The sequence below is a fragment of the Tenrec ecaudatus genome, chromosome 2 (assembly GCF_050624435.1).
Source record: "Tenrec ecaudatus isolate mTenEca1 chromosome 2, mTenEca1.hap1, whole genome shotgun sequence".
Taxonomy (NCBI): domain Eukaryota; kingdom Metazoa; phylum Chordata; class Mammalia; order Afrosoricida; family Tenrecidae; genus Tenrec; species Tenrec ecaudatus.
Window position 1 is genome coordinate 111205476 of NC_134531.1, and position 288358 is coordinate 111493833.

The window sequence follows — 288358 nt, forward strand, 5'->3', positions numbered from 1 at the left end:
AAAATAATAATTTATAAATTATCAAGAGCTCATGAGGAAAGGGGGAGTGGGGAGGGAGGGGAAACAAAGAGGACCTGATGCAAAGGGCTTAAGTGGAGAGCAAATGCTTTGAAAATGATGAGGGCAAAGAATGTACAGGTATGCTTTACACAATTGATGTATGTATATGTATGGATTGTGATAAGAGTTGTATTAGTCCCTAATGTTTAAAAATATATATATATATAATAGAAAAAAAAAACAACCTTAACTGTCCGACTAGCCTAGTGCGTAGTCGAAATGATTGGATCCTTTATCCTTTGTAGATTTATACAACCACAATAATTTTTTTAAAGTGCTTAGAACTTAGAACTTCACTTTTTGTACTCTTCTAACTTTCTATATTAAATTGATGATTTTAGGCAACTGAGGAGCTCAGACAGATTTAAATTGGCAGTTGATGGGGAAAGCGATAGGTTTCTAGTTGTTAACAAATATAGGTTTGTACACCTACTCACCATCAGAAGCATGGGGTAGACCTTAGTCCTCCCAGAAACCTCACCCTAGGCTGCCTTCAGGGTATCTCCACTTGTCCTCCCAAGGTTAACACAATTTTAACTACAGAAAAATATTTAGAGGGTTAGGAAAAGGAGAGTATGGCCATTCCTTGGGTGGGCATTGCTCTGGTACCCTGGTTGAAGGACCTTTCTGGCCACTTGTATAGTTCACTGTCTTTGGCTACTCAAGTCATAAATATGTGCCAGAAAGAGAGAACTGCAGACTTGCTTCTTGGCTAATCAATACTGCCCATTATCCATGTGGATTTCAATTCTTCATATCCTGGAGTTGTGATTTCAAATGTTCTCTACCTAACACATTCTTTCTTCAAACCCATCATTGACTTTTCTGGGGAAAATAGGCACTATTAGTGGAATGTTCTTCTAACATGTTATCATGTAATCATATAGCAATGCTGAAAAATTGCTATTTCAAAATGGCAATTTGGAAAAAGGAGACTTAGAAGTATTATGTAACTGGTCCAAAGTCACAAAACCAGTGTGCCCTGGAGAAGGAATTATATGTGAACTTCTTGAATGGACCTTACCTTTAAGTAGCTTCTAGAAGTAGAGAAATCACACGTTCCTGGATTTTCAGTGTTTCTATAAAAAGCCTTAGCCTTCTGAGCCCCATAATTGTCTAACTACCAATAATGTTCTTTTCTCTTTCATTTCATCTAGAAATGTCTTCTAATATGGATTAGATGTATAGTCATTTATTTTTCTAATGATAAGAGCTAATTGCTTTGGTCAAAAAGAATAAGACTGCCTTTACCTTTTCTAAATCAAAAGGTGACATCCTAGAATAGGCAACTCGGTTAGTTATGGAATTGTTGGGGAGAATGGCGTGGAACCCTTTTAGTTACTGATATATTAAGAAGGAATAAGGACCAGAAATTTGGAGACATCTGGAGTAAAGAGGAAACTTTTTCAGGTGGGGAAGGGGTCAATTGTCTCATTCCCCTTTATATGAAGAGAAAGATAATTTTCCCTTGTCCATTTCCTATGGGGTACCCAACCAATCCTGTAGAAACAATCTTGATGGGCTTTCACTGCACTGTTCTAGACATAAGAACTCAGCAAGCCAGGAGCGGGGGAATAATGTAATTTTACAGTGTGAGGTAATTAATAAGAAGTCTGTTTCTGATCCAGAACACCTCCTGTGCTCATTCAGGATAATATTAATAAAGACAAATATTAAAAACCCAACACTAAACAATTCACAAGAGGGATAAGAATACAAAGTATTTCAAAACAAAGTGATAAGCATGGTAGCAAATACCTGGTACTATGTTAAGAGCTAGTGTATGAGCTATGTTGTATGAAATGAGCAGGCGCTTGCTGGTGCAAAGGACGACGGAAAAGCACGCTAAACATAAAGAAATACCAGTTGGATCTGAGGTATGCCTCAGGACAGGTTTCAAAAAGTGACCTTTTCTTTAATACACTTTATTTCCATCTGTCACAAAATTATCATATTATACTAATTTTGTTAGCATAACATACTTTACCTCCATCTGCCATGAATTAGTTCTAGTAACTAAAAATTGGACAGTATCGACATTATGAAAGCCCTCCTTAGAGTTGCTCAAGGTGTGATCTGGAAAAAGCACACGAGTGTGTTTAATCATTTTTCGTAGGGAATGGAAAGAGAGCATCAGGACTGGCAATATTAGGATGAGTGCAAAAGGAACCATATTCATATCCAGAAAATCCACTGTTTTGTTAACCTTGGTGCGTAGAGGTTAGTCCACTCAAGTTAATGTCTAGAGTGGGGGTTTCTGGTTACTAAAGCACTCTGGTACCTTTGAGGCAAGAGTTAATCAGCAGTCCTTCCCAAACTCCGGATGGCCAGAGTTGTTTCTGCCACACCAGTGAGCCCTGTCGCGTTCCTTTACAAGATGTCTCTGCAGCAATCACATCGCCCTTTCTCAGACCTCAGCATGTCTGCTGTTGTTTAGTTCATTTGGACTCATAGTAATACCACGTGAGCCAGGACTTTCCCCTTGTACATCTTTCCCCCTTGTTATCTTTACAGAAGCAGATTGCTAGTCCTTCACCCACCCTCACCCCCAGGGGACCACTGGGTGAGTTCCAAGTGCCAACATTTGTTGGCAGAATAGTGCCTGTTTGTGCCAGTAGAGTGTCTTTCTTCTATATCCCATTTGTTTGTATTCATATTTTGTTAGATTCTTTCCTGTACATCATATGGGCTTTAAATCATCCTAGAATATATCCCACATCCTGATATGTGGGTCATACCAGGACTATTTTAAATTTGTCTCCTCACACTCATGATCAGTATCTCCCTCTCTCTTGTCCCCGTACCTAATGAAGGCATCTGAAATATTTTCTACTTCCTGCTCATTATATTCAATACAGCAAACCAGTGTGATATTTTGTGGAATACAAGGGGGTTTATTGGAAGAAGTTCATGAAACTGGAATTAAAAGACAATGCAATTACAAAGTTTTATTGGCATATAATTCATATATCATACAATCATATTAAGAGTTGTACACTAATCAGCACAATTTCAGTACCTTTTCTTCCTGTACTTGTTAGTTCCCCGATTCCCTGAAACCTTTCCTGTCATGCCCCTAGATAATTATTAATCTAGTTACTATCTCTTTAGATTTTCCTATTCAGAATTTCATAAATGGAAAATCATACTAATTATAAAGAAGAATCAAACAACCAAACAAACAAAACCCCAACAAAACAGGGAAAAAAATCTGAATTGAAAAGCATAACTATTTAAAATTGAAACAACTTTAAAATGAGTCAAAAGAGAGATCAAATTATAAGGTGTTACATTTTAATCTAACGATATCGGCCATAATGAACTTTACAATGCTTTCTTTCCAACAGTAAGGCTATTGACATCCCTGGGCTATGGTCAGATGGGATTCACCCCAGGCTTAATCTATGGGGGGGGGGGGCCCTGCAAATGGATTTTGGGTTTCCAGTGTCATCCATAGGCTTCTGTAAACCGAGTGCTCCAAATATAAACTCTGTCATTCCTTCCTTTGGATAAGGATTTTATTATTTGAAATCCTTAGATCACACAGGCTGGTGTGCTTCTTCCATAGACATAGTTGACCTCAATTAGTTGGCTGCGTGCTTGAAAACAAGCTTTTAAGACCCCAGATACTATTCTTTCTGATTTTTTGGTATCATCTGGTTTCTTCACCATACATTGCTATAGCAAATTATCCTCAGTGATCTCTTCATGAGGGCAAGTATTAAGGCATGTCATAAGAACTAACTGCTCTGAGATTGAGGCTAGAATTAAGAGCCCCAATCCTTTCATATATATTCATATCTATATGTGTCTCTGGTTCAGATAATGGAACTTTTGAAGCCTCTTTTTATAAAGTTGATCAAAATGCCTGCTAACTATAGTAAGGAGAACTGGTGTAGCCTGAGTCAAGACTGTGTAGGTACATTGTTCACTTTGCCAGGTAAAAGCTAATGCCTACTGATGGTTTTTGTAAACTGATATTCAGAAAACCTTGCAATAGAGAAACTAGCATTAAATAGGCCAATAACTATATAACAAAACACATGGGCTGTGTTGATTTGCTCCAGTAAATACATTATACCTGGGACAGCAGGTGCAATAGAATCCACAAGTTTACAAGGGTCTCCACACTCTAAGATCCATATGACTTCTTCACAGGTCAAATTAGTGAGTTAAATTGTGAAAGATGCCTTCTTCTTTCAAGTCTCTTATGGTGGCAATTCCTGCAATTCCCCACAGGGATATAGTATTAATCCTGACTTATTAACTTGCCATTTGACTTCTATTCCTGAATCTTTGCATGGTCAATGAAATCAAACTGTTACTAAATGGTGGAATCTCCACAGTAACCCCCTGCATCTGGCCTAAAGTAGGGAGAATCTGCAGAGATGTTTAAAGAGGGAGGTGTTCACCTCACTAGTGTTAGTTCTCAATGCTTCAGTCAAGGGGCTCTCTTCTGGGAATTCAAGAAACATAATTGGGCAATTAATGATGTGAAATGTCGAGCTTGTCAAGTTTTATATAGGACCATCCTATTGCAAGTTTTAGGGGCCTGTTGTTCACAATCAATGCTCTTTTACATGAGAAGTTTGGTGTGCCTGTGAATTCAACTGTTGTTGTAATTCAGTTACCTGAACATTTAAAAAAAATTGTGGTTTTCAATGATATTATCTAGTGGTTATAAGAAACAATTAGAGTTGTTATGGAAGTTCTCTTTCATTGATTTGATCTAAGAGTTAATGGACTGGTGTCTGTTATTTTTTAATTTGTAAGCACTCAAAAGAATCCATATTACACCATAGTCCTCACAGTCCTCTTTACTGCCATAATTGCTTGATTAATTGGGATGGTCTACATACCGTGGATTATTAGCATCCCAGAATGGACTCTATGGGAATGAGTTAGACTGTGAGATTTCCCTTTAGTAAATAGCTCAGTACTACATTAAGCCAAGACCTAACCATACCAATCTTCAAATCTTCCCTTTCTGGGTTTATCTCCTGAGACAACTACTGAGACAGGGAAAGCTTAATAGAACAAGAAAAAAAGATGAACTAGAACATGGGGATTAGAATAATGGGGGACTTGCTATTAATTAAGACTAAAATACCAAGAGAGTAAGAAAATAGCAGTTGTAAGGATCAATAACGCTAAAACTGAGGCAGAGTACCCAAGGTAGAGCCCTATCAGTGGAGAACCGGACATCGTTGGAAAGGCTTACTGGAAGGCAGAAAGGTAACTGTGGTGCCATACTAATACGACTTGTTGAAAATCTGTGCTGGAATTTACAGGGTGTTCAAGGAAGTTGTTCATGGGGAGAAGTCTTACTAAAAGCCCTCTACTTACAAAACTGCTAGACGGTTGCTTGGGTGGAGGAAGTGGCTGGGTGCCCAGGCCTACAGAAGCCAGGTACTGGAGTAAACCAAGTATGCTGCCAAGAGCTTACCTGTGGGCATGTCTACCCAGGAAGCAAATCTCCAGGACATTTCTCCTGCAATGTCTCTTCGGTGCCCTCTACTGTCATAGCTTCAATGCCAGCTGGCAAAGGGCAATCCAAAGGCCCAGATGCATTTTCACAATGTAGTCAAAAAGGATTAATTTGGAGCTGAGGAGCAATTCAGTAACAGGCGAAGCATCCCTTCCAGTTTTCCTTATAGACTTCTTAGTCATAAGACTACATCAATCTGCCTGAAGGGGCCTCTGGAAGACACTTTTCCCCTAGTTTTCATCAAGCTATCATTAAAAAACAACGGAGGAGATGATAAGCCTGAATAGCATTTGCACCCTATTCTCACCAAGTTGCCTTGCAAGGCAAGCCAGGCATAGGTCCGCAAGAGCCGGAACCCTAAGCAGAGAAGGGTAATTTTGGAGAGAGCACGAACACTGCGGGAGAGAGGCGGGGGGCGCCTGTGTACCTCTGCCGCCCTCAACCTCTGCTCAGCGGCCTCCTAGGTCACAAAAGCAGTCTGAGGGCTTCCTCCCGCCCGGGCCAGGAGAAGCAGGCGCGGAGCGGGCCCAGCGGGCGGCGCGCTGTGATTGGACTCCGGGGGCCCCGCCCCTTCATCCCGGCGCGTCGGGAGGGGGCGGGGCCAGCCGCCTGCACAGCTCTGGGGCTGCGGGCGCCTATTGACCCAGCGGCCGCCGCGCCGCCGCCGTCTTCAGCTCGTGGCGGGCGGTGCCGGAGCGCCGAGTGGCGCTGGAGAACCCGGCAGTTCCTTTTCAGCTGGTGCCGCCATCGCCGTGTTTGCGGGGCGGGAAGCAGGGAGGGGGGTTTGCGGCTGCAGCTGAAGCGGGCTTCTCTCCGGGGACGGTCTTTTCCTCCCGGCTCTCCTTTTCCTCCTCCTCCTCCTCCTCCTCCTCACGCCGCCGCCCGCCCCCTGCGCCCACCTCACGCAGCCCGGGTCCGGGAGGGGCAGGGAAGGGGCGCCGGGGGGCGGGGGAGGCCGGCGGGTGGGTGCGCTCGCCCCGAGGAAACTCCTGCCCGAACAGTGTGGCCCCGCGCCCAGGGTGAACCCCAGCCCGGCGGCGGCGGCGGCGGCGGCAGGAAGGGGCTCGGTCCAGGGCGGCGGGGGCGGTGTCGCGGGGGCGGGCCCAGCCGTCCCAGCGCTAAGTTGTGGGGCCCGGCTTCTCGCGACCGGGTTCCTTCCCCATCCGCTCCTCGAGACCTAGCGCCGCGTCGCTAGCCGCCGAGGCCGCCCAGCCCGCGCCTTCCCTGGACGAGGACGCGCCTGCCCTGGTCGAGAAAACTTTTCCTGCCGTCTCGGGCGGGCGGGCGGCAGCGGCAGGAAATCCGGGTGGCGACCTCTCCTCAGCTTGCCCCGAGCGCCCCGCCGGCTCTCGGTCAAGTTCGCAGGGCGCTCTCGCAGCTGCCGACGGGTCCTCGGGAGGGTCGGCCGCCCCCACGCAGGGGGGCGGGCCGGGGCTGAGGCCGAGGGCGCGTGGGGGCGCCGAAGACGAGGTGCGGGGCCCGGCCAGGACCAGCACTCGAGAGCGCCGGAGGGCCAGTGGCCCGGGAGGAGGGAGCCTCCGGCGGTCGTTTCCAGGAGTCCTGTCGGTTCCGGGCCCGCTCGCGGACTGTCCGGACCCCGAGGTTGCCCAGGAGAATGAAGTTAAGTCGCCAGTTCACCGTGTTCGGCAGCGCGATCTTCTGCGTGGTGATTTTCTCGCTCTACCTGATGCTGGACCGGGGTCATTTAGACTACCCCAAGAGCCCGCGCCGCGAGGGCTCCTTTCCCCAGGTAAGCCCTGCCTTGGCCAGGAGCGCGGCCGACGGAGCCCAGGCGCCGCGGCGCGACCGCCCCTTCTCGCCGCGCCTCGGCTCGGCTCGCGGGGGTTTCGCGGCCAAAGTGGAGGGAGGATTCTCTCTCTCGCAGCCCTGGCGCCGGCCGCCGCCGGGGAGCCTCCTCTTCCTGGGCGCGCCGAGTTAACTAAGTGCAGGCTTGGTGGCGCGGAGGGCTTGCGCCCTGGGGAAGTGGCCGCGTCCCCGCGTCAGCACTCGGGCCTGCCGGCGGGTCTCGGGCACCTGCTGGCCGGGGGTCGCGCGCGGCGAGAGGCGCCTCTAGCCAGCGCCGGGACCGCCCGGGTTGCAGCCCCAGGCTCACGCCGCGGGAAGCTGCCTCCTGGAGCCCAGACTCGCAGCGCGCACCTGGGGGAGGGGAAATACCCCAGACGTCCGCCTTGGACGTCTCCCCTGCTCCCGCGGTCTTTGGAGAAATAAAAGTTGCAATCCGGCGGCGGACCGGAGAGGTGTGAATCTGCACGGTTGGCTTCAGTGTCGTCATTCTTGAGCTGCTGCCTCGGCTTGTAGTTAGCAGACGTGGTGAGCAGGGAAGCGCGTGTTATACTCGGGCCGGAAGCTGTGGGGCGCTCAGTCCTGCGCCCGGTGGCCACATTGACTTAGGAATTGAGAAAAGGATCCGTCTTAAATCTTACTTAAAGTGGCTAAAAATAAGCAAGGTGGACACAGTCGGTTCTGTTTGGACTGCACCGCGTGTGCGAGTTCAGTTCCAGGTTCCTTGCAAATAACAAGTAGGGATTTTGTGTATATCTTCTGTAATGAATGAAGCTGTAGAACTGAATGCCTGACAGAGTGATCAAGTAAAACTGCTTACTTGATTCAGAGACAGAGAAACGGAGGACACGAACAACTTGAAGGTTTCCCCCACCCCCTACCTTTGGTGACAATTTAAATGCTCTAGGACTATCCTTACGATTTCTTTTTGTACGTTATGGCAGGTGGCTGGAATTTAATTGAAATTCAACTACAAACTTTACACGGATTATTGGGTAATCAGAGAGTGTTTATTTCTTCTGTGGCTGCTGTCCCAGATCAATACAGAGCAAAGTTTTGCTGTAACAATGAAAATCTTGTAATAAACAGATGTATTCAAATTTTAGATATGTCTGCTTCACTCAGGTAGCATTAGGGTGGAAAAAAGATTGTGAGACAGGCGCTGGTTAGTGTTGTAAGTATAGCGTATGTGCAGTTGGAGAGGACAGTTCATAGAAGCGTAAATAAACCCTCTGAAGCCAGTACAAAAGTAGAGGTCTGAGCTGTGATGTGTGCACTGTTTTGTGTGCGTGGGGAAAGGATTTGGAAGGTGGAGTTGTGTGTCCAGTGGTCTTTCTCACATTTCTGATCCAGAAATTTCAGCCAGAAGAAGGTTCAATCCACAAGCAGATGTGTAATTTCGGGGGTTAAAGTTGTGATTTTTTTTTTTCTCTCTCCCAGTAACCTCAATTGTCAGAATTTTCACCTTTACAGGAAAATCATAAAGGCTGATGTGTTTTATGCAAAGTGTTACATTGAATAATGTCCCTTGGCTTTGGCGTGATGATCACTTGGAAGTGATTTACGGAAACATCTGGGCCTAGGTTCTTTGGCAACCTCGACATTTTAGTCTGTTTCAAGGGAAAGCAGTGACTCATCCAGTTACTGGGAAATCTTAGGTACAGTTAATTCCAATATTTTAATATTTATCTCCTGTTCCTCATCAAGAGGCTGAAGTTCTGCTCAGGTGTAGCACATATGATGGAAAATGACAGCAGCTGGCTGGAGGAAAAGGCCCTGTGTGTGTCCTGTTTGGTGTGCGAGGGGAAAGGATTTGGAAGGTAGAGTTGTGTATAAAGTTGGCTTACATTTCTGCTCCAGAAATTTCAGTGTTGGAAGAAGGTTCCCTTTGCTAGGGTAGTTTACAGGCCACTGAATCCCCAAGCAGATGAACAGGCCAAGCATTCTTGTTAGCTTAACTCTTCCGTGCCTGGCATTATTCTAGGTGCCTTATATGAACATTTCACGCCCATTACCACCAACTCTCAAAACTTTCCGCTCTTGAGTTAACTCTGACTTCGAGACCCTATAGGCAGCAGGGTAGAAACACATTTGTGGTTTTCCGTGACTGACTCTTTCCCTTCCAAAGTGCCTGGTCACACCGAGTCCTAGTAGGAGGATATGCATGCAGAGAGTTTAAGTTGCTGAAGGTCACTCAGCTTAAGTAGTAGAACCTTTGGAATTTAACCTCAACTACTGTATTGCCTGGTAAGAGCCTTTTGCTTACTGTTTAGCTCCAGTCAGTGGAAAGATATGATGTAGACCACAGAGCTGATGGCTCTTTGATTCCTTAGCTTAGGACTTTTTTTTTTTATTTAAGATCTTTGCTTATCAAGCTCTAGGGCTTGTGAACCTTTTTTTCTGTAGCATTTGTTGCTTGAAATTTACACTTCCTCATAATGTCTTGTAGCTTCAGAACTTAATAGGATACAGAAAACTATTCAACGGTGTATGTAGCACAGCATCCAGCTTTGGGGCTACTTAATTCATCCCCCCCCCCCACGGCCCTCAAATCAGTGCAAACCTTAATTTGATGAGAATACCAAATCATGGCTAACGTGTAGCTTTCAAGCAGATTATAGTACTTTGGTGAGTTGGGTCACTGGATTCCCAAGAGTTTTAATAGTGATAGGCTAGTCACTACAAGTCATTTTTAGTGGGTAGTAGGATAATTATGTAATCTAGAAAAGAATTGAGTTCTGGATTGTGTCTTTTAGTTCATTTGCTGTCAATATCCAGCCTTTGGTAAGGCATAGTTTGATTTTGTAAGCGTAGTATATTTTAAAAAACTATCATATTAAGAACAATCTATTTGCTGTTTTGTTTGCTTGTTTTTTGGACTGTGTTCTTTCTCCCTCCTCCCAGAATTCTGATTTCCGTGGCTTGTCCAAGAGTGGCCTCAGCTCAGGCTGCTCAGGTTTCTCCTGACTTGGAACAGCTGCTTGCTGCTATGCTGGCCTTCACAGGGCTAGAGGGCTTTCCCCCTATGCTTCTGGGAGGAATTCCTTTGTGAGGTTGGCAGGCCACAGGTGCCCAAGTATCTTTACACTGGTGTGTGGGTTTCAATGCTATTAAATCTCAACTAGAAAAATTAGTAAGAATTCCATCCTGAAGGAAAGGCTGGCCCTGAAGATACTTGTTATGAACTTGCTAGATTTTCAGCAGATGGAAAAAGGAAACACTGATAAGATTTCACTGAAGTTCTTCATCACTTTACAAACAGATTTCACAGGTTACTTAATATCCACAGTTTTATCTCGTTTGGATCTTGAGAATCAGTGAATCAGGTTTTATATAACAAGTGGTCAATCTCTAGGGTTGTATATGACCATATATGTATACATACTATGTGTACATAAGTATAGTTGTCATTGAGCTGATTCTGACTCATGGTGACCTCACGTGTCAGTGTAGAATTATGCGCCATACAGTTCTCAGTGGCTGATATTTTAGATGGAGGTTGCCAGTCCTTTTTCCTGACGTTTTTGTGAGTGCACGCAGACCTCCAATCTTTTGTCCACCAGCACTCCAACCCAAACCAATAAACGAACCATTGCCTGTCTCCCCCACCCACTCCTGATAGGTTTCTTGCTCTTAATAAGTGAATCCTTTGCCCTGGATATTTTACTAAGACACATTCTTATGTACCCAGCAAGGACACACACTGGTGACCGTCATGGTTTGGTTTTTTTGGTTTGGGTGGGATGTTGGTGGACTCTAGAAAAGTTCTAGGGCATGTACATATCTGTATGTGTATTGTATTTTTATAATAAAAGTTAGAAAATAAAAGCCTTCCAAGTCCCCACCTTCCTTTGGTTTTCAATAAAAACGCTTATTTAAAGGCATTCTCACTTTCTCTTTAATAAGTGTTATCTAGTCACAAAAATAAAAGTGTTATCGTGGCACAAGTATGAACTTTGCTGTCACGGGATCAGAGTCCAACCTCCTCAGAGACTTTCCTAACATGCTCCTCAAGTAAACCAAAGGCTGGAGGTCTGCGTGTACTCAGAAACACTGCAGGAAAAAGGCCTGGCTATCTCCATCTAAAATAGCACCCACTGAAAACTGTATGGAGCATAATTCTACACTGACGTGAGATCACCATGAGTGTGAATTAGTTCAGTGACAACTGTCACATATAATTAAAATTTACTGCCTATTTTGGCCATCAGTGGTGTACCTCAGGTACGTCACATGGAGATGGGAGGAGAGAGTAGCACTGTCTGATGATTATGTGTCAGCATGAATGCCGTAACCCTCAGTGTGGCAGCTATGGAAGCGTGCAGTTTGGCAGCCATATAGCCATGTCCTTCTCCATTTTGCGATCTGATGTGGTCACCCTCCATTTTAACATAATGCCGATTTTGTATGATGTCCTGGTCTTTGAATGCTAGCCATGTTGATAGATGAAAATAGGGTGTACTGGTTGCATGTGTTGTGACCAGGTCAGCACTGTTATCAGGGCCTGAGCAAATAGCTTCCCTCAGGAGCTATTGCAATCTATTTATCCAAAGGGATTTTTCTCTGTTAATTATTAATTTGAATTAAGGGATGTGTGGACTGTGGGCAAAACAGTGACTAAAATTGCTACTTTTATTTGTTGTTTTTACTTTGAGTCAGCTATTGCTTTTTTGATTGCTGTTAAAACTTCAGCCTTTTTGAAATACTGAAATTTATGTTGGTGTTTTCTTAGAAGCAGTAGTTTAGTAGCTGTTTATCATTTGCTTTATTCTTAGCCTTTTGGGTTCAACAGCCTTAGTTTTCTCTTGGCATCGCTCCACTTGCGTAGAGGAATTTTAAAGAAAATGTTGGATAGTAAAGGCCACGTTGCAATTTTGGCCCTTTCTGTTTTATTGCTCATGTGCCTCATAACATCTGTTTTTACAGGGCTTTTAGAAATGTGGAGGAGGCTCACCAGAAGAGGGAATTTCACTTCATGTCATAGTTGTCCTTAGCAGGTTGGTCAGGAGAGGAAGTAGAAACAGCTAAAACAAGTTTCTGTTTTAGCTATAGATTTCAAGTCAAGTTGCTAATTTTAAGGCTGAAACTAGTTTGAAGGTCCATTGTACCAAAATAGAGTTCATGCTTAACTTCTGAGTGAGTATTGCTAAATTTGCCTTGTGATTGGAAGGTGGTAATGCCCTTTGATTGGAGTCCAGCCAGCCTCATGAGGATCCCTGGTGGTGTAGTGAATTATGACTTGGGCTGCTAACTGCATTGAACCCAGCAGGTATTCCACAGAAGAGAGATGAGGCTTTCTGCTGCCATCAAGGTTTATAACCTTGGAAACAGGAAAAGGAGGAGTTTTAGTCTGCCCTGTAGTGTTGCTATGAGTTGGAAACAACTTGAATGGCAGTGAGTTTGGAGTTTTTTCTTTTCTGTTTTTTTCTTTTTTAAATTTTAATAAATCATTTTATTGGGGGCTCTTACCGCTCTTATAGCAACCACTTGTATCAAGCACACTTATACATATGTACCCATTCATTGTAGTTTCCGAAACATTTTCTTTATATGGGAGCCCTTGGTATCAGCTCCTCTTTTTCCCCCCTCCCTCCCCCACTTTCCCACTTTCATGAACCCTTAATAATTTATAAATTATTTTAAATTTCATATTTTATATCATCTCCTCTCTCCTTTCACCCATGTTTCTGTTGTTCCTCCCTTAGGGTGGGGATGGGGGGGTTGTATGTCAATCATCTGTTTCCCCTCCCACCCCCCGCCTTACCCCTCCCTTCTTGGTATCACTACTCTCATTATTGGTCTTGAGGGGTTTGTGTGTCCTGGATTCTGTGTGTTGAGAGCTCTTATGTGTACCAGTGTCCATGCTCTGATCTACCGAACAGATTTGTAAGGTATAACTGGGGTCATGATAGTGGCGTGGCATGGGGAGAAAGCATTAAAGAACTAGAGGAATGTTTAGTGTTTTGTCAGTGCTATACTGCACCCTGTCTGGCTCGTCCATTCCTTGTGACCCTTGTGTGAGGGATGTCCAGTTGTGTACAGATGGGTGTGGGGTCTCCATTCCAACCCCCTTTCTTCACATCAAAATGGTTGTTTATTTTGGGTCTTCTGCTGTCTGATACCTGATTCCGTGGACACCTTGTGATCACACGGGTAGGCGGGCTTCTTCCATGTAGGCTTTGTTGCTTCCCTGCTAGACGACAGCTTGTTTAACTTTAAGCCTTTAAGACCCCAGATGCTATATCTTCTAATAGCCGGGTACCATCAGCTTCACCGCATTAGCTTATGCACACACTTTGTCTTCAGTGATTGTGTTGGGAAGGTGGGCATCACAGAATGCCAGGTTATTAGAACAAAGTGTTCTTGCCTTGAAAGAAGGTGTGAGAAAAAAAAAAAAAGAAAGAGGGCGTGAGTAGAGTCCCAATGTCCTTCTGCTACCTTAATAAGAGATGCATAACATCCTGCTATAGCTTCTCTGTGAGATAGTGTATCGCTAATAGGTGTCTGTGAGTATTTATGTCATATTTATAAGCTAAACTTACTGTTTTCCAAAGGAATGGTCAATTTGAAGGTCTTTAGTTTAAAACTGTGCGTACTCTTGGCCTTTAACTATCTCTGCTCAGGGTTTCTGGGCCAGATAATTCTTTGTGTAGGATGTTTAGCAATATCCCTGACCTCTACTCACTAGATACCAGTAATAACAACCCAAACTATCTCCAGACATGTTCACATATCCCATTGGGGATATCTTCCCCCTTAAAAACCACTTTGGCTAGAATGTAGCTGAAGGTATACTCTATGCTCATTATACTTAGTGAACACTTTGCTTTTTTAGAAAGAGTGATTTTTAAAAACATTTTCCTCTTTTTTTCATTTTTAAAGTACATTTTCAGGTTATTCATTCACTTTTTAAATTGAGATGCTCAGATTGTTCTAAAGAACATTATGTATTAAAGGTTTTAAGCTGCTACATGCTATAATAGAAGTATTTATTTTTTCATGTGACTATATGGCTGTTTTATTTATCAATATGGCACATTTCCCCCCAAATTTACTCTTGGGTGGATTTATTTAATTTTTAAAATACTTTTATTGGGGGCTCTTACATCTCATCACAATCCATACATTCCTCTTGTGTGTCAAGCACATGTACACATATGCCACTATCATCATTTTCAAAGCATTCTCTTCCTATTTGAGCCTGTGATATCCGCTCCCCATTTCTTCCCCCTCCCTTCCCCGCCCACCTTTCCTCACAAGTTTTAAGTTGATAAGTTATAGATTATTTTTTCCATATCGTACATCGTCCTCCGTCATCTCTCTCCCACTTTTCTGTTACTCGCCCCCCTGGGAGTGGGTTCTAGATTGATCCTTGTAACGGGTTCCCCCTCCCTCTCCCCCCTTTCCTAATTCTCCTGGTATCTCTACTCTCCTCGTTGGCCCTGAGGGGTTTATCTACCGTGGATTTTCTGTGTTCCGGGCTCTTATCTGTAGCAGTGAGCATGTTCTGGTGTAATCTGATTTGTAATGTAGAATTGAGATCATGATAGTGGGGTGAAGGAAGCACCAAAGAACCAGAGGGAAATTGTGGTTTCATCAGTGCTATTCTGCACCCTGACTGGCTCATCTCTTCCCTGTCACCCCTCTGTGAGGGGATGCCCAATTGTCTACAGATGGGCTTTGGGTCTTTACTCCAGACCCCCCCCCCCCACCACCCCCCATTCATTCACCTTGGGTATGGTTTTAATCTGGGTCTTAGATGCCTGATACCTGATCCCATCGACACCTCATGTGGTCTTTGTTGCTCCTGAGCTAAATGGCCGCTTGCTTATCTTCAAGCCTTTAAGACCCCAGATGTTATATCTTTTGATAGCTGGGTACCATCAGCTTTCTTCACCACATTTGCTTATGTACCCATTTTGTCTTCAGCGATCATGTCGGGAAGGTGAGCATCACAGGATGCCGGATTGTTAGAACAAAGTGTTGTTATATTAAGGGAGTACTTGAGTGGAGGCCCAGTGTCCACCTTTAACCTTAATTCTTAACATATAGATTTGAGTACATAGTTCTATTCCCCTCTCATTTTATATATATATAATTATGTACATGCCTGTATTTAGGGCTCTATACATGGTCTTTGCCTCCTGGTTCTTTCCTCTATTCCCTTTTTATTCCCCTCTTGTCCCACCATCATGTTTGGCCTTCTTTCAGGTTTAGTAATTCCTGGTTGCTACATTACCCTTGAGTAAGCCCCACTAGGTATCCTATGACCTTCCTTCCATTGATTTCACTTGTTCCCTTGACCCTGGGTTGGTCCTCCCTCCCCATCCTTTCTCCCGCCTCCCCTTCTCCTGTATACCCCCCACCAGAACCATCGGTCCCGTTCTCTTCATCTCTGAATTATTTATCCCACCTATCTAATCTAGGTAGACATGTAGATACATTAATAAGTACAAACCCCAGGCAAAACCAAATAAAACAACAAAGGATGTCAAAACCAACAAAACAGTAACAACAGCAAGAAACACAAAATAACAATAACAAAAAAAGGTCACTGACAAAAATGGAAAAGCTTATAAAAAGTTAAAAGTCTGTTTGTTGACTTTTATGAGTGTTTTCCAGTCTAGTCTGATGGGGTGCCACACTCTATCTCCCAAGTCTATTTTTGGTATTCCTGGGGGGGGGGGTGGTTTCATCAGTTGCTCCCCTGCTGCTCTGCTGCATGCCCTCAGTGCCTCTCCCCAGCGTGATGTGGCCAGACTGTACTATTTCTGCACTGTGTCTCCAGAGCATCATGGTTCATTGCGGGATGAGGTGGCCCATGGTCTGGCCAGCCCTATGGTCCTCTCTGTGTGTTGTCTGCTCCAAGCAGGAACATCGTCCTTGGGGCTTGGTTGGCCAGAATGTCCTCTACCCCTGTCCATCCCTTCTTGTTTCTCCTATGTGCTCTAATCCGACGTGTCCCCTCTCCCCAAGCTGTAGCCCCAGAGCTGTCCTCTGAAGTGCATTCTTTCAAGGGGAGAGGGAAGGAGGGGAGATCCACATAGTTGGGAATGGGACCCACACCACAGAACTCACTATTGGTTCCCTGGTACATGCTGGTATGTTGTATTTGCGTCAGGTTGAAGCTTGGTCTTTCTCCTGGGGAGATATAAACAATACCCTCCCTTGGGTGGATTAGTGCCCTGTTCCCCCGCTACCCATGCTTTTTCTTTTTTATTTCCCTTCTTTTTTAGTTGGCTACCATATGTTTCCCTGGATTAGGTCTGGCCCCAGCCACACTACCTGGACCTCACCCCAGGAATGTATGTATAAGGTAGCTTTTTTTCTTTGTCCCTTTTCATTTTTAAGCTTATCTCAGTGGACTCATGTTCTTATCCTTTTGTGCTTGGCTTACTTAGCATAATATTCTCCAGTTTTTCCCATGCAGTGATGTGCTTCATGCATTCATCACTGCTTTTTAGGGATGTGTAGTACTCCGTTGTATGTACCACAGTTTTTTAATCCATTTGTTGATGAAAATTTGGGTTGTTTCCAACTCCTTGCAATTGTGAATTGTGCTGTGTTGAAAATTGGAGCACAGATGTTTGCCCAAGGTTTGTTTCTTGCCTCTTCTGAGTATATCCCCAGTAGGGGGATTGCTGCGTCGTATAGTAGCTCAGTCTCCATCTGTTTTAGATATTGCCAAATTGATTTCCATAATGGCTGTACCTAGAGGTCCACCAGCAGTGGACAAGCATTCCTATCTCTCCACAGCTCCTCCAACACTTTGTTACTCTCTGACTATTTGAATTAGCCTATCTTTGAGGGTGTTAGGTGGTATCTCATACTTGTTTTAATTTGCATTTCTCTTATGGCTAATGATCGGGAACATTTTCTCATATGTTTATTGGCCATTTGGATTTCTGCCCCTGTGAAACTTCTGTTCAGGTCGTTTGCCCACCTCCTGAGTGGGCAGTTTTTTCTTACTATAAGCTCTCAAAGTATTGTAGATTTTAGTAGTAAGGCCTTTGTCTGATGTGTCATTGATAAAGATGTGTTCCTAGTCTGTAGGCTCTCTTCTTACTCTCTTGGTGAATTCTCTCAGGGTACATAGGTGATTCATCTTCAGTATATCCCACTTGTCAATTTGTGACTCCTCTGTATTTGTATCCAAGAAGTGATTTAAAGCCTTACTTCACTTACATTTTTTATTTGTTAAATTGTAATTTTTTAGAGACATGAGATTATATTTTTATGCAAGTTAAGGAAAAATTGAAGGTTATGATGAACTTTAAGAGAAATATGTATGTGTGTATATTTATTTATATAGCATTTACGAATTTGACATGCTTGTTATTCTGAGAAAAGCTGTGGTCAGACTATCTTTTACTTTTTGTATACTGAACGAGAGGTTGGCAGTAGTTCAGATTTATTCTACATTTTTTAGATATAAGTTAGCATAAAAGTCATACTAAAAATAATGGGAAATGTTTGAAAAATTTTCAAGCTATTTACTTTCTGTGCTTTGTTTTGTTTCTTTTAGTTCTGATGATTCAGGGGCAGGGTCCAGAATATTTAAAAAAAAGTGGATGAAGACTTTTCTCCTATTCATTTCATCTTCTAAATGGAATTTTTAAAGAAAGTTAGCTGGAGATTCAATATAAAAAGTTCTTGGCAAAAATCCTCTCATTATACCTTTTGTTTTCCTCCAAGACCGTCATGTCTTAAACCAAATTGGATAACTATAACCCACTGGGCCAAATCCAGCCTCTCCAGTATTTGCTAGAGCCATGAGCTAAGAATGGTTTTAAAATTTTACACAGTTAGGTAGTATCGTATGATATAGCCACCTTAATATCCCCCATTTTAGTCTGAGTTTTTTGTGTTGTGCTGGTTTGTGTGTTGCTGTGATTCTGGGAATTATGCTGTGTGCACTACCACTATTTCAAATATGAGAAGTGTTCCTAATGGAAAACTGGCTTCCGCAGAGCTTCTAAACTAAGGCAGACTAGGAAGAAGGAAGAGGTGTACTGCTTATGAAGAATTATCCACTGAAAACTATATGAGTAGTAGTCTGTCATTGTCTGATAGAGTGCCAGACAATAGCTAATACCCTGAGTTGGAAAACACTCAGTATTTAACAGGGGAGAGCTACCTTCTCAACATAATCATCTTTCATGAGGTGGGTGTAGCAAAGTTTTCAGGACCTTCCATGCTAACTCATAGCAATCCTACCAGACAGGGTAGAACTAACTGCCCCTGTGGGTTTCCAAGACTAACTTTTTACCAGAGTAGAGTGTGCTGTCTTTGTCCCGCTGATTGGCTGGTGGCATTGACCAAAAACAAGGCTCTGGGAATTGATGGATGCCTATTAAAATGTTTCAACAAATTGATGAAGCACTGGAAGGATTCACATGTCTGTGCCAAGATAGCTACCTGGCCAAATGGACTGGAAGAGATCTATGTTTGTGCCCATTCCAAAGAGGTGACTCAACCACATGTAGAAATGATTGAAAATATCATTAACAACATACAGCAATAACTTTTTGCTGATGACAGTTAAAAAACAGTTGTAACAGTACACAGAGCACTGCCAGATATTACGGCCAGATTAAGTGTAAAAGAGCAAAGAGCTTTCACTTTGAAGGCTAAGATGCAACTGACCCAGGTCATTGCATTTTAACCACTTCATATGCATGTGTAAATTAGATAATGAATAAAGAAGACTTGGAGAAGATTTGATGCCTTTGAATTATGGTATAGACAAGGACTATTGAATATCATGAATTACCCAAAGAATGAACAAATGTGTTGGCAGAAATATAGCCAGAACACTCCTCTTAAGCAAGGATGGAAAAGTTTGTCACACATACTGTCAGGAGAGATCAGTCCTTGAAAAGAACATCGCATGAGATAGGTAAGGGTTATTGTGCCAACCTGGCCAATAAACACGTGTGATTACTTGAAGGGCAGAGAGAGAAATGGCTTGGTGAGCTTTGCCTTTTGAGTTCTTCGGTCTCTTGCCCTCTGATGGTTGGACCATGGTGCTGATGCCTTAGCCAGTTCTGTGCTTCAGCTGGCAAGGTTCACTTCCTGCAAGACATCCCTGAGGAGAAGCAGCATGGACCTACCCCGATGCAGCCCTGCGTGCTGGAGCAGCCGTGTGGAGACCCTTGCCAGTGCTGAGATGCTTACATGCTCACTGATTTGGCTTTCCCCTTGCAGTTGGCGCCATTGCGTGTGTTTTGTGAGATTGAAGAGGACTTTGTAGATTGGTGTCGGATATATGGCCTAATATTGGACTTACAGGCTTGGACAGCACTGGGTTGCGATGCTTTCTTAATGTACACTTACCCTTTAGATAAAACTCCCTCTTATGCATATGAGTTTCTGTGGATTTGTTTCCCTAGTTTACCCAGGCTATCAGATCGTGCTTGGTAAAATAAAGAGTCTGTGAAAATGAGGAGGATGCTCAATGAAATGGACAGTGGACTCAAACATAGGAATTTTTGAAGCTAGAACAGGACTGGGAATTGTTTCTTTGATCTGTTGTGCTTAGATTCTCTATGAGTTGGAAGGGACTGGGTGACACCCTAAAACAGTAACAACAAATGTACAAAAGTGCTTGATACCATGTATATATGAATTAAGATAAGAGTTATACAAGTCCCCAATAAAATGATTTCAAAAAGAAAAAAAAGTTACAGTATTGGAAACCCACAGGGGCAGATCTATGCTTTCCTGTAGGTTCACTCACTAGGAGTTGGCATGGAGTTTAGTTGTTGAGTTGAGTCTTTTATAGACAAAATTTTACCAACCCTGCTTTAAAGTATATGAAAGAGTATGCTTAGATAAATTGAAGCAGGGTAGGGTGGTTTACAACTAGTGCTAGCTCCGTGTTTCATAGATTTCCTAAGTGTTTTTAGGGAGCTACTATGCTGGAGTGCGGACATGTGTGACATGTTTCATTTTTTGCCTTCCAACACCCAAAGGCCACTCTGAAAATGAGAGTTCTTAAACATGAACATTCAGAATTGATCCACAGCCTCAAGATTGAAAACCCTAAGTTCCTGATTTTGGGATCTCGTTACAATTCCTAGACAGGAAGGCGGCCCAGGTGACATCGTGGTTATGCTTTGGGGTGCTAACTGCAAGGTCAGTAGTTTAAAACCACCAACCACTTCATGGGTGAAAGATGAGGCTTTGCATTCTCTTAAGGAATTACAGTCTTGGAAACTCACAGGGGCACTTAATTGGAATTGACCTGATGGCATTACGTTCTTTGGAGTTTGTAATTCGTAGAGGGTCTGAATTCTTTGCCTAATCTAACTCGTGCTGTGGAAAGGTGAGTCTGGGTCTACTTACGTTCTTCAGAATTGGTAAATGTAGAATGAAATTCAGCAGGTTTCTCTGGTAGGTACTCTTAGGACTGGTTAGTTTGGCTACAGTGAACCAGCAGGTTGTGGGTAGGAGTCTTGGACTACTGCTCTGCTTATCAGCAGTTAAATAATACCTGAGCAGGTCCCTGGGTGATACAAACAATTTTATTCCTCTGCTAACATAAAAAGTTGGTGATTGGAACCCACCCGGCAGTACTGTGTAAACAAAGCCTTGGCGCTCTGCTTCTCTGAAGATTACAACCATGGAAACCGTATGGAGCAGTCCTGCTCTGTAATCCATGGATTACAATGGGTCAGAATGGACTTGAAGGCAACTGACAACGACTGTCATCGTTCATCCTTCTTCTTAAAGATTATTTGTCACTTTTATCTAAGTCACAGGTTTCCCATCCCATTTATGTCCTCAGAGACTGGTAGTATGAATTCACAGTTACACTTGGTCTGAACAAAATAAGCCTAATGGCTTTCATTGAGAAAAATAGTGTTTGAGTATTTAAGTTATTTTTTTCATCTTCTAGTTTGAATGTGTACAGGTGTCCGTTTTATACATGTCAGTGGAAGATGGACTATGACTTCCTTTGCAGGCAGGCGCCTTTGGAAATTGAGAGAAATTAAATCATTTTTTAAGGGCAGGCCACATCTCAAGTTTTATTTGATTCTGTAAGAGAGGGGTAACCCTCCAAAAACTGGAATTATTTTTTCAAAGCTATGTATTTAAATTTTTTTTTTTAACAAAACATCACCTTCAAAGTACTATTACACTTAATACATTTGTCAAATCTGTGATAACATTCTTGGAAACATTTTTCAAACTCAACTGTTTGGATGGCTGACAGGATGGCTGACAGCATCTCTTTTTTTTTTTTCACCTCTTCTACATAGTCAAATCGCTGTCCTTTCATGTTCCTCTGCTTTCAAGGAAACAAACAAACAAACAAAAAAAAAACTCCCTGGAAGCGAGATCAGGGTGAATAAGGTGTGTAGTTGGGCAAGAAAGGCATGCTGTGTTTTGCCCAAAAAACTGGCCCACTGAGATGGCTTACGCACTGAGATGGCTATGTGAGCAAATGCATTGTCATGGTGGCAAAACCAGTCCCCTAACTCTCATAAATCAGGCCATTTTGGTTGCACACTGTTAGGCTATCTTTTCAGCACCTCTAAATAGAAAGCTTGGTTAACAGCCTGACCTGGTGGAACAAACTCCAAATGCACAGTACTGAGTTGACCTTTTCATCTGTTTGGGAAGTTGATAGACGTCCAGAACGAGCTTTGTCATTAATTGGCATTTCACTCATTTTGAAATTCATACACTTGAGTTTTTCCCACAGAGCTCCCTTGTAAGCTGTGTTCAACATCACAACAGCTTCTGCAGCATTTTTCCTGAGAGGGGAAACAAAATTTCACAGCCCCATGCTATCCTTTTAAATCAGCCATCACAAAAAACAAGGTTCCAGCGAAAGCACTTTCTTTTTTTTTTTAACATTTTATTAGTGGCTCATACAACACAATCCATACATACACATACATCAATTGTATAAAGCACCTCCGTACATTCTTTGCCCTAATCATTTTCTTTTTTTTTTTTTTAACAATTTATTGGGGCTCATACAATTCTTATCACAGTTCATACATATACATACATCAATTGTATAAAGCACATCTGTAGTCTTTGCCCTAATCATTTTTTTCTCTTTTCTTTTTTTACATTTTATTGGGGACTCATACAACTCTTATCACCATCCATATATATACATACATCAATTGTACAAAGCACATCCATACATTCCCTGCCCCAATCATTCTTAAAGCATTTGCTCTCCACTTAAGCCCCTTGCATCAGGTCCTCTTTTTTCCCCTCCCTCCCAGTGAAAGCACTTTCATGAAAATATTAACTATGACCAGAGGGAACCATCCCAGGAGAGACCCCTGGATGCTCTAACTGAGCTAGTTGCTTGATGCGACGGGGAAAAAGGCGTACTCTGAAAGCTCCGCTCTTCCCAGTGTAATTCTGTTTTGTTTTGGTTTTTGGTACCCCGTCATGTGCTCACCACTGAAACACTTTGACTTGCATCAGAAATCACAAGACCTGACGAATTTGTCATTAATAGGAATGTTGGTATTCGTAGAAACACATTCTTAAGGTGTCGAATGGTATACATTCAAAATTGAATCTCTCTCCCTTCTTCCCCTCCTCACTCCCTCCTCCAATCCCAATTCTGATCGATTTTATATTTCAAATAATTTAGTTCTTTAAAATCCTCCCTCCCCCGCAGTTTGTGCTATTATTTTTTCACTGTATACAGGATGAAGAATTTAATTCAATGCTGTGCCCTTTCCATTTTTTCTTGCTATTTTACGTTAGTTCTTCTATTTGATATACTCATGGCTTCCGATCTTAGAGTTGCATTTACTTTTGTGATCCATTAACTTCAGGCATTACATCGTGACTCTTTAGTGTATAAGATGAAATTAGCCCTTCTCCACCTCCTTCACTGTCTTTTCCCTCTCTTCATTTTCAACTCCCCTCAGCCATCATTTACTTTACACTGATAAGCCTTATATTATCTACCTTTCATTGTATGACTGCATATCTTTTATGTTTTGACTGATTTGATTATATAAGTTGAAAGCCAACATTATGGTAATGTATTCCTCACTGTGTAAGCAGGCTGTTTGGCCTCGTACAGGAGGAAGGATAATCTTGTATCATTAAACCTGTGCCACTGGAAGGAAATACTCCCAGCATCAGAGCAAGTGGGTTCTCTTATCTTACATTCCAGCTGCTAAGAATTACGCTGTATTTCATTCTCCTTCATATCCAGACCTTGAGTTCCTTGCATAGCCTTTTGTTTTTCCTTGTCTGTCTATTCTATTCTATTCTCTCTTACTGACAGGGAAAATGAAAGTTAGTGAATTATATCTATTGAATCTAATGACTTGAAAAAGTTTTACAACTCAAGCCATTCAGTACTTTGGATCTTTGTGCTGTTTCAGGCTTGAAAGTATAACGTCTTTGTGGTGCTGAGCTTCCCCCTCTCCCCAATCCTTTACTCTTTCTCAAATTGCCATTTGGTTTGTTTCCTTTGTGATGGGCGTTCCTTCCCTTTCAGGTGTGGGGGCCACATTTTTCAAGAGAAGATGGAAGCCTGGGAATGTGTGGTTCATTCTCAGAATTTTTTCTAGATAAGAATGTCCTGAATTTGAATTTTCAGAATCCACTGCAGTAGCCATTCTTTTGCCAGTTACCAGTACTCCAAAAGAGAGTCATACATTTGAAAAAGTCAGATGTGAACTTTTATAGTGGGAAGGGGTTCCTTCATGTCATATCCTGTAGTTCTTTGATTTTTCATGTAGGACCCTGTGACACACAGGCTGTACCTCAGCAGTCAGCCCCGGGTCCTGTAAGCATTCCTGGTGCAACTGAGTAGAGAACGTAGACCCCTACCTCTTAATTCAATGCCCTTCCACTGTACTATACCCAGCATCTATTTGGGAGCTTAGTAAATGTTAGGATATGCATACAAGATGTATTATTTGCTTTGAAACTTCCAAAGGGCAAAGACAACTGCTATTTGTGAAATAATGAGAGATTAGTTAAGCCACTTGCTATTGTGTGGCGATCCTTTGCATGTCAGTATAGAACTGTGCTCTGTACAGTTTCAGTGGCTGATTCTTTTGGAAATAGATCGATAGGCCTTTCGTTCAAGACACCTGGGTGCACTTGAAACCCTAACCTTTCAGTTAGCAGCTGAGTGCATAAACCATTTGCACCTTCCCAAGGACTTCATAGAGTAGTGAGTTGCTATTTAATTATTCATGGAAAGCATTAATAAGTTGACAAAGGCTAGACCAGTGCCTAGGACATAGTAATCTATTGCCATCGAGTTAAAGCATAGCAAGGCAATATAGTTTCAGAGACTATACTATTTTATAGAAGTAGATAGCTCCATCTTTCTCCCATGAAGTGGCTGATGAATTTAAACCACTGACTGTGGTTAGCAGTCCAACACTTAACCTGACCATGCCATTCAGACTCGCAACCCCCAGTAAATTTTAATACTAATGAACAGGGTTCTATCATGCTCATATCATAGTGCCTGGGTGGCTAAACCACTTGGCTGCTAACTGAACAGTTGGTAGTTCAAATCCATCAGTTGCTACTCAAGAGAAAGATGTGATAGTTTGCTTGCGTACAGATTTATAGCCTTGGAAATCCTGGAGGCAGTTGACTCAACAGTAGGTTCAGTTTGGTTATGTACCAAGACCTGTTCTAAGTGTTGGGGACTCAGGAACATCAGAAGAATCACCATTCTTGATATAAGGATAAAGAGGATTCAGACTTAGAACCAAGGATAACGAGGTTTCAGAAATAGAACCAAGTTCTTATAATGTCCTAGCTGAAGTTGAATAAAACCAAAACAAACCCAGTGCTATCGAGTCGTTTCTGACTCAGTTTGTTGGACAGAGTAGAACTGCGTCTTAGGGTTTTTGAGACTAAATCTTTCCTGGAGCACAAAAGCCTCATTTTCACCCACAGAGCAGCTTGTGGTTTTGAACTGCAAATCTTGCAGTTTGCAGCTGTGTTAAAACTCTTGTGCCACAGCTCCATGTTGACTGAAGAAAATCAAAAGGCTAGGTTTTTCTGATGGAGTAGGATTTTGCAGGGATTAAAAACACGGATTCCCAAGGTTTGGAGTAGGGGAAGGATCCTGGTGTCGGAAGAGTTGAGGAAAATGGTGTGATTTAGAATCTTTGGTGCTCATGGTTGGGAAAACCTGGGGGGTGGGGTGGTGGTTTGGGATCTGATTTTGAATAGCCCTGGGAGCCAGTTGGAGGAGCTAGTTAATAGCGAAGTTATTGAGTATATCAGGAGGGTGCTTGAGGAGAGCAGTACTAGAAAATTAATTTCATAGAAAATTTTAGGCCTGGAAGGGATCTAAGAGAATATTCAGTCTAGATTATTCTGGTAGCAGTGTGTAGGAAGACTTAGAGGCAAGAAGGCAGCTGATAATCTGTTTGAGGTAATTCAGACATACGGCTGTAAATTCATGCCCCAGTATTGAATTGGCTGGAATAGAGAGGGAAAATGTGGCAGCTTCGAGGCTCTCTGAACACATTTGAAAAAGAATAGTGACTGGTGGGGCGAGTAAAATAAACTCTCCCCTACCGTGTTTTCTTTCTGGGTGCTTGACGTCTGGTTGTACCGCTTGTAGAAATGGTTAGTTTGAAGGATCCCTGGCTTGAAAAGGAAAGTTCACTTTGCTTCCTAATGAGCTGGCCCTTAGTGGAAATAGCTAAGTGGGCTGGAGTTGCTGGAGTGAGGGGTCAAGGAAGGGGAGATGCTGATCTGGTAGTCATCAGCATAGAATGAATGAGCTCATTGGGGGACTATGCTTAGCTAGAAGAGAGCAGAGCCAAGTACATTTCTTATAGCCAAAAGCTGTGCTTCTTATATTAAGAGTATTGTGTAGCAGATGTTAATAAAATGAAGCAGCTTGTATTCAAATCATTGGAAACCAGCTCATGGATCAGCATACCTAAGAAAAGATAAAGATTATATCATCATAAGGAAGGGTTTCAAAGAAGTATTTCTGTAGGAGACTAAAAAGCCCTCTGGCCTTTGACCCAAGTTATGGGGCTTGATGATTTTTTTATTGATTGTCAGGGAGTGGGGCCAGGGGTGGGGAGAAGCGAGCGGGAGAGAGATGCTCACTAAGGATCAAAAGGCGAAACTCCCAGTGAGGGTGCCTCGCTAAATCTGGAAGACAGATTTCTAAGGAGCACCCTCTAAGCAGCCTCCTGTTTGTTGTAAAGAAACCTGTTGTCATTGTGTGGATTTCAACTCATGGCCACACCAAGTTGTGTATTGGAGCAGAACTTAGTTATTAGCTTTTTCAGTGGCCATTATTGAAAAATAATAACCAGTCCCTCAGTGGTGCCCCAGTAGTGCACTGGTAAGCACTCAGCTGCTAACAAAAAGCAGGTGGTGTGAACCTACCAGTTACTCCATGGGAGAAAGAGGGGACAGTTGGCTTCTGAAAAGATGACGGCCCCTGAAACCTTATGAGGCAGTTCGCCTTTCGCCTGTACTTGTTGTTTATTGTTAGTGTCATTGAGTAGGTTACGACTCTGCAGCAGAATGAAACACTGCTGGGTCCTGCACCATCCACACAGTTCTTATGTTAGAGGCCACCGATGCAGCCCTTCAGATAATGCTCCTTTCAGCTACTGAGCACGAGGGACGAAAAGACGCGCCAGGGGCCAGGTCAGGGCTGTGGCATGTAGGGGGTAAGGTGCTTCCCAGTGGGATTCTCAGACAGCCCTGGGTTTTTAACTGGCCCCACAGTTTTCCGCAGAAACCAGTTTTGATTGGTGAAGTCACCTACGAGACTAAAACAAGCACATAATTGAGAGAACTTACCTGACTGCAGACACGTATTTAAGAGCATTCTGTTTGGAATAAATGTGTATTAGTAGCACTACTTTGCTCTTATTGTTATACTATGTTGTTCATTACCCTTATAGACCAATCACTCCAAATATATTTTCACAAGGAGAGACTAGAAAGGGATTGGAATCTGCGGTGCTTATAAAAGACATTTTGGGAAGTCAGTAAGAAATAGAAGGCTTATTCAGTAGATGGTTAATATAACTAAGATTGTGTGGAGACTGATTACCTACTTAATACGGTGCTGCTTTCAGAAACGCTTCAAAACTATGTCTGTGTGACGTGACTTCAGACATGTCACTTGTGTATACTTTAATATTTTATTGGTTTTTTGCATTAAGCTTTTATTTCTTACAATTACCTGGGTAATCACTAACATGTTGATATAACTTTTACCATTTCATTAATCCATTGAAATTAATTTTGCTATAAATGTGTAATTTAGATACTTCAAAAAAACTACTGAGTCAAATTTGATAACCTGGTGTCTCAGTGTTGGTGTAGAACTCTATTTCATGGGTTTTCATGGCTTGTTTATTTATTTTTCTTGAAAGTAGATTGCCAGGCCCTTCATCTGTAGGTTGACTTGAACCTCTCAATTCAGTAGTCCGGTGCACGAACCATTTGTACTATCCAGGGACTCGAGTTTAGATTTTCAATGGGGTCTCACTCAACACACTGTTGTCGAGTTGTAGTGACCCCGTAGGATAGGGTAGAACTGTCCTGTGTGTTTCTGAGACTGTAGCTCTTTATGGGATTAGAAAGCCACATCTTTCTTCCCATCCTATAGCATTGCTATGAATCCAAATTGACTAGATGGCAATAGGTTTGGGCTTCTTCCAGTTGTATTTGAAAACATCTCTTGTAGGATTTCACTTTATTCAAAAGCAGGGTTCCTAAAACGTTGTCTTAGTGGAATATGGTTTCTCTGCAGCTCAGTTGGGCTTGTCTGGGTGGGGGCCATGTGGTTCTAATCTAAATATGCAGCTGGGAACTGGCAGGGAAGCTGAGGGTGGAGATGAGCTGTCTCCTGGAGTTTGGTCAAGCCCTGGTAGCTATAGTCCTGACCACATTTTTAAAAGTTAGGCAGTGACAGGAGGCAGGTTCTTAGGGCGCCAGGCAGAGGAAAACTGAGGCGTGTTGTTATTCCAAGTCTGGGCTGGGACAACTCAGTAGTGATTCTGGCAGCTGCTGGTAGTCCAGGGACAGCTAGGAGTCCCTTTGGTGACTGGCTGGGCAAAGCACAGTGTGCTTGGAATTCCCCTTCCAGTCCTTTGGCACTCTTGTCAAACTACATCTGAAAAGCCTGTTTCCCTCACAACTAGGCAGGTGTGAGATTTATGAATGGTGATTTCTGGGGCAAAGAGTACGCTGTCCATGTGTTTTGGCAGAGCACTGTGTAATTAAGTATTTATGTGCACATGGTGAGGGCATTTATTTCTCAGAATGGACACATGGCTGCACAAAGGCAGTACCTTGAAAGAGATTCAGGCATGCTAAGCTCTGGATCTGGGAAAGACCACTAGAAGGTCATTTGTAACTGTGGTTTGTGGCTTTTTAAATGGAGAAGTAGAGCGCTGTCGTGACATTGGCCACAGTCCTAGTCCACACTTTCTTTGCCCCAGCATTACCCATCTTAAGGGATGGGGGCAGGCAATTGTCATTTTCCACAGACCAAAAAGCCTTCCTGAGATCTGACTGAGTAGGGTTTTCCGTATCTGTTGAGTATCTACTCAGAACATCCGCAAATAGCTGGGACCCCTTCTCCTGTTAGAAAGAAAGGCCGTTGCTCTATTTGACCAAAGCATACTTCCGACATTTAGCTTAAATGCAGCACTTCTTAACTGGGGGCGTGTAAGGGTGATCCTTTCTGATTACAGAAGGTAAGATAGATAATCCCATTGGTTTGTACTGGCCACTCAGCCTTATACTGCCTTTCAGATACTGAACGTTCCAGCCCCGAGCTTTTACCTCTGCGTCTGCTCCTCCTCTAGCACCCTCTGTTGTACTGAAATACCACCCTGTATTCTCCCAGTTGCTAAAAAAAAACCACCCCAAACCACCAAGGCCATTTTTCTTTACCTGTCTCTCACCCCCACTCTATGAATTCTTTTGCATGTCTCCATCTCTACTGCTCCGGCCCAGGCTACCACTAATGACTTTGTCTAGGCACATTGCAGTGCTCCCCTCCCCCTTTTAATAATAAAAATATATACAACAAAATCTTTGCCAATTCTACAATGTTTACATGAACAGTATAGTTAAATGGACTACATTCATCGTGTTGTGTGACACTACCAATATCTTCTTCTAAGCTATTCCATCACCATGGACAGAAGCTCGATGCTGTGTTGCCTGGGTTTTCACCAACTTAGGCTCAAAGCTCCCTAGCTCTTCTGAAGTGGGTTTGGACAGACAGGTACTGCAAGAGTGAGGAGAGTTTCTGAGTTTGAGATAAATGGAGGTGGAGAGGGATTTTACAAAGTTTGTGAAGAAAATTACTCTGTCTTTTAATTCCATTTTCCCACAAACTTTTTGAAGCCCCTTTATATAGTTTTTGTTGTTGTTTGAAGCCCTTTTGTATAGTGTTTTTTGAAGCCCCTTTATATAGTTTTTGTTGTTGTTTGAAGCCCTTTTGTATAGTGTTAACTCTTTTTCAGGAGTATTAGTTTCCTGGTGCTGCTGTTAGAAATCACCACAGGCTTTGTAGCTTAAAACATGACAGGTTTATTATCTTTTAGTACTGAAGTGGGGAGGTTAGAAATCTTACTTGCCTAACATCAAAGTAGCCATGGTGCCCTGGTCTGGAGTTCTTAGGAGAGGCTCTACTTCATGATTTTCAAGCTCCTAGTAGTTGACTGAATTCCTTGGCTCTTGGTCCCCTCGGGCAGTGTATCTCCCTGACCTCTTCTTTGGTTCTGACTTTCCGTCCTCCTCTAGTCTGTTACAAGAACCTTTGTGTAATTAGATTGGGACCACCTGGATAACCCACGGTAATTGAGGGTAGGTAGTTTATTGTGCCAACCTGGCCTATAAGCACATGTGAGGTTAATTGAAGGGCAGAGGGATAGATGGCTTGGTGACCCTTGCCTTTCTAGTTCTTGGGTCTCTTGCTTTCTGATGGTCGGACCAGGGTACAGCTGCCTTAGGCAGTTCCCTGCGTCAGCTTGCAAGGCTCACTTCCTGTAAGACATCCCTGAGGAGAAGTCACATGGACCTACCCCGAAGCAGTTCTGGGTGCTGGACCAGACAGATGTGTGGAGACCCCTGCCAGCGCGGAGATGCTTACACATTCACTGATTCAGCTTTCCTCTTGCAGTCGGCATCATTGCGTCTGTTTTGTGAGATGGTGGAGGACTTTGTGGATTGGTGTTAGATATAGGGGTTACTGGGTTAATGTTGGACTTGTGGGCTTGGGCAGCACTGGGTTGAGATGTTTTCTTGATGGACACTTAACCTTTATATAAAACTCTCTCCTACGTGAGTTTCCTGGGATTTGTTTCTCTAAAGTACCTAGATTAATACAGTAATAAATCCTATTTAAAGATTGTTAATTGCATTAGCAGGATTCCTTTTGCCATGTAAGGCCATGTGAGGGTAAGTAAACAAGTGTTGTTTGGGTGTCTGTATACATGCATGAGCTTATTCTAAGAATGTGTTTAACTCTGTGTCTGCAAACAAACTGAGTTGTTGCAGACAAATACTTTCTATAATCCTGTGTGAAAACCACACGGAGGGCACATCTGACCTTTGACTGCACAAGGCAAAAGGAGAATCCCATCCCACACCAGCCCAACATTGATCCCCCCACAAGGCAGGAACCAGACCGGCCTCCATCTTCCAGCTTCCTTACCCTATTCTGAAACTAACCGCTCCTCGCACAGCCCACTGCTTTTCTGTAGGGTTTACATAATTTGTTGCAATGGCCACACAGACAACACTCACCATAGGGAAGTTAACAGGCCAGGATAAAAAACAATTATCACATGAGTCGACAGCAACACTTTGCCTTAGTCCTTAGCTACCATATATACTTGCGTATAAGTCAAGTTTTCAGCACATTTTTAATTCAGTTTTGTGGTAAAATTAGGTGAGTCAGCTGATATTGAGTCGGCTTATACTTAAATATATACGGTAAGTGTCTCTCTAGTCCTCAGCCTCTCAGCCTTGGGATCTCTAGGCCTCTGCTCCCATTCTCGGGTCAGGAAGCCCACTTATGAGTCAGTGTTTCTTCTTTGCTTTGTTTCAGGCTCTCTTTACCTCAGCCTCTCTGCAAGGCATGGCCTCTGCTGCCTCTGCCGCATCAGGCATAGATTTCAAATATGCTCTCTAGTGGCTCTTCCTTGATTGTCCTGGGCCTTCTCCTCCTGCTTCTGAGATCGCTCTCTTAAACACAGAGGAATGACAACCCAAATTGAGTAATCTCCTCTATTAGTGTTTTATGTACCTTAGTTACATAGTTGTACCTGTATCCAGAGATTCAGAGATACAGAGAACTGGATGGAAGACTCAGGTTTAGAAATTTCACTTCATCACAACTTAGGCTCCTTAGGGTGCCTTCAGAGAAAAAGGTCTGAACAAAACATTGGCCGTTGAGGGGATCTGCTGGCCAGTTAAATTCAAGATAGAGTGGTCAGCTTAAAAGGTTATAGTGATTATTTTTGTGGATTCAGAAAGGTTAATAACCATGATAGATTTTCTTGAAGGCCACAGATGATCACAGAACTTTCAAGAATATTGAGAACTGCCTGGGTGGGCAAAAGGCCAGGAAAGCTGCTCTGAGGAATTCTTTTTCCCATCAAACCACTGTAAGTGCTCATTCTCTGAGGGTGGCAAGGGCGTCCTTCGGCCTTTTCACTGGGACGCCTTGCCCCGTCCACACTTGATCTTGCCTCTTCAGGCTTCCTTTTGACTTCTTAAGTGTGAGTCCCTTGAGGATGCCAAGACTGCTGCTGGAGTCTTGTTGAACAATGCAGAACTTTCTAGAAAAAGGAGATGGAGACACTGCCCCTTTGGAATCATATCAACTTAGATGGATGATGTGCCAAGGAATAATAGTTTGAAATTTTGACACTTTTGCTTAGTAAAATTTTCTATGATTTTGTGGCAGTATTTTTTGACTTATCCCGTATTTACAAGTTAGGGGAGTTGGGGAACTTTGAGAATCCATTATTCTGCTATCACTAAAACTGCCCCAAACCAACTTCCCCAAACAAAAATACTCACTGCCAGTGAGTTCTGACTCATAGAGATCCTGTATAGGATTTCTTAGACCGAAATCTTTCCTGGGACCTCTGTTTCCTCTCATGAAGCAGTTGGTGGCTTGGAGCATTTGGTGGGTTTGAAACACCAAAGACGTTGCAGTTAGTAGCCAAACTCCTAACCTGCATTGCCACCAGGCCTCCTTGCATATTTGAACTAATTTAATCCTCATTACAACTTTCTGACCTTAATATTATTAATGATCTTGCATTTTACACATGAGGAAGCTTGAGACAGAGAAGTTGTGTGACTTTCTAAAGGTTTCTCAACCAGTAAACTGGAGTCCGAATGCAGGATTGCCTTTGCGTTAAGAGTCTGCTCCTAGTCACAGTGTGTATCCCCTCTGCAGAGGCATGCTGTGCATTTCCAAATGACTTTAGAAAGCCATACCTTTATTATGGTGGCAGCAGCATCAGGACTGTATCCTGAATCCTTAATATGTGGCAGGCCCTATTCTAAGTTCACTGACAATTCCAAGTGATGGTATTAGCATCTTTGTTTTTTGTTGTTGTTGTTGTTCATAAGAGAACAGGCCCATACAGTTAGGTAAGCCCCTCCCCTCCCCCCCGCAAGGTCACATAGTAAGAACTGGAGCTAAGATTGGAACTCAAAATAAGGGTGGAGCTCAGATGCTTAACCATAAGCTATTGTGCTTTTTCTTTTATCTGTTAAAGGAACCACTGCTGTCCAGGAGCTTTTTGTTGATAACGACTCTAGAACCAAGTAAAAGGGCTCCACAGGGTTTTCCAAAGCTGTAAATCTTTAGAGACAGACAGCCTGATCTTCCCAAGGAGCTGGTGGATTTGAACTCCCAACCTTATGGTTTAGCAGCCCAATGTTGAACCATGTATCACCAGGGCTCATTGGTAAGACATTACAAATAAAATTGATCACTACTTGCTGTTATTAAAAATGCAGCCAGATATACTATATTAGAGCAAGAGCTAAAGGAATACCTTAAAAGGATAATTAGAATAATTACGATTGATTAATCCTTTTGTGACCTCGGGCCATTTTGCACCTCAGGTTTATTGGGGAGCTCCTGCCCCACTTTCAGTGCCTGCTGCCATCTGGTGGGGTCTTGTGTAACTGTGTGAATCTGAAAAACTCAGCAGAGCCCCTTCAGGACATATGTGTTGCAATTCATTGTATAAAAATACATTATCTCAAAAAACATTATTTAAAATGCTTTCCATTACTGATAATACATAGATTCAGCAAAAAAGTCAAAAGTGTAAAGTCATTCCGTATTGGGAGGGTTAAACATTATCAGAGGGCTCTGGTGGAATGAGGGTTTGTGTCACCTGTTGGAATAGACTCCGTGGCAAAGAGTTTAAGTTTGGTTCTGTAAGTACAGGGGGTGTGCCCCCCCAAAAAAAACCCCTGGAATTTTTTTTCAAAGCTATGTATTTAATTTTTTTTAACAAAACAACCTTATCACCTCCAAAGTACTTTCCATTACACTTAATACATTTGTCACATCTGAGATTCCATTCTTGGAAACATTGTTCAAATTCATCTGTTTGAATGTCTGACAGCACTTCCCTCGTTTTTTCCATCTCTTCTATGTCATCAAATCGCTGTCCTTTCATGTCCTTCTGCATTCTCAGAAACAAAGAGGTAGCACAGAGCAAAATCAGGCGAGTCAGGTGTGTAGGGCAAGACAGGCATGCTGTATTTTGTCCAAACCTGGTGTGCCGAGATTTCTGCATGAGCAAGTGCAAAACCTCTCCCCAGACTGTCACAAAGCAGGGCTTTTTTTTCTTCTTTGGTTGCACACTCTTTAGCATTCTTTTCTGAACCTTAAATAGAAAGCTGGATTAACAGTCTGACCTGGTGGAATGAACTCCAAATGCAGGACAAGTCAGTAGTTTCATGTTTGGGAAGTTGACAGACATCCAGAATCAACATTTTACCTCTTTTGAAATGACAAAACCACTCGTACTCTTGAGTTTTCCCCATAACCCTGTCCCTGTAAGCTGTGTTTAACATCATAACAGCTTCTGTGGCATTTTTCCAGAGCAGGAAGCAAAATCTCACAGCTGCACACTGTTCTCTTAAATTGGCCATCACAAAAAATAAGGTTTTGTTTTGTTTTCTTTTTAAAAATATATATTTTATTAGGGGCTCATACAACTCTTATCACAATCCATACATATACATACATCAACTGTATAAAGCATATCTGTACATTCTTTTCCCTAATCATTTTCTTTTTTTTTCTCCTCTTTTCTTTTTTTACATTTTATTAGGGGCTCATACAACTCCTATCACAGTCCATACATATACATACATCAATTGTATAAAGCACATCTGTACATTCTTTGCCCTAATCATTTTCTTTTTTTTCCTCTTCTTTTCTTTTTTACATTTTATTAGGGGCTCATACAACTCTTATCACTATCCATACATATACATACATTAATTGTATAAAGCACATCCGCACATTCCCTGCCCCAATCATTCTCAAAGCATTTGCTCTCCACTTAAGCCCTTTGCATCAGGTCCTCTTTTTTTTCCCCTCCCTCCCCGCTCCCCCCTCCCTCATGAGCCCTTGATAATTTATAGATTGTTATTTTGTCATATCTTGCCCTATCCGGAGTCTCCCTTACCCCCCTTCTCTGCCGTCCATCTCCCAAAAATAAGGTTTGAGCAAAACTGCTTTCATGAAAAAAAATTCACTGTGACCAGAGAACCTAACCAGGCAACACCACTGGTTGCGCTAACTCAGAGTTGCTTGATGCTCCCCTAGTGGGAAAAATGCATACTACAAAAGCTCCACCTATAAGAGCTGCTTTTTTTGGGTAATCCCTCATATTAATGGTGACTTGCCTATTTCAGGGACAATGACCCTGCAGTTGGCTGACATCAGAATCATAGGTTGACCTTAAATATTGCAGATTCTCGAAGATCTTCCCCAGAAATCTTGAGTGGACCCCTGCTGTAATTTCTAAGCATGTTGACCTGTTAACCACAAGGTCAGCAGTTTGATCCCACCTATTTGTCTCAGGAGAAAGATGAGGGTGTGCACTCTGTAAAGATTTTTTAAGTCTTTCAAACCCAGAAAGTCAATTAAACTCTACTATATAGCGTCAGCTTGTTGGCAGTGAGTTTTGTTTGTTTTGGTTGCACATGATCCTGGTGGTCTGAACATTGCCTGTTCACCTAGCCATACCTGCTACCAAATGGATACGGTGGATGAAAAAATTAAGATCTGAAAAAATCTTGATGAGATGGAATGATAGACTGAATCAAACAAAATTGGATTGGAAGGAGAGGTGTAAGTAAGTGCAAGGTAGTTTGATCTGTAGTTTCAGACACATACATGCATAGTGGAATAAAGTTTGGATTATTTTTTTTTAAATTAGGTAGACTATATTGTTTAATGGAACCATCTGAAATAGATTTTTGGCCATTTTCATATAGTTTGAGCTAATGGAATATGTTCTACTATTGCGAATGAGTTAGTGATAAAGGAGGAGTCTGGTGGAACAGTGTTGAGAGCATTTAACCCACTGGTTCTCAACCTTCCTAGTGCCACGACCCTTTAATACAGTTCAAGTTGTGGTGACCCCCCAACCATAAAATTAATTTTGAATGCTACTTTATAACTGTAATTTTACTGCTGTTATAAATTGGGCGACTCCTGTGAAAAGGTCCTTCAACCCTCAAGTCCCAGCCCACAGGTTGAGAACTGCTGATTTAACAAAAGAAACACAAGTCTTTGAGCAGCTGAGAGAGAGAGGAATTCTGCACCCTGGGTTGGCCTTTGAGCCAGGTGGTGGTGGGTTGGCCATTGAGAGGATGCCTTTATTCAGCTGTAACAGGAATGAAGGAGGTGATGTGTAGATTCTATCGTGCATGATTGATCACAGTAACTCAAATCTCCAGCAGCTAGTGTCATACCTGGGGCAAATAATTATGTAATGTGTTTGCACCTAGACACATTGAGTGGTTTTATTCTTAAGGCTCTTTGTTTACAGACCCTCTTCTTCCCTGGTAGACTACATTTGTGCAGTTGAAAGTCTTTGGTATTAGCAGTTTTTTTCCTTTTCTGCAGTTCAACTTTTTTCTATCACCAAATGCAGCATAAATCACTTATTGCGACCTCTGTCCCCACCCCTCAGCAGTGTACCACTGTGGCCTCTCTCTAGCACTGATTAGCAAATCAGAGTACAGTGTCTTTCTCACAAGTGATTTCCTTGCCCTACAGAAAATTGTCTTTTTCAATATTGCTATCAGTATTCTTTTACTGGGCCGCATAAAATCATTTTCTATGATTTTAGTTTCTTTAATGCAGACTAAAGTACATCCCTTTCAGGTCACTCCACTCTTCTCTGTCACGTTCAGAATTTGTTTATGAGGTGTTTACATATCAAGAATTGAACTGTGTGGAGGGAAGGAACTTTTATTCCAATGTGATATATGACATGTTTTGAAAAATATTTATCACTAGATCACATGATGACATATCCCTGGGTCACAGTTTTCTCCATGCACATTTAGTACAGAATTCCAGGTCCAAAGGAAAACCAAATATGAACTCATTCCTATTGAGTGGTTTCTAGCTCACAGTGACCCTTTCAACCAGCCTAGAATTGCCCCGTGGGTTTCTGAGAGTATGGTTTAATCTGCATGAGAATAGAAAGCCTCTTTCTTCCTGCTGGTTTTGAATTGCCATTATACAACCCAACTCCAAAAATCAAGCTCCTCACACACTTGGGGCTATGCTGACTCAGAGGAACCCTACAGAGCAGAGCAGAGTAGATAGAAAGGCCTTCATTTAGAAAGCCACATCTTTCTCCCTCCCAGTGACTGATGGTTTTTAACTACTGACCTTGCAGTTAGCAGTCCAAGGTGTGACCACTACACCACTAGGTTCTGATCATTAATTATACCTTTGAAGTTATAAGAGTGAAAGCTGTCTATAGTACCCCTGGAATCCTTTTTCATGAAACACTTCCTGTAATGTCTGCTTTAACTACTACTATCACAAATAGGTTATGGGACCAGGGCTGTAATAAAAATAATTTTTTATGTTCATCCCCCTAGGAGGGGATTTCAGTATAAGACATGAAAAAAATAATTTATAAATGATCAAGGGTTCATGAGGGAGGGAGAGTGGAGGAGGGGGTGGGATGAGCTCCTACCAAGGCTTAAGGTAAAAGAAAATGTTTTGAAAATGATGATGGCAACATGTATAAATGTGCTTGACACAATGGCTGTATGTATGGATTGTGATAAGAGCTGTTAGAGCCCCCAATAAAATGATTACAAAGGAAAAAGAAAAACTTTTTGAAGATTTTCCATCTCATTGCATGCTTGTTGGGCTGTTGGTACATGTCTTGGTTCCTTGGCTTCTAAAACTTTCTTGAAAATGCAAGATGATCTAGAGAAATGTGGGCCTCCATGTATTAATTTATATGTGGTCCGTTAAAATGCCACCATTATAAATTCTAGTAGGATGATGACATTAGTCCAAGCTTAGGTCTTATTTCCGAGTTAATACAATTTTACTACTGGGCAGAGTTAACTCCTTGTAATTTTGCTTGGACTCAGAAGAACTTGATTTATGGTTACCTGCTATATTAGAAATTGGTAGCATATCTGAAGTCGACTTTGAAACTTTAGAAATATCCAGCAGAATCCATCAGAAGTGATTCTTTGAAAAAGGCACAGTTAATTGGTAGTGTGATAATGAGTGAGGAAAAGTTTCTTTCTTTGATAACCTGTTTGGTTTTATGAAAATATATACAGATGAGACTTCTGGGTGCCTGGCTAAAATATTTTAGCGTCTTTGAGTCACGTATAGATTAACCAAGGGGCGTCTTTTGGTCATTCAACTGAGAACCATTCCTTGCCAACACCCAGGTGTGCTGAGAAAGGAGTGGATGTATGATACTCTTCAGCAGCTCTATTGACCTGGAATCTTCATGGTTCAACTGGCTTTTCTTTGTGAACCCTGAGCTAATATTGGTGCTGATGCTTCAAGTTTCTTGTTTTTACTTGTAAACTGATGCTTATTCTCTCTTGCTTTTAGGTTGGGGCAGTGGGGCTCATCTTGCAGGATTTCTCTGTGTAGGCTTTCGTTTCCTGCCTCTGCATCTGCTGCTGAACAGGTTTCAGAGTTCCACCTGGTGCTGACGGTTGCCTTAAAGGGCTACAGCTTTGACACATAAGGGGTTATTTCTGTTACATGCTTCTAACTGCAGAGTGGATATATGATACTCTTTAGCAGCTTTGTTGACCTGGAATCTTCATGGTTCAACTGGCTTTTCTTTTTTATCCATCAGGTCTGTGAAAGGGACATGGCCATATTGGTCGCTGCCTCTCCCAACTCCAGAGCTTTGGGTCTCCATACCAGTGTTGGCTTTTCCGTCTGTCTCTCAGAAGATAATTTGCTTCTAATTTTTGACTACCCTCTTTGGTTTTATTTTAACATTTTTCTCTAGTTTCTTCAGATCACTGTACTTGCACTGCTTGGAAGACTGGCCTTGACGTGATAGAAATCAGACTGCGTGCATTTCCCCTTTTGTAAAACTGATCCATAATCTTTGCTTCTCTACTGCTGCTCATCCTTTCCCCAACTTATCCCCCAACCCTATAACTTTTTCTACTCTCCTCCCACCTCACAAACCAGTTGCCTTTGGATTGTTCTGGCTTGCATGGAATGGGCTCTCCCTGTTTGCCAAACCAGAACTGTGCTGCGTAGGATTTGCAGTAACTGATTTTTCAGAAATAGATCCCCAGGTTCTTTTTCCCTGAGGCCCCTCTGGGTGGACTTCAACTTCAAAACATTTAGTTAGCAGCTGAGTGTGTTAACTGTCCTAGGACTTTCTCCATCGCAAAATCAACACGCTAACTTTAAGGAAGACTATAAATATCCCTAACCATCTTTACCATCTTGGTGCTTGGCCCTCCTTATGTCTTTTGAAAAGGATGTATCGTATCTACTATGTTAAAGCTGCTTTATCTCCTAGAAATACTTTTTCCATATATTTTTGTTTTACTTCTAAATTTTTGAAAATGATTCCATGATATGGTTGTAACCCTTGAGCAGCCTCCTGTTTTTCTTCTAGGTATTGTCTCCTCATTTTGAGCCTTTCTTCTGTTTGTACTTACTGGTGATAGACTGGTGACTAGGGTAGTTTGTTCAGTTTTCACACATGTGCGCGTGCAGATATGACTATTTTTTAAATCTTGCATTTAGTCTTTAAACGTCACTGGGGTAGTCTGTGTTCATATAGGCAAAGAGCCATATCTTAATCATATTTGTCTTCGCAGCATGTAGCATTATGTCTGGCACACTGGATGTTCACAGGAGAATTATGATTGAGTTCCAGAAATCTAAGGTTCATTTAACAATTATATGAGTATTTGGAACCCAGGATATAGGGCTAATCAGATTATTGTCCTTATTCTCTTGGTGCTTAGAATCCATAAGCCGAGGCAGTGTTCTATGTAACAAGGTTTATATGATCGAGACAGCAAGTCTGTTAATATGACAATCAATTAAAAAGTAGCAACAGCAACTAAAAGCACAGTATAGTAAAAGCGATATAAGTGATTTATAGGATGGTTGCTTGGGGAGGTATTCATGCCAGTCTTCTTAATGTGTATGGCTAATTTAGAGTTGACTAAGTGATTTTTGTATAGATGGTATTTCTAATTTAGTATTGTCTATGCTATGGATTGAAATGAAATGCGATTTTTCAAGTACCATATATACTTGAGTATAAGCCAACAAGAATATCAGCTGAGGCACCCAATTTTACCACAAAAACTGCATAAAAATGTGCTGAAAAACCTGGCTTATACATGAGTATATAGGGAACTAGGATCAGTTATGCTTAAATGGACTATTTCATACCTGAGTATAATCTGCTATCACTGTATTTAATGATTCCAGAGGCTGGCATTGGGTGAGTTTTATAATAAGGAATAAACTCCAAATTTTTGGTGTATTTGTTGCACATTTTTAAATATGATTAAACAAAGATTGTAGCCAAGGAAAAGATTTTCGCTGTGAATTGGTGTTTCAACCCTGCCAGCTGTTCATGCTTTCTGCGATCCCACTTATAAAAGTGGAGAGTGAAGGGTGAGTGGCTGCCTTCTTGGGCAGGCACATAATTAAAAAAAAAAATGTGTTTGCCTCAGCAGTGCTATATTAGAGTTTCATATAGCTGCCTTTTTCTTCTTTATTGTAGGGCCAGCTCTCAATGTTGCAAGAAAAAATAGACCATTTGGAGCGTTTGCTAGCTGAAAATAATGAGATCATTTCAAATATTAGAGACTCAGTCATCAATTTGAGTGAGTCTGTGGAGGATGGTCCGAAAAGTTCACAAGGCAATTTCAGTCACGGCCCTGGCTCGCATCTCCTGTCACCACAGCAGTCCTCCCTCGCAATCGACCCCAAAGACTGTCCGTTTGCTTCACAGAGTGGAAGCCAGAATTCTGATGTACAGGTGATGTATGCATTTATTAATACACAATCACTGGGCTTAAAAACATTTCCCCTTCCCAAAGAATTGATTCACTATCTATTTGAACTCCTAAGTCACTTAAACATTTTGGGTTCTAATTACTCTTTCTTTGTATAGTGATTTGATTAGTCATGTGATCATTAATCAGGAGAATGAGGAAGCTCTCTTTGCTCCCATTAAGATTTACAGTTTCAGGACCCCATATAGAGAGTCGCTGTGAGTTGAAATCCACTCCAGGGCTGTGGTTGTTGGTCGGTCAGTGGTGAGTAGTCATTAACAGATAAAAGTCTATGGATCTTATTTTTGTCCTTATTTTACAGTTCTGTGAAGGGAGTTTTTTTTTTTTTTTTAATACATTTCAAGTTTTATTTCTGTATTGTTGAAAACCTTTGGTGGTTTAAATTTAGTCAAAGATTGTTTTCACTTCTTTGGCAAGTAAGAGAAAACCCTGCTGTTTAACTGTGACACCAGTATAGCCCTCAAACAGTGTAGGGTTTTGTTTTCTTCTGGAATAGTGTTTGGTGTGAGGGAGAAGGAAATTTAGAGTTGTGCCCTCCAACATGGAAGCCACCGTCTGCCTGTGATCACTGGAAAAGTGCTTCGTTTGAATTGAGATGTGCTGTAGGTGTGGAAGGTAAGGTAAGGTACAGAAGACATAAACCAAAATACCCAACTCATTGTCATCACTCAGTGCTGACCCACAGTGACCCCCTGTGGGCTGCTGAGACTAGCTGTTAACCATAATAGAAAGAAAGCCTAGTCTTTCCCAAGGAACTACTTGCAGTTTTGAACTGCCAACCATTGCCATCACAGCCTAGTGTGTAACCATTTGACCACCAGAAGACATAGTAAACCCAAAAGGCTCTTGAAATGTTCTTTTTTAACAGTGATTATCTTGAGATAGTATTTTGATTATATTTGGTACACTAGCATGTATATTTAATTTCACCTATTTTCAGCTTCACTAAAACATTTAAAATGACATGCTTGGCTTGCGTTATATTTCTATTGGGTATGGTAGGAAAAACAGAGCTAAGGTCATTGCCAATGAGTTGATTCTGACCCAGGTGGTGTGACCCGCTGTGTTACAGAATAGACCTGCTCGAAGGCAGAGGAGTTAAACCGCAGATGCAGAACGGACCTTGCCTTTTTTGTACTCAAGCTGTGTCGCTCACATAGCTCTGTTCTGCCAGTTAGCAGAGGGCTGTGTTTAACCTTAGACCTGAAACTGGAACTTGATGGGAGGACCCTCAGGGGTGAATATTTTAAAGTCAAATAAAATGAGTTGGTTTTGGCCTTGCTATAGAGCAGGGCTTTTCTGTAACTCCTCAGGGCATAGGACAAGGTACAAGCTAGAGACCATGGCTGACAGGCCAAGCCAAGAGCTGGGAACAGCAGAGCTGACCATGTTTTGCTCCTGCAACCACAGCAGCTAATGTGTGACCAGACTCGTAGGATTGGAATGCTGTCCACTGCAAGGAGACCTGTTTCTGTTTGGCTTGGTTTTGTTTAGAATTTAATTAAGTAACTTTTAAGCACCTCATTCTTGCTCTCTCTGCCCATGAGTCGGTTCTGACTCACAGTCACCTTCTAGGACAGAGAAGAACTGCCTCTGAGTTTCTGAGACTGTAAATCTTTACGGGAGTGGCAAGTCTCATGGTTCGCCCATGGAGCTGTGGATGGTTTCGAACTGCTGGCATCGTAGTTACCAGCCCAGGCTACGAGAACCATAGGACAGTTTTGTTGGTTTTTTTTTCTATTTCAAAAAGGAGTTGTAGAGCATATGGAAGGTATGTCAGTGGAGTAGGAAAGAGCTATGAGGGCTGTGGGGCTGAAGAAAGAACTGGAAGGAATAATAAATGGAGACTGCTAACGTATCCTCTGGTCCAGCTGGTTCCCCAGAGATTTATTGGCTCACCCTTGGGAGGGTTTTATTTGTGAAAGTCCGAAGTTTCCTTCTTTCTTTTTTTAAAATCATTTTATTGGGGGCTCATAAAGCTTTTATCACAATCCATCCATCCATCCATGTGTCAAACACATTTATACATTTGTTGCTATCAACATGTTCAAAACATTTTCTTTCTACTTGAGCCATTGGTATTGATTCCTCATTGTTTTCCCTTCCGTCCTCCCAAAGTCCTAAGTTTCATAGCCAGAGATACATGTGATTGCTTTAAAATATTCTGTATTCTCTTGTATACTTGACTTACTCTCTCTGAAATATAATATATAAGTCTCATATATTGAGATTATTTTTCTACATTCTAATTAATTTTAACGTAATTTAACTTTAAAAAAGACTGAGTGGCTGTTTTCTTTTTCACATGTAGTATTACAGAGCATATGAAGACCAAGCCTAAGTTAGAGATATATTTTGATAGCATTTTTTCTTTGGTGTCCAAGTGGATTATTAGTTACAAGGAAATCTTCATCAGAAGCTTAAACAGTATTTAAATACTTAAATGTTAAATCAAAATATTTTTTAAAAATTGCTCCATTTTTAAGTGGGTACACTTAGTTACCCTTGTTAGAGCTTTATTTTTAGAGTTAAAAAGGTAAGCAGACATATGCTGAAAGGATACATTTTCAATCAGATATGGATTTTAAAAATATACTTAAGGACTTCCAAAATTTCATTGAAAAAAATGAATGAAAAAATGAAATTTTTTTCATAGCTGTTTGAATCCTCCTAGTATGAGGCTAATTATAAAGTGAAGACATCACAAATAAAATTAAAAATCACTTACATTACTGTATTTTAAGATTCAGAAACATTTTCTGAATAATCTGATTTCAGCAGAAATTTTGTTTGCTGCTCAGTTCCTGTAACACTGTATTGGAAATAAGAGAAGAAGGAATTGCATGAAAGTATTTTTTATTAGAGGCAGGTGAGTGAGGGGAGGACTTATCAGGGACTTCAGGACGGTCATGTAGCACAAGTAGAATTTTTACGTTTTTAAATGATGATTAAATCTCCAGTTAACTTCTACAAAGATAATTTTCTCTTTAAAAATATGTGCAGAATATAGCAGTGAGTAGTTTGTAGCAACCGTTTAATAACATTAAGTTTAAATTAATGTTTATGGAAACTTATTCAAGATCATTACTACTTTTTTTCTTTTATATTTTTAGATGTTGGATGTTTACAGTCTGATTCCTTTTGACAATCCAGATGGTGGCGTTTGGAAGCAAGGATTTGACATTACCTATAAAACTGATGAATGGGACACTGAGCCCCTTCAAGTCTTTGTGGTACCTCATTCCCATAATGACCCAGGTAAAAATTGCTTTTCACAAAATGAGAGGTTAGCGATTCGTTTAGAGAACCTGGTGGCACTGTGGATTAGGCATTGGGCTGCTAGCTACAAAGTGGGTGGTTCAGAGCCACTAGCTGCTCTACAGAAGAAGGGGCACTCTCTGTTCCTGTAAAGATTGGCAGTCTCGGAAAGTCCAGAGAGGGTCCCTGTGAATAGTAGTCAGTTTGATGGCAGAGGGTTTGGGTAATGTCCCTTTAAACACAGCATGCTTAAATGAGAATCCGAGAGAGGCCACATCCAAATTTTTGAACCATTGCTTGACATTTCACACTAGCGTATTCCTTATATGTATTGTTGGATTTTGGTGTTTCCATTCATCAGTTTGTGTCATTAAAGGGCAGTTCTTGTGTGGTAAGAAATAACCACAGGTAGTAGGGCAGGAGGAAGGTCAAGGGAGATGGAGGAAAGAGCTAGGAGTCAAAGGGCATTCATGGAGGTCTAGACAAAGACATGTACATGCAAATATATATAGGAGGATGGGGAAATAGATCTATGTGTCTATATTTATAGGTCAAGTATTAAGGTGGCGGAAGGACCTTGGGCCTCTACTCAAACACTCCCTCAATGCATGAATACCTTCTTTTATTAAATTGTAACTCTATGATGCTCACTCTCCCGACACAACGGCTGGAGTCAAAGTGGGTGAACAAGTAAATGTGGTGAAGAAAGCTGATGGTGCCCGGCTATCAAAAGAGATAGTGACTGGGGTCTTAAAGGCTTGAAGATAAACAAGCGGCCATCTAGCTCAGAAGCAACAAAGTCCACATGGAAGAACACACCAGCCTGTGTGATCGAGTGGTCCCAAAGGGATCAGTTACCAGGCATCAAAGAACAAAAAATCATATCATTGACTGCACACCTCCATGATAGGATCGCTGAAGACAAATGGGTGCATAAGCAAATGTGGTGAAGAAAGCTGATGGTGCCCGGCTATCAAAAGAGATAGCGTCTGGGGTCTTAAAGGCTTGAAGGTGAACAAGCGGCCATCTAGCTCAGAAGCAAATATGCCCACATGGAAGAAGCACACCGGCCAGTGCGATCACGAGGTGCCCAAGGGACCAGGTATAAGGCATCATGCAAAAAAAACAACGATATAAGTGTGTGTATATATGTGTATATGTATATGTATATATATACCATATTAAATGAAGGGGGAAGTGCAGAGTGGAGACCCAAGACCCAAGTGTCGGCCAATGGAGATCCCCTCATAGAGGGGTTTAGGAGAGGAGATGGGTTAATTAGGGTGCGAGGTAGTACCGATGAAGAACACAGCTTTCCCCCAGATCCTGGATGCTTCCTCCCCCCAACTACCATGATCCGAATTCTACCTTGCAGGACTGGATAGGGCAGAGGCTGTACACTGGTACATATGAGGGCTGGAGGTACAGGGAATCCAGGGTGGAGGATACCTTCAGGACCAAGGGTGTGAGGGGCGATGCTGGGAGAGTGGAGGGTGAGTGGGTTGGAAGGGGGGAACTGATTACAAGGATCCACATGTGACCTCTTCCCTGGGAGAGGGACAGCAGAGAAGGGGGGAAGGGAGACTCTGGATAGGGCAAGATATGACAAAATAACGAGGTATAAATTACCAAGGGCACATGAGGGAGTGGGGAAAGGGGAGGGAGGGGAAAAAAAAAAAGAGGACCTGATGCAAGGGGCTTAAGTGGAGAGCAAATGCTTTGAGAATGATTGGGGCAGGGAATGTATGGATGTGCTTTATACAATTGATGTATGTATATGTATGGATTGTGGTAAGAGTTCTATGAGTCCCTAATAAAATGTAAAAGAAGAAAAGAGAAAAAAATGATTAGGGCAAAGATTGTACAGATGTGCTTTATACAATTGATGTATGTATATGTATGAACTGTGAAAAGAATTGTATGAGCCCCAATAAATTGTTAAAAAAAATAAAATAAATAAAATAAAATCTTCAAAACCCCCCAAAAAAAGAAATAACCACAGGAAAGTGATTTGGGGGTGGGGGGTAAACAAGTAGTATACATTGGCTGTACTAAGTTCAGGAAGAGTATTGAGTACTTGTATGCTCTATATTTTGGAAGACAGAGGGCTCATGGGTAAGAGTGAATCTTTAAGATGGAGATGCAGAGTAAATGTCAGTGGGGCATGGGTTTGAGTCCCAGCTCCGTTACTGTTAGTTAATGACTGATTACTTAATTCCTCCAGAGTCAGGCATTGTTCACCTGGAGATTTACAATGATATTAACTACTTCAGCGGGTGATGACGATTTAAAGGTATCATACATGGCAGAAGAGTAGTTGCTTTTGTTATTATCATTGTAGTTAATATGTGATAACTTTCGGGGACATTTTCTTTCCCCGAGGGTAAGAAGAAACGGTTAAAATATTGAAAAACATATTTTGATGTACATACAAGCACATAGTAAATGCTTTCTGAATTGTAGCTTTTGGGAAAGATTTTTTTTTTGCTTCTCCAGAGACTTGTTTTGAAGAGTTTCTTTTGCTTTCATTTGTTAGCTTAATTTCATCAATATTTTGAGAGGCACAAATATTCACCTAATAATTAGTCTTTATTTTTCATTTTAAACATTCATTTATCTTCTAATTATATCCTTTTTGGCGATTTCTAAGACAGTATAACTTGCACATTGTACTTGGATGAATGCTGACAACTGCATGCGTGCGTGCATGCGTGTGTATGTGTCATGGATTGAATTATGTAATCCCCAAATATGCTTTGCTGGGCCATGATTCTCAGTTTGTTGATATTTATGCAATGATTTTCTCTGCCTGATATGTAATCACGCCTCATGATGTAATGACGTGGTCGGTCAGTCAGTTCTAAGGGGACTAGGGTGAGATCGAACACTTACTCAGATCACAGACCTAATTCAATGTGAAAAGAGTTTCCTGGGATAGAAGGGGAGAGCAGGCAGCAGAGGAGGAAGAACTTGTGGCAGTCTCTCTTTGTGACTGTCGCAGAGGGAGAAGAGCTGGGAGTGGAGCGCATCCTTTGAGGACTCTGCATTGAGAACCTTCTCGACCCAGAGGAAGATTGATGTCCAAACACAGACATACGTTTAAGGGATGCTGGATCCTCAGATGCTGAAAGGAGACGAGGGCTGGCAGAGAGAGGCCAGCCTTCTTCTAGAGCTGGTGCCCTGCAGTTGGACTTGTAGCCTTCTACCCTGTTAGAGCCGATAGTTGTATTTCTGTTAATGCAGCACCAGATAACGAAGTATGAATGCTGCTGTTGAGGGTGATATGCAGCCTGGGAGATAGAACATGGATACTGGCATGTTTGAATTTCCAAGAAATATATGAAATCAATTATGTGTTATATTAATTTGTGGTGAGCAATTGCCACACACATGAAGATATTCTCCTGATTCTCCTTTGTCATTGGTCTTAATGTCTCTTATCCTTTCCTACAAATATTTTTAGTCTTTTCTTATTATATTCTGCATTTTATTTCTCTTTAGTTTCAACCTGTTCCTTCAAATCTGAATTCAGGATAGCCAGGCATCTGGGAGATAGTTCAGAGGTCTGGAGCCAGAAAGAATCAGGCAGGCAGGCAGGTACCTCAGCTCTGCTGTGCACTTCCATGTTACTGATAAATAATGTTTATCAGTCAAATGTAGATCAACCTCGTGGAGTAAGTAGCATGTTTAGCAAAGGCCAGTTGAAATGTAAATACAGAAGATTCAGAAAAGCATTTCTAGTCAAAATTCCTTTTATTTGTTTGTGTACTAGATTGAATTGTCTGTTGCTGGAGCGTCAAGTGTGGAATCGTGGTGACCCTGGGTGTACAGAGTAGAACTGCTTCTCATAGGGCAAATTTGTGACCTTTGGGAAGCAAATTGCCAGGCCTACTTTCTAAGGCACCACGCACTTGGGTACATACTGTCAACCTCTTGGCTCATAGTTCAGTACTTAATTGTTCAAGCCAGTTGGATGAAATTGTATCAGTGCATTTAGGGGGAGGGGTGCTAAAAACATCTATCTATCTTTAATTGCTAGCCTCACAGTCAATGAGATGAAGTGCTCATACTTCATTTGTGTGTCCTGAGACTGCCTATGGGACTGCAGATTTTTTTTAACTCTCATTCTGAAATATTTACTTATTGAATGAAAAAGCAGCAAACCCACTTGGACTATTAGAAATAGTCTCTTTAGCTTTCTGCCCATCATGGTGCCTTACATGTGTTCTTGTTATTTAATTGGATATGTGATATCCTATTGTGTAATCTTCATAGTAAGTTTATAAATATACTTTACGATTTATTTTCTTGAGTCAGCGTTGTATGAAGCCCACCTCCTTTCCCTTTTTGATGTTTAAACACCACCAAAATCCCCATGGAAATCAGGCTTATTATTAGCCTTTCCCCTTTTGTTTCCATTTGTAATTAATGAAATCTGTGGTTTACCCAGCAGATGCTTTCTAAACATGTTATCTATTGCTCACTATAACCTTTGGAAGTTAATTGCTCCTGTTTACTACAAAGACATTCTTAATGCGTCAAGGTTTCACCGGTGAATATAACCAGAATATTTCTTGGCTGGATTACATGAATCTCCCAGTAGAAAAAAATGTGTGAGAACATGTGTCTCCTGGCCCAACCCCATCCTTCCTTACTGCCTAGCTCCTTGCCTAACACTTGGCATATAGTAATTGCAAAATAGACTTTAAAACTTTCATGAAGAAATGGAATTAAAAGATGAGATACTTCCACAAACTTTTTGAAAGTCCCTTATATATGGGGCTAGTGAAGAATATTGAAAATATGGTGGACTGCCAAAAGAGCAAATAAATCTGTTTCGGAAGAAGTAGTCAGAATGCTCGTCAGAAGCCAGGATGGTGAGTGAGACTTGGTTTCATGTACCTTGGGAATAATATCAGAAAACACCAGTCCTTGGGAAGGACTTCATGCTTGCTAAAACAAAAGGGCATTGAAACGGAGGAACGAAAGAAAGGCCTTCAAGGCGATGCACTGGCACAGTGGCAACAGCATTGGGCTCAGACATGACAACTGTAAGAATGGGCAGTGTTTGTTTCTATTGTACATAGAGTTGGTATGAGTTGGAAATAATTTGATGTCAACAACAGCAACGTGTATGTGAGGCCTTTCATGTCTCGACCCCTCCCCAGCTTTCTCTCTGCACATAACAATATTCAACACGTTCACCTACGAAGAGGGTACAAAAAAAATAAAAAGAAAAAATCTCTGCTGGGCAGACCTTTTGTGATACACATTTTCCCAGTAGGTGAGCATCAAGCAACTTGCTGAGTTAGTGCACCCAGTGGCGTTGCCTAGGAAGGTTCTCTCTGGTCACAGTGAATTATTTTGGGAAAGCTGTTTCCCTGTGAAATTTTGTTTCCTGCTTGGGAAAAATTTCACACAAACTGTTGTGATGTTGAACACAGTTTATAAGGACAGCACTGTGGGTAAAACCCACGTGTCTAAATGTTTTTCTCATTTCAGAAAAGGTAAAAATGTTAATTGATGACAAACCTCATTCTGTACATCTGTCAACTTCCCAAATGGACAAAAATGTTGACTCATGATGCATTTAGAGTTCTTTCCACAAGGTCAGACTGTTAATCAAGCTTTCTATTTAGAGGTTCTGAAAAGATTTTGTAACAGTTTGTGACAGAAAACGTCCTGATTTGTGGCAGACGTCACTGATTTTGCTACCATGACAGTGCACCTGCTCACCCAGCCATCTCAGTGTGCCACTTTTCGGAGAAAAAAACAGCATGCCCCTTTTGCCCCATGCACCTTAGTCACCTGATCTCGCTCTGTGCAACCTCATTGTGTTTCTGCCAATGAAGAGGGACATGAAAGGACAGCAATTTGATGACTTAGAAGAGGTGAAGAAAAAAGCGAGGGAAGTGCTGTCAGCCATCCAACAAGACGAGTTTGAAAAATATTTCTAAGAATGGAATTGCAGATTTGACTAATGTATTAAGTATAATGGAGAGTACTTTGAAAGTGATAGGTTGTTTTGTAAAAATATTTAAATACATAGCTTTGAAAAAATAATTTTTTTTATGAGTACCCCCTCGAATGTATGGCACTTCTGTTCACTGAGGGCTGGCACTTCTCTCTTCCTAGCCAACGTGTCTCTTTAGTACCCAGAGTGGTAACTGTCACCTACTAACAACACCAAACCACATTTTAAAAATTTTATTTTATTTTTTATTAAATCATTTTATTGGGGGTTTGTACAACTCTTCTCACAATCCATCCATACATCCATTATGTCAAACTCATTTGTACATTTGTTGCCATCATCATTCTCAAAACATTTGCCTTCTACTTGAGCCCTTGATATCAGCTCCTCACCAAACCACTCTTTGTCAAATTGAAATGACTCATGGCATAATCCCCCAGCCCCACCAGATGCTTTGTCAGAGTGGAACTCTGCTCCATGGGGAACTAGGACACTGGCCTTCTGTTGAAGTGATTCTTGGTGGACTCAAACTGCCAGCCTTTCTGTCGCAGCTGATTGATCCATAACCATTTGTGTAGGCCGAGATCTCCTAACTGACACAGAATTGTAGCCCAGACATTTGATTAAATCAGCAGCAAATGAGCACATGAATTTAATGACTCTTAAAGACTCAACTGAAATATTTGACTGTTTTGATGGCCTACACTTCAACTTCCCTTCTACTTTTTTTCTATTCCTTTAGGCAATGCCTCATTTTAGATGCACTTTGTAATGTTACCATGAACAACAGCTGTTACTAGCTGTTCATGGGCAGTTGCCTGTGCTTTTTACATTTTTTTTCACTTTAGGGTTCTTACTGTAGTTAGAATGTTGTTTTGTGGGAAGACATCCCTAATAACTGTTCCTGACTTCAATAAATGAATGGTCTGCTGGTATCCTAGCAACAACAGTTGAATCTCTTTGTCTTTGTAAAAGATGTTAATGACCCTTACCCTGAAGCCCTTCTCCACTTGAGGAAAGAATAACTGTCAGAAAATAGGTCTTTTAAGAAAAGAAAACAATTTTTGCCACCTGGCAAAATGATAGAGAAAAGAACCTGCAGACTTTCTTAATTTTTTTACTATCACTCCTTAATAAAAGTCGACTTTAGATGAAGTAAATTGTTGTATGAAAAACAGACTCATTCAGACCATGAAAAAACACTCTTGCAAAAGATTTTGAAAAAGAGAAAAAGTATGTGCACGTACATTCCAAGTCAAGATGTGACTCAGTAATGGGAAATCTTTGTATAATACTTCTAAATGAATGTGTAATTAGGCAATTTACTTTCTAAATGAGATTTATAGAGACTTGTTTGCCTTTTCTGCAACAACAATTTAAAGTAAGCTTTAGCTCAGTTCTGAATTTTTGTCGGTTGAGGATAGAAATATTTAAAATAGGATTTAAAAAGTTTCCTGTATTTATGCCCTTAACATAGAGAATTTTTCTTGATTTGTACATATGTGGATATTCTTTTTGTACCATTTTGGTAATATTCCATCAAGAAAAGATGGATTTCAAATTACATTTGCATCTTACTAAAATTCTGAATTATGTTTTCTTCTAATTTAAAGACATATAGCAATTGCCACATGATATTTACACATGTGATTCACATGAGTTAAAGCACAATTGGAAAAAAATTATTAAGTAAGGCTGATAACTTTATACTGTTATGTTTTGGAAAGTTTTGAATCACAGACCATGAAATTAAATGTTAGTTGATTGATACATGTTCATGTTGTATTTAATAAGCTGAGTAAAACACAATTACAGTACCTTTGTATCTACAATCTTAATTCTTTGCTTCCCACTAGTTAAACTGCTGAAATACTTAGTTAATTTTTCTTCGAAGAAATCACAGTGTGTAGAGAGAAGATAAGGTATGCTAAATGCAATGTTGGACAGCATATTGTTAGTTAAATAATTTGTAAAATGAATATTAGAAAATAATCCCCCATGTGGTATGACTATAAAATAGTAGGAAGAGCTAGGCCCTTGAGTCAAGCTGGAAAATAATTTTCTTTTAGGCATTGCATTTTACAGAATTTTTATTGACCCGAATGATGAGATTTTCAGGGTTTTTTTAAAAAGAAAGTCTTTTTTAAGAAAGTAATTTTACATTTAGCTTTATATCATAATTTGTTTAGAAATGAAATACTTTGTTTATGGATCCTTACTCTGAAAAAGGTTGTGAAAGCACAAAGTGAGGAAATCATAGTGTGGTGTTATTTTAAAACTTCCATGCAAATATTTTAAGTATGGTTGACAGAAAGCAATTCTGGCCAGAAAGTGTTGGACCACGTCCGTACAGGTGAGCATTACCTTGGTGACTGAGTCAGATTGGAGTGGGATGGTAGGTCAGGAGAGGCTTGTATGTGGACATTCCTCGAATGTGGAATGCTTTCTTCCATTTAGTTGCAACAATAGTTAATGTGGGTTCTTTGGTTTGGACTGCTGTGATGGGAAGTTTGAGTTGCTAGAGCCATAGTAGTACAAGGAAGAACTGAAAGCTAGCATTCATTGCCTGCTCTGTTATTACGTGCAGTTGGGGACAGAGGGACCAAGGATTCCATTAGTGCTGCGGAGTCAATTCTGAGTCATAGTGAACACACGCGCGTAGAACTGCCCCATGGGTCACCAGGTCTGTCCTTGTGGGAAAAACTTGCTGGATTTGGGCCTTCTACCTCTTAGGTACGAGCTGAGAATTTAACCATTGTATCATTAGCTCCAGGAGGCCAAGGTATTTTACACTAATTTGTTCAAGATCAGTCAGTTTTAAGTTGGCAGAGACTGACAACTTGAAGCTCAGGTTCACCTCATTCCCAAACCCACGTCCTTTACATAAACTGCGCTGTTTCATAAGAAACGTTTCGTTTCTTCTCGCTTTGTGGGTTCTAGCACGTTCGTGGGTTGTAAGATTTAGCAAATAAAAATACATCATGCTCAGTTAAGTTTGCGTTTCTATCCAATACATTATTTTTAGCATATGTATATCCCAAATATTGTATGCTATATACATGCTGATAATAAAAAATTATTCCTCCAAGTTAAATTCAAATTTAACTCGGCTCTCTGAATTTTCTCTGATAAGCTTCGTGGTTATGGAAGTGGTAACATGGCTCTTTAGAATATTCTTTTCAAGAGAACGCTGGATGGGGGTCTCATGTCTGTTTCCATGATTACAGCTAAGGAAACTATGGAGTCGTTCTACTCGATAGCATGTGAGTCAGAATGGACTTGAAGGCACTAGGTGACAACGACTCCTCATGCTACCTTTATGGTATCCTCATTTCACAAATAAGAGAACAGAGGCTCCAGAGAGGTCGTGGTACTCATCAGTGGAAGAGCTGGACTTGAACCTAGGATACCTGGTTCTGGAGCCAGGACTCAACCATTATTTAATATGTCCATTGTGGGTACCACTTTCTGAAACGAGGGGCAGAACATCTGAGAGGCATGTCTTTTAAGTGTATTCAAGCCAAATGTTGCCTATTTTAGTATTATTAATCATAAAAATGACCTTATTAAGCATTTTATAAAAATAGACAACTTAAACTGCACTATTTTCTGTCTGTCCTTTTCCCCGGTTCTGATATTTTTCTTTTGTTCTTTGCTTATTGAAATGGATGTGCTGTCCTTAAGTACTACATTAGTACATGAGATGGTGAGTGGTTTTCTTCATTGATACATTTTTCCTAATTATAAAGTGATTTAGGAGCAACATTTCCCAGTTTTTAAATATAATTTCTTCTAGAAACTAGTAAGTTTGTCCAGTGTTTGCATGACCATAAGGTTGAATAGATACCTTACATACCCTGAGATTACTTCACAGCTGTAGAAATTATTTTGGAATTTGATCTCACAAGTGCAGGTATCAGGTATCAAGGTATGTAGGTCTTTCAAAGGACACTGGGAAAGCAATATAATAAGGGGTCACAGTTGCCTATTACACTGGTACAGCTTCAGGGTGGACAAAACTCCAGCTGTCCTCACAGTAATGCAAATGGCTGCTTGTGCTGTGGGATGAAATTTCCAGTGACAGCACCTTACACGATTCAAAAAGTGCTGTATCTCAAGCAACTTAACGGGAGTGAAGATGATATGCTTAGAAAGCTGTCATAGGACACTGCATCACCTGAAAAAAGGTTATAGGATTTGGAAAGCTGAGTTCAAAAGCATTAAAAAAGAGAGAGAAAAAAATCAGATTTGTCTTTATTGCTGTTGTTAGGTACTGTCAGGTCAGTTCAGACTTATAATAAGCCTTTGTATAAATATATTTGTATAAATATAATAGAGTAAAACATAGCCCCATCTTGTGCCATCCTCACGGTCCTTTCTATAATGGAGCCAGCCCACTGTTACAGCCACATATCAGTCCATCTCCTTGAGGGGTCTCCTTTTTCGCTGACCTTCTACCAAGCATGATGTCTAGGGCCTGGTCCCTCATGGTAACATTTCTGAAGTACATGACACAGTCTCTCCATCCTTCATTCTGAGAAGCACTCCAGCTGTGTTTCTTCCAAAACAGACTGTTGTTCTGGCAGTCCTTGATACTTGCAGTATTCTTGGCCGACACCATAATTCAAATGTATCATTTCTTTGCCAGTCTTTCTTATTTATTATTCAGCTTTTGCATGCACATGAGGTGATTAAAATACCATGGCTCAGGTAGGGTCAGGTGTACCTTAATCTTCAGAGTGACACCTTTGATCTTAAATACTTTAAAAGAGATCCTTGAGAACAGATCTGGAAAACCACAGCCTTGACTTTGACTTTTCCTGAAAGCTTGCATCACTTTCTAAACTGTTCTTTATGCCTCCCTAGTCTCTTATTCCCCGTTTCTATGTGCATTATGGGCCTTAGCCAATTTTTTAAAGCAAAATTCTTTTAGTGATCTCATTTCCTGTTTTTCCGTGGGTACTCTTTTTAGTCTATCCTTCACTGTTCGTACATCTACTTCTGAAAGCAAAGGTGAGAAAACCTAATAACGTCTTTCCTCAAATATTTTCAGCAAGAAATAACAAGACTACATTAGAAAGCTTTCAGGAATCTGCCTCCACACTTCTCCCTCCATCCCCCCTGTGTGTGTTGCCGTCCAGTCATACCCAGGACCTGTCTGCTCCCTGAGATGGACACTAACTTTCATGTCTTTTTTTAAACATTTTATTAGGGGCTCATACAACTCTTACCACAATCCATACCTATACATACATCAATTGTATAAAACACATCCGCACATTCCCTACCCCAATCATTCTCATAGCATTTGCTCTCCACTTAAGCCCTTTGCATCAGGTCCTCTTTTTTTTCCCCTCCCTCCTCACTCCCCCCTCCCTCATGTGCCCTTGGTAATTTATACATTGTTATTTTGTCATATCTTGCCCTATTCGGAGTCTCCCTCCGCCCCCCCCCTTCTCTGCCGTCCATCTCCCAGGGAGGAGGTCACATGTGGATCCTTGTAATCAGTTCCCCCTTTCCAACCCACTCACCCTCCACTAACTTTCATGTCTTGCTGGACTTTGTCCACGTGCTTTTACTTCTGTTTGGAATGACCAGCTTTCCCTCTACCCAGATGATGACATCTAAGAAGTGCTCTTGTGCCTTCCTGTTAGGCATTTACCTTTCCTCTAGCCATACAGCATTTTGTTTCTTTTTTCAATACTGAATCTGCTTTCACTTAGCTGTGGCTTCTTGTTTTTCCTTATTATATACCTAGTACATGTTTGGAGGAATCAACCAGAATGTTATTTAAAATTCTTTGACTGTATGGGGCGGGGCTTACCATGTAATACAAACATTAGAAGTCAAATGAGCGTCCTATTTGAGTTACAGAGATACCATCATAATTTGTATTTAACACCTTCAATTGATGCTATGTCTGCCCTTGAACTAGACATACTTTAAATGCTTCATGACTTCGAAGCTACGATGATCAATCTAACATTTAAAAAGACTAAAATGAATTAATAGGTTTTTAGCCCATTTTTCCCTTGGTCAATTATATGTGCTGGGTTTTTGCAGAAGGGCATCCTTCAGGCCTTTCTTCCATGCACCTCTGTATGCATTCTAATATCCAAATCAATTCAGTAGAAGCTAGTTAGGAGCCATTTGCCCCACCCAGGTGGTCCAGTGAATAATTGTTATGTGCTTAATTGCTCCTGTCCATTGAAAATATACAACAAATAAATGATACAATAGTGGCATTAGATTTTCACGTAGGCCTGCCACTTTTTAGAGCTTCTAATTATGCACTCTTGTTATAAAAATGGCATCACGTGAATAACTAAACGTGCAATTCTGGGTGGGGGGCTTGAGCCCCTCCAGAGGTCCGTCAGAAGAGAAGCCTGGACACCTACTTCTAAGAAATCAGCCCTTAGAAATCCTGCAGAGCACAGTTCTGCTCTGACACACACAGGGTCGTCTTGAGTCCAGATTGGCTCGAGAACAACTTGAGCTGGTGGTAGAGTGAGAAAGAACAAATTAGAATGTGTTCTTAATATTTTTCAGGCCTTGGTTCAATTTCGAAGTGTATTCAGTGGAAAGAAAAAGGCTGTAAATTGACCACTTAAGTAAATCAGTTTGCAACTCAATGTCCTAAAATTATTGAATCTAGAGGTAGGAATATATTTTTATGACATGAAAATTCATCCCATGCAACTTCTCATAAAATACTGTGTCTGATTGGTCTCATGCTAATATACAATTGTAGTTTTACTGTAATTTATAAGAAGCAAGATCCAATTCAGTGTAAAAAAGAAATACTTGATTACTCTATTGTATAAGAGCAATAAAAGCTAATTTACTGTTATATTACTCAATATTGAAAACTGCAAGAGGCTATCTTTTAGTTCATTCTTCATTAATTGTGCTATATTGTAGTGATATTAGTAGCTATTATAGATGAGTTTTATGGAAGGCTTTTAACTTGACATCTCTGAGCTTGTATTTTGTCTCGTGTAAATATCTTTGACACATCTGCCTGATTGTTGAGGGGCAAATGAAGTGTTGAAGGCAAAATGGATTACTGTGATCAGTCACTGATTTCTGAATGAAAACTCCTGTGATGAACCAGTTTTGAGACCATTAGTTTCAGAACCAGTTTTGAAACCATTAGTTCGTAACAAATTAATAACTGATAAAATAAGTAACTTTTCTTGAAAAACAAAAACAAGAAAAGTTTTACTTACCAGTTTTTGTAAAGGCTACTCCTTCTAAGCTTGGCTTGTTTTTGCTAGATTGTTGGAGGTTTTATAATTACTTCTAGAGGCATTCCACTGATCATAACTCTTTAATAGCTAAATAATTAAAAAATTAGTTTCGACCTTTGTTAAAATTTAAATGAAAGGCTGTATGATGTTTTAAAGATGGTTGCTTTTAATAAACAACAACATGGAAAACTACACTCACTTGATCGGGTGGTATAGTGGGCTGCGAATGGGCCGCTACTTATAAATTGGAGGGTTTCAATCCAGCAGCTGCTCTTTGGGAGAATGAGAGACTGTTGGTTCCTGTAAAGATTTAAACTCTTGGAAAGTCCAAAGGGATGCTTCTGCTCTATTCTATAGGATTGCTATGAGGTGATAATTCTCATTAAGCAATACAAAACCAATTCACTGCTATGAAGCCGAGTTCTCTGACTTACAGCAACCTGATAGGAGAGGCTAAAACTGTCCTAGTAGGTTTTTGGGAGTAGAAAGCCACATCTTTCTCCCTCAGAAGGGCTGATGAATTTGGTAGATTAGAACCGCTCTCCTTGTGGTTAGCAGCCCAATAAGTAACCCACTGTGCCACCAGGGCTCCTTGATAATTCCAATAGTGTCATTTAAATACTTTTCATAGTCCTTGTTACACTTGTAAAAGAAGCCTGGTACAGACAGATGTACATGTAATTTAGGAATAGGTGGGTTCAGCTTCATCTAGCAGTGTGATATCTATCATGTTACATTAAGCATTATGATAGCTATTGATAAAATCCATTCATCCCACATGCTGTAATCGTAATTTACTGAGTATGAATAGCACTCATTTTCTCTAAGGCGTAGACTGGATCTATCTGGATAGTAAATTATAATTTGTGATAACCAGTATGTCTAAGATTCACTGCCTAAATAAGGAGCCCTGGTGATGTAGCAGTTTTTTGTTGGGCTGTGATTGCTGAAGTCAACAGTTCGAAACCATCAGCCGCTCCATAGGAGAGTCACTATGAGCTGGAATTGACTCAATGAGTTATGATTTTCTTTCTTTTTTTTTTTTTTGCGGTGGGGTCTAAGGAAGATTGCATTTTAGTATAATGTTTATGTGGTGTAGTATACAGGTAGTCTTGGGTTTATATAAATTCAAGTTAGGATGACTGCGGGAGCAGAGGAGCTGCACTTTTTTCTGTGAATACACCCTTTGTTAGTAATAAGTACCATATATAGTGTTGCAGTTTGTAATTTACTGGTATTATTCTCAGGTCAAACCCCCAAACAAGAAATGATTAGCTTTATAAAGATACTTAAGACAAAAGGCAGTAATAAAGTTTTTTTGTTATCACTTGGCTATTTTATTATCCATTTTAATACAGTGTTCTCAGCACACTAAATGGATAAACATCTCGAAGACCTTAAAAGATCATTTCATTGGGGGCTCGTACAGCTCTTATAACAATCCATACATCAGTTGTATCAAGCATATTTGTACATATGTTGTCATCATTATTTTCTAAACATTTACTTTCTTTCGAGCCCTTGGTATCAGCTCCTCTTTTTTCCCTCTTTTCTCCCTCCCACCCTTGTGACCCTTTGATGAATTATAAATTACTACTATTTTCATACGTTACACCAACTGCTGTCTTTGTTCCCCAAGGGTTCCTGTTGTTCCTCCTCCTAGTATGGGGTGTGGTTATGTGTCTATCATTGTGATCAGTTCCCGTTTGGTCCCTCCTCTTCCCACTCTCCCCCTATCCTCCTGGTATCGCTACAATGATTTCTGCTCCTGAGCTTATCAATGACCTGGATTCCCTGAGTCCTGACCTCTTATCTCTACCAGTGTTCCTGCTCCAGTCTAGCCTGAAGTGAAAGGTGGGACTAGGTTCATGACAGTGGGGGTGGAGGAAGCATAAGGAACCAGAGGAAAATTGTGTATTTCCTTGTAGCTATACTGTGCCCTATTTGACTCATCCCTTCCTTGTGACCCTTCTGTGAGGGATGTCCCATTGTGTACCAATGGGTTTTGAGTCTCTGAGCAGAGACTCAAAAGACTTTTGATGGAATCAAGTGCACTTTAGACTTGTACTCTCTTGTGCTCATAATGATATTGATGGATTATTTGAACCCAAAGCTATCAAAAGCTTATGTGTAAGATTTAATTTAAGCTGTTGAATGAATACAATAATGAATGAATTTATGATATAGGTTTAGTTATTTTTAATTTTAAAAAATTTTTAATCATTTTATTGGGATCTTTTACAGATACCATGTCATTTTGTAGTTCATTCATATCAAGTAGGATTGTAGTTGCTACCACAATCAATTTCAACCATTTTCCTTTTTTCTTGAACTCCTTGATATCAGCTCCCCTTGGTCCCCTTCCTCTCCCACCATATCCCCTAGGAATCCTTACTTTTTTAAAAATAATAGGTGTGTGTGTGTGTGTGTGTGTGTGTGTACACACACATGCGCACTCCGTATCTTACACAGTCCAGCATATCCATTTACACACAGTTCTGTTAATCCCATTGAGTGGGATTACAATCATCAATGCTATCAGCTCCCCCTGGCCCGCCTTCCTATACTCTCAGGAACCATTACTCCTCTTACTGTTTCTGAAGGGTTATGTATAGGATGCTCACCCTTCAGATATAGATTCTGAAGAATAAAAGGGTGTATGTTTTATTAGGTAAGTGGACTGGAATATGTAGTCCAGAAAAAAAAGGGGGACAGGACCTTTTATATGCTCTTCTCTGTACTTAACAGAGAGAGATGCATATGCTCTAGGTCAGGATCCCTGTTAGACTAAAATTAAAGTCAGAACTGACTTAAAAGGAAGTCATCTGCAAAGATCTGCCCTTTCTCAGAGACTACCCTTATTTAAATGTTTCAAATGAATTGTCACCTTCAGTGCTTCTCTCTCCCCTTATAAAGACTGCTGCTGATAGTTAATCTTTATTCAGTGCTCTTCTATTTATTACAGCTCACATTCAGTCTGAGCACTTGACATTTGTAAGCTTTGGAATGGTCAGCAGGAACTTGGAGCATCCTGGGTTTACGGTGGATTGCCTTTTGTTTGCTTGCCCCTGGGAATGCAGATATGGAGCCTGGCTCTATTCCTTAAGGCAAGACTCAAGGTTAGGGGTCTTTGTGAAGTAAGCCTATTGCTCCTTCTTACTTTTTAAAAAATAATTTTATTGGGGGCTTGTACAACTCTTATCACAATCCATACATCAATTTAATCAGACATGTTGGTACACATGTTGCCCTCATTCTCTTCTAGACATTTACTTTCTATTGAGCTCTCAGTACCAGCTTTTATTCCTCCCCCCTCTCCTCCCCACCCTCGGAACCCCTGACAGATTGTACATTGTTATTATCTTCATCTCTCACACCGACCGCTGTCTCCCTTCCCCAACTGCTCTTGAGGGATCTTCCCACATGGCTAGTTATACAATAATTTTTTATGAACAGTTTATTGTAGTTATATATAGGACAGTCTTTTTTTCTTTAAAGGTTAAAAAGTTATCCAAGGGAAGCATTCTTTGACTGTGGAGCCCTAGTAGGATAGTGGCTAAGCACGCAGTTGTCTGTGCATCAAACATACCAGTCCTTCTGTGGAAGAAAAGATCTGACATTTTGTTTCCAGAATGATCTCAGCCTTGGAAATCCCATGGGACAGCTTTCTGTTCGATAGGTCATGGAGAGTCGGAATCCACTTGGGGGAAAATAGCAACCAACTTTTACCCAAACCAGTTTAAAAATGCTCCAATGCCAAGAAAGCCCCAAGAGGGGACATTGTGGTAGTTACATAATCTGATATCACTTTGAGGGTTCAGAGTGTAGGGGTGGAGTCTAGCCTGACAATCAGGATATAAGCCAATGACACCTCTGTGTGCGGGCATGGCCTTCTCCTGGGGACTTTGGGAACTCCTGTATTTCATTCTTGGAGGCGGGAGACACAGTGTCTACTCTGACTCCTGAGAGACTCTATACTGACAAGACACATGGGGCTATGCTGATGGCGGTGAGAGCCCTGGACCTGGAGGGGCCATGTGGAGACCCACACCATTGTTGAGATGCTTCCACCATCACTGGATCCACAAGACTATCCTCCTACTGCCCTGTATTCTTCCTGCATTCGGCTTTATTGCATGTGTTTTGTGAGTCTGAAGAGGAATTTATAGTTGGTATCCGATATGAGGTAGTTAATTTATTGTGCCAACCTGGCCTATAAACACATGTGGAGTTAATTGAAGGGAAGAGAGATAAATGGCTCGGTGAGCCTCGCCTATTGAGTTCTTGGGTTTCTTGCTTTCTGATGGTCGGTGCAGCTGCCTTAGCCAGCCAGGTCCCTGCTTTAGTTGGCAAGGCTCATTTCCTTCAAGACATCCCCGAGGAGAAGCCACATGGACTTACTCTGATGCAGCCCTGGGTGCTGGAGCACCCTTGTGGAGACCCCTGCCAACGCGGAGATGTTTACATATTCACTGACTCAGCTTTCCTCCTGCAGTCGGCTTCATTGAGTCTGTTTTGTGAGATGGAGGAGGACTTTGTGGATTGGTGTTGGACATACGGGTTAATGGGTTAATGTTGTACTTGTGGGTTTGGGCAGCACTGGGTTGGGATGTTTTCTTGATGTGTACTTAACCTTTACATAAAACTCTCTCTCATACATGAGTTTCTGTAGAGTTGTTTCTCTAAAGTACCCAGACTATCAGAGGACATATGGGCTAATATTAGACTTAAGGACTGGGCTGGGATGTTTTCTCAATATTCAATTGCTCTTATATATAAAGCTTTCTTATTCCCATATGCGTCTCCCTGGATTTATTTCTCTAGTGTTCCCAGATTAACACAGATATTTTGTATTGTATTTTCACTTGACCTCAGAGGTCATGAACCTGCCACGTTGTAACTCAGCTGCCATCAAGTTGAACAGATAGCTTCATATTTCTCCAGTGGAGCAGTTGGTTGGGTTTGAAGCACCAACCTTTGTGGTTGATATTCCAAGACTGACCCAACATTTTGCTGCTCAATAAATTATTTGTGGAATGAATGAATGGATATTTTAGTTGAAGCAAAAAGGATGAATTCATTTAAAGTGGTGACATCACCCTTTTTCATGTGCTCATTTTTGCTTTGCTAATAGTTTTTCTCTGCACACCTTTTAGTACATTTATTCACTTTTTGTCAACGAGTATAATATGCATTGACTGTTAATTCAAGTATAACATGCATTGACTGTTAATTTAAAAGTGGGACAGATAAAAAACTCCATGTAGTTCTATTGTTTGACTAAGTAGACACTCCATCCATCCATGACTCCTTAGATGAAAACCAGAGATTCTCCAGGGAATCCATTTGTCTACCACCAGTAGGTGGGAATCGTAATTGTAGCATTTTTGCCTTGACCTCTCTTTGTCTTGCTTTATCTACTGTGTGACACTGTGTTTGGCATTGAGTCTAGCAAAACATTTTTTCCTGGTCAAATTACCAATATCTTCTAATGAAATTTTCAGTTGAATTTTGTAGAAAAAGTCAGAGAACCAAACTATCAATACATGTACTTTTACTTCTGAAAACCAACTTTACATAGATACATGTAGAGTTTTGTTTGACAAGTTTCATGTGCACTTCTAAACACAGGGATCATAAACAACTTTTGGAACTATTGCCTATTGGCAGAACTCTACTTTTCAATACCCCTGACAGCGCTGTAATTGCCTATTACTCTGATGCTAGCTTTTAGATACAGTTTATTCTTTTTCTTTTAACTGATTTAATGGGATGGAGCTTGTAGATGTGCATCAGAAGATAGAATATTGATGCTATATTATGAGAACAAGTTTGTCAACTAGTTCAGATTTTTAAGATTAAAAACTGGAGGTAATATTACAATTTATAGAATTGCATACTCTAGTTATTGTACCCATTGCTGGTGAGTTAATTCTAACTCATAGTGGCCTTCTGGGACAGTGTAGAACTGCAGCTTGCACCACAGGCTTCCAAGGTTGTAAATGTTGACAGAAGAGGCCCCATCATGGTGCTCTTCCTTGGAGTGAGTGCATACTGCTGACCTAACTGCCCTTCCAGGGCCCCTGTCATGATCCCAGGCATACAGAAATCCTTTTTGGCTATCTTACACATTTTTTAACATTTCTTTTATTATGTACATATATTTTACATTTCTTATTTGAATTTGTAGTTTTCAGAATATTTTTATCATTTTATTCTTTAAAAATGCCTTTTGAGTCTCTTGTCAACTCAGATTGGGTTTCATTAATTGAAAACATTTGTTAGATTTTTAAAATATGTCTTTATGTGACTGAAAAAAAATCTAAGAGAATCCAAAAATAATGCAATGAAATTTGACTGTATTGAAATCAAATCAGACCTTTGTGGTGTATTTGTGTCTTGATTTAGGTTGGTTGAAGACTTTCGATGACTACTTTAGAGACAAGACTCAGTATATTTTAAATAATATGGTCATAAAGCTGAAAGAAGACTCCAGGAGGAAATTTATATGGTCTGAGATATCTTACTTTTCAAAGTGGTGGGATATAATAGATATTCAGAAGAAAGATGCTGTTAAAAGGTTTGTTTTAAAACTTTTTTCTTTTTGACATTTTGTAATAGATTAATTATTCTGTTCAACAAGTGTTGGATTTTTCAGTAATTGAAAATTCTTAACATTATATCTGAAACTTAACATATTTCTTATCACATTTCTTCTTCCTTGATTTTGATGCACAAGAAGTAATTAGAAATGTTTCCAGCAAAATCTTGGCAACTTTGTCATAGAAGTATAAAACCACTAGACGCAAGGGGCTCAATAGTTAAAAAATTTTTTCCTGAATTATGTTTCTAAAATGATCCCTGCAAGTTGTTTCAGTATATTGTACCTTCCCATATAGCCACATACAGATATCTCTATCTGATAGCCAACATTATAATTTTCTAAATGGCCTATGTGATGGTTAAAAAAAAAATGCAGGGAAGGGGGGGGAGGGAGACTCCGGATAGGGAAAAATATGACAAAATAACAATCTATAAATTATCAAGGGCTCAAGAGGGAGGGGGTAGCGGGGAGGGAGGGGGAAAAAAGAGGACCTGATGCAAATGCTTTGAAAATGATTAGGGCAAAGAATGTATGGATGTGCTTTATATAATTGATGTATGTATATGTATGGATTGTGATAAGAGATGTATGAGCCCCTAATAAAATGTAAAAAAACAACAACAAATAAAATTCATAATTGGGGGAAAAAAAGATTTTAATTTGCATTTTTAATTATAATATGTATTTTTATCATACATGACAGTTTCTGAGTATGTGAATTTCCTTGATTATATGGTTTAATTGACTTACAGAATTATATCAACCTTATTGCTTTCAATTTTCATTTTATTTTTAATTCACAATGCTAGATATATGGGATTTTTCAAATTTTATAGTTTAATCTAATTTTTTATTACCTTTTTATATTTAGCAAAGTCATTACTGATTATAGATAAACCACATAGTTTATTTTCTCCTAGTTTCATTTTTTTAGTCATTCATTTAAAAAAAATCTAAATTAATTTGTTTATATGGTGTGATAGAGGTGTTGTGTTCACTAGTTTCTTTATTTCTAGGAGTTGAGAGTTACCTTAACATAAGTTACTTACTTGTATATATTTTTTTAAATCATTTTATTGGGGGCTAGTACAATTCTTATCTCAATCCATATTTGCCTTCTACTTGAGCCCTTAATATCGGCTGCTCATTTTCCCCCTCCCTCCCTTCTCCCCCCCCTTATGAACCCTTCATCATTTATAAATTATTATTTTGTCATATGTTACACTGACATCTCCCCCAGTCCTCTGCTGTCTATCCCCCAGGGAGGAGACTATAGATAGATTCTTGTAATCGGTTCTCCCTTTCTACCCCACATTCCCTTCACCCTCCAGGCATCACAACTCTCACCACAGGTACTGAAGGAGTCATCTGTCCTGGATTCCTTGTGTTTCTATTGCTATCTGTACCAGTGTACATCCTCTGGACTAGCCATATTTGTAAGGTAGAATTGGGATCATGATAGTTGGGGGTGGGCTGGGAGGAAGCATTTAAGAACTAGAGGAAAGCTATGTGTTTCATCATTGCTACCCTGCACCCTGCCTGATTCTTCTTCTTCCCACAACCCTACAGTCAGGGGGTGTCTAGTAGCCTACCGATGGGCTTTGTGTCTCCACGCTGCACTCACCCACATTTACAATGATATGATTTTTTTTGTTTTTTGATGCTTGATACCTGATCCCTTCAACAGCCCATGGCCACATAGGCTGGTGTGCTTCTTCCATGTGGGCTTTGTTGCGTCTGAACTAGATGGCCAATTGTTTATCTTCAAGCCTTTAAGCCCCCAGACGCTATATCTTTTGATAGCCGGGCACCATTAGCTTTCTTCACTACATTTTCTTATGCACATGTTTGTCTTCAGTGATCGTATCAGGGAGGTAGGCACCCACTGATAAGATTTTTAGTTCTTTGATGTCTGATAACTGGTTACTTCTACACCTCGTGGTCAGACAGGCTGATGTGCTTCTTCCATGTAGGCTTTTATGCTGCTCAGCTAGGTTGCCGCTTGTTTATCTTCGAGCTTTAAGACCCCAGACATTGTATCTTTTGATAGCTGGGCACCATCAGCTTTCTTCACCACATTTGCTTATGCACACATTTGTCTTCAGCGATCGTGTCAGGAAGGTGTGCATCCTGGAATGCCAGTTTAATAGAATGATGTGTTCTTGCATTGAGTAAGTGCTTGAATGGAGGCCCAATGTTCATCTGCTGCATTAATACTAAACCTATAAATATATGCACTTAGCTCTGTTTCTCCACACTCTTATATAAATATATTTACATATGTATATTCCAGTCTTTAGACCTCTATAAATACCCTTTGTCACCAACTTCTTTCCTCTATTTCCTTTTACTTTCCTCTTGTCCCACTATTATGCTCAGCCTTCATTTGGGTTTCAGTAATATCTCTCTATTACATTGCCCTTGCTGAATCCCTACCAGGCCTCTTACACCTTGTATTTCTTTAAGTACACATATTGTAACTACTGCATATACTTGAGTATAAGCAGACTCGAATATCAGCCAAGGCATCTAATTTTACCACAAAAACGACATTAGAAATGTGCTGAAACACTTGGCTTATCTACGTGTATATACGGTGCTTTATAAATGCTAGCTAATGGTCTTTGCAGTGACCCTTTGGAGTAGGTAAAATGTTTGTGTTCGGTTACAGATGAGGACACTGGCTTGTCCAGAGTCATTGGGCCTGTTTTGTTATTTCCAGTTCAGGGTATGTTGCCCCAGACTGTGTCCTTACACAGTGTGTTGTGTGACAGTCAGGGATCGCCTGTTTCAGCCAGAGGCAGAGAGACTAGATTGATTCGTGAAAGTTTATTCTGCAAGCGTGAGACAGAAGGAAGTACTGGGGAAACTGCTTTAAAAAAATCCAGTGAAAATCAAGCAATGTGACAAAACCTAACTGATGTTACAAGAAAGCAGGTTTTACTAATTATCAAAGGAAAAAATTGATAACCCAAACAATGTAACAAAAAGCACATTTTACAATGATTATACCAAATGATCTGTATCTATATTTTATCAAGGGTTATCAGACTGCCTTGAAGCTTCATTGCTGACCTAAATGGGGGATACTTTCTGTAGAGCTCAAAAAAGAAAGAAAGAAAACTTTTTTTAGCCCGGCACAAATATTCTCCATTTAGATACGCAGTGAAGCATGATGCTAAACAGAGGATACTTTGTGCCTGGCTACTTACCTTAATTTCCTTGCTTACCGCTATTCTGTGTGAAAATACTGACTAAGCTTAAAAGGATTTTTTATTTCAAGCAAGGCTGCTGTTAGATTTTGGATTCCCAACAAGCTAAATATTAAATTATACGTCATAGTATTCTTATTCTCTATCAGTGTTGGTACTCTAAGGATTACATAGTCTATCCTTTTGTACTAATTTGACATGTGGTCTTTATTTTACATACACATGAGGTTTGTGGTCCTATTTCATTTGGCATTTCTTACTGTTTCACATCATTTTGTTTTTTGACTGTACCATTGCATTTTAATTATTGGACATTTGTGAGATAGTTCATTAATAGTGCAAATCTTACCCTTGTCTTTCTTTATTGAAATATTATTTTAATGAATGACATTTATTTTACAAAATATTTTTAGTATTGATTAAACTCTCCCCTTTTTTTTGTTTTGTTTTCCCACAACTTTTTTTAAAAAATCTTTTTATTGGGGTTCATAAGGCTCTTATCACAATCTGTACATACATCAATTGAGCAAAGCACCCTTATACATTCGTTGCACTCGTCCCTCTCATAATTCACCTTCCACTTGGGTTCCTAGAATCAGCTCGGTTTCCCTTTTTTTTTCCCCCATCCCCCTCCCTCTCCGATCCCACCCCTGGTCCCTTGATAGTTTATAAATAATTATTATATCTTATCTTACACTCCCCGGCGTCTCCCCTCACCCGCCTCCCCCTTGCCCATCTCCCAGAGAGGAGGTTACACATAGATCTCCGAGATCGGTTCTCCCTTTCTACATGCCCTTCCCTCCTGGTGTCTCCACTCCCACCACTGGTGTTGAAGGGTTCGTCTGTCCTAGATTCCCTGTGCCTCCAGATCCCCACTGCACCGCTGTACATCCTCTGGTATAACCAGGTCCGCAAGGCAAGGAAGAATTGGGGTAATGATGATTGGGAGGGGAGGAAGCGTTCAGGAACTAGAGGAAGGTTTTGAGTTTCATTGTTGCTACACTGAACCCTGAGTGGCCCATCTCCTCCTCACTACCCCTCTGGAAGGGGTGTCCAGCTGTCTACAGGTGGCCATTGGGTCCCCATCATGCACTCCCCCTCTTTCACGGTGATGTGATTCTCACCACCACCCCACCTTTGTTGTTGGAGACCTGGTCTCCTCTGTCCTTCATGGTCACCTATGTTGGTGTGCTGCTTCCGTGTGGGCTCGGTTGCTTCTGGGCTAGATGGCCGCTTGTTTGCTTTCAAGCCTTTAAGGCCTTTAAGACCCCAGACGCTGTATCTTTTTTTGATATTCGGGCACCATCAGCTTTCTTCACCACATTTGCTTACACACACGGCTGTCTTCAGTGATCATGTCGGGAAGATGGGTATCCTGCAATGGCTGCTTAGCAGGGCGAGGTGCTATTGTATTGGGGGATTATGCATGAGGAGGCCCAATGTCCATCTGCTACCCTACTACTGAACCTATAAATATAAGCATATAAATCTATTGCCCCCATAATCATAAATATATTTACATATGTACATGTCTGTATTTAGGCTTCTCTGTATGCACTTTGCCTCCTACTCCTTTCCTCTTATTTCCTTTTGCTTTCCTCCCGACCCATTACCATGTTTAGCCTTCATTCTGGATTCAGTAGTTCCTCTCAGTTACCTTGCTCTTGGTCACTCCCTTCCAGTCCTCCCCTCCCCTCCCTCCTCTGGTTTTGAACCACTCACTGTTCCCTTGTCCCTGTGTTGGGCGACACCTCCTCCCTTCCCGTACCTCCTACGCTCTCATGTCCCTCCAGGACCGTTGGTCCTGTTGTTTTCTTCTCTCATTATTTGTCCAGCCTATCTTGTCTAGGTGGACCTGCTGACATAGTAATATGTACATACAAATGGATATGACTTTGACTGCGCCCAAGTGGCCCATAAGAACATGGCTTTGACAGAAGCAACATCGACACGCTGATAAGCAGAAAAGCCACTAACATACAAAATTTACAAGGTAAAAAACAAAACAAATTTAAAAAAGACTAAACAAAAAGATAGCAAATATTAAAAGAAAAATTGCTAGTATTTCAAGGTCCTTTCGTTGGCCTTTAGGAGTGTTTTCTAGGTGTAGCTTGTGAGGCGCCACGTCCTGGCCTGGAAGACCATCCTTTATACTCCCTCGGGCTCCCTTTGCTCTGCTTCCTCCGCTGCTCCATTGCACGCCCCCAGTGTTTGCCTCAGTGTGGCGGGGTCAGCTCAGTCGCCCATCCCCCATTGTGTCTCAGGTGCTGTCCCGTGTAGGGCCCCTTACTTTATCCAAAAAATTTCTGTGGATTTTGATGTGAACTGACATAAATAATGAAAGGTAGTTGATTTTCCTTCATTATCGTAACAGTTTGTTTTGTTGATCACTATCATTTTGTTGGCGCCCCCTCATTGTGAGCTTCACAAGGTAAAATTGTCCCTTTGAGTTTCCAAGACTGTAACTCTCTAAGGGAGCAGAAAGCCTTACATCATGCTTAAATGCTTACTGGCCTGGCTGGGCCCTTGAGTGGGGTAGGCCCTAGATACTGGGGTGAACGACCATCAGTAACTGCCACATCTGAAGGGGCCAGCCATTCTTCTGACATCAGCTCTTTCGTAGTGATCCATCCAGGTTTGTCAAGGTATCCCTTAAGTTTCTCAAGACGAGCTGAAGTTCTAAAATGCTATGTACATTACCCTAACTTAATTTTAATGTTAGTATTTCAACATATGCAGTCAAACATACTGGCATTTCTGAATCCTACTAGCTCTCTACTAGTTTGTAGCCTCCCTGAAATAACTGTCCTGTGAAACCACTTAGTGTAAGTCACTTTCATGAAGTTAAAATGTTCAAATATTTTGATCTCCTTGGGTAGAAATACTTCATATTTTCTAAAAGAATTTACAGTTTTATGAAGACTTTACTCAGATAATGGAGTATTTAAAATTTCTTATATACATGGTTATTTTGCTTTTCTTGTTGCTTCCTTTGGGCATCTGATTTTTTTTCTTTATTTTGATTAAAATTTTTACCATTTTTGTTGGCTTTTGACTCCCCTCCTAAAGAACCAATTTAAATTTTACTGGTTTTTAGTTTTGATTGTTTTGCTCTTATCTTTACTAACCCCTATGTGCTTTCATTAATGCTAAATGCCTAGTCCATTTGTTTTAATTAAGGCTTTGAACCAGTTCATCTGGCTCAGCCCCCTGCTGAGGATTTGCATTTCCACCTGTGAAAAAGAATGACTTGGGGGTGGAGTGACTTCTGACCTCCTCTAACTTCACTGAGGAAAAGAATCACCACTATCAGTTTGATTTCTGTGAGGCTGAGTTCAGAACTGCTTCCACCCTTCTTACCACTTCTGACACAACTGTTGCTCTCACAGCACTGCTTTTCAGCTGGGTTTAATCTGTTGGTTGCATTGGCCACACAGAGCTCACAGAAAATACTCAGGACTTATTCAGACAGGGCAGCCTTTTCTTAGTCACACCCATTGCTCCCCCAATTAAGTGCCTGGAGGCACCACACTCTACAAGCCAGCCTCCCGCCCAAAGGCACTCAGTTTACTTGCTCTATGGGCTGGGAGTCCACTGTTTTTTCTGACTCTCTGGCTTCCATTCTGCTGCTGCTGCTGTGCTCCTCCTTTGGTTTCAAAGCTGTCTTCTTGACCAAGGAGTTTAATGTAGAGGGATATCAGGGTCCGTATAAAGGATGCACTCCACTCCTGGTGCTTCTCCATCTATGGTGGTGAACTCTGCCCTGTCCTATTCCTGAGACTGCTCATTTTATGCCCGGCAGGATAGCAGTCACAATGAAACATGTTAACAATCATTCACAGCTGTATCATCATCCACTCAGTGACTTTCCCCAAACCACCAACTCACAGCAGGACAGGGTGGACCCATCAGGAAAAAGTCTTTTAGTGGGAGTTACAGAGATGATGACTAGAGAGCCATCTCAATAACATGTAGATTCTGATTTAGTATGTCTGAATGAAAAATGCAAATTCTCAGCACTAGGTCGGCCCAGAATGAACTTGCTATAAGCCCTGATTTAAAAAGGGAGCACATTTCTGTCAGTGTGTTTGTCTTTCGGTACTGTTCTAGCTTTAACATTTTAAGTGTAATGTTCTCATTATTGCATTTCTTCCCTAAATATTCTATAATTGCATTTATTGTTTTCTCTTTAACTTGAGTTTAAGAGAAAAATCTTCAACATCCCCATGTTTTTATAGTCAGAGACTTGGCAATACAACTGTATTTAGAATTTTTTGAGGTTCTCTTTCTGGCTTAATATGTGATTAGTATCAGGGACCCTCTACTGGCACTTGAATAGAAGATGTTTGTAGTTTAGACAGTTTGATGAGTATCTGCTAATTCAGCATTCTACCATGGCTATTTGTATTTGTGACCAGCTAGTTCTGCCTCCCGTAGGAATCATTATTCTACATGCTGCCCCTATAGGTTCATGAATACTGAATTTCATATGCTGAAAAACATATACACAAATTCAAGAGGGCTCCCCCTGATGAAAAAAAGATACATACATAGAACATAATAAATATTAAAAAAAATAAATACTTAAACCCAGAATATGTTGAAAACCAGATCAGACCCAGCACAAATCAGTTTATAGGTGTGTTTGAGCTAGAGTCTGGTTTACATCCTGGAGTTCTGGAGTTTGGATCTCTGGTACAACTTTGGGAGCCAGTGGTGCTCCTTGAGGATCCAGGATTCAGTGCACTTGACCTGGGTCCCCAGGGTGTGTCCATAAACTTGAGGCAATGTGGCTTATTCGGTGCATATGACCAGGGATATTCACACACGCCCCACCCTCACCTCAGCAGCTCCTTAAAAGTATTTTTAGTAATTTTTCCCTTCCCAATTTTCCGGTCCTCTCCGTTTTTCTACTAACAGATATGCCACTTGTGCTCTTCCTGACTTGTCTGCTCCCTTTACCCTCTCTTGATTTGACTGTGCCATCAGTATCCCTCATCCTTCTGATAGGGAAGGCTACCTGTCTGGGGTATCTCGTCATAACTTTGCATGGTAGCCACTAAGTGTTCAACATCCCCTTCTCACTTGACAGTTTGATCCCAGCTGACATGAGGAGCCCTAGGCCAAAGTGAGGTCTGTGGTTTTAAGCCCCCAGCACACTATGCCACCGAAAGATGTGACAGTCAACCTTTATAAAGATTTACAGCATCAGAATCCTATGGAGCACTCCCACTCCATCTTTAAACGATGCCGTCAGTCAGAATCAACATGATACATACTGTCATTTTACCTAGAAAAAGATTCCGTGTGAATTTAGAAGAGAACACCAGAAGAGGCATAACATGTGAGCTGTTCTGAAGTGCAGGAGGGGGTATATCTGAAATCAGACTGCGAATGGGGTGCCATATGTGGATAGGTATGGCTCATAACACAAATCGTATTTGTGTTGTGTTTACCTCAGTTTAGTTTAGTGCTATTGTCTGCATTAGCCTATTCTTTTATAGGGACGAAATTGAATATAGTAAATGAGAAATTGTTCTCTGATACAGCAGTCTCTAACAAATTCTCATAGTCAAAACAGGTCTTATATCAGAAATGGCTATACTTACTTTTTCTTACTGTTTTCCTGTTTGCATCTTCTTACTCTTAGGTGTTTTCATTTTTGTTTTTTAAAATGATTATATAAGGGTTCATGCCTCGTTAAGATTATAGTTCTTTATTATAGTTTATTATACGTCTGTATCAGTTCATGCATCTAGAAGGTTCTTATTAAATACCTCCTATGGGGCAGGGGTGTCTGTGTATTCCTCAGATTGACATTTCTTTTTCTTTGGATATTGTGTCTTCAATCATTGGCGAATTGCCATCTTTTATCCTTGTAATAGCTAATACTAATCTCATGGCCATTCTGTTACTGTTGTTCATTGGTTTGGAATTATCCGAGGCTCTACTGCCTCTTTTGATTAAACACACACAGAACAAAAACAAAAAAAACTTAATCTACATATAACCTCCTCCCTGGGGGACAGGCAACAGAAAAGTGAGTGAAAGGAGACGTTGGACAGTATAAAATATGACAAAATAATTTATAAATTATTAAGGGTTCATGAGGGAAAGGGGAGTGGGGAGGGAGGGTAAAAATGAGTTGATCCAGGGGCATAGATGGAGAGCAAATGTTTTGAGAATGATGAGGGCAACAAATGTACAAATAAATGTACTTTGCACAATTGATGTATGGATTGTATGAGCCCCCAATAAAATGATTTAAAAAAATCTAAAAAACTTGTCATCAAGTCAGTGCCAGCTTATAGCAACCTCGTGCTTTAAGGACAGTCTGGGGTGATTATTAAAAAGGCCTGGTCCTGGAGCCAGGCTGCATAGATTTAAGTCTTGCTGCCTCTGTTTACTTTGTGATTTGGGGCAGGTTTCTTAACCTCTCTGGACCTTAGGTTCTTCACATTTGTACAGTGGAGATAATATAAGGACTTATTATTTTTTTAAAATCATTTTATTGGGGGCTCTTACAGCTCAGCACAATTCATACATCCAGCCATCGTGTCAAACACATTTGTACACTTGTTGCCATTACCATTTTCAAAACATTTTCTTCTACTTGAGCCCTTGATATCAGCTGATTTCCCCCTCACCCCTTTCCTCCCTCGTGAATCCTTTATAATTAAAATAATTTTTTCATGTTTTACACCAACCACTGTCTCCCTTCACCCACTTTTCTGTTGCTTACCCACCCCAGGGAGGGGGTTATATGTAGATCATTATGATCGGTTCCCCCTTGTTCCCCCAACCTTCCCCTTCTCCTCCTAGTATTAATACTCTCATTGGTCCTGAGGAGTTTATCTGTCCTGGATTCCCAGTGTTGCAAGTTCTTATCTGTACCAATGTAGAGCTGGATTTGTAAGGTAGAATTGGGTTCATTATAGTGGGGAGGGGGTAAAAGAAGCATTAAGAACTAGAGGAAAGTTGTATGTTTCATCTGTGCTATACTGCACCCTGACTGACTCATCTCTTCCTTTTGACCTTTCTGTAAGGGGACATCCAATTGACTATAGATGGGCTTTAGATCATCACTCTGCGTCCCCCCCTTCATTCACAGTGATACTGATTTTTTTTGTTCTGGGTCTTTGATGCCTAATACCTGATCTCATTAACACCTCATGATCACACAGGCTGGTGTGCTTCTTCCTTGTGGGCTTTGTTGCTTCTTAGCAAGATGGCTGCTTTTTTATCTTCAACCCTTTAAGAAAGACCCCAGATGCTATATCTTTTTATAGCTACATCATCAGCTTTCTTCACCACATTCGCTTATGCACCTGTTTTGTCTTCAGCAGTTGTGTCAGGGAAGGTGAGCATCATGTAATGCTGGGTTATTGGAACAAAATGTTATTGCGTTGAGGGAGTATTTGAGTGGAAGCCAAATGTCCGTCTGCTGCTTTAATACTCAACAAATAAATATATGCACATGGATCCAGTTCCCTAATGGTTATATATAAATATATTTACATATGTACATGCCTGGACTATTACTGTTTTTATGAAGATTTAGATATTACAAGTAAAGTGCATACCACCATGTCTGACATTTTAAGGCCTCAATAAATTTTAGCTGTTCTTAATATTTTAACTTTTATTTACCACTTTGATATTTCTCATAGATACTACTTTATGTAGTTTTTAGTTCAGAAATCTTCTTGAGTCCTCATCTTTTAATAGGTATGTTTAACCATAAAATTTATGTGTATGTTCTTTAAATAAAAAAATCCCCCTTATATAATGCTTTCTAAAAGATAACCTATTTTTTCTTCAGCCTGTGTGCTTTTAGGATTCTCCCCCTCTTTTGTTTTATCTGTGAAATGTTAAAATTATCCTGTTACATAGCTAGAGATTCATAAATTATCCATTAATTGATTATTTTAGTTGCTTCAGTTATCTGATTATTGGTTAACTAGTCTCTATTGGCATAGTGGGTTACTCATTGGGTTGCTAATTGCAAGGTCAGCAGTTTGAGCTCACCCGCGACTCTGAGAGAGAAAGATGAGGCTGTACCTACCTAAAAAGATCCACAGATGGAAACCCCAGGGAGCAGTTCTCCTCTATCGTATAGGGTCGTTGTAAGTCAGAATCGACTCCTTGGCAGCAGCGAGGTAACCTCTTTTTTTGCCTTTACACTTTAATTATTTACAGTTTTATGTTAATTTTAGTCAGTGGTTCTTAACTTTCCTAATGCTGTGACCCTTTAATACAGTCCCTCATGTTGTGGGAATCCCCAATCATGAAATTATTTTCGTTCCTACTTCATAACTATAATTTTGCTACCCCCGTGAAAGGGTCATTCGACCCCCTAAGGGGTTGCAGCCCACAGGTTGAGAACTGCTGATTTTAGTGCAGTTTGGGAGTGTCTTCACAATTTTTTCCCTCCTTTTCATTCTCTGATGATTTCTTTGTAGTATTATTTATTCTTTTATGATATCGTAGACTCATTAGTTCTACATTCTTTCCATGAGCCCATAAGTTCAAATATTTTCCCCTTTTTACTCATTTTTGATCAAGAAGACTCTACCCTGGCATGTGTCCCAAAACAGAAAGCAGGCAACATACCTTGAATCTCTTCCTTTTCTAGTGGAAAACCTTTCACTTTCTTGGAAGTGGATGGTAGCTCCACTTGACAGGCTGTAGCAGTGGACACACACACAGTGCTGCACTTGTGAGGCCTAGGCAATGTTTGTTCTTTACGCCTGAGGTTGCCATGAGTTGGTGCTTACATGACAACAACTAACAGCTACAACAAGAGCAAAACGAAATATGCCATGTAGCTCTGTCTGAACGAGGGCAAAGCCCAGTCATTGTCTCATAAGAAAATCGAGCTTGTTGCTTGTTTATTTGGTAAGATGGCCATGGTTTGCTGCTTTTTCGGTGTGGCTGTGTTTGGAAACTGGCCTAGTGTATAGTGACCAGGGCTCCTTTAAAGGGCCCCCATCATGTCTGTAGAGTGAAGCATGGGACTCTCATTATTGCCCGCCCCAAGATTCAGCCTTGTGTTGGTGCCTTCAAATTGGGAGTTATTGGCTAGGTTCCCTCCGAATTATTTGGTACACCATGCTGATAGTTCATTCTCGTAAATTGTAAGCCAGTGCTTGTTGAGTTCTTAAGTTTCACCTGCAAGGTATCTGTCAGAATTATCACCAGTTTTGTCTGGTGGTCCCTGTCTCCGTGTTTTACATGGATGCATGTATTTAATTTTTTTCCTTCCTATTTTGTTCACCACCTTCTTTATGAAGAATCATGAAATTCCTGGTATTTCTCTCTTTTTGATACACAAAATCGGTAATTTCAAACAATTCAACATAATATTACAGATGTGGATAGAAGATGGGAAGATGTGGAGACATGGACTGCACACAACAACCTAGTGATCAACCATCACCTTTTTGAAATCCTTTAGGGAGATGTTCTCTCAACTTGGAGATGTTTTTGAATAGGCCTGTTCCTTCCTGTTCTATTTTATTTGAAGAAAAAATTGTTTTGGAGCTCTATTAAGGTATAAATGAGTTTTGTTTCTGGAAGGTTTATTAGCATTCTTTCCCTTTAAGCTTTAACTATTCGCTCCCATTCATTTGTTTGGGGAGCTGTAGTAATAGCCCCACTCGCCCCCACACACCCTAAAATAGCCGTTTTTGGGTTTTTTGGTGTGTGATAAAGATGATAGTTTTTTTAGCTATGGCTTCATTTTTTTAAATTCTGAGCTTGTAATAAGTGCCCTGATTGATAGAATTTTTGAATAGTTGTGTAATGCTTATGCAATGGCTTGTTTTTCTGTTTTGAAGAAGAGAGTCTAAGGATGAAATGCCTGTGCCCAAATTTGCAAGCTAGCTGTCGCAGAGCAGAACCTGTTAATTCCAGCAGAGTACCATGTAAGCTTTCATTGTCTCTGAAGAATACCAATTGATTGTGGGAACTTAACAGAAACATAACTCAAATGATCCCCATCATCTATTCCAGCAATGACTTGGTTGATTCTTCCCCCCTGTGGCAGCAGTGCTCATTCAGTTCTGTAAGCTTTTAAAATGAGAATCTAGTTAACTAAAGGAGATCCATGAAAACAGCATCTAGCCTTTTATTTTTTATTTTTGTGAGTCGAAGTAATTTAATCAATTATAGTCATGATACCTAGTTCTAAACATATATCCAGTGGATTAAATGAAACTGCTTTCCCTTAAATAATCAGCACAGTTTCTCTCTGCACTTGTTTTCTTTGGAAAATAACGTGGGTGCTAACATTCATTTTACTTTTAGACTTCGTATTTGAATTTTTTGGCTAAATGCAGTTAAATACTGCATGATGTTTATAATACATCAAAATGTGCGTCCTTATTCAGAGTCAAGCAGCTGGAACATTAGCCTTAGCATGTCCTTTGACAAGCACCCGGCGTATCCATATTCATCATTCCTGCCTGCGCCGAGACACTGCAGCAGTTACTATGTTACATCTGTGTCTGCTCTGGAGGCTGGTGCTCAGCGGAGCCGTTGGAACTTAGAACAGTTTGTGTACTCGCCAAGGTCTTGACCAGCTTCTCTCTGCTGACATTTTAGATAGGAAATGTGGCCTTCAGCATGTTTTGGGGGGAAGTGAGCACAGGAGAAATTCAAGAGGTGATGAAAAACCGAATCCTTAGCAATGCAGAAATCGAACCAGGGTGTTAGTTGCTTCCCATCATTCCGACTCATGGTGGCCCTATGTATCAGAAGGAAAAGTTGCCAACTCCTATGCCATCTTCGCGGTGCTGAAGCCCATTAGTTTCCTAGAGCTGCTAGAACAAGATGCATAAACGGTGCCTTAAAACAAGACAAGTGTATTCTCTCCCAAGTCTGGAGGCTAGTAACAAAAAGGAAATGCAAAATCAAGGTTGTTAGCAGAGCCATGCTCTCTCCAGTGGCTAGACGGGAGGAACCCCTCCTTCCTTCTTCCAGCTTCTGGTGATCCCGGCTGTTTCTGGGTTTGTGGTAACATCACTTTAATCTCTGCCTTCGTCACTCCTCTATGTCTCTGCCTTCACACTTCTGTGTTTCGTCCTGCAAGGATAGTAGTCATGAATAAGCGCCTACCCTGATGATCTCATCACCACTAATTAGATCTGCAATGGCACTCTTTTCAATATGGTCCCATTGACAGGTGCTCATGGTTATGAAATAAGCCCTGCTGGTGCATGGATTAAATGCTAGGCTGTAGCCAAATGATTGACGGTTCAAACCCACCATCTGCTCTGTGGGAGAAAGATGTAGCAGTCTGCTTTTTTATTGGTTTACACTTTTGGGAACCCGACGGTATAACTTTACTCTGTCTTTCCTAAGTTCTTCTGAGCTGGAATTGACTTGACAACAACAGGTTTTAGGGTTTTAACACTGAACATATATGATGGCAAGTCAAAAAGTATTGCTACACATTATAGGAATATTTTGATACGTTGTTGTTGTTAGGTGCCATTGATGGTTCTGACCTGTAGCGACCTAGCCACTACAGAATGAAACATTGCCTGCTCCTGTGCCATTCTCATAGTCGCTCCTCCTCTGTGCCCACTGCTGCAGTCGCTGTGTTCGTCCATGTGCTTGAGGGCTTTCCTCTTTTTTTCCCTGCTTCTCCATTTTGCCAAACATGATGTCCTTCTCCAGGGACAGGCTCTCCTGACAATATGTCCAAAGTATGTAACATGAAGTTTTGCCATTCTTGCCTCTAAGGAGCACTCTGGTATACTTCTTCCAAGACAGATCTGTTTGTCCTTTTAGCACTCCATGGTACTTCCCATATTCTTCTCCAGCACCACAATTCAAACGCATCACTTCTTCAGTCTTGCTTATTGTCCAACACCCACATGCCTATGAAGCAAGGGAAAATGCCATGGCTTGGGTCAGGTGCACTTTCGTCCTTAAATCACATCCTTGTGTTTCAGTCCTCTAAAGAGGTCTTGTGCAGCAGATTTACATAATGCAACACATCTTTTGATCTCTTGACTGCTGCTTCCATGAGCATTGATTGTGAATCCAAGCAGGACAAAATCCTTGACAACTTCAACTTTTTCTCCTTTTATCCTGATGATAACTATTGGTCTGGTTGTGAGGATATGGGTTTTTTTGACATTGAAGTTGTAATCCATTTTGAAGGCTGCAGTCCTTGCTCTGTATCAGCAAGCATTTCTGTTTCATCTACATATATATTGCAGGTTGGTGATAATCCTCCTTCCAATCCTGATGCCACGTTCTTCATATAATCCATCTTCTCCGATAATTTGTTCAGCATACAGACTGAATAAGTTTAATGAGAGGATACCACCGTATCACATACCTTTCCTAATTTTAAATCATACACTATTCCCATGTTCCATTTGCACAATTGCCTCTTGATCTATGTGCAAGCTCCTCATGCGAACAATGAAGTGTCCGGATTCCTCATTCTTCTCAAGGTTATCCATAGTTTGTTATGATCCACACAGTGAATGCCTTGACAGAGTCAATAAAACACAAGTACATATCTTTCTAGTATTCTCTACTTCTCACCAAGATCCATCTGACATCTGCAGTGAGCATTCCACATCTTATGAATTCTTCCTAAACTTGTAGGTCCTGCTGCAACAGTTGTTGGTGACCTTCAACACAATTTTTTTTGCACGTCAGATCAATGATATTGTACTATAGTGTGAGCATTCTTTTGGATCATCTTTCTTTGCAATGGGTACAAGTATGAATCTCTCCCAGTCAGCTGTCTTCCAAATGTCTTGGCATAGATACCAAATATTTTGGCATAGTGATTCCAGTGCTTCATTGAAACAATTCAGTAGGTAGGTGTTCCCCAATTTAATATGAAATTCAATATTTTGATATCACAGTACCCAAATGTGAAGTGATTATTTCTCATATGCTCCACCTAGGTCAGTACACTTCTGATGGTGGTATTTCCGTCTCTCCAACCCTTCTCTGAATAATTCTTTGAGTTAGAATTATGTCAAAATAGGGATTTTGGTATCCTAGAGGAACTCAGTTTGTGATTAAATTTTTCTTTTGAGATTTTAGAACACAGGAAGTCTGAAGGAGTAGGATCAGAGCTGAACAGTTGATGGAGTAAGGAGTCCCCAACTGTAATTCTCATAAGACAGCCCTTGTTACCCTCTAAAAATTAAGCAGGTAAATTGTTGTGATTGGAAAAAAAAATACCTTAGCACGGATTTCCTTGCTTTTTCTCACCAATGCAGGTTTTAGTTTTGTTAACGTTTCTTAATAAGCCCCAGTGGTTGTCTTGTATCCTTTGAGAAAAGTCTGTCAAGAAAAATTACCCCTTTGGAAGCCACAGTGTTGTCTTGTATCCTTTGATAAAAGTCTATCAATAAAGATTACCCTTTGGGAATCCCCCCAAATACTTGAGCTAACTTTTCTGACTTGAATTGCGCTCATCCGGCAGATCTCCTTGGAAGCCTCTGTTTTGATTGGACGTTGTTTTGAAGATACCTTGACAAGACTAAGACAAATGTAGTGAAAGAGCTTGTCTGCAGCCATCCATTGGTAACAGCCTTGTTTAAGCACCTTTTGTGCTTGATAAACCCCGGCTTTATAAACTGGAAGTCAAGATTTCCTAAGCCATTGCCTTCATGGCATTATGGTTTCTGAGGAATAATCTAGAGTCTGATCCCATCGGTTTTCCTTTTTGTTTTGTTTTTCTGAGCTATTCTCATGATTCTGTTTTCTTTGCACTTGGAAAGTTTGGATTATAAGAGGTGTTAGTGGCTTCCTTTTACGGTCTGCCCTTTATAAGGATTTTTAACTTCTTTAAGGACTCTTAATTATTTGATGCTTTTTCTTGCAGAAAATATTTTTAAATTTTCCTATTTTTCCTTTTAATTTTAGTTCCTGTTTTGGGATTCCTATTATTCACAGACTATTTTGATTGTGCCCCACATACCTCTTAGGCTCTCTGCATTCTTTTTTTCCCCTCAGTTTCTCAAAATGTTATCAGGTTATTTGTTATCATTGCTGGATATAGTATCTTTCTATGTGGTTTTATTGTGATTCCATTGAGTTACCTGTTTCTGAAATTTATTATAAACCTTTTGGATTTCCATTTGTTCTGTAGGATTTCTCATCATCTATTCATTTTGTTAACTTTTCATTTACTTTTTCCCTGAATTAATTTGAAATTTTGTCTGTGCTTTCCTTGATTTGGACTTTGACCTTCTAGGTTTTCTCTGTATTTTCCTTGTTACCTTTCTTGATCTTTTTGAGGAATTTTAAATCTAAGTCTTTTTAATTCCTTATCCAAGAGTTCATTACTGATTTTTTTCTCAGGTGTTTTTAGCCCTTTAGTTTGGTCACTGGCTTGAACCATCTTGCCCTAATCTTCCTGTGATTTGATGTTGTCTATTGAACCCGATGGTATGTGGTGTATAGTGGTTATATCGCAGTTACAATCTTGAAACCCACAGGGGCTTGCTATGAGTCAGCATTGACTCAATGAGAGTGAGGTTGTCTCTGAGGCAGTAAGGTATTCCTGTATTTACTTACTGATTGCATATTTGTTTGCTTTATTCCATTTTCCTATGTTGTTTTATTTGTATTATTAGGGAGGGCATACTTCTCTGGTCAATAGTTAGTCACTGGCATGGGTGCCAGCTCAATCCTAGACAGATACAACTGACTGTCAGGTTGCTGTCCTGGCCAGTGTAAAGGGAGTGGATGTCCAGAGTCCAATGTCTCCACAATCCCACCCCTTCATATGGGTCTCCAACTCCAAATGCCAGAAACCATTGTTGGTGAGCAGTTCTATCTCCTTTTTCTGACTCCTACCCAGCTCTGTGGTGGCCAGTCCTCAGAGCTCTGACCTACGTGCCTGCACTTTTCTTCCTTACATCTGATTCACTCCCTTTTCACTTTACTGCACTCTGGATTTGTTCAACCAGTGTCTCTGTCTTATGGGGATTCTGTGAAATTACCTTCCTGCACCTCTCAGTCGGAAACACTGCTTGTTTTGTCTTAAGGTGGTCATGCTGTGCTGTGCTATGCTGCCTGCCAGGGACACCCTTCTCATTATCTGCTGTTTTTACCTAGCTGTTTCTTTCAGTCAGTGTTGGCTGGACTTCTTTTTCCTTTCATTTGATGCTCAGGGGTCTAGGATTATCCTCTGTACCTATTTCATTGGGTTTCTCGGGTGTTTGGTATAGAGGGATTGCCGTCAGTCTGACTAAGCTGCCATCCTCCATCAGAGCCCTGAAGTGCATTTTAGATTGCCCTAGAAAAATACACCCTTAATAGTCTTATCCTGCCTGATTTTTTATACATTGTATGCAGGTCAGATTTTATGGCAATTTTCCAAATGCTGCTGCAGCATTCACAGGGCAATGAGAAGTTAGTGTCTTGTGATGCTTGATATATGTTGCAAATTTGGAATGAGTTTTAAGAGTGAAAAGATACTTAGTGTTTCATCAACAGAATAAAAGCAATGCACTGTCTTAAGTTAACTGTAATAGTATAGGCTACAATGTACATTTGAATTTAGAAAGTATGCCTTTTCCCTTTGAGGTTCGATGATAATATTCTCACCTCTTATGTGGGAGACCTGGGTTTGAGTACTGGCCAGTGCACCTTATCAGCAGCCCCACTTAATCGGCCAGTGGAGGCTAGTGTGTTCCCATGATGCTGAACCGACTTCAGTGGAGCTTCCACGCTAAGCTGGGCTAGGAAGAAGAGCCTTGTGATCTACTCCAAAAATCAACTAGGGAGCACTCTGCGGCGCATAATGATGTGATCCACAACTGATCATGGGGGAGCGGGGCTAGGGCTAGGACTGGGCAGCAGCTTGCTCTGTTGTGCAGAGTCACCATGAATCAGGAATGGCTACAGTCTGCCCCAGCACCTCTAATCCAGATCATTTTGCATGTACCTCTCAGTTACTTCAACCACAGGGCTCTCTTTACATCACGAGTACTGGTAAAATGCAAAGGGACGTCCTAGTCGTTCCATTCGTTGGGTAACACCCATCCTCAGGGAGGACTTGTTTGCCGTATTGACAGACCATTTCAGTTTTCTTAAGACTTTTATCATTGGCTTCTGTGGTCCCCAGCTCTTTCCCCCTGTTTCTATTTCTGCTTTGCTGAGCAGTCCTTTTTCATCCCCTCTTCCTTCCTTCCTTCCTGAATGTCCTGGTTTTCCAGTGTGCAGGCACAACCTTTGGCCCCTCTCTCTCATTTTACATGTTGGTTTCTTGTTTTAATCGCCAGGCAGTATGGACTGCTATACATACTCGTGTATAAGCTGAGTTTTTCAGCACCAAAAAATGTGCTGAAAAACTGGGGTTCAGCTTATACATGGGTCAGTGGTACCCCAGCGAGGTTGTAACATCTCGCGGGTGATTGCTGTTCCTCCACTGTTCATTCAAAGCCCCACTGACACTGCAGAACTTTGAATGTTTGTTTACTCACATGGACGGCTCCAATTCGCAGAAGCACCCATAGTGATTTACTTACGCTGGCAGCTGAACTAGTAAGGATGTGTCTGTGGCTGCGCTCCGTCTCTCTCCTCTGGTCTCTGTGTTAATTCACACAGGAAACATATAATTAAACAACAACATTATAATCAAGGGTTTCCTTCCCTCCATAAGGAAAGGAGGGTGTCTGACAGGGTTGCTGAAGCAAGTTGTAGTCAAGCTGAAGCATGAAGGGAACGAGCATTACCCAATTAATAAGTGGTAGCAGATATTCTAGGTTATGAGAAGAGAATTGTGATTTATAGGTCAGAGTTAAGCAAAACATGACTTGTTCATATACCTGTGAAAGAAGTTTTTTATGACTACAACATTTGGTGCTGGGGTGTGGGGGATGTATGTTCATAGTCCAGGTAACTAACGTGTGATCTTCAGGGAGATACAAATTAAAACTACTACAGAAAACTAGAATGGCTAAAATAAAAATGTCTGAGAACAAGAGAAATGAAAACATCTGTTACCAAGAGAATGGATTAAAAGTTTAAGGTATTTTTCTATAGAGGGATACCGTATTGTGATGCAAGAAACACACACCTTCTGTGTTTATTTCTGAACTGATTCCTGTCTCTCTCTATTCCCCTATTTTTATAAATTGCAGTATGCTTACATTTTTTATAATGAAATGTTACAAAAATTAATTGGCAGATCAATGCGTAAGGAAGAGAGAAAGAAAAAAATTGGGAAAAAAATAAAAAAGAAAGAAAACTAGCATTAAAAAAAACAGGAAAGATAGAACAAACCAAAATGAATTTCAGAGAAGACCTCGAGATGTGCTCTAGAACATAGAGTATCTGAAGCAAATGGAAGAAATGGCTAGAAGATTTCAAAGGGCAGTCTGAGAAGACAAAGTTCAAGCCTTCTGGAACTATTCTAGAAATAGTGGACAAAATAGTGAACTACACGGGACACATTAAAAGATTGATGGATTACACAGTCACTGTACCCAAAAGAATCGGTCAGTATTCAACCTTTTTAAGAAGGAACATATAATCTAGAATTGATGGTATTGAAAGAAGTAGTCTAAGGTACATTGAAGGCATTAATGAAACACATAGCTGCAGGAATTGATGAAGTACTAATTGAGATGTTTCAACAGATGGCTGCAGTGCTAGAATCGCACTTCCATCTCTGCCAGCACATTTGGAAGACCTAGCCACCAGATTGGAAGAGATCCATCCGTATTTATGGCTGCATCACGGAACAGGACAATGCTCCAACAGTATCATTGATGATGTCAGGTGGATCTTGCCTGGAAGTATAGAATACAAGAGAAACATCTAACCTGGGTTTCCCTGACTGTGCGCTCAACTGTGTGGACAATAACAGTATGGATAACGTTGCGCAGAATGGGAATTCCAGAACTGTGCTCTTGCAGAACCTGTGCATACATGAAGAGAACAAGGGGATACTGTATGACTGAAATTCAGGGAAGGCATGTGTCAGGGCTGTGTTCGTTCACCATACTTTTTAAATCTGTATATCGAGCAAATTATCCTATAAACTAACTATAGGAAGGAAAACATGGCATCAGGATTGGAGGAAGAATCATTAACAGCCTGTGTAGTTGGATGATGAAACCTTGCTTCCGAAAGCAAAGAAGCCTTGCAGCACTTACTGATGAAGGGCAAAGACTACATCCTTCATTGTGGATTATAGGTCAATGTACAGACAATCAAAATCTTCACAACTGTAGCAGTAGACAACATCATGATAAAAGGAGAAAAGGTTGAAATTGTCAAGAATTTCATTTTACTTGAAAGCAGCAGTAGTCAAGAAATGAATCATCACATGGCTTTGGGGAAACCTGCCGCCCAAGACTTCTTTAACCTCCTTGGTGGTCTAATTATGTCAGTAATTTTGTACCCAAAAGTGGTACATTATTTTGCATAAATTTGTTTTATATTGTAGGCCTGTAATTCTTAAGAAATTACTCATTTTAATCTCTCCAGTAGACATTCCAGGTATGATAAACTTTAATACACAAAATCATAAATTATAATATAATAAATATAAAAATATTTTTTCAATCATGTAATCAAATACACAACACTGCAATTTTTCCAAAAGGGTGCAACATCAAGGGTGCATTCAATAAAGATCCTGGATGTGAAAAATTTTGAAACATGGGACTGCACAAAATCCGACGTCACAATCAGGACCATGGACCCTAGTTTCCGTTCGCATTCTCTTTCCATTGCCATCTCGCTTTGAGCAACAAACCACACATATCCTTGTAGGTGCTGACTTTTTTTCGCTTTATGGGATGTAGTCCATGAAGTGATAACCAGTCAGGCGTTCTGGGTTGACAACGTCAACATCGCGACGTTCAGGTCTATTCACAGCCATTGATGGTGTTTGGTGGTTCACAAAGATCCATTCAGCAACTTTCCAAATGAAATCAGAATGAACCAAAGGCTTGTCACTCTTTGCTCTGCAAAATGTAGGCATTCCATAAGCATTTCTCGAGAAGATACCTGAGGATCTCCTTGTAGTATTTCTTTTGCTGTTTCCGCATTTCTGGGTAGAGTGTAAGTGCTTGGTCGGCTCTGTCGACACCTCCCATGGTTTGATTGTAGTCTGTCACTCCTTGTGGCTTCATGACTTCTTTCCCACCTTCCGTGCGTACCATAGCAGTTGAGGTACTACGAACTGTGCTCATTAGGCACACATCTTTCTTGTCATGCCATTGCAGTGCCATCATCTTGCCGTTCTGCCAGGCAACCATTTCTCCAGTTTTTAGCTGCTTCTTGCCAAACATTGTTGGCATGTCATGCCGATTAGCCCTGACAGTTCCACAGGCATCGGTTTTGGTTTTTATAAGAAACTCATAAAGTTCAGGGGATGTATAAAAGTTGTCAGTTGTAACGCAATAGTCCTGATTTAGCAATGGCTCAGTGAGTGTTAGAACACAAGATGTTGCCATTCCATAGTCACTGTACTTTGGATTGAATTTTGTGCCTTTTCGAGTGTATATGACCGAATTCCAAATGTAGTCAGTTGATGATTCACAGAGCACATAGGATTTTATGCTGAATCGTGCTCTCTTTGATGCAATGTGCTGTATCCAGCTGAGCCGTCCTTTACAGGCCATTAGACTTTCATCTCTGCTGATGTCTCTTTCTGGCAGATAGGTCTGCTGGAAATTCTTTACAATCATTTGAGATACTTCCCAAATTTTCTTTAGTTTTGGTGCAGGATGAGTAGTTTCATCATATTCTTCATTGTGAAGTGAAAAAAATTTCATAATCAGGAAAAATCTGTATTCTGACATGACGGTGCTAAAAAATGGAGTTGCAAGTAATTTATTGGTGGTCCAATACCATTTCCGCAGGGGTTTCCCCACCACTCCCTGAAGTAGTATTAGGCCCAGAAATTCCCAAATGTCATCTTTGGTCACTGGTACCCACTTTCTGCTTCTTGAAAACTTATGAAGCAAAGTAGCAGATTGTTGCTCTTTGTACCGGTTTGTCTCCGAAACAATTTTTTTCAGTGACTTAATCGGTCAGAAATAATTGTAGGTACGCCAAAGGGTTGTGGTCAACGTCTACTTTCATACCAGGTACTCCAGTGAACAGGAATCTTGGGGGAGCTGCCTGATCCATACCGCAGACAATAGAGCACCAAGTTCACACATCGCAGAACTCAGGTGCGGAATCGTCACTGCCGTCACTTAATCTGATCAGTGCCAGTGTCGCATGATGAATTTCTCCATGAACCACTATCAATTCTGCGAGTAATTCTAAGTCACTGTTGCTATCATTTATCTGGTCTAAAACTCCTTTTGTGCTAAAGTGACACTTTTTGGATGCCATGGACAAAAAATTTCCCAAATGACAGTAAAAGGGCAGGCAGGGCACTGGAGACTGATCTAGGGACAAATCTGAGGTGATTTGCTTTGAAACAATATAATCCTCACAGGATATACTGTATCATTCTGTGCATGTCTTTTAGACTTGCAGCTTTGAATTTCCCACCCAGTTCCGACCCTGTGTGGCATTGTGTGGCAAGGCTGCACTCAGAGAAGGGAACAGAACGAGGAAGTCAGATCACTCTGTGGTCACAGTGGAGGACACCGCTGGACCGGGGAGCAGTTAAGGGACTTTGCTGCAGTGTAATCCCGAGCGTGGCTCGGGGGTTACTTAGCATTTACCCCGAGCCACACTGGGGATTACCTCCAGGGAGGTTAAAGTATTGAAGAGCAAAGCTAGCACCTAGAAAACTAAGGCATACCTCATTGAGGTTGTGGTATTTTCACTTGTCTCATCTGCACAGGGAAGCTTGCTGATGAGTAAAAAAGAATTGATCCATTTTTGTTACAGTGTTGATGAAGAATACTGAATAATACCAGAAGAACAACAAGTCTGTGTTGGAAAGAGTAAAGCCAAGATACTTCATAGAAGTGAGGATGCTGAAACTGTGTCTTAGGTACTTGGACATGCTATCAGTAGGGACCAGTCCCTGGAGTGGGGTCTCATGCTTTGTCAGGCAGCGAGTCAGGAGAAAGCAGAGGAGGACCCTGAAGAGAGTAGTTTGGCACAGGGCTGCAATTATGGACATGGCAGTGATTGGCCTGTGGCCCAGGACTGGGCAGGATCTTGTTATAAAAAGGGGCATTATGAGTAGCCGTCAATTCTCTGAAACCTCACAACAGGAACAAAATCAAAATGCTAAAACCATCAAAGTAAACACAGTGTGTCTATATTACTTATATCTTAATTTTTAAAAATTCTAGAAAGTAAATATACAGCCATAAACATGAGGATGTATTTCTACTTATTGACATGGAAACAAGTTAGTACTTTTAACATTAAGTAAACTAAGTTGGTTAAAAACATTTCTAATATAACCCTTTGTGTATTACCAGAGTTATTAACCATAAGTTCTTTTATTTAGTTATAAGTGTTTTCTAATTCATTTTGATTGAGCATTTCTGACTTGGAAAAATAGTTGAGGAAACGAAGTATAATTTACTATGCAGTGAAATTTGTGAATTATATATTCTCAGCTTATTAAAATTTTGTAGAGACTATTGACTAAATTATTGATTGAACATTGAATAAGCTAAAGAGAAGTAAATTGATACATTCAAATTATGGTGCTGACAAAGAATATTAAAAGTATCATGGGTTGCCTGAAGAACCAACAAATTTGTCTTAGGAGAAATACAGCCAGAATGCTCCTTAAAAGCAAGGGTGGTAAGACAAGCTTAATAATCTCTTGTGCAGGGACCAGGTATAAGGCATCATGCAAAAAAAAAACCAACGATGTAAGTGTGTGTATGTATGTGTATATATGTGTATATGTATATATATATCATTTTAAATGAAGGGGGAAGTGTAGAGTGGAGACCCAAGGCCCAAGTGTCGGCCAATGGAGATCCCCTCATAGAGGGGTTTAGGAGAGGAGATGGGTTAATTAGGGTGCGAGGTAGTGCCGATGAAGAACACAGCTTTCCCCCAGATCCTGGATGCTTCCTACCCCCAACTACCATGATCCGAATTCTACCTTGCAGGACTGGATAGGACAGAGGCTGTACACTGGTACATATGAGGGCTGGAGGTACAGGGAATCCAGGGTGGATGATACCTTCAGGACCAAGGGTGTGAGGGACGATGCTGGGAGAGTGGAGGGTGAGTGGGTTGGAAAGGGGGAACTGATTACAAGGATCCACATGTGACCTCTTCCCTGGGAGAGGGACAGCAGAGAAGGGGGGAAGGGAGACTCCGGATAGGGCAAGATATGACAAAATAACGAGGTATAAATTACCAAGGGCACATGAGGGAGGAGGGAAAGGGGAGGGAGGGGAAAAAAAAGAGGACCTGATGCAAGGGGCTTAAGTGGAGAGCAAATGCCTTGAGAATGATTGGGGCAGGGAATGTATGGATGTGCTTTATACAATTGATGTATGTATATGTATGGATGGTGATAAGAGTTGTATGAGTCCCTAATAAAATGTAAAAAAAAGAAAAGAGGAGAAAAAAATGATTAGGGCAAAGACTGTACAGATGTGCTTTATACAATTGATGTATGTATATGTATGAACTGTGATAAGAATTGTATGAGCCCCTAATAAATTGTTAAAAAAAATAATCTCTTGTGCTTTGGACATGCTATCAGGAGATACATTCCCTGGCAGAAGACCTCTTGCTTAATGACTATCAGTGAAACGGATTGACACAGTGGGCTGAAAGTAATTGTTAGGACAGTGCTGGCCAGGGCCGTTCTTGGTTATATGCAAGCTCACCATGAATTGGAGCAGACTTATTGCATCTAATGAAAATAGATTAAACCATGTAATATGAAAATTATTGTTAAAATGTTATGGCTATCTTATAATAACAAGCCCCAATTACCCAGAGACCAGGAGAGTAAGATTGGGTCAGTCTCCACCACCAACAACACTGATTCCAATAGAAAGTACTGGATAGAGGGGGGGGGTGGATTGTACAATAAGATTTTATAAACATGAAAGTCCATACTGGTCTGATAAGGATTTGTGGAACCCCTTCAACTGTGGTCCTGTAACTCAGCTGCCATTTAGTCAGTCCTGACTTACAGTGACTATCAAGGGAGCAGAAAGCCTCATCTTTTTACTGCAGAGCAGTTGGTTGTTTTGTACTGCAACTTGGGTGAGAACCTAATGCGTAACCCACTATACAACCGGGGCTTCTGTGGCCCTTAACTCACTGCCACCGAGTCATTTCTGACTCATGGTGACCCTAAAGGGCAGAGCAGAACCCCTATGGTTTTCCAGGTCTGTAACTCTTCACAGGAGTAGAAAGCCGCCTCACCTTTTTCCCTTGAAGCTGGCTTGTGGTTTCAACTGTTGACCTAAGTTTAGCAGCCTGATGCTTAACCAGGACACCACCAAGACTTCTTTAGACACTCTTGGAAGTATCAACACTACCTGGAAGGAACAACTTTGAGCCAAACAGTAGGCCTATGAAGTGAATGCACTCCTTAGCACAATCAATCATAGGAGACCGAAATGCCCCCAAACAAAATTTAAGAGGCAGGATAGAAGGATGAATGTAACTAGGAAACAAAGGAGCAAGAGGGAGAATGCTGTTAATTTTAAAAGGTGCGACCATTGTCAGAAAGCAAAATTTTAAGCTTAGGGAAAAGATTGTAAAATTTAATTTGCTTTTTATTATAAACCCAAGTATGTAGAGGTTGCAGCATGAAAGTATAGAGATTGCCTATGAACTCTGTCTCCTTGTCATCTGGTTCTTCTCCAGGCAACCACAATGGCTCTCGTTTGTTCCATCAGAGCTGTTCTGTAGATAGAGAGGCACAATCAAACCTAGTGCCTTTCAGTCTGTTCTGACTCTCAGCACATGCCCTCTGTTGCATGTGCATAGACAACATGTGCTACATGTGCTGCACCATGCTTTTTACCTTTCAGGAAAGAAGGACTTTTTTTTAAAGGCTCCATGAAAGTATTTAATAGATGGGCCTTAAATTATTTTACTGATTCCAATTTTAAGTTTTGTTCAGGCCATATGTTAATGACTAAAGAATATCTTTCATATATACACATTTAATTTTTCCACAATGCTTTTATGTCTTTTTTGACTTATTTTGAATGATTATGGGTGTATGCATTTTGAAATTTGATAGTTACTGGCAGAAATATGTGAGAATATTTCCACACATTCTTGACATGACAGTATGTTATCCAATTTTTGATACTTTCTAATCCGATAGGTGAAAAGTGACATCTCATTTAGGTTTTAATTTGCATTTCCTTATGGATTAAGTTACATTTCTTTTGATACTTTTAGGAGCCAATTCTTTGTGAAATGTCTGCTTTTATCTTTTGTCCGTCTTTCTTATGGGTTATTAGTACCTTAAACAATTTTTTTTAACCGTTTTAGGTTTACCAGGGACATTGTTTGATAAATTGAGACTGAAACATTCCTGATTCCTGCCCTTAAAGACCTAACAGTCTCTAGAAAAAGAAAGACAGTAAACATGCAAATATATAACTTAATTTATGATAAATGGTATGGAAGAGAAGCATTTTATTTTATGAACAAGACCATAATTTAATGGGATTTGGGTGGGATGTGAACAGTGAGACAATTTGAGAAGGAAAAGATGTCAGGAAGTGAGAGCGCCCAAGGGCGAGCTGAAAGAAGCCACGTGTGGCTGGGATGAGTGAGTCCGAAGTGGAGAGGACTAATTTGCCATCTATCTCACATAAACTCAATCTTTTAAGAAAAAACTTAATAAGATTTAAAAAGTATATAATGAATTTCATCTATTATGTTGAAGAATTTTAAACAAATTTAATTTTTACTTTTAATAGATAGTCCTCATAAAAATATGAATCAGATAATCTGATAGATGAATATCTTTAGGCTATAAATTGATTCACTGAGAACCTCCCATCTTTTTGAATTTTCCGTTTACCTGGTTTTTTTTAAATTTAAGAATGAATCCCTATGCATGATCTTGTATTATTTCATATTTCCCCAGATGTGTGATTACAAATTCAACTAGTTTCCTCCTGTGAAATTAATTTGTGATTCTTTGAAGCTCACTAAATGATGCATTGTTTGCTACTAAGTTGTCTGTAACTATTTCCCCATTAGGGAAAAAAACTCTTTGAGTGTGTCCGTCTGTGTGTGACTGAATTCCAAATGTGTCATGGTTGTTGTACATGGGGGAAACAGTGACACTCGGAGAGAAAATGATCTGCAGCTCTTTGTGCTTTACAGTAAATTCAGTTTCATTTGGGTTAGTTATTTTCTTAAGCTGTTTATTCCCAATTCTCCAAAATGTTAAAATTGTAGATATATGGGGGTAAACTAATAATGCCTTTTAGCAGTGGTAAAATTATTGCACAATTAAAAAAAATGAAATAGCTTTGGTAATTTTGAAAGTTAGTTCCTGGTTTTTGAATTTTTGGAAAAGTGATATTCTTTTAAGACCCTCATTTCTTCTGTGTCTTTTCTCTTTATCAGTGGGTGGCTTACATGCCTTGATAAACTTTTTTCTCTCTAGATGTTATGTTTATTAGAAAAATGATAATGCATACATGTGAAAAATTGGCCAGAACCCACTGTTTCTCTTAGAAGAAATTAAGTAATGGTCACATCTTTTTGTATCTTATATTCTCATGCCCAGATGGTGGGTGAACACTAAATAATTAGAAATATTTGGAAATACATTCAGATTCAGTTTTCCTCCGGATTTAGGTATTTCCCATTTTACTTGATCATTTTTTAAAAGTCCCGAATGCACTCTTACACAATTATAATTTGCTTTAATTTTATTTTTGTCTTAGCATTTACAATATCTTTGCATTTACAACACTCTTTTAAGCATGGTAGTTTTTTTAAAACATAACTTTCATCCAGTAAACATTTTTAAAATACAGAGATGAATATGTAAACTTGTATACTTCTGCAACTTTAGGGTATTTTGCCTCCTCCCCTTTTTTTGGAGGGGGTGGCTAAAGAGGTCATGTGACATTTTTTTCTCACAGAGTGACATCAGACCAGTGATTCCGCGTCTTCTAGTGTTTACCATTCTCGTCTGAGGTTGAATGAGTGATAGACTAGGCAAAGGCAGTGGTTCCAGTGAAATAGGGGGACTTACTCACCTGATGTGGACGTGTCCCAGTGCATCGAGAGGACTGTCACACTTGGTCAAGGGCGGGGCCAGGGAAAAAGAGAAAGACCCTTAAGGAGATGAATTGACACAGGGGCTGCAACAATGGGCTCGAGCAAAACCCACAGTGTTTCCGTCTGTTTTGCACAGGGTTGCTATAAGTCAGAACTGACTCACGAACACATAACAACATTCATGTGATTATTCTATTAGGTCGTTAGCACTAATCATTGTCACTGATTGTTGCTTTATGTGATCTATATTTTTTTCCATCAAGTATTTGGCCTGCCATGCTAATGCATATTGGGACCTACTCGTGTATATTCTTTTAATTATAAAATATATAGCAAGGCATTGGCCAAATTTAACAATTGTAACATATAATTCACTAATATGACTGTGCTCATGCTGTGCAACCATTACTACTGTTCCAAATGATTCTGCCACCGTTAATACAAAGTCAGTAATTTTGAAAGTTAGTTCCTTTCACTCACTATTTTGTCTTTCTTAGCCATTAATAAGCCTTCATCGCTACACAGTTGCTTCCTTTTTGTTTGAGGTTAAATTACAGCCCCTAACCTGACCTCTCAAGTGCTATGGACTGCTTGTAGGCATAAGAGGCAGGTCTGGTTCATAGGCTTCAAAACCCACTGCCAGAGTCTTTTCCGACTCAAAAGAGTTTCTACAGGACAGAGTAGGACTGCTGCTTAGGGCTTTCAAGATTGGAAATCATCATGGGTACAGAGAGCCTAGCCTCATATTTCTCTCCCAGCAGCTGATAGGTTTGATCTGGGAACTTTGTTACCAGCCCATTGCATAACACACCAGGGGTCCTGTATGTGCTCTGGGGTGCTGCTAAACCAGGCAAGTGCCCGAAACGAAGAGAAAGAAACAAGGACCTATTGGCCTAGCTCACTTCATTGTTGCTGTGAGTTGAACTGGTGTCCACGCAGACGTTCATGATACCTTGGATGGCAGAATGAAATACTGCCTGGAGTTAATCCATCTCCAAGTGGCTACGCTTAGGCTAGGTTTCCGTCGGGTTTTCCGTTTCCAATTTTTAGAACAGCTTCCCATGCCTTTTTTCTTCCAAGTCTCTCTTAGCCTGGAAGCTCTGCTGAACCCTGTTGAGGCTTGTCCTATCGGGCAAGTTCCCACAGACAAATGGTGGTGATTGTGTATGTGGTGCTTTGGCTGGGAATCTAGCCCAGGAGGCCTGAATTCTGCCTCTAAACCACTCTGGATTATTTGTGTTAAGTGCATCGTTTTAGAAATCTCCATTTTCTTTGTTAAGTTCTTGATTTGGGCCTGTGAGAATCTGAGGTTCCATTGCACTTACGGTTTCTTTAGCCACTGTAAATAGTGCTCACATACACAATACAAAATTATATTAATTGTAATCCTCATAAAAAACTAATTTCCTTTTTATTTTAAATAAAGATTATGCTTTTGTTTTTGCCCTTTGTTTATAAATCGTGTCCTTTATCAGCTTGGTTACTGGTTATATATGATCATGCATATGTTTGAATAAATTAGGTGTTGTTATTACTATGGTTTCAATGTTACGCTTTGTAGGACAGTATTTATCTTTCCTTTGTGCCTCTGGTCTGCTTCAGCTAAATTTGGCTTGGTACTTAGCTGTTAGCTGTAGGCATCAGTGATGTATATTCTCATTAAAGTAGGTTCTTTACGAAAATTTGCACTATTGTTCATACCTTCTCGTTGGAAACTGACTCAATTTTCTGGCACTTTTGAAATTTGCTTAAATTCTTGACTGCATATTTTCTTAGACACTTTAAAATTATTGAGTGTTTTTTTCTTTTTAAAATTTTCCTTCATAGGGAAAAGTGTGTTCTTTGGACAGTTCAATTTTACTAGAGCTAGATCTAGTAACCTTTCACAATATTATGGCAAGGGAGTTACCCGATGGATAGATAACGATAATGTTCCAGGCTTTTTCACAGAATAATGAGAACTAAACTATATAGCCCACAATTTGACCGAAGCGGGAGCGAAGTGCTTTCTAATGTAGTCTCTATTCCCGGAGGCTTGTGGTATTTGCCAGCTTTACCTTTATTATGATTATTATTTATTTTTGGTAGTTTGTCAGCATAATTAACTTATCAATGTCACAAGGTCTAAAATAAATATCGATTTTTCAATATAGGTATATTGAAACAAACAGCAGGCTTAAAATGACAGCCTTCCAATAAATACTTGTCAGGAATATACTTAGGGTAAAGCATACCAGTAGATTCTGGAAGAGGCAGACATAAATCAGATATTGCTCCCCACATTCAGAACCTCTGAGACTGTGGGAGATGATTCTTCTGTGAAGAGAAACCTCCAGCCGGACTTGGATGGTGCCTGGGGTCACCGTAACTAAGGGTGCTTTGCTATGCGGGGACTCGATGTTGAAATTCACTTGTTGATTTGAAATTAAATGTGTGTGTTTAAAACAACCGGTACAAATAGTGGTGATATTTAAAGGCTGTGTTCCTAAATGTTTATGCTATTTTCAGTTTTTCTATGAATTTGAAAAATATATGTAATATAAACTCTTAACTGTTTCTCACTAGTTTACTGGAAAACGGTCAGTTTGAAATCGTGACAGGTGGCTGGGTCATGTCTGATGAAGCTGGTTCACATTATTTTGCCATCATTGACCAACTAATTGAAGGACATCAGTGGCTGGAAAAAAACCTAGGTATGTCTCTTGATATCTTCTTTCCCCATTGTTTGGGCTACCTTGGACAGTTCATTTTAGGATGTTAACTGAAATTCTGTTTCATTCTTTCAAGGAACATATTTCTAATCTAATCCTCATTGTTGAATGATTTATCATTCATTAATGTATAATTTTTTTTAATGTATAAATTCGGTTGTATACATACGCTTTGATTACTTTTAGGGCCACCTACCTTGATTCATATTTTACTTTATAATTTAAGGTAATTTTTAAAATGAAACTTATTGGTATATATTTAAAATATATTATAATTCAATAGTTCAGTCATATAGGATAATTTTTTAAGTTTTAAATATTTCCCAGGGCGATCTTAATTAAGAGCTAGAACTCTTAATAATAAAAGACAAAAAGCTAATTTACTAGCGTAAGAAAAACAAAATCCAACACAAATATATGTACAAACAAAATAAAACTGAAAGGAGGAAAAAGTAAGCAGTTACTAGGAACTGAAGGGGATGAATAATATGGAAATTGGGCAGGAGCTTTGGTAGCATAATAGGTTAAGTGTTGGACTGAAACCACAACATCAGCAATTTGAAATCACTAGCCACACTAGGAGAGAGGGAGGACTTGGAAACCCACAGTGGCAGTTTTACTTTGTTCTATAGGGTTATTATGAGTCAGAATTGACTCAATGGCAGTGAGTGTTTTTGGTTTTGTTTTTTCAGAGAGCTGGGTACACTCATTTTCCCAGTTTCACAAGTTCAGACAACCAAACTTCCTGCTATCTAGTTGATTCTGACTCATAGCAACCTTATAGGGTAGAGTAGAACTGGCCCTATGGGTTTCCAAGGCTTCAACTCTTCACAGGAGTAGAATGCCCCATCTTGTACCTGAGAGCAGCTGGTGGTTATGAACTGCTAACCCTGTAATTCGAAGCCAAATGTGTGATCTGCTATACCATCTGGACTCCTTACATAGCAACTAGGAGGAGGAATTTCCCCTAATACCTGATTGGCCTAACGTAAGTGCTTATCTTTGAGCCAGTTATTGTGTCCAGAGTTAAGAGAGCTGAAATATCCGTGTCCTGGTCGTTTTGGGGGAAGTGGTTGTGGGGAAGAGGGATTAAGGAGGACCAGGTAAGCCTCACCTGAACTGTGTGAATGGATTCTCCATGGGGAAGAAAGGGTTCTTTTGAGAGACTAACAGGAATCAAGTCTGGGCTGAAAAGAACATATATCCATTTTAGCTACATAATAGAAAAATTGGACCTCATTGAAATGTTTGTAATGTCAAATATTTGCATTCTGCAAAGCAGGTAACTATTTAATAAATATATATCTCAGTATGATTTTGGAGCTTCTTCATAGTAAGTGTACATATTTTTTATTGAGGGTATTTCTAAATATTATGTATTTTTTAGTTCCCACACCCTCACTATATTTTTTTCCTTATTTAGAAATAATTTTAAATGTAAAAGTTATAAGAATAATATAAAGAACCCTTTAAAGTTTTTAAAATTTATTTATTTTAAATCATTTTATTGGGGGCTTGTACAACTGTTATCACAGTACATACATATATCCACGGTATCAAGCACATTTGTGCATTTGTTGCCATCATCATTTTTAAAACATTTTCTTACTACTTGAGCCCTTGGTATCAGCTCCTCATTTTTCCCCCTCCCACCCTCCCTTTCTCCCTCATGAACCCTTGATAATTTATAAATTATTATAAAGTCAGCTCCCTAATTCATCACATATGAAAACACACACACACACACACACACACACACACGGAGGAAAATTCCTTCCCTAGTTGCTAACCAAAGGCACCCTGATATCTCTATTTCCCTGCTCCACACTGCTTCAAAAACACTTGTGATTTGGATTTGTTTTTAAGACTAATGTTGGTGAGTGTTTTCCATGTGCTAATTTGAGCATTTGTAAAACTTTGAAGAAATGTTTCTTTGACTCTTTTGCCACATCTTCATTCATTTTCTTTTTATTGTTGATACATGAACATTCTTTATACATTTTGCAAAGAAGTCCTTTGCCATATAATCATTTGCAAATATTTTCTCCCATTTTGAAGTGTCTCCCTTTTGTTGGTATCCTTTATGCATGAAAAAACTTAAGTTTGATGTTCAATTTATCTATATTTTGTTTGATTTTTCCTGCTTTTTATGTTACTGCCATGGAATCATTGTCTATCATAGAACCATGAAAATTAACTTTTTTTTCCTACACATTTTATAGTTTCAGCACAGACATTTAGACCTATGGTCTGTTTTTAGTTAATTTTTGTATGGTATATACACCATATTTTTCTATATTGTTCATATCCTCTATAGCAGTAGCATATCATAAAGGTGATAGTGGGCTTTCTTGGGCTGGACTTCTATGGAACTTTTTAGCTGTTCTAGAAACAAACAGCTCACTGACTCACAGCTACCCTCCATAGGGGTTTTAAGACTATAAATCTTGAAGGGGACAGCTTCTTCTTTCTCCCATGGAGCCATTTGGTGAGTTTGAACCTCTGACTTTGTCGCTAGCAGTCCCAACTTTTAACCAATAGGGCTCCTCCATAATAAGTATTATATAATCTATTAAGGTTGATATTGTTTATAATGTACAGAAAATGTGTTTTCTTAGTCTTTTTCAATTAGCTTTAGAGGTTGAATATTTCTGAATTTCAGACATCTACTTTATGTGGTTTTTTTATTAGTTCTATAGATGTGACAATAATTAGCTTAATTAAGATGTCATTAAGTTCTTGGATTAAATCTCTTTGTTTCATTTTTATTGAATTCAATCTGGCTGCTGGTCATACTGCTTATGATTTTTATGTCTTATTTTCCTAAGTGCGATTAGTTTACTTTTTAATATGCTATGTTTTCTTAAACAAATGCACAGTTTTATTTATTTTAAGTTTAAATCCGTGAGGGGTACTGCATCAAATGAATTCTTTGTTCAATAGCCTTAGCAGGCAGGTTGCTCTGGAATTTGGCCCAAACCATGCCACTGTTTCCATGGGCACGAGCTACCTTTCCCCAGATGACTTGTTCACAGAAGCACATCTCTTGCCTAAATAAAATTCCGTTTCATCTCAGGCGTAAACACCTTCAATTTTAAGAAGAGCCATGTGCTCCTTCTGGTTCCATAGAGCCTGTTTATAGCCAGCAAAAATGGCCTAGGGCCACAGGTTTCCAGACATACTCGCCGTTTAGAAGTCCTGTTCCCAGCAGGCCCCCAAATTTTCAGCAACTCTAATATGCTATGCTTATGTGATCTTTTACTGGTTTATTATACTTAAAGAAAACCAATTGGGTAGCATTTTATTCTTTTGTATTTTATAACAACTTGACATTTGAAAGAATTTATTGCTAACACTGTCTACAGGGCCTTTTAGAGGCAATTTTTAAATAATGTTAGCATTTTTCTAAAATGATTAATATAGTCTAGTTTTTATTACAATATTTATTTAAAAATCTACTTGAGAAACCCAACCTTCATTGAAGGTGTGCATCAAGGTTTTATCCTTTCACTATACCTATACCATCTGCATGCTGGGGCAAATGATCTGAGATGCTCAACTCTATGAAGAAGAGGAGGAAGGCTCATTAATAGCTTATGATATGCAGGTAACTAAACTGCTGAACGCAGAGAGAATTTGAGACACTGATGAAGATCAAGGAGTGTAGCCTTGAGTATAGATTACAACTTGTGGTGGTTACATAATCTGTTGTCAATTTGAGGCAAAAGTGAAGGGGTAGATTTTAACCTGTCAATCAGGTTGCAGCTTGATGACCTCATTTGGAGGCCCTAAATTGAAAAATAGCTTGCTGGGGGTGGGACACAGGATCACTCCCTGGGAGACATTTGCTGCTGACAAGACACATGGAGCGACCCTAGTGCCCTCAGTTGGAGGAGCCACGTGGAGACCCCTGCCAGTGCTGAGATGCTTACACCACCACTGGAAAGTCCACAAGACCTTCCACGCACTGGCCTGTGATCGTCTTGCATTCAGCGCTATTGCATGTGTTTCATGAGTCTGAAGAGGAATTTACAGATATAGGCTAATATCGGATTTAAGGACTTGATCTCGACTGAGCTGTGTTTCCTCATGTTCAATTGCTCGTGTATATAAAGCTCTTCCTTACACACATCTGAGTGTCTATGGATTTGTTTCTCTAGTCAACCGGACTAACACACAACCCAATGTAAAGAAATAAAAAAATCCTTACAACTGGACCAATAGACAATGTCATGATAGCAGAGAAAAGCTTGAAGTTGTCAAGGATTTTATTTTACTTGTACCCACAATCAGTGCCCAAAGAAGCAGCAAAGAAATCAATGACCAGGTGTCACCAAGCACCTCTTTAAAGCATTACAGAGAAAGATGTCACTTTGAAGACTGAGATACACTTGACTGTAGCCCATATGAAAATTAGGCAGGGAATGAGGAGACAGAAAAACCGGTGCATTTGAACTACAATGGGAGCGACAAATATTGAAGGTACCATGGACTGTGAAACAATAAAGCAAAGCTGTCTCAGAGGAAGTATGGGCGGAATCCTTCTTAGAAATGAGGATGCGAAGATTCATCTCATGTTTTTTGGATTATTTCCTGAAAAAAAGACATCATGCTTGGCAAAATAGAGGGGCAGAAAGACAAAAAAAAAAAAAAAAGAAAATTCTTAGAAAGCTCAAACGTAAGAACTCTTGTGATGATGGCACAGGGCCGGGCAGTGTTTAGTTCTTTTGTACATAGGCTTGCCATGAGTTGGAATAGGCTTGACAGCGGCTGGAAGTACTTGAAAAAGGATAAGGCTTTGTCCTCTAACCTAAAGCATAGAACCTTTGATATGTTGTGACTTCTTTTTATTTCATTTGCCAATTTAAAAATTAACACTTATTTTCTTTACCAACAGGAGTGAAACCTGGATCTGGTTGGGCTATTGACCCTTTTGGACATTCACCGACAATGGCTTATCTTCTAAAACGTGCTGGGTTTTCTCACATGCTTATCCAGAGAATTCATTATGCTATTAAAAAACATTTTTCGTTGCATAAGACCCTAGAGTTTTTTTGGAGACAGAATTGGGGTATGTAGAGTTTCATTAAAGTTAACTTTAAAATTGTCTATATCATTTGACATGTTTCTATGGGCTTATGACATTGTAGATTTTATTCAGAGTATTAGTCCTGAAAACCCGGTTTCATAAATATGTTGTTGTTAGGTGTGACTGAGTAAATTTGACTCATAGGAGTCCCATGTGGTAAAGTAGAATTTCCCCTTATGTTTTCTAGCCTGTAATTTTCATAGAAGCAGATCAGATTTCCAGATCTTTCCCCTATGGAGCCACTGCATAGGTTTGAACCACCCACCCACCCACCTTTAAGTCGGTAGTAGAATGAATACTTAACCATTGTTCCACCAGATACACCCAGTGATCACACTTTTCTACAGAACATTCCAGGTTTTTTTTAATATCTAAAGGAAGTAAGGAAAAATAAAGCATTCATATTTCATATCTAATGCTTTCATGTGCTTCTGTTTTTTAAAGCATATGTTTTACCGCAAAATTGAAAATGCAGTTAGTTGAACATGACTTACTAGTCATTGCTTCATATTCTGTCAGCATTTCTTCCTTCTGTCTCTTCTCTGCATCTTGTTAGAATTGCTTTTGAAAACCTTATGTTCTCCTAGAGAGCCTTCATGTTACCTGTATTGCATGATTCCTCACTGTGATCTTTAGATACCCAAGCCTGTACCTGGCATAAGTCTATGCCCCTGCAGCATTTCCATGGGTAGACAGAGAAGATTAAACTGCCATTGTTAACTCCCTGTATTTGAGAACACTGTTATTTTATTTATTAATTCCTTTTTGTGGGGCGTGCATTGTGTTCTATATCTTAATCTTCATGGTCATTCCTTTATGAAAATAAAGAAATAGAGTTTCAGGTAAGTGAAGCTGTTTGCCCAAAACAGCACAGCTTAAGTACTGACTGAGCAGTGATTTGAACCCAGTCTTTGTAATTCCACAGTCCTGGCACCTGAAGAATGGCATTGCTGCCCTCGGAGTTCTCAGTGAAGGTTCCATCTAAATAGGGGATCTGGGGCTACACTTTGGAAAAACTGCTGTACATCGTACTGGCTCTTTCCTTTGCGATCTAAAACCTCTTAAGTGTTCCCTAGAAATCATTTGTTATTCCGCACAGTAACTTTCTGATATGTGCTGCTGTGTTGATTAAAAACATTTTTTCCAATAAGAAATTAGATTAGCAACCTCAGTTTTTGTTCAGAAAACCTGTAGGAGAAACAAGAACCTGTGTGGTGGTTGCATCTTTGTTGGAGAAGCTTGTTATTTTTTAAAGGAAACAAGATGGTAAATTTGAAGAAGTCTGCTTTAACCAATTCCTACATTCAAATTGCCTGTAAATATCAATTCGTGTGTAAAAAATTATTGAGCCCCATTATGCACTTGAATACTCTGCTAGGAAGAAATAATAGAAAGCACCCTTGTCTGTACAGAAATTGTAGTCTAATATGAGAAAAATCACGCAAACAAGTGCTGCAAATGAAATGAAATGTATAAATGAGTTCCTAAATAAAAGTAGTGGAGTGTTGAGTAATCTCTGATCTGGAGAAAGGAGGTGGACGTTGTTTTGGCTTTGGGACTTGTGACTCTCTGTGTAAATCCCAAAGCATTAGTGACCAGTATTCATGGGTCACAGCGTGAATGTGACTCAGTGGGTGAAACAACTGACGGCTACAGAAATATATAGGTCCTAAGAGTTTCACAGTTTAGAAAGTAATAGGTTGTTATATCTACTAACTGGAGTATAAGAGAAAATGTTCTAATTTATCTGATCGGAACATGTTGCTATAAAGAGATGTAGGATTAAGTTGGACTTCCTTGTGTGTCTTAATGAAGCAGTTCTGATATAAAGTTTGCATTTTTCTTATGTAAAGCTTGCATTTCTTCCTTTGTCTATTATATAAGCAATATGTCCTTCATTGCTGAAAAATGAAAATCCATATATAAAACAAAGCAAAGGAAGCGGGAAGAATACTTAAGTCCAAGATTGTACTCATAAGATGACCACTGTTAATTAGTTGTTGTTAGTTTGCCAGTTCACTTGGTGGTTAGCTTCTGACCTCCAGGGCAGTGATGTCAACACATGCTGGCGTCTAGATTTTAATGAAAAACATTCTGCATCAAGACCGGCGATTGTTTTCTATATTTCCATCTTCCTTCCTTTGCTTTTGTTGTCCTCTTTTCTTGGTAAAAAGCCCCATTGACTCCTTGTTGGAGAATGCCGGGAGAGGCTTCTTTAACACTCCTGTGTTGCATCTCCTAGGATCATCTTAAGTGTTTTAATAAGCCCAATTGTTCTTGCCCACACCACTCCTTCTCATCTGGATGTTGTTAGGTGCTCTGCAGTCAATAATGACTTGGGGTGAATTTACCGGGCAGAGCAGAACAGCCCCTTTGGATTTTTTATGCTGTACTCTTTACAAATGTAGGTCACCAAGTCTCTTGCACGTGGATTGACTAGGCAGGTTCACACGTCAACCTTTGGGTTAGTGGCTGAGTGCTAAGTCCTGAGGCTGTTGATTCCGGCTGTAGCTTGTGTTGTACCAGTAGAAAGCTCTGAGCTCTGAACAATTTTTTGGAAACCACATTTTAAATATGCACGTTTGTCTGCTGACTCTCTATTTCAGATGTGGGATCTATCACAGATATTTTTTGCCACATGATGCCCTTCTACAGCTATGACATCCCTCACACTTGTGGACCTGATCCTAAAATATGCTGCCAGTTTGACTTTAAGCGGCTTCCTGGAGGCAGAGTTGGTTGTCCCTGGGGAATCCCCCCAGAAACAATCTATCTTGGAAATGTCCAAAGCAGGTATGAAAATGTGCATTTCCTAAGACAGCGTCTTGAATGAAGGGGGAGCGGCTGAACACTGGTTGCTGAAGGGTTGAGTAAAGGGGCTGCAGGAGTTGACATTATACTTGTTCAAGATTTTCATTCAAACCATATCTAAAGCAACTCTGAAATACCAGAGCCTTGACTATACCTCTTATGTGTTATAATGTAATGCAAAGTGAACAATAGTATATCAATACACAATGGATCACCTATAATACACTGTTATTACCATCTCCTTTGCCCTCACTATAAAAGCCTTCTGCTGCGTTTGATTGACTTCATATACTTTTGTTGATAATAAAACTTCTGGTCCCTATTGTACAAATTGGTAAGGAAAGCAACTCAACTGCAAAAATACATTTATTGAAATGGAACACATAAAGAGTGTAATTATATATTCCCTTAATAACACTTTCAATAATAGTGAATGCCGCCCAGCTCTGATGAATACACATTTTTGCATCTTTCTGATTTTTTTTGATTTATAGAAGACCTTAATTAGCAATATTTAAGGAAATTTAAATAAAATGGAAGGAATGAAACTTTTTTTAGGAAAATTGTGCTAATTATAGAAGCATCTCATTAAACCATGTTACCTAGAGCTTCTCATTTTCATGCTTTTCAAGTCTAATTTCTTCACTTTAAAATTCGTGGTGTACATTGTCTTAAAATCAAACATTGTATTGTACTATCGATCCACTCAATTCTGCTTTTAAATTAATAAAGCCTTTTAAATACAGTAAGATCTTTCCACTGTCAAATCTACTTATTGAAAAATTGAAAAGAAAAAAACATGCGAGGATGTAGGTGAGGGGACCACTTTGCCTTGAGGGAGTCTGGCCATAGCGGGACTTCTCCAGTGTGAGCCTCTCACTGCCCTAGTCTCTAGAGCATTTCAGCTTGGGAACCTGCTGGATGCCTGGGGCCTTTCTCTTGTCTAGGTGTATTTGAAAAGCTCTGTGCAAGGTTAGGTAGCAACCTAGTGTTTATTTCTTCACTTTAGAGCAGTGAGAGCCTTTGAGGAATTTGAGATTGCCTGCTTTCTAGATTTGCTAGTTAAACCAAACCAAACCCACTGTCAATTTTGATTCATAGCCATCCTATTTAGGGTTCTGAGACTGATGCTTTATGGAAGCAGAAAGTCATGTCTTCCGCCGAGTGACTGATGGCTCTAAATTGCCAACCATGTGGTTAGCTGTCCAGTGTTTACCAGATGTCACCCCTAGAGCTAGACTCGAGAGAAAAAAATGTAAACATTCTGTGAGCTACTGTATAAAGGAAGGGAATCTCCTTGATTGTCTGACTGAGAAAACAGTCGTTCGTCAGTCAGGCATTTACTGAGGAAGTCAGGTGGAGAACATTCTCAGGATGATTCAAGTGCTCAGATGGAAGTCCCAGTGCATGTTAGAGGTTATTATGCTAACATACATCTTTTGGCTGGTGGGTGGAGAGATCCACTTTGTATAGCCCTTTTGCCATTTTTCATGACTTTTTAAAGACACGGCCTCAGGAGTGCACCTCACATTCAGTTCCAGTGCTTGTGAACATGGTTTCCAGGCACTTGAATGCTTAAGGACGAATGAATCTTTGTAGCAGACTTTTTTTTAACTTCCTAAAAGTCTTGAATTTTAATTTTAATGGTTAATTCATAACCAGACATCACCTCCTTTGTTTTCTTCTGTGACCTGCTTATGATTGCAGAGAATAAGTACTTGCCTTCTACTTTGACGGCATTTTCCATTTTTAAATAACACTAAAGAAAAGGAGATTTTCCTGTCAGATATATGTACTGATGGCATAATTTGATATGTCCAGTTCAGCAGGTTCCTCTGTTTTGCAACAAAGAAATAATCATTATCAAGTTTGTTTTTTTTGACCTAGAGCCTTGTATTTTAAGTTGACTCTTCCCATTAAATTGATGGTTCAGGAAAACTTTTATGAGGTGACATTTCTTAACTGGTAGAAAATGTGAAGAGAAAATTGCTGCTACATATCTTTAAATGTGATGTCAACTTATGCCAAATGGTAAGCTTGTTCCCAGTGTGGGCATTTTCTGGACAGGAGCCAGAGCGAGAGAGTGTAGATGCCAAATGTAAATAAAAGATATAAACATATGTTTGTGGGTTTGTTCCTCTGTACTTTACATGGACATGCATGAGCTAGGATAGTATGTATATGTAGTAGCAAACTATGGGATGCATTTAAGTGCTCAAGATGGAGGTTCAGTCATAATGCACCACTTCTGTTATTTCAATTTCTGATATTTTTCCCCTGTTTCTTTTGGCTTAGTTTGTATTTCGATGTGGTTGATTTCATATGTATGTTTTCTGTTGTAAGTTATAATTCAGAATTGTTTTTTATTATGTGTGGAGTATAAGGAAATTGCTTCCTGTAAAAAAATAAAATACTGTAATGAATGCTAATCTCAGGAAAGAAAACAACATATGTTATGTCAGCACATTGTACCTATATTTTAGTTACCAAATACTAGGTTATTGCCGGTAAGTTAATATTTGCCAAGGAGAGTTTCAGACATCAATTTCAAAAGATCCAATAGCTTCTTACACTAGCTACTCGTTTTCCCATAATTTCTATGTCTTTTTTCTAGCATTGATGTTTTTTGAAGTACCTTCTGAAGTGTTTGTATCCTAGAATTAAGTTTACTTCTAGAAAATACTTGAAGCTAAAATTGGAATGTTTGGTCAAAAGCCTGTTTGACATCTATCACTCATGTCTTAAGCTTTGACATCATTAACAGTGAAAGCCATTCTGGGTTCATATGCTTGTTTAATTTCATTTTCACAAGTCCTTTCTTTTAGTCAGTTTGTATTCCCTGACTTCCTCAAACAGTGCCCCAGTTCAGCATTTTCCAAAAGTTATTCTGCCAAATACTGGAATATGAAATCTAAAAGCTGTTCCATCACATCAGCACATTGTGTTTGGCTGGCCTTTTGCATCATGGGTTAGAGCCTTGGGAAGTAGAAACCAAAATAGATGCTGACTCAGCCCTCCAGCATTATCTGCTGATCAGGATTGAGAAAGTTGCTGTGACAAAAATAACTCAGATTATTGGTGGCAGGCATTGAGTAAACAGGTATATATATTAGGAAAGAGTATGTATGGTTCTACAAAATGTTATGTTAAGCCATTTTTGATCAATTAAGGCAAAACAAATATTCAAGTTTATATATGTGTTAGTCTAGGTAGACTAAAGAAACAAATTCATAAGCACTCATATTTTATAAGAGAATTTTATATAAAGGGTATTTGTACATTAAGCTTCCAAACCCAGTCCAGTCCAAACCCTAAGTCCAACATTATCCCATATGCCCAACACCAATCTACAAAGTCCTCAATCTCACAAAACACATGCAGTGACGCCAAATGCAGGAGGAAAGCCGAATCAGTGAGCGTGTAATCATCTCACTGCTGGCAAGGGTCTCCACATGACTGCTCCAGCATCCAGGACTACATCAGGGCAGGCCCATGTGGCATCTCCTCAGGATTGTCTCGCAGGAAGTGAGCCTTGTCAGCTGAGGCAGAGAAGTAGCTAAGACAGCCATAACTGGTCTGACCATCAGAGAGCGGGAGCCCAGACAGGCGAGGCTCGCTGAGCCATAATCTCTCTGCCCTTCAATTAATCCCACATGTGTTCACCGGCCAGGTTGGCACAATAAACTTTATCACATAAAGAGAGTTTCTTTTTGTCTTCTTGAGTTAAATTTTAAAGGCATGGGTTCTACACTCTGGATGGGATCTACACTCTGGCATGGATTCTACACTCTGGCTGGGCTTTAGAAGAGAGAGTGGTAATCATATTTCCTTAAGAATAATCTATTGGAATTTATTGGCAGACAATGCTAAAAGACAAGTTATTCCCTTTGAAAGGAATTTATATTTTAACTAGATACTGAAAATTGGTATAATTAAAAAATGAAATGCCTGCATTTAGAAATGACTAAATGATGTTAGTCAAAAATATAACTGGAATCCTCAATAATTTCTTTCTAATCTGCTATGCTCCATTTCCCTTTTCTAAGTGGTGTTCATGTTTTCCCTTTTTCTTTTGTAGGGCTCACATGCTCCTAGATCAGTACCGAAAGAAGTCAAAGCTTTTCCGCACTAATGTAGTCCTGGCCCCACTGGGAGATGATTTCCGCTACTCTGACCGCACAGAGTGGGATCAGCAGTTCAAGAATTATCAACTACTTTTTGACTACATGAATTCTCAGCCTCAGCTTAATGTTAAGGTAATAAAGAAATCTGTACTATGACACTGTACTGGAAGGCAAGCCTTCATTAAGTGAAGTAAGTTATCAAAATATCTTTGATCTCGCTGTCCAGAACTCCATTACTTCCTAGAATGCATTCTTGTTATGTCACAGAATTCTTCATTCAGAAGAACATGTTGTCCAACAGTCCTTTCAAAAGTCCCTTTCTTACCCTTCCTGGAGGAGTTATGAGGTATCACTCTTCGGTTATATAGAAGATACACCTACAGAGTTTGGAATTTGAGCTTTTTTAGTGGTGGCCTGTATTCCAGCAGTGGAAGTTTATTGTTTCCTCCTGGCAGTTGCATCGTTGCATCCTTGTGATTTAGTAGTGTCACTGGCAGATGTAGATGAACCTGTCATGAATCTTACAAACAATTTTCCTGTGTCCAAGGATGATACTAGCATTTTTCATAGGCGAGGAAGACTTCAAAAAGTCATCATTCGACTGTGGTTAGGACTAGCACAAATAACACCATACCTGCCTACCCTCACCCCCCCCAATGTCCCCGACTCACTTACCACAATGATCAACTCAGGCCGCTCTTACTTGATTCAGTAGCGAGAAAATTACCTGCTTACAAAGTCTTACAAGTAAAAGTGGTTTGATGTGATATTACGTAGGCAGCACGAGCCCTGAATGGTGGGAGTGGCATCGCCAAACCTACTCCTGGGAACTGTACTCAGCATCAAGCCACCCTAGCTTTGGAATGTCTCTTTTGTACCCTGTTTGTCAGTATTACTTTAAGGTTTGTGTTTTTTGGTATGGTTGGGTGGGCTATTTTGGGGGTCTAGGAAAGCTGAAGAATTTTGCTTATATGAATCAATGGTAGTTGAGTCTTCACTTTATGCCCTTTCACCATATGGAGGGTTTCCTAAGAATGCACTGCTTTTGGAGAGCAGGGAAGATCTGTGTTGCATTTTTATTTTTGATGCACCTTAGAAGTCCAGTATGAAAAAAGTAGCTATCCATTATGTTTTTCATCCACATATACATGGGGAAACCTGTGAGAGGTGGAACTCAGTGGGCCTTCCCTGTGTTTTAGGTCTCTCTTACTTTGCTCTCTACGAGAGGAAAATATCTGAATTTTCTTTCTCTGACAGATTTCTGCCTTACATAGGTTCTACCTTTTGCAGGTTTCACTGGATTGACCTGTAGAACAGTAGAAGACCTTTGAACATACTGTAGAAAGAATGTGATATTATAATGTAGAAAATCAGAAAGCTGTATCAAATAAATCAATAAACATTAAGTACCAAGTTTTCCCAAGATATTGAAACTTGAATTTCTACTACATTATGAACTCTAGGTATAGGAGGATGGTTAAAACATCTGTGTGTTTTTGTGAGTACCTGACCTGTAATCTACTGGTCGCCTTAGTGCCTTTCACTGGCTAAACGCAGAAGAAGAAAGGAACAACTGACCTATTGCCTGGAGTCAACTCCGACTCACAGTGACCCTGTAGGGCAAAGTGCACCCTGCCGTATACGGCTCCTGTGAGTGTCTGAGGCTATAACTCTTTGCTGGGGCAGAAAGCCTCATCGTTCCCCTGTGGGTTGGCTGGCATAACCCACTATGCCATTAATGTTTAAGGCTGCTTTAATAAAATACCATAAAGCAGGTGGATGACAAGAGCAGAAATCTAGTGAGTCACAGTTGTAGAGACTACGAGTATGACATCAGGGTGCTGGCTGTGGTGGTTCTTCCCTAGAGTTTGATGAGAATCTGTACTCAGTCTCCCTTCTAGCTTCTGGTTAATCAGAGGTTTATGATCTACAGCTGCAGCAACGCAAGCTCTCCTCCCCTCCCCTCCCCTCTCCTCTCCTCCCCTCTCCCCTTACATTCCCTCCCTCCCTCCCCTCTCTCTCCTGTCTTCTCTTTTACAGGAACCCCAGTCATAAGGGTGTAGAGCAACTCAGGGATAGATGAGGTCCAAGATGACCTCATGCCAACATAACTGGTAGTGTTTTCAAAATGAACAGGATCATCTTTACAGGTACAGGAATTAGGACTTTGATATATCTTTAGGAATAGTTCAGTCCATAACACTGGAAAATGGTTTTGGTATTTATAGGACAGCTCTTCTACCCATGTCTGAGGAACAAGAGCCTGATTTTAAGATTTTCCATATTTTTGTCTGAACAATTTTTAAATATTTTAAATTGAGGTATAACAGCATACCCAAGAGAGTATACTAATCGCAAATATATTTAGTTTTGGCTTAAAATCCCCCCCCCCCAAATTGTAAATGTCAGTATCATCGCTACCCCAGATCAAGAAGAAGTGTGCTCAGGTACCTTCCTAGCCCTTAGCAACCCCTGCAAAGCATAACCCTTCTACTTGGGGCACCATGATTACTATTGCCTGTTTTTAATATCCTAGGAAGAAAGTTATTCAGCAAGTGCCTTTGTGTGTCTGGCTTTTGGTACCAGATTATGTTTGCAAGATTCATCCATATTGCTGCTGTCGTTCATTTATTTTCAATGCTATTGAGTATCTATAGCATCCATTTTACAAATATTATCACTTGCTTTCTATTCTAATGTTATTGGATATTTGGGTTGATCCTGCCTATTGTAAATAAAAGTACTTTGAACATTTTAGCATGTTCTCGATATACATGTACGTGAGTTTAGAATAAAATGGATGGATTTTTTTGAATATAGTGTTCGTAAATGTTCTTCATTTGTAACAAATACTGCCAACCAGTATTCTGAAGTAGATTTCACTGGTTGTTGCATTGTCTGAAGACTTTTGGTTGCTCCACACCCTTACTGTCGGGGTACTGATCCCCAAAAAACAGACAGATAGCAGGACACAAAGACTCCTTGTCCCTATGTTAGGACCAAGAAAATATTTTTTTCCCAATAGGTGTATATAACCATGGGGCTTACAAATCTTTCAAAAGCATACATGTAATATAGCGAACTAGTAACGTAGTGAATGAGTAGTCGCATAAACATAATGAATAGGCAATGAAGTGAGTAAGTGTCTAGACCTAGGATGATTGTAATCAGAAAGAGACGTCAGAGGAGGGTTTGCTACCCTTTAGGCGGGACAGGCAATAGAACCTGATTGTTATCTACATACAACCAAGCGCAGTGAATAGCCAGATTCAAGAATGATACATCTTTTATGGTAGCTCCTTTATGACAGTCCCTTTTTGGGGGTGGGGGCTGGGGGCTGGAGGGACTGTGTTCAGTCATGAGAATGTATATTCAGATTTATTTATATGTCATAATGGTGAGGGCCTTCCCCCACTGGAGGTGGCTTTCCAGATCTGTAATTATGAACACAGAGGATTTAGCTGCATTACATTCTCATCCAGTCCCTCAGTTTACCACACCTTACTCAGACTTTGTATTATTAATTTTTTGGTTAATGATGTTTCCTTTCTATCCATTCTGACAGGTGTAATGTTTTCATTTTGTTTATGCACAATTCAGTGATAGTGATTATGTTAATTATAGCCACCATCTGTGTCCAAATTATTCTACCTCCATGCCTCACTGGACAGTGACAACCACCAAGCTCTACCCCTGCGTTTTTTCCTCCCTTTCACTTCTGGTAACCCCTCATAAACTTTGGTCTTCTCTTGTCTGTTATCGATATTTCATGTAAGTGGGATATTGTACAATACTTGTGTATGTGTATAGAGTGTGTACGTGTGCGAAAGATCAGGGTGCTACTGCAAAATGTGGTGACGAAGGCAGATGGTGCCCGGCTATCAATTGGAGTAGTGTCTTGTGTCTTAGAGGCAGCCATCAAGTGAGGCGTCCACTAAATCCACATCAAAGAAGCACACCAAACACGGTGATCCAAAGATAATTATAACAGAACCAAATACAATGAAGGGAAAAGTGTCAGAGCATAAATTGTGAACACCCAATTAATAGAAAGCTATGGAGGACAGTAGACACCCAAAATCCATCTGTACAATATCTAGTCAGATTAAGCTCTGGGAGATCCTGTCTGGCCACAAATAAGGGTCTCAAACAGCTTCACACACAGATGCCTGCAAACCTGATTATGATGGATTAAACCCCCCTGGTATAATGCGATACTTGGTCAGTGGACCTCTCTCTTGACCCAACCTGAAATTGCTCTAGGCTTAAAATATTTCTTCATTGTTCCACAATAGAAATTTCTTCTCTGGCTTTTAAAATATTGTTGATGGTCTTTTCTTTCTTATCCTTTATGTTTGTTATATATGTATTTATATTTTCTTTCTGTTTCATTTTGTTAAATTGTTTCTGTTAGGTTTCCCAGTTTAAGAAGCACAGAAGGAAAGGATGCGTAGAGAAATAGCTGATGCGCTGGTTTATTGGGGCAGGGAGCGTGAGGGGATTGAGTAACGAATGAATGCTAGAAGGGGGAGGGAAGGCGTTAAAACTGACCGTGATGCATAGACAACTCTTTTTAAAACCAACTTAACTATGTGAATTTTATATCCAGAATATTACCTTAGAAACCCACCAAAGTCGACTAATGGTTACCATGAGTGAAGGAGGAAGAGTTTTTGTTTAGGGGACATTGAGTTTATGTTAATAGTGGTGGAATATTTGGAAAAGAAGGTCAATAATGTTTGCACAACATGGAGAGTATAACCAGTGGCACTGAATTATACATGTAGAAACTGTTGAATTGGAGAAAGCTTTGTTGTATATATTTTTACCACAATTAAAAACAGTAATAATTATACTAATAACTAGTACAAGGAAAAAAGTGTTCTAAAATCAATTGTGGTAATGATTGTACAACTCTTGATATGATTGAACTATTGAATTGTATGATATGTGGATGTAGTGCCAATAAAACTTAAAAAGTGTGTGTGTGTGTTTGTGTACTTGACCTTCTGTAACTGGCTTACTTAAGGCTAATGTTGTATGACCATTTTGTAGCTTATATCCTGACTTCATTTTCTCCTTATGCTTGTGTTATTTATAATAGCCAAAGGTGAAAACAACGGAAATGCCCATCAGTAGGTGAATGGGCAAACAAAATGTGGATTCAGATTCTATACTCCATATCACTGTGCTAGAGAGTTACTCTTTTTACTGACCTTAATTATTTTTCTGCTACATTGAATCAAAATAGCTTTTAATATCTTTGTGCATATATGTCTGTGTGCACAAGGCAGGAAGTAGAACTAAAGTCAACTTCACAATGAAAAGAAACCCAATTTAAAGTATGTTTTTACTTTTGACAATGCTGTCTTTTAATGACAGAGCCCTGGTGACACAGTGGATAAGTTCTCAGCTGCTAACTGAAAGGTGGGCTCTTTGGACCCACCAGCCACCCTGCCAGAGGAAGATGTGGCAGTTGGCGTTTGTAAAGATTGCACCTGTGGAAGCCCCCTGCAGGGCAGTGCTGCTCTGTACTGTAAGGTTGCTATGAATTGGAATTGACTCAGTGTCAATGGGTTTTGTTTTGCTTCAGGCCTTTTAATATTTGCTTACAAAGTCTAGTCTAATGTTATGTTTTCCTTTGGATTTGTTTCAATAGTTTGTACTCATAAAAATGAACTTATGATCCAGTAATTTCAGTCATTAGTAAGGAAGGGCTTTTTCTTTGTGCAGTAAACCTTGAAATTCTTGACACTGTGTATTTTTTCTTCTGCTCGTGTTACTTGCTGATAAAGTCCATGCTTTTTAATGACAGCGCCCTTGTTGTCTCTCCTGTTTTCCTTACAAGAACTCAAAGTGGGGAAGGGAGGGAAAGACATGTGCATACAGTAAGATATGTGAAAATATGGCTAACAAAATTGTTCTTGGTACATTTTACTCAAAATACTTTTTTTCCCCCTCCTACTCTCATTTTTCATTCGTTTGGATTGCTCAGTACTTAGATACTTGAATATTTTCTGAGTTTAGAGATATATAAGAAGTTTTCGAACCCATAAATGTGTAGATCTAATCTGTTGTTAGGTGCCATCCAATTGGTTCCTTCCCATAGTGATCCTGTGAATTACAGAATAAAACAGTACCTGGTCCTACACCATCATTAAAATGATTGTTAAGTTTTAGCCTGTTGTTGAGATCTAAACTAGCTCTCCTTAAAGACCAAGCCCAGTGCCATCAGATCCATTCCAACTTACAGTGACCCTCTATATGATTTCCGTGGCTGTAAATCTTTATGAGAGGGAGAGGGCAGCTTAAGATAAAGCTGGTGGGTTTATACTGCAAACCTTGTGGTTAATTGTCTAACCTGACAGCATCACCAGGGCTCCTTAAGTAACTGTCCTTGTTGCTGCTAATTTTTGTAAGTGTTCTTAGTTTAGAACTGGATAACAAATGAAAGAAAGAGCCACTGAATTTTGTCGTCTTTTTATGATATCTGGGCTATGTGTTTATCTTAACTTGAAATCATATAAAATATTATGAACTTTTCCTTTTAGTGCAAGAAGTAGATGCGAAAAGAACTAACAACTTCTTGACATGTAACTTTTTTTTTCTAAATAGATTCAGTTTGGGACGTTATCGGATTATTTTGATGCACTAGATAAAGCAGATGCAAATAGTAGAAAGAATAGCCAATCAGTATTTCCTGTTGTAAGTGGAGATTTCTTCACCTATGCTGACCGAGACGATCATTACTGGAGTGGCTACTTCACATCCAGACCCTTTTACAAGCGAATGGATAGAGTCATGGAATCCCATTTGAGGTACGTTTCCCTTTTGATTGTTGACATTTATTTATTCACTTCTTTCATGTTATCATAGCCTTCCTGTAGGGCAGCGGTTCTCAACCTGTGAGTCGCAACCTCTTTGGGGGGTCGAATGACCCTTTCACAGGGGACACATAAAACCATCAGAAAACATAAATATTTCACAATATGTAATTACATATTGTTTTGTGATTAATCACTATGCTTTAATTGTGTTTAATTATATTCAGTTTGTAACAATTAAAATACATCCTGAACATCATGTATTTACATTATGATTCATAACAGTTGCAAAAATTAGTTATGAAGTAGCAACAAAAATAATTTTTTGGTTGGGATCACCACATGAGGAACTGTATTAAAGGGTCATGGCATTAGGAAGGTTGAGAACCACTGCTGTAAGGTTTATGTCTTCAAAGTGTAATCAGATTATTACATGAGTTTTGTTCTGAAAGGAAAAGCAGATTTCCTCATTTGATTTTGTAAGGTGTGTGTTCTGTTTTCTCTACATTTCGAATTAATTTCTCTCTAATTCAAACTGTGTACTACTAAACAGCATCATCCTGCGTGTCTGATGGTGAGTAATGATAAACTGGGAATACAGGCAGGGATCAAAAGAAACAAAGTAGTACATCTTAGCAGCCCTGTGTTTTATATGCTGGAGAACTTCAGAAGAGCCATCCATCTCAGTTCTTAATTTATTGTATATGAAACACGTTGTATGGGTATGGTTTTCTGCTTAGAAAAATAAACTTTCAGAGGGAGAAGAACTAATAGGACAGTCGGAGTAATGGTCCAGAAACGTAGACTGACATGGGGAAGACAGAAAAGTCAATAAACCTTGAAAAAATGCTCTTTATTAGCACTGTTCAGTGAGCCTTTCTGCAGCGATAGAAGCGCTCTATCCAACATGGTAGCCACTATTGAACACTTGAAACCAGACCAGTGTGCGTGAGGAATGGAAGTTCTCATTTCATTCCATTTTAGTTATTGTAAATGGAAGTCGCCACATGTTACTAGAGGCTCCATATAGAAATACAGTACCAACTAACTACCTTACTGGTGATTAGCAAAGATAAACTACTCCAGTGGCTTCCAAATTTTTTTATGTGTGTATAGCTTGGGGGCCTGGCGATGTAGTGGTTATGCTTTGGACTACGATCTGTGTGGTCGGCTGTTCGCAATCATCAGCAAGCAGCTCCTTAGGAGAAAGACTGGGCTTTCTACTCCTGTAAACAGCTACAGTCTCGGGAACCCACAGGGGCTGCTATGAGTCAACATTGACTCAATGGCTATGGGTTAGTGCTTAGAGCTGAGTCGAATAATTCATTTTCGAATCTCAGGTATAAATATAAATATATATGTAATATTTGCCTTCTCTGTACTAAAGGAAGCAATATAACTTGGAAAGGCGATCTATAAAACTCACTGATTTTTTTCCTAGGCTATTCCTTTGGTTGAGTAGCATGTTTTCATTACTGTTACGGTTCTTGTGCTGTTATCATTATTTCAAAAGCCAAATCTTTGTTAATCAGAATCATGATGTTGATAAATATGCCAGATACATATATTGTATTTAAATGTTATGTCAGAACTTTGTAACCAAAATAATAAAAACGTTTTCTTTTTTATTTTCTTCTACATTTGTACTTTTTGTTTTAGTTTATTTTTTTAAGATCATTTTATTGGGGGCTCAGACAGCTCTTCTGCCAATCCATACATCAATTGTATCAAGCATATTTGTACATATGTTAATATCATTATATTCTAAATATTTAATTTCTATTTGTGCCTTTGGTATCAGCTCTTTTTTTACCCTCCCCCTTCCCACCCTCACGACCCCTCGATAAATTATAAATTATTATTTTCATAGCTTAAATTGACTGTCTCCTGTCCCCCACAAAAAACCCTTTGTTATATTTTCTAAACTTTCTATGATAAAATAGGGTAAGTGCTAGCACAATGCAGAAATTGTCTTGCATTAATAATCGTTAAGTGTCAAATAATTTTTAGCAACCATAAGTTACAAATCTTGCTTCAGTCTTAATTTATTGAACATATTAATGTGAAATATTTATGGTAGTAGTATACTGAGAAAGCTTTTGTGTTTAAAAAATAATTGTGGATTTCAAAATTTAATCTATCAGAAAATAAGTTTACTTTCTGGTAATGGTGATAGTTCATTCTCAAGCTAGCTTTCAAAATGTGAGTAAAATCTTTTAAGTATTTAAAAAATATACCGGAAGTTTACTTTTTAATATTTTGGAGCATCTTTATACATTAGGATCCCGAATGGCACTGTGAGATGGGTCTTGGACTATTGACCACAAGGTTAGCATTTGAAATCCACCAGCCACTCTATGGGAGAAAGATGAGGCTGTCTTCTTTTTTAAAGATTTATATTCTTGGAAACCCTGTATAGGGTTGCTGTGAGTTGGCAGTAGGGTTGAATTTATGTAAATACATACAGGTAAAAATCCAAACCAACTGCCGTCGAGTCAATTCTGACACCTAAGGACTCCGAGTAAAACTGCTCCTAGGATTTGTGAGGCATTAAATCTTTATGGGAAGAAGACAGCTTCATCTTTTTCCTGTGGACCATCTAGTGAGTTCATACTTCTGATCTTGTGTTTAGCTGTCCAAAGGGATATCAGGCTCCTAAATATATAAACATACTTATGTAAAGATGCAGATAACCCCATATATAAAAAGTGGGCTTGAGTATAAGTAAATTGGAGTTCTTGAGTGGTGCAAAGAATACAAATTCAACTACCAATCAAAAGTTGTTCCTTTGAGCTCACCCCAAGGCCCCTTGGAAGACAGGCTTGGTAAAGTGCTATGGAGGGGGTCTGCTCTGCTCACATGGTGTCATAGTGAGCTGGAATCAAGTCCATAGCACCTGATTTACTTCCAGTGTATGTAACTGGATATTCTTTATGAAACTAGGAATATATGCTGTAAGCATATATGAACACATCCACACAATTTAGTTAATTCAATATATGATTCCCGTGTCCTGATTTAACGAAAATTAGAATTTAAAATAGAGAATATTTAGAATCCTTGAATATAGCTACACTTTAAAGGAACTCATCTTTTTTAAAACTGAACACCAAACACCCATTTTCCCTTTTTACTGATAATCTTTTATACATTTTAAAGCTGCTTTGATAGGTTTGACATATAGAGCTTTCTAACACTTTCCATATTTCATTTTAAAGAACTTTTCAGAAACCTAAAGTTAAGTACTAGGCTGCTACCTAGAAGGATGGTAGTTCAAACCTATCAGGGCCACCTTGGGAGAAAGACCTTGGCAGTTTGCTACCATAAAGATTACAGTCTAGAACCCTATGGACAAAGTTCTATCCTGTTTATAGTGGTCTAAATACAGGCATGTACGTATGTAAATATATTTATATATGATGATGGGGAAACAGATCTATATGCATATATTTATAAGGGTTACTATTGAGGTAGCAGATGGACATTGGCACTCAAGTACTCCCTCAGTGCAAGAACACTGTTCTATTAAACTGTTATTCCATGATGCTCACCTTCCTGACATGATCCCTGAAGACAAAGCAGGTGCATAAGCAAATGTGGTGAAGAAAGCTGATGGTGCCCGCCTATCAAAAGATGTAGCATCTGGGGTCTTATAGGCTTGAAGATAGACAAGCAGCTATCTAACTGAGAAGCAACAAAGCCCACATGGAACAAGCACACCAGCCTGTTGATCACGAGATGTTGATGGGATCAGGTGTCAGGCATAAAAGAACAAAAAATATCATTGTGAATGAGGGGAAGTGTTGAATGGGGACCAAAAGCCTATATCTGTAGACAACTGGACATCCCCTGCAGAAGAGTTGTGGTCGGTGCAGTGTAGCAAAGATGAAACATACAAAGTTCCTCTAGTTCTTTAATGCTTTCTTCCCACCCCCACTCTCCCCACCCCACTAGCATGATCCCAACTTTACCTTACAAATCCAGCTAGACCAGAGAATGTACACTGGTACAGATAGGAACTGGATGAAGAACAGGAAAGTGGGTGAAGGGAGACGTCAGACAATAAGGCATGACAAAATAATAATTTATAAATTATCAAAAATTCAGGAGGGAGAGGGGGAGGGAGGGGGGTAATGTGCTGATACCAAAGGCTCAAGTAGAAAGCAAATGTTTTGAGAATGATGGCAACAAATGCACAATGTGCTTGACACAATGGATGCATATATGAATTGTGATTGAGTTGTACGAGCCCCCAATAAAATGATTAAAAAAAGAAAAAGTTCTACCCTGTCCAGAATTTTTGTTTTTTGGCACCCAAGTATGATAGCATCTTGAAACTTATCTTCTGATGAAAAAAGTATAAATAATAAATCCAGTGTTACAAATTCAAAACCTATCCTTAGATCACAGTGATTTTATCTTTTCTTTTAAGGCAAGGATAACACACTTTATCATATTTTATTTTTTATTCTCTATGTTGGTGTGGTGGGGCCCCGTCACGATCCTATGTACAGAATGAAACATCACCTGGTCCCACACTATCCTCCCAGTTATTCTTGCATTTGAACCATTGTTGTGGCCACTGTGTCCGTCTGTCTTGTCAAGGACCTTCATCTTTTTCCCTGCCTCTCAAATTTACTAAGCATGATATCCTTCTTCAAGGACTGGTCTTTCATTACAGCATGACCAAAGTATGTGACAGGAAGTCTTGCCATCCTTGCTTCCACATGGCATTCTGGCTATACTTCTAAGATTTGCTTGTTCTTTTGGCAGTCCTTGGTATTTTCAATATTCTTCACCAGCACCATAATTCAAATGCATTGATTTCTCTTTGGTCTTTCTTATTCTGTGTTCAACTTTCACACAGATAGGTTTGTGTCAGGCACACCTTAGTCTTCAAAGTAATGTTTTTGCTCTTCAGTACTCTATAGAGGTCTTGTGCAGCAGATTTACCTAAAGCAACACAAAACATCTTTTCATCTCTTGACTTCTGCTTCCATGAGCAGTGACTGTGGATCCAAAACAAGACAAAATCCTTGACAACTTTAATCTTTTCTCCATTTTTCATGATGCTACCCAATGGTCTGGTTGTTAGGATTTTGGTTTGCGTAACATTGAGTTGTAATACACACTGAATGCTACAATCCTTGATCTTCATTAGCAAGTGCTTCAAGTTCTCCTCATATTCAGCAAGCAAAAGGTTGTGTCATCTGCATATTGCCGGTTGTTAGTAAGCCTTTCTTTAATCTTAATATCACATCCTTCATATAGTACAGCTTCTCTGATGATTAACTCAGCATACAGATTGAATAAGTATGATGAGAGGATACAACCCCGATGCACACCTTTCCCTACTTAACACCATATAACCCAAGTTTAAAACTTTTAAACCAAGTTCTTTATGGTTGTTAGTTATCATTCAGTAATTATTCCTACTCTAGTTACTAAGCTATGTGACCAGAGTTTCCTGACTTGCTTGGACTCTAAGCCTTTCACTCCCATGATTTTTCAGTCCCCACCATGTCTCCTCTTAATAAGTGGAAGTTGATGCTTATCTGCTAATCTTCGTGGCATATGTCTACACTGTTGAGGGAAAAGAGAGATTTTCCAGGTCTTGCTGCTGACTACCTTTATGCTCACTGGTCTACATTCTCATAAGCATCATTTGGAACAAGAGCCATCAGCACATGTTATTGGTACTAATATCGGTACAGATGTGGTATCCTTTGAAAATTGAGAATTTACATCAGCATTTCTCAACTTGTGGGTCGTGACCCTTTGGGGATCGAACGACCCTTTCACAGGGGTCGCCTAATTCATAATAGTAGCAAAATTACAGTTATGAAGTAGCAACTAAAATAATTTTATGGTTGGGTTGGGGTTACCACAACATGAGGAACGTAATAAAGGTCGCAGCATTGGGAAGGTTGAGAACCATTGATTTAGATGCATTAAATGATGTTTACTGCCTTATTGTTAAAGAACTCTGGTGGCATAGTGGTTATGCTTTGAGGTGCTTCACAGTAGGTCACCAGTTTAAAACCAGTAGTCACTTCCACAGGAATAAGACTAGGCTTTGTACTTCCATAGAAATTTAAAGTCTTAAGAATCAACAGGGGCAGTTCTACCCTGCCCTATAGAGGTGCTATAAGTCAGAATCCCTTCAGTGGCAGTGAGTTTAGTTTTTGGTTCAGTCTTATTATCTTAGGGATTTTATAATGGCAATACCGAAAGTGGGTGGCTTTAATGAACAGAATTAATTTTTTCACAGTTGAGGAAAGTAGAAGTTCGAAGTCAAGGTGCTAGATCAGGGGAAGGCCTTCTCTGATCCCTCTGGGGAAAACTTTAGTCTTGGCGTTCTTGTGTTCTCGCGTTCTCCTTGGCTTTCCTTGGAGATCCTTGTGACACCTGTCTTTTCCTACTCTTGCTTACTTGCTTCTGAGTCCAGTTTGTTCCTTTTGTAGCCCAGAAGTGATCTGTCATAGTGTCATTAGCATCACTAAGAAAGCGCTGTTTGAATCAGAATAACCTCTTAGGAGTTACACAGAATTCAATTTCCAGCATATACTGGAATAGTATATGGACATGTTTATTACTGGTATACTTGTCAGATTGTACTAAAATTGCGGATTTAAAGAAATACCATTTATAAAAGTGCCAATGTCACATACTTTAGACAGTAGAGCCTAAAATGTTTGCTTTAAAATAAAAATTAATGACTGTTTTGTGCTACTAGGGCTGCTGAAATTCTTTACTATTTCGCCATGAGACAAGCTCAGAAATACAAGATAAACAAATTTATTTCATCATCACATTATGTGGCACTGACAGAGGCCAGGAGGAATCTGGGACTATTTCAACATCACGATGCCATCACAGGAACTGCAAAAGATTGGGTGGTTGTGGATTACGGTACCAGGTAATGTCATTATTGAAACAGGATCTTTAAAAAAAAAAAGAAGAATTTTTTAAAGAAACTATTTTGAGTCATAGCGTATATCTTTTGTAAAGTTGTTCATGTCTGTCCACATTAAGAATGACTGTGCCTTATCAATACTACTATAGAGCAAACAGTATGCTATTGTTTTGAGTATGTTTCAAGAAATTGGTTGGCAGAGGACTAGCTGTCTCATCCTTTTATTGCCATGCTTCCTGTTAAGAATAGTAACTGTTATTTTAGAGCTGATCCTATTTTTTTCATAAGTAAAGAATGGTAATTGGGGTCATTTTTTTGACCAAGACTTTAACATTAAATAAATCACAATCCAGTGAGAGGTAAGGTTCTACTGTTTTGTATACTTGTCCACTCTCATTCTTTCTTTAATCCACTTGTTCTTAGATCCCTCATTTTTTAGGAAAACAATGGCCAAGATAAATAAGTAAAATAGAATATACTGAAAAACATAACTGGGAAAGAAAAACAGAAAGCTAAGGTTGTTGGTGATTTTCCTACAGAATGTAGGCTCATGCGTGGATTTTTCCTTTTCATTTGTTCATGCCTTCATGGTTTATTGAAAGCTTAAAAGTGTACCTGCTTACATCCAGCCTAGTGCTCAGTTCCTACGAGGAAATGGAGGAGTCATTCTTGCCCCTACTTGGTTTTTCTCTCTTTCTGTCTTTGTCTCTGTCTCTGTCTTGCCACCATGTTGAAAAGAGGTTCGGGTACAAGCCACTGAACTTTTGCTATAGATTATTTTCTATATCTCATGTCCTTTCCAGAAGGCTTGCCATTATTTCCTCCTTATGTTTTGCATTGCTTTTAATGTACAAAAACCTCCCAGTAGAAAATTACATTTTAGAGGAAAATAATACAGCCATAATCATTCTCAAATTGTGTTTGACATTTTTAAATTTGTCTTGAGAGCACTTCACATTTACTTGAAAAGTCACAAATGATTATCAAATCATTAGCACAGGCCTTTTAAGCAAGACATTTCAAAACACAGACAAAGATGCAACTAGCATTGGCTTTTCTCTTGTACGTGGATTGTAACTGATTCGTTCAGGTATTGCCAGAAATGTCACTATTATCAGGTGTGTGAGTTGGGGATTGCATTTGACTACCACTACCTACGACCTGGCCCAGAGTGAATTCTCATCAGTGTTTTGTTATGCCATGTAAACGAAATCTGCAGGTCACTTGCTCAAATAAGACAGTTTCATGCTTTCTGCTCTGTCATCCTAAGGGTAACCCTGAAAGTCATACTCTCTGAAGTAGACTTAGTGCTTATGTGTCTATAAGATAGAAAGCAAGAACACATGATAGCATATTGGAAATTAGTTTTATTTGTAGAACCCAAATTCATAACATGAAAAAAAAATAATTAGAATGGGGCACATTCTGATAATGCACATTCAGCTTAAAAGTGAAAAATGTGGGGTAGAAGAAATGATGAGGTCAGTTAAAAAAAGGTTTTAGAATTCTGTCAATATTTAAGTTGGAATCAAAATAGGTCAAAGAAAACTGAGTAAACTATTGACTAGTAGATAATTTATTTTGTAAAAATTAATACCAAACTAATCCCAAGGAGTTGGAGATTGAAATGTCCCTAAAGTCCAATTCTTGCGAGATACTGTCCCCTTCATTTTTCACCGACTCCTCCCTTGAGTGTATTCCCTCACATCCCTGGATTCTTGGAAGTTCGAGGAAATGTTTCACATGGTGGTCAGTGCAGTTCAGTCCAAAGTCTGAAGGAAGGCAGGGGTCAGCCAGATGTTGGGGCCAAAAGATGAGCTCCACTCCCGGCTCTTGCTGCTGGTGAGATCATACCCCATGCTTCTCAGAGGACTCATTGCAGGAAGGCATTGCAGAGAATCCTTTCCACAATTATTCATAGGCTAATTCTTTTTTTTTTTTTTTTACATTTTATTAGGGACTCATACAACTCATCACAATCCATACATAAATCAATTGTATAAAGCACATCTGTACATTCTTTGCCCTAATCATTTTTCAAAGCATTTGCTCTCCACTTAAGCCCTTTGCATCAAGTCCTCTTTTTTCCCCCTCCCTCCCCGCTCCCCTCTCTCTCATGAGCCCTTGAAAATTTCTAAATTATTTTGTCATATCTTGCGTCTCCCTTCACCCCCTTTTCTGTTGTCCGTTCCCCAGGGAGGAGGTCACAAGTAGATCCTTGTAATTGGTTCCCTCTTTCCAACCCACTCACCCTGTACCCTCCCAGTATCACCCCTCACATCCCTGGTCCTGAAGGTATCATCCGCCCTGTATTCCCTGTGTCATAGGCTAATTCTGTAGTCTCTGTGTTAGACTCTGTGTTCTCTAGAGAGACAAAACCAGATGGCTAGTAATTATATATATATATAAAGATATATAATACAAGAAATGAACTGTTAAATTATATACAGATATATAATACAAGAAATTAAAAGTTAAATTATAAAGCAGTGCAAATGGCTCAGTGCAACTCACTCCCGTGAGAGAGTTGTGAGGCACTGGCAATCCTTTAAGTCTTGAGGGCCGCCAGTGAGTCCTCTGTAGAGAGAGCTAGACTTTATCAGCATAGGCAGCGAACAGCGAGGCATGGTCACCAACCGTCGGACCCCAGCTCCAGAGATGTACATTCCAATTGTGTACTCTTAAAGGACTTCAACTTACAGTGACAGTCCACAGGTTAGGCTTCCCACAGGTAGTGTAGCCTGTAAATTGAGGCACAGAACAAGCAAGGCAGCTGCACACTGGTCCAATGATCAAAGAGCGAGAGATAAAGGCAAAAGCTCACCGAGCCATTTATCTCTCCTCCCTTCAATTAATCCCACTTGTGTTTATCGGCCAGGCTGGCACAATAAAGTAACTATCTCAATCTCTTACCCCCTTCTTGCCAGACTCATGCAGGGAAAGATCCTTTGATGTGATACAATCAAATTTCACCCAAATGTAATAATCTATACTCCACCCCTGGCCTAGATTTTATGTCTGCATTTGTGACCCTGGGCCTCTGGAACGATAGTTCATTAAGCATTGTCCTCCTATTCAGCTAAGTCAGACAGGCTTTTCCCAGGCCACTCCTCAAACCGTTTTCTTCTCCTCTCAGCTGCAGCACATATATTACATCCATTATAGGTAACAGTAACCAAGCTAACCAGTAAATAAAGAATATGGTCACATTCACACCCTCTACTAAGGTCAGAAATTATGTAATCCCATCCGATTCCTGTTTCTTAGCAGATAATGTCCTCCAAAATGGGACTGCAATCACAGTCATATGAAATCCAGAGTTATGCCACATACTGAATTATGGCTAGACGGTCCTATTAATTGAGTATAACCCAGTAGGCATTATAACACTTTAAAACAGTGACAACAAAGTAGGAATTTTAAAATGTTCTTGGGTGATAGTTCTTGAGTTGTGTTCCATGTAAACAGGATTAAGTCCTTCCAAGGATGTTAATGACTCTGGAAAGTCCATTGATGAAACATTTGGAAATAGTGTAAATTTTGTTTTACCCAGTGTTTCCTGAGCGTATATGCCATGTTTTGGTTTGTTATCAAACAAACCTCTCCCCCCGTATGCCCCCCCCACACACACACATCCTTAGAAAGAATTTGGAGAACCAACTGTGTTATAATCTAGTACTTACCTCATTAAATGGCTGGTTATGTGCCTTTAGGATGCAAATGTTGATCCTTGGCTTTACACAATTCTAATTAGGACTCTTGGATACACTGTAATTCATAAAGGTTTTATCTGGAAAAGAGCATGCTGCTGCTTCTCCAGTTTCTGACTCCTCAGTGAAGAAAGATGTCTGTAAAAATATAGATTGAGGGATTTCTTGTTGCATTGACTAAACTGTTGTAGTCATTCAGCCTGTCTTAAAATTTGGTGAGGGCAATTTTTATCATCAAGGAAAAGAGTTGAATGAAACCTAAAAATATAAAAAAAACAGGTGATGGCTTGAGCTGAGATCCAGATAGTTTTAGTACAAAAAGTTACAGATTTACTATGTAAATATATTTAATTAATAACTTATTGATGAAGAGTGCTTACATCTTTGATGAAAACCTTAATGGTCTACAAAAAGGAGTTACTTTTAATTTCTGTACACATTTTTTATCCATTTCCTTCCAGCTAAAATGTCTGTGAGGCATAGATCCAAAGTTGTTATTTTGTGGTGGGGAAAGCAATATAAACATCATAGATATGCTCTAATAGTTGTTTTAAACATTGAGGATTCTTTGCAGATATCTTCTAAATGGATTTAATTTTCTTAGGGATTCCTGCATCATAAACCTTAAAGAAACATTATTGAATTAAAAATATAAAAATAAAGCTCCCCCACCCCCCTCATGTGCAGGGCTTCAGAAATAGTTGGTAACAGATTGAGGTTAAATTCCAGAATTTATGTTGATGATTCATAAGTATTCTTTTGATGATACAGGCATAAAAATGCAGTATGAATACAGTTCATAGTTTCAGCATTCAAGAGAAGTAGCAATGTTGAAAATGTCATTATCTCACTCACTGCCATCAAGTCAGTGCCATCTTTACTCACCAAATTCACTGCCAATGAATTGAAGCTGACTCATAGCAACCCTGTAGGACAAGGTAGAACTGGCCCCGTGTGTTTCCGGGACTAACTCTTTACAGGAAAAGAAGCCCAGTCTTTCTCCTGAAGAATGGAGAGGATGGTGGTTTTCAACTGCTGACCTTGTGGATCCCGTCAGCTGTTACATGTTACAACCTGACATGTAAACCACTATACCACCAGGACTCCTCATGTCATTACCTAGCTCATTACCTAGTGGAGGAAGGAAACTCCTCTTTTGTTCTTTTGAAAGAGAATGCAAAACTAAATGCAATGCATAAATTCTAGGGCAATGGGTTTTATATACTAAGGAGCCCTGGTTGTGTAGTGGCAAGGTCTGTAGTTCAAAACCATCAGCTGCTCCCCGGGAGAAAGATGGAGCTTTCTAGTCTTCTACACCCATAAAGAGTTATAGTCTTGGACACCCACAAGGGCAGATTAACATGTCCTAAAAAGGTGGCTACGAGTTGGCTTTAACTCAATGGCAGGGAATTTGGTATGGTGTGGGCATGCACTGAGGGTGTTTTCTTGTGAACTGTGAGTTAATACCGTGTCTTCTTGTTTCAGCCTATAGGAAAGATTGTCCTAAAGGAGAGTATCAGTCATTGCTTTTGGATAGAATGTTTTAAAGCTGTTGGACAATCATGCTGGATATTCTTAACATTTGGTTTATTCATAGAAAGTATAAGAGATGTGAATGAGTTTGTTTCAGGTGTGTCCAAAAAATTTTCTATTTTGAATGAATCCTTGTCAGTTATGTCTGTTAATTACCCTTTCTTCTAAGTACTTAGTTTTGGGAGGAAAATAGCTAGTGCATTTATAGGTTCGCACTGGATTTCACCAGTGTGAATACTGGTTAAAAGTGCTTGTGGTTAGACCGTTATTAAAGAAACTGTGAAACTATTGTATACAGATGCTTGAATTCTCAATGTTTTGGTCCACAGACTTTTTCATTCATTCATGAACTTGAAGAAGATAATTGGAGATTCTGCACTTCTTCTTATTTTGAAGGACAAGGCCACATATGACTCTTACTCTTCTGATAACTTCTTAGAGATGGTTAGTTGATACCTTTAATCCTCACAGAAATGTGAATCATTCTTTTATTCTTGGATTGGGTGAGGGGTTTAATGAAAAGAAGCACTGAAATACCATGATATGTACACTATTCGAAAGATTTTGTATCAATTTATATGACTCACACATGTACTTTTTTTATAAATGTGTCTGGTTGTGACTTCTGACTTGTATTTTGTTCAGGCAAGCCCAAATCAAAGGTTGCTTCTGACTAAGCCTAAGCATGAAAGTGAAAACATTTGTGTGATAAGCATAGGGGTTGAGCTTTCAGGGTAGTTCTAAGGTGGTACTGTAGGATAACTCAGCCAGGGTTATAATTCATGATTTTGCTGAGTTTTAATTAAAAACCCCTTGGCATTTAAATTTTGTCAGTCCTTAATCTTTCTTGCTAAACTTGAATTTTAATCATCTTAAATTGTCTTCAATTTTGAATCCATTAAGTACTATTGCCTCTTTTGAGATGTATGTAACAATAAAGCAATGATTCAGGAATTAGACTAGCCGTTAGTTTCAGCCCCTTCACCTGATTACACGGGCCTTAAAATTTTTACCTAGCATCTCTTTGCCCTCATGCATTTATCTTTAATTTGGGATGACATTATCTCCCCTGTGTTTTTGTGTGAGAATCACATGAACTAATAAAACACAAAAGGTGTAGAATATGCTATTTCTTCATTGTTTTCATTTACAGATAAGAATTGTTGGCAGAATGGTTCATTGAACTCTCTTCTGACACTTAAGATATTTTACATTTGTAATGTATTTATCTATAATATCTGTGGAGAATAGTGAATAGAGCCTATTAGTGAATGATACACTTTGAAATATTGCATGTAATTTGAATGTCCATGTCAGGAACCAGAGATGAAGCTTCAGTCTTTCCGTATAATATTCAAGTCTGGATGATATATGTTCATATTCATGTAAAATGCATGAAATGGACATGTACATTTCTTAAGGATATGAAATGCCTACATATATAAAGTAGCAAAAACCTTTGAAGCATTGTCCCTAGAATTCTTTATTTATTTATCTATCTACCTACCTACCTATTTATTTTTGGTAGTTTGTGCTACCTGTTATGGAGTCTAAGGAGTGTTGGTGGCATAATGGGTTATGTGTTGAACTGCAAGGTCAGCAGTTCTAAACCACCTGTTGCTCTGAGGGAGAAAGATCAGTCTGTCTACTCGTGTAAAGATGTATAGCTTTGGAAACCCAAAGGAGAGTTCTAGTCTGCCCTATAGGATTGTTATGAGTTGGAATAGACTTGCTGGTTGTGGATTTGGTTTTTATTATGGATTCTAGCCCCAGCTTGGTCCTAATTTTCCTAGAAATCAGAATACATACATGTAACCACATACACACAGAAGTTTTTTTTAAATTTCAAAGATGGCTGGACTCTAACCTTGATTGGTTACACACCTGACTGCCAGCCAAAAGATTGGTGGTTCAAAACCACACAAAGACACCTCCTAAAAGACAGACATGCAGCACTTGCGCTGTACACCTCTGGGATCTCTAGAAGCTGTTGTTATCAATAACCATCCAGAAGCACATGTTCTTGGAAAGAGGCATTTCCCTTTCTTTTTGCCTTTCTGCAAGAATTTTGCAGAGTGCTACTTCATACCTCATTTTGAAATTTGCATTTTAAAAATATTTTTTTTAAACAGGATTTGGAACAAAAATCACAAGATTCTCTGCCACAAAAAAATATTATAAGGCTGAGTGCGGAACCAAGGTAAGTACATACTTTAGCATTTGGTACTTTTCAGGCGTGATTTTGTTGGTTTTAATGGTTCTCTTTTCCAAACAGCATATATTTGGGGGCAGTATCTCTAAATTCAATATTTTAATTTTTAACATTGTGGCAGAAATGTGGTTTCTCCTATCAGACCGAGCTTGAGAGCAGGGTCCTTATCATGTTTGATGCTAATTGTTAACATACTGCGTGGTACATTGATTACGGAATAAACTACTGTTATTTTTTCCCGCAGATAGTTGGTATAGAAAGCTAAATATATATTTTTATGAAAAAAAGATTTGTCTTATTTAGTGTTGATTATTTTAGATTATATCTTTTTATGATTGGCCTTATTCTTGGTTGCCTTGTTTTCATTAATACCTTGGTCCTATTTGTTCTAAATGAAAGCATAAACTTAATTGTTAGATCAGGGTAACAGTAAATCCTTCATTCGATGAATTGCACGGCTCACACTGCCTTGTTTAATGTAACTGCTTCATGCTGAAATCGTGGAAAGTGTTCATTTAACCTAAAACTCAGACCTTCACTTGGTGGCATTCTCTAATTTGTAAAACAAAATATTTTATGATTTTTAAATAAGTTATTTATTCATCATTAAGCAGTTTTTAATGACCAAATAACCAGTCCAGCATTTTTTGTAGAACTTTTTAAAATCTTAAATTACGGTTTAATATCACCTCTTATAAATTATAAAAAATAATGATTGTATAAGGAATAAGTCATTATTTTAAGTAGGTGTACTTATTAAAATTATTAGAAATAAATGGAGCTGAAATATTGTGATAAACAAAACAAAGCACCTTTAGGGGAAAATTTGAGATTTCAGTTAAGTGTAGACTAAAACTTTAGTTGTCTAAATTTCTTCAGGAAGTACAGAGTTTAGACAAAGCTTATACTTTACAGCAGGTAGCTAAACATTTAGCAGTAATAATAAAGTATAAGTAACATAGCTGAAGTGTTTAAAGCTTTTGATTTGTTGGCCCACGGTTAGGAAGAAAAAATTATAACATCAAAAGAAAACTCATTTGCAAAATTATAAGATGTTAATGGTTTTCTTTGTTTCAAAGTAAGTAATATTTTGATACATTTCAGGTTTATGTGTGTTCTTTAAATTTTAAGACCCTACTAAACGGTTTTTGTAGTAAATCTTCTTCGAATAGCACTCATATTTATAAACTTCAATAAGATATTATTTAGTTGGGAGAAGGCCTTTGTTTTTGCTCATTATAAGGATTAACATATACCGTATATACTCGAATATAAATAAGCCCACCTGAGTATAAGCCGAGGTACCTAATTATTACCTGGGAAACCAGAAAAACTGATTGACTCAACTATAAGCCTAGGGTGGGAAATGCAGAATGTGAATTAACACAAAGACCAGAGGGGAGAGACGGAGCACAGCCACACACACATCCTTACCAGTTCAGCTGCCGGCATAAGTGAATCACTACGGGTGCTTCTGCGAATTGGAGCCGTCCATGTCATAGGACGGCTCTGATTGGTTAGATGTGAGTAAACAAACATTTGAACTTATGCAGTGTCAGTGGGGCTTTGAATGAACAGCAGAGGAACGCCAATCACCCGCGAGATGTTACACCTCGCTGGGGTACCACTAACCCATGTATAAGCTGAACCCCAGTTTTTCTCTTTCTTTTTTTCGGATTTATTTATTTTTAATTATTTTATTGAGGCTCATACAACTCTTATCACAATCCATACATACATACATCAATTGAGTAAAAGCACCCTTATACATTCATTGCCCTCATCATTCTAAAAATTCGCCTTTCACTTGGGTTCCTGGAATCACCTCAATTTCCTTTTTTCCCCTCCCCCTCCCTCACGAACCCTTAATAACTTATAAATTATTACTCTATCTTATCTTACACTGCCTGGCATCTCCCTCACTCACTTAACTGTTGCCCATCCCCCAGAGAGGAGGTTACATGTAGATCCCCAAGATCGGTTCCCCCTTTCTACACCCCCTTCCCTCCTGGTGTTGCCACTCTCACCACTGGTCCTGAGGGGTTCATCCATCCTAGATTCCCTGTGTTTCCAGATCCCAACTGCACCGCTGTACATCCTCTGGTCTAACCAGGTCCGCAAAGCAGATTTGGGATCATGATAATTGGGGGGGAGGAAGTGTTCAAGAACTAGAGGAAGGTTTTGAGTTTCATTGTTGCTACACTGAACCGAGTGACTCGTCTTCTCCCCACTACCCCTCTGCAAGGGATGTCCAGCTGTCTACAGATAGGCATTGGGTCCCCATCATGCACTTCCCTCATTCATGGTGATAAGATTTTTTTTTTCCCCTGCCTTTGTTGTTTGAAACCTGTTCCCCTCGGCCCTTCATGATCACACATGCTGGTATGCTGCTTCCATGTGGGCTTTGTTGCTTCTGGGCTAGTTGGCCGTTTGTTTACTTTCAAGCCTTTTTAAGTCCACAGACGCTATATCTCTCAATAGCCGGGCACCATCAGCCTTCTTCACCACACTTACTTATGCACACATTTGTCTTCAGAGTTTATGTGGGGAAGGTGATCACACAATGATGGTTTTTGTTCCTTGGTGTCTGCTACCTGGTCCCTTCAACAGCTTGTATTCACTTAGACTCCGTGCTTCTTCTCTGTGGGCTTTGTTGCTTCTGAGCTAGATGGCCACTTGTTTGCCTTCAATCCTTTAAGACCCCAGATGCTATATCTTTTTGATAGCCGAACCCCAGTTTTTCAGCACATTTTTTTGTGCTGAAAAACTCTGCTTATACTCGAATGTATATGGTACTTTGAGTAATTTTAGCTGCAACCCACAATCACTCTGTTATTATAGTCCTTGGGCTCCTTGTGGGTATGTGGTTGTAGTGGGTGGGTTGGGGTGAGTGGATAGAAGTGGGGCTGACGCCTCAGTGGGTCATAGGACAGTAGGTGCCCCGTGGCTTTTCCTCTTCCCATAATACTGAACCAGCAGTAACTGATCCTTAGCTTTCCGTGTGCCAGAGGGTGGAAATTAGGGAGGGTATAGGGATAGTAATTAAAGACAGAGATCCTTTTGAGCTTTGATAGAGAAGATTTTAAATTATAGTTAAACATCATTTTTCAGGATACTAATGATTGCTTTTGATAAAGATCTTAAGGAGTTTTTATTTAAATAGTGCTCTGTAGTAAGCTAGTCTGGGAATACTTGTGATGGTCTGAGTCTTGTTTTTATCTGTAATTTCCATTTTGTGTTTAGCGCCTCATGAATGGGACTTTTCATACTTCAGGTTTTAAAACCTCTGTTGTACTTGTTAATCGTCACAAATTATCTGAGTTACTGAGCTGAGTAAAATCAGTGATGAATGGAAGAATGGTTGTGGCCTTTAAGATGGAAGAAGAATTTGATATTTTATTTAGTAGGTACTGAAAGTTAAACACTTGTGTGCAGTTCTCTATCTTTAAATTGGACTTTTTAGAAGTGTGGCTATGTGTCTCTTTCATAATATTCATGAGTCTTCAAGAGGTTCTAGAACTTGACTTTATTTTAATCATGGCATATTTCTTCTGAATGATAAATTATTCATCTAAACTGTTCATTTTAAATGGGGGAGATGGCCCATGCCCACTAAGGGGTGGGGATTGATTTAGGGTGACAGTTGAAAAATATCTACTCTTTCTTTACAGAAAGCTCAGGAGGGTGATTACAAAAAAAATTTCAAAAGATTTTCTTGGTAGGTGGTATGAAGTGAAAAAAATCTATTGGGAAATGCTGATGTACAGTCTGTAGAAGATTAACTCCATATAATTGAATTTGATTGTATATTGTGCTGCTAATTGCAAGATACTGTGTTGGAAACCACCACCTACTCTGAGGGAAGCCGAGGCTTTCTCCTCCTGTAGAGATTCCCAGTCTCAGAAATCCCAAGGGGTCACTGTGGGCGGGGATTGACTGCCCCGAGCGAGTGTTTGCCTGGGCATAACCCAGCATAATGGAGTTTGTGATCATCGCTGAAAGAGAACCAGTATGTGTGTGTGGATGTGCTTCATTTAATTGATAGGAGTATGTGAGGTATAGAATGTGGATTCTTGATTGTTTTGTAGAACGTACATACAAGTAACAAGTTAAAGTTAGGGCATCCTGGCAATTACAGATTGTCTAGCCTTAATTCACCCTTTAATGTAAATTACATGTTTCTGTTTCTCTCTGCTTTTATAGTTGCCTAAGGAAGCCAACTATAAGGAGATTTAACACAAAGACTTGCAGCATTAGAGATGGATGATGCAGGGGACAGTCTGAGATAGGTGGAGGGAGTTCAGTCTTTTGCAGCATCTCTTCTGTAGAGGCCAGGCAGGAACCAATGCACTCACATACTCAGAACTCACATACTTTGGAAAAGTCTCAAATACAGTTTTTTAAGGCAGATAGTTAAGAAATGCCATTGACTATGCAAGCATAATCAAAATTATCTTGAGTTCAATTAGAATGTCTGACACTTTTATATTTTTCTAGTTTGAGCACTAGCATTTATTTAACCTGCTGTTAGCAGATTTACCTCTGAGCCTTGTGAATGTTTAGCAGGTTACTTAATGAGAAGGAATCACACACACAGAACAACAACAACAAAACGTCAACAGTGTGGTGGAAAGTATAATGGAGTCTCTGAGTGACCCAAACAGTGTAGTGTTCAACTCCTAGCTAAAAGGGTGGCAGTTCAAACCCATTCATAGACATGCCAGGGAACTCTATGGGCTTCTGTTCTGGTAGCCACGGGCCACCTGGAGTTGACATCAATGCCACAACAGCTACTAACTGAAAACAACCTCGATGTTTTCTGGGCCTGAGTGACTTCAGAATATAAAAAATGCTTTAAAATATTTTTTAAACGCCTAGTTCCAGAACAGGCAATCCATATGCATACTACCATGTATTTGACCATTTAATGATACTCTGGATGACCACCCAGCACCTTCCAAGTTTTCTCAATTCCTCCATGCACTCTCAGCCTTTAGATCCCATTCTTTGTAGTTATCTAGGTTCTGAAACTCCAGAACCATCGTTGATTTATGCCTTTTTGAAAAATTCCTTAATTTCATCAATTAGAGAATCTTTTGGATTTTTAGCCCTCTTCATCTCTGATATTCATCCCTTCCATTTTCGCTCTTAGTCACTGCCATCCTTTACACATTGGTTTGACAACTGCCATGGCTTCTAGTCCTCTTGTTTTCAATTTCTCTATGCCCCCAAATCGAGATGGACGGATGGATGGATGGATGGATAGATAGATATTATTGTCAAAGTAATCTATACCACAGTTTTGAGAAAGGTACTCAACATATCCAGGAACTTCTTATTGCCTGGTGAGTCAAGTCTGACATGCTGGTGACTTGTTTTGGTAGTCTGTTGTGTAACTAACTACCCCCAAACTTAGTGCTTTAAAATGATAACTAACTGTGTCTCTCATCATTCCTATTTTTCAGTTCCTGCTTGGGCTCTCATAACACTATATAGCCAGGGTAAGACTGATGGTACAGTTTGCTGAAGGCTTGACTTGGCTGAATGTCCAAGAGAGTCTACTCATGAGACTGGCATGTTGCTGTCAGCTAAGACCTCAGTTGACTCTCATTGGAGTGTCTCCATGTAGCCTTTTCTTATAAGTTGTGCTTTTCTCACAATTGTTGCTGTTTCCAGAGGGAGTGTCTAGGAAAGAGAAATTCTATTACCCACTGTATTGGACAGGGTTCTCTAGCAAGACAAACCAGATTGCTAGTAATTATATATAAATATATTTATAAAGATAGATATATAATTCAATAAATAAACTTAAATAATATACAGATAGATAATACAAGAAATTAACAGTTAAATTATAAAGCAGTGAGACACTAGCAGTCCTTCAAGGCTTCAGAGCTGCCAGTTGCCAGTCCCCTTCTGTAGAGAGAGCTGGGCTATGTATACCCAGGCAGCAAACAGCAAGGCAGGTCCCCAACTGTCATCAACTGTCGGTCCCCAGCTCCAGAGATGAACATTCCAATCTTGTGGGCTTAAAGGGACCTCACCTTACAGCGACACAGTCCACAGGCTAGGATCCCATAGTTAGTGTACCCCTTTAAACTGAGGCACAGAACAACCAAGATGAGGCTCACCGAGCCATTTATCCCTCTGCCCTTCAGTTAATCCTACTTGTGTTTATCGGCCAGGCTGGCACAATAAACTAACACCCACCCAGAAACTAGTAATAGTTCTTATTACAACATGAATTTGTTAGAAGCATTTGTGGCTTAAGGACTGGATGGAGAGTTCATAACTTGCCTAAGGTATTTCTAGTCCTAGAAACAAGTGTACTAAGAACTTGAAATGCCGAGCTATAACTTGCCATGTTCTGGATCTTCATATTGAGTTGGAGGTAAAGGGTACTATGAGAAGGATTGGCAGGGATACTTATGGTAAGAATTGTGCTGTTTCGCATATATTATAATGGTTGAGCTCAAATCTGATCATCTATACCATATCATTTAAAGTAGTTAGTAGAATGAATTACATATTTGACTAGCATTTCCCACTGGATATGCTATTATTTTGAGAGCAGCTTTTTAATATTTTCAAATAAAACTACTTTACAACCTTTCGTCTGATGGGTAAACTGCTGACAGTAGCAGAGTTATTTAGATCCACAGCTAGGCACCATCAGTTTTCTTCACCACATTTGCTTATGCACCCATTTGTCTTCAGCGGTCATATCAGGGAGGTGTGCACACAATGATAGTATTTTTTGTTCTTTGATGCCTGATAACTGATCCCTTTGGCACCTCGTGATCACACAGGCTTGTTGTGTGCTTCTTCCATACGGGCTTTGTTGCTTCTGTGCTGGATGGCTGCTTGTTTACCTTCAAGCCTTTAAGACCCCAGACACTATATCTTTTGATAGCTGGCCACCATCAGCTTTCTTCACCACATTTGCTTATTCACCCACTTTGTCTTCAGCAGTTGTGTCGGGAAGGTGAGCATCATAGAATGCCAATTTAATAGAAGAAAGTATTCTTGCGTCGAGGGAGTATACTTGAGTGGAGGACCAATGTCTTTCTGCTACCTAATACTAATAAATATATGCACATAGATCTATTCCCCATCCTCATATATAAATATATTTACATATGTATATGCCTTTATTTAGACCTCTATAAATGCCATTTTCCTCCTAGCTCTTTCCTCTATTTCCTTTGACTTTCCTCTTGTCCCATTGTCATGCTCAGTCTTCATTTGGGATTCAGTAATTCCTTGTGGTTACATTACCCTTGATCACGAGCTGCCAGGCCTCCTACACCTTCCTCACCACCGATTTGGATCACTTGTTGTTCTCTTGTCTCTGAGTTTGTTAATACCACTATTTTTCCCCACCCCCCCCTCTACTATGCCCCCCCGGAAATGTTGGTCCCGTTGTTTTCTCTTTCAGATTGTTCATCCAGCCTATTTTATTTAGACAGACCTGCAGAAGTAATAACATGCACAAAAACAAGACAGAGCAAAACCAGTCAACAATATACAACAAAACACAACAAGAAAGAAAAACTTGTAGTTAGTTCAAGGATTGTTTGTTGGCCTTTAGGAGTGTTTGCCAGTCCAGTCTGTTGGGGCACCACTCCCTGGCCCCAAAGTCCACATTCAGCATTCCCTGGGGACCTTGCCGCTCCCTTCCCTTGATGTTCTTTTGCACCCCTTTAGTGTTTTGCCTTGGTGTGGCAGGATGAGATCGGGCGCAATTCCCACACTGTCTCCGGTATTGTCCCCTGTCGGACAATGGGTCAGTGAGGGACGTCATGTCTCATAGCGGGGCTGGTCATGTGGTCCTCTCTGTGGACTGGCTGCTCTAAGCAGGAACATTGTCCTCAAGGTCTGGTGAGCCAGGATGTACTTTACTTACTCTCTCCTCCTACCCCCGTGTGCTCCGATCAGATATGTCCCTTTCCCGGAGCTGCAAATTCAATACCATCCTTTGAAATAAATTCTTCTGGGGGGATATCAAATGTTTCTTCTGAAAATACAGGCACCTTCAACTATGTTGGTTAATTTTGTGTTAAATGCTTTTGTGATGATTGCTGACCAGAGATCGTTTTGGAGCAGTCATGCCATGATAGCAAAATAAAAATGATCTGATAAAATGTTTCCTATTTTGGGTCAGGAATTCATGCACTTACATTTTCCCTGCTTTTTCTGGGAAATTAAGAGGCCATTATGGGAGAAAACAGAGAGGAAAGGCTTCACGTCCCCAGAGAGTTCCCTCCATCACTGACATTTCCATTTATTTTATGACATCAAGAATGATGAGTATTAATTTTTGAAAGACTCTTTCAAATATACATTAACTCAGATAAAATAACAACTATTTTATTTAAAAACAAAACAAAACTTGACACTTCCAATTTAAATGATGGCTCACAGGACCCCTCTGAGACAGACTCACTCAGTGATCATTAAAACTCATCTGAAAACATGGACGATGATGAACAGGAATGCCCAAACCTTGGTGTGACAGTTAACCTGTTGCTAGCATCATGAATGTTCAAAAACTACAAAGCTGATAGAAGTGGACTAAAAATGCAATTACTCGCTGGTCTCCACTGATTAAAAAGTTAGAAGTAAAACTATCACATACTCCTAAAAGCAGGTATCTAGATTCCTTTTGCTTTTCAGTATGTCTGTCTCCACAGCTACGAGATTCTGGTATAATTCCAACTAAAAAAAATGACAGACCAGAGGCTACTTTGAATTTCATATACTTCAGCAGATATGTAACTATCCTTACCTTTCTTCTCTTACTGCCTTCACTAGTCCCTGCTTGATTGACAAACTATCTCATCTGACACCCTTCATACCTTTCCTCTGCCCATGGTCCCTTGACCTGTAGCTAGCAGACTGGGGTACGTGCCTCCTTCTAGTATTTCAGTTAAACTGTGATTATCATGAATCAGTTATTTATTCCCACTCTGGTGGCTGTTGTTACTTTACTTACACAGTTCAGTTATTATAAAATTGATGAATTACACAAAATGTCATAACTTTTTATGAAGTCAAGTGCTTCAGTAATATTCAGGGAAGGCAAGTCACTGATAAATATTGGTGAGGTGATTGAAGAAGATTTGGGAAGAAATCATAAAGATATATAAACAGTCTGTACTCAGATTACTTATTATTGTTAAGTGTTTTAAATTCATACTCAACTTTACAGAAGCCTAACCCAGAAATAAATCAAATAGATAGTTTGAAGCATTTATTGTTATGCAGAAAATATGACACAGCACTCCGATCATTAGTTCCTTAATGCTCTTATATCAGTTGAGTAGGCAGTGTTAGCTACCCGTTTTTGCTTGATGGTAAAGTAGACTGTTAAAAATAATATGTATATATTCTAAAGATTTCCTACAATTACTTTAGCAGCAGGCTTATTACTAGCCCTGGTAGAATTTATGGGAGAACTTCTATTATGTCTGTGTTTCATATTCAATTTGGAGACTACTTTTAGCCGAAATAAAATGTTGGTAGAGCATTGCATCTAGGGACGTGTGCACCCAAGGAAAGTGCTATTCATGGTGTTATGGGCCTGACGACTGTTGTAATAGTCACTCCTGGTGAGCAGCATGAAGCCTCAGAGTCAGGGCTGGTACAGAAGATTGAATCCCAGGCAAGCAGAGCCACCCTGGTTGGAAGCCCACCCTGGATGTAGGAGACTAACAGTCAGGCTGGATCTGTGCTTGTGAGATTAGACTTCACTCCTCTGTGTTTGCAGCAGCTTTATATTCTTCATGGCATTATTAACAGAGTACTAACAATTCTCATTGCAACCTTAAATGGAGTTTCTCAGACTGTGGATCTTTACAGGAACAGACAACCTTAACTTTCTCCCAGGCAGCTAGTGGTTTGGTGTCAGCAACCTTGTGCCCAACACACTGCTGGCAGCACCACCAGGGCTCCCTAGGTTAACTTTAGCTGGCTGATAAATCAGAATTAAAAATGCTTAAGTGAGGGATAAAAACAAATATACATCATAAATCCAAATTATTATTATAAATTAGATTTCCAAGCTGCAAGTAGAAATGTCCACCTACTCTTAACAGAACTTTTAGAAATTTAAGAGTAGCTTTATCAGCAGTATTAGAACCTATAGCTTCCAATTGTATTAATACTTCACAGTGTTAAGGCAACAGCTTCGCAGGAGAAAGACTGGGTTTTCTACTCCCCTCCAGTTAGTCTGGGAAACCCACCGGGGGTCGCTATGAGTCCGCATTGACTTGATGGCAGTGAGTCATGTGCTCTAGGATAGAAGTGGGCGCCACAGGATTTTCTTGAGTGAAGTGTGTATGGAATCGAATCACTAGCATTGTAATCCGCTTTGCTAAATTTCCAACCTTAGTCAAGTACAAACCACTTGGGTCACCTAAGTTGTCATTTGAATGAGCTCCTCTCTGCTCTTGTCTTTATTTACCCTCAATGTACTGTTGACTCTAAGTTCATTACTAAAATTTAAATGTGGAGAGGATGAGTATATGTGAAGAAAGTTCAGTGTAATATTTGACAGATTTCAAATACAGTACATATTTAAAATTAAGCCAGCCTTTGAAGGAAAGATTTGTTTGTAGTGATGAATATTAGGATTTTTGTGTTTGTTTTTTGCTCTGAGCGAATCATCTTGCATTCAATGTGATGTTCCTTTCAGGTTAATATGAAGTGTGGTATTTGTAAGCTCTTCCTTATGTTACTCTGTATTACTCTCTGTACGTCTGGTGTTGCGCTTTGGATTACATTCAACTCATATAACAGAAACCTTATTACAATGGCTTCACCAAAAAGCTGTGGTGTATTTTATTTTATTTTTCCCCATGAAGGAGCTCCACAGCGGGCAGTCTGTTGCTGTTATTAGTTGTTGCTAAGTCAATTCCAACTCATGGTGAGTCTCTGTGTTACAGGGTAGAACTTCTCCATAGGGTTTTCTTGACTGTAATCCTAGCAAGAGCAGATAGCCAAACATTTACCCAATGCCTACCGTTCTCAACAGCCAAGGAACTTGATAGTCAGTTTGGGACTTTTTATGTTTCAGGAGGTCTTCAAAGATCCAGCCTCCTTTTATTGCTCCTTCCTGCCATCCTTAGCCTGTGACTGATGCTCTCGTCACAGTAGTTCCTGCATTTGCAGATATGTATCTCTCTTTCTGCAAAAGACAAAAGTCATGCCAATTGAGCATGCTTTCCTTTATTAAATTGGAGGTGCATTAACTTTATGGGAAGATCTGCTAACTAGAATTGTAATTGTATTTCATTGGCTTGAACTCTGGCACATGGCCCCACCAAGGGTTTTTGTTTGTTTGTTTGTTTATTTTGATGTTTCTGTCAGTAAATTGGAATGTGAGTGACTGCTGGGTAGGTAACTAGAAGTGTGTGCCATAAGGATCATTAAGTAGATGCACGGGCTAACTAACTCACTGTCTGTGTGTCGATTCTGACTGATATTGACCCTACAGGACAAAGTAGACAAGTCTCTCCAGAAGAAGAAAGCCTTGTGTTTCTCCCTGGGAGCAGCTAGTGGTTTTGAACTGCTGACCACGTGGTTAGCAGCTCAGTGTGTAATCTACTACACCATATTCTCATCATCGGTTGTTCTTCCTTTCTTTACTTCAGAAAGTACAGTTATGTTCTGTATTGCAGAAAGTGATCGATTCTGTACACAAAAACTAAAGTGTTTCTCCAGGCTCCTCATTCAAACCACACCAGATTCATTGCCCTGGAGTGGCTTCTGGCTCATAGAGAGGAAAATCGTATCACACAAATCAAAGAAACAGTGATTCTGTTTGTTCAGAACACAACTTGATGATGTAAAATTAAGAATTGGGAAAATGATGCAAAGTTAAAGCACAAACAAGAATACGTGACTTCTTTCCTCTTTCATTTCTTAATCTTTTCTGCTAATCCTCTCAGGCGTGGGCTCCTCTCTCTAAGATCTTTGGGTTGGACTGTTTTATGTAGCCTGCCCTTCAGTTGTTGTCAGTGGTATTAAGGCTGCGGCCTCCTAGCTACTATAGACAGAATGAAATGTTACCCAGTCTTGTGCCTTAGTTATGGTTTTATTTTAAATGCCTCCCAACATAGGAAGTTCACCTCCCAGCATTAGATTGGGCAATGTTCTGTTGTGTTGTGTAAGGCTTTGATTGGCTGATTTTCAGAGGTAGATTGCCAGGCCTTTCTACTTACTGTCCGATTCTGGAAGTGTTGCTAAAGCAGGACTTCCTGTTCCTGGGTGAGTGAAAAGGCGGAAGGACCAGTGAGCTGGATTGGCCCAGTGGCTGTAACAGTGAGCTGAAAAGTTTAAAGCTTATTATAGCCAGCCCCGATCACAGCAGTGATGGTGAGAATGAAAATGGCAGACCAGGCAGGGTTTCACAAAGAGTTGTTTCTTCTTTCCTTGTCTTTACGGAATAGTCTGCCTTGAGACTGTATCTCAGCTTCTTGTTTATCAGCATTAGTATTTTTTCTCATTTTTCCCACTTCTGAAATTTTAATTTTTATATTTCTTGCATTTGGTGGATTAAAGTTTATTATAGCCTGCCCCGAACAATATAAACGTGTATTAATTACATATAAATGTTATTGTCATGTGGGTGTTTGAAGAACACATTTGTCAGTAGACTGCTGTAACCTCAGCTGTCATTTTTAAAGTGATTAACAGTATGGGGTTTGCTTCTACAGTGCTCCTAAAAAATGCTATTTCCACTTCTTCAGTCTTGTGTGAACTTTACAAGCATCTACCCACCCACCATCGCCCACTCCCCCTACCAGATTCTACTTAATAAGCTTTAATTTTGTTCCTGGGTGCAAAATTGTTTTAGATTTTACTTGCACAAGTAGCTAAACAGACGGTTTTCAATGATAGTTTTCAGTTTTATTTCTGGAAAAGCCATGGCAAAGTACTTAAGTCTTCAATGAACACCTGCTAAATGGCCTGGTTAGTGTATGTTTTAATTGCCTTTCTATTGTTTATACTTTAAATCAAACTCTGCTAACTAGCTGTGCAGTTCTAGTTTATTGTCTCCAGATTACACAGTGAGTGTAGTTTACCTTGTGTGTTGTCTCCTAATGAAACTAAAGTGGTTTTGCTAGTTGTTTACAATGGCTTGCAGTCATCCCATCCAGGGCAGTGATCAGGACATGTGTAAGATGGGTAGGAAAAATATGTGGCTGTCTCTCTAGGATTATGATGAGACAATTGGATGTACGATAACACGAAGGCAGAGATAACACGGGACTACTGTCTATGGCACAGGCAGAATTCTAGCAATTTCCATTTAAGCTGTCTGGAAACACTTTGAACCTCAGAAGAACTTTGGGGAGCAGAGGAAATAACCCTCAAAGAGTAGCAGACTAGTTTAGCCTTGGTGTTTTGTCGGTAAGAGGATTTTGAAGGTTTCTATTGTATTATTGCTTATAGCTCCCATTTCCCCCTATTAGTTGGAATTATATTAGGCACCATGGGAGGGTCACAGTAAATGAAATTCTGGAACCTGAGTGCTTTTTAAGTGATCTGTGGTAGGGGAGGGTGAGTTGGATGGCCCTATGGGAGCGTTTCCCTAGGGGTTTATCTTTGCTAGTGTCTGGCAAGGCTAACCCTCGGCCCTCTCTCCACCTTCTCTTCCTCCCCACAGTCCTTCCTAGCTTTGGCAATTGCTGAAACAAAGCCAATTAACTTCAAGCAGATCAGAGAGTAGACTGAAGCAATGTGGCATATTTCAGAGTCTTCCATTCTTCTGAACCAGATTGTTTTTCTTCTAAATGCAGATTAATAAAGCATGCACGACACAAGGAACAAGGAAAAGGATTTTAGTGAAGGTATCCTGATCTTGACAAAGTCAGGGAGGGCTTCAAGCCCATCTTGGACTTCAGAACACTTCACAACTTTGTGGTAAAAGAAAAATTTTAAATAGAGCATTTGGACGTTATAAATTTCATCCATATTTGGAGAGTAGCATTACTTTAAAAAAAAAAAACTAGACCAGAATATGTGTGAACCTGGGCACCTTGCAAATTAAACCATGTCTGGAGCTCAGATTTGCAGTAGTTATAAATCTATGCTCAGAGAATTATCAGCAGTTGCTTGGCTTGTGTGTTTTACTTCGAAATGTGCTCCTGATCTCTCGGGACATTTTGTTTGCATCCACAGACAAAATGCGAGTGGTGGTTTCTCCAGTATTCTGTATCTTCTTCCGTTGGTTCAATGGCTTCTGTAGCACAGTGCCCTTCTGAGGACCAAGGCTGTTTCTAAAAGTCTTTTGAAGATAAAAAATAGTTTGTATGTCGTTGTTTCATATTAATGCTGCTTACACGATGCCTTGTAGCATGAAGAGATGTCGCACCAATAAAAAGTTGTGTTTCTTCTGTTCACCTAGAAACTTCACACGAGATAGCTAGATTTCCCTTGTCAACCGAGGTGCACCCTAGGAATACAAGCACAGTGCCATGTCTGCCTTTTAACCACAAGACAGCTTCATTTCACTGATAACTGTAAAGTCTTTTTATTTGTGAAAAAATCAATCTGTTTATGTACTCTCTGTTCTTCCAAAGTTACACCATCACATTCATTGGAGAAATGAAATTTTCTTCCAGGAGATGAAAATTACATTTTGATTGAACATCATTCCTTATGCAGTCACCCATAAATATAATGTCTTTCGCTGTCTTCCTCGAACATGGCTACAGATGTGATTTCTGAATTGATGAGAAAGTAGAACATTTTAATGTTTTGGGTAAAACAGATGGCATTTCGTTGTAGGAAAAACTCGCGCAGAGTGAAAACAACTTAATTGGTGACAAGACTCTTGGGGCCAACCAATTATGTACAAATTTTCTGTTTATTGTTTTAGTACAAACCATTTTAGAATAGTTAGAAAGAAATGGTTGTCCTTTTTATGTACTTAACCTTTTTCTGTTATAAGGTAGTGATGTTTTAAGAGTTTCCAACTCCCTTATCAACGCTGTAAGTTTGCGTTTTCATTTTACTTTGGTTCCTTGTATCCTTCTGGAGAGGGTTTCCCATACTGGGAGCTGCAGGTGTTCTTTTATCGATTAACACTTAATTCATTGTATTGCGTTACATTCGTAGTTACAGATTCCATTAACATTTAATTTCCCTGACAGAACTTATTGTCAGGTGTCTGGAAAGAGAGAGTATTGTTAAAGGAACCCTGTATTGAGAGTTCGGGGTACTGATTCTGGCCCCACTTCTGTCACTAATTAGCTTCTTTTCTACATCTCAGTATGGGTAGTGTTTCAGGAGAAGGGAGGAGGAGCACAGTAGGCGGTCTCCAGGGCCACGTCCAATTGGCATGTGATTCACTTCTGTTTAAGGAGAACTCATTTATAAAGCATCCATTCAGATAAGTTCCAGGAAAGGAAGCTGCGTGGTTAGGAAACGCAAACGTGGGAAGTAACCAAGTCTGTACAATAACTGGGTCTAGAATAAGGAACCTGTTCTAAAGTATCAGTATTGTACAATGGAGACATCGTGTGTAACAATTTCTTCTCTACCATCTCTTATAAGAAATGAGAACTTGTTGGGAAAAAATCTGTTTTGGCATCAGCAGCAGCTGGAGGAAGTAGTCCGGATGCCATTGCCACAGAGACACCATCTCTTCCCAGACCTGTCACCGCAAGTGGTTGGAAGCTTTCATAATGGGTATAGAGCAGCGGTTCTCAACCTGTGGGCCCCGGCCCCTTTTGGAGTCGAACAACCCTTTCACAGGGGTCGCCCGATTCATAATCGTAACAAAATTACAGCTATGAAGTAGCAACGAAAATAATTTTATGGTTGGGGTCACCACAACATGAGGAACTGTATGAAATGGTCACAGCATTAGGAAGGTGGAGAACCACTAGTATAGAGCAATCTGGGGAGGAAATGGTCACGGTGGTGGGGACGAGGATAGTGGGTGCTGCTGATGTGCGTCTGGGCATCTGGCACATGCACCTCGGGTGCCTTGTCTATTCAAGATACCTCAGAGCCTGGCAGCTTTGCAGTTGAAGCCTGGCTCTGTCTTTTCAATGGCTGTGCAACCGTGGACAGAGTACTGAACCACACTGTCACCTGTAAAATGGGCTTGATGTTGGGTAGCTTATATTCACAGAGTGATTGCAAAGCTGAAAGGCTGTAATTTTACTGAAGCACAGACTGTTCCGAGGCACTGCTCCAAAGACTTGATTAAGTGCTGTTGTTTCTGCTTGCTGTGGGGCCACCACATGTCTGCAGCATAGAACTGCTTCACGGGATTTTTCAAGACTTGTCCCTTCAGGGAGTAGATGACCAGCTCTGTCTTCCAACGCACCTCTGCATGGACTCAAACTGCCAACCTTTTGGCTAGTTGTCAAGTTAATGAACCGTTTGTGCTACCCAGGACTTCTGATGAGTGCTTGCTGCTGCTGTCCTTACTGTCGCCATGCATTCTAACTGTACTACCTGCCAAATTGCATTTGCTTGGTTGAAAATAGCAAAATATGCTGTAAGATACTGTTTTATTTACCTGGTTAATTTGTCTGCTACTTGCATAAGCAAACAATCCTCCTGGACCCAGATATTTTGTGAAATGCTACTTTTGGAAATATTAATATAAACTATAAGAGCTTTTATAGTAACATTTCATAGACTCCTTGGTTTAGGAAGCAAATAAATTTATAGAGATTAAATATTTAACTGACAAAAGGAACTTTAGGCACGCTCGTTGTTTTATTGTTTCGTGAAGATGCAGCTTTTTAATTTGGGTTCAATCACACCTGTAGTGTGCCTGTTTGCCTTCTTCCTGAACTTGTCCTTGGACAAGTGACTCTCCACAGGATGATAGATTCATAATATATTTGGCTTTGAATTTTAAGAAAGCTATTTCTCCTAAATACTAAATAGGGAAATGTGATGAAGTGAATCGGGAAACGATTTTATACTACTGTCTTCAAGTAAAAGGATCCCCCGTGGCATAGTGGGTTATGAGATGGGCTACTAAAAACAAGGCCAGCAGTTCAAATTTACCGGCTGCCCTGTAGGAGAAAGATGAGGCTTTCTGCTCCCCTGAGGATGTGCCGCCTGGGAAACCTACAGGGCAGTTCTACTCTCTCCTATGAGTTAGAATTGACTTGGCAGCTATGAGTTTGGTTTATATTCAAGTAAGAGCCTGATTTTATCTAGAAGAAATGGTGTCTATACCTATATATATATATATATATTCTTCTTAATTCAGGTCATAGATTTAATCAACTAGAACTTTCCAGAAACCATCATTTATGTTGTTCCCACCCATGAAACATCAATTTCTGGTCATCTAAGAAAAACCATATTGTCTTAGAAGGATTTTCAAGAAAAAAAAAATTCAGTGTATGGCATTGCCGGTAAGCATTGGACCGGATCCATCAACCAAAAGATTGATGGATAAAAGCCACCAGCAGATCCAGGGGCAAAAGATGAGGCTCTCTGCTGCCATGAAGATGGACATCCAGGAAACCCTACGTAGGGTTGCCATGAGTCAGAACCAGCTCCATGGGAATGGGAGTCCCTGCGCCGGTGCAAAAGGTTAATTAAGCATTGCACTGGGCAGCTAACTGAAAGAAAGGGAGTTTGCGTCGCCCCGAGATGGGCCGGAAGAAAGGCCCGTTGATCCTGTGAGCACAGTTCTACTCCACCTCCCATATGGTCTTGAGTCCAAAGTTGACTCCATAGCAACTTGTTTTTATTACACAGCAATAGGCATTGGGACGTGCATGAAAAATTGTGAGCATGTGTGCATTTCTCCAGCGAAACGGGCCCTGTACCGAGCAGTCGGAGATGGTGGGGAGAAAAAAGAAAAAGTAGAATATTTGGTTAAAAGCAACAGCCTTGGCCGGTGTGAAGGTACAATCAGCTGTGTGTACTTTATACAGTTACAGGTGTTGGATTTTTGCTTGGTTCCTTATTGTTGGCTGTGGGCACTTGCATGGTGGCAGCAGGGTTTTCTAGGGGTCGTCAAGCCTGGAGGAAGTGGGAGCGGGAGTAGTAAACAGGAGACAGGGTCAGAGGGCCAGTCACACTATTTCAGCCTTTGTTCCAGGCTGCCTCCAACCCAGTGCGACTTTCTCTTTGCTCCTTGCTCACCCTCAACCCTACATTCTGATTTTCCCTGATTCAAGATTTTTTTTATCTGTATTTGGTGATAAAAAAAAACATCTTTGGTCTTTGTGGTGTAAAACTAGAGCTTAGCCCACGTTTTCGCATGGGAATAGTAGTGTAGCCTGGTGTATTAATTGTTTCTTGCTGCTGCAACAAATTACCACAAACATCATGGATCAAAATACCCACAAACAGAGTTCTGGAGATCAGAAGTTTGAAATCTTTCCCCTGGAATAGAGCCAAATGTCGGGAGGGCTAGTACTGCCTGGGTGGTCAGTGGGGACGCTCTATGCCTGTGACATTTTCAGCTTCTGCAGACCTGCATTCCTTGTCCCATTCCCTTCTTCCGTTGTCATATTCCCTACTTCTGACTCTGATCCTCATGCCTCCCTCCCTCATCAAAGGATTACATTGGGCTCACCTGGACAATCCGGGATAATCTTCACATCTCAACCTCCTGCACTTAATCTCATCTGCCAGCTCCCTTCTGTACCACGTAAGGTAACATTAGAACATGGACATCATTGAAAACAAAAAGCACTGCTGTTGAGTTGATCCCGACACATAGTGACCTTTAGGACAGAAGAGAACTGCTTCTTAGAGTTTCTGAGACTGTAAATCTTTAGAGGTGCAGACAGGCTGCACCTGATGATCTTTTGGATTGCAGCCCAGTGCTGTCCCCATAGCACCACCAGGGACCCTATGGGTGACCCGCTACACCTTGACAACTAATTTTTATTTTTCAAGTGTGAAAATAGATTCTGGAAAATTCTAGATAACCTGATTTAAAGACTTCATATTGTGTAATCATTTTAGGATCATTAAGCTAGATCTTTGTGGATTTTCCTTGAGCACCTCAGGTGTTCAAGAGGTCCAAATCTGGATTCATCACCTTCACATCTTTAAACTCTCGCGTCTCACGTTCAGATTTAGGTGTTCGATCGTGGTTAATGGCACCACCATCTATGCCATTCTTACTCGAAGCCAGGAGTTTTAGAAGACTTCCCTTTCTCTTTTACAGCATCCTTCTCCAAGGAATCAAAAAACTCCTGATTGGACATCCCACATATTTCTTAAATGTGTTCCTCCTTTTTGTTTCTACTTTTACTTAGTAGACCTCTAACTAAGGTCATTACCTTTTCTACCTGGGTTATAGTATAGCTGTCTGTTTGGTTTTAACTCCTGTCTTCATGTAGCAACTAGAAATACAGGTAGTTCCTGACTTAAGATGTATTTGAGTTATGAGGAACCACACATGAAACCATCAGTTGTTTGTTTTTCTAGGTGGGGTGTGTGTGCAGTGTTGTAGCACATAAATTACTGATGTCATCATTCTCAGATTTTCCTTCACAGATGGTCAGTATTCACAGTTTATTGTTCAAAACATTGCCAAAAGTAGCTATGAAAACAAACAAAAGAGTGATATTCAACTTAATGTCATAATAGAACCTCCATTGTAGTTTGGGATCTACCTGTAACTAGTAAAAATGAAAATATGGCCATGTTAAACCTTGTATCACGCCATATCCCCTGCATAATAAGGCCCCCCCAATTCACCACCATCTAGTGGATGCCAGCTTCTAGTTAACCCTATAGTCGACAATAGTTAACCGTACAGGCTAGAGCAGGACTGTCCGTGAGTTTCCCAGTCTGTGACTGTTGATAAGAGTCGAAAGCCCCTGCTTTCTCAAGCACAGCAGCAGGTGGCTCCAACTGCTGACCTTTCAGTTATCAGTCCAACACGTAACCACTAGTAATGCTTTGAGGATATTCCACCTATCTCTCTTTCTAGCTTTTTGTCTAGGATGTTGTTGTTGCTAGGAGCCTTTGAGTTGCTTCTGACTCATAGTGAGTCCCATGTTCAGTAAAACAAAAGACTGCCTGGTCCTCTGTCATCACAGTTGTTTTTATGTTTGAGTCATCAATGTAGCCACTGTGTCAATCCATCCCATCGAAGGTCTTCCTCTTTTTCACTGTTCCTCCACTTTACCAAGTATGATGATGTCTTTCTACAGGGACTGGTCTCTCCTGATAACATGTCCAAAATACCTGAGACGAAAGCTTGTCTTCCTTGCCTCCAAGGAACATTCTTACTGTAATTTTTTCAAGACAGATGTATTGGTTCTTTTGGCAATTTGTGGAACTTTAAACATTTTTCGCCAGCACCATAGTTCAAATGGATTAATTTTTTCTCTGTTTTCCTTATTCAGTGTCCAACCCCCATAAAGCCTATTATATTAAAAACCTGAGGTACATAAAACTATTTTTCTGCTTTACTACTTTGTGATGCCCTCAAAGCATTGCTGTATAGATCCGCTTATCAGGTAAACAAGAACACCTGGGAGACATGCACTTCTTAGAAAAATCAACTGTAAGACCAAAGAGAAATATATGTACAGGAATAAGTTCAAAAGGATGAATGGAAACAATAAATACAAGGAGGATGTTGGAAAAGTGTTGTGATATTGTAAGAATTGTAATCAATGTCATGAAGTAAAATGGGAATGAATTGTTGAGTAGAAGCCAATTTGCTTTGAAAAGTTTCACCCAAATCATGATTTTAAATATAAATAAATGAAATCACTACTATCTTAATACATTAAAGACATTTTGAGTCGAGTAGTTCTTAAACACTTGAGTGCATCCAAAGGTAACTTTCAATACTGTACACTAAGATATACGATTGATGCTAGATACCCACCATCCCTTACTGCTCCAACTTAGTTAGAAATGTGATTTAACAGCAAGTTTAGGAAAGGAACCAGTTCGTGATCTGATGACAGTCTGTATATAATACAGGCTCTCACAGTGTCTCAGTCATTGCCTATTTCCTAAAGTGTTAAGTGGGTATGAAGTAATGCAAGACTCTATGAGGGGACTCAAAAGTTCTTGAAAAAATAGAATTAAAAGATGATGGGGGGGAAGATGATGAAATTTACCACAGACTTTTTGAAGGCAGCCCCCAAAATATCAAAAAGACTCCTATTGTTTTTAATATCGTGATGGTTTCTAATGAATAAAATGGTTGGCATCATGATTTAAAACTAAGAAAACTAGATGGAATATATCAAGAAGACTTCAACTGGAAATTGCTATTTTTATCAAATACAAATAGATGTATTTTCACATTCAGTATACTGTGTAAAGCTTATTCTTTAGATCATGTTCTGCTAATGAGGCTACTTGGCAAAGATGAATGTGCTCTTATTTGAATGGCTTACTGATTAAGAATCAGACAAACGGAGTTCTTGCCTCTGCTTTGTTCTTAACTTTCTCTGTGATCTTGGATCTGTCAGTTTACTTAACTGTACAAAGGGGCTAATTATCTTGCTGACCTTAACAGCATTTTTTTTTGAGTAATCAAAATAATAAAAATACTCTTAAAAAAAAACAAAACTATTAGATCCTACACTAGATGCTATTCTTTTTAAAGGTTAAGTTCTCCTGATCTAATTGTTCTATATTCATTCATTCATTCATTCATCATATATTTATTACTTATTAAATTACTTAATTATCTGGTAGAAAGGCATATGATGCTATAATTATTTTTCATACAAACTTCTGCTCATTGAGCTGTTTTTAAACTGCATTTATAGGGTAGTTGAAAATGTTTTATCTTTACCATCCTTATACATTCATAAAATTATATTTTTTCAGATAATGTTTTATAAAAGTCTCCTCAAATATTCTTGCTCCTTTCCTCATGCAATGAAGTCCAAAGAGGAGCATCTTAGAATATTGCAAGACCCTTTTCTATTTCAATCATAGTTTACAAGTTGTCTGTCATAAATGTAATGTAAATCACTTCTTGTACATCCTGAGCTTCCTGAGGAGAGAGACTCTGTGGGAATCCTTGGCATTGCTGAGGAGAAAACTTTTCACATTAGAATTTAGAACTAAGGGAAATTAGGCACTTAAAAAAAAATCTCTGTAGGAAACTCCAGCTGGCAATAAAAAGCCCTTCTACTTTTGTCCTGTGAGAGGAGTTTAACAATAAGGTTGTAGAGTTAGGCCTGGGTTCTCGTTGTTGTAGCACTTTTTAGCTGAGTATAGCCAGTGTCTCTAGCCTCACTTGAATCTCTGTTCTCTTCCAATGGGGAGGATAAAAATGTGTGCATTGCAGGATTGTCCAGACAGGCCTCGGGACTGAACCAGGCATAGAGGAAGCATTCTGTGAATGAAAATTCCAAGGGACAAACTCTCCGATTTTGCCCATTAGCCAGTGTGAGAGGAAGACTGGAGGGGATATTCATCTCTGTTCATTGGTTAGGGGATACTGATTAGATGTGCTTCAAAGAGATGACTTGGAATGCCACAGCTTGTCTTCTCAATATGATGTGAAGAATTTCTACCAAACGGGTAGTTCTAAGTCTACTTGTGTTCAGTAGAATCTTTAAGGAACGAACCACATTTTCTTAAACAGATGGTCCTTAAAGTGATTCCTAATTTGACATGAGTGTACAGACAACCTTTCATTGTATCGTATTCCTTTTTCTCCTGCCCAAAGAAGACCAGCATCTGTCCACTAATTTGATTGGCAGGTAACATATATGAGTGTTATTCTACATAAGATGAGGTCATGCCATCGATGTAGAGAATTGAGGCAATTGGAACCCCAAGTTGTGGGGGTGCAATGTCACAATGAGTGTGGGAAGCTTGATGCCTGTTGATTGCTGTGAAGATGATGCGAATGTGGTAGAGGAAGGCAGAACTCTGCTTCGTACCTTTGAGGTAGAATAGAGATGAATTTTCCCCATGTTCAAGACAAATACTCTTACCTTCTGTTACTGTTAATCAAGTATAAATCATTTTCAGTAAGTTAGTATATCAAGATATAATATTGAAACCTGTTGCTTTTTTCTCATAGCTTAAGAAAGACACTGTATAACAAAATATTTAACCAAACTAATAACGTCAGTGAAAATGTGAATTTGTAATGAAGTCTTTCTTTACAAAAACTGTATAGTTTATGATCATACCTTTCTTGTACTTTCCTTAAAATGTACGTAGATAGGAGTAGGAGTGTGTGTGTGTGTGTCAGGTAAATTTGTAATGTGATACATTGGAGAAACATGCTGTGAATCTCTAATTATGTTAAAGAATTATTTTCTTACTGTGGCATTATACTCATTATATACTCTACACATTTAGTTTTTGAATAGATTCCTAGCATGATAATTACATAATCATTCAGTACAGTAGAAACATCATTATGGTCAAATACTAATTAGCTACTAAAATGAAACAAAACCTAGTTCAGAGCTTACTATAACAAGTGGTTTAATATTGTAGAAAACCAAATGTATGGATAAAACTATTATTTGCTTAAAATGTGAGTCAGTTTTTCCCTACGGAGAAGAATCATTTTTCTGGATGCTCATTATCTAACTTATTGCTTGGGAACACATTGCATTCTATTATCGGTGCCTTTGTGACCAGCTCTGTGTGATGGAGCTTCCAGACAACTTGCCAGTGGGAATTCTCAGCTGGTGTGCTGCAGGCAACCGGGCACCTCACGGTTCTTGCTGCAGAATTAGGATATTGGACTAGAGGGTCTCCGAAGGCTCCCCCAGGCCACAGTTTCTAGAGGTTCTCACACACTAGCTTTATATAAGTTTCTGGGAATATGGGACATAGCAGTGAATCCTTCCTTTCTGGAGCATTGATTTGAGTCCCTTTAGTGCTGAAGATAAATGAGTTTCAACCATTTTTCTTCCTTGGTGCACATTAGGAATTTCGTACAATCCCATGGGCAATAATGAATCTTGGCATCTTTGATTTTCCAGGTGTGTTTCTAGTTGGAGAACTGTCAGGCAAGACATAAACTGGCGCAGGGGAAGTGGGAGGGTGCAAATGAAATCCCTTCCATAACCATTGAGCATACTACCCAAGAGAGCATCGCTCTCCCTCTCCTGGAGAACTGCTTTTGCAGATACAGTGGGATTCTAAGTGTTTGGCTGCTTAAGCAAAAGAGTAAAGGTCTGAGTACACACAGAGGTTCTTGAGAAGCAAGGCCTGGTGATCACCTTTCAAGAAGTTGACCATTAGAAAACTGGTGGGCACAGTCGTACTCTGACCCATATGGCCCTCCATGAGGCGAAGCCAACTTAATGGCAACTAGCGTTTACTACTAGGAGGTTTCAGTGCCGTTTCGCTTGTTGCTGCGTGGTTTGTCTAACAACTTTTCTCGTTGTTGTTAGGTGCTGTGGAGTCAGTGTTGATGCAGAGTGACCCTGTGTAGAACAGAACAAAACATGGCCTAGTCCCTTGCCATCTTCACAATTACTCTTGTACTTGAGTCCGTTGTTGGAGCCTCTGTGTCAGTCCATACTGAGGACCTTCTTGCTTTTGCTTTGTCACTGCCCCTCTGCTTTACTAAGCTAGATGTCCTTCTCCAAAGACTGATCTCTGCTAACATGTCCAAAGCACAGGAGATGAAGTCTCTCCATCCTCAGCCATCTAAGGAATATTCTGGCTATTCTTACATTACAGATTTGTTCAGTGTCTTGCCAGGCCATGGTTCTTTCAATATTCTTGATGAGCACCACAGTTTAATTGTATTGATTCTAATTCGGTTTTTCTTAGTCATTATCCAAATTTCACATGCATATGAAAGGTTTGAAAATATTATAACTTGAATCAGGCACTCTCAGTCCTCAAAGTAATACTTTCTTTTTAACACCCTAAAGAAATCTTGTGCAGCAGATTTACCAATGCAGTAGGTGGTTTGATCTCCTGACTACAGCTTCCATTACCATTGATTGTGGATCTAAGCAAAAAGACAAAATCCTTGGCAACTTTAATCTTTTCTCCTTTATCATGCTGTTATCTATTGGTCGAGTTTTGAGTATTTTGTTCTACTTTATATTGAGTTGTAATCTATTATTAACAAGTGCTTCCAATCCTCCTTGTAGCAAGCAAGGTTGTGCCTTCTGCATATCACAGGTTGTTAAAAAGCCTTCCTCCAGTCCTGGTGCCACATTCTTCTTCACAGAATACAAGCTTCCCTGATGATTTGCTCAGCATACAGATTGCGTAATTATGGTGAGAGGATACAACCCTGATGTGCATCATTTCTGGATTTTGAGCCATGCAACATTCCCTTGTTCTGGTCACACAGCCGCCCTTTGACCTGAACAGGTTCTGCATGAACAAAAGTGCCTAAGCTGGGAATCCCAGTCTGCTAAGGCTATCCATAGCTATGATCCATATAATTGAAAGCCTTTGCATAGTCAGTAAAATACATAGATATATAGAATTTTGGTACACAGTGGTATACATTAGGCCTTGTTATACTCATCTGTGCTATAAGTCTAGTAAGAATTGGGGGCATTCGTGTTGTCATATTGTTACCATTTTTATTTGAAGGAATTTTTAAAATCATAGATGATTCCTTAATTATTATTTTATAAGTCCAACTTTTAATCGATTTTTTGCTATGTTCTCTTTTCCCTAAATCTTCTCCCCACCATCTTTCTTTTTATTTTTGTCTTCTAGAAGTACTGCTTCTCTCCTAATTAATGGTTTGTCACGTAGTTTACACAAAAATCTATACAACACACACATACAAGTTTAAAGAGCACTGTTCAGGTTTATAATGTATTACAATAAACAGTACTAGCTGACTTCCTACTGCTTCAATATAGCTACTGTATTTGTGGTGTGGGGTGTTATGTGTGTGACTATTCAGTTTTGTGTTCTTCAACTTAAAATGGTATGAAAAACAAAATACTTTATTTCTTGAAAATATCTATTGGATCAATGAGGTACACAATTAGTCAAACATCCTCCTTTAATTAACAATAGGACTACCCATTTCTTTGAAGAGATTATTGGGCTTGATTACAAAGTAAACCCCAAATTTTGCAATGGCTGTGAATTTCATGAAGCCTATGACATGTTGTTCTAAGACAGTTTCTAGTCAGAGGCAAAATCATGAAATAATGAACATTTATCTGGCAGAGTTCAGTCAATGAGAAAAATCAAGGATGTTGAGTGCTTAAAATGAGCATTATTTCAATATTAAAGAATTGAGAGCGGCCATTAGGAAAAAGGATAACATCCTTGACTATTTTTACATGTGTAATTATCTTTGAAAACCATCTTGTGAAAATTAAATGTTATATGAAGTATGTCTTAATGTGCTAATATGAAATATTATTGAAAATATTCTGCCAAAGTTCTCATTTCTTTTATTTATTCTGAGGATTGCACAGAGCTCCAAATGTTGCCTCCTATTTTTAAAAAAAAACATTTAATTCATGTACTATTATTTTTAATGAAAAATGTTTTATTGTGGGCTCCTACTTACAACAATTAAGTTTTCCTTGTTTTACGTAACAAAGATTTTTTTCACCATTATTTGTTGTAAAATTTTGACTCTTATTTAAATTTGTGTTCCTTCTTTCAGAATGAACTCTTGTGTGATAAACATAGGGCCTCTGATGGCACTGTGAATTGCTAACCATAAGGTCTGTGGTTCAAAACCACCAGCCAATCTATCCAAGAAAGATGAAGCTGTCTGCCTCACAGAGATTTGCAGCCTCAACTTACACACTCACTGCCAGAGCCGCTCATAGTGCCACCTCATAGTGCCACTCTAGGATATGGTAGAATTGCCCCTTTTGGGTTTCTAGGACTTTAATCCTTCAGGGGACCTGACAGTCACATCTTTCTCCCAGAGAGGGGCTTCTGGGTTTGAGTCAAAGACCTTACTCTTAGCAGCTCGGTGTGTCACTTACTACGTCACTAGGGCTCCAATGGACAGGCCAGGAAACCCTACGTAGGGTCTCTGTGAGTCAGAATTGATGCATCAGCAGTGGGTTGGGTTTGGTATATAAATAAAACATTTGATTTATGCGATTCTGTCTCTAGCCATAGTTTTTCCTGTGTTAATATTCCAAAATGAATGTCAGATTTTTATTTCAATTAATTGTGGCTGTATTCCAGGCAATTATTTAATATTTTTTATTTAGTGAGAGTAAGCAGGAACCCGAGTAGTAGTCATTTTATAAAGCTGTTTGTTTCAGGTCAATAAAACCATATTTATATCAGTTATCTTCTGGGGTATAGAAATACCTCGATTACAGTTATATTAATGCTTTCCATTTGTAAAGCATTTTACACTTTAGAAAATGCATTTGCATCTCTTTATTTCCTTCCGCATTGTACTCTGTGTTATTTGTTGTGGTGAGACTTGTGTTTTTTTAAGTTCTACAGAGTTCCTTAGAATTCTTTGCCATTTGTTGGTTCCCTGACTATCAGTCTTGACTAGGGTTCCTACTGAGGGTGCGAAAAATAGGAAAATATTTTGCAGATTTCAGTAGTGAAATTCTTTTGCAGGTATCTTGTAGTCTATAATCCTTCAGAACAGGACCGGAATTCAGTGGTCTCCGTCTGGGTGAGTTCGTCCTCTGTGCAAGTGACCTCTGCTGCAGGGAGACCTGTGGAATTTCAAGTGAGTGCAGTTTGGGAGACGGCGAATACTGTGTCACACACAGCCTACGAGGTATGTTATTCCCATAGAATGTGAAGCAGCATGGTAAAGAAAGAATAGCCAGTATATATTTTTGAATGTATCCGTGACCCGTTGAGCCCCTGTACCAGTGTATGTGAAGTGTATGTAAAAACCAAAGAGCTTCATTGACTATTTAAGTGGAACTCTAGGAAAATAAATCTTATAACCATTTCAGGTTATACATGTTGTTCTCATTATGTTACACATATAAGTAGTACATATTAATATGTAATTGTGTCTCTTGGCCCCTATGTATAATTGTAACTTTATTCTGAAGTAAAGAAATAACTTAATCATAAATATTTAAATTTTTGTTTAACTCAATTTAATCACAATTGTGCATATTGAAATTGAGATAAATTCTACTACTGCTCTAAATAACTTGGGACACTTTTATCTTTTAATTTCAAAGGAAACATGTACTAAACCATAAAAGAATGACTTCTTCGAATAACTGCAAAGAACTACATCTTTTCTAAGACAAACCTACGGCCATTGAGTCAGTTGTGATGGATACAGGGTTTCGGAGGCTCTAAGTCTTTATAGGAGCAGACAGGATTGCCTTTCTCTCAAGGAATGACTGGTGGATTTGACACCAACCAAGCAATGACCAGCTCAGTACTTAACCCACAGAATCCCCAGGACTCCTTTGTCTAAGATAGAATCATAGGAAGTCTGGACACAGTAATAGATGCCTTTTTGAAAGTTGTGCAAACATTGTTCAACTGAGCCCCATGTCACTGGAAAGGTTGAACATTTTGGAGTCTAGAGTGTTATTTGAACTCTACTTCTCAAGGCACAAGGATCCCTGCTGGTAGGTGACATGTAGTGATCCTAGGTCAGCATTTGGAGGCCCTCCTCTGTTCTGCTGGAGAAAGACGAGGCTGTCTACTCCTGTACAGATCAAGGTCACAGAAACCCACGGGGTCAGTTCTTTGCTGCCCTGTAGGGTCTCTGTGAGTTGGAATTCACTTGGTGACAGTGAGTGTGGTTAGGCACAGCCTTAAACTGGTGGTGGTGGCGGAGTTCCATTGAGATTTTCCTGCTCTCAGCAGCCTCTAAAAGAGGTTGTTAAAAGCCATTTCTGGGTGCTATTATAAGGGTCCTTTCCTTTTGGTAAAAAGATAAAATATAATACAAGAATTGGTCACATTTTACAGGAAACATTCTATCCAGAAAAGGAACAGTTCCTGGAGGGCTGGCTCACACTTTCGGCATCAGCAGGCCTGCGCGGTTCATGTTCGATAAGCCTCAGGCAGTCATTCAGTGACTGCTTTTGATGCCTTAATGGAACCTAATGTAATATTATTACCTTTACTATTTTTCCCTAATAATTAGGAGGAATCATGTTCGCAGTAAGACTACTTTCATGGAGAATTTCTCCTCTAAACATTCATTTAGAGCACTGTGGGACAGCTGAGGACAGTCACCTAATTTCTCATATTCGATGAAACACATCCATCTACTTTGGCTGACCGAGACAAGGATGCTCTACCTGTAAATGACCAAAAAATAGAGTAGTGACATGTGCTCTTAAAAAAAATGTGATGTTTTTTGTTTTGTTTTCTCTTTGCTAAAAGTGTAAATAGCTATCCTTTCTTTAGGTTACATTTCTCTACTAAAGTATTTCCCCTGTCTTTTAAAGATCTCTTTTCTAGCACATCTACCACCATTGGGACTGAAAGTATATAAGATTTTTGAATCAGCAAGTTCAAAGTCACTCTTAGCCGACTATGTACTATATAATGGTAAAACAGAAGCTAAAGGAATTTTCAACATCAAGAATATCAAAAGTGCTGAAGAAGACATTGTGCTAGAAAACTCTTTTATTAAGCTTCGGTTTGGTCAATCTGGCCTTATGGAGGTATGTTGACCAAAGCAGTTCTGAAATGCATAGAAGTTTTATCACTTTTATAAATGCTTGTACCAGATCACTTATTCAAAGGGAAAAAGGTGTACTTAGCACTGTACCAAGTATGCGATGGCTGTATCCACTTGTGCCTGATGTGATGTGTATGTGTCGCTTATGGATGATGTTGTTGTCTCTGAGCTGCCTGTCATTGGCCCATGAACTAAGTACAGAAATTGTGAATATGATTAAATTTTATTGGAAAAATTAAAGCAATTTGACAAGAGTGAATTTGGTTCTAACCATATATGTTTATATTTGGTTTCTGACTTAAATTTCATTTCCCTAGGAATTCACTGTTATTTTACTTTATGAAAACACTGGTTTTTGTAGATGAGAAAGAAAAATCTGCTCCATCAGAACAAAAAATTTGAAAGCATTGGTCTAGACCTCCTAATTTATTCATCGCTTCCTTGATCATATGTATTTCTGACTGTTCAAAACATGAAGGTTTTAAACCACTAGGCTAAGTGTGAAACATGAGATGTTTAGCCAAGAATTTTGAATATGAAACTTTAAAGCTAACAATTTAAAAAATTTTTTCCATTAACGTGTATATTTCTTTTAACTGGCAGCTTATACTTAAAACCAGATGTGTAATTAGTATTACAATAGTGAAATGCCTTTAATCTTTTTCGTATTCTTCTTAGGAATTGATAAATAAAGAAGATGGTAGGCATCATGAAGTAAAATTGGAGTTTTCGTGGTATGGAACCACAAATAAAAAAGACAAGAGTGGTGCCTACCTTTTCCTACCTGACGGGCAAGCCAGGGTAAGTTCTAACAAAGCAGACAGGTACTTACTGAGAAAGTGATGGGGAAAGTGTGCTTCATTATTTGCTCCTGTATTAGGGATAGATGAGCTATTGGGTTCAGTGGTCTTTGCCCTCATGTATTCAGAGCAACATAGAGTTGAAAATTGGTTACGTTTTCGTGGTGAGAATGCAGTTAGGATGGTACAGTGTAAAAATGTTGAGTGAAATTCGAAGTAAAAAAATGCAGCTGGATTTGACTCAAACCACTCTATATATAATTCAGCAAAACATACATAGATGAGCATATAAAATATTTAGCCATATGTGAAACATAAATTGCCCACTGCACCTTGAGTTTTTTCTTAACTTTTAGCACTTGAATAACAAAACATTTTTTTTCTCTGCTCATCGTTGATTGTATGCAAATTGTGGCACATTTCGAAAATGAAGAAAGCAGTAGAGTTGGCCAGTTCTTCCCTAAGCCATTGGAAACCACTGCCAGCATTTTGATGTTCTGTGCATATCCTTTCCCTCCCATTCTCAAGTTCTCTATTAGATGCACATATTTTTGTTCTACATTTTTGCTCACAAGCTGATGAGACATTCTTTGAAACACAAACTTAATATATACTGTTGTGTTTATTTAAACATCTCCTATGCGTACCTGCTCCAGCAGTTCTTCAGTGTTAAACATTGTGCTAAGTGTTCTTTGCAGCATTCTCTTATGCAAGTATGAATTTGAATTTATGCATGAATTTATGCAAGCCTGAATGTGTTGCCTGAGCTGGACTTTGCAGAAGAGTCATTATGCATTCATGAAGAACGCTTTTTAAGGCTTTTGTTCACTCCCACCATGAGTTTTGAGAATGTCTATCAGTATTTTATGGCAAGCACCAAGAGTTAGACCTTAAGAGTTTTGGCAACGGCACTTTAATATACTGTAAACTAGTTTTTCGCATGATGACTTGTGAAGTTCACCTCTTGTGGGATTTCCTTGTGTTTCTTGCATGCTTTGATGACAGTCAGCACAGAGCGCCCTGGCGGCACAGTGGTTTAGTGCTCAGCTGCTAAACAAAACATTGGCCACTCTAACCAACCCCGGCGCTCTGGGGATCAGCTCCTGGACAGATGGATGACAGCAGACCAAACCCTGGGGTCAGCTCGACTCTGCTAGAAGGGGTCGCTGCAGTGACAGTCAGCTCTGTTGCGCCCCGCAACAGCCATCATAAACACACTCAGCCATTTTCTTAAATGTCGCAAACCTTTCCCCACACTTTGTCATTTAAACACTTGTAATTTTTTTCTGTTACAGTATCTGTTGTCATCTGTGTAGTCAGTTCTGTATTTTTACAAGGGTTTCCTCCTTGACTTTGATTCTTCTTTAGGTCTTTCCTATCTCAGTATCAGTAAATCTCCACCTCCTTTTTTGTTGCTGAGGGGCCTGTGCTGGAAAAAATGTTATAGGAAAGCCTGCTAACCAAAATCAAATATTTGGTTGTAAGGTATTTTATAGGCCGCAGCAAGAATTGTAGTTTTTGTTTGTTGTAAATCATTGAGTGGAAGGTAACTACAGCTCATGGTGCAGTGGATTGAGGTCAGCAGTTTGAATTCACCAACTGCTCCCTGGGAGAAAGATGTGGTGGTGTGTGCCTGTAAAGATCGACAGCCCTGGGGGACAGTCATGCTCTGTCATACAGGTCACTGGCTGAATGGCAGTGGGTTTGGTTTGTAAATTCGTGGTTGTAGTAGGCACTGCAGTAAAAAAAAAAAAGATTTTAGAAAGTAGTAGCTTCACATGAATATTATGTATGGATAGTAGTAACTGATGTTATTTAAAATTGTTTATCTTTAAGTAGCTGTAATGTCAGATAAAGGAAGATCAAACCATATATTTACAAAGAGAAAATAAATGACTAGCCAGGAAAGAGGCAAACGGTGTCTTGAAAAGAGGTAGGAGGAGCCCAGGATTCTCCATCCAGGATTCTCAGCCCCTCGTACTTTCGTGCTAAGTGGGAGAGACAAATGCTGCGTTATGTATAAAGCATGATATTAATTTCAGAATATTTTCTCTATCAGTGAGGTAAATTGGAAGGAAGCTGCACAATTGAGAAGATGCTATAGTAAAGTAGCTTACCTTGCAAGCCTAGCCTATTTATTTTGCTGCTGTGCTTTCTAAGACTCCTGATACCTAAGGAAAGAAATTCTTTATAAATACTCGGTGTTCCCAAGTGGTTTCTCAGTTTTTCTTGATTTTCAATGCTAAATAATGAAAGTTAAACCATTCATCTTCAAGTAGGTTTCTTTTTGCCCCTCCAACTTTGCAGTTTTGCTTTACACCCAGTTTTCTCTTGAAACGTACTTTATAGGATAATAAACCTAACTGTGATTAAACTATGTTTCTGAATCTTCCTTTTTGTTTAGATGACTCCCTGTGGATTATATAATCCTTGCCATGTTCCGACCCCGGAACATTAAGGAGCCACGATTATAATCAATGTCTGCCTGGAAATTGTCGCTGCTGTAGGATAATTTGTTACTCTCATAAGTAACTACACAAGAGGTCTTCACAAAGTTCGTGGAAAAATAAAATTATCTTTAATTCTGTTTTTCCATGAACTTTTTGAAGCCCCCTCCTGTTGACACTACAGAGGAATCCTAAGAGTTTTTTTAGCTGCGGGGAATATTTGAAGATCATCTAGTCCAATCAAAATACAAACATTTTAATTTCTTCTTGTCAACATTAAAAAAAATGAACCACCTTAACAATTGTCATAGCAAGAACATATTTAAATGGTAAGGTTTAGTTTTAATTTAATGATAAGTATCAGATGGTAACATTTGCCATTTTGGAGACTATTATGATTATTTCTTGGAAAAGCTTAGAAGCTCAATTTTTTTTTCTTAAAAGTGTCATTTTCTCTTCAGCTTTACGGGTTCAACACACTGCCCATTTTCAGAGTGACACACGGAAAGATCTACTCAGAAGCGACTTCCTTCTTTGACCATATAACCCATAGAGTGCGGCTCTACCACATCCCAGGTAAGAAAACAGGGACACAGCACGAAACCTGCATCTGCGGTGTCTTGATTCTTACCTTCCTTGATATGTCATTATCAACGAGCAGTAGCTTTTTGGAGATGATGTAATTTTCTAAATTTGACATCATACTTTTGTCCTGTCTTAAAATATATACCCTTTCATAATAAATAAATGGTAAAATATTTTAAATCCTTTCTTATGAGGGTCTTCAAAAAGTTCATGGGAAAATTCCCATTATCCTTCAACTCCATTTTTTTCATGAACTTTTTTAAGTCCCTTTGCAGACATGTGTATGTCATGTTTATACCTTCTCTTATCCACTGCCATTACATGTCTTAGTAATGAGAACATTAATTACATCCTATTTCTAACCTAAAAATGGTATAGAGTTTTATTTGCTTTAATAAAATGAAAGTTATGTAACATACTGTTCCTGGTGCCCTTGAGTTGTTTTCTACTCATAGCAACCTACAGGCAACCCAACAAAGCACTGCCCAGTTTGGGCCCATCCTTACAGTGTACGGCTTATCTTTCCTGTTGTCGCTCTGGGTCAGTTCATCTTGTGGAGGGTCTTCCTCTGTTTGGCTGACTCTACTTATAAAGCGTGATGTCCTTTTCTAGGGACTTAGTCTCTCCTGATAACATGTGCCAAGTATTTCATTTAATGGACCACTAATTGTCACATACACACACACACACACACACATCCTGTATTGAATTATACAATGTATCACAATAAAATGTAGCATTGCATTTTAAGAGAAAGTTTTTCTAAATTATTTGTTTATAATTCTATACTTGTTAGAGTACAAGATTGTCAATTATGCATTGCTTCTAGAATGGTTTTAACCTTTATTAACCAAACTTACAGGAATTGGACTTTTGATTCCTTTATAAATTCAATCCTGAGCAGCTGATCCTGCCAAACAAACTAGGTGGAACTCAGGACCCTAATACTATTGGAATTGCAGTTTAGTTGGGTTGATTTCTTGAATTTTGTGTTTTTAGAAGAGTGCTTTTCTAGCCCAATATTTAACCCTGTCATCAAGGCCATTGACCCTGTGATTAGTGCTTTTAGATAAAGAACTTATAGAAATGTTTCTTTAAGTCTATCCTTGCCATTATTGAAGCTGAGAAAGTTAAAGAAGGAAAAATGTTTTTCCCTAAGGTTTCAGACAGGCAAGGAATAAAGCATTTCACAAACTGATAGTAAAATGTACCAATAGGCACTGTTTGCTTTTTAATTATTGTGGATAAAGCAAAAGCATTTACAATGTTCCAAATAAAGGGATATCTCAGCTAAAGTTCCACCCTTTCATTTCAGCGTCTAAATTTATACTGATTTTGTTGAACTTTTTCAGCTTAGAATTTCATCAGTGTTTGCCTTTGGTTAGCATTTCAGGCATAGGTAAACTTCCTCATGCTACTTCATAGGTTAAAGTACATTTTCAGAATAATCCATGGTTTGTAGGTTGAATCAAGAAGTCAAAGGTCATCTGGAAGGTGGTTAAAAACCCTAGAAGATGCTGATTTTGTGTTCTGTGACTGCTTCAATTAGCTGAAATCACTCTCTTGCAGGAAAGTGAGACTTCCTCAGTATCTAGGAGGTGAGAAGCAGTGCTTTTGACCATCCATTTATAGCTTTGAGCAAGCCTTTGTGTAATACCCTAAAAGCTCTGAAATCCTATTTTCCAGCTCTTGCCAAAGGTTGCATTTATTGGTAGAAAATAGCATTATCACATCTAAGATGCACTTCTGTATATTTAACTTTGCCTAATCCTGTAGTTCTTTTTCATAGACAAGTCCTTCCTTGAGCAGAGCACGGTGCATGTTTTGACATAGACCTGTGCCATCAAACTCAACTCACCATTGTTGTCATCCGCCATAGTCCGAGATAGGCTAGGTCTCAGAGTAAATGCTAACACAAGTCAACACAGAATTCTCAATACTCAATCACGTATAATTGGCAATTAGTTTGACTTTTGTTTCATTGCTCTGTCAACTTCAAGGTATCCTCTGAGTTTTCCCTGGAGTATCTGCCCTTTAGCTGTCTTCTCTTGCAGGACAGTTTCCATGCGGTAAATGATCCCCTTCTGTTGCTGGTAGCATAGGTGAGCTTGTCATCATGGCCTATCGTGGAGATTACAAGACTGACTCAACTGTTGATGTATACTAGCAAATGCACATTCATTAACACTAAATTGCTGTCTTCGCTACCCTCCTGGTCACTGCTAGGGACTGTCCGGTGGCTGACTAATAGTCTTGATGCAGGGGCAAGGGGCCACAGGAAGTCCCTGGCTTCTGGCGCCCTGCTTGGCTCTCTTGTATTCTCAGTGTTTCTCCATTCTCAGCTCACCCCCACGTCTAATCTCTCCTTGGCTTCTGCTGCTTTTCTCCACTTGTAAAATTTCCGTTTCCCTTGTCTGCTTCTTCTCTAGGCTGTCTCCCTTCTCTGTGGTATTTCTGGCACAGAGGCTTAGTTCTCACAGGCTTTGCCTGTGGATGCGTGTGTCCATCTCTTCTCCGTCATCAAACTGGCCAATATTGGCTCCCCAAGTACCCCTTAAAGTCTTTAGTTCTCACCCTGTCTTCACTTTTAATTATAGCCTTCTGGCTCCCTGTTATGGGCAAATTCTAAAAGGCTAAGGTATAATACAGTTCCAGTGCTTGAGATCTCCTTGAGGTCTAGCCTCTAGGTAATGAGGTGTTTCAAAATACAAGATTTGATTAGTCAGATAAGAAAATAAAGGTTCTGAATAGAGCACTCAGAGTATTAGTGTAATGAAAAATAAAAACACAAACCTCAGACTGCCTCTGGATATTTCAGTAAGCAGAGTAAACTGGGCTGAATCATTTTTTTCCCCAATTAGATTTGTAGCTTGAAAGTAGTAGCTTCAGAAGTTCAGGGGAAATGACAAATAAATGTAATGCAAAGTTAACTGAGAGGAGTGCTCCTCCAGGTAACTTTTACTGTACTTGTCTGAATTGAATCTGAGACCAGCAGATAAAACCACTTCAAGTGACGCAAGAAGCTTTTCTCTCTCGCTCAGAGCAGGTCTTTTTTCAACCTGAAAGTGGCTGGTGGGAAAAGGAGATACTGTAATCATGTGAAAGCCTTCCTTCCAAACTGTGTTTGTATCTGACCCCCGGCTGTAGGGAGCAAGCCTATTTTCAGGATCCTCAGTGGCCCACCGCCATCGATTCATTTCCTTTACCCTCATTGTGGGAAGGCTCAGGTGGTTCATTGGGGTTGTAATTAAATCATTCACTGAGGCCAGTGATGGAGATCTGAAATCTTCCGAATGATTAAATATGTAGGTGTTCTAACTACTTGAAAGAGTAATCAGTCATAAGGGGGTTGGTGAGAAAAGCATAGCAAAGGCCGTGTACTAAGCAATGCTCCAGTGATCCTGGACAAACTTCGAGATTCTCACTTTGGACTCATATAAACTATACATCTGTCGGATGAATGAACCAGATACATATACAAAATGTGACTGTGTCTTAAAGCGGAAGAAAAATTCAGTCGACAGCCCTGCTTTTGTAGGGATAGCTTTCTGACTACACATACTTCAGAGGGGAAGACCTGTTTTCCATTGAGTTTTTAATGACTGATCTTTCAGAGCTAGAACAACAGCCCTCTCTTTTAAGGTGCTGCTGCTCGAATGGATTCAAAGCTTGAATCTAACATATTAAACTGATTTTGCATATGTACTAACTTTGCATCTTTGAAAGTGACTAGATACAGTTATTTGGATGATTATCAATAAATGGGACCTGGTTTGAGTTAGTACCAAATTTATGTTTTGTAAAGAAATAAAGGTTAGGGAAGAGAGACTATTAATACTTTATAATTACATATTGTAATTGTATTAGGTTACTTAGTCAATTATATAAAACATTTTATTATATCGCAGGAACAAGTGAAATGAAGCAGAAAGTGACTTAATATTGCAGATTGTCTATCTTATTGTTTGTTTATATTACACTTTTCAAATTTAGTTTACCTGAAGTACTCTTTTTTTAAAAAAGTAACCTGATTAAAAAATCCTTAGATTCTTTCATGGTCTATTGTTGTTCATATTAACCCAGAGTAATTTTTGCCTGAAATAAACTTTGGGAGGAGAGAAAGTGAAGAACAGGAATCAAACAACACTTCCCAAAATATGTAAACTATTTGATCATTATTGTTTTTATAACAAACTGAGTTGAGAAGCCTCAGTTCAACTCTGTTTGTGTTCTTTCCATGTTCTGAAAATGATAACAAATAGAGTTGAAAGTCTCCCTTTCTTTCAGGAGCACCTAAGCCATTAAAAACTACTTTAAAAATTATTATTCAGATATCACATTCAAAAGGCTTTTAGACAGATTAAATTAAAGAAAATCTGGTACTCATTACCTTTAACAGTTCTAGAAGATCACAACAACTTTGGAGAATTGTAATAAAATACAGTCTCTTACTTTGTGTCAGGATAAATAAATCAATTTTTATAGTACCCATTTTTAATGAATTGCTTTTAATGGCATTGTTTTATGATACTAAAAGATTTTTTTTATTTTGTAGAAAATAGCAGGGGGGGTTGGTTCTTTTTTTCCAACGGAAAAAGACATGTGAGGGTGAGTATTTCTTAAAGTGTAATCATCTTCCATTAAATAGAAGCTTTAAACATCACATAATATACTACTATAACTTTTTCTGTTATTCTTGAATCAGAAGGTTGAATACGATATACATACCAACCCGGGTGTCCCCATGTGGTATTTGATTCTCCACCGTCACAAAGCACATGCCTTGCAGTGACATAATGATCAGTAAGTGACATGGGTTCACTGTGGCTTCATTTGTCTTCAGAGCTGTAATCATTAGACTTTGGTGCCCTAGTTTTCTGACATCCACAGCCACTTTGAAGAATTAAGTTGCTATGGGTTACCAGTGTGTCATGTACATTTTCACTGACACAAGGTTTGGGTCCCAAAGCTGTTAAAATATATACCTTCATTGTTTGTTTATTTTTTTCCAGACTGTGTTCTGCTAGGCAAGTTTTTGCGAGAGAGTGAGTGGTGTGTGTGTATGTGTGTGTGTGTGTGTGTGTGTGTGTGTGAATGAGTGTATGAACCACGTTTCAACCCTTAGGAAGCATACCTTAAATGCAATACTATTGCCCTATCTCCCACCAACATATTATAAAAGTACAGTATATAATGGGTCTTGCTAAAAGAAAACAAACTGCCTGGAGGTAACAGGTAATGAACTGTCATCAAAAAGTAGGGAAGAGAAGTTTTCCTTTGACTGAAATAACTGAAAAATTTCTGTGTGGACATTCTTAGCAATCAGAGAGAGGTTACTTAGTTTTTCTCTTATCAATTTTTAATATATAAACCTGAATGGTATCATAACATGCCCCTTGATCTTTAGAGAATCAAAATGAGCTTTGCATAGATAAGCATATTAGGAAAACACATTGGGAATTAGCAAATTAAAGTGACGTAGAATTTATCGTTTTGTTTCTTAAAGACTTAGTTTCCTTTTTTAAAAAAATCATTTTATTGGGCGCTCTTACAGCTCTTATAACATTCCATACATCAATTATATCAAGCATATTTGTACATATGTTGCTATCATTTCCAAAACCTTTTCTACTTGACCCCTTGGTATAAGTTCCTCTTTTTTCCCCTCCCTCCCCCACCCTCTCACCCTGGTGGGAGGATCAGTATATAATCCTTGATCAATTATATACTGTTGTTATTATTTCATATCTTGGCTCCCTTCACCCACCTCTCTGTTATTCGGCCTCTGACCAGGGGTGGGGGGGACGGTTATATATCCAACCTTGTAAGGGGTCCCTCTTTCTCCCCTTTCCCCCTCCGCGGTCATCCTCCTCCTCTCATGATATCGTTACTCCCACTATTGTTCCTGAATGGTTTATCAAGAGCTCTTATCTGTAACAAAGTGTGTTCTCCAGTCTAGCCAGATTTGTAAGGTAGATCTGGGTCATAGTAGTTGGGGGTGGGTGGAGTAGGAAACATTCAAGAACTAGAGGAATGATGTGTCTTTTGTTGGTGCTATACAGCACCTTGGTTGAATCCTCCCTTTATAACCCTTCTGTGGGTGGGGGATATCCAATTGTCTACAGATGAGCTTTGGGTCTCCACTCAGTCCCTCTCATTCACATCAATATAGTTGTTTCTTTTTTGGTTTGTTTGTTTTTGTTTTTAAATCATTTTATTAGGGGCTCATACAACTCTTATCACAATCCATACATACATCAATTGTGTGAAGCACATTTGTACATTCATTTCCCTCATCGTTCTTAAAACATTTGCAATCTACTTAAGCCCCTGGCATCAGCTCCTTATTTTTCCCTCTCCCTCTTGAACCCTTGATAATTTATAAATTATTATTTTGTCATATCTTGCACTGTCCGATGTCTCTCTTCACCCACTTTTCTGTTGTCCGTCCCCCAGGGAGTAGGTTATATGTAGATCCTTATAACCGGTTACCAATATAATTGTTTCTTTTGTTTTTTTTTTGATAACCTGATCTCTTAGACACTTTGTGATCACACAAGCTGGTGGGTTTCTGCCATGTGGGCTTATTTGTTTCCTTGCTAGAGGGCTACTTGTTTAACTTCAAAGCCTTTAAGACCCCAGACACTTTATCTTTTGATAGCTGGATACCATCTGCTTTCTTTATCACATTCGCTTATGCACTCATTTTGTCTTTAGCGATTGTGTCGGGAAAGTGGGTATCAAAAAGTGCCAGGTTATTAGAACAAAATGTTCTCATATTAAGGGAGACCTTGAGTAGAGACCCAACGTCCATCTTTTTAGTATTTAATAAAAATATATGTACATTGGCCTCTATCACTTTCATTATAAATTAATGTACTTACACATATATATGTCAATAGCGATACCTCTATAAGTAGCTTTTGCCTCCTATTTCTTTCCTCTATTTCCTTTTACCTTCCTCCTGTCCCACTATCATAGTTACCCTCCATTCGGCTCTCAGTAATTCCTCTGGGATACATTGCACTTGATTAACCCCTACCAGGCATCATACACCCTCATCGCCATCAATTTTGGATCTCTTGTTGTTCCCTTATCCCTGAGTTTGTTGGCTCCCAACTCCCCCCTCCCCGCCACCTGCTCTCCCATATCTCCCCAAAACCACTGTCCCATTGTTTTCTCCTTGGGATTGTTTGTCCTGCCTATCTTATATAGATAGACATAGGGCAAAATAAAAAGAAACAAAAAAATCCAATAGATAATTCCGGGTGTGTCTGCTGACCCTTTTGTATGTTTTCTGACCAAAAAGGAGGGGCAAAGAGAGGGGGATGAAAAAAAATGAGGGGCGGGAAAGAGTTTGATGGAGAACAGGGTACTACTACACCCACAGGAAGGGTATTGGTTATGTCTCCACAGGAAAGGGAGACAGGGACCAGGCCTCATCCCAGAGCACCAAGCCTTGAGGGTAATACACTGGCATGGAGCAGCAAACTAATAAACTTGGTTTCTTAAAGATGATCAGTTCGACCTTAACTCGTGAAGACCCTTCAGAAAAGCTGTTGCTGATGCTGTCAGCTGCTGTTGCATCAGTTTCCAACTCACAGTGACCCTATGAATAACAGTGAAATGCTGCCTAGTCTTGTCTAGGTCCATGATTGGTTGCACTTTGGATTGCAAAGGTTTTCATTGGCTGATTAATATGTATTATATATACATAGTCAGTAGTGCATGAAGTCCCTTAGGCTTGGCTTCCTGTTTCTAAATTAATCTTTTAAGGATATTTGAATGTAGAGTTGATTCTTGAAGTCCCCTACTTGTTGACAAGGCTTCAGGGCTTCACTGCAGTTTTTGTTTTTTTATCCATAAAAAGATTTGTGAGGATTAACATCATTTGCAGTCAATTCCCTTCTCCCCTTCTCCAGGGCTCTGTTCCAGATTTAGTTTGATTTAAGAGTAAAAACCATTAAGTTATGGCTAGGCAGATTTAGGTAATTAAAACAGTTTTGGAATATCATAACTATGCAATTGACTGCTAAGGAGTTTTTTTCTCCCGTTAATTGGAATTTTTTAAAAAATGAAGTAAGTAGCTATGTGTCATACCTGATTATTCCCTACCGACGTGAAAAGGAAGGTTATTTTAAGGGCCTGTAAGAATATTCTGGTTACACAAATTCTGAACTCGGAGGTTATCTTGGGACCTGCTTGACAGCAGCTGCTGTGTTGTAGGCAAAGCTTCTTGGCAGGGAGTTCACACCACCCATAAATGTGTGTTGCACTGAGTACAGATACAGACACAGGTGACATGTAAAGGGGAAGTGCGATGGTTAGAGAGCCCCTGGGTGGTGCAGGTATTAACACACTTGACAGTTCACTAACTAAAAGGTTGGATGTTGGAATCCAGTCAGAAGTACATCTCAAGAAATGTCTAGTGATAGACTTCCCCCAAATCAGCTACTGAAAGCCCTATGGAGCACAGTGCTCCTCGGACACACAGGAGGCAGCCACGGGCCGGGTCAGCTCTGCAACAACTGTAGTGGGCATGATGAGGTTAAGAGTTCAGACTTGGCAATCAGCTTAACTGCATTCATTTCTTGCAACCATCTGAAGTCAGCTGCTTACCCACTGTTTGGGCAGGGTACTACCCATCTTGCCTCAGTTTCATCAACTCGAAAATGTTGACAAGAATAGTGGCTAGCACAGGGCCGGTGCAATAAGAATGAGACGGATGAATCTGTGAAAAGCCTGCTACATAGTAAGTGTTGTAGCTAAATGTCAAAGCACTTATCAGGAAGTGTCACAAGAGGCTCGAGGCGGGAGTGAGGGGCAAGATGTCGTGACAGGAGTGAGTTGTCGTGATGGTAGGACTTGGGGAAATGCCACTAGGATGGACAGAAAGGAGGAACCAAATGACAGTGTGAAATGGAGTCTGTTAGGTTGGCGGGCTTCAGTCTCCCTTGATGCCATCGTAATACAAAGCCCTGTGTCCCATGTACATTTTTAAGCTGCATCTAAAGTCTTTCATTATATATTTAAATAACGGGAAATGATGTTATTTTCGTCAAACAGCAAATATTGACATTTTAAAAATAAACAACATCCAGTGGATAGCAATTTCATGCTAAATCATGCATTTTTAAAAAGCCAGTACAAGCGCTTTAGCAGTCAGAAATTTCACATATTTCCTTTCTCCTTGAACTTACACTTCCATTCTATTTCTCCCACAGAATTTTTTCTTAATATAATATTTTTATGTTGGAATATTTTTTAAGGGTTAACCTTTTATTCTCTGAAGCAAAAGCAAGTTATTCCTCTGTGTGTGTGTGTGTGTGTGTGTGTGTGTGTGTAAATTTAAATTGAAAAATTCTGCCATGCTAAGGCTCTAAGTCATGCTGGATGGTGTAGTGGGTTGTGTCTGGCTGTTAACCACTAGGGCAGCAGTTTGAAACCACAAGCCACTCCAAAGGAGAAAGGTAAAGCTTTCCACTCCCATAAAGCCGGACAGTCTGAGAAACTCCCTGGGGCAGTCTACTCTGTCCTATAGGATTGGTCCAAGTCAGAATCAACTTGATGGTGGGGTTGGCGAGGGAGAGGGGGATGCTTCAAACATTTAATTTATCCTTGAGTAAATTATTAAAAATGCTGATCGTAAGCAGTTGATCAAAATAATCCTAATACTTGAACATTTTGGTGAATTAGTTTGTAAAATACATAATTTAAAAGAAACATTTTTCTTAACGACATGAGTTATACCCATTTTATCTTCAACATGTTCACTTGTTCATTGATAAATGTTACCTGTTGCTAGAATGAGATTGATCTGAGCATCTGGGTTAGTTTTTGTTTTTATAGATATCAACTGTAAAGGAATATTGTGCCCCTAAGTAGGTGACAATGCAAGGAGTAATTGTTATAAGTATACCATTCAATACTTTATAAACTCCTGGACTATATGCCAGAATCTCAGGATGATCTCTATCTGATACTAATTTTAATCAGTTACTTTAAATAACTTACAGCCCCACATCTCTATTAGTTATGCCTCCAGTATTAATGAATTTTGTAGACATATTTGTTTTCCAGCCGTTCACATCTAATTAGACACCAGTGTTTCAAATCGTCGCTGTTTCAAATAACCCACAGCTTTTCCTAGTTCAGTGTGCTAGAGCTGGGTCCTGTCTGATGGGGGAAACAATGAAAGGGTGGTGGGAAAAGGGAAAGCCTCATGTCTCTGGCAGGTCTGTGTCATTCAGAACAGTGTGCAGGAGCTGAGCATCCTGCCTGAGGCCCCGTGGAAGAAGGAGCATATCGGGGAGAAGTAGGGTGTTCAGAATGCTACTGCAGAGGACAAGGCCACAGAGAAAGTGTGATTCTGCCACTTTTGCTCCCTTCCATGTCCCAGGTCAGCCCACACCTAGATGATGGGAAAGATACCAAAGGACAAGCAGACTGTTGGTGTGAGTCACCTTCTTTTCTTCCCTGGGCATGCTTTTGTTAGACCACGTCCTTTCCGGAACAACCTGTGTTGAAACGAAAGAAAGTTCCAGTTTCGTGGCATACTCCTTCAAGTACCTTAGACTGCATAGACCGCATGTTTAGTAATCAAAATTGGTAGTCCAAATGACTGAAGCACTGTACCTTTCCTAGTGTGCATTTATTTTTGTAAAATTGTTTTGAGAATTCTTTAAATGAAATGCATAAAGCATGTGCAGTAGTGCCTACCTCATAATTGTAGTTATGTATGTAGTGGTTTACAAATAGAACAAAGTGTTGCAGCCTAATTTTCTTTAATTTGAGAGTGGGAATAAAAATGATTAAAATTTGTATTCATTAAAGTACATGTTGAAATTTTCATTGGAGGAGAAATAATCAGTGTGAACATTTACAAACCCGGAAGCCAGGAGTACCTCAGAGGATACATTAGATCTTACAGTAGTTAATGAATTGAGTAAGTCAACATGGAGACAAAGGTCATTCTGTTGAGAAAATTACTACCATTTTTATTCGTAGTACTTTCAGATATGAATGCTATTTTAAAAAATCTATTTTAGACTGTTTAGAAACAGAGTATCTGACTTTACTTTTATCATTGTGAGAATTGTTTTTTACATCTATTTATTGAACTTAGCAGTGTGCATTAATTATGTGTTGACTTCCAAGTTAAGTTACATAAAGTTCATAGAAAACAAAACTGTCACGAAAGTAAATAATGGGCAAGGTATTTTATGACTTATGATTTAAATATAAAAGGGCTTCTGAAATGAGTGGGGGAAGTGTTCTTAGCATGGCACCTGTTACTACTTACTGTCTTCTGCTGTGCACCGAGGACCCAGCCACCCTCTCTAGGAAAACACAAATTCCTGGGAAAGGGATGTAGCAACAGTTAGGTAGACAGCAAGAGACACCATTTTGTCCTAGAGTTCACATTTTCAGGACAATTATTGAAATTAAAAGACCTTTCTTTGAATCACGCATGGGCTTTTAGAAGATTTAGTTTATATGAGTTGATTTCCATATATGTATTACATTTGAGTTACCGTGTACACTCGAATATCAACTGAGGCACCTACTTTTACCACAAAAACTGCATTAAAAATATGCTGAAAAACTTGGCTGTACGTGAGTATATACAGGAGCTCCTTTTTTCAAAGGCTGGAATTCTGTCTTTAGGATTCTCATTATGATTTAGTATTTTCCTAAATAGATGTGGTTCAGGTGGTACTGTCCGTATCTTGTTTTAATGACTTACTCAGGTCACATCGTGAGGGCCACGGATCTGGTACTGGGTCTGTGCTGGAGCAGGGAGGAATCCCGTGCTGCTCTGTGAGACTTGTTCCCAGCCTGTGCCTCTCACTCCTGTCACCATCTGAATATGGTGAGAATAATGTCTGATGTTTCCGTGTATGCGCCTTGAAAGAGCCGACCTTGCGTTCAGGCTTGCTGGAATCAGGTGATCCCACGAGTAGAAAAGGATTACACTAACACAAGATTCTACACTTCGGGTTCAAATTTGGTTGTTCCTGTTAAGATTCTTCCTCTTTTTCCCTCTCCTCTACTTTAACAGTCTTTCTCCAGGGACTGGTTTTTCATGACACACATGCAAAGAATGTGAGATGACATCACACCATTCTTGCCTCTAAGGAGCACTCTGCTTGCACTTCTTCTGAGAGCTTTGGTGTTTCTATTGGCAGGTCATGGTACTGTCACTCTGCCAGCACCATAAATTAAACACAGCCATTCTTCGGTAAAGCCCCGGACTCTGTGTCTGACCCCTGCCCGCTATTCAAGAGGGTAATACGGACATAGGTGCGCACACCAACACACTATACTTGTCAAAATATATAGTATTATTTGTATGTGCTTTTCGCACCAAGATCATACTACCCACTGGCTGCATTTAGCTTTTTTCATTTGATCTCTCTTTGCTAAGGCAGAATTACCTTTTTAAAAATTGACTACATAGCATTCCACAGCATAGGTATATTTGCTTACATTTATTCAATTCCCAGGTAATAGGAGCCCTGGTGATGGAGTGGGTTAGGCATTTGACTGTTACCTGTAAGGTCAGCGGTTGGAACTCACCAGCCACTCTACAGGAAAAAGGTGAGGCTGCCTCCTTCCCGCAAGACCAGCGAGAGCAGTTCTGCTCTGTTCTAGAGGATGGCTGGGACGCAGAATTGACTTAGTGGCAGTTGGCTTTGGTTTGGTGGTGTTCTCCGTTTTCAGTCATAGAAACAATGTTGAGCTGAGCCGGTGGGTGCCTCCTTCCTGTGCTCACATTTAGCGCCCATCTCAGAGCAAGAGCTTTTTTGTGTCTGCTCTGCAATAGACCTTGTGCTTTCATTTCCTGGAGTTCTTGGGGGTTGCAGATGGTAAAGGTGCTGGCCTGTAAACTGAAAGGGTGTAAGCTTGGTTCCGCCCAAATGCACCTTAGAAAAAGAGTCCTGTTAACGGGCTTCTGAAAAATCAACCATTGAAAACTCGTGGAGCCCAATTCTGCTGTGACCCATGTGTCTCCATGAGATTGAATTGACTGGAAGCACCTGGTTTGTACGCTCCCTAGAGCTGTTGTAACAAAATACCAACATGGTATATGGGTGGCAAAATCAACATGAGTTCAGGATGTCAGCAGGCTATGCCCAACTCCAACCTTGGATTTAATCAGGTGGCTGTCCTCCTTCTATGTCCCTGTCACTGTCTCTCTTTCCTATTGCTAAGAAAACCCAGCCATAGCGTATTAGTCAGACTTCACCCCAGTAACTTAACTAATAATGTCTCTGTCTTCAGAGACCCAGTTTTACTTGAGGGCAGTGAGTGAGTGAGTGAGTGAGAGAGAGAGAGAGAGAGAGAGAGAGAGAGAGAGAGAGAGTGTGTTTTCAGCATATCAGATCCCAATATGAGCTCTGTAAAAAAGAAATTCTCAGTTGCTCCAAAGCTGCTTTCACTTCTCAGTTCCAAAGATGTGACTTCACCCCCTCCAATTACTGGTGTGCCAGTGCGGCGAGGTGGTTGCGAGGGCTTTACTTCTGGCCCTGCCAGTTGTATGGCCTCTTAGGCTTAGGAAAAGCAGTCCCCAGCACAGAGGAAGCTCTCGACTACAGCTGTTACCATTCCCACATAGTACTTGCCACCCCTCACTGGGCAGATAATTATTGTACACCGACTGTGTGCCGGGCACACAAATAGAAGCCAAGTTGTGGCCTTAAAAACCTTAATTAAGTATGTGTGGAAGTTACCACATGTTTGCTCAAAATGAAACCAGCAGTTTCCTTGTCTTTCCAACTATTTGGACCTTATCCGTAGCCAATCTGATTCCCCTGGGTGTCAGTTAGCTTCTACCTGGTGGACAACAGCCTCTCAGGTCCTCACTAGTTCTCTTAAATGTTATTTAGTACCTGCTATGTGCTTACAACGAGTTAAGCAGTAGAAATAGACAGATGTTGTCTAAGAGTCGGTGTGAGTGGGATGAGGGTAAACAGGACACCCTCCAGCATGTACTGAATAATATACTGCCATGGTGCCTTCAGAGACAATTCACTGTGGCCCTCAGTTCAACAGAGGACTAGCAAGATTCCTTCCTTGCCTTACTTCCAGTCTCTCTCTACTCCAGGGGCAGAGTGTGAAGTGTTAGCAACAAGAAAGCACTTGTTTTTCTTTGTTGAAACCTGGGAGTGACATCACACATACCTCTCCTCCACAATAGGACTGGTCTGGTAAGGAAGGAGCTGCTTTTCTTTCTAGGACTTAAAAACACAGCGAGTTTAGATGCCCCTGGCCAGTCGCGCCTAAGTAGCTTAGGTTTCCAAGGCTCCCATAACACATAACACATACCACAAACTTAGTGGCTTCAGATAACAGCAGTGTCCTCTGGAAGCCAGAAGTCCAAAAGCAAGGTGTCCACAGGACTGGCCTGCCTTTGCCGGCTCTAGTGGCTACAGGAGGAGCTGGCTGGTTTGTGACTGCTTAACCCCCGTCTTTGCCACTGGGCCACAGTTCCTTCTCCTCCTCTTCTCCTTGTCTTCCCTTGTGTTTCTGAGAAGGACATGTCATTGGATTTAGGGCCCCACTGGGTGTAACGCAAGATGATCTCTTCTCAAGTTCCTTAAGTAATGACATCTGCAAATACCCTTCTTCCACGTAAGTTCATATTCTCAGGCTCCAAGAGGTAGGACTTGAGCATTTCTTCTGGAGGGCCAGCGTTCAACCCGCACACTAGAGTAGGCCCATTTCATGGTGCCACGCACAACAAAGAGCCAGCAATGCTCAAGGCCCACGGGATTTAAAGCTCTGCCTTTTAGCGAGTTCTTCCACTATCCTGTGCACCTCTTTAGGAAAGGCACACCTTAGGGAATCTCGGTGCAGAGTAAGAAACAATCTTCCACTTCATCTTGTTCTTTAAAATAATAACAAACTCACTTTGAGAAACTCAGGGATATATTCCTGTTTTAGTTCCATTTTAAGTTTGCTTCTATTTGATTTGTTCATAATAAGATCATTGTTTTATCTTATTTAAGAACTATCCTGCAGATGATTTAATGTCTTCCTCAATTTTGATTGGACTTAGAGACTTAAGTGCTCTAAGCATTTGTTGCCACAACAGGTCTGAGCGTAATGCTAAGCAGAAGAAAGCTAGTTTTCTCAATGGAAATAACTTATTATTGCTGGAGGTAACATGGAATTATTCACTTTTTCCTAGAGCATGCTCTTTGTAAATGTTTCTGGAGATAGAGATTGAAATTAATGATGCCCTCCCTTGTTAAGGATTTACTTCATTCCATGTATTTTGTTGACCCCTGAGAGAATATCCTTTGCGGAGAGGAGAAAACGTAAAACAGTGCTAAAATCCCTGCAGATGTTTCCAAGTAAAATTGATAATTCCCTTGTCACCTGCTACTCTCCCTGGCACTCCATTTTGTGTTTGAGGCAAAACCTTGGTTCATTTGTAAAAGCTTGTCTATTAAGATTCCATAGGCATTTCGATTTGGCTTCAAGAAAATTCCATTTATGGAAGCACGCTAAAAAGAAAGTTTGCATGTTGGAGTAAAAAAAATTCTAGTTCAAAAAAGGTAACTATTCTGTCAGCAGTTTGTGACTTTTATTTTTCCTTGAACTTCGCAATAGTAGTGGAGATAGTTGAATTGCCTGTAGGTCCTTTTGGTAACAGGAGATGTGTGCATGTTTCACTGGCAGAAAGAAGTGTGAAGACTGTGACCATAAAGCAAGAGGTGGGAGGAGGTGTCTGCCACCCACCCCGCCCTTCCTTCATGATCACATTCTTAATAACTTCATGAACATCCTAAGAAAGAAACTGAAGTTAGCTGACTACACCAGATGAGACTGCTGTGTAGGAAGAGCTACAGGTGCCTGAAAAGAAGTTCTGTGAACATTCCAAAAATGTTATTAGTGGAGGATTCAATCCACTTAGTGTACAACACCATGTTGTTTATATTTTAGAGTTTCTCTGGCACATGGCTGCTTCGCAGGATATTTGGTGTTTGTTTTTTTTTCCAGAAGTAGATTACCTGCGCTTTCTCTTGAGGTGTACCTGTGGGTGGACTCAAACCTGCAGCCTTTCAGTTCAGAGAGAAGTATACTGACTGCTTGCCCACCCAGGATCCAGTGCCTGGATTGGATGTACATGTGTCGACTTCCACAGATGCTAACTTCCCGTTCTTTAACTACGTGCTGTCACCTTCTGCAAGCCCTGGAGATTCTTCCTGGCTTCTATAAAAAAGCTAGCCTTGCTCTGTTCTTGCCTTCGTTTTTCTGTGTACAACTCTTTGCTTTATAACAGTGGGAAGGTTGTTTTTGAGGTGTGTGACAAAAAATAAAAACCACAGGTAAAATTTTAAGGTTTTTTGGAGTCCTAAAAGCTTCGAGGTTTTGAAAAAAGATAGGCCAACCTTTCTGATGACTATTTTCCAATTGCTCTTTTTCTCAGACCTGTATCCTCTCTCATACCCACTAGCTCTGAGTGTTGGGTTTCTTCTTAACTGCTTTCTCCATCTGTGTAATCAAGTCAAGGTTCACTGAGGACCTGCAGATATAGTTAGGACAGAGGGACAGATAGAAACAAGTAATATTGTAGGCTTATTACAAAATGCTTCTAGGACTTTTTCAATGGTCTTTGGGTTTATGTATCAAGGGGTAAATGGATCACTCCATTAACAGGAGTCCTAAGATCTGTCCAGCTCAGTTAAATGTGATTTAATATCTGGGAGCTCCCCAGATGATACCCCACAAACCCTAATCTGCTCATGCCGATTTCAGGAATAAATTGTCTCATAAAATGACCTGTTTTATTTCCTAAATAGAGATGGTGGGCAGTAATAGGCTGGCTGTCGAACTAGCACAGTGTAAATTTTAGCTGTATCAAAATTTCTCGTGTATAAGGAATTGGACGAGGATGGCTCTTTTGGGGAATGGGGGTGTGGAGGAAAGGTGGACTGGGATTTACCATTCTCATTTCATTTTCTCTCTCCCTTCTAGAATTTAGCTAGACAACCATTTGCATGTTGTTTTTTAAAATTGTTTTATTGTAATAAAAATATGTGTGTGTGTGTAAGTCGCAAGTAAAAAAATGTTCACATGTGCAATTCAATGGTACTGGTTAAATTACTCATTGGCATTGGCATGATCCCTTTTTAAATTACCCTAACACATTACCGGAAACAAATTGTACCTCAATAAAGCACCCCTCTTTCCTCTTCCCTTCGTCCCCTGCTCACCACTTACAAGATTTGGCCTCCATGCGTTCTCTAGTCTAGATGTTCATGTTAGTGAGACCCTACTCTATTTGTTTCTTTCGTGGCTGGCTTTACTCAAGTTTTCCAGGTTCATCCATGTTGTGGGCATGTATCAGGACTTTCCCTTTGTAGTAGTCCACTGTATGTATGCCCCACATTTACTTTTTCTGTTTATCTCTTGGTGGTCAAGTAGTGGTTTTCACTGAAGGGCAGCACTACAATGAACATTAATATTTGCATATTGCCACTCCATTTCCCACATACGGCTTCCCATCATGTGCAGAATTCGCTTGGATGGCAGTGGACTTGTTGTGTTTTGGTTTTCATCCATTTCAGCCCAACTTCTTTATCCTTCTGTTGAAATATATTGGCCCCTTACTAAGTATTGTCCACCATCTCTAACTTAAAAAGATAGAGAACAAGAGAAAAGGTGAACTGTGACATCATTTCATATATGAAAGATGGTAACGATAATAGAGAACAAGAAAATATATGAAAGCTGGGAGAAGTTTCATAGTCTTTAAGAATTGTGGGACAAATCAATGTGTTTTTGTTTTTTAATTTAGGAGTTGAAGGACAGTCTGTGGAAATTTCCAACATTGTGGATATCAGAAAAGAATACAACCGTGAGATTGCAATGAGAATTTCTTCTAACATCAACAGCCAAAATAGATTTTATACTGACCTGAATGGATACCAGGTAATTTTCCTTCAAAATGCCAAAGTAATGGTTGTATCAGTATATAATTTTTTATTGGTAATAAGCCAGTTAACTGGAATCTTTAAAAGAAACATGATTCAGATTGAAATCTTACTCCTAAAATAAAACTGAATTTTAACTGAAAGTTTTAGATTCAGTATTCAATCATAATTTCCAAAGTTGGATGAATATTTAATAGATCACTTGTGGAAGACCTATTCATAACCCTTCCCCCCCCCCCCAGGGATAATTGGGCAACCAATATGTCTTTTAGATACTTTGATACTAAAAATACATGAGATTGTCTGATTGTAAGGAAGCATAATAAGGGATTAATGGATGAGTTTTTTATTTACTTTTCTTATAAGAAACCAGCCTGTGAGTATTTAGTTTATTCTACATATAATTTTAAATGTGTGATGTGTTAATGAGTTCTTTTAAGTTTCTTGAGAGTTCTTTTTCCACAAATTTTTTTCATGTTGTCAATTATCAAGTTTAATAAATTTGTAGAGTTTTATTGGCATATATTTCACATGTCACGTAATTCAATAATTCAGTTCTATTAAAAAGAGTTGTACCATCATCTCCACAATCAATTGTAGAACATTTGCTTCTGTCTTGTACTCATTATTAGCATTTCTCTACCTCTCCCCAATGTCCCCTCCAGACTTCCCAAGAAATCATCAATCTAGTCATTCTAGCTCTATAGCTCTAGCACTATAGTCTCTGTAGTGCTAGCTGGCTCTCATATACAGGAAACATAAAATACAGAAAAACAAAACAAAAAATGCCGATGCACTCCGCTTGATAGTAAGGCTGTTCACCTCCCTGGCCTGTTGTCAGAGAGAATCCACCAGAGAAGCCATATGTAGGCCTGCAAATGGATTTCGGGCTTCCACTGCCCTCCATAGCCTTCTGCAAACTGGCTGTATACAATTGAAGCTCTGGTACCATTCCTTTCTTCCGGTTTGAGTTTGTCATTCACCGTCCTTGGATCTCACCGGCTATTGTGCTGATTGCTACCTAAAACTCAAAATTCAGAATGGAAGGTGTGGGTCATATCTTTTAATAATTTTTAAAATGTTGCTGTGTATTTAAAACAGCATTGTCACCATTTCTGGCTATGAATAGGAATAATTTCATTGCAGTTGTTTTTACTTGGTCTGATTTTCAGTGGGCATAGATAGAAGGGATTGTGATCATTTTCTCTTCTGTGATTTCCTCCAAAAGTTAAATTTAAACATTTTCCAAAGCATAAAAATTACAGCACACATTTTGAACTACCACATTAATTCTACTACAGCTGTTTGGTTATCAAATGAAACCCTGACTTTATGGTGATTCATTTTCCTGATGTATGAAAGAAAGTCTTTTCTGAAATTCTCCAGAAGCAATTATTTTCATGTGTGGGTGTATACATGAATGAAAAAAACTTAGTTAAAATGAATAGTGGAAAATGTGAATATTCTTTTCAAAGACAGCATTTGAATAAATAGGGGAAAAAATTTAAGTCTACTGGGTCTTCAAAAACAAACCATTTTAAGCTTTTGTAAATGTGGAAATTGGGTAAAAGTAAAAATCTAGAGCCATGGGTTCGGGGCAGCAATATGATTATGGTAATTTAATGTCATTTTTAGAAGGAGTTTAGTTAATTAACAGGTGAGGGGCAAGATGGAAAAGACGATACAGGGAATTCTGTGTTTAAATATAGTTTTAAATGTTTTTCTTTTTTTGTTGTAAGTTAGGTACACAGCAAGTGTGTAGGTTTGGTATGAAAGTTCAAGATCAAAATTATGAATTATCTAGTACTATACATGACATAGTGGGAACTCAGTGTTAGCTATTATATTACCTTTATGTTTTTGTTTTGAGTTTCTTGTTAAACTTTCACAAGAGTCAACACTGTACATGGATAGTTCACTGACATGAATTGTATTTATTATCTTCTTCAACTGTTACCCTTATCCAACCACAGATCTTTCCATCACCCTTAACAGAAGCTCCATGTCCCTTAAGCACTGTGTATTCCTTGGAATTTTTAAGTGGGATGAATTAAGATTCCCTGGTAATAAGGAAGCCCTGGTGCTGTTAGTGGGTTACCTGTTGGGCTGCTAATGAATGGTAAGGTCAGCAGTTCAAAGCCACCAGTCGCTGCACATAAGAAAGAAGAGGGTCTTGGAAACCCACAGAAGCCCTTCCCATCTGTTCTTATGGTCGCTACAAGTCAGAGCCCGTGATATAACAAAATCTGTTTCAAGTCCTCTCTGAGTTAACACAGGCCACTCTGACCTGGGCTGCCATTAGGACACTTTCAAAATCTAAAGAAAGTAAGAATTGTATTTCATACACGCAAGTATTAAATGTACAGAGATTGTAGTTTAGAATTACCTGCTTTGAAAGGAAACAAGAGTAATAGTATTGAATGGTTTTTTTCAAAACAGATATGCATTTGATTATAATGCTGGAGGATTTGGTGGTGAGATCTATGATATGTATTAAAAGTGATTCTTTCAAGTACTATAAGAGATTTCTTGAAAGGGGATAGAAAGCTATTATTCTTAGCATTCATTACCAAAGCAGTGTGGTAGACTTAGATGAGAAATTAATACTTAATACCTTTATAATTTGTTTTATGCAAATATTGGGAGAACTAGACGACTTTTTTATAAAGCATTTTTATTTTGAATTTAAATAGCATTGTGTTTTTAAGATCTTAAAGTTTACTTTCTCACTTAAATCTGAGATCCTCATGTTTTTTTTCATATTATACTTTTAAATTATCTCCTTCCTCGAGCAGCAAAGAAAACGACTTTTTTCTTCTTCTTTGTGTGTGTGTGGGGGGGGTGAGTTTTCATAATCAGTACTAATTTGTCTATGGAAGTGTTAATTGATTATGTTTTTTTAATAAGAGAAGTCTTTGGTCTTCCAGATTCAACCCCGAATGACAATGAGCAAATTGCCTATTCAAGCAAATGTGTACCCAATGACTACACTGGCTTACATCCAGGACACAGAGCATCGCTTGACACTTCACTCTGCTCAGTCTTTGGGCGTTTCAAGTTTTAAAAGTGGTAAGTGTTGTCTTAATTTTTTATGCTCTGTAAGGTTTCAGTTCCAATTTTAAAGTTTTTCTATTGGTCAAAATGTGTGATTATCATTTTCTGTCTAAAGCTTAACTGTCTTCTTTCCAGCAGCCAGGAATTAATTGATTTGAAGTTTTGTGGAGACAACATAAAATGATCTGTTTCTTCAACCTTCAGATGGAGAACAACTCCATGCCACATGAAAACAATATTTTCTTCTCGTGATAGTGTCTGTGTTTAGGTGCCCTTGTGATTGACTTGACAGATGCAGAAAGTAACCTCTAAGCATTTGGATTATTATTCCAGATGTGCAAACTTAGAATGTTTCAGTTCACACTGGGATTTTTCTCTAAATTATGGTCTTTCTATTGCACCACCACCAAAAAAGGAGAAAATGGATGATAGAGCCGTGGGATAAAGAGCTAACGAACAGACATGGTTTATCTCACTGTCATTGAGTCAATGCTGACTCCTGTGAGTTTCCGAGACTAGAACGGTTTACGGGAGTAGAAAGCCCAGTCTTTCTCCTGAGGAGCTGCTGGTGGTTTCCGAATGCCGGTCATGCGGATAGCAACCCAATGCAGATTATAGGGTTCCAAAAGATAGAAAGATTAGGGGGTGGACAGAGAATTGGGTTTTCTGTTGGGACGCAACTAAGCTTTCTAATATGTATATTTTTGCATTTAACATTTTATCTTGGCTATCAATTATATCGTGAAAGAAAAATGGGGCTTTCTATTCTCATAAAGTTGCAGTCCTGGAAACCCAGTTGGGTTGCTATGAGTTGTAATTGACTTGATGACAGTGAGTGAGGGAATGCTCATTAATATGTCTCCAACTGTTCTCTTTCCCTAAAATACTAACAGTTGCTAAGTTAATATCTAAAAGAGCCAAAACCCAAATTCACTGCCATCAAGTTGATGCTGACTCAGTAGTGTGGTTCTCCATTTACCAATGGGCAGCCACCACTTAGTGCTAACTAACTGTGAGTCCAATGTTCCTTATCTTTCAACTTTTCAAAAAGAATCATAACATCTTGAATTTAATATGAAGTCTTCCAATGTGAAAGTTTTGGCATAATCTTTTGAAAAACATAAAGCATCTTTGTGCCAGATGAAATTCTTGAATCACCCATTTTAAAACTCGTTCTACTCTGGATGCGAGACGCGGTGGATGACAAACCCAGGTGTATTCTCTCCTTTTCTGAGTGAGATGAGAAATCAGACTCGGCCTGTGCTGTGGGCATTACAGCTACACACATAAAGCAGTTTGAGTGCAGCTTAGGAGACGGCTGTCTTTGTGTCATATCAACTACCGTTTGAAGGCAAAGAGAGAAAGAGCTACAAGAGATTGATGATCGGATTTGAGCGTGAAGTGATGAAGCTCCAGATGAGTTATGGGCATTTGGCCCCAGTGTCTGGGGAGCGAGGTCAGAACAGTTGGCTTTTAAAACCTGGATGTTGGATATAGTAACAACAGCGGGGGCGTGATAAGAAAATTGTGATGAAGTCATTTTATATACTGAATACCTAAACAGAGAAGACAGAAACGATATAGACTTAGTTTGACTATGTAGCAGTACTATTACAAAAATAGTGTATGCTCACTATTTCCATTTTAGGCCAAATGATCATTTAATAATAAAACATTTGAATAACTAACTGTTTGTTTGTTTAGCATATCTAGCTTTGTAATTCTTACTTGAGCACAATCCTAAGTCTATACATAGGGCTTTGGCTTTTAAAATATGTAATATTATAGCCTAATCAGCCTCCAATATAAACTGGAAGATAGATTACTACATAGTAAATGAAGGGATCAACTGTGGCTCCAGGAAGCAGACAGTGGAGATCACAGTACTAAGCAGAGAAGGGAGTGCTACAGGGTGTCTCCAAATTCTAGGGATTTGTAGAGAAATGCCATATATTAAGTAAACAAAGTTTCACTTTTGAATCCATTTAAGATCCTACCTTACTGCCATCAAGTCAATTCTGACTCATGGTGACCCTATCTCATTCACTGCCATCAAGTACATTCTAGCTCATAGCTGCCCTATACAGTAGGACAGAGTAGAACTGCCCCTCTGGGTTTCTGAAACGGTAAATCCTTATGGGAGGAGATAGCTTCATCTTTCTCCCGTGGAATGGCTGGTGATTTGAACTGCTGACCTTCAGGTTAGCAGCCTGATGTTTAACCCACTACACCACCAGGACTTCTTAGTAACCCTTTAGATCTATATTTATCTTATTACTCATTATGCGACGTGTATTTTTAATGAACTTCATGAAATGGAATGAAATGCTACTATTTTTAAAATTCTAGTACTTAAAATTTACTCTGAGATTGCTTTAAGTTCCATTTGAGTTTTCATATTTGGTGTCCCATTTTTAAAACTTCAAATCTGATATTGTTGAATATTAATGAAGAAAAGCAGAAATACATTCCTGTTTCATGAGCTTACCCTGGCTGCTTCAAATTTTTATCAGGAATGATCTCATGGTACATTGGGTTGTGTAAATCTTATCTCCTTGGCTCTATGAGAAACTAATTAACCTCAATGAGCATTTGTATTAAATAATTTATATGAATATTTATATTAAAAGTGGACCGGCTTTCTGTTGCTTGCTGGCTTGTTTTCCAGGTCAGATTGAAGTTATCATGGATCGAAGACTCATGCAAGATGATAACCGTGGCCTTGGGCAAGGTGTTCATGATAACAAAATTACAGCCAATTTATTTAGACTACTACTAGAAAAAAGAAGTGTCGCTAACATGGTAGGAATGCACAGAGCTTCTATGTGGGTGATGTTGTTTGCTGATCTCCAAAATTTGAAATTATGGTTTGCCACCTTTTTTCTTTCACAATTTCTGATTTTGATATATGCTTATAATAAATATAGTCCATCATCATAGAGGTGGACTTCGGTCCTCTATATCCTGTGTGATGTCTATTTGGGTTATTTATTTGTTTTATTTATTTACTTATGTACTTTAGTTTTATCATGCAGTTCTTTCTTTAAAAAGGTCATAATTAGTTTGGGTGAGATGTATTCAAATTACATTGAAGTAGATTAGAGTTAAAGAATGGGTCATGATTACACACTTAAGAGATAAATTAGTAAAATTTATTTGAAACTGAGGTACTTATTTTGATCTTGGATTCCTAGCTGAAGATGCATTCGTTTACTATCCTGTCTTCCTGATTTTAAATTTTCATTCCTCAAAGTGAAAATCTGATATTTTCTTGTAAGCAGTCTGGCAAAAGCCCACCTAAATCTCAAAGAGTCTGACACTCAGCTTAATTCAGGTAGCAAAAAGTCATCCTCAGTCCTCCAGAAATCAATAACGACCAACCAGCCAATCTCAGATGGAGCTCTGTGGAGCTCCATGCCTGTTTACTTCACTCCCTGTTTCCATACTGACCTTTTCAACTCTCCTTCGCCTTTGCACAGTGACCTCACCCTCTGAATATTCACCTACTATTTCACCTTGGCCTTCTTCCCTCCTGTTGCAATAGAGAAGTTTCTCTTCCTTTGCCCTTAGGTCATCCCCTGTAATCTTCCTAAATCCGGGGAGACTCATGTGTAAAAGAAAGAGCTTTATATACAAGAGCAATTGAATAAACATTTCAACCCTGTCCAGACCAAGTCCATAAGTCTCATATTTGCCCATATGTCCAATACCAATCTGTAAGGCCCTCTTCAGACTCACGAAACACATACAATGACGCCGAATACAGGAAGATCACAGGCCAGTGGGTTGGAAGTACTGTGGATCCAGTGACATTGTAAGCATCTCAGTACTGGTTCCTTTATCTCCTAGGGCTGCATCAGGGTAGCTTCATGTGGCTCTTCTTCAGAAATGTCTTTCAGGGAGTGAGCCTTGTCAGTAGAGAGTCTCCAAAGGAGTGAGGAGAGAGAGAGAGAGAGAGTGTGTGTGTGTGTTTTTCCCCGCCTCCAAAGAGGAATTACAGGAGTCCCCAGAATCCTCAGAAGGCCATGCCCACACAGAGGCCTCATTGGCTAAATCCTGATTGACAGCCTAGACTCCACCCCTGCACTCTTAATCCTCTAACACCAGATTATGTAACTACCGCATACCCCTTTATTTTCCTCACAAACCTTTCATTATTGATCCTAACTCCTTTTCCCCTTCCACATCCTTCATAACAGAGATGAGCCTTTCCATCGAGCCTTTCTGTTGCCTTTTAAACATTCTCTGTGATCTCTTATTAAAAATAACCCTCACGCCCACTTGCATTCTTGTTTCCCCTACACTACCACCCTCTCTCTGCTACCGTCTAAAGCAAGGGTCCTCAAACTTTTTAAACGGGGCCAGTTCACTGTCCCTCAGATGGTTGGAGGGCCAGACTATAGCTTAAAAAAAAAAACCAACTATGAACAAATTCCTGTACACACTGCACATATCTTATTTTGAAGTAAAAAAAAACAGGGCAAAAACACCCGGTGGGCCAGATAAATATCATTGGCGGGCTGCATGTGGCCTGTTAGTTTGAGGACCCCTGGTCTAAAGCCAGAGTTTATGAAATGAGCTAGTTTCACCATTTGCCTCTCAAGCTCAATTCATTTCAGTCTGGCTTTCTTCTCCCTCACTGGGTCCAGTGGACATGTTCAGTGTGACCTTACGTAACGTTTTTCAGCTATCCATACCATGAAACACTGCTTGGCCAAAGCTTCCACGGTACCTCTCTTGGCTCTCCTTCTTCCTTCTTCCTCTCTGGTACTTCTTTCTCAGTTTCTTTGTTAGTTCATTAAATACGGGAGTCCTCATTTTTTATACTCTCCCCCAGCAATCTCTTCTTCTCTTAAGACTTTTATGACTGTTTCTACACCAATGAAACCCACAGTGTATTTGTCTAGCTTGGCCTCATGTCTCATCTCCATACCCATCTTCCAGTTACTTCCTCACATTTCTTTCTGATTCTGTCAAGGGCACCTTGAGGACATCAAACATGTTTCAGATACCATGGTCTTTATTCCACCCAAATTTGGCCCTCTTTGATTATTTCCTAACTTGGCTACTGACATCTGCATCCGGTGCCAAACCAGATGCCTCGGGGGCATCCCTGGTAAATGCTTCTCCCTCTCCAGTCATGACCTGCACCTCTGTGCCTCAGTGAGCTATTTCAAATCCGTGAACTTCTTTACCTCCACCACTTTAGTCTAAACTCAAATCATGTGGCTCCTGGCTCAAGTCTGTGTATCCGTTCTGCTCTTCTCTTGTGTGATATCTGTTCTCAACCTAGAAAGCAGAGTGGTGTGCTTTTTCAAAGCTAGATCTGACCTTATTGCCGCTCTTGCTTAAGTTCTCTGATGATGTATCATTGCTGTCTGCATGAAAGCCAAAATCCTTACCATGAGCCACAGATTCCCTTGTGATTCAGGCCCCGCCTCATCTAGGATGCCTCTCCAGCTCTCTTTGCTCAGGGATCACAGGGTTTCTTTCCATCCTCTGTGCTCTTCCACGTAGAGCCTATCTGCACAGACCTTTTCCTCCCCTCTGCTCAGATTGGGGCTCATACTGTCACCGGATTCTCCCTAGCGAGGTCACATTCCCTTCTCCTGTGTTCCAGCAGAACCATGCATCCGTCCCTATCTGGGTGTGTGATTACTTGATTGATGTCTTTCTCCTCCCATGGACAAAAGTGCCCTGAGAGTTGTTAGCTAGCCTAGTGTTGAGTTGTTTGTGATTCATCACAACCTCATGTGTAATGGAACTAAATGTGGGCTTACCCAGTTCCATCCTCATGCTCATCAGGAAGCTCAAATCTCTCACCGAGGGTAGTATGCTGGGCCATCTCACACACGGTCTCCCTTTCCCTTCCGGGCTGTCGACTTCATCAAGCACGATTTCTTTTATCGATTGATCCTTCCTGATGATGTATTCAAAACTAGCAATTCAGGCATGTCCTGTGTGGTCTGTAAAGATTTGATTGACCAGTTTTTAGAAGAGATCTATAGGCTTTTTTGTTAGTCACTCTTAGCCTGGAAGCTCTGCTGAAACCTGTCCACCATGTGTAACCTTGCTGGCATTTAAAATACTCGGGTATGCTTCTCCGTGCTTCGGACTGTTTCCGGCAGGGAAATCCTATATGTATGCTATATAGGGGAAACACAAATGAGCCCATGATTGGCACTGTGTGAGGGGTACCGGGAAAAAACGTTCTGCTGGATAGAGCTTTCATAGTCTGCATTTTCTCACTAGGTGAGCATTGAGCAACTCACTCTCAATTAGTGCACCCAGTTGCATCACCTGGGAAGGTTCTTTCTAGTCACTGCATTTTCTGTAAAAGTTTCACTTGAACCTTGTTTTTTGTGATGGCTAATTTAAGAGAACAGCATGTGGCTGTGAAATTTTGCTTCCTCTCGGGGAAAATGCCGTAGAAAATGTGATCTTGAACACAGCTTACAAGGACTGAGCTATGGGGGAAATGCAAGTATAGGAGTGGTTTTCTTGTTTCAAAAGAGGTGAAATGTCGATTAATGACAAACCTTATTCTGGAAATCCATCAACTCCCCAAATGGACAAAATTTTTAACAAAATTTGTGTACTTGTGCTTCAAGACTGACGACAGACCATTGAAGAGATGGGAAAGCTATCTGGACTGTCTTGGAGGTTAGTTCAGAGAATTTAAATGGAAAATTTAGGAATGAGAAGGGTAGCTGCAAAATTTGTGTCTCGGGTTCTGACTGACCAGGAAAAAGAGCTACGTGTCATCCTTTGAAAGAACAGCTCTGAAGCAACCCAGGCATTTTCCCCAAGGTCATTACCAGTGAGGAAACATTGTGCTAAATTTATGACCCCGAAAGCAAGCATCAATCAAGCCAGTGGAAGACACCATCATCACCTCCCCCCCCCCCCCAAAAAAAAAGAAAAAAAACACCTCATCAGGTGAAATCAAAGATCAAGACAATACTCTTTTTTTTTTTTTTATGTGAGGGGGATAATGCATTTGAAGTTCAGACTATTAATGTGGCCACCAAGTCAGACTGTTAATCAAGCTTTCTATTTAGAGGTTCCGAAAAGTTTGTGTAACAATGTGTGACAAAAGGCCTGATTGTGCCAGACAAGGGACTGGTTTTGTCACTATGACAATGCACTGCTCACGTAGCCATTTCGGTGTGTCAGTTTTTGGCAAAGTGCAGCATGTCTCTCTTGCCCCACATACCTGACTCACCTGACCTCACTCCGTGTGACTTCTTTTTGTTTTCACTTATGAAGAAGGACATGAAGGGACAGCAATTTGATGTCATAGAACAGCACAGAAAAAAGTGAGGGAGATGCTGTCAGCCATCCAAACAGATGAGTTTGAAAAAAATTGTTTCTAAGAATGGAATCGCAAATTTGACAAATGTATTATGTGTAATGGAGAATACTTTGAAGGTATGGTAGTTTCATAATTTCAAGTCAACTTGATAAATAGAATGAAGGGGTGGAGTCTATCTAGCCTGCCATTCATGTCACAGCCTCTCTTGCTCTCTGGAAGCGGGACTCACACTCCCTCCCTGCTTCACTCTTTTGTGAAGGACTCCCGTGGAGATTCACTCTTGAGTCCTAAGAGCTTCCATTGCCACTCCATCTGCAAGACTTCTCATCCACCAGCCTGTGATCTTCCTACATTGGCATCATTGTATATGCTGTGCGAGTCTGAAGAGACTTACTAGACTAGCATCAGACATATGAGCTGATACTGGACGTATAGACTTGATCTGGACGGAGCTAGGATATTTTCTTGATATACAATTACTCTGATATAAAGCTGTCTGTTGCACACATATGCATGTCTCTGAATTTGCTTCTCTAATCAACCTGAACTAACACATTATGGTACCTTGGGATTGGGGTACCAGAGAAATAATGAAAATGGAGAGTGCATGTCTGTTTGACCTCTGCCTAATGGTCAGGCAGTTTACTGGGTTGTTAACTGGAAAGAATATGGGAAGTTAAAATTTGATCATTTTCATTGTTGATATCTTGGTTATTCCTGTTTGAAATGGTGAAAATGTTGTTAATGTATATTTTGAGCTCAGTGGGCAAAATCACTCCTTGAATTTCTCAGAGACCCTGCTGCTCAGGGACAATGGCTGACAGAAGGTCAGAATGGTTGATAGAAAGCCAAACCCTCACTTGATGCAGCCAGAGGCCTAAGGCCATGTTTTCTATCAATGAAATAGTTTAGATAAGGATTAAGATAAAATAGCTAAAGATTGAACTTGACTGTTTTTAAGAATTGAGTTAGGATCTATCTGTACTATTATTTTCTGGGTATTATTGAGATAATGATTAATAGAAATTATTTTGGGGAATTAAAAATAGTTTTACGCCTATTTGCCATCAGCCATTAAATTGGGAATCTTTAGCTGGGTGTATGACATGCCTACAAAGAAGGTTCTGAAAAAATAAGCCCCACCCAGGGCTTTGGAATACGCAGGACATTTGTTTTTGAAGAGACTTGCCCTAGAGGGCTGTTGACAGACTGAGAAGACCCCAAAAAAGAAAAAAAAAGACCCCATTGATTTTTTAAATATTGAACTAGTCTTTTGTCTGAAACTAGAGAAAGTTGGAGCCCTAAAGGAACTCTCCTCTGTAGGACTGAATGTTAAAGGGAGCGTGCAGGCAGCCTGAAATGCTGCTAGGTGACCACCTGGATCCATTTGTTCAGTGGAAGTGAGAAACGCAGCAATAAAGCGATGAGATGGGTTGAGTCTGGCCACTGAAACCTGTGGACCTGATTCACAGGGACTAAGAGGAGAAGATGACAGTGGGTTGGCTGGTCTAAAGTTCATGACCTGCCCCCACGGGGTTAGAGTTATTGAGAATTTGTGGCAGGACCCATGGTCTAAAGTGAAGCAACCAATGTGTACCTAAGGCTAAGTGAAGTGACCCACATTGAGGTGACCAGAACTGAACCAGATGAAGATGAGATTTTTGAGCCTGTGAATTGGTGCATATTGCTACTGACTTTATGGACAGCCCGTCCTGATTTGACTTTGCTTATGGATTCAGCCATCACAAGGTTCCAACTGGAATGAAGATTCTTCACGTCAGAGAATATGCTTCTCTCTTCAGAGCACTGGGTTTATATAAGTGAGTAGAATAGAAAGTGGATACCCAAAATTGGGGGGATAAAGGCATGAAGTGGCTGGCTTACAAACTTTCATAGGTGGGAGAACATGTGTACAGGATTATGGTGTAGGTCTCACTTAACTGCAATTGTTAGGCATAGGATATTGTTTTGTTCATGTACAGAATATTATGCTTAAATGAGGCTGACCCATTTTAGTATTATCTTGTTCTATACAAATATGACTTTACGATTTTGTTTTAAAAATGTGTATGGCTAAAGAGCTGTGTAAAAATGTCAACTTGACAAGATGCTCTGTGGTAGTTATATAATTTCATGTCAACGTGATAAATAGAATGAAGGGGTGGAGTCTAGCCAGGTCACAGCTTCTCTTCCTCCCTGGAGGCAGGACACACACTACAGACACCTCTCTTTGCTTTACCATCTTCTGGAGAGTCAAGTGGAAACTCGCCAGAGCCTGAGATGCTTCTACCACCACTGGATCCACAACACTTCCCACTCAACAGCCTCTGGTCTTCCTGCATTCGGCATCATTGCATGTGCTCGGTCATTGCATGTGCTCGGTCAGCTTGGTCAGAAGAGGGACTTGTAGACTAGTATAGGACATTTGGGCTAATATCACACATATGGACTTGATCTGAACTGGACTGGGATGTTTTCTTAATATATAATTACTCTTTGATATAAAGCCCCCTCTTACACAAATATGAGTGTCTCTGGATTTGTTTCTTTAGTTAATCCAGACTAACACAGAGAGTAACTAGGTTATTTTGTAAGAAAAATTAAATACATAGCTTTGAAAAATAGTCCATTTTGAGGGGGGTACTCCCTGCCCATATTCACTACACTTATTTCTCACACCTATGTCTTCCAGGAAGTCTTGTGTATGTTCTATTCCCCTGCTAAATTCCAAGTATTGTCTCATTTTTTCGTGTGTGCTTCATGGGCCTCCTACCCTATGACAGACATTCCTTTCTATTCTGTTAATAAGATACAGTTTGATTAAATAAAATGTCAACAACTCATTAAAACAGGGAATTCTTGTAATATCTAGATTATTTTAGGAAAACCATTTTAATAGCCATTTTAGATAATAAAATTTATACCTGTTCTGTGTGTCAAGTTTTAAATCAATTACTGACAAAGCACCTTAGTTTTAAGGCTGAAAATCATTGCATGCTGGCAATTACTGTCTGTCTGGTTTCTCCTGAAAGCCTGGCGTATATGACTCTATCCATATTTACAGACTAATCTATAAAACTTCTATGAACTATGGCAATAAAACTGTTCATGTCAAATCTGTAAAGCTTTCTCTTAGAAATCAGTTTGCATATTCCCAGTTAAAACTCCTTGGATAGGAATTTATTTAAATTGGATCCAATCTCTTTATTTACGCTGTGTTTGTCAAGTTTTTCTTTCACTCAACTGTAGACTCTTGGGCTTAAATCAGTGATTTGAATTAAATTGAACTAGAGAAGATAGAATTTAATCTCTGGTGATATTAGTAAAAGCAGTGTTTGATAAGTGTTACTGCATATCATGTCATATAATTTTCTTAGATGTTTGATTTTCCATTCTGACTTCTAAAATATCGCTGGTGGAAACTGAGATGGAGAGAAGAGGCCTCTAGTCCAGGCTTCCTGTAGAGGTAAAATAACGCCTGTCAGAGCCTCAGGTCAAGAACCCTCGGTGACTGATTGCATGCAAGTGTGCCCCCCTCTCAGTGTTCTACTGGAGGAGGCCAATCGATCGTCCCTGAGGGATGTGCGGATCCCCAGTTGAGGCAAGAAGTTGACTGCCTCTTAATGATTCTAAGTGCCCGAGGAAGATGGATAAATAAAATGTCTCTTTGACATTGATGCCTTCGTAAACTTTGTTTCTTTAGTCTTTGCGCCCACCTGCTGCTAGTGTTCAGTTTAGTTAAAGGGGGCATTGAGCAAGGAATGAGAAGCTCCTGGGTTTAGTTCAAGTGTTAGAATTGTGTCATTGTACTTCTGGATCCCAGTTCTTTACATACTGGGAGGCTTCAAAATGCTCATGGAAAAATGAAATTAGAAGATACTGGAATTTTTCCATGAACCTTTTGAAGTTCCTTTGTGCATCCAAGGAGAAGTTGGGAAAGATCCAATCCAAGAGCAGTGAGGAAAGTGGTGACATGGGAGAGGTTGGCTTGGTGTGAGCACAGTTACTTAAACTGTGTAGAACAGGAGAGGGTCTGTGGGGAACTGAGGACACACATCTCACCTAGGACAAGGCAACACAGCTCCACACGGGTCTGTGCCTGGTAATGAGGCTTCTCTCACAATTGGGGTTTTGCTTTTTTGTTTTGCTTTGCTTTGCTTTTCTGCTGCTGTTTTTTTGGGGGGGGGGGGTTGGGGTCAGTTAAATATCCTGATTTTCCTCTTTACTTGAAAAAGTTAGATGTAAAAGCCACTTTGTAATACATGGAGACCTACCAAAGCTTATCTCTCAGCCACATTTGCCCCACAGGTCACCAGTTCTCAACTCTTGCTTTCATGATAATTCTAAAAGTTATGATTTGTTCCTGGTTTTACCTATTTTCTCACCTTCTCCCTCTCCTCTTTTCTCCCTGACCATCTCCCTGGTAACGTTGATGTATCTATATTGCATCAGCTTGTTAATTTAATAGATTTAAATTTGACAAACATTTATCGCTTTCCTGCTATGTCACGGTATCCTAAATAAACACTAGTAATTTTTTAAAAAGGGAAGGAAAAATTATCTTACGTATATAATTTAGCAAATAGTGATGTCAGTGATCAGAAGTTTTTGATGTTGAGGGGTGAAAGTACCTGGAAAATCAGCTTAATAAATAACATCAGGGCTACTGGTAGTCAGAAGTTCTGATTTAAGGAATAAGGTCTGGGACCAAATGAATAATGTGTTAGTCTGGGTTGACTATAGAAACAAATTCATTGACACTCATATATGCATAAAAGAGAACTTTATGTCAAGAAGTAATTATGCATCAGTAAATCAGCCCTTCCCAGTCCAGGTCAAGACCTTACGTCAGAGATTAGCTCATGAATTCCTCTCCAGACACAACACATGCAATGATGCTGAATGCAGGAAGATCACAGACCGGTGGGTGAACAGTCTTGTGGATCTAGTGGCAGTGGAAGCATCTCAGCGCTGGTGCTGGTTTCCACGTGGCTCCTCCAGCTCTCCCTGAGAGTGGCTGATCAACAGCAAGGTGAAGCAGAGAGAGGGGAAGTTCCCAGAATCCTCATGAGAAGGCCAGGCCACACGGAGGCATCATCAGGCTGTGACCTGATTGATCTGATTGACTCCACCCCTTCACTCTTATTATCGTCTAATTGACAAGATTATGTAACTACTACAGATAAGATCTCACTCAATCCTGTATGATTTGGGTCGGGTAATACTGGAAGGTTTCATTTCAGGCAGAAAATTAGACTGGTAGATTTGGAAGCTTTTGGACGAATGGAGAAACTAAACAATTTGTATTAAACTATATTAGTTGCAGCAGGACTGGGGAATTCATTTATAGCTTGAGCAAATATACAATATTCACATAAGCAAACACTTTTTACAAACTTGGGGTGATGGTCCAGCTTACGGTGGAAAGGTTATGTTTCTGGGAGGTTAGTCCAAACATGGATAGCTCAGAGGTGAGCTGCCCTGGTGAGCTTGTTGATATGTTAAGACCATGAACGATGGGATGAATTGGGGGAGGCTTTGCTTGGCCTGCCCAGCCCAGCAATCATAGGTGCTCTGTATTCCTTATTCTCGTATGGCACAAACCACAACTGTTCATGAGCAGCTCTTTCTTGCCTTGCTAAGGACAAGAAAGCGCACAGTTCTTAAATTCTCTATATACTCTGTGTCCAATATTGTTTCCTTTTATCAAGCTTTTTATAAAAAGTTTGTTTTTGTAATCCAGAAGTCACTGAAAGGTGGAGCTTATTCATTTTTATATAATTGTGATAAAATATATGTATGATCAAACATTTTCCATTTCAACCATTTCACCGTATGTACCACTCAGTGGCATTACTTACATTCAGCTTACTGTGCAGCTATCACCTCGGCCTACCCCCAGATGTTCCCATCACCCTTAGCAGAAACTCATGGCCTCTTAAGCAGTAACTCCCCCTATCCCTTGCCCACGATCCTTAGTAAACACCCTAAACTTTGGTCTCTATCCATTTACCTATTCAAATTGTTTATGTAAGTGGGAATCATGATGTATTTGTCCTTGCGTGTCTCCTTTGACGCAGCACAATATTTTCAAGGTTCATCCATGTAATTGCATGAATAAGACTTCACTTGTCTATGGCTGAATCATAGCCTATTGGGTTTGTGTGCCGTGTTGTGTTTATTCCTCTGTTGGTAGACACTCCTGTTGCTTCCTTTAGATACTGTGAATGGTGCTACAATGAGCGCTGCTTACAGTTTTCATTCCAGTGGGAGCTGTTCCTTCTCGAGGAGTTGGAGGGAGCTTGGGTTGGCACTTCCCATCACAAGGGTACAGGGTAATATGGAGCTGAACGCATGAGTTCACCTGGGGAGGCATTTAACCTTCACCGTCCCTGGATCCCTCCCCCTGAGGATTAGGATTTAGCAGACTTAAAGGGTGTGTTTTAAAGGCTCCTGAAGACGTTCTGATGTGCAGTCAATTTGGGGAAGCACTGAGGGTCTGGCAACTGATCTGGAGTTGTGAGAGTGGCTTATCCACACACTGCTGCCCCTGAGATACACGTGATGAATCGGGGATGCCCCACCTACTCTCAATACTTGAAGTGCCCAGGAATCCCGCCAAGAGCATAAAGCAAGCCAGCCCCAGAGCTTTCCTGAAGGTTTCCCTAGAGCTTGACCTAGAATAGACTTGATGCCTTACAAATCTGATAAGTCAGGTGTTTTCCTTTCTGTTGGAATCTTTTATCGTTCATTATTCAAAAGTGATTTTGTCAGCAATCCTGACCTACATTATAAAATCCTTCGATTTTGGAGTACATTTAAAATATCTTGTTGAAAATATGCCTGCTCTATTCATGTTATTCTACAAGTTGCATTAAGTTTCAGTATTGTTGGAGAATATTATTTTATATGCTTTATTTAATCTCTCCTTTAAAAATAATGTAGAATGGCTGCATCTTAAAAAAGTTCTTTCAGGCCTAATAATTTTTGTCAGTATCTTAATGTCATAGTGTCCCTCTGCTGCCTCACACATTTTCTAGCTCTCTCCACTCTGAATTGTAATGACATCTCCGCTTAGCTGCTGGGAAGATGCGACTCACTCTTGGCTAGTCCCTTTCTCTTCAATCCTGATCTGACATTCTGAATTTCGAGCTCTGTCCATCTTTAAATCCTTTCTTTCAAACAGATAAGTACCCAAGCTTGCATTACAGAAAGAATGCAAAATCTGAAGTCATCAGTGGAACCGTCATTTTAAAAACTAAGATAAAACATTAAATTAGCTTCAGATGTAGCTTGTGATCAAAAGACCTTTCTTTGTGAGTTCATGTCTCTTCTCGGGCTTCCCTGTGTCTGTTTTCACTCCTTGGGTGTTACTGGGTAAAGCTCCACTTAGTCCTTGGTTTGCATTTGTAATAACACCTAGGATATGAAGATCCCCAACCCTCATGGACTTGCATAATATTTGATTGTGCTGAAATGCTGGTAAGCATGTATGCACTGTGACAAAGGATAAAACACTTTAAAATTGCATTTAATAATTATACCAGGTGGATGTCAGATGACCATCCTCTAAAACACATTTCTTGTTTGGGGTCTAAAGTAGAATGAAGCAATTGGCAATGATTTACCATGTTTAACAAAATAATCAGCTGATCTAGGCATGCCACCTGTGTTAGGTTTAAAAACAATTTTCAGAGTTTTCTTTCTTTTTAATCCTATTACATAACATTTAACTCCCTTTACCTATTATTGATTGCGTGGTCTTTTTTGATAACACTGAATCAATACATTTCTGCATGGTCTTAACTGTGTAAATAGGACCAGGAGACTGTAATACTAAAATGTGGAGGAAGAGACTATTGAGAAAGAACGTCTATAAAGATATGCCTTCTTCTAAAGTGTTTATGGGAAATGTCAGTGTTTTTTATGTTAATGGGGGGGATTTTTTTAGCATATGAGTTAAGGGAACACTGTTTCTTTCCCTGTATTGCTTTTAAATGAACTTGATAATCTATGTACTTTAAAAGAATTATTTATGAAATAGAATAAATTCAAAGTTTTCATATAGGCTTATATGGAATCAATATTGTAAGAACTGAAACTTTGATGGACTCTGAGGCATTTGTGTTTTCTCTCGATAGGAAGAAGAGAAGAAGCCGGTCAGTTACCCATCCCTCCTTAGCCACGTCACTTCTGCTTTCCTGAATCATCCTGTCTTTTCAATGACAGAAAAGGTCTCCTCGCCCACCCCTCAGCTGCTGGGTGAATTTTCTCCATTACTGTCATCTTTGCCTTGTGATATTCATCTAGTTAATCTGCGGACAATACAGTCAAAGGTATGTTCTGAACGGACTCTTGATGTGAAGGAGTAGGGAGAAGAAACAGGTCTGTCAGCTCTACTGGGCTTCAAGGGGGATTAAGAGGGTTTCACTCTTAGGCAGCATCGTTATCCCTTTCCCTTGACTAGTGCTCTGTATTCTAGAGCACTCTCCCAATACTAATTTAGTTGATTCTTTGAAAAGTTCTGTGTGGGGAGCAGGTCAGGGAATATCATCTTCTTTGTACAGATAAATAAGCTAATGCTGGCCTGGGTCACGTAATTAGTAGGTGGAAGAAGCAGGTCTTACAACATTGTCTATTCATTCCTTCTTATTAGCCTGTGTTTCTCAGGAGATGGAGAAACAGAGAAAGAATAGCACTGGGTTGTTTCTTTGGAGGATGCTCTGGGTTTGTTTGTTTTTTTCTCTATCTTCCTCCTGTAAATTTCTACAACCCCAAACAACTCCTCAGAAGAAGTGCAAAGTTCTACTGGAGGAAGAATGTGGGAAAGCTTTCTTAGGTGTGGAATTTTAATTCACATAGGTGACTTTGGTTTACATAGCTGCCCACTTTTTCAAAAGATTGCATTTGAAAATAATCAGGATTATAAAATCAGTATCACCCTTAGATGTTGTGGATGTTTTGATGTTGGGAGTTGACATGCATTTGGCTGGAAGTAGTCAGTGGTTACAGATTCTGTGGGAAATACACTAAATGGCCTGCACGTGAGAAGAAAGTGTTGGTGTTTGAAAACAAGCAGGAGGAAAGGCATGTTTATTTTCAGAACAGAGAACTAAAATAAACAAGAAGGAAGAACAAATACTCACAAAATAAGCCATTTCGTGCTTTGTAAAATGTTATGTCCAAGATAAAGGACTTATTCCTGGCTCTCCAGAAAATTTATTTGGCTTGTAGTGATGAATGCAAGCAAATGCTAGAGGCCTGTGTATATTTCTCTCTGTGTTGAAAGGCCTGCTTAATCACGTAAGTAAATGTGCAAGTTTTCTTTCACGTCTGTTATGTACCAGTTGCTGTTACGGGTGCTAGAGATCAACAAAATAGGCGAAAGCCCCTGCCCTTCTAGCAGGAGGGGAGAAGTAAAGGGGAGAAAGAAAAGCTTATGTGAAAGCGACCGTGGCTATAGAGAAACGCAGGAGGGAAGGAAGATAAGGGAGAAGGTGTTTCCAGTTTGAACAGGGCGCTTGGAGAAACGTCCTGAAGGAAGGTGAGTATAGGGATAAAAATATGGAATAATAAGAAACTCCTGCAGAATTCTGGGGGAAGATGTTTCCAGGTAGAGTTCAGACCAAATGTGAAAAGGGAGGCCCAGAGGCAGGAGCAGGGCTTCTGTTGTATTTATTCTCCAGCTTGGAAACACTCTGCACAGAGTAGGGCCTCGGGAGCATTTGCTGAATGTATGGATCTTATGGGTGGGCGTTTGGGTTTTTTTGGGGTTCTTCTCTAGTCTTTCATGAGTCTTCTTTTCAGCTTATGGAAAGCACTAGGGAAGGGCAGCTTTCGTAAATCCATGGGCTAGTAAGGGAGTGAAAGGATGCAGGGGACTCTGAGTCTCAGTTACCACCTCCCAGCAAAGACAGTGGGGCCTTCAGCAACCTGAGAATCCAAAGGCCTTGGGGAGGGCAGCCACTGCAGTTCCTAACCTCTCTTCTAGATGATTCCTCCCTTGTAGATATTTGAAATGAGAGGGTTTTCTGGGAACCCCAGCCAGAGCTGACAGGAGGCAGTGAATGTGGGTTGTTACCTACTATAATCCTAGGCTAGTTTCAAGTCACCTTTTTTTAATCCTGGTTGAGTGTCATCAAATTGATTCTGACTCATGGTGAACCAGAGAACCATAGGGTTCTCGAGGTTGAAATCTTTACAGGAGGAGCCCTGGTGGCATAGTGGTTAAGTACTCAGCTGTTAGCCAGAAGGTGGGCAGTTCAAACTTTCTCCAAGGGAGAAAGCTATGGCAGTCTGCTTCTGTAAAGATTAGAGCCTAGGAATCCTACGGGGCAGGTCTGCTCTGTTCTATTGGGTCGCTATGAGTCCGAATCAACTCATTAGCCAAGGGTTGATTCTCACAGGAGCACATGACGAGGTTTTTCTCCTGTGAAACTACTGGTGGGTTCACACCACCAGGTCACCTCTTCTGAGTGGTCACCTACTCTCTTACAATTTCATGGCCTGCTGTTGGCTGTCCTGTTCTCATACAAATTGTATCCCTTCCCAGGTTAAAGTCCTGCTGCCTGCCAAATGCATTCAGAACCTGACCATGGGCTTTCTACAGTCTGGCTTCCACCCACTGAGGCTAACATGCTTCCCAACTTGGACACGGGTTTACTTTCCATGACCGCTGACTAAGTGACTACTGACTTAGCTGCCATTTATAAAATGAGACTAGTACCGGGTATGACTGCTCCAGATCTAGAGGGGAAACAGATGAAATGATGCCCTGAAGGCCCTTTGAGCACAGAAATGCTTGGTGATCATAGGTTGCTAGCCTGATGAATATGCCAAGTCCGGTGTGATTGAGATGTCTGCGGAGTGAATAGACAACAGTTGGGAAATCTATGGACTTGACAAGCAGTAAAGACTGAGATGTTAACGCATACTTAGAACTATCACTGCTGGCGCATGATGAGAACTTAAGTATGCGCGGCTGTTTTTGCAGGATCATATCAACTGATGCCAGTTCCTGTTAGCCTGGACTCTTAAGCACGCGCTTACAGCAATGCTTGAAAGACCACCATTAAGCCATGGGGATTGATTAGTGCCTTCAGGATGGCTTCCTTGAAGAATTGCTCTTTGTCTCCGAACACCTGATAGAGAAAGATTATCATTTAAGGAAGGTGATGTGGGTATCGATCCAAAGACAGCTTGTTACTTAAGAGCTGTCTTGTAAACGATTAAATTCAGAAGCCAATCCAAGACATTTTAGATCATGATCCTGTATTTATTTGCATGCTGGCAGCAGTAACAGGTTGGTTGATCATTTGGAGATTGCAGTTTATGTTTTCTGTTGAAATGCTGGCAGCACAGAGGTCAGATTCTAAGCAAGGCCCTTGAGGCCTGCTTTACTCGACATTTAAGTCCAGCCTCCCACCACTGCCCCCACCACTGTGCAATAGTTCCATGAGGAATGTGTCTCAGTATCACCTGGCCATGCTAAAGGCACACCTTCACCCTGCCTGACCTCCCCCACCAACATCGTGCCCACCCATTCTCAGCTTCATCCCAAACCCAAACGCACTGCCCTCAGGTCTGTTCCAACGCCTCGCGACCCATAGAATTTGGGATACTGTGCATCTGCATGGGAGCAGACCGCCCCTCTGTCTTCTTTGGAACCGCTGGTAGATGTGAGCCGCTCACCGTGCTGTCAGCAGCCCAGTGCTTTCCCCACAAGGGCTCCGGGGTCCCTCGATTCTGAGACCCAGGTGTTCTTCCTGAATCCCTGAGTAGAAGGGTGGAAACAAGACCAAAAAAAATATGAGAGATACGAACCCACTGAGATGGCTCATCGGCACTGATTACCAAGCCTAGATGAACTGAGTTCAAATCACAGAGGGACAATTGTAAACATAGAAATGTTTAAAAATTTTCCCATCTCTGGGATTCTAATTCAGAGGAAAAGGACCCCCTCAATAAGTAATTTAAAATATAAACAAACCCACTTCATGATTCCAGAAGGTGCTAAGTTAACTCAGTTTACTAAACTCAGAAAACAAAGGTGTAAGGTTAGGGAGAATAACGGTAAAAATAAAGTGCTCTAGTGGTAAACCACAGAATCAGGAAAACCCACCCCACCACCACCACCACCCAGCCCTGGTCTTCTGAATCTCAGGGCTGGGTGTCACCTCAGCCTAGAGGGCCAGAATTCTCAGTTGCTGACTGCCCCAGGGGATACTGGTGGTGCTAACAGGGACAGGTCCCATTGTGTATTGCCAGGCGGGTAGTTCAAACCCACCAGCTGCTTCATGGGGAAAAGATGAGGCTGTTTGTTCCTATAAAGGTTTACAGTCTTGGGAACCCTTTAAAGAAGTGCTGAGTGGGAATCAATTCTATGACAGAGGTACTTGGTTTGTTTTTAAACTCTGTTCCTAAAATCCATGACCTATTTGATAATAATAAAACAAAACAAACTCTGCTCTCAAGTTAATGAATGCTGACTCATAGCAACTCCCTGTGGGTTCTGAGATTGTTAACTGTCCACTGGCTCAGAAAGCCCAGTCTTTGACCTGTGGAGCTGTTGGTGGTTGCGAACTGCCAACCATGTGGAACTCTGCCCAACATGTAACCACTAAACCACCAGGGTTCCTTTGATGATATTGAGTTTAATGTATGTTTTCATTTAAAAAGCTTTTTTCCCTACTTTATATATAGCGATAAAAACCAAAAACCGTACCCAGACACATGCACATGCCAGGGGAGGCTTCAAAAAATTGGTGGAAAAAAATCTATTACTTTTTTTCCACCAACTTTTTTTGAAGTTCCCTCATTTATGTGTGGAATAAATGAATTGGCTATTTCATTTTTTTCAGTCTTGAAACACTGCCTCAGAGTGTGTTACACAGCCTCTCTAGAAATGTGTCTGCCTCCTCATGGTGGTGGTGGTGTTAGATGCTCTCAAGTCAGTTTCCGCTCACAGCGACCCTCTGCACAACTGTAGGGAACACTGTAGGCCCCGCTTTTAACCCTTTGCTCTGTGACACCCCCTTTTCCTGGTATATCAAGAGCAGGAAACACCGGAAAGATTCTAGAACTGTGCAGCAGAAGGAGCACCATTGCCAGTGCACTCAATAGGCAAGCCAGGTCATCAGAGTCGCTCTTCAGAGAGAGGATGTTGATGTCAGGCGTATTGAGGGCATCTTGTGGAGGACAGGCCGTGAGCCCGGTTTAAAACTAGATGGTGGTACAGAGTGAGGAACATAGGGGGACTTTACTAATCCAGTAAGTTAGGCTTCGTGGAGCAACTCTGCTTTGATATTTTACAAAATTATGTCTAGTCTAGTTTGCCTGTTGTGGTGAGTTTTCCCTCTTGATTATTTCCACGCTCTTTATGTTCAATGTCTTCTTGCACCCTGAACTAAGTGATTTTCCCAGGTGCCGTCAGGCAGCTCTGACTCAGGATATCCCCGTGTGTGTCAGGCTAGAACTGTGCCTTGCTTAGGGTTTCAATGACGGAACTGTGGGGAAGCCATTTACCAGGCCTTTCTTCCAGGGCACATCTGAGTAGTATCAAACTTTCAAACTTGGTGAGTAAACTAGCATCTTAACCATTCATACAGCCCAGAGATGCTCAAGTCGAAATATTTCTTTATTTCCTTTTTATGGTGTCCATTTAACTATATTCTCTGTGGGATTTACTTTGACTGTGACTGTTTCTTCCACATAGTTAGCCAGTCATTTTAACATCGAAATCAAGTAAAATTTTCATTCTGCACTCAGTAACACTGTCCCTTCTTTACTTACAAGAGGCAGTTTAAGGTTTTTATTTTCCTTTCTTACAAGAACTGATTGGTACTTTATTGATCTCCCTAGCTTTGTAAAGTAGAAAAAATGATGGGGGAAGTGTTCCTTTGTTGTTCACCATCTGAGAATGCCCATTTTCTTCCTCTTTCTATCATCTTACCTTGTTGATCAGAACACGATTACTAGTATTGGACATTTTAATGAGTACCCTCGAAAATGACTTCTACTGGTTATTTCCTGTCACAGGACTTCTACGTAAGCATGCAGTTTCCTAACCTTTCTAGCTGTACTAAATGAACTAAAAAAATGAGTGCTGTTAGGGAAATTCAGGCTCTGAGCTGGTTGAAGGTATTTCCCATCACTTGTTTTTGCTATGCCCTAACTGGTGTGTGCCTTGGACATCATGTGAGCAGGGTGACGTCACCTGCCTTTTGAACAATCTGGTCAGAATTATAAACTTTTCTCCAGAAAAGGATTGCGTGTACGTAATATTAAGACGAAAGTCGGGCAGATGTTGACTGACTTTGGGGCTCACATTTAAGTTCCCACTGTAAAAGGGGAATGGGGATGGCATCTCACCTCTTTTGACTTCACAAGAAGGATGAGAACCAAACTGCACGTCATACTAAGGGCCACTTCCTGTCAAGTGGAGGTCAGACATGCCTTCACCTTCCAACCTATTTTACCAATTCTGACACAAGTTGCCCCTACCAAGAGACTGCCTACTTCTTTACTGAGTTCAATAATTCATTACAGGGGCCACACAACTCATGGACCATCCACATGATTGTGGGGTTTACTAAGGGAATTACCAGGTTACAATTTAGTGCTCCAGTTACAGGTCTTCCACTCAGGAGCTCCTCTCCTTCAGCCATACCCACTGGCACATCCTTCTCGAGTCTTTGGCCCCTGCCCTTCTCAGAGAAGTGTTCCTGCTGCTGGTGAATGCTCAAAGGATACATCCCTCCACCAGCTTCATACCAAAGGTGCTTGGCTCTAGCTTCATGGATCAGCAAACTGACCTCCTTAGATAACGCATCAACAAGTGAGCTTCCTATCCAAGGGCACTCCCTCGTTTTTCACTCACTTCGTAGACCAGGAGCCTCTCCTCGCCCCTCCCCACCTCTATCTGTCTGATGTTCTGCTTCTTGGTTCTGCTGTTTCTCCTGCCACCACTCCTCTGCCACGTCTCTGGTTCGTAGCCCTCGGCCTCCAGAATCAAGGAGGTTCAGCACACAAGCAATATGGGGTCTAGAGACCAGACTCCCCTCCTGGCTCTTCATTCTTGATCGTATTAAGGACCTGCCCGTTCCTGCTCTGAGGTAGCTCTTTTCTTAAGGGCAACAAAATTGACAAATCCTCACAATAGAGTTCCAAGTATCTACAATTGCAATTAACCCTGTTAATAGTCTCTTAAAATCGAACTATATAATACTATTGAGATCTTTTTCCACCTGCGCGTACCCAAATTTTTTAGGGAAAAGGGAAATATGCCCAGTCAGCCTGTTCTGTCAGGTCACTGAGTGGGCGTTTACAAACCTATGGCTAAAGGAGCCACAGTGGGTAACGCCCTGCACCTCCCCACCACCATGCACATAGATCTACTCCTATCTTTTGGTGAGACTGTCACAAACACTTAAAGTTTTCAGAATGGGTGTAAACCCTATTTGAAACGGGATAAATCAATGGGTGAGTTGTGGGTGGATAAAAATTAAAGTTTCCAACCTTTGCTTTCTGAATTGATAGACACGGTGATAAGTCAGGGTTTAAGCTCTGTAACAGAACCATTGATTAAATGCTTCATTTCTCCAGGCTGAATTCAGAGTGGTAATGTCTACGTGTTTTTAACATTATGTTACATCAGAGTCCTCCTGTTTTCCTTGCTTGCTAGCTAGCTAGCTAGCAGGAATCCCTAAGCAGAGGAGACGCAGGAGAGTAACGTAGTTAAAAGCGTACACTTTGGAGTGAAATCCTGTGGATTTGAAGGCAGCTTTTTCACTTTCTCTGTGACTTGGAGGAAGTCACTTAACTCTTTGGCTCCCAGCTTCCTCCTTAGGAGCATGAAGATGGGGATAGGACCCACCTTTAAGGTGCTCTGAAGATTAAATGAGTTCACTTTTGAAAAGCCCTTACAAAAGAGTCTAGCAGATAGTAAATGAAGGTTTGCACTGGTGATACCTCAGCTGTTCGGATTGTTACTACTAATGAAATACAAATGTCTGAAGTATTTTTAATAAATTAGAGAAGGTTGAAGTTTATTGCCAAAGTAACCCTGAATATCACTTTGACTTGTATTCATCACACACTTTGTTCATCATGTTTTAACAAATGAGCAGCTCTGAATTCTCCTCTCAAAGAAAAAAGCATACCTGTACATCACCACACATGTAATCTATTACATACACACGTTCAAAAAATGAAATAGCATATTTGTAATCTTCATGTGGCTTGAGAGAATGTTTACAGAGCCAAATTAGTTGTCTATCCCACAATTTAACTTATATACATTTTTTGGTGGCATTGGAAGTTGCAGTCCACTCAATGTATGGTTTCTGAGATTTTGTCTAAATGCCGGGCATTCTGCTAAGGACTTTTTGTAAACTTTGATGGCCATGAGTTTGGTCCTGTTGGGTTGTTGATTTTGGGGAGCTGGGAGTTTGGTAAGTCACCCCTGGATCCCTGTCTGTTTACTCATTAGGCTGCTAACTGCAAGCTCAGCAGTTCCAAGCCTCCGACTGTGGGAGAGAGATGAGGCTTTCTACTCCTGTAAAAGTTGCCGTCTCAGAACCCCACGGGAGCAGTTCTCCCTGCCCTTTGAGGGCCTGTGTGAGTTGACAAGGACTAGAAGTCTGTGGAGTCCTATAGTGAATTTATTAGGGTCACCTAGTCATAGTGAATGGGAGGGACACTCAATGCTTGTCTGACTCCACCTTTTCACTCAGACCTACGTCATACATGGAAACAAAAAGATAATGTTGAGGGTTTGGGGAAATACACTGTTTTTGTTGTTGTTGGTGTTAGGTACATTCCAGTTCAATTTGGACGCATAGTGGCCCCGGGGACCGAGTAGCACAGGGTTTTCTAGACTGCTCTCCACAAGAGCAGATGGCCAGCTCTATCTCCTGCCGAGTGCTTAACCCGGCGCTACGCTCCTTCTCTGTACTCAGATGGGACACCTATGGAGCCTTGGGAACCAAGATCCGTTGTGGCTCTTCTATCAAGGTGTCAGAGGAAAGGCTTTTAATAGAGCTGGCCCTGCACAAATAAAATACTATCCTAGCCTTGCGTGTCTTCTCAACTATTTCACAGGATGGATGAGAGTAAATGGTAACTTGTGAAAAGCATCTCAATCAAGTGCTCAGTGAACGTCAGCAGCAATGATTACTGCTACCGTGCGTGTCATTTTGAGAAATTTATGTTAGCCCTCCCCCTATCCTCACAGGGGCTTTTTGTGAGTGTATGTGGTAAAGAGACATTTAACAAGACTTCTACCGTGTCATCAATTTTCATATGTACAACTTAGTGACATGAATTAAGTTCATCATGCCTTCATCCAGTTGTTAAAATAGGCAGATTTTTCTCTCACCCTTCACACAAGCTCGCTGTCTCAAAGGGACTCTGGATAGAGTCTATCCCAATTCAGTGAATTTACAGAGAGCACTATTAACTGATTTGCTCAAAGTCACATAACTCGTTCATGCTACAACCAAAACCTTGCTTCTGACCCAGTGTCTCTAAGCCCCTAATAGCGTTCTTCCTGAAGCCAAATCATCTTTTCCCTCACCCTTCAAATTACTGGAAGAATAATGAGTCCAGCCTAGTCTACAAACTGCATGTTGGGGTTATCCTCTAAAATAGTTGTGCAGTAGATTTCCCTTAGCTGGCCTAGAGCCCCTCAGCCTTACAGGAGCTCAGCTGTTTCACAAAGACAGTTCATTTGAGGCTCACCTCACACACAAAGCTTGCCACAAAGTCATATTTCAAAAAAAAAAAAATAGGACTTTTCTGCCTTACCCTCTCCTCTTTCTTTGTGAGATCCAGCTCTTACATCCATGTTAATGAATGTAAAACCATTCTTTCAAAGTCTGTTTACAATCCTGGAGCATCCAGTGTGACTACTTGAAGGTATCTGTTCTCCAGCATGCATACTCAAGTTAAATTCACAGTTTGCCTACTTTTCAAAAGCAGTTGTCTTGGAAATAAAATATCTAGACAGACTTTGAAAGTAGGAAGAACCGCTGCTTTGCCTCAGGTAATTTTGCTTGAAAACTGATGCTTTCTTGAATATTAGATTTAAAAAAAACTTGAACCAAGACAGTTGTTATTTCAGTTACTGGGTCTTGAGAACGGGGTGAAATTTTAGTTTGCAGAGAAAGTGCAACTCCAAACTCCCTCCCTCAGTGGAAATTAATTCTTCGGACTTGAGTCTCTACTTTCACTTAAATCTCTTGCTGTAATTCAAAGGTAGGATTGATTCCAAAGGTTTTCCCTTTAACATGTTGTTGTTGTTAACTCCTTTTCGTCTGCTAAAGGCCTTCAAAACCGAAGAAATGGACCAGTGCCCTTGAGGCAACAGGTCCAGCTCCTCGTGGCGCCATTTGTGGCAGGTAGAATTGTGTCCTGAGGGTTCTGAGGGGCTGACCCTTTGGAAATAAACCATCAGCTTTTCTGCCTTTGAGTGGACTTGAACCTCCCTCTTTTGAGAGCAGGCATGCTAACCTTCTGCGTGACCCAGAGAATCTGCTAAAGGCCCCGTGTGCCCATTATCCTAAGAGCAAGCATGTGACCACAATTGTAGTCTTCCTGCTGTCCTTGCTTTTGCAGAGTGGTCCAGCAAGGGAACAAAATGGCCAGAATGCTTGCAGTTCGCTGCCAAATGCATGACCGCAAGGCCACCAGAGCCCCCTGGAATTGCCATTCTTCCCAAGGTCATCCACAGTTTATTATGGTGCACACAGTTAAAGTCCTTTCATAGTCACTGAAACACAAGTAAACATTTTTCTGGTGTTCTCTGCTTTCAGCCCAGATCCATATGACTTTAGCAATGATGTATATGTGTGTTAGGCCAGGTTGACTAGAGAAACAAATTCAATGACACTCATATATGTGTACGAGAGTTTATATCAACAAGTAATTATGTAGCAAGCAAACATCCCAGCACAGTCCAGATGAAATCCACAAGTCTGATACTAGTCCATAAGTCCAATTCTAGTCCATACATTCCTCTTCAGACTCATGAAGCCACATGTAATAATGCAGGAAGATGGCAGGCAGGCCAGTGGCTGCAAAGTCTTGTGGATCCAATGACAGTGGATGCATCAAAGGGTTCTGCCAGGTCGCAGCAGCATGGCTTGCCAGCAGGAAGGGAAGCAGAGAGGGGCGGGGGAGGTCCCCAGGACCCTCCTTATGGGAAGGCCACACCCACAAGGAGTCATCATCAGACTGACCTGATGGACAGGATAGACTCCACCCCTACACTCTATTCATTAAGTTGACCTGACATGAAATTATGTAACCACCAAAATATCCCTTGTTCCATATCCTCTTCTAAATCCAGCCTGAAGTTTTGCCAGCTCCTACTCATTGAACTGTTGCTGGATGTAGGAAGCAAAATTTTACTTGCATGTGATATAAATGATATTGTTCTATAATTTGAGCATTCTGTTGGGTCACATTTCTTTAGAATGGGTACAAATCTTCTAGTCAGTTGGCCGAATAGCTCTCTTCCAGATGTCTTCCTCTAGATCTCTGAGCACAGAGGCTAGCATTTATAATATGTCACAGAAGAGACTATGGCTAGACAGGCTATATTAATTGACTGCATATCTGACAGGAAGAATAAATGACTCTCCAAAGTTTCATAATTGGTCTGTATAGCGTTTTCATTGTTATTCTCCTGGAAATCTTACAAGGAAGGGTTTTCTTAAGTGCTATTTTGGGATGTTTGTGTGTGTGTGTGTGTGTGTGTGTGTGTGTGTGTGTGTGTGAAATTTCTTATAATTTGTGTTGCGAATATGTATCCAAGACTTAAAATTTCTGTGGCTTATGTAGTCCTTTGATGACTCTGAGTACTTTAAATGATTTTTCCTCTTCCTGAACAAAATCTTAGCAGTGCCACTGCAAGATACCAGTGTGAAACATCCTAAGGTGCGTTTTTCCAGCCAAGGATTGAGGTGGAGATAGTTTTAAACCATTCAGGCACATTACAAGCCAATCAGTTGTGAGAATGCTGGCCGATGCTCAGAAGAGAGGTCTTGAGAGCACAGTAAGAGATCGTATCCCCTAGTGAGACTGATCAAGAACTTGGGCGTATCTGTGGCCAGAGAAAGGAGAAACAGATTCATCAACGTGCCCATGCTGAGGAACACACAACTGTCTTGAGTGCATGTGTCATTTCTTAATTCCCCCTAAGACTTTCAATTCATTTCTTAAATTATCATAAGCATCTTCCCACTGTAAGAGACCTAGTTGTAATTTTAGAATGGTCAGCGATCTAAGCCATTTTGTGGCATTGTTATTTAAATGCAAGGATGCAGATGCAGAGACCCAGAGCTGACTTGTCATGTGTGGTGCTTTCCTTTTTGCCCGCACAGGAAGAATAGCTTCTGTAATGTGCATTTAAATGACACGTCCAACTAATAAATGTGGATTGCCCTAGCAATTGATAGGCATAACTAATTCAGTTTCAGAAGCTCTTGTGTAAAAATAGTGAACAACTAAACATTACAGATTTTTTTTCTTTTATTTCTTGGAACATTTAAGATTTTAAATGTCAATGCAGTCTACCAAAATTAGTGGTTAGCAGAAGGGCATGCGTCAGTTTAAAGACGGCTCTTATGGTGTTCCCTGACCAGATAAGGGGGACTTCATGCAATGATTGTGGGTCAGTGTGGTCAGGAAGCTGTATACAGAAGAATGGCTGCCGGATTCCAGCCATGTCCATGACCTGCTGTGACCCAGCTGTTGTACTCCAAAGGGTTTCTATTGGTGGATTTTTCAGAAGCATATCAGCAGCCCCTTTCCCCCCATTCAACTGTTATGTATTGCGAGTTATTTAAAAGCACCTTGCTAAAGTAATATGCGGTATATAGATAAAAGGAAACCCAAGACCATCCGGGACTCCAGGGAGAAACCAAGGTGGGTAGTTACTTACTGGTAATAGGTAACTTTGGAACATACCACCTGATTCAAGGTGAGCGTAGCCCAGAACATGGAATCCCAGCACCCGATGGCTTTGTTTCACTTTATCATTAAATAAAACGAACAGTTGTATGTTGAAGATACTGACATAAAGACATTGGCCCATGAAGTCCTGTGAATATTTGCATTACTATTTCCATCGACATTCTGCTCATTTGCAGGTGGCCAATGGGCCTTCTGATGAGGCTGCCTGGATCCTTCACAGGAAAGGGTTTGATTGCCGATTCCCTAGCAGAGACACGGGGCTGCTTTGTTCCACTACTCAGGGGAAGGTAAGTTGAGAGGTGACCGTTGCTTGCTGAAGGTAATGCACTTTGAAATCCACACTTTCTACCAGTAATCCTAACAGGAAGGTCAGGTTTCATTTCCTCTTCCCTGGCTCATTCCCTTCAGCCTGTAAATTAGCTCTGGCCTCCCTTCTTAAGAAAGCACTTTCTCAACCTCACCAGCCCCATCTCCTTGTCAGCATGAAATACCTTGTTTCAACAGGCCCACATGCTTTCTCCTCGTACCCCAGGGCTTCCATGTCCTCACTCCTCACATTTCTTCCTTCAGGAGCCACAGCAAGTTTTCTAACAGCTTCAGGAGAACAAGCGGATGGCTATAGTAAGAGGGGAGCAACGAGGAGGGTTGAGATGATACAGTCAGTTGTTTCTCCATGGGAGATACAGGTCTAGATCTTCTCCATCAACCCAGATTTGCATGTGAGCCAAATGACCCTAAGGCTGGACACTGTATGCAGGCTGCCCATTTTTTAAATTTCTGCTCAAATTGCTGCCCTGGCTTGGCAGGCCCATCAGAATTCCCTGGGAAATAAAAGGGGCTCCAGTGGTCTGCCGCAGAGACGCTGTAGCTCAGGCAGGCAGATTGCTTCTAATACAGACAGGTCTGCCTACTAGGCAACTCAGCCTCTCGGATACACTGTAAGCCTGACACTCAGGGGTTTCCATTCCATCCCAGCCCTACAGATGAGTATATCCATGGGATCTGAATCCAAGCAAACTCATTGCCATTGAGTTGATTCCGATTCAGCGACCCTATAGGACAGAGTAGAACTGCCTGTGTGGGGGGGGTCTACCAAACTATTTCCAAGAATGGAGAACTTCCTATTTCCCTTGCAGAGCGGCTGGGGGGTTTCAAACTGCTGACCCTGTGTTTGACAGACCAACGAGAACCCATAAGAGACAAATATGGGAATATCCCTGAATAGATAGAAAAGTGTCTTTATTCTTTTTATTGTCTTTATTCTCTCCACTCTGAATAGAGGGGGTGATAGGAAAGTTGATAATATGGTGGGGGGTGGGGTGGAGTATTCATTTTGTCTGTAGCCTGCCTGACTGTTGATCTGAGATCAACTTGACTCTGAGCATTTATATTCTAACACAGAGACCTTGATTCTGAGGGTGTTACATGATCCAGGGAGCTATGTTCGCATGCCTGACCTGGGGCGAGGGGGAATATTTCAAATGACCTTCTCACTCTGTGGAGTTGGAACTCTAACCTTTCATGTGGTCCGCAGGTGCCCTACTCCCAGATGTGTTGGAAAGGGGCTGCGGAGGGGGAGGTGCAAATGGAGCAGAAATGATTCACACCCACGGTTGGTTAAGAGTAGTGTTGACTGAAAGAGAAGGAAAACCAACCCAGTTGCCGTTGAGACGGTTCTGACTCACAGTGCCTCCGTCTGCAGAGTAGAACTGTACTTCACAGGACATTCCAGAAGCTGCTCTGAGGTGCTGCCGAGAGGATTCAAACTGCCGCTCCTTCGGGTAGTAGTTGGGTGTGGAACCGTTTGCACCACCCAGGAGCTTGAAAGAGTATGGGAATGTGTTTAGATGACGTTTTTAAATTGAAAAGTAAACCCTTCATAGGCTAACATTTCAATGGACTATAAAACCATCCTCTCACTATTACCAGTTTCTTAGGGTTCTTTCCAGTTGCTCTCTATATGCCAGCATATATGAAACCAAACCACACCACGCAAACTGCCAACGACTCAGTTCGAACTCAGTGACCCTGTAAAGGACAGAACAGAGCTGCTCTTCAGGGTTTCCGGAACTGCAAACCTTCACAGAGCAAACGGTTTCATCTTCCTTCCACAGAGCAACTGGTGGGTTTGGATGGCTGGCCTGGCAGCTGGCAGCCAAATACTTAACCCACTGTGGTACCACGATTCCTTCAAGCTTTTGTACCCGTATATAATCTCCAACCCAAGGAACCCTGATGGTGTAGTGAGTAGCTTGTTGAGCTGCTAACTTCAGGGTCAGCAGTTTGAGCCAATCAGCTGCTCCACTGGAGAAAGAGGAGGTTTTTACTCCCTGAAAGATTTATAGCCTCAGAAAAGCCAAAGGGGCAGCTCTGAGTTGCTATCAACTCCCTGGCCATGAGTGAGTTTATCTTTGACCCATTAGCTCAATGGCGGAGGTGGGTGTATTATAGTAAATATAGTCCAGCCCCCCAAAGTCACGGCGATTGAGTCAGTTCTGACTCATAGAACAGATCACCACCCTACAGAACGTACAGCAGCCCTACATAGCACGGGGTGCTGCTGCTGCCCCTTGGCTTTCCAAGCCTGTAAATCTCTGTGGAATAGAAAAGCCTCATCTTCCTCCTGGGAGTCAGCTGGTAGATTCAACCCTTTGACTTTGCTGTTGGCAACCCAGACCCCAACTCATGATCCCAGCTGGGTGCCTTACAGTCAGGTGGTAGCCATCACAAAAAAAAGTCAGGAGCTGGAACAGTGATGATTGTATTTATTGCTGAGATGCCAAAAGCTTTCTCTCAAATTATGAGTAAACCAAGGTACCAGTGCCACCATGCCTGCTCAGTGTTCGCTTGGAAACCCTGGCTAGTGCTGGAAGGAAGGAAAGGAAATAGCAATTTTAACATTCGGGTTAGGGGTCATTATTTTCAGATGATGTACGGGTGTACTCAGAGGTTAAGAAATAACACAGACAATCTGATTACTAAGTAAGACAGTTGGGCAACCTAAGCACTCTCTCTCACTCTTCACTAGTTTTTCCACTCTGCTCAGAGCTCATCTAACTTCTTGTCATTCACCTTTCAGATGTCGGTGCAGAAACTCTTTAGCAAGTTTACTGTGGAAAGTCTCACACCTTCCTCATTATCCTTGATGCACACACCTCCAGACGCTCGGAACATTAGTGAGATCAACTTGAGCCCCATGGAAATCAGCACGTTCCGAATCCGGCTCAGGTGAAACCCGGCATTCGCATTTGGATTGAGCAGCATTGACTTGTGTCCTTTATTGGTTGGACGTGCAATAAAGAAGTACATCCTTTTAGCTTCTGGCAACTGTGAGAACATGACTTCTGTCATTCCCTCCTCACCCCTCAAAAGGAAGAAGAAGAAAAGAGAAAAAGCCATGCTATAAGCCAGTGTTTTCGTTTTGTGTTGCCGTTCCTTTCCTGAACCACTACCGCCATCAGTCTACTTTGATGCACACACGGAGGAATGTTGAAGACAACCTTACAGCAGATTGTTTCTCAGGTTAAATGCTAACTACTTATGTCTGTGTTGGGGGTTGGGAAGAGAGTTTTGAAAGTAGTCATATTGCTAACTCTGCGTTAATTTTATAAAAATACCCATATGAAAGGGAATGAAAGCTGGTGATAATAGCTAATGGCCAAAATGGTTGCAGTCGTTCATACAAGTTAGAGAAGATTTGTATGTTGGAACATGTGGAAAAGTGCAATCAACAACTCTCAATGATACACATAGTTCATTTCCACACCTTTTGCTAACATACATCTTACCCTTCCCTTCCCACCCTTTGTAATTAGCTCCACAAGTTCAGATCTTGACTCATTCAGCAGTAGAAAAAGAGGCATCTTTTCATTACTTGACAACATGGGATAGGTGCAATTTATTCCATTGTCACTCAAATTGAGGAAGCAATTCCATAGGTACCAAAAACCTATTTTGGGTACCACAGGTGTCTTTTTACACAACCCATTTGAATACAGGTGTTCTGAGAGGGTGGGGGGTGTTTCTATTTTTAAATTACCATATCAAAATAAATGTGCCTTATTTTTTTATAAGTCTTGTTAAATCTTTTGGTGTCCATATTGCTGTTTGGGGCCTAGAGGGAAGGGGGGGAGTGGGAGGGGAGGGGAGGAATACTTTCTATGATGCATAAATTGTATAATTTTTGCCTGAGAATGCTGGCCACACTCTGATCTGTTTCATTAAATCTGTGCTGATGTTCCTCTAAACATTATGACTATTTGAATGTACCAAGATGTCAGAAAACAAACAAGGAAGAAAAATAGTGTTAATTAAAATATGCTGCTGCCAAGGAAACTGCAACTCAATACAATGATTTTGTAACATTCAAAATCCAGACCCTGCTTCCATTTCACAGGAGTGGACCAGACTGACGCAAGAAAGCTTTAAATAGATCCTGTGCTGAAACCCACCACTATATGGCTTATTACGGTTTCTTAAAGAACTTGTTTCTTCAGCTAATTCTCGCCTTTTGTGTGTGTTGCGCTCAAAGTGGTGATCTGGTTGGAGCCCATGTGCCATTACCGTACTTTCCCAAAAATGTATCTGGGGTCAGTGTTTCCTAAACAGTAAAAGAGCAACACTGGTCTCATTTGGGATGTTCACTTTGAGCCTGAGAGAATTCTTGGAGTATGTACATTTTGAAGATCCCTTTCGTGTTAAGTTACAAGTTTGGTATTATCTGGCTCTCAAATGTCCATTGACTTCTTGTCATTCCAACATCTATAACAGAAATTAAAGGTAAATTTCTTCTGCTTGTTTCACCATGTAGTCGGACTATCGTCTGGATTTTCATTCAAGATGCAGTTCCCAAGATTATTATTAGGTTGGACTCATAATCTCCTTTCGCCTTTAACAATTAGGAAAACAATACGACTGTTGATAACTGTATTACAAGGGAGTAATTTCATGCAATAAACATGTACTGTACATTTCCTTCCTAGTTTTTTGAGGATAAACCACCAATAGAAAATAAAAGGTAAATGCCTCCTTTTTGTGGACATCTACAGATGGAAGGATTGCCAGAAGCAAATCCCAGGAATAAGATCAGTATTTCCATTGCATCTGAAATGCAAAACTTCCTATGGGAGTTCACTGTGTTCTGTGGTTAAGAGGATATGTGTATTCGTTTTGTGATTCCTGAGCAGCTGAAATATTAAAAAAAAAACCTGATGCAATAACAGTGGTTTTGCCACTTCTGGTTGTTTGAGACGGATCTGTCCCCTGTCAGTTGGGATCTAGTCTGTGTGTGTTGCCACCAGCTGTTCACAAGGAAAGCAGAAAGTCTAACCAGCAAGTTTCTGCTTTTTCAAGTTGTTTTTAGAATATATCATCAGGGAAATGAAGAGAGGATGCTTTTGCTTTGCATTGTGGTCAAGAACTGACTAAATAATTCAGTGTCTTGGCCGCACGCTAAAATACCATACACTTAGATGCGATCTTGCTGACAAATTTTTTGCTTAAGTTTTATTACATGTATTATCATAATATCACTTTGACCAAGTAGTTCATTATGTTCTCTTATTTGTGTGTTTTGGGAATTTCCATTTGGGTTACAATTACAGTGTTTGAGAACTCTGCATCCTTGTTTTCTACAAACACTGGTTAAAATAAACATTGTGAAATGTGTTATAAACCCTTATAATTACTTTTCTATGTCTTTGTTGTACTTAGCGGAAATGTTTTCACATTTCTTTGTCTGACAGAATATTTGCTTTTGTTTGATTATTTTGTTCACCTTGGAAATCAACAGGTTTTGATATTTTCTCTTGGAAGATTTTATATCTTTTTGGGAACATGTAATATAAGATCTCTAATAAAAGATAATCTTACCATGTGACTGGTACCCTAGAGTAATTTTTTTTTGTGCATCCTTCAAGACAGATTTATTTCTTCTTCTGTCTTTTTTTAAAACATTTTATTAGGGATTCATACAACTCTTATCACAATCCATACATATACATACATCAATTGTATAAAGCACATCTGTACATTCTTTGCCCTAATCATTTTCAAAGCATTTGCTCTCCACCTAAGCCCTTTGCGTCAAGTCTTTTTTCCCTTCTCTCCCCGCTCTCCCCTCCCTCATGAGCCCTTGATAATTTATAAATTATTATTTTGTCATATCTTGCCCTATCCAGTGTCTCCCTTCACCCCCTTTTCTGTTGTCCGTCCCCCAGGGAGGAGTTCACATGTAGATCCTTGTAATCGGTTCCCCCTTTCCAACCCACTCACCCTCTACCCTCCCAGTATCGCCCATCACATCCTGTCTTGTAAACGATATATTGAAACTTTTTTTAATGGAGGTGGGTGTGGATGTGGTGTAAGAAAATGTTCCTTGTTCATAAATGTATAATTTATTCATCAGTCCAATTCTAGTTGAAAAGGATTGCATTAGAAAATCAGTGGTTGGAGTCTGGGAACTTTCCCAATATCTGCAATCAGGGTAAGTTGTAATTAACCTAAAAGTTGGTTGGAAACCACCTCAGGGGTGCTGCAGAAGCATGTCTGAGCATCTTCCTCTGTGTAAGTGCTAGCCGAGAAAACCCTGTGGAGCCATTCTCTCTAGCACGTAGGGTGACCGTATACCAGAATGTCTTCCATAGCAATAGGTGGGGTGTATATTTTATTGATTTATTTAGAACCAGTTAAGGAGGTGGCCATGTCCCCAGCATGACTAGGACAAGGATTGGAGAGTGAACCACAACAGGAAGCTAAGAAGGCACACAAGTGAGCGGATCCAGGAAGGGAGTGGGAGCCACAAACATAGTATCTGGAACAACTCCCCCAGCTAGCTAGTTAGTATGAACCACTTGAGTGATGTTAGTGGCCTTCTTTTCAAGCTGGAAGGGGGGGGGCGGCGGAGTTGAAGGCTAAATGTCCTAGAGGTGCTTATGGGTTCACCAGGTAAAAGAAGTTTGGGTTTCCTTTGGATGACTTGTGAAGTAGAGGGTAACCAATATGTAATATGTATGTGCAGGACTGTAAAATTATAAAGGGAGATGATAGTAAAATAGATTTCACTGTAGATAATGAATATGAGTCATGCCCCAGGCTCCATATTTGATTATCAGCATATCAAGAAAATTGACTTTTTAAAATTAAAAATAAATCTAAGTTAATGCCTCTTAAAAAAATCTTGTACATAGTACCCATGAAATGAGGCCAACTGAGGGTGACTGGTTGGAGGGATGGAACAAAGGGGAGTAGAGAAAACTGGCAAAGAACTATATTGTTACCATATATCTAAGCAGAACACAAGTGCCTAAGAGAGATTGTGAGGCCAGAGTCTTCATACAAACTAATAACCCCATAGAGCGAATTTATGCTTACCCCGACTCATGTTCGAGGATAAAGAGCTGAGGACACAGCTGTAGCCAGATGGGAGGTGACGTGATCCGTGATCTGTTCTTTGCTCTTCGTTTTGTTTCTTCTGAGTTGTCTTCACTCCCAAGCAATACCCGCCCTTTGTTGGCAAGATGGCTACCAGGCAATCGACATCTCTCCAACCAATTTAGTAATTTCAATGGGAAGAGAGCACCTCTTAATTTTTTTTCCCAGTGAATGTCTTGGGATTGATGGGATGACACTCACCTGGTTCATATACTTATGATTACGATTAGGGATGAAGGTGGCTTCAACTGAATTCACATGGACATAAAAGGTAAGAAGTAATACCTTTCTCCAAAGGGAGAAGGGACCAGGATGTTGGGCAGCCTAAACACGAGAACAGCTTTGCTGAGGAAAATCAAATAAAAAGAAACAGAAAGCATACCTAGTTAGAAATCCAGGGAAGATTCCACAGAAGAAGTAAATGAGATAGTATGTTAAAGATGAATAGGATTTTATCAGGTGGAAATAGGATATGTGTTCTAAGTAAAAAGATAAGAATGAGGAAATGTATGGGGAAGAGTGGGCCCCCCCAAACTAAAGAACTAGATTTCTTCTGTCTCATCCCTCTCTCAAAGTGCAGTAGGAAGTAATGGAAATGTCCTTCATACCTGCCATAGCTCTGTGGGACCCACTAAATACGTATGACTCTTGAGCACTTGAGGATCCCTGGTGGTCTAGTGGTTGCAAGATTAGGTTGCTAATCTTAAGGTCAGCAGTTTGAAACCACCAGTTGCTCTTAGGAGAAAAAGGTGGGGACGGCAGTGGGGGGGGGGGTTCTACTCTCGTAAAGATTGAGAGAGTTGGAACCCCATGGGGTATTTCTACCCTGCCCTATGGACTGCTGTGAGTCAGAATTGACTCAGTGACAGTGAGTTTGTTTTCTTGTTTCTGAGCACTTGCAGTGTGATTAGTGTGCCTGAGGAACTGAACATGTAAGAAGAATTCCTTTAAATTTATAAAACATGTATCTCCTATGAGTACTCATCTGGAGCTTATAGTTACATGTAGGATATTTAGTAGTAAATACAACTAAATGGTAAGTTAAGGTTCCATTTTGCCTACATGCCTGCTATTTAAGGTAGGCTTCTCAGACCCGAAGCATTAACATTACTTGGGAACTTGTTAGAAAATTCAAAACTGCTGAATTAGAATCTGCATTGACAAGATTCTGCAAGAGCTCAATGTGCACACTTAAGCCCCGTTTGAGAACATCACTGAAGAAGTAGAATCCCTCTATCTCTTCTTTAAACATTTCTGAATAACTCCTTGACAGTGATGTGTAGCTCCCCCCAAAAAAAAACAAAAAAAACCCGCACCCATCGACTTCCCCTGTAAGCGAGTTGTACCTGGACTTCCTCCATTGCCTCCTACCAGCTCTGCCTCTTTCCAGCCCTACTACACCTTTAAGGTTCCTCACCCAGAAGTGAGCTTTCAAAGAGTGCCATCCAATAAAGTTCATCCCTGTTGAAAATCCGTTTCCCATTACACGCAGTATAAAGTATAAACTGTTATCATGACCTAAAAGCCCTTTGTGATCCCTGTCTACACCTTCCAAGCTTCCCCTCACTCAAGCCAGCCTTGCCTTCCACCACTCTGCTTCCGCTCACTTTTGTCTAGTTTTTTGGTTGGATGGTTGGTTTGGGGAGGGTGGTCTGTAATGTCCTACTTAGGGGCTTGGCACTAACTCTTGTTTAAAAGACTGCTTCCCATAACAGGCTCCTTGTTATTCAGAACTCGGCTTAAATGTCACCTCAGAATCTCGCTTGAACAACCAATTTATAGATAGCCCCACCTCTCCTCCACTGCGAATCCTCTTACCCACCTCTTCCAAGCATAGCCATATCTGAAACAATGCAGCTTGACTTTCACATGGAAACACATGCTCTGTTGAGAGCCAAATGACTGAACTTTAGCCATCTTCTTTAGCACTAACCCACCACACTTGGAACAGCAAAAATTTAACACATATCCATTCGAAAATTAGTCCAGTGGACAAATGAACCACACAAGCATCCTGAAACCAGAACTGAATCTTGGCCCACTATAACTACTAACTGCACTTAAAAATAACTCATTAGAAGTTCTGGATACAGTGAGTGAAAAATGTGGAACAGAAGTCAGGATTATCAAAGAGATAAGACTTATTCATTAGAGAATGGTGAGGAGACCCCCCCCCAGACTATGGCCCTTAGTCACCCCGCAGATTTAGAACTGCACACCCCACATTAGAATTATCAATCATTTCAAATCAAAAGGGCAGCCTTTCCCCAAGGACCAAGGATTAGGAAAGGAGGGATGGAAGAGCAAACACAAAGCACTGAAATGGTTGTGCTAAAACAAAACATGTATAGATTGTTGAATGTAAAACGTTGATCTGCTCTGTAAACCTTTACCGACATCAATGATAAAAAGTCTAAAAAATAATAATCCAGAGAGAGCAAGTAAGCTGGCTCATACAGTTGTTGACAATAGTTTTAAAAGAAAAGTAAGCATTTATACATGAATGCATGAAAATATTTACCACCAGTAAAAGAATTGAGAAGCTATTGTACTTTATTTGCATTGTTTGTTTACCCTGCTCAAAGCGCCTTAAGAAGTTTTCGTTGTCGAGAGAAAATACTGATGTTCGGAGGTGAATTCCTGATTCCCCCACACCTCTGCCCCTGCACCTTCTTTCTATCTGATGTTTCTCAAATGATGTTACATGATGATGATCCGTTCCTTTGGGGTGATTAATTTAGAAATCAAACATGACCATCGAGTAGTTGCCAACTCATTGTGAGCCTACAGGACAGAGTATAACTGCCCCTGTGAGTTCTCAAGACTGTAACTTAACTGGATTAGAAATCCCCATCTTTCTCCCCTGGGGAGCAGCTGGTGGTTTCAAACTGCTGACTTTTCATTTTGCAGCCCAATAAGTAAGTACTATGCCCCTAGGGCTCATAAGAATCTGCACAGAACACAATTCTTGTCATTGAGTTTGTCAGTAGGGCGACTTCTAGGAGAGGCCTGCTCCCATTTAAACGGGAGAGGGCATCTCACACAAGAATGCTCTAAGGGAGTATCGGGCAAGTGCCAGTGCTTCAAGACGCTGCAGCCATTCGCAACCCTGAGGAGGCAAGCTTGAAGACAAGTCCCCTGGGTAAAATCTAAGACCCCCCTTGAATGACCCAACATCGCCTTTCTTACATGAAAAAAATAAATGATTTCACTACTCAAGACATTTCTAGGTTGATGTTAACAGCTAAATGCATCTAGACTAATTAACCTTCGCCCAACCCCTACATTTTGGCACTATAAGTTTATTGAATTAGTTTGTCCAGTAGGGGTGTGTGTACTTGCATGACCAGATTTGGTTGTCAATTCAATCCCTCAGAGCATGACCTCTCAATGTGATCTGAAAGTGGTCCCAACACCGTGCATACTTTACTCAGTAAGATGTTCAATACCATTGTGCTTAATTAGATTGTGTGGTGGTTTTGCTTTTAATTAAGAGGAGGAAAGATTTGTTTTTTTAATGGAAAGCAAGCACCTGTAGATTGCCTCCTACTCTGACATATATGCAGGGAATGTTTCTCTTCGGATACAGAGCTAGAGCCGATGCCTGTGTGGCAAGATGTCCCTTCAGTGTGGTGACGAAAATCTGGACGCAGGGAAAGGAGAAAGGGGGTTTAGGAGTGGGAGCAGCCGCCGTTGATGGATCGACAAACTCTTCCTTAAATAGCCCTCCGGTTCTTCAAGTAGATGTGTACCATTCAAGGACTACAAATAAGCTTCTGGATTTCCAGAACAAGCCAAGAGGGACATTGGAACTGTTCTAGTCCAAGAAACACGTTAGTGGTGGCTTCACAGCCTCTCACGTTCTGTGTTGATTTCCAATATTTTACTCATCTGCTCAGCCCTGGGATTCGTTGTCTGCGATCCTGTCTATAGAGCTGGTTGTGTGACATGCTTCGCATCACTAGAACCCAATGGAGCCCTCGGATGGCTTTCAAAGCACGGGCTGAAGCGAGAGGGAAGCCTTTGCTTTGGTCTGAAATCCTCTCCCTGAGCAGCAGACTCGCTGCACTTGCCCACTTACCTTCTGTGGGATGACTTTCCTTGCCATATGTGGTATTGGAATCATTTCAGGCTAGCTGTCTGCAAGTGCTTTTTCAAGAAAAGTGATTTGTCCACATTCATTTATTTTGCCCTCCTAAGTGGATTTTTTAAGTGCAGTTAAGATGATTTTGAAGTTCAAATCCATTTTCTTATGTAAAAATTTAAAATTTGTCCTCATTGAATTTATGGGGTGTCTTTAATAGAATCTAAAGGCAATCGGCTGTAGATTATGCATTGTGTTTTCAATCAATAAACGTTAACTGAATTTGTCATCACACCAGGGTAGTGGTGCTAGACTCTAGGGGAGAAGGATTTTAATAGTCTTTCCCTACCAACCAACCAAAACTCCCTGCGGGCTCATAGCGACCCCCTGTGTGTCTCTGAGAGGGGCAGGAATAGTAAGTCCAGTCTCTCCAGAGGAGCTCCTGGGGATTTCACACTGCCAGCCTGGGGAATCGTAGCCCAACGTGAAACCGCTACGCCACCAGGTCTCAGTCCTTTCAATATTGTACGAGACTGACCTGCATATATGGTTAAGGTCCCTTAAGAGAGCAAGAGGGGGTAGGGGGAGGGGCAAGAGAGCAGTAGTAGAATACAAACAATAAACACTCTTAAAGGTACAGAAAAAGTAGCCATACTTCCTTTGGAGTGACTGCGAGGAAAAGCAACGAGATGGAGTGATTTGAGTTGAGCCTGGAAGGGTCAGTGTAACCCCAGGGAGGCATGATGGTCAGGTGCAATATGACAAAAGGAACAGAAGCAGGAAGGCACTTGTCTGATAAAAGTATTGTGAGTTAGACTGGAAATGTTACTGTTTACTTAAAAGGTGTTCCAGAATGGGAATCTAGGCTTTGGTCTCTATGGCATTGATGGGTATTAATACTGATTTTTAAATGCATTCAATTATGTGAAAAGAAAGAAGCAAGTCTGTCAACTGCTGGGAAGCTTGGTATAACGATACATTATCCCCGTAATGGTGAGAAGAAACATCCATGAATGTGTGACATTTCCATTCGAGCAGTGCAACACTTGACGCATGCTTGGGAATCATAAAAGGCAAATTTCTTCTGTATGTGCCTAAATTCTGTTGTGATTCAGTGAAGCCCTGTAAATGGAATAGTATAGTCTAACCTAATCTTGTACGGGACAACTTTAGAAGAGTATTGAAATCACTAGCTCCTTTCGTTACCTCCTACTTCAGGGCTGTCTCGGGCTTAATTTGTCAACTCTAAATTCAGGAAGATGTGTCACCCGGATAAGAGGTTAAAGAATGAGACACATTATTAAAAACACTTTTGGCTTTAAAGGGGTTCTGTTATTAAAAAGTTTAGTCACTCTTGTCATAAAGAAATCCTTTGGGTCTGTATCATTGAAGTGTAATGATGAGGTTTTATAATCAGTAAAAGCCGCATAAGGTGAAGGGCTAGCCCAGCTGATCCTGCTTCCACACGGCGTTCATGATGGGGAGTGGATGTGGTTTCCCCAGAGTGGTGGCTCATGAGCACATGCCTGGCGTCTGGTCCTCTTCACAAGTCCGGGAACTATGGAGCACTTGGGAGTCCACGACTTCAAAAGAGAGGGCAACACAAGGCAGGTGGCCCCAGGGGACATGGTTGCTCTCTGAAACTATGCACAGACTTCAGTTTAAACTCTAGAAATAAACGATGGCCACAGAAGCTGTTCAATATTGAAATACTGTGGGTCAAGAAGAGTTCAGAAGTTGCCAGGGACAGACACGCACACTGGGCTTTGGGACGCGTGCTTGCTCTGCCCTTGAAGCGGCCGCCTGTGCGAAGGTGACCGTGGAGACTGCAGAGCAGGCAGGAGCAGCTCATGGCAAGTGAACAAATCTTGACTGCCTGTGGATGGTAGAAACAGAAAGAATTTCAAAATGTTTTCTTCTTCCTTTTTCAGTAGGTATAGCTACAAATAAAAGCACGATCATGATAATACCAGTGACGATGGGAATGGACTCGTGGCAGCTAACACTTCAGAAACGGCCCGCGGTTCAGGTCTTACGCCAGGCCTCGTGGTCACTTAATGCTCACAGCCCCCTGCAAATGAGGCACCACGATAGTCATGGGGTGGATTGTGCTCCTGCCAAGCTAGGTGGACCTCGTTGGAGTAAACAGGACCTATCTGGAAACAGAAATGTTCTGGTACTTTGCTAATGGTGGCATACCCCAAACACTTCTGAGTTATAAAAATCTGGAATAGATATTAAGAACATGCAGGGGCGGCCCTCGAGGAAAACAATTGTGGCAAGTGTGCCTACAACCCGAAAAGGTCAGGACATCTGACCACCATCACAGACAAGTAAAGGCATCCCGGCAGCCATGCTCTGAATTGAGACCCTCTAACCTGAATGGTGGAAAAGGGAAAAATAGAAATTCTGGTGGTTGAATTGAAACCACTCTCTTGTGATTGATTTCGCTAAGGTATAACTAGGTAATTATTATGCCCATTTTCTAGAACAGGAGAATGGGGGTTAACTCAGTAAAACTCGAAATTTGGTCTAATCGAATCTTACCAAGTCTAGCCAGCCTCCTGCTCTGCTGTAAATGAAGTGTGATTGGGACACATTTGTTTACATAGTCTCTGGCTGCTTTCTCGCTAACAAGGCAAGATTGAGTAGCTGTGACAGCGACCATATGGCCTGCAAAAAACAAAACTCGACTGCCATCCGGTCGCCTCGGGCTCACAGCACCCGTCCAGGAGCGAGCAGACCTGCCCGGGCGAGTTTCTGAGGCTGTAAATCTTGAGAGGAGCAGGCAGTCTCATCTGGGTCCCTGGGAGCAGCTGGTGGTTTCCAACTGGCGACCTCGCATAGCTAACTCCTCCGGCACTCCAGCACCAGGCTGCTTTAGAGCGCGCACAGCTGGCTGTGTTTGCAGTCAGGTCTGTCTGAGGGCGAATCACTCTGGGCCGTGTGTGTGTGTGTGTGTGTGTGTGTGTGTGTGTGTGTGTGTAGGGGGGGCGATCTCAGAGCTGCGGGGGGCTGATGTCGCAGGAGGACCCAGCAGAAGCTGCAGAGAGCAGCCCAGAGCCCGGCCACCTGGTGTCTGGTCTCCGTCCTGCTGCTAAGTAGCCGGGGGACCTTGGACAAGTCACTCTAGCTCCTGAGAAATCATTTGCCTGAGTTACTAATTAAAGTCCACTGCCAAGCTTCCAAATTAAAAGGCTTCTTAAACCCTTTTTTTTCCTAGCTTACCAAAAGCCTATTTTTTGCAGATGACACGCAATACACTTCAACCGGTTCTCTGTGGCAACGCGTCCAGCTCCCTCCACAGCATCGTTGGAAGCCTCGCCTTCTGTTTTGGCTGCAGCTCTCTTGGGGAGAGACCCGCTTGGGAGTGGGGATTGAATGATCAGTTTAACGGAAAAAACTTATTTGGGTCTGTTTTCTTTTGGTTTGAGGAACGTAGATGTTTCCTTCTCTTGAAACAACCTAAGCCTAAGAATATGCACCCGAAACGTTCTCTGGGGAAGCCGGAGCCTGAATTGGCCGAATGATATGAAAAAATCCTGAAAAGAGGATGTTAAAACTGCCGACTTTCAGCCTGTGAATCAAGACCCACAGCAACGAAATGTGGTGGGTTTCCGGTGAGGGCAGAGATTTGTGGACCAGGATAGTCTCCTAAGCCTGAAGGACTAAGCCGAGCCATCTCTTTAGATCAAGAAACCCTAGAGTGGCCTGAAAGGCTAATGGAAAGAACCATTCAGGAAATGATAAAGGCCATGTTGTGGAAAATGCCTGGCATAAACAAATAGGACTTCATAAAAAGCCTGGCGCCGGGCCCTTTAGTTTGCTTGGTGATCCATCATGGCGGTTTGAACTGGGAAGCAGGCCTCAGTGTGATGCTGGTGAAGGTTGAAAGCGGGGAAAGGAGGAAAACCAACGCGTGTGTTCTTGGAATTTAACCTCAGTAAGGTTTGTTTCTGTGAAAAGATAGGTGTGTGTTCTCAGAACAGTAAAATGCTATACTTTAAGACCACCTTTTGGCAATGAAATTCCTTTCCACTTGACGAAATGGCTGGGGCTCCAGTTTATGAAACCTGGCACAGAAGGAACCTGCTTTGCACTGACCTCTGTTTAGGAGACGAGGCACTTGTAAGATGCTACGTTGCTGTTGTCAGGTGCTGTAGAGTCGGTTCTCATTCATTGCAACACTGTGCATCGCCTCAAACTTGCTGGATTTGAGCCCATTGTTGCAGCCACGATGTCCATCTATGTTGTCGAGAGTCCTCCACTTTTTCGCTGATCTACTTTACCAAGCTTCCGGTCCTTTCCCGGGGACTGGTCTCTCCTGATAACTGGTCCAAAATATGTGAGACAGATCTCGCCATCCTTACTGCTAAGGAGCATTCTGGCTGTACTTCTTCCAAGACTGATTTGTTTTTTCTTGGTATGTTCAATATTCTTCCCCAGCACCATAATTCATATGCACCCATTCTTCTTCAGTCTTCCTTACTCAGTGCCCAACGTTCACATGCATATGAAGCCATTGAAAATGCCGTGGCTTGGGTCAGGTGCACTTTAATCCTCAAAGCACTTTAAAGAGGTTTTGCACAGCAGGTTTACCCAATATTATGTGTCGTTTGATTTCTTGAAGCTGTGTCCATGAGCACGGACTGTGGATGCAGCAAAATGAAATGCCTGCCAATTCCATCTTCTCTGTTTATCATGCTGCTAGTTATTGGTTCCATTGTGAGGATTTGGGTCTCCTTTACATTGAGCTGTAGTCCGTACTGAAGGCTGAAATCTTTGATCTTCATCAGCAAGCGCTTCAAGTCCTCACTTTCAGCAAGAAACATTGTGTTATTTGCATACTGAATGTTATTAATAAGCCTTCCTCCAATTCTGATGCTGTGTTCTTCTCCATCTAGTCCAGTCTCTCGGATTATTTGCTCAGCAAACAGATGGGACAAGTATTGTAATGAGAGGTTATTGCTCTGACTTATACCTTTCCTTGATTTTAAAGCACACACTATTCCCTTGTTCTCATCAAATGACTGTCGCTTGGGTTGAATGGTGGCTTTGAAAGTATTTGGTGGCTTTGAAAGTATTTCTTTCAAAGCATAAAAGAAATATGTCCATGTCTAAATCCCCAGAACCTATAACTATTACCTGGCTTGGAGAAAAGCCTTCATGTAATGAAGGATCTTGAAATGAGAAGATTATCCAAGACTACCACAATGGAGCGAGGATAAAGAAACGAGACACAAACAGGAGAAGGAAATGTGACCATGGAAACAGAATAGCATGGTGCAACCAAAAGCCAAGGAGTGCCATCAGTAACCAGAAGCTGGAAGAATTAAAGTATGGATTCTTCCTTGGTCCTCCAGAGGCGGGTTGTCCTGCTAGTACCTAATTTTGTAGTCTGGCCTCACTGACTCTGGGAGGATACAATTCTGTTGGTTTAAGGTGCCTCGCTTTCAGTAATTTGTTACAAAACCCTCAGCGAAGTAATACCCAAACAAAACCAAAAGCCCTGCCATCGGATTGACTTTCACTCACAGCGATTCCGCGGGACAGAGCAGAACTGCCCCTTCGTTCTCAGAGGCCGTGGTTCTGTACTGGAACAGAAAGCCCCCTCTTTTGCTCTCGGAGCAGCTGGCAGGTTCTGACTGCTAATTGGGCTTAGCAGCCCAGTGCTTCACTCAGGAGAGTCGGGGCTTGAAAGTCCCTTGGACCCACCCCACCACCCCGGACTCTCCTTCTAGAGACTTCCCGCAGCCGCCTAGACTGCTGCCATTTGATTCATTGTCTGACAATCCTCGGACAATTTAGAAAACAAGTTGGCATCAAAACACGATAGTGTTGATTCTTTTTCTGGCTATGATTAATACTTTTTCATTTTTGAGACTGATGATAAAGCTGTAGAAATAAAAGGTTTAAAGAGGAAAAATTGTTTTCAGTGATTTGCCTCTATTTATCACAGAATGCTACACACCTAGCTCCAATCAACTTAAGTGAAGTCGCAAAATGAAGTCATTATGTATTTGTCATTAATAGAAAGTATGAATAACTTTCATTCCTCTGAGCCCTTTAATTTTTGAATGCCTTTAATACGCAGAGTCGTTTGCACTCTCTGGTCTCAAAATACCTGTGGGAAGCAGGTCAGAAAGGTGTGGTTGTGGATCTTCTAAAACTGCAGGTAACAGCCCAGAGAGTTACTGAAGGACACCAGCGTGAAAGCTAAGCTTCCTGATTGACTGCCCGCTCACTGGCTACACTGTAGGAAATGACAGCTCTACAGGGAGGCGATGCATCTATTCATATTTACCTGGAAATATCTTTCTTGAAAAACATTTAAGAGGCAAAGACAGAAATTTTTTCTGTCACTTATCAAGACATACCATAAATACCTTAGGATTCACAGAGTCTGGGAATGATTACATTTTACATTGCTGGTAGAGAAGCGAATGTGTTCATTGTTTTCTTTTTTAATATTATTTTTTTAATCATTTTATTGGGGGATCCTACAACTCTTACCACAATCCATATACCCATCCATTGTGTCAAGCACATTTGTACATTTGTTGCCATCGTCACTTTCAAAACAACGTTAATGGTTTTCATTCAGCGATAAATGGAATTGGATGTCTGCTGCAAACATATACACTCATACACACATGCAAGTAATTAAACATTCATGTGAAAAATAAAGCTATATATATACAATTTTTAGAGCACAGGAGACTATTTTCATAATTGAGAAGTGAAGAAGGTCTTTCTATGGAAGGTTTGAACTTCAAACTAAAAGATAGACAAAACTGATGACAAAAGTAAAAATAGTGTGGCCAAAGATACCATTCCTAAAATTAATACAGAAAACAAAACAATGGACATTGGCAACTATTTGAAATAATGTGATATTCGTTGATTTTTTTAGCAGATACTGTCACCTCTGGACTAGACCTGATAGTGCTGGGAACGGACTACTGAATGACACACGTGCTGTGACTGGCCCCACAGATTCTAATAAATGAGAATTCCACAATGCACAAGTACGTCAAGGTGTAATGAGGACTAGTTCAAGGGTAGTATGATGCAGATGATGTGACATGGAAAACATAGAAAAAAGATATGTACTAGAAATCCCCTCCCCCCAAAGACAAGATTACCAACGAACATATGAAGTTATCCAACCTTATGAATAGTCGAAGATAAGCAAAATTAGAGATGTTTCAAGTGTGTGTGCCTATCATAGGAGGGGTTATCTCCGCCCCAAAACCCAAATTTTATTTTCAAAGTTATCTATTTAAATTTTAACAAAACACCCTTATCACCTTCAAAGTACACTGTATTACACTCAATACATTTGTCAAATTTGCGATTCCATTCTTGGAAACCCTTTCAAACTCATCTGTTTGGATGGCTGACAGAACCTCCCTCATTTTTTTCTTCACTTCTTCTAAGTCATCAAATAGCTATCCTTGCAGAAACAAAAAGAAGTCGCACAGAGTGAGGTCAAGTGAGTAAGGGGTGTGGGGCAAGAGGGTTGTGCTGTTTTTTGCCAAAAACTGGCCAACTGAGATGGCTGCATGAGCAGGTACGTTGTCATGGTGGCAAAACCAGTCCCCCATCCGCCACAAATCAGGCCTTTTATGTTGCACACTGTTATGCTCTCTTTTCAGAACCTCTCAATCGAAAGCTTCATTAACAGTCTGACCTGGTGGATGAACTCCAAATGCACTAGACCCCTCACATCAAAAAAGCAAACGAGCATCATCTTAATCTTTGATTTCACCTGACAAGCTTTTGGGGGCAAAGTGATGATGGTTTCTTCCACTGGCTTTATTGATGCTTGCTTTCAGGGTCGTAAGAATAGCACCATGTCTCTACACCATTAATGACCTTGGTGGGGGGGGGGGGGGGATTCTGGTTTGCTTCGAAGTATTTCTTTCAAAGCATGGCATGTTTCCGCCCAAAGCTCCTTTTCCTGGTCAATCAGAACCTGAAGCACAAATTTCGCAGTGACCCTCTCATTCCCTAATCTTCCATTAAAATTTGCTAAACCGAGCTTCAAGGTAGTCCAGATAACTTCCTCGTCTCTTCAAAGGTGTCTCGCTTACCTTCAAGCACAAGTACATGAGTTTTGTTGACATTTTCATCCATTCAGGAAGTTGACAGATGTCCAGAATAAATTTTGTCATCAATCGACATTGCACCTCTTTTTGAAATGAGAACACCACTGGTACACTTGAGTTTTCCCCATAGCGCTGTCCTTGTAAGCTGTGTTCAACATCACAACAGTTGCAGCATTTTTTCCACACAGGAAACAAAATTTCACAGATGCACACTGTTCTCTTAACTTGGCCAATATAAAAAAATGAAATTCGAGCAAAACTGATTTTATAAAAAAATTCACTTTGACCAGGGAGAAATTTCCCAAGAAACGCCATTGGGTGCAGTAACTCAGAGTAAGTTGCCTGGTGCTCACCTAATGGGAAAAAATGCGTCCTACGAAAGCTCTGCCCCACAGAGCTTTCTTTCCATGCTGCTATCAATGAGCTATAGGGAATTGGTGAATACTCACATACTTTTTCAGTTTGTAATTGGGCATAATTTGACATTATTCACATAATTTGGCATTTTACAATGTAAAAACCTATTGCTCTATATATGTGTGTATGGTATAAATAGATATGAATATGTGTTTATATGCAGATTTTGAAGCAATTAATAGAAATGAAAAAATATAAATATATATCCATTAGTAGATATCAATACCAATCAGAACAGTCCATCTCAGGAATTAGAGAAATGAGTCAGTGCCCCAATGTAGCCAATTGCCTAATATAATAGGGCTTTATTGTGACAGTCTTGCCTATTTGTTATGGCTGTTTTGGTGCTATAGCAGCAGATTGGTGTAATTGCAATAGAGATATATGACCTGCAGAACTTAAACTATCTATGACCTGACCCTTTAAGACCCAAACCCAAACCACTGCCACTGAGTCAACTCGGTCACAGGAACCCTGTATCAAGTCCCCGAGACTAACCCTGTGTGGGAGCAAACCTCCTCCTCCTTCTCCAGCAGTGGGGACGCTGGGGGGCATTCTCAGTTAACCGCCCAGTGTCTGACCACAGAGCCGCCAGTGCTTGTCAGAGACAGAACGATGTGTGTGCTCTCTCCTCTAGAGATTAGAATCACAGGCAACTCGGATGCCGCTGTCCCGTGCGAGACATTCCCACTCATAGTGATCCCATGAACAGCGGAACATGGACACACTGCCTGGTGGGGCGCCGTCCTCACAACAGTTCTGATGTTCGAGCTACTTACATACCAATTAATTATATTTGGTTCAAGTTATATATCTATAATATGGAATATTAATGCAGTGATTGATAAGGCATACCCTTATAGATAGACATGAGAACATGCCCTTAGATAGTGTATGATGCATTTATGTAATATATATATATGTATATATATAACAACTTACAAAGTGTGACATGCATGCCAGGTACTGTACTAGGTACTTTGCATAAGTTGCCTCATCATCTTAGTTGTTCTATGTAACATTCATATGTATAGGCATTTGTTATCTCAATTTTGTAGATTAGAAATTGACAACTCACAAAAGTGAATCTTCCAAGTCACAGCTCGTAAATGGGAAAGCTTCCATTGAACCCATACTCTTAACCACTATATATAAAATGCCGCCAAATGATCAACACTAATAGTCACTTTTAGGGGAGTCGCGCTGGAAATAGGAGTAAATGGGGTTTTAATTTCTCAGTGTTGTTTGTTGTGTTTACTGAAAAGGTGTAAGTGTTGTTAAAAATTCAAAAGTGCTTCAATTTTAGAAGAAACATGAGATAACTCCATGATCTTTACCTGTCTATTCACCAGCATTGACAGTCATTATATTTTGATAGTGGCACGGAATGCAAAGCACAGTGAAAGCTGCCATTTAATATCATTTTTAATCAGGCAATTAAGTTGTTATCAGCAAGCCTCTTTCAGCTTATTAATGAAGAAAAGAAAGTTTTTATAAATACATTTCAAGAAACTTACAAGACATAGAAAACTATAAAATACCAAAGCGTGAGGTAACCATGCTTGAGTGCCTAAATTTGCCATATATAAAGGAAGGTAATTCCTATCTGTGGTGCAGTGGATTATTTAATGTGGCTCCATTAGGCAGCTAGATTTCGGGACAGGGTTCCCCCTCCCATGCCTGCAAAGGCCCCCATGGAGGAGGTTGGAATGGAAATGGAGCAACCATTAGTCGCTAATGAAGACCCCAAACTGAGCATGCTCAACTGAAGCCCCTGAGCCAGGTGGGAAGTACCCCTTGGTGGTCCAAACTAGGCCCAGGCTCATGACATCACCCAGATGGGCTTAACCTAGCCAATGGGGTCAACCAAATACCATTAACCCGCTTTCTACGCCAATACATCAAACGCTAATAACACCAGCACTTAAACTCACTGCCATCGAGTCGATTCCAACTCATAGGTACCTATGGGACCTATGGGACAAAGTAGAATTGACCCTTTGGGTCTCCAAGGCTGTAAGCCTATATCAGACCAGAAAGCCTCATCCTTCTGTGGAGTGGCTAGTGGGTTTGAACAGCTGGCCTTGAAAATGGCATCTCAAGAGATAACCCACTATGTCACCAGGGCTCCACTTAGTAGGTGCTTAAAAAGCAGAGTTATAAGGAAGGCTGTCAAGGAGAGCGTTCAGTTGGTCATCTCCGGCTTTCCTGTCCTCAGCTCCACTAGCCCAGAAGGAATGTGCTTTTCGCCCACTCACGAGCACAAGCAGCACCAGCACCATCCTGACAGGATGTGTGTCACTATGGTAACCACCATGGTCTCCCTGATTTCGGCTTAGTGTTTATTCTCCCATTTTCTCCCTCTCCTCAGAGCCAAACTCGGTGTTGTGGCTCCCACTCAGCACTTCTATTGAGATGAAGAGAAAAATTACAGCACATTGAATTTGCCAAGCACATAATCTCTTTTTCCTCAAAGGAAGATACCACTAAGCTTCGATTTTTTGTCCTTGAGCGGAGTCTCACTAAATACGGTACTTCCATCCTTGTAACAGCACAAGCACTCCTTGTTTGATGGAAATAGAAGCAGGAGGCAAGTGCTTCCAACACTGCCTGAGTCCTTCTGGGGTTGCTCACTACTGGTTTGAGCACTGACCTAAAGGAATTGCCACCGAGGAGGCTGAGAGCCAAAGGAAAAAAGAAGGAAATGAAGCTGTGGCTCTAAAGGCCTGTGCGCGGGCTGGCCATGTTGGAAGAGGGCATTTGCAGGGGTGAGAGGTGGGGGATACAGTCGGGGTGCTAGATTGGGCTCAGATCGTAAAAGAACTAAGACCACTGATCTGGTCTGTTTCCTGGGAAAAGCCATTGTTTCCTCTTACTGCTCTACTGCAAAAACAGAAATTTGTTTTCTCATCATTTAGAAAGCTAGAAATCTGAAGTTGGACCACTGGTTCTAAGAGAAGCCTATGGCTCTGTGGACAATCCTTGCCTCAGTTTCTCTAGCTGACTATTCCTGGAGTTGCCAGCCATGAAGTCTGCCTTCCTGAGTGTCTAGTCTGCTCTTGTAGTTTGTGACACATCCTACCCTGACATGGTCTCATTAACATCACAAAGAAAACTCTACTCACAAGTTCATGGTTAGGATTTATACACATGTATTGAGGGGATAATTTAATCCATAACAGTAACAATAATTTAGAGAAGACTTGAAATGCTTTAACAGATGCTTCTACCCAAGAGAAACTTATTTCTGAGAGGTGTGACTGGGGAGGGGGGAAGTAGAAACGTAAGTGATCAGACATGAATTTCCCTGCTCTCTGACATTGGTAGGTTATATTTTGTTGGACCATGTGGTAGAAACATATTCCAAAATGATGAGCTAATGTAGTCTATACTTCATAGCATTCCCCCCAGCTGGCAGACCATTGCAGCTAACATGGTGTGAGGCAGAATGTTATGAGTGACGGAGGAAGAGCTTAGAGGGCAGAGCTTCACCGGTCATCTCCTGTCTTCGTATGTTAGCATATGGTCCATCTCAGCAGGGGCAGGAAATGAAAGATACAGTGGACTGGAGTTAGACAAAAGAGATCACATGACCAGAGCTGCGAATTCAGCAGATGATGGCAGCTTGGCATTAGAAGGAACCAAGAGGGCACAACTGCCCCTCGGTGGATGTCACCACTGGTTACCAGCCAGACACGCTACAGCCTGTAAGAGAGCTGGAGAGTGCATCCCCCGAAGGGCCATTTGCAGTATGCTTAGCCCTGTGAGCAGATGACATTGTGAAGAACACAAGGTGAAGGTAAAAGGGCAGAATAATGTGTGGAGGGAGGTTAAGCTTTGAACCGTCAAAGATTGAGGCATGTGGAGCTAGCAAATAGAAAATAAAGCAAGTGATATGTTGCTCAGTGTGTACACAGAGTGACCACTCCGTGCCAACATTGTTACCTCCGGGAGCATTTCTTGCAAGCCCCTGGGAGTGAAGATGGATTAAGCAATAGAGAAAACAGAGAAACTCCAAAGAGTAGACATAATCAAAATGACATAATCAAAATAATCATGGCATCTCGTGGCTCATGGGAGTTTTATTCCAACAAACTAGATTCACCATGGGTGGCAGAAGAGCACTCAACAAAGTTGACTCTTGCAACCCACCCCAAAATCCCAAGCTTGACCATCCTTTAGAGCAGGTCAACTCTATGCATGGAGCCTCTGTGAGTTGGAATCAGCCCAATGACGCTGACCAACAACCAATTGATGGATACCAGCTGAGAAAAACCCCAAGCCGGTCACATGTTCAGCTGCACAATGCCATGATCTACTACAATGACTGCATCCTTGTTTCCTGATTCCAGCCCCAAGGGAGTATGAAGCGCTCATAACTTTGCCCCCTGTATGCTCTACTATATTAGCCATGTCAGTAAATATTGTACATGTAGAAAGATCCTCTGGCAAACCGATATATTCTTGGGGGTAGTCTCATTCACGTTCCCAGGCCTGTTCAGCCTGCTTGTCTATCTTTGTTTCCACTTGTAGATGATCGTTCCTGCGGTTACGACCGAATTGTACATGCAATAGTGTTTGCCTCCATTGCCTTGAACGTTGCCCTCCTCCCAGAGCCTTCCTCGATCATTTTGTCCACCTCCTCTTGTGGTCCATTACCTCCCTTTTCACCCAGAGTAATGTGTCTGCCCTCCAGGGAGCGAGCGCCCCTCCCAGCCTTGGCAACTAATAAAGAACATTCCTTTCTGTGTGAGAGACTTTTCTTGACTTTTTATAATAGTGGTCCCATACAATATTTTCCCGTATTCTACTCAGTCTAATGTTCTCTACATTTAGCCGTGTTACGGGGTGTTTCTCAAATTCACTGTTACTCTTGAATATTGCACTCCATTGTGTATATTTACCAAAAGTTGTGTATCCATGTACTGGTAGATGGCGTCAGGATGCCTCCATCTATTATGAGTGTTGCAGTAATGAACGTATCCCTGTTTGTGGCATGGTTTTTATTACTATAGGTCAAGGCTGAGCAAGCTGCGGTCTCAGTACATACATGTAGCTCTGAAGTAAAATTGAAAAAAAATCAAGGACATTACTCTGATCATGGTGATTTCACTTATTTGTAAAAATATGTTTTTCCATCTCAAAGTGTGCCAACCACTGCTTTACACCCTATACATAGTAGTGGGATTGCCGTGTAATGTGATACTGCTATTCTTAACATTTTCAAGAAGCATCATATTGTTTTTCACAGTGTTTGCACAATTTACTGGCCCACCAGAAATGTATAAAGTTTCTAGTCTTTCTACACCAGAGGTTTCTCAACCTGTGGGTCGCGACCCCTTTGGGAGTCAAATGACCCTTTCACAGGGTCTCCGATTCATAACAGTAACAAAATTACAGTTAGGAAGAAGCAATGAAAACAATTTTATGGTTTTCATAAACCATAAAACATGAACTGTATGAAAGGGTCGTGGCATTAGGACGGTTGAAAATCACTTTACACCTTTTATCGGTGTTTATTTTTTCTGCTTTTTTTGAACATTGCTCTTAATGCTAGATGACATGGTATTTCACTGTTTTAATTTGCATCTTCTTTTTCTTTTTTTCCTTAAGTATTTTTTCTTTAAATAATTTTATTGGGAGCACATACACCTTTTATCATAATCCATCCATCCATCCATCCATTGTGTCGAGCACATTTTTACATTTGTTGCCATCATCATCTTCAAAACATTTTCTTCCTACTTGAACCCTTGGTATCTGCTCCTCATTCCCCCCCCTGCCCTTTCCCACCCTCTCTCCCTCAAAAAACTTTTGATAATTTATAAATATTTTTTCATGTCTTGCACTCTCTTCATCCACTTTCTGTTGTCCATCCTCCAGGGAGGGGGTTATAGATAGATCATTGTGATCTGTTCCCCCCCCCCACCTTCCCTTTACCCTCCTGGTATTGCTGCTCTCATTATTGGTCCTGACGGGTTTATCTGTCCTGGATTCTCTGTATTTCCAGCTCTTATCGGAACCCGGGTACATGCTCTGGTCTACCTGGATTTGTAAGGTAGAATTGGGGTCATGATAGTGGGGGGAGGAGAGAAAGCATCACAGAAATAGAGGAAAGTTGTATGTTTCATTGGTGCTATATTGCACCCTGACTCGCTTGTCTCTTCCTTGTGACCCTTCTGTAAGGGGATGTCCAATTGTCTAGAGACGGGCTTTGGATCTCCACTACACATTCTCCCTCATTCACAATAATATGATTTTTTATTCTGAGTCTTTGATGCCTGATACCTGATCCCATCGACACCTCATGATCACACAGGCTAGGGTGCTTCTTCCATGTGGATTTTGTTGCTTTGCAGCTAGATGGCTACTTGTTTATCTTCCAAGCCTTTAAGACCACAGACATGATATCTTTTGATGGATGGGCATCACATTTGTTTATGCACCCATTTTGTCTTCAGTGATCAGGTCAGGAAAGTGAGCATGATGGAATGCTAGGTTATTAGAACAAAGTGTTCTTGTGTTGAGGGGGTACTTGAGTAGAGGCCCAATGTCTGTCAGCTACGCTAATAATAAACCTATAAATGTATGTACATAGATCTATTTCCCTATCATTATATAAAAATATATTTACATATGTACATGCCTGCATGCAGATCTATATATATGCCCTTTGCCTCCTAATTCTTTCCTCTATTTCCTTTTATTTTCCTCTTGTCTCACTATCATATTCAGCCTTCATTTAAGTTTCAGTGATTCCTCTGTTACACTGCCTTTGATCAAGCCCTATCAGACATCCTAAGCTTTGCTCGACATCAATTTTAGATCACTTGTAGTTCCTTTGTCTCTGATTTTGTTAACATCTACTTCCTTTCTCCCACCTACCCCTCTCCCTTGTCCCGGAGCCATCAGTCCATTGTTTTCTCCTCTGGATTGTTTATCCCACTTATCTAGATGGACATTCAAAGACAATAATAAGCAAAAAAACAAGACAGAGCAAAATAAAGCAACAACAAAAATCCAACAAAAAAACAGAAAAGCGTGTAAATAGTTCAAGGATTGTTTGTGGACCTTTAGGAGTGCTTTTGGGTCTAGTCTGATGAGCTGCCACGCCCTGGCCCCAAAGTCTATTTTTGGTATTCCCCGGGGACTTGCTTGCTTAGCTCCCCTTGCTGCTCTGTTGCACACCCTTAGGTTTTCACCCCGGTGTGGTCAGACCGGGCACAATTCCCACACTGTGCCTCCAGTGTTGTCCCTAGAAGTGCTATGGGTCAATGAGGGACATCATGGCTCCTGGTGGAGCCAGCTCTATGGTCCTCTTTGTGCATTGGCTGCTCTGAGCAGGAATATCGTCCTTGGGCCTTGGTGGGTCAGGATGTGTTCCAATCTGTCTCCTCACTTTGTTTGCTTCTGTGTGCTCTGACCCCATGTGTCCCTCTTCCTGAGATGCAGCTTCAGTGCTGTTCTCTGAAGTGAATTATTCTGGGGGGAGGGAGGGTGCCCATGTAGTTGGGATTGGGGCCGGCCCCTCAGACCTCTCTATTAATTCCCTGATTCAAGCCAGTATGTTGCATTCATGTCTTGGCACACCGGGTTGAAGTCTGGTCCCTCTCCCTCTCCCTCTCCCATGGAGACATAAACACCACCTTCCCCTTTGGTGTGTTAGTGCCCTGTTCCCCTGCTACTTGTCTTTTATTTTTCTTTTCCTCTCTTTTTTAGTTGGTACCATATATATCCTTGGATTGGGTATGGGCCCTACCCATACTACCTGGACCTCACCCCAGGAATACATATATAAAGTCGCTTTTTTCCTATACCTCTTTTGCATTTTTAAGCTTACCGCAGAGGATTCATGTTGTACTTGTCCTTTTGGGCTTGGCTTACGTCACTTCACATAATTTCCTCTAGTTCTTCCCATTCTGCCATGTGCTTCATGCATTCATCAATGCTTTTTAGGAATGCGTAGTACTCCATTGTATGTATGTACCATTTGATCCATTTGTCTGTTGATGGAAATTTGGGTTGTTTCCAACTCCTAGCGATTGTGAACTATGCCGCAATGAACATTGGAGCACAGGCCATGGTTTGTTTCTTGCCTCTTCTGTGTATATGTCCAGTAGGGGGATTGCTGGGCCATATGGTAGCTCGATATCCATCTATTTCAGACTTCACCAAATCAATTTCCATAGTGGCTGTATATACCTACAGGTCCACTGGCAGTGGACGAGAGTTTCTGCTTCATGACAGCCCCTGCAACACTTGTTGCTTTCTGATTTTTTGAATTTGGCTATCTTTGAGGGTGTTAGGTGATATCTTGTAGTTGTTTTAATTTGCATTTCTCTTATTAGCAATGACCAGGAACATTTTCTCATATGTTTATCGGGCATTTGGATTTCTGCCCTTATGAAACTTCTTTTCAGTCCTTTGCCTACCTCCTCAGTGGACAATTAGTTTTTTTCTTTTTGGAAGCTAATAGAGTATTATAGATTTTAGTATTAAGGCCTTTGTCTGGTGTGTCATTGCTAAAGATGTTTTCCCAGTCCATGGACTCTCTTATTACTCTCTTGGTGAATTCTTTTGATGTTTACAGGTGTTTTATCTTCAGTATATCCCACTTGTCAATTTGTAACTCATCTGTGTTTCTGTCCTTCCCTATTTCTGATAGTCTATGTATTCCCTGTACCAAATTTCTCAGGTCTGTCCCAATTCCCTCAGATGGCCCTAATAATTTGGGGTTTTACCTCGAGGTCTGTGATCCACTTTGACTTTTTTCTTGGGAATGGAGTGAGATAAGGGTCTTGCTTCATTTTTCTGCAGGTAAATATCCATTTTTTTCCAGCACGATTTGCTGAAGAGGGCATCTGCTTCCCATTGGATATTTTGGGGATCCTTATCAAAGATCAGTTGTCTGTATGCTGATGATTTTATTTCTGGGTCTTCAGTTCTTTTCCATTAGTCTGAGTACCTGTCATTATACCAATACCATGCAGTTTTGACCACTGTGACTGTATAGTATGTGCTAAACTCAGGTAAAGCGAGCCCTCTCACTCTGTCCTTCTTCTTGAGGAATTCTCTGCTATTTCTGGGCTTTTTCCCTCTCCATATGAAGTTGGTAATCAGTTTTTCAATTCTTTGAAGATGATGGTAATTGTATCAGGATTACATTAAATTTATATAGTGCCTTGGGCAGAACTTCCATCTTTACTATATTGAGCCTTCCAATCAACAAGCATGGGACATTCTTCCATTTGTTGAGGTCATTCTTGGGTTCTTGTAGTAGTGTTCTGTAGTCTTTCTCAAATAGATCTTTTGTTTTCATAGTCAGATATATCCCTAGATATTTCAATTTGTGTTTGGCTATTGTGTTTGGCTATTGGTAAGGGTACCATCTTTTTGATCTCCTCTTCTGTGGTCTTATCTGATGTGTATAGCAGTCTGATGGACTTCTGTTTGTTGATCTTGTATCCTGCCACTCTGCCAAACTCCTCTATTGCTACCAGTATTCCCCTTGTTGACCTATTGGGATTTTCCATATGTAAAATCATATCATCTGCAAATAACGATAGTTTCACCTCTTCCTTCCCCAGCCTAATTACTTTGATGTCTTTTCTTTGCCTTGTGCTGTTAGCTAAGACATCCAGGAAGATATTTAATAAGAGTAAAGACAAGGGGCATTTCTTGTCTCCCCATTTTCAGTGGGATTGTTTTTGTCCTTTTATCCACTGACTACCATGTTGGCTCTTGGTTTTTCATATATAGCTTGTAGTATATTGAGGAATTTTCCTTCCATTCCTATATTCTTGAGTGTCTTAAACAGGATGTTGTGGAGTACTATTTCTGCATCTATCGATATTTTCATGTGGTTCTTATAATTTTTTATGTCTTGGAGGGTAGGCGTGAGTTCCCCTGCAGAGGATAGCAGGAGGGATTTCCCCAGCAGCATGTTGTGCTACAGTGGGCAGAGCTCCCCTGCAGGGTGGAGGGCAGGAGCACTTATCCTAGCCTAACAGGAGTGGCCTGGACTTTGGCAGTGGCCTGTAAGAGGAATGAGTAGAGAAGAAAAAAGAAAAAAACTGAGCCTGCTGAGACTTTTGGGAGGAAAGCGAGAAGAAAGAGAACCAAAAGTAAAGATAGAGCTGAGCCCGGATCACTTGACCACGGTACTAGAGAGGTTTAAACCCTGCCCAGAGGCGGAAGCAAGCTGCGGCCGTGTTGAAGTAAAGGCCTTGGGCCAGCCAAATGAGTCTGACTCTGGCTGAGACTGTGGCTGGGCTTTGGTTAAGCCTTAGCCAGCCTCCACAATGGTAAACCAAAAGCCCACAGCACCTCAAAACCTAGTGGATCTGAGCTACTTATCTTTATGGTGCTCCTCCTGTGACCCAGAAGTGTGGAAATCCCTCTCAGCTGGTCTCCTGCGCTGATTTCTGTGGAGTCCTCTGGTATGTGTTACTTGGTTGCCATTTTGCCGAAAGTCTCCAGAATTGCATCTTCTTAATGAATAATAATCACAAACATTTCTTCATATGTTTGTGGGCCACCTGAATTTCTTCTTTGTTGAAGTGTGTGTTTATTTCCTCTTCTTATTTTATAATTGGATTATTGGTATTTTTGCTATTGAGGTGTTAGAGTTTTATATAAATTTTAGAGAGTAGCTCCTTGTATGATAGAATCTTGCCCAAATGTATCCCTGTACCTGGGTTCTCCTTGTGCTCTTTTGATGAAATCTTTTGATGTCCATTAAGTGGAGGCTCTAGTCATCTAACTTGTTGTTAGTGGTTTATGTATTTTTAAATATATTTATGCCATGTATTGTTAGGTGATGTCAAGGTAATTTTGACTCAGAGAGATTATATGTAAAAAATAATGAATGAAACACTGCCCAGTTGTGTGCCATCTTCATAATTCCTTTTATGTTTGAACCCATTGTTACAGTACCTGTGTCAATCCATCTCCTTGATAGTTATGTTAGGCTGGATTCTCTAAGGCAAAATTTCTTTTATTGGCTTATTAAAAGAAAAGTTTATATTATGAAAAAATGGCTTATATGGTTGTAGGATTGGCTAAGTCCAGTCCATTTCAAGTCCATGGGTCAGATGTGAAGGTGGAGGCTCTTCCTGAACCATGCAACTGCTAGGTCTAATAGGCCAGAAACAGGAATATGAAGTAGAAAAGCCACAGTGCAATGGGTATCAAGAAATCAGGCCTGTGGTTGACAGATCCTAACAAATTCAAAGTTAGCAGACTCTCATGGTTCCCAGCATTGGCAGGCAATATGGCAGGCCATTGATAGTTGCCAGGGTCAGCATGCAATATGGTGGGCCATTAGTTCAAAAACCAGCAATCAATGTGATATCCAGGTCAGCAAGAAGAAATAAAGCTCTCCACAATGTCTACTTAAATATCAAGTAGGCCACATCCCTAAGGAGATATCATCAATGCTGCGACATTAGTAATGATCCCTTTTGCCATGTCTTCTGAATTTAACATGAATTCTGGTAGCTCCCTGTGCATGTACTGTGGGAACTGGTGTTCAATGATCTTCAGCAAACTTTTATTTGCTTATGATATATGGTATATACTCAAGTATAAGCCGACCCGAATATCAACGGAGGTACCTAATTTTACCACAAAAACTGCATAAAAATGTGCAGAAAACCTCGGCTTGTACACGAATATGTATGGTAAATGCTATTGTTCAATACATTCTGCATTCTGTTGGGTCACCTTTCTTTGGAATGGGCACACCTGGATCTCTTCCAGTCAGTTAGCCAGGTACAGTCTTCCAGATTTCTTGGTGCAAATGACTGAGTGCTACATACGCTCACTAAAACAGTTCAACAAGTATTCTATCCAACTCTGGAGCCGTTTTTGGCTAATGCTTCAGTGCAGTTGTAATTCTTCCTTCAGCTCCATTGACTTTTGATCATATGCCACCTCTTGAAATTGTGGAATGCCAATCAGATTATTATTATTTTTGGGTACTGTAACTGTGTATTCCTTCCATCTACTTTTAATGTTTTCTTAATTGTTAATATTTTGCTGGTGGAATACTTTAACATTACAACTCAAGGCTTGAAATGTTTCTTCAGTGCCTACATATTGTGAAATACTGAGAATGTTCTCCCTTTTTGGTTTTCTAATCCATGTTTTTAAAATCATTTTATTGGGGGCTCTTACAGATGTCATAATGTTCCATAGTTCAAGCATATCGGGCAGTATTATTCAGTTACTACTACAATCAGTTTCAAAACATTTTCTTTCTTCTTGAACTCCTTGATATCATCTCCCTTTTATCTCCTCCCTCCATTCCCCTTCCCTTCTCTCCCCCTGCTTCCCAGGAACCTTTATTTATTTATTGCTGTTATCTTAAACCATCCAATACATCCATTCACATACAATCCTGTTGTTCACTCCTCTTCCATGGGGTTCTACAGTCATCAGTACTATCAGCACTCCTTGCCCTCCTCTTTCCCCCCCTCTCCCCATACTCTCAGGGAACCATTACTCCTGGTATGGCTTCTGCAGAGTTATCTTTCTTGGCTTTCATGAATGATCTTAATTATACAAATGAACACATGCAAATCTAATATGATTAATGAAGTAAAACAAAAGCCATAACGGTAGGGGGAGGAAATATTTGAGAACTAGAGGATAGTTATGTGGTTTATTAATGCTATACCATACCCTGGATTTATCCTCCCTTCCATGTGACCTTTCTGAGAATAACTATGCAATTATCTTACAGGCGGGTTTTGGGTCTCCACTACATCCACATTCTTTCACATCAATTTGGTTGCCTGTTTTTGAGCTTCTGATAATGATTTTCACTCACACCTCATGATCACACATGTTGGTGTGCTTCTTCTATGTGGGCTTTGTTGCTTCCTGTAGATGGCTACTTGTTTTACTACAAGCCTTTAAGATCCCAATCACTATATCTCTTTATAGCTAGCCACAATCAGCATTCTTCACCACATTTGCTTATGCACCCATTTTGTCTTCAGGGATGGTATTAGGTAGGTGAATATCATACAATGCCACATTATTAGAATAAACCATTCTTGTACTTAGGTAAGATTTAAGTAGAGGCTCAAAGTCTGTGCTTTCTCATTGTATTTACATATATACTAATATATATGATAGATGCACTTATATTTACATATATACATATCTATATATATTCACATGTACATATTTTAATATATTTATTTTCTTCTTCTTTTCTCTTTCCTCCCATCTACTATCATATTTACTCATCATTTACCTCTCAGACACAATTCGATTGATCAAACACTACCAGCTGCCCTTTGAAGTTTTTGGTTTAACTCTTTTACTTCAAAATCTCTTCCATTTGCTTTAGCTTCTCTGTCAAAGCAAGTTTCAGAATCTCTTCTGTCATCTACTTTGACCCTTTTTTCCTTTCCTGTCTTTTAAATGATCTTTTGTTTTCTTCATGTACAATACTCTCAATGTTATTCCAGAGCTCAGCAGGCTTTCTGTTATAGGTAGTCAAATCTCTTCTTGAGATGTTCTCAGAAATCAAGTGGGATAGACTCAAGGCTGTGTTTTGGATCAAATGAACTTATTTTAATTACCTTCAATTTCAACCTAAATTTATACATCAGCAGTCTGTCCCTGGCCTTGTTCTAACCCACAGATGTAGTTAATTCAAATTCTGTGTGTTCTATCTGGCAAAGTTCATGTGTATTCTTGCTGTTTATACTGTTGAAAAAGGTATTTGTAATGAAGAAGTTATTGATCTTGCAAAATCCTTTCATATGATCTCTATGTTTGGTTCTATCACCAAGGCCATATTTTCATACTACTGTTTCTTCTTCATTGTTTTCAACTTTCACATTCCAATCACTGATAGTTAGCAATGCACCTTGATTGCATGTTTGGTCAATTTTAGACTGAAGAAGTTGGTAGACTTCTCAATTTCTTCATCACTACTTTAGTAGTTGGTGCATACATTTGAATAATAGATGTATTAACTAGATGTCCTTGTATGCATAAAATATTATCGTATCCAAGAAAGTATTTACTCCAATGCATGTGATGCCATAATTGTCTGATTCAAAATAATCCGTATCAGTCCATTTAAGGTCACAAATATGTAGAACATCATACATTCCACTTTATTTTTGACAACTTTCAATTGTCCAAGATTCTTACGCGTGTATTCAACCTTCTAATTCTTAATAGATGTTTCAGCTCTTTCTTATCATTTTGAGTCATGTCCCATCAGTAAACCTTTACTTCACTCACATTATTATGGCTGACTCTATTTGAGGTGATACTTTGTCTGCTGTCATATTTGGAGTGTCTTCCAAACGGAGGAGCTCATCTTCTGGGACTATATCTGACAATGTTTCAATGCTATTTATAAGATTTTCATTAGCAAACTCTCAGAAGTGGACAGGTCATTTCTTCTGCCTTGTATTAGGGGGCCTTAAAAGTGCTTTTATTTTTCTTTGATGATCTCTATTGTTTTAGGATTTGCTTTTAAGTTTTTGATTCAGCTTGAGTTAGTGTGGTAAGTGACTTGCTGGGGCTCTTCTCTGCATAGTTTAGCAACGTCCACCCAGTTTGCATGTGGGAACATGCACATACAGGTGGCAGTGGTTGTTGGTGCCGTCCACTTGGTTCTGACCCATAGCAACCCTATGCACAACAACTGAAACACTGCCCCGTTCGGTACCAGTCTCACAATTGTTCTGATGCTTGAGCCCAGTGTTTCAGTCACTGTGTCAGTCCATGGCAAGCATGATGTCCTTCTCCAGGGAATGGACTCTTCTGGAACTACGTCCAAAGTCTGTAAGACAAAAGCTCATCATCCTTGCTTCCAAGGAGCACTCTGGCTGCACTGTTCCAAGACAGATCAGTTTGTCCATTTGACAGTCCATGGCATTTTCACTATTTTTCCATGGCACTATAATCCAAATACAATGATTCTTATTTGATATTCTATATTCAATGTCCAACTTTCCATTGCATATGGTGCAATGGGCATACCAGGGCTGGATCAAGCACACCTTAGTACTCAGAGTAACATCTTTGCCTTTCAATATTCTAAAGAAGGTCTTGTGCTGCAGGTTTACCTAATGCAACTCATGTTTTAATACTTTGACTGCTGCTTCCATGAACATTCATTGTGGATCCACAAAAGATAAAATCCTTGACAACTTCATCCTTTTCTCAATTTATCATATTACCTATTGGTCCAATTGTGAAAGTTTTGGTCTTTTTTACATTGAGTCATAATCCATACTTAAGGTTGAAATCCCTGATCTTCCTAAGAATATTAAAAGAATTCCATGAGAGCCAAAATCTGACCTTCAGTCTCTCCTATCTGAATTTCAAAAATGTCTCAAGAACAGGCTTGCTGCATTGAACACCAATAGCAGAAGTCTTGATGAACTGTGCGAGGACATCAAGACCATCACTCATGAAAAAAAAAGCAGAAGGTCATTAACAATAGAAGAAAGAAAGAAAATACCCACGTGGATATGAGACGAGGCTCTGGAATTTCTGCCAGTGGAGTAGCAAAGGCAAAGGGAAGACATAACTCTCACTTGGGGGTGCTCAGTTTTACCATCCACTCGGGGTAAAGATGAGCTATCTCAGAACCATGGAGCGGAACCTTGTGTCAATGAAGATAGAAGACTCAACAGCAGCAGGGTGCATTAGAGACCCCTGCCCATTGTGGTAGAGGCAGCAGAGGCTGCGGTACTGAGACCATGAAGGAATAAAGAGGAGAAGTGCCAAGATCATGAAACACAGGTGGGCAGGATTCCTGACCCTTGAAATGAATAAAGCTGAGTATCTTTGGGAAAGAAGCTGACTTGAACAGTGAGATGCCCTTTGAGCACTTATAATTGCTAAAGAATCTTTGTGACACTTGCCTGAGCAGAGCATAGGCCAAGGGACCATATAGCTAAGAGGGTGATGACCAGAGAAAGCTATGCCTTCCAGGATGACTGAAAAGAGGTATTGTGAACAAAAGAACTGTGTCTTTAACATATGTAGCCTGTTAGCTCCCCTAATAAACTCCAGACTCATCAGTCTTTCTGCCAGTTCTGTGTGCCTGTTGTAATGAATTCTAAAGCCCAGCAGAGAAGTACAGTACCATGGAGTGGGGAGTGGGGATGGTTGGTGGCAGAATAGGGTAAAGAAGGCTGGAGGGTGGAGGCAAGTCTGACCTCTGACTTGGAGTATTGAGTCTTGGGCTTTGGGCTCATATGGAGTTAAATGCTCCTCTTTATAGTCAGAGGAGGTTAGATGTGGGCCCACACCATTTTCTCACTGTTGAAGAGAAAATAAGGGAAATAGATGGAAATGATGTGGCTGCAGAACTAGCACTCTGAATTGAATTGTTACCCATGATCTATTTGGTAATGTGAACAATATCATAAATCCTTTCAGCAATTTTCCAGACAATAAAATGAATGTGTTTTTATTCATATTAGACCAATATACTTTAGAAAATAATCTCAGCTTAGGAAGCTAAATATTTGGAATAATCTTGATTATATTACATATTAAAGAGGGTTTATATATTCACCATTAGTAATTCCCAATCTAATATTGCCAATGAGGAAACTGAACAGCTGCCATCTAGAATTCTAAAATATCAGTCATTGACAAATGTGCAACATAGGCGCCATAGCTCAACAAAATGAAGCGCAATTTTCTCTTCAGTCACAGAAAAGAGCAAGTTCAAGATTAGTTATGCATTAAACAGTCCATTTGGGAGGCTAATTAGGGAGAGAAGACCTTGAAATAGAAGTCATGAGAAAAGGCAAGCAAATGAGTCTTTTCGGAGACGTAATGTGTCCTTTGTCACAAACAAGAACACCTGTGCAAAGCACTAGCTGTCCTCATCCAAGGCCTGGCTCTGAGGTTCAGAAGGTTCCCTGGTACCTGTATAGACTGACCAAAACCAACCATCAAAGTGCACAAGATTGGCTTTAAGAGTGCTACAATGTTCTGAGTGTTAGGTTTCCAAACTAGGGTCACAGTTTGGAAAGCTAAGGGTAAAAATTTCCCTCAAATACTAGAATTTTGGGTATTCCATATAAAGAACTAGGAATAAAGAGATTATACAGTATTTACTCACAATTGTAACCAAAGAAATCTAGCATGTGAAAAAAGTATCTGAAATTACTCTCTTCTAATTAATTTAGCTCAGATTAGTAGAACTCTTATTCCAACCAAATGGCAATGCCCCTGGAAATTGCCACAGCATAACATCACGTCAATCAAGACCAAGAAAGGAATCGCTCTTGGAGAAATCGTTATTCACTGGGCTGCCAACTGCAAGGTTGGCAGTTTGAAACCACCAGCCAGTTCATGGAGAGCGTTGCGCTCTCCTGCTCAGGTGTGAGTTGCAGTCCCGATTCCCACAGCGGCAGTTCCACCCTGACCTACAGGGTGCCTACGAGTCAGTATTGACTCGGTGGAAGTGAGTTTGGTTTCGGAAGTTGTATTTACTTTAGTATTATTGATGCTATAGATTTCTAGAAAACCTAAGCTTGATACTTATTGCTTAATATATTTGTATTTGATTCTCATCATCCAGATGAGTCTCAATAGAGTCACTATATAAGGCAGAACACATTTTTGATTTTGAAGGGGAAAGGAAAGAATAGAGTTATCAATCTACAAAGAGGACTGCCTACCAGAATAAGAGTTCGCTTATGCATCGGAATCACCCCAATCACTGGTGGTGAGTTCCGTGAGTTACCACTAAGTAGACTGCCCTAAGCCTGTCTTTTCCCAGGTATGGAGACAATGGCCTCTAGAAAAGGCAAGAACCATAAATTAAACAGTTTTATTTTTTTAATCTAAAGCCTCTCTTTCTAAAGAGTTGATAGCCCAGCACAGAAGCAAGATAGGTTAAATGTTCAGCTCTTACATTTTATCAGTGTCAAAATCGCTCTCATGACCTATAAAAATCTAAGATCATATACTTCAGGAAAAAATGTATTTTTATTGTAAAATTATAGTTTGGTCTTACTACATCAGTATCGAGACTAAGGAAGGTTATTTCTGATCATTTTATAATGCGGCTTAGTAAATGGTTGAACCTGACCTATGTTCTGGACATGGAGTTCTTGCTGGTGTTAGCTGTCATTGAGTGGGCTCTGATTCATATCAGCCCTAGTAAAAAAGAAAATGAGACACTGCCTAGCCCTGCACCATCTTCATGACCATTGCTGGCTTTGAGCCCACTGCTACAGCCACGGTGTCGACCCATTTCATTGAGGGTGATTCTACTTTACCAAGAACAATGTCTGTGTTGGTTAAGGATTTGTCTTAATTTGATTGGGCCAGGATTCTCACTGGTTTAGCAATTAAGACCTAGGAATTCCATAGGATCTCCTCAAAGGTGTAATCTGCTTTCTATTTCAGAAGGTCATTTAGAAAAGTTTAGTGACTTCTTCCTGTGTCTGGATCCCTACATCTGACTTTGGTCTTGGCCCAATTACTTGTATTGCTTACTGATCCTGGCCAATACTAGTGAATCAGGAGAAAACTGCAGCTATATCTGAACCTCAGACTTGGAACTTGCCCACTTCTACGACTGTGTGAGCCATTATCTTGGTATACACCCTCTTCTATATACACTGGCTTTGCTTCATTCTAAGAACCCTGCGCTAAGACAATGTTCTTCCCCATGAACTGGTGCCTCCTGATAACATGTCCAAAGTACAAAGGATGATGTCTCACCATACTCACTTCTAAGGAGCATTCTGGCTGTACTTCTTCCAGCCAAGAGTTATTTATTCTTCTGTCAGACTAGGGTACATTATTTTTCTTCACAGTTACTATCATTCAAAGGCATCAATTCTTAATTCTTCCTTATTTGTTGTTGAGCTTGCCTGTGAACACGGCAATCAAAAACATCATGGCTTACATCAGGCACACATTAGTTTTTAAAGTGATTTGAACACCTCAAAGAACTCTTTTGCAGCAGATTTGTCCAATGAAATGTGTCATTTGATGTCCTGACTGCTACTTCCCAAAGTATTGATTGTGGTCCAAGTAAGAGGAAATCCTTGACAACTTCACACTTTTTTTATTGTGATGTTATTTGTTGGCCTAGTTATGAGGATATTTGTGTTTTTTATATGGAGGTGTTACTCATATTAACCAATGCCTTTGCATATCCCATAAGACACAGATAAACATCTTTCTGGTATTTCAGATAAGAGCCATATGATATCCCTCATTGCACATCCTATTTTGAATTGACTTGAATTTCTGGCAATTCCTTGTTCAATTTTGAATGATCTTCAGCAACATTTTTCTCGAATGAATTATTAAAGATGGTCTTTACTTTAGGCTGAGTTTTATAGAAAAGCAAAACCAGTGAAGTAGCTGTATGTATACACACAGTTGCAGAGGTGAGCAAATTCTAAGCCTATATATCAGATGTCAGCCTGGAGGATTCCTTGGATTTACTTAGCTAAAGGGGTTGTTGAACCCAAGATTGACAGGATTTGAACACAGAGGCAGAATCTATGTGGCAGGCAAAATGGCAGACTGGATGAGCAGGCTGCACAGCAGGCTACTGGCTCAAGTCCCAAGTAAACAAAGCAAAACCAAGTAAACATTTCCACACTGTCAACTTATTCTTGCTGCGGGCCATACCCTCCAGGAAATCTTGTCATGGAGGGTTCCCAAGTCGTAACTGCCAAACTACCGAGAATTCTGGTCCAGTCAAGCTGAGACTAAACATTCGTCCACCCCTTGTCATTTTGGCACCTGTACGTATCTCCTGAAACAATACATATTCTTTAAAGAAAGACATTTGTAAAGTCATATTTGTGCCTAATGTGATACAATGAACACACATATTGCTGAAAATACACTAACCCACGTGATAGTTAGGTTCCGAGTCAAATTTACTGGGCTAGGATTCTCAGTAGTTTGGCGACTAAGACCTAATAATCCCCCATAAAGAGACCTCATATAATGTAATCGCTTCTGCGATGAGCTCTACTATGAGCAGTCAATCAGTTAGAAAATTAGGGTGGGGTGCAGCATGCTCACTCAGATCACAATCTCATCCAATCAATGGAAATAATGTGTCCTTTCGGGCGGGGGTAGCTTGTTCCAATATAAATGGACATTGTAGAAAAGCTGGGTATATTTTTGCTAAGTTTGGACCTTGCCTCTGAATCATTGACTTTGGTTCTTTGGACTTCAGCCAACAGCCTACCTAGGAGTTGTCAGTGGCCTGCCGTCCGACTTGTTGACTTTGGATTCCTTAGCCCCCAGAACTACGGGAGTCAGAAGAAATCTCCAGCCTAACATCTGACCCATCGACTTGACACTTGCCCATTTCTACAACTGTGTGAACCACGTTCCTGGTATAAATTTCTCTGTATATACATATATGGACTTGTCTGAGTTTGCTTTTGTAGAGGACTCGACCTAAGACAATTGTCAAAGGAGCCAGTTAAAAGATTTCAAGATAAAAAAATATCTATGTATTTTCCCCCCAAGGGAAGTAGTGCTCTCCTGGTACTGAGATGCAGAAATACTGGAGCATAACCATCATTATGAGCCGCCCTGCAACTGTTGGAGTCACCACACCCTGGTCGTCCACTGGTGTAGTGAGAAAGGTTGGGAGTTTTAAGTTACCCAGAGAAAGACTTCATGATCTACTTTTATAAAGATTACAGTCAAGAAAACCCCGTGAGACAGCTGTACTGTCACACAGGATTACTATGGATTGCAATCAGTTCAAGGGGACCCAATGATAGCATTACCTCAATCACTATATTGTAATACAATAGTGATGTATAACTTTCGCCACAACAGTGTCCTTTCCAATCCAACCTATACATTTCTTTAGCCCTGTTGTAGATTTTGTGTCAGCTTGGCCAAGCCAAGAGTCTCAGTGGCTTAGGGATTTAGGCCTGGTAATTCCATGAAGGTGACCCAACACAATGTAGTCAACTCTCCAATGGGATCTGCTGTGTGCAGACAACACTTTTCTGTAAGAATATTAGAATGGATTGTTGTTGTTAGGTGCTGTAGAGTCTGCTCTGGCGTGGGATGAAGTCTCGCCATCCTTGCTTCCAAAGAGTAGTCTGGCTCTCCTTGTAAAACAGATTTGTTTCTTCTTTTGGTAGTCCAGGGTACTTTGAATATTCTTTGCCAATACCATAATTCAAATGTACTGATTCTTCTTCAGTCTTTCTCATTCAAATTCCAACTTTCCCATGCATATGAGATAATTGAAAATACCATGGCTTGGGTCAAGTGCACCTTAGTCCTCTAAGTATCATTCTTGCTTTTCAACACTTTAAAGAGGTCTTGTGCACCAGATTTACCTAATGCAATGCAATGCAGTGACTCACTTGATCTTTTGACTACTGCTTCCATGAGCATTGATTATGGATAAAAGCAAGTCAAAATTCTCGATAATTTCAATATTTTATCTATTTATCACCATGCTACCTATTGGCCACAGCCCTAATAAATTTGAAACAATGGTTCCTTGGGAGTGTGGCCTTCTTTCTACTTAAGTGGAAAATCTGGACAAGTTTGCTTATTTTCTTCTGGGTCTTGATCTTGCATCTGACTCATGAACCTCTGGCTCTTTGGACTTGAGCCCACGGTTTACCATATTGTCTGCTGATACGGGGAGCCATCAGTGGCCTGCCATTTGACCTACCAACCTTGGATTCATTCTCTTCTCCAGTCACATGCCTGACCCTCTGACCTCAGATCCTTTGACCTTGAATTCATCTGCCTATAGTCTTCCTGGCAATATTGGGTCCATCAACCTTTGAAACTAATTGAGTCAGGAGAAGTCTCCATTTAATAGATTACGCATGGACTTGGAACCTGCCTGAACTTGGACCACAACTGCACAATTCTGTAACTGTGTAAGCCATTTCTTGCTACAAATCTCTCTCTATCTCTATTTATCTATCAGTACATCTGTCTATATATATCTATTTACACACACACACACACACGCACGAGTCCTGGTGGTATTGTGGTTACCTGTTGGGGCTCGAATCTCAAGGTCAGAGTTCGAAAGCACCAACTTCTCCTTGGAAGAAAGACAGGGCCTCTTGCTTCTCCAGAGATCCAGCCTAAGACAGTGACTTTCTTTTACAGAATCCTAAGTATCTGGCACAATCCTTGAAATAGTGGCGAGCTCTAAAATTATTTATGGAGGGGGGACATCTAGTAATCAACACAGATTTACTTGACATTTATATAGTTGTGTGGGTACCACCAGCTTCCCATCCTGTACTTCTAACTTACTATCCGTGGGACCATCCAGGACCCCAAATTGTATCCCTGTCATTCAGAGCAATAGGAATTGGACATTTCCCTCTACTCCTCATACTACCCAGTCCCTTCACTGAAAGTACACTGTACATGTTCATATTGAAGAGTCTAAGATTATTTTTATTATTAAAGTGATGGAATTTCAGGCCAGAATAATTTCCAGTTAATAGTGTGACATTAGTAGTTGATAGATTTTGCTTCAGCCTCAGGAGTTAAGGACAGCCCACTCAGCTGTCTTTAGCGATGCCATAACTTAGTTCAAAAGAACCACACGCGCAGCAGACTGCCAGCTGCCCACTGCCTGCTTCTCAGATAAGGCAGGCCCTTTCCTTGGGCTTATTCTTTGAGCATAATGTGTTCACACTATCTGCCAGGACTCACTGCTTAAAAAGACAAGGACCCACCTTAAACCAGCTTTAAGTATAAAGTGAAACTCATGTTACTAACTCAGGAAAAACTGAGTCTGGGACTCAAAGCAAACCATGTGCTCGGGACGAAGTTTCTGTCTTTTTCTCTCTATGTCTCTGTCTCTGTCTTTCTCTCCACCTCGGTGGCTCCTGACAGCTCCTGTTCTCTAGCCTACCAACATAGCAACCTCAGGGAAAAGTTTCTCTGTTCATTTTATTTTCCTTTTTCTTAGGTTGCAGCCAGCGTCCCCAGATCTGACACTCAGTGGCAATCTCAGAACCGGTCACTCTCTCCGGTTGACCATGAACCTGCTCAGTGTCCATCCCGAGGAATTCGTGGGGTCAGCCCCATGCCAACAGCCCAGCCCGAGCATGGGCCCACGGAAAATCAGGAGCTAATATAGGAGGGACACATCATCACACGGCACCCTGATTTTTGCTCCCATTCTCTGGCCACAGTGGTTTTTTGAGACTTTATTGATAACTTTAAAGTCATCTTCTTTTAAGGCCTTCTCGGTGTCTTGAATAGCCTTCCACCTGTTTTTTATTTTTTCCCAAATGACTGGCTCTTCCTCTATTTTCACCTCTCTACCACAATCACATCCTCAACAAGAACTTCTTTCACCATTTTCCTAAATTAGGGACCCAGTACCACCTACCTCTGTTTTTCCTACCAGTGTGTCTTGTTCATTTGATTCTCGGCGTCCACAGCAAATGATATGTAACTAACTTACTGACTTACTCATTCTCTAACTTGTCATGAGAATCCCTTGAGGAAAGGAATTATGTCTCTTATTGACCTCCCAATTCCCAGGACCTTACGCCTAGCAAACAGCACATAGTTTCTCAGTAAACATTGGCTGGCCAGAGGATTGAACGATGGGTTTCTACAGGGCTGTGTCAGCTGTGAACTCCTTATCCATGTGTAGGACTGTTTCCTTTGTCTGACTTGCTGTCGTTTTGTGTTTGGCCCCTTTATAGAACTGGAAGTCTGCCTCATCCTGGCATGACTCATGGGCGTGTTGCCTCTTTTTAGTTCCTCAAGTTCCTGCAGCAGTATCTTACCATCTTTTATTTTATTTTTTTATTTTGCATCCTCTAGCCGGGCCTGGCATGGAATAGATTTGCAATAAGTTCTGATTGAATTGATTTAAATAATTAAAAGAGCATTCAATAGAACAAGTAACTAAAAAAAAGTTTAAAGGGTTTATTTAAAAATAAAACCACAGCAAGGACTGGATTCCTTGCCAAAATGGGCACATTTCCCAAGCATGTTAGGGGGCTTGGAAAATGGCCGAAACCCCGCTCTGCACTGATCCAGATCGGCTTCATTAAACACGTCCTGGGCCCGCCAGATGGATGACATGTGAGCTGCGCCCTGACAGGTAGGGAGAAGGGATTTCCAGCCTCCAGGTGCTCCTAGACAGCTCTGGTCCCACTTAATGACCTTCTCATGGAAACGTTCAAGGAGGAAACCGTGCTGTGGCATGAGGACTGAACATTGCTCCTTTTCTGGACCTTTCCAAAGTTTCCTCCTCGCAAGGAAGGAATACAAAAAGCCTGGATCTATGTGTGTAGTGACTCAGAGAGAAAGGACGGGATCTGTCCTAGATACGCTATTCATATGTGACCATTACTCGTTTGAGCTTCCTTTTTTTCCATCGGTACCATGGTCATATATGCTTTCTAGGGCTATTGTCAGGATCAATTAAGTGACATTGTAATTCATGAAAAGCCCAGTTTCCATCAAACTGATGCAAACCCATGGCATCTGTCTCAGTACAACTTTGCTCCATTGGATTTTTAATGGCTGATTTTTTGGAAGTTGATCACCAGGCATTTCTTCTGAAGTACCTCTGGATGGACTCAAGCCTTTAACCTTTTGGTAGGAGCCAAACATCTCAACCACTCGCACCATCCAGGAATCATATATATGATTATATATATGTATATTGCATACATATAATATATAATATACACATATTATATGTGTGTGTACATATTATATATACATATATATTTTTAAACACGTGTGTGCACACTCTTCTCTTCTCTCCCAATCCAGATGAGAGCTCTATTTGTCATCTCCAGTGTATAGCACTTCAGTGAATGGGGAAAGTTACAATGGTTAATGTGAGTATACAGATGTCTACAAATGACTCCTGAGTGCATGTGAGCTATTTGAAGAGAAGCCTGTACTTTCGATGCATTTAGATATAATTACTAATCAATAATGAAATGATGTGCAATTATCATCTATCACTTTTGAACCCTGGCCAATAAACACGTGGGATTAATTGAAGGGCAGAGAGATAAATGGCTTGGCGAGCCTGGCCTTTCTGTCTCTTGTTCTTTGATCATTGGAGCAGTGTGTGGCTGCCTTGCTTGTTCTGTGCCTCAATTTGCAAGCCACACCACCTGTGACACACCTAATCCGTGGAAACTGTGTCGCTGTAATTTGAGGTTCCTTCAAGACCTGCTTCACCACACCATTGGAATTTACATCTCTTGAGCTGGGGACTGTCGGACCCTGTCATCTGGCTGACTGTTGGTGACCTGTCGTGCTGTTTGCTGCCTGTGCCTGGATAGCCTGAATTGCTCTACAGAGGACGACCCAGCGGCCCTCAAGATTTGAAGGACTGCCACTGTCTCACAACTGTCTCACGGGAATGAGTTGCACTGAGCCATTTGTACTGCTTAACAATTTAATTAACTGTTTATTTCTTATGTTATATATCTCTATAAATATATATAAAATTATTAGCAATCTGGTTTTGTCTCTCTAGAGAACCCTGACTAACACAAACCCAGAAGAAATAACTTAGATGTCAATGTGGAAGAAATTGACTGGCTGAATATCTGTTAGTTTGGGGGAAGAAACATTCTACAATCTTAAACAAGTAAAAAAAGTGAATTTTTAAAATATTATTATTTCATTTTATTATTATTTTATTAGGGGCCCATACAACTCTTATCACAATCCATACATCCATCCATTGTGTCAAGCACATTTGTACACATGTTGCCATCATCATTCTCAAAACACCTGCTTTCTACTTGAGCTTTTAGTATTAGCGCCTCATTTTTCCCATTCCTCCCCGCTGCCCCCTCCCCCCGAACCCTTGAAAATTTATAAATTATTATTATTTTTAAAAGTGAAATTTTTTTACTTAAACTAGAAGTAAGAACGAATTTAAGCTGAGCCAGCTGATGAGTATCATCAGGAATATTACAATTTGTTTTTAAAGATTGCTCAAAAGCCAGTGAGCAGAATTTCCATTCATAGATATGGAGACTTCTCCAGTTCAGGCTCCATCCTTTATTAAATGAGCTTAGAAAATGGATGGGTAAATTAGTATCTGCACTTGAAGCTCGCTGCCAGATGCTGTGTTCCTTGCCCTGAAAAAGAGAGTCCAAATTGCATTAAGATGGTTATTTTTATATCTTCCTTCGGACAATCAGTTCTTGGACGCAGCTATGGAATACATTATTTGGAGACCAAATAGGTGTAATGGAAACTCTTAGAAGGTTCAGAAAGTAGGTGAAGCATTGAGGTTTATTTGTTCTAGTCAATGTGATGGGAAACATGCCCCTATGGTACAAATGAATCCACTGCATGGGGGACCACCAACGTTTCCACTTCCTAAAGAAGGGCTATGCAATCATTCGACATCAGCTTTCAGGGACTGCAGCTTCCAGGACATTGTCTGTTTGTGTTTCCTAGTCTGCCACCACAGTAGCTCCTCCGTTGTTTCATTGACAAATGGGCATCAGATCTAAACATGAATTCTCAAACTCAAGCAAACCACTAAACATACATAAATCCTCGGGTTACATGGATAGAAATACTAGAGGAGGTCTGAGGCAAATTCCTCCTGATGATAAAACTCCCAAACCAAACCGTCATGGAGTGAATTCTGAGTGACAGGGATCTGACAGGACAGAGTCGAGTATTTGTATGTGTATTTCCAGAGTTGTAAAGATTTACAGGAGCAGAAAGCCTCATTCTTCCCCAGAGCAACTGGCAGATTTGCATCATCTGCTATGGAGCGAGGGCTCCTTCGCATCCACTTAAAATAGTTGTCTTTGTGTCATTGACTTTAACAAGACATGTGGATCAGATTAGCACTGTGATGTGTGTGTGTGTGTGTGTGTGTGTGTGTGTTTAAATGAATACCAGGAGATGGATATTCGTGTTGTTAATAAAGACTTTTTAAAAAGGATACAAATAGGGAAGGAGGACCATAGAGGTCAGATAGCTGCTCTAATATCCAACACTAATATAAAACCAAACAGCAAAGCGATGGGCAACTAATAAAATAATATAAATAGTTTTCAGAACATAATTATTTCTAAGAATCTTTCATTCTATGCTTTTCTTTCCTCTCTTTTGTATTCAACTAACAGTTGTTTCATTGGCCCAGTGGTCATGTCCTATAACCAGGGACATTTTCTACTCTAGGTCTTGAAGAAATCTATGTTCCCTTAGTGTGGTGACCTGGGGTGGATTACACAATAAACAAACAGCGCAGCAAGGGCTTGTGAAACCATTCCCTATAGATTAGTAAATATGTTTATCTTTCTTACTGGATACCCCATCCCTATCAGGTTCTGCAAAATTGGAAAGGTGCTGTGTGGTTGGGAGAGAGACGGGTGACAGTCGTGTAACTAGAAGCAGTCTTTAACATGGTGAATGGTTCACTACAGATTATAAGCGCAAGTAAACCCAGGCTGACTTTGCTTGTTGGGTAATGTGACATTAGTGGAAACGCACACTGGGGATGGGAAGAGGTCATTGTGCCCAGAGAGCACAGAATACCTTCACTGAGGGGTGTTAGCCCTCTTTTACTGAGCTGATCACAGGACAGAGTTCTATGAAATCTTCTCTGGAGCTTAACGAATGGATTTGAACGTGCTTCTAAAAATGGCTGCATAAATATTTTCCTTTGCCTGTTTCAGAACACGATAATCAAAAAGACCCTTTGAAAACAATATTTTTATCTGTACTTCAAATTCATCCATACCCATTAGCTGCTCAATTAGGCGAAGCAAATTTTTCGCTCTGTGCCAGGGGCTTAATTTAATTTGCCTGGGATAAGCAGTTGGCCATAACTGTGAAAACCTGTGTTCTCTGTTTTGTTTTTAAAGAAATTAAACCAGAGAAGTGAAGTAAAAATTCTTGAAACACTGTGTAATTCATAGTTCATAGCCCATAGTTCACGGTGTGTGAGAAGCTCAGGCATTTAATGGCCTGTGTGCGCATGTGTTTGACACTTGCCTCTGTCCTTGTTCACTTCCCAGTGGCCGCTCGTCTTCCCACGCTCAGTGCAGGGGGTGGGGGTGGTGTGTGTGTGTGTGTGTGTGTGTTCTAAAGCAGAACTGCAACAGTGATCCCGTTTCCCGAGGACAACAGGAGCGAGTGGGTGCTCTCTAATTGTGGGCGCGTGGGTTTCAGTGCCTATTGAGCAAAATGGAAGCTGCCTATAATTCCTAGTCTAATGGGATTTATTTTTAAAAATTATTCAAAACATAAATTCTATGTAACTGCTTTTCAGTCATCATATAATTTACTTAAACATTTTGAATAGAAAGACACATTCAACCTAACACAAAGGGGTGGGGGCGACACAACAACAACAACAAAACTGCCAGAGAGTGTTCCTTTGGTTCGGATCATCTAAAATAACACCCAAGGCTCACACTTCTTAGAGAAGTTCATTCTTTATAGTATGCAGAGTAAGCAGCTTTCTCGACATGCAGCAGCTTTCTAGAAAAAGTGGAGGAGTCCGTGACAAAACCCTAAGGTGGGAAAATGTGCATCAAGAGCCCAGGTGAGAGTTGTGATATAGAATAAGACAGTGGGTTGAGAGAAACTTTCAAGTTGAGAACAAAACAGCCCAAAGCAATAATTAGGTCGATGAGAATGAATTGCCAAAACAAAAAAAAAGAGTGACTAGTGAGTTGGGTGGTTAGAGTGTGCTGGCACAAGAAAGGGAGAGATGTTGTGGCGACGGGAAACATGGAGTGAGATGGGTGGTATCTTCCGTGCTGACTTCCCTTGCAGAGTGTATGTTCTGTTGACTGTCCCCTGAAAACCGTGACAGAGGGGAATCTGTTAGGAATCCTTGTGAGATCAAGGCCAGGGAGGGATCTGCGACAATGACTGCACTGCATTGATGACTGAATCCCGTGACTGAGTCCCCTGCCGAGCCTGGAGGATGGGAACAGCTGAGAGAGTGATGAGGTGCTAATTGAAGAGACACAGGAAAAGGCACAAAAAAAACCCCAACTGCTTGTTCAGTGCCCAAAGCTTCTTGGCACGCTGGATCTACCCAGCAGGAAGCAGGAAGAGCGGGGAAGGATTGGCGGACGGTCTCTCATTTGTAGACCCACTTGCCTAATTGCCAACGAGGGAGAGGCTGTTTGCAGGTGAGTTGCCAAAATGAATAAACGTGAATTATGTTAAGAAATTAACCAAAGATAAATGTCAGGCAAATTTCTGGGAAACACAGTCTGGTGATAAGAGCTACTGGACTGTGAAATAGCCTTTCAGTGGTAAGGGAGGGAGTGCCATCGTCAAAGATATTTCAAAGAAGACTAGCTAAAGCATCGGGTAGAATCTGATCCAGGAGGGGAAAATCCAGCCCTGGCAAGAGAGGAGCTAGCTGGTGTCTGGGAGCTCTCACACCTCTCCTTTGTGATGTCGAGAAGTGGTCCAATCCCCGAACGTTTTCACAAGCACATTTAAGACTGAAGCTGTGTGACTCATTAGTCATTCCAGTAATCTCTAGGATGCAGCGCCAGCTGTGGAATTTTGAGCAGATGTAGCAAAGCAGCAGAGACCACCTTTCAGATTCAGATTCTTTATTTCTCGTCCTGGTTTTATGCTTGGGAGAATCTGAGTGTATTTTTAAAGGACAAGGTAGGTGGTGGTAGAAATGGTGTGTGTGTGTGTGTGTGTGTGTGTGTGTGTGTGTGTGTGTGTGTGTGTGTGTGTGTGTAACAAAACAAAAGACAAACCTATGTAAGAAAGCAAGCTTCCCACTTGGTAATTTATATTAAGAGGAGTAGAATTGAAAAAGTCCACATGTAAGTACTCTAGATTATATTTTGACCAGAAGATTATAGGGCTGTGCCCAACGCAGAGCAATTGTCATCGGTTAATTATAGGGTTGAGCATTAGACCCAGCAAATGGACCACTCCAGACCATCTTCCCTCTGCTGTCTAACATGATCCCACCCTGTCCCTTGGCCATTTTGCCAGCAGAATTAACTACATTCTTGGTGAGCCCGCCATCTGAGAAGAATGCATCTGGAAGGCCTGGCAGCAGAGAAGAGACAGGAGTGTTCCCTTGATAAGTCATAAAGACCATCTGTCAGCCCTGAATTTCTAGGCTAGGCTGATTGGAGAAAGGACAGGTGCAAATCAAAGTTGAAAACTTGTTTTGAATGAATTTGTCAAAAGTTTGCCTTAGCGAATTTTCACGAAATCCTAAGCCAGTGGTTTTGAACAGTTCCCCTGAGAGTAGCTTTTCCATTCCATGTCACCGACACGTGTGCTGTGTGCAGAAGCCCAAAGAGCCATGGAACCTGGGCATGCCAGTCCTCACTCACTGATATTAATATTAATTCTGTAGACACAGACTGGAAAAGTCACGAGAGATGCTGCCTCAGTTTCTTACTAGATGAAAACGTGGAAGAATTAATACCTGCATTACATAGCTCAGAGGGTTGTCTTTATTAAAATAGGAAAAAATAGTAAATGATTGTATGTTTCTTCAGAAAGAGAATACTTTGATTATAGAGAAATTGCCTTCTCAAAGACCAACTGGTCTACCAAGTTTGGAACTGGAGTTCTTTCTCTTAGTTAGATTTACTCACTTAACTTATTCTCATAAGCTTTCATTTTTGTCACTCTACTGGATCACGCCCATAAGCATACAAATATTTTTAATGTTAGTCATTTTGATGCCAATGTAGACCAAAAAACCACCTTGAATCCAAGTCTATCTCTTCCTTCAATCAATGCTCCATTTCTCTGTATAAATTACCCCAATAGAGCTGTCTATAGACTCTGCTGCTACCCACTCATTCCTGAATTTATTTTTAAACCGCAACCTGTCAGGCTTTGTCCTCACCACTCATCGAAACCTTTCTGGTAAGATCACTGACGACTTCCATGTTGACCACCTGTCTTCACGACAGCCTCAAGATCATTAGCCCTCCCTGGTAACACACTCTTCACCAAGTTTATAGAGCATCATAACTTTCTGATATCCATTCCTAACCTCCAAATACTGCTCAAGCTCCTCTGCTATTTCTCCCTACTTTTTCCGACATGCATTTTGGCATGCAAGGGGCTCATTTCTCCCATCTCATTCTTCTCTGCATCCTTAGGTAATTTAATCTCATTGCGTATCTTTAAACATTTATAGCCCAGGTCTTCAGCCTCAATCACTTTGAACTTCGGAAAACTCCTTTCCGGTTACCTCCTTGGTGTTGTTCATTATTAAGGGGTGAATGTTGTTGGTAGAAGCCTTTGAGTTGTTTGGAACTCACAGGACCCTAGAAAGACAACAGAACGAATCATTACTGGTCCTGTGCGTCCTTACAGCCATTGGTCTGCTGAGCCTACCGTCGCAGCCGTCCGCGGTGTCTTTGATTGTTCTGGCCGTCCGCGGTGTCTTCAATCGTCCTTACCAACGTCATTCTCTGGTCTTCCTTATTCATGGACCAACTTTCTCATGTATACGTGGTGACTGAAAATAGCGTGACTCCTGTCAGGGATACCTTAGTCCTTTCAAGGTGTTTAATATTTTAATAGATCTTCCAAACTTAGTATTTGTGAAAGTTCTACTCAGTTGGTCGAAATTATAGCAGTTGTCTTTGTATATTTTCTTCCTTCCTTCATATTCTAAATACTTTCCATATTCACTTATGTCTATTATTCAAATTATTCCCTCAAATCTAGTCACTCCTCACCAATTTTAAGACTCTAATAGTTTTATTTATTTGTTTATAGTCTACCCCTCTCTCCAATCCCTCCCCTGGGAGGTATTTTTGTAAGCTTCAGTTTTGTTTTATTCTAACATTGATTTTTAAAAATTAGAGCACATTTACAAATATACTTTTGGGGGTGGTGGGGGGTGAAGAAGCAATTGGCAAACATATGTAAAAAGCTGGTTATATTTGTATTAAAACTCCATATATTAAAATGAGTTGCCATAATCTCTCACTTGGACTAGTGCAAACGATTTTAAATAGATCTTTTTGCTTCTGTTCCTGACTGTGCAAAACCCATTTCCCCCCACATTTTCCCCACAGCAGCCTCAAGGATCTTTTTAAAACTTAAATCAGATTCTGTCACTTCTCGTTCGAAATTCTCCATCACACCTATTATAAAGTCCACATTCCTGATCATGGACAAGAAGTCCTAGATCATTTGCTTTCTACATGCATATCTGATCTTATTTCTTATTCTCTTCTCATTACATATTCTGTTCTAGTCACTCGGACTTCGTTGGTTTCTGGAACACGCCAGGCCATTGCCTCCTCAGGCGGCCTTCACCTTGCTCATAGTCTGGCGTGTACTTTGTCCTCAACAAATGTAAGCGCAAAGGGAATCTTATGAAATCCAACAAACTGTTTAATTTCAGGGAAGATAAAAACAATGGAAATTGGTTGAAGTTAAGCAAGAAGAAGAAGGTAGAACAAAAAAGAGAGAAAACTTGAAGAGCTAACGTACCTCTTTGAAAACAAAGAATTGTCATCTTTTATTATTGTCACTTCAATATGATCAAAGATGTCATCAGTGTAATGAACACTTCACTCACCCCCTCTGTCTGCCCCACAGCAGTATTCAAGCCTGTGACCTGAGGGGGAGTTTGCATCAGCTGTGGAGGGCCGTGGTGGGTTCCCTCAGTACAAGCGGGCAGGAAACACTGCCTGGTCTGGCACCAGCCTCACCATTGTCTTATGCTTGTGCCCCTTATGTAGCTACTGTGCCACTCCATCATGTGAAGGCGCTTCCTCTCTTTCACTGCCCCTCTACTTTCCCAAGCATGATGCCCTCTTCCAGGGACTGATCCCTCCTGTTCTCAGGTCCAAAGAACATGAGAAGTCTCACCACACTTGCTTCTAAGGAGTGTTCTGGTTGCATACTTCTTCCAAGACAGATTTGTTTGTTCGTTTGGTAGTCCGGGGTGCTTTGAAAATTCTTCACCAGCCGCATAATTCAAACGTGTAGATTTTTCTTCCATCTTCCTTAATCAACCTCCAGCTTTCACATGCACACGAGGCCATTGAAAACACCGTGGCTGGGATCAAGGCCACCTTCGTCCTCAAAGCAATAACCATGTTTATCAATACATTAAAGAGGTTGTGCAACAGATTCAGCCAATGCAATCAGTGATTTGATTTCTGGACTGCTACTTCCATGAGCATTGATTGTGGATCCAAGAAGGATGAAATCCTCACAACTTCAACCTTTTCTGTATTTATCAAAAAGTCCAGTTGAGAGGATTTTAGTCTTTTTTATTGAGTCATAGTCCATACTGAAGGTTGAAATTGTTTATATTCATCAAGAAATACTTCAAATCCTCCTCATTTATAGCATGCAAGGTTGTGTCATCTGCATATATCAAGTTGTTATACGTGTTCCTCTAATGCTGATGCCACATTCTTCATATAATCCAGTTTCTGTGATCATTTGCCCAACGTACAAATTGTATGTGATATTAATTATATTGTTCTATAATTTGTTCTATACATTCTGTTTGGTCTCCTTTCTTTGGAATGAATACAAATATAGACTTTTTCCCCAAATCATTTGGTCATGTAACTGGTCTTCCTGATTTCTGGCACATATGTGTGAGTTATTCTAGTGTGTCAATAGCTTGTTAAAACATTTCAATTGGTGTTCCATCAATTTCTGGAGCAGCGGTTCTCAACTCATGGGTCACGACCCCTTTGGGGGTCAAAGGACCCTTTCACAGGGGTCACCCGATTCATAACAGTAGCAAAATGACTTCATAACAGTTATGAAGTAACAACGAAAATAATTTTATGGTTGGGGGTCACCACAACTTGAACTGTATTAAAGGGTTGTGGCATTAGGAAGGTTGAGAACCACTGTTCTGGAGCCTTGTTTATGGCCAGTGCTTTCAGTGCAACTTGAACTTCTTCCTTTAGCACCATTGGTATTTACTCATATGCTACTTCTTGAAATGGTTCCTTGTCAACTAGTTCTTTTTGGCTCAGTGACTTGTGCCTACTGTTTCCATCTTCTTTTGCTGCTTCCTGCATCATTCAGTATTTTACCCACAGAATCTCTCAATTTTGTGACCTGAGGCTTGGATTTGCTCTTTAGTTCTTCAGATTAATACATGCTGAGTGTATTTTTTCCTTGGAGGTTGCCTAAATCTAGGCTTTTTCACTTGAAATCAGTTAGATAAGTAAATTATTTCCCAGAATGTCTAAATAGTTTTATATAGGGAATTTCCAATGCAGGCAAACATTTATAAATGCTGTTTTTCTTTTCTCTGCTCTTTTCTCCCCCCACCCCCCAGGACTACTTGGAGAAGTTTGCATGACATTCTGTTTAACATAAAGTCAGCATGTGTTCCAAGTAAATCAACAGCAGCTGCTTTATATAGTAGATCCTATACCAAAATATCATTATCCACCAGAGCAAGAATTGCTCGGGTGCTTATGTTTTCAGATGATAGGGCTAGAGCCTACCACCTGGCCACTGCGGCCATGAGTAGGAAGCGTCTGGCTGATCTAGGTGTCTACTAATGGGTGACTGTCTAGTCCCCTGCGTCTCTGTGTCTCTGCAGACAAACGCATTGCAAAATGACTGTTGCTTGTGACTTCGCTGCTAAAAGCATTGAGGGATAACTCAGCTATTTAAGATCTCTTTGAGGCTCTCTGGAATTTTGCATATCCATGTGATTGTCCTTGAACCTAGTGCTTTTATTATTCTAAAGTTAAGAAACTGTGACTAGTTAGGTGACATTTGCATAGACAAGAGTTTAGGAATGTTTGAGTTCTTTGATGTTTGTTTTGTAGCCAGTTCCCTTGTGTAAGAAGAGTGCATATACCAAGCTTCAAATACACTCGAGACTTCGGTCCATCAGATTGGAGTCCTCCAGATCCCATGCTTTGTACATAGCTCTTTCTTTTCCTTTCATCCGCACGCCTCAGTTCGAACCCAGCTTGATGCAGGATAGCTGGTCTAATCCCCCGCAGCCATGAGTAGACAGAGTTCAGAGCTGGCTGTAAAAATTGCAGCCTATTTAATGGAACAGTGACCATTGGGTGTTCTATGGATTGGAGATGCCTGCGACAAAGTGGCTCAGATGCATTCAAAGGAGCTGTGCTTCTGTTGGCTGAAATGTCTACTCTGTATCCTGGGGATTTCTTGGCTCCCCATTAGCTGGCATTCCTTTAACCAGGCCCGCAGTGCTGCCCGCGGCTCACATGTCAGGCCTTAGAGGAAGGTTTAGGCACCTTTCTTTCACCTCCTAAAAAAATGATTCTTTGCGTAGCTTGTTTCCCTGCCTCGAAGATGCCAAGCGTGGACCTTACCCAATGCAGCTGTTGTTCATTGCAGGCCTCCTGTTCCAGAGTGCTGGCGGGCTGAGAGAGGGACACATGCAAATATCTCAGGGTGCCTAGGTGCCTGGCCCAGGCCTCACTTCGCCCCCAGAAGCCCTTCTCCTGTCTTATTTTGCAATATTAGGGGAGTGAAACTGCACCTCATATTTGGCAAACTCGACATTTTCGGTTTCTTCAACGCCCTCCTGGTACCTGCAGGCTTGTCTGCCTGGCACACTAGTAACAGTCCGCATGACCATTCTCAGTGCTCTGATTTGACCTTCAAGCTGTTAGATTCGATGTGTCTCCACGATTCCCTGTGGCCTCACTCCTGCTGCTTCGGAATCGACAACTCTGGTAGCTTGGGCTGGTGGCCATACCCAGGATCCCCATCCGATGGCATCTCTGTTACCTCCACTTACAGCCCGCAGGACAGTCCCTGCTCATCGCCCGCCACAGCCAGAGACAGAACTGTCGGTCTCCTGCTGCCCTGGATTTGAGCATATCTATGTTGGTCAAAAGTCTCCCAAAAGAGTAGCCGAGAAGAATCATTTACCGCTGGCCACACGAAGCACTCCGTTTTTTATCTGATACAAATAAATAGGCGACTCCAGGAAACCACTGTTCTGGTGCTCTCTTCTTTGATGGGTGGACCTAAAAATCTTTCAATATGGATGCGTAATGATCGGGGATGGTTATTGAAGGCAAAATAAAGAACTCCTTGATAAGCCTGTGTGAATTCTGCAAAGAACAAATTGAGAATGACGAACCGCCTGTCCTGCAGCTATGGGGTGGACGAGGGTATGGGGACCCCTCTGCTTCTCAGGTCATTCTCCCCGGGCAACCATGAGTCCCAGGAAGCCGACTCCGAGTGTGAAGCTGTTAATGAGACCAAAGCAAAAGGATTTGACCACGCACCAAAGCCACCAAGGAACCTAATTAACAAGCGTGGTCTTGACCAACCCATGAGAAGATGAGTTCACATACAGGCTAACAAAGCCAGGGAGACCTTTCCAAGGATAAAGGAGTCTTGCTGAGCAGCAAAAATAGTCATTTCTCACTGAGAAGCAGCCTAGTTGTTTTAATCTAGCACCGACAGGTCTCTTAGGCTGGACGATCCAGGCCTGAACGCTTTCAAGTGAACAACAAAAGACTCTCTAGCTTTCGATCCATGTCTCCTATCTCCTGCTCTTCCCTCTAACTAGTGCTGAAGGTCAGAGAAAGGACACGCTGCAAATGAAGTGGGGAAAAAAAAGTACTAATGTGGCCACTTTTTCATCGGAGGTTAATTTCTGTTCAGAATCCTCTGCATAACAGAATTTAAAGAGAATTAAAGAGAACACAAAACAAAATCAATAGAAACAGCATTGCAATCGCCATCTTTCTGGAAAAGAGATTTTGCCATATCTTCACAGGACCGTGCTGCCTTTCTCCCTGTGTGCTGCATGGAGTTCTGCTCCTATGAACTCTCTGCCTCTTTGGCCTAGACGCTAAACCCCAGAATATTGACAACACACTGTTCCTGCCTTCTGGTTCACTGTCTATATCGTGTCATCTTGAATAACTTCACAAGTAGAGCCCCATGAAATTCTTTTTGTGTGGCATGTATCTAACCAAACCAAATCAAACCTACTGCCAATGAGTCAATTCTGACTCCTAGTGACCTCTTATATAGGATTTCCAAGATTGGTAATCTTTATGGGAATAGACAGCTTCTCAGTGCCCTTGAGGTTTGGGGTGAAACGCTGAAGCCACAGTGCCACCAGGCTCATTGTGGCATGCATCTTTCCTACTTTGTTAGCTGATTAAAGGGTGCTCATGTGTACACAATTTTCCTTCTTATTCAATATTGAGTGCCAATAAACACAGCAGATGTCTATGTCTTCCTATGACAACACAAGAGGTGAATATACATTAAAATAATTAATGAAGATATGCAGCACTTGATAAATGAGGACAAGCAACAATGTTCATTCTGTTTCCCCTTTCCCTTCTCTAGAGGAGCCTGACTGTCCAGACAGTTCAGACTCGCTGTGAGCAGAACAAAATACTCCCAGATCCTGGCCCAGCCTCACGATTGGTCCTATATTTGAGCTGATTGTTGCAATTTATGTGTCAATCTGTCTCTGAGGCCCTTTCTCTTTTTTGCTGACCCTCTACTTTACCAAGCATCCTCCAGGAATGGGTCTCACCCAACAACATGTCCACAGCACGTGAGACCAATTCTCAAAATCGTTGGCTCTAAGGAGAATTCTGGCTGTACTTTTCCCAAGACAAATTGGTTTGTTCTTTTGACAATCCATGGTACTTTCAAAATTCTTTGCCAGTACTATAATTCTGATGCATAAGGAAGATTCCTCTTCAGTCTTTCTAATCTCATGTCCAACAGTCACATGCATATGAGGTGATGGAAAATACCCCAATAGCCCTCTCTGTGCATTGACTGCTCTGAGCAAGAATATCATCTTCAGGGATTGGTGGGCCAGGATGTGCTCTACAACTCGCCCACAAACACACGCACATGCACACACTTCATTTGCTCCTGTGTGCTCTGATCAGACATTTCCCTCTCCCTGAGCTGTAGATTCACTGCTGTCCTCTGAAGTGAATTCTTCGTGGGGAGGAGTGCTGTCTGCAGAGTGGGGATTGGGGCTGGCCCCTCAGACCTCTCTATTGGTTCCTTGCTTCATGACAGTATGTTGCGTTCACGTCTTGGACTACCGGGTTGAACTCTGGTCCCTCTTTCCCTGTGGAGATATAAACAACACCCCACCTCCACTTTGGTGGGTTAGTGCCCTGCTCCCCCGCTACATATGCCTACCCCCCCTCCTTTTTAGTTGGAGAGCTACCATATGTATCCTAGGATTTCATCTGGCCCCTGTCATACTACCAGGACCTCACCCCAGGAATGTTTGTATACAGTTTTTTCCCTATGTCCCATTTGCATTTTTAAACTTATCTCTGCAGACTCATGTTGTACTTGTCCTTTGGTACTTGGTTTACTTCGCTTGCATAATTTCCTCCAGTTCTTCCCATGTGGTGATGTGCTTCATGCGATGTGTAGTACTCCATTGTATAGATGTACAACAATTTTATAATTCATTTGTCTGTTGATAGAAATTTGAGTTGTTTCCGATTTCTTGCAATGAACACTGGAGAACAGATGTCTGGCTGTGGTTTGTTTCTTGCCTCCTCTGGGTATATGCCCAATAGGGGGATTGCTGGGTAGTATGGTATCTCAATTTCCATCTGTTTTAGATTTCGCCAAATCGATTTCCATAGTGGCTGTATATACTTATAGGTCCACCAACTATGGACGAGAGTTCCTATCTCACCACAGCCCCTTCAACATTTGTTGCTTTCTGATTTTTTGAATTGGGCTATCTTTGAGGGTGTTAGGTGGTATCTCATAGTTGTTTTAATTTGCATTTCTCTGATGGCTAAAGATCGGGAACATTTTCTCATATGTTTTTGGCCATTCGGATTTCTGCCCCTGTGAAACTTCAGTTCAGGTCCTTTGCCCACCTCCTCAGTGGGCAATTCATTTTTTTTTGGAAGCTAGCAGAGTATTATAGATTTTAGTAGTAAGGCCTTTGTCTAATGAGTCATTGCTAAAAATGTTTTCCTAGTCCATGGACTCTCTTATTACTCTTGGTGACTTCTTTCTATGTACACAGGTGTTTTATCTCCAGTATATCCCACTTGTTAATTTGTGATTCATCTGTATTTGTGCCCTTCCCTATTTCTGATAGCCTATGTATTCTCTGCACCAAAGTTCTCAGGTTTGTCCCAATTCCCTCATTGATGGCCCTAATAGCTTGGGGCTTTACCTCAAGGTCTGTGATCCACTTCGAGTTTATTCTTGTGCATGGCGTGAGATAGGGTCTTGCTTCATTTTATTTCCAGGTAAATATCCATTTTTCCCAATACCACTTGTTGAAAAGAACATTCACTTTCCATTTGATATTTTTTTGGCCCTTATCAAAAATCAGTTGTCTGTATGCTGATGATTTTATTTCTAGGTTTGCAATTCTTTTCTATTGGTTTGAGTATCTGTCATTATACCAATACCATGCAGTTTTGACCACTGTGGCTGTATAATATGTGCTAAAGTCAGGTAAAGAAGGCCCCACTCCACCCCACCCCTACTCTGTCCTTCTTAAGGAGTTCTCTGCTAATTCTAGGCTTCTTCCCTCTCCATATGAAGTTGGTAATCAGTTTTTCCATTTCTTTGAAGAAAGATGATGGTGATTGTAAGGGGATTGCATTAAATTTACATAGTGTCTTGGGCAAAATGGCTATCTTTACTATATTGAGTCTTCCAATCCACAAGCGTGGGATATTCTTCCATTTGTTGAGGTCCCTCTTGGTTTCTGGTAATAGTGTTCTGTAGTTTTGCTCATATAAATCTTTTGTTTTTTTAGTCAGGCATATCCCTAGATATTTCAAATTGTGCTTGGTTATTGTGGTGAAGGGTACTGCCTTTTCATTCACCTCTTTTGTGGTCTGATGTGTATAACAGTCCAGTGGACTTCTGTTTGTCAATCTTGTATGCTGCCACGCTGCCATAATCCTCTATTGCTTTGAGATTTTCCATACATAAAATCATATCATCTGTGAATTACGATAATTTCACCTATTCCTTCCCCAGGTGAATACCTTTGATGCCTTTTCTTTGCCTTGTGCTGTTAGCTAAGACCTCCAGTGTGATGTTAAATAAGAGTGGGGACAAGGGACATTGTTTTCATCTTTTCTCCATTGACTACCACACTGGCTCCAGGTTTTTCATATATATCTTGTATTTTACTGAGGAATTTTCCTTCCATTCCTATCTTCTTGAGTGTCTTAAACAGGATTTGGTGTTGTATATTGTCAAATGCTATTTCTGCATCTATTGATGTTATTATGTGGTTCTGATTATTTTTCATGTCAATGTGGCAATTAATATTAATGGTCTTTTGTATGTTGAACCATCCCTGCATCCCTGGTATGAATCCCATTTGGTCATGGTGAATGATTTGTTTTTATATTATTTTGTATTCTATTGGGCAGTATTTTGTTAATGATTTTTGCGTTGATGTTTATTAGAGTTATTGGTCTGTAGTTCTCAATTCTTGTGGAATCCTTCCCTCGTTTTAGTGTCAGAGTTAAACTACTTCACAGAAAGAGTTCTGGAGTTTGCCATCGTTTTCTATGTTCTGGAAGAGTTTGTGTAGGATTGGTATCAGTTCTTCCCTGAATGCTTGGTAGAATTCTCCTGTGAGACCATCTGGCCCGGGGGATTTTTTTGTTGGTAATCCCTTGATAAACTTGTCTATTTATTCAATTGCTTTGGGTCTGTTGAGATTCTTGACATCCATCTGGGGTAGTCTAGGGAGGTATTGTGTTCTAAGAATTTGTCCATGTCTTTCAAGTTGTTGAATTAACTGGAGTACAGGCCTCTGTAGTACTGTGTAATTATCCTTTTGATTTCATTAGGGACCATTATTATGTCCCCTCTTTCATCCCTTATCCTTGCTATTGAAATTTTTTCTGTCCTTTCTTTGGTTAGGTTTGCCAGCATTCTGTTGATTCTGTTTATCCTTTCAAAGAACCAACTTTTAGTAGCATTAATTTTTTCCCATTGTTTTGTTATTTTTTTCCAAATATCAGCCCTGATTTTTATTACTTCTTTTCTTTTACTATTAGTAGGATTGTCTTGCTGACTCTGCTCTAGTTGCTGTAAATTTTGTGCCAGCATATCAATCATAAGTCTCTTTTCCTTTTTAATGTGTGCATATATTACTATGAAATTGCCTCTGATAACTGCCTTTGCTGTGTCCCATAAGTGTTGGTATGCTGTGTTCTCATTCTTGTTGGTTTTTAGAAATTTCCTAATTTCATCTCTGATCTGGGCCAGTGTACCCTCCTTTCGTAATGGAGAGTTATTCATCCTCCAATTGTTTGGCCTAGTTTTCTTCACCTTCTACTTGTGGGTTGCCAGCCTTATGGCACAGTGGTCAGAGAGAGAAGTCTGTGTGATATCAATGTGCTTACATTCATGCAGATTCACCATATGCCCCAGCATGTGGTTTTTCTTCGAATATGTGTCATGTGGGCTTGAAAATAATGTGATTAAAAAAAAAGTGGGTGGAGAGCTCTGTAAATATCTATCAGGTCAAATCGTCTAATTGTAGTGTTTAGATCTGTAGCCTCCTTGTTGAGTTTCTTTCCCAGTGACATATCTTTCTCAGAGAGCAGTGTATTGAAGTCACCCACTATAATTGTTGAAGCTGTGATTTCTTTTTTCATCTTTTGGGGCATTTGATTGACATATTCTGCAGATTTCTTTTTCGGTGAGTATATGTTTAGAATACATAGTGGTTCTTTGTCTACCATTCCCTTGAGCATTATGTAGTGTCCCTTCTTATTTCTTTTTATGGTTTTCACGTTGAGATCAATTTTATCTGCGATTAGGATTTCAACCACTGCTTTTTGAATTGCTATTTGCTTGGTATGTTTTCCCCCAGCCTTTGATTCTCAGCCTATTTCTGTGTGTAATCTTGAGATGTGTCTCCTATGGGCAACATATTGAGGGGTTTTTTGTTAAGCCAGTCTGTTAGCCTCTGTCTCTGAAAGCCTGATTCATTCCATTGATATTTCAGGGTTATCACATCTATCTGTAGACTCTGTGATGTCATTTTTTTACCTCTAGTGTTGGGTGTTTTCCCACCTCTATTTCTTTCCGCGGGTTGTGCATGTGTGTGGGTGGTTCATTCTTGCCTTCTTTCCATCATTTAGCCAATGTTATCTTGGGGGCTGTTTTTCCTTTGATGGTATCTGGGTAGAGTTGTGTTTGGCGGACTCTTATTTGTGCTTGGTGAGTGTTGTTCTGCTAACCATACTGGGTCAGCAAGGATCTTTTGTAGTGCTGGGTTGTTTTTTTTTTTTTTTTAGTGTATTCTTTGAGTTTTTCCTTGTCTGGGAAGATGCTCACTTCTCCATCAACCTTGATAGATAATTTGGCTGGATAGACTATTCTTGCATAGTGTTATTTTCATTCAATTTGTGGAATATGTTGCTCCACTCGCTCCTCTTCTTCATAGTGCCCACTGACAGGTCTGAGCATATTCTTATCTGCTTGCCTTTATATGTGACTGCTGGTTTTTCCCTAGCTGCTCTCATGATTGTCTCCTTTTCTTCAAAGTTGGATAGTTTAACAACTATATATCTTGGTGACTTCTTGGGATTCAGTCTAGCTAGTGTTCTTTGGCCTCCTGGATGAGTAGCTGGTTTTCATTCATTAAGCTAGGGAAGTTTTCCTCCAAGAATTCAGTCACTATTTTTAACGCTGATTTCTTTGATGTATTGTCCTCTGGTAATCCAATTATTCTGATATTGTTCCTTCTCATAGCATCAGACATAGCTCTGAGGTTTTCTTCAGCTTCTTTGATGGACTTGTTTGACTTTTTCTCACGTTTATAAATTTCTGCTTGGGAGTCCTCTAGGTCACCTGTGCGGTTCTCTGCCTCCTCCATTCACTGGACCAAGTCCGTGAGTTTGCTATTAGTTTTTGTTATCTCACCCCTTAGTTCTTGAATTTCCATTTGGTGCGTAACCTTTATCTCCTCTATCATTTCACCGTTTTCCTGTATTGTTTCCCTCATATACTGTATGACTTCAGCAGCATTCTGAAGATTTCTTTCTGTGGGAGGCCAATGCCTGCCTTTTCTATTACTGCCTTTAGGTCCAGGTCATCCTTTGACATTTGGTTCTGTTGCTCCTTTCTTGTTGAAGTTGTGGAAGCAGCTTGCTGGTTTGTTTGGTTTTTTTTTCGATTTATTGGAACTAGGTGCCATTTTTCCGGGAGTCACCGAGTCCTAGGTTCTCTCTTTGGGAGGTTGGTGCTGGTGTTTCTGTTGGCTGCCTATAGCCAATTGCCTTGAGGGATTGTGTTTCACTTATGTCCCGCTGGGGTCTCTCTCTCACCATAACCTATGCTTTGTGCTCTAGCCACCCTCAGGCCTCCATAGGACTGTTTGCAGCCGTGCAGGCTATGGTCTGATGGAAAGTGTTAGCCTGGGAGCAGGGGTGCGTAGTTAGTGGATAGGGCTTGGATGGGGCTTGGGTTTAGGAAGGTGGGAAGGAGGTTCCTGCTACTCCTTTTAGCACGCAGTTCCACTGCTTGGAACACAGAGGGCAGTGGGGATTGTGGAGGGAGAATGAAGTGTGAGAGCCCTACAGGCTTAGCTCCCTAAGCCACAGCTGCACAAGCTTCTGCTGGATTCTTTTTTTTGAAATTAGGTTTGACCTTCCTCTTTTTTTAATTAGGTTTGACCTCTCTATTTTTTTAAATCGTTTTATTAGGGACTCATACAACTCTTATCACAATCCATACATACATCAATTGTGTAAAGCACATTTGTACATCCATTGCCCTCATCATTCTCAAAACATCTGCTCTCTACTGGGGTGCCTGCAGGCCTTGAGTGTCAGGGCAGGGTGGGAACCTCTGAGGCTGTGAGGAGGGCTGGCTGGCGTGTCTGTGAGAAGTGCTGAGGTGGGGCGGGCCCCTGTGGGGAGTACTCGCTGGTGGATCTGCGCGGAGCACAGAGGCTAGGCAGAAGCCTCTGCGGTAAGCCTGGCCGGTCTGTGGCACTGGTCAAGGTGGGACAGGCACCTGGAGTGCTGCAAGAGAGGCAACTAGTGGGCCTGAGACCTCTGGAGTCTGCAGGGGGTGCAGGTGATGGGGTTAAAGTCAAGTTCTGGTTCGGAGAAGTGCTCTGCCCTGTCTCGAGGATAGACTTACAGCCCCAACACTCCTACTCAGTCCCCAGATCTCCCCAGTCCCTGATGTCTATGGAGCTCCCAGCATGAGCTATCTACCTGGTCGCCATCTTGCCCTTCTCTGCAGCTCCTGATTTTAAACCACGCAGCATTTTCTTTTTCTGTTTATACAACTGCTACTCAATCCATGTACAAGTTCTGCATGAGTACAATGAAGTGTTCTGGAATCCCCATTCTTCTCAAGGCTGTCCATAATTTATTATCCACATAGTTGAATGCCTTAGCATAGTTAATGAAACACAAGTAAACGTCTTTCTTATATTCTATGTATTCAGCCAAGACCCATCTGATATCAGTAAAGACATCCTTTGTTCCATGCCCTCTTGTGAATCAGGTCTGAATCTCTGGCAGCTCCCTGTTGATGTATTGCTGCAGCCATTGTTGGATAATCATCAGCAAAATTTTACTTGCATGTATGTCAATGATATATATAATTTGTGCATTCTGTTGGGTCACCTTTCCTTGGAATGGGTATAAATATGGGTCTCTTCCAATCAGTTGGCCAAGTAACAGTCTTCCAGATTTCTTGGCATAGATGAGTAAGTGCTGTCATTGTTTCATCAGCTTGTAGAAGCATTCAGTTGGTTTTCTATCAGTTCCTGGAGCCTTATTTTTGGTGAATGCTATCAGTGCAGCTTAGACTTCCTCCTTCAGCACCATGGGTTCTTGCTTATAGGCTACCTCTTGAAATGGTTGGATGTCAACAAGTTATTTTTGGGTAGAGTCCCTCTGTGTGTTCAGAGGAACCTGGAACCTGGAACCTGGAACCTGGAACCTGGAACCTGGCAGCAACCGCTCCTTTTCTATGAATCTTCCCTTTCCTGAATTCACCAGTACAGCCCTTCTTTTGTTCTCACCTTGTATGTATTTGCAGAAGTGAGGACTGGTTCTGGCTCTTCCGAGTTTCTGAACATATGTTGAAATCTTCTATTTTGAAAGATACTTGAGTTGTTCTTCCAGAGATAATGATTCATAGCCCAAACTAACAGTAAGTGCTCGTGCTCTGGGAGAGAAGTGATTATGCGCAGAATGAGCCAATCCTACCGGAGTACAGACTAATCCTATTTTATTCACGGGGCTACAAAGGTATATCAGGTACATATAGTCCTACATGTGTGAGGTAATTAAAAGTGTTTCGTACTGTCCTCTGGAAGCTTTGGATGGCTTTGGATCAGATTTATGTCAGAATTTCGATTTCACTCTCTTCAATCCCCTCCCCTTTCATGTTGGATCTGACTCCTGAACAAGAGAATAATCTTTGGATGCCGCATTCACTCACTTGCTTTACAAGTACAACTATGTATACTTTCAGTATCTGACGCAAATGAATCCTTATCCTCCATGTGAAAAATTGGTTAAATCTTACTTTTATTCCAATCAGGAAATCTACAAAAACAAAACTCAACTAAACTAAACATCACAGCCCTCGGGTTGTTCATGACTAATAGCAACCCTATAATCACTTGTAGGATGGAGTAGAATTGTCCTTATGAGTTTTAGTGACTAACCCTTTACGTTCTCTTCTTTCTTCCAAGGAGTGGCTGGTGGTTCCAGATGATTGGCCTTGCGATTTGCATCCCAACATGTAACCCAGGGTGCTACCGGAGTTTCCAGGGAGCCTGTAGTAGTATGTAAATCATGTAGGACTGGTGTTTGGCCTCGTCTACCTTTACATCAGACCAAGACTGATTCTCATGAGTGGAAGTTCAGGCATGCCTCCACCCTCCAACTCTCACAAACTTCCCCATCTCCACAGTACTCTCCATTTCTCCGCAGTTTGAACCCTCACCCCAACCGAAGATTATTTTCTTGGTGTCTTGATTTTTAGGCCTGCTCCTGGGTTTACCTGTGGTGTTAATTAAGAAAATTGCATTGGATAGCCACATCAACTCTAGTTTCTTAGACAGAGTGTTTTACTATATTTTCAGCTAAGTTATACTAATTTATTACTCTATCATCCTAGTTTTAAGTATGAGAAAAATTCAGACCCACAAATAATGGGATAGAACAAAACATGGTAAGAAATGTTTGAAAAAGAATTACCTATTAAGGGCTTCCAAGGGAAGCTGTATTCATAAGGTCAGTTGTTCAAACCCACCAATTAGTCTATAGCCTTAAAAAGATTTCGAGATTTGGAAACCCACCGGACAGGTCTTCTTTGTCCTACAGGGTCACTATGAACCAGTTAGATGGCAAGGTTTCTCTTTTTGGAAAGGGAAGGTATGCGCTATTATATGGAGGCTACAAGTTGGATAATACAAAGCAAGAACACAGCTCGAGAAGAGTGGAAAATAAAAAAGAAAACTGAAAAGGTACATATATGGAAGGTGTGAGAGCAATTTGGAGTGCCAAAAATGTAAGACTTTATAGCAATTTTTATAAATATTTTGAATATCCAAATGTTTCCTCAAAGTATACAGTAAAAATTTTAATATATAAAACACATTTTAATATCTAATATATAAGAACACAGTTTAATATATAAAAACCAATGGATATTTCATTTAAATGCTTCAGAGGTGAGGTTGACTCCAAGCTTCTTTCGAGAAAACTCTAACTTTTCTTTTAAGAGTTTCTGTGCACAGGTGGAAAACTTGTGCCATCTTATAACAAGACTAAGTCTAAACAAATTGCCATCGAGTCAATGCCAACACATAGTGACTCTATAGGACAGAATAAAACTGCTCCTACGAGTCTCTGAGACTAACTTTATTGGAGAAGAAAGCCCCATCTTACTCCAGAGGAGTGGCTGGTAGTTTTGAACTGCTGCCCTTGCAGTTAGCAACCCAATGTGTAAACATGACATCACCAGGGCTTCTAGAACAAGATTGGAACATTTTCAGTTCAATAGAGGCATTTGAATTCTGACAGACCCATTTTCGGTTTGAGAACATTAGGATATCTATTTGTTGTACCAAACTCACCACCAGCCTGTTGATTATGGCTCATAGAGACTATAGGACAGAGTGGCCCGTCTCCTGTGGTTTCAAGGCTTTACATCTTTATGGAAGCAGAAAGTCTCATCCTTCTCTTGCAGAAAGGGTAGGGGGTGGTGGTGGCTCAAATAGCTGACCTGTGGTTAGAAGTAAAACACATAACCATTACACCATCAGAGCTCCTCATTTATAATATAGTAACTCTTATTTCTGGCCCCTTTATAAGACAACGAATTACAATTGCCGGCTATTAAAGGTGCAGTGATTGGATGGAGGAGGAGTCACGATGGCATCCAAAATTGGGAGTGCACATACAGACCCACCATGGCACACCAAACCAAGAGGGCAGCGTAACCACATGGAGGAATGCATGAAAAGTTTGGGCTACAGGGCTGGCCCTAACCAGAGCCAATCTGACCCCACCCTAGAGTATATGCCCCAGAGAACAACACTAAACCTTCAGGTGGGGGAAAGGAGCCGACTTACCATGCCCACCTGGAAGCAAACCAAGAAGGACAAAGAGAAAGGGACAGTCAGCCTAGACTTCACATTGGCACACCCAGCCCGGAGGTGATGTCCCTGCACAGAGCTGCGAAGGCACAGAGAGGACTGTAGGACCGCCAACAACTGAAGACATGTTGTCCCCTCACTGGAGTGTACTGCAACAGGGGATAATAATGGGGGCACACATGGGGAGATATTGTGACTTGAATCCCCTGCAGTGGGACAAACCAAGAATGGAGCATAAAAGATCAGCAATTAGAGAAAATCAATCTACAAAGCCCATAAAGAGCCCCCAAAATAGACTTTAGGTCAGAGGAGCAGCCAGGACCAGGGGGCAGAGATTCATAAAGGCCAGCAGACAGGCCTGGAACTATGTGGGGGTTTTTCCCTCTCCTTTTCTTTTTTCAACCTTTTGTTTCCTTATTGTTCAGACTAGGATATTGCTGGTTTGCTTACTTACATATGACAGACATGGGAAGCGAGCTTAGGGAGAAAGCAATGGGGTCATCCTGGAGGGTCTTGTGGGGGAGATGGTGGTGGCGGGGAGGAGTGGGTGTGAGCAAACAACACCATAGACAGGGGAACAACTAGGAAATTAAAACCAACATATAGGAAGTTATAGAGGTCCTGTGGGTATTAGAGCAACACCAGTCTAGCTGAGAGGAAGTACTAAGAGTTGTAAGAAGGGGGAACATGATGGTGGGACAGGAGGAGGCAAAAGGAAACAGAGGAAAGCTCTAGGAAACAAAGTTATCACAAGAGGTATTAACAGAGGTGTGTACTTATGTAAATATATTATTCCATAAAAACAGAAATATTGCCCTGGGTACATATATTTTTAAGGCAATACACTGAGGCTGTGGATGGGCCTCGGGCCTCAGCTCATACCCTTCCTCAATACAAGGACACTTGGCTTTAACAAAATGGCCTTTTGTGATGCTCTGCCCCAACCCCCACCCCTCACCCTCACATACATGATCACGGAAGAAAAAATGGTTGTATAAGTAGATGTGGTGAAGATAGCGGATGGTGCTCAGCTATTAAAAGATATAGCATCTGAGGGTCTTAAAGGCTTGAAGTTAAACAAGCGGCCATCCAACAGTGAAGCAACACAAGTCCACATGGAAGAAGCACACTAGCTCATGCGATCATGAAGTGTCATCTGGACGGAAAATGGGTATCAGAAGATTCATAACAAACAACAAACAAACAAAAATGTGTTGGCGAGAACAAGGGGGGTCAGAACGGAGACTCAAAGCCCATCTGTAGACAGTGGAACATCCCCCCAAGGGGTTTCAGGGAAGGAGTGAGTCAATCAGGGTGCAGTAGAGCACCAATGGATCATGCAATATACCTCTGGTTCCTTGAGACTTCCTCACCCACCACTATCATGACACCAGTGCTGCTTCCCACTCTTGACAGGACTGGCGCATGTGCATAGTTACAGGTAAGAGACAAAACTCACAACACATGGAGCCCAGGAACAGGAATGGGAATAGTGACACTAAAAGGGTAGGGAGAAGAGGGAGAGGTGGGGAGGAAGGGGGTACAGATCACAATGGCACATAACCACACACACACCCTCCAGGGGGAAGAACAACAGAAACCAGAGGGGAAGGGAGACAGCGGTCGGTGTGAGCTATGAAAATAATGACAATCTACAATCTATTAAGGGGCCGCGAGTGTGGGAGGATGGGGGAAAAGGAGCTGATCCCAAGGGCTCAATAGAAAGTAAATGTCTAGAAAAGATTGATAGCAATATATGTATGAATATGTCAGGTACAATTGATATATGAATTGTAATGTGTTGTAAGAGCCCCAAATAAAATGATCTTATTAAAAAAAAAGATGAACTGATACTTGGGGACAATTCAAAGTTTGTATAATTTGTACTGTCCACATTGATCAAAGGACATCATGTGATGTATAACTCAATCTAAGTATTTAGTACAACACAAACGACTTTAAATAAAACCAATGTGCACTTCCTCTATCTCAGGCTAGTTAGCACTACACTATCTTGGTTTAGCCACTTATCCATAGACAAAATAGTGTTTTGAAATGATCTGTATCCTCTGAACTTTTGAAATACAGAATATGCTATCCCTCTTGCCTAAAATGATCTCCCTACACTTGTATATTCAGAAAACACTTGTTTGTGAAGTCTTCCTTGATTCTATTAGTCAAAATTGGAGCTTTCTCCTATAGCCCTATAGTACAGAGAGTACACAGAGGCCCATAAGAGAAAAGGTCATATTGCAATCCAATCTCCAACAAAACCAAACACTGCCATTGAGTTGCCTCCAACTCACAGTGACTTTCTAAGATAGAACTTCCCCAGTGAGTGTCCTTGTCTGTCAAACCTTACATGGAAAGAAAGCCTCAGCTTCCCCCCATGGAATGGCAGGTTGGTTTGAACTGCTGACTTTGCTGTTAGCAGCCCAATGAATGATTTACTATGCTACCACGACTCCTTTATGCAATGTTGGCTAAAAAATAATATGTCTCAGGCCAGAACTATAAACCGTTTGAAGGCAGAGACACTCTAAACCCACCATCTTCCCCAATGAATGGCAGATAGAAGCTCAACAAATGGTTGATGGTGGTATAAATATACCAGTAATCAAATATGTTGCTGGCAGTGCCATTGCCACCTCATGTGCAACAGAAGGGAATCCTGCCTTGTCTTGTGTCATCCTCACAATGATTGTTATGTTTGAGTTCATTTTTCCGGCCACTGTGTCAATCCATTTTGTTGAGAGTCTCATTCTTTTGTTGAGGACCCTCTACTTCACCAAGCATGGATGTCTTTCTCCAGGAACTAATCTCTCCTAAACATATGTCTAAATTACTGAAGACAAAGTCTGGCAACCTTGATTCTAAGGACCATTCTGGCTGTACTTCTTAAAAGGCAGATCTGCTTATTCTTTAGGTAGCCCATGTTACTTTCAATATTCTTTAACAACACCATAATTCAAATGCATCTGTTCTTCTACAGTCTTCCTGACTCATCGTCCAATTTTCACATGCAGATGAAACAATGGGAAATGCCATGGCTTTGGCCAGGTGAACTTTAGTCTTCAAAGTGACATCCTTGCTATTCAATACTTTAGAGAGCTCCTGGCCAGCAGAATTGTCCAATGCAATATGTGCTTTGAATTCTTGACAGCTGCATTCATAAGCATTGATGGTGGATACAACTAAAATAAAATCCTTGACGAATGAAATGTTTTCTCTGTTTATTGTGATGTTGTCCATCTGTGGATTGTCGGTTGTTGCTAAGTCTTTCTCTAACACTAACGCCGACTGTTTCTTCATACAGTCCAGCCCTGCTTATTTATTCAGCATACATGTCAGATAAATGTGCTGAAAGGCTACAGCCATGGCCATGGCACACACCTTCCCTGATTTTGAACCATGCATTTCCTTGCTCTGTTCAAAAGACTACCTCTTAGCCTATGTTACAGTTGCCTTATGAGCACAATGAAGTGTTCTAGAATTTCCATTCTTCTCAATGTTATCCATGCTTTATTATGAATCACACAGTGGAATGTATTTGCATAGTCAGTAAAACACAAGGAAACATCTTTCTAGTATTCTCCACTTTGTCCCATGTCCTTTTCTGAATGAGGCCTGCTGGAACCATTGTTGGATGATCTCCAGCAAAATTTTACTTGGGTGTGTTATCAATGATATGGTCCTATAATTTGAGCATTCTGTGGGATCGCATTTCTTTGGAATGGGTAGATATGAATCTCTTCCAGTCAGTTGGCCAAGTCGCTGTCTTCCAAATTTCTTGGCAATGTCAAGCGAGTCTATCCAGTGCTTCATCAGCTTGTTGAAACATTTCAATCGATACTCCATTAATTCCATGAGCCTTGTTTTGGCGAATGCCTTCAGTGCAGTTTGGACATGTTTCTTCAAGACCATTGGTTCTTGATCATATGCTAGATCTTGGAGAGGTTAAACATCAACCAGTTCTTTTTGATACAGTGACTCTGTGTATTCTTTCCATCTTCTGGTGATGTTTCCTGCATGGTTCAATATTTTGCCAGTGGGCTTCTTCAGTATACTGCTCCACTCAAGGCTTGAAGTTTTTCTTCAATTCTTTGTTTCATATGTGCTGAATATACTCTTTCTTTTCATTTTCAAGTCCAAATATCTGCATATTATATTAATATATTCTTCCTTTGTCTTCTCAAGGTGCCCTTGAAAATTTCTGTTCAGTTTTTCTACTTCATCATTTCTTCCATTTACTTTCAATACTTAAGACCAAGTTTCAGAGTCTGTTCTGATATCTGCTTTGATCTTTTATTTATTTCTTCTCTTTTTAATGACCTTTTCTGCTTTTTTAATGTGCTACGTTCATGATGTCAAGTCTCCTTCATTAGTGTTTAATATGTTAAATCTGTTCATGAAATTCAGGTGAGCTATACTCAAGAAGGTCCTAGCTTTTCATTTTCTTCGGCTTCAGCCTATACTTTCATATGAGAATTTGATGGGCTATCACAGTTTGCCACAGGCCTTATTTTGGCTGGTGATATTGAACTGCTCCATTGTATCTTCCCACAGATATAATCAATTTGATTCCTAAGTATTGTATCTGGCAAAGTCCATGTGTATAATTGTCATTTATGTTGTTGAAAAAAAGTATGTGCTACGAAGAAGTCATTGATTTTACAAAAATCTAACCTAGGACCACCAGCTTTGGTACCCTCACTAAGGCTGTAGTTTTCAACCACGGTTCCTTCTTCTTTGTTTCTAACTCTCACATTCCAATCATTAATAATTATCATTTCATATTGATGACATGTTTCATCAATCTCAAACCGAAGAAGTCGGTAACATTGCTTCAGTTTATTTATCACTGGCTTTAGTAGTTGGTCTGTAAATTTGAATAATAGTTTTATCAACTTGACTTTGTCACAGGCCTATGGATATTAGCCTCTCACAGACAGCATTGTACTTCAAGACAGATTTTAAAATGTCCGTTTTGAAGAGGAATGGGACATCATTTCTCTTGAGTTTATAATTTCTGGCTTAGGAAACCCTACGAGTGTCTGGCCATCAAATGGCCAACACCAGTCCATTTCAGCTTTCAACTGCCTAGGATATTAATCTTCACGTGTTCCATTTCATTTTAACTCTCTCTAATTGCCCTAGATTCTTACACTGTTTCACTTTATTCATAAGGTTTTCGGTAGCTAGTCCCTCCTATTCCTTTGTTGTAGCCGTCTTTGGACTGGGAGCTCTGCTGTGTACACCTGCTGGTATTGAAAATCCTGATGGCACAGCTTCAGAGTATCACAGCCACCTGCAAGCCCCAAAGTAGGAAAACCTGACAGACGAGTGGTGGATAGTTCAATATGTCATTGTTGTGATGTTAGGCGACATGGAGTCATTTCAGATTCATAGGCACCCTATGTTCAACAGAACACTTCCAAGTCCTGTATCACCCTCATAATTGTTGTTAGGTTTTTGCTATTAATGTGGAAAATAACTAATAACCTAAGAATGGCACTGATGCATGGCAACTGCCAGTAATGGAGTGGCTATCTGTTACAGGTGTTGTGCTATGCTTGATTTTTATATTCATTGTCTTATTCTTTCCCATGTTAAGAGGCCTGAGTGTAGAGGGGTTCATTAAAGTGCCCCTTGACATGAATAAATGTGAGGGGGGTCTTGGCGGGATCGTGGCGAATCCCTGGATTACTGCGAGGAAAATGCGCAGTTCAAGCCCACCAGCTGCTCGGTGGGAGGAAGACGTGTCAATCTGCGTCCAGCACTGGAATTCTTATAGGACTGAGCTATCTGCCTTGTAGGTGACCGTGAGTGAGAACTGGCTTTCTGGGTTTGGAAAGGCCTGTGCCTCTAACTGCCACATGGCGATGTCTTCCTTGAGACAGAACTGGCCGAGGGAAGTGAGCCTGTCAGGTAGACAATTGTGGTTCTTTTTTAAAGGCAGCAAGCAAGACCCCTATGCATTATTCTAAATGTATTGCCCATTCTTTCTGTGTTTTAATCGATAACCCCATGATGATTTGAGAAGGAAACAAAACCCTCGTGAAGAACGAGCCTACAGCAGGGAATGCCTCTTCGTTGGAAGTTAGGCCACTGTGTAATGCACAGTTCTTAATTGATGCCTGATCAAATTCAAATCTCATTTGAATGTGGAAATTAAAGTTCTCTACAGTGAACTCTGAGGGATTTTGTCAACATGAGATAACGCTCTTCCAAGATAATGACTGAATTTAATCTCACATAAGCCTGATAAAAGGCAACTCTCCTGACAGCCTTGGGGCTGCCAGGCTAGTGTGTAAGCGGTGAGGGTGAGTGGTGAGCGGGCGGCTAACATCGGGAGCGTGATATGTGAGGAAAATGGTGAATAAGGAACAGGAGGTTTGCAAGAAAGCAAGGGACCCGTGAAACACTGCTGTGGCTGGACTGGATCCGTTAGTGCACATGTAGCTCCGTCAGGGGTTCATGCCAAGACATTAGTTTAAGTTTTAGGAACATTTCTCTTTATTTTTGCTTTTTTAAAATGCTATGTTCCCATTCCTTAAAAGAAAAGTTGCTGCTTCCAGGCAATGCTTTCTCTTCCTCAGGAAAGGGGAAAAGAAAAAAGTTACATTTCTCTCTCTTCGTAGCCTGACTTGAGCCAAGCCTTTTATTACCTTAGGTGAGTTGAATGCTGAGTAGCTAGGTCCTTCTCAATGGACCTTGTTCTTTGATCCCCCATCTGGTCTCTGATGTGGCCTGCCTTTGAATGGGGTTTCTCTCTTTCTCTTCTGCTGCTACCCCTGAAGGTGCTGTCTCTAAGGCCCAGAGTGTTTCTCTCCCTTGGCCTCTGGGTCAGCATAGAGAGGGCAGCTGTGGGTAGGTTTCAGCCTGGAGCGGGCATGGGAGGAATGGAGCACAGTGGTACACAGTGGCATGGCCATCTCTTTCTTGAGGGCTTGTTACCAGTGGGGTAAATTGCGACTGGGTGAAAGGTTGACTGAGCACATCTCTCCTAGCCTCCTTTGCTTTTACTTTCAACTCAGAACCTTTTGAAGCATGTCCCAACATAGGTGCGCCTTTGTTTGGATTGCTAGGTGAAAGGTTAGCAGTGGCCCATGGAAGGAAACCCCTGGCTCCCTGCTTCCATCGGAATGACTGCCTTTACTACACTGTTTTATTCTCTAACATGTATTTATGAGTCAGAATAGATGAGATGGCGACCATCACAACCACCACCTGTGTGGGCTCCATGAGCCCACTTTACTTAGAATTTCATGACAAAATCGCATCTTCACTTCCTCCAGCTTTCCTCCCCATCAGGCCTGGCCCTCGAAGGGCGTCTGAGGTGAACCCACAGGTAAGCATCTCTGTGTCCATTTCTGTGGTTAATGGGTGTGCTAACATTCTCTTAGAAAAATGAATACCGGACTAGTCCCAAGGAGGGAGATTAAGGATGCCCCACGTCCAACTCTTACACGATGCCATTCAGCTCTACTCCCCTCCCACTCCTCCTTTGGGGACTCCTCTCCCACGTCACTGGGTTCTGAGAGTCACCATCCGACCTCCCAGACACTCAGGAACTTGGAAGAGACATCTCCTGTGGTGGCGGGTGCTATTCAGTCCCAAGTGCCAGGGTCGGGTGGAGGCATTTTCGGTCTCTAGAGTCAGAGACCGAAAATGTGGAAAAGCTACAGCAGGCCGTCTTGCTTCTTCCCAGAGCTCAGTTAGGAAAATAGAGGTTTGGCTCTCCAGGTGAGGCGATGGATGGGTGGAAATGTGTGGCAGCACCATTGTATATCCAAGGAAAACAAAGAGGAAGGCTCAGTTCACATCTGGTTCTAAGAACAATGTTACAGATGCCCCATCAGGGAGACATAGTGTCACCTGATTTATACCCTTTACTAAGTCGACTCTTAATCCCATCTGATTCCCATTCTTCAGTATAGAATGCTGTCCCAAGTGGGACTATCACCACAGGTGTGTAAAGTCCAGAGTTATCATCTATCGCACAAGCAATGATGGCTCGAGGGGCCATATTGGCGGACTAGAGCTCACTGTGTGCATTTGTGGGCTGCAGCTGCACTTTCAGGAGGAGGCCTCTGATGCTATGAGCACCTCTTGCAGTGAGTGGGGGCTGGATAAAACCTCTGGCTGACAAGGCAGGGATCATGAGCTGCTTCCGTGGGGACCGAGGGGAAGATAGCGCCATTATAGATTGGGAGCCACCAGGATTTGCAGCTCTAAAACCTCCTCTAAAGGGAGGATTATGTAGAATTAGGCAGCATCGGCATCTGGGTGGACAGGGTTTACCCAACCTGAACCCTGGTTGGCCAACCAGGAACCACTTTTTCTAAGCTTAAAGGGGAATACAGTGTTCTATTGACTCTCAGGAGGAATGCATCTGTAGGGGGGTGGTGATGGGAGGCATGACCATGCTGCCATGTTCTCTCTTCCTTTCCAATCAATTAGATAATCTGACAGCACTCTTCAAGAACGTGCTAAAAAGACGTGGACCCAATCCATGTGGGGCTGGTGGTACCGAGGGTCCAGTCTTAGCACAGACACAGCAGCTGAGAACCCTGTAAAGGAATCTACAGTGACTGCTGAATGTGGGCCACCGTCGGCAGGGGATGTGGGAAGAGCCTGGCAGGTTGGAGCTTCACGAGAAGAATGGGTTCACTTTGAGTAATGGGTAGGGGAGGATACTCCAGGA

General features: G+C 40.6%; 1 protein-coding gene across 2 annotated transcripts; it reads left to right on the forward strand.

The window, feature by feature from the left end:
• Nucleotides 1-6243: 6243 nt before the first annotated feature.
• MAN2A1 (mannosidase alpha class 2A member 1) lies at nt 6244-215788 on the forward strand. 2 transcript variants are annotated; one of them, XM_075541370.1, is made up of 22 exons: nt 6244-7298; nt 40651-40908; nt 44059-44203; nt 63836-64007; nt 95975-96102; nt 101018-101191; nt 103816-104002; nt 108099-108276; nt 114760-114962; nt 121705-121887; nt 127457-127571; nt 129260-129327; nt 156835-157000; nt 158655-158873; nt 159569-159691; nt 162599-162713; nt 180532-180665; nt 183580-183736; nt 186390-186523; nt 199178-199372; nt 212189-212299; nt 215092-215788. In XM_075541370.1, exons 1-22 carry the CDS (start codon nt 7164-7166, stop codon nt 215242-215244), a joined length of 3453 nt encoding a protein of 1150 aa, XP_075397485.1. In that variant the 5' UTR covers nt 6244-7163; the 3' UTR covers nt 215245-215788. The 2 variants fall into 2 exon arrangements, with proteins under 2 accessions (XP_075397485.1, XP_075397486.1); XM_075541371.1 differs by having other exon boundaries at nt 6248-7298; nt 183595-183736.
• Nucleotides 215789-288358: the final 72570 nt, after the last annotated feature.

Excerpts from the sequence above, each read along its gene's own strand:
- MAN2A1 (XM_075541370.1), top strand. The coding sequence starts at position 7,164 with ATGAAGTTAAGTCGCCAGTTCACCGTGTTCGGCAGCGCGATCTTCTGC. Across the intron at positions 64,008-95,974 it reads AAGAAAGATGCTGTTAAAAG|TTTACTGGAAAACGGTCAGT; the intron begins GTTTGTTTTAAA and ends GTTTCTCACTAG. Across the intron at positions 158,874-159,568 it reads GTCAATCTGGCCTTATGGAG|GAATTGATAAATAAAGAAGA; the intron begins GTATGTTGACCA and ends TATTCTTCTTAG.